This window comes from Lethenteron reissneri, chromosome 14, assembly GCF_015708825.2.
Source record: "Lethenteron reissneri isolate LAM-NWPU_2019-01 chromosome 14, ASM1570882v1, whole genome shotgun sequence".
NCBI lineage: Eukaryota > Metazoa > Chordata > Hyperoartia > Petromyzontiformes > Petromyzontidae > Lethenteron > Lethenteron reissneri.
The window spans coordinates 2,093,349-2,379,400 of NC_083792.1; the positions used below are offsets into that span (position 1 = coordinate 2,093,349).

Sequence of the window (286,052 nt, forward strand, 5' to 3'; positions counted from 1 at the left end):
TGCCAGACGTGGTCCGCAGGCCACCAGGCGGAGAACCCCGCTCTGGAGATGACTTTCTATGGGACAGCCACACGGCGGACGGCTGACACACGACGGACGCGACGCGTGCGTACCCATGTTAAACCACTTGTACTCGAAGCAGTACAGCGAGTAGAGCAGAGACATGTGCACAGTCCCCACGATCTGTCCCACGCCTGGGATGGGAATCCAGCTTACACTGAGGCCCTGCGCAAGGTACGCATGCACACACACACACAAGGCAAAGACAAGAAAAAGATCCCCCGTATAGCCTTAATAGACTTTTGGGGCAAGTGCTGTTAGCGAGCACCTATGAAGGCTGACACGGTACATATGGGGGTGGGTAGGTGGGTGGCCAGCACCACGCCCGGTCTTCTTTCTCTCCCCAGTGGCGATGATTACACACTGCACCAGGTACTCATTTGAGGCTAAGTCGACATAGGGGAGGCCCAAGACAGGTTCAGATTATAATCGTCACTGGTGTTGGCCGTGAAATGAACGCAGGGGTGCAAGCGTGCAATCATAAATGGTCCGTAGTGTGCAGAGATAAACAAGGCAGCTGCCTAGAACAGCTTGGGCTGTTTCGCCCGCCACGCTTAGAATCTTCGCCCGCCACGTTTAGAATCAATATCACGCGTTTAGAGTGTTTGGCTGCTATAAATTTCCACGTGATGAGCCACTTTGTTGAGCAATCATTTGCGGCCAGGTTTCTTCTGAAGAGCGCCATGGCTCAGGGTTGCTGCCCAACATTCAGGGGAAAATGCCAAAGATTAAGTGTAAATTCCAAATCAGTGTAAATGTGCAACATTCAGCGTAAATGCCCAAAGTTCAGTGTATATATCAGAGATTTGGGGTAAACGCCTTTGGCAGTGTGAGGCTATTCGTCACGGTCTAGTTCACCTGTATGAGGAAGAGTGCCTGCAGCAACAAGCTGAATAGCAGATCCGCGACGAACTTGCTGAGGCTTGGGAAGGAGTGAGACTTCCCTCCCCGCGAGCCCAAGTGGGCCAGGTCAGCGATGTCCTGCGCAGACAAAGAGCGCCGGAGGGGGTCAGCGGCAGCGTCGTTTAACGGCGAGCGAGCGAGCCAGCGCTCTCCCTCTTTCAATGAGAGCAGAACTCTCTTCCCTCGCCCGCTCCCTCCCCCGGGCGCCGGCGCGGTGTCTCTGGGTGTGGCACCCGCCTGGAACCAGATGGCGTTGACGATCTTGCTGAGCAGGAAGAGCGGCAGGACCCAGAGCGCTCCGAAGATGGAGGAGAGGATGAATTCGAGCCAGCGCCACACCCCGAGGTGCAGGCTCTCCGCCCCTCCTGCCTCGCCCACCGCAGCAGACGCACGGCGGCGTCCACGCGTCACGTTCGTTTATCCCGTCCGCGCTCACCGGCGCAGCCGCAGCGCCACCCACGAACGTTAAAACCGGGCATCGACCACCCCGCGATTGAACCACATTTCTGCAGCATAGCGGGTCGATGGCCCTCAGCCGAGTCGCCAACGACCGTGTGGTTCGTCCGTTTACGTGACGTAGTCGGTCAAGCTGTGACGGCTCAATGATGTGGATCGTCAACGTGGCGAATGCTCCGAGCAGGAGTGTACACGTTGTGTGCGATCTCGTGCGCGTGCAATGGAGCGGCGGTGCAGTGGTTGGGGCACTGCACTGAATCAGAACCTTTATTTTATCCTGGAGAAATCCGACGAGCTATGAAGCTGTTCATCACTGATGTACAGCAACCTGAGTTTGATTGCCAGCTACGGCTGACATCCGTGGCGAGTAACATCGACACCGACCCTTTACCAACCCGCACTGACAAAACGTGAAGTACAGTAAAACAACACCCATGCACCACCGTAAAGGTTCGTGTAAAGCCTCCATCCAGTCGTGGATTGACAAAATAACGTTTAATCTACGTGGCCAAGAGGCCCGTTGGGAGGGAATTCAGAAGCAGTTCCGCCACGCACGTCACCCTTCCGGGGCCGAACCCCGACGCGGTGTGACGCGTAGCGCAGCTCGCGGGCAAGAGTGTTGGCAGGGGGACGTTCTGGGCTCGCGAGGGAGCGACCGCGGCGGTGCCGTTCACACGGCGCGCTCACCCTGAATGAACCGCGAGAACACCAGCGCCGTGAGCGCTTGCAGCGCGGGGATGAAGATGCTGTAAAACAGCTGGATTGAGAGCTGCAAAGAGAAAAAAATAATACATTTCACAAATTAATAAATTGGGATCTTTTAACAGCTCCGGCCCGACACTGGACTTTCAAAGTGTCTGGAGTAGATGACGGTGGCTGTCATTCCGTACGTAGCCAACCGGGCTAATCTGTGTTGACAAAACTACGTGAAGCACCGTTGCCACGTTAAAGGTAAACGGCAAAAGCGCAGCCCTGCAATCGCTGACTCACGCCACCGCTGGCGGTAGGGCCCCCGCTCGAGGCAGCTCCAGAGAGCATCCTCTCGTGAGTACTTTGGTCTACTCTTCCACGCTCGCCAGACACCCTGGAGGAGGTGGGAGAACCCAAAACTTTACCCCCACCACACGCGACCTGCCGATTGACCAACTGTGATGTTATTAATACTGCTGGGCGGACAGAGGCCGGGTCGGGGTGGGGGGGGGAATGCAAAAAAAAACTTGCACCGTTGTTTCAAGGGGCTGTTCATAAATGACGTCACGCGATTTTGGCCGATTTTTGACCCCCCCCCCTCGTCACAAAAAGTCAGACCCCCCCTCCAATATGACGTCACAAAACTCTGCCCCCCCCACCCCAAAACCATATTTCCATTTTGAAAATAAAACATGCTTCAAATCGCTGTAAACTATAATCATTGTAGTGCGTATTTAATGTGGCGCTGCACTCTGATGATGTAGGAGTGTTGTTATAACAATTAGTGTTGTTATAATAATTCTATATTTATTTAAAGTTGCGCATTTTGACGTGACGTCACATTTCTCAAACCACCCCCCCTCTCGTCACACATCGTCACAAATGTCTGACACCCCCCCCCCCCCAGGTGCGTGACGTCATTTATGGACGGCCCCCAACTGCCGTGCCCGGAGATCCAACCAGTGACCTCTGAATTGTGGTAAACAATTACAACAAAAAATACTAAAACCACTGGGACAATTTTTCGGACGAGATCTGCTGCCTTGCTGGGCTGCACCCCGGAGGCGGGGTTGGTGGATCACACGGATATCATCACGTGCGGTGACACTCCCCACGTGCTGGGCTGTGCGGTATTAGTACACACGTTGAACTTCTTTCGCACCGTACGTAGTCAACTGCGCTAATCAGAGGTCAGAGCATTGAGATCCTGGGTTTACATCACGGCTTTGTAGCTGCCTCTGATTAAACTGGGTTCTCAAGCGAAGTGAGTCGATCGTCTTAGCCTGGCCACCGATTACTGCACAACAACAACAATTAAAAAAAAAATTGGCGAAATTCCAGCTCTGAGAATGATCTGTTTGACTGTGATGTGACGAACGTTACTCTGTATGTAGAACTTCTGTTGCACCGTACGTAGCCAACCGTGATAATTGGAGGTACAGGGGAAGGACAACAAACTAAACACAAAAAGCAGTTCTAAAGAAAAAAGTTGACCGTACCTAATGCGGGCAGCATAGACGTGGGAGTTTAGAAGTAAAGTAAAACAATGGCTGCTTGCCCAACTGCCGTCTGTTGCCCACAACAGTGCAATAGAAGACAAAACCTTCGAGGCCTATGGGAACCTCTTTGTCCATGGAATTCACCCATCCAAGCACGATCCAGACTCAAATTCGCTTAGCTTGTGAGATCTAACGAGATTGGGTGCATTTCACCTGATTTGGTCAGGAGCTGATTTTATATTATGCGGCAAATGTAAGTTTCCAAAACGCCCTTAAGGTGCCCATGCATTGCGGAGGTTGACGCAAAAGAACTCCTTCATGCGATTACGTCAGTTTTTTTCATCCTGATGCCAAGCGTTTCACTGCGTGAAAATTATATCAGACAAGAAATAATACGTCTGTCGGGCGGACGGTCAAGCGCTGCCCCCTGCTGTGTGGACCAAGAATCACTTGAAGGGACCCCAAAGGTAGCTCTATGATATCCGCTTCAGCGGGCCCTTCTCCAACATGAAGCAGTTGCACCGCTCGGTCGCGAACGGATTCTGTGGCCCATGGTGCACAATTGGGAGAAGATTGGGGAGGAAAAGGCAAAAAATAAATATTTTTAAAGCACTCAAACGAGATTTCCCCCCACGCGAGTTAAATCAACGCACTCACCCAGAAGATGCCTCCGTTCCATGCGCAGCACTGCAGAATACGTATCACGATCTTTGGCTCACTAAAAAGAAAGAGTAAGGACGTTATTAGGGGCGTGTTAGTATGAAGGCGACGCTGCACCTACATAAACATTTAGGGCCTAACCAATAGCTTGCTGAAAAAACACCAATTTGGTTGGTTAAGTGGACGATGGTGATGTTTTCCAACCACTATATGAAAAGGAACATTCAGCCACACAAGAATTGGGTCCTTGGCGTTCCGCGCTACATTTTTTGTTCTGCGCAACAGTTCATGAAATCTAGAATTAACGTGGATTATTCTCCGGGTCCTCCGGATTTTCCCTTCAATCAACATACGTTTAGAGCACTTGGCTGCTATACATTTCCACACGATAAGCCACTTAGTTGAGCTATCATTTGTAGCCGGGTCGCTTCTGAAAAAGAGCTACATAGCTCAGTGGGCCTTCCCTGCTAGAATAAAAAGTTTTAGTTCAGCGTGGCGCGTGTGGGATCGCTCACTCTTCCTTCCAGTCGGGGCCCTTGCGTCTCCTCTCGCGTTGCTTCTCGCGCTCCCGCTCCACGCGCTTGTCCAGACGCAGGACAGCGCTCATGCCCCAGATGGAGTCCCGTACGCCCTGCTCACGCGACGCCACACCGCAGGACGTGAGGGTGCGACCATCACGTTTGCATCGTTGCCCTCGTCGGGTGAATATATCAGGTGCGGCATCTCAACCAGAGCAGGTAAGCTGTGGTGTGGGGCATCTCAATCGCATCATCACTAGACATTCATAACGAAGGTTTTTGGGTTGGATCGCGGAAGTATAAATGTGTCGTAACCCTCCACCACCCGACACAGCCACTGAGGTTTGTCATGTAAACACAACGTGACAATTAGTTACTGCTTCAGCCCACCGGTGTATTGGAGAGTAAGTCCACAGTATTTACAATTTGAGTAGTAAGACGTTTTGCTGGTAATTACATCAACCAGCATCATCGGGCAATTTGCCAGAATAGTGAAGCAATCCACCTGCTTCCGGTCTTAAATAGAGAAAGGTGACGTCACCGCTGTTAGCCAATCATTAATTGGCACGTTTTGTTTACGTGACAAACCTCACTGGCTGTGTCGGGTGGTGGCGGGCTTAACGACACATTTATATTTACGCGATCTCACCCAAAAACCTTTATTATGAATATTGGTTCCGCACCTCCAATTATCGTGGATAGCTGCGTACGGCGCAAAAAAAGCTCAACACACAACATACACACTCAGGTTTGTTGACATGATTCCTTGCAAAAGGTTTCTATTTGGTGTTTGAACATCATACTGCCAGAAGGGGTAAAACCTATTCTTCTTTTTTCAGACTCAGGTTTATTTATCGGCATTGTATCACGTCATCATCTTCATCATCATCAATGTCACCCCGCAAACCCTGGGGCCACGACAACCGCGTGGAGGGTGCGCTGCGCTGTCCCACCTTCAGCACGTTGAGCACGGCACACTTCGCCGTGTCGGCCATGGGAGCACTGCAGCGATGCCCGAAGATCGCACGGCAGCCCGCAGCTAATGAGTGCGCGCACAGAGAACACGGAGAGAGAGAGTGACGAAACAAGGCGGACAAGCGAGGGGCAGTGCACTCGGCCACGATAAGCGCTCACTGCCACCGACGTAACGCGTGTGCCTCGCAGAGGTTCATCTGATATAATTTACATGCAATGAAATGCGTGGCAACGGGATATGTAAAAAAGAGACGTAATTCGCGTGAGTTCTTCTGTTGCGCAAACCTCTGCAATGCACCGGCACCGAAAGGGCATTTGGAAACTTACATCTTCCGCACAATATCAAATCAGCTCCTGGTCAAATGAGGCGGAATGCACCAACCAATATTAACCATAATAGAGTTTTCCCGGTTAGATCGCGTAAATATAAATGGCATGAATGGCGAATTGCCATGTTTTGTTAACGTGACAAGCCTTACTAATTGGTTGTGGTAGCGGGTTTAATGACACATTTATATTCACGCGACCGAACCCAAAAAAACCTCTATTATGATTAATCTCATTAGATCTCACAAACTCAGCGGGGTTGAGTCTGGATCGTACTTGGATGGGTGAAGACCATGGGAAAAGAGGTTTCCATCGGGCTCGAAGGTTTGTCTTACATTGTTGCACTGTTGTGGGCAGCAGACGAGATCAGCAAGGTATTGTGGTTCATTTGTGGAAGGCGAGGCATCATTAAGTACCAATGAGAAGGAGAGTAAAAACTTGGACAATGATCGGCAGGATTGGCCAAGTTACCTGGCTACTGTCGGTAAAAATGTAAACTCAATTCACTCTTTCCCACACAACCTCAATGTCATTATCGGACCTACTTTTCGTGTTTCCATTGAAATTGTCAAAGCAAGTGTGACCTGTGTGCGTCTACAAACGAACAGAAGGTGTTATTCGACAAACATTTTGGGTCAAGTGCTTTCTTTACATGCCCAGGAATTTGCTCACATTATTAGACCACACGTAGAGACACGGCGATTCGCATTAGGTGGCGAACCGAAGTTTCCAAAATGCACCAAGGGTCCTGCTTACTTTAGAGATTCACACAGCTGCACGGCTTCTTTTCAGCACGTCGTATTTCCATGACGTCTCTCACGTAGTCTCATCTTCTTCTGACCCAACACCCTGGGTGGGGCTAAACATGTTGGAAGATGTTTGCCGTCTTTCCCACGTAACTCCAATTATCACGATTGGCTACTGTACAGTACAAACACAGACACCTGTATATCCGCATAAATGGATTGGATACACACTTGTATTACAAACACGAGTCACTGACGCAGATGCCCCATATTGGCCTCATAGGTTGTTGCAGGCAAGTGCCATCAGCAGATCTTTGTGCCGCTTCTAACACCAAAGGCCATCCCCGTCCATCCTCCTCTCACTTCTCCATAGCCATGCACCTCGATGTCCCCACCACCACCCTTCTCTCCCCCCTCTCACCTCGGACACCGCTGCCTCCGTGTCCATACAGGAGACTCCCAAGTTGATGGGTGTGCCCTGAGGCTCCATCCTCAGCCCCCCCCCCCCCTGCTCATCTCAATACGTCTCCTCCCTCGGGGCAAACATCGCCTCCAGGTTCAATGCCGACCACCAATTTTCTACGCCTGCGAAACGAGACGGCGCCGTTGGCTGACAATCCCATCTCCCATCCCCGAATCGGTTTCAAGGATGCACCGTCGTGGAGAATCCTACCGTGGACTCATCGCCGACTCAACCCTCCGGTTTGGCGAATGAAGCCCTCCTCACCCACCACCAGTCAATCTTTGCTGCTCCAAAGCTCTGCAACTCACACCCCACGCAGCCATCCGTGCTGCTTAAGTCGGGGCCACGGTGGCGAGATGTTAATTGTCTCAGAAGTGTGTGGGTTTGATCCCAAGGCGGCCTACCGCCTGCTGATTATTTGGAGTTTGCGTGTCTCTCTCCCCCCGTGTGTTTCCCTCCACAGTAAGAATCACGCGTTTAGAGTATTTGACTGCCGACTGAAGTTCCCACGCGACAAGCCACTTGCTTTGAGCTGTGGTTTGTGACAAGCCAAGTCGCTTGTGAAAAACAGCGACCTAACTCAGCGGGCCCTTACCTGGCAAATAAATATAGTTTATAGAAGTGCCTGAAACCTGTTCAAGTCTAGCCTGAATATCTCCCTTTGTTGTTGTGAGGGTCCTCACCTCACCACCGCCACCTCCACCACCTCACCACCACCACCTCACCACCATCACCTCACCACCACCACCACCTCACCACCACCACCTCACCACCATCACCTCACCACCACCACCACCTCACCACCACCACCTCACCACCACCACCTCACCACCATCACCTCACCACCACCACCACAACCTCACCACCACCACCTCACCACCACCACCACAACCTCACCACCATCACCTCACCACCACCACCACAACCTCACCACCACCACACCTCACCACCATCACCTCACCACCACCACCACACCTCACCACCACCACCTCACCACCTCACCACCACCACCTCACCACCACCACCTCACCACCACCACCTCACCACCACCACAACCTCACCACCACCACCTCACCACCACCACCTCACCACCACCACCTCACCACCACCACCTCACCACCACCACCTCACCACCACCACTTCACCACCACCTCACCACCACCACCTCACCACCACCACAACCTCACCACCTCACCACCACCACCTCACCACCACCTCACCACCACCACCTCACCACCACCACCTCACCACCACCACAACCTCACCACCCCCACCTCACCACCACCACCTCACCACCACCTCACCACCACCACCTCACCACTACCACCTCACCACCACCACTTCACCACCACCTCACCACCACCACCTCACCACCACCACAACCTCACCACCACTGCGTGTGAGGCTCCTCACCTCACCACCATCTCACCACCACCACCTCACCACTACCACCTCACCACCACCACAACCTCACCACCTCACCACCACCTCACCACCACTCCATGTGAGGCTCCTCACCTCACCACTGCCTCACCACCACCACTCCGTGGAGCCGTCTGTCCGCTGCTCTCAGCACGGGGTTGGAGGAAGCTTCCGCGTCGCCTCACGGCACCACGGACATCGGCAGCAGGACGAAGGCGCTCCCAAGCACTCTCACTATCACTCACTAATTCACACTCACTCACTATCTCACTCACACTCACTCATTCACACTCACTATCTCACTCACACTCACTCACTATCATTCACGCTCACTAATTCACACTCACTCACTATCACTCACGCTCACTCATTCACACTCACTCACTATCTCACACTCACTCACTATCTCACACTCACTCACTATCTCACACTCACTCACTATCTCACACTCACTCACTATCTCACTCACTCACTATCTCACGATCTCTCCCCGTGTCTCTCTCCCCGTGTCCCTCTCGCGCTCGCCACTGGACTTGTCTCTCTCCGCGGCTCGTTGCAGATTCCACAATCGGGGACCGCGGCGATGTTCGCCGTCTCAGCCCACAAGGGACGGGCTTAGGGAGCGCGTCAAAGTTGCACCGACTCGTGGCATTGCCACCGCATCGGCTTCCGTATCAAATTGACATTTGGAAATCGACAATTTGTTCCACCACGGATTGAATCGTCGCAATAAATCCAGATGCGGTATACGAAACTCCACGTTCCTGTGGCGGGCGCGAGTCTTACAATAGAACACCTGTTGTTCCCTTCCCCTGTGCACAGCAAACACGTGGCTTGGAACCGCAGCCTCAATATTCTATGCCTACTGATGATTAGTGGCGCTCGCTTTATCGACCCCGGAGGGATGATGGGCCGAGCCAGCCCCACCGAACAGGAATATGAACTCGGAACGTTGCTCGCGTGAGCCGTTCGCTCCTAACGCCGAGCCACGTGGCCGGACAGAGTTTTAGGGGCCGTCCATAAATGACGTCACGCGATTTTTGACCCCCCCTCGTCACACGGCGTTACAAAAAGTCAGACCCCCCCCCCCTCAAATATGACGTCACAAAGCTCTGCTCCCCCCCCCCCCCCCAAATAAAACATGCTTCAAATCGCTTTAAACTATTGTCATTGTAGTGCGTATTTAATGTGGCGCTGCACTCTAATGTACAAGAAAACATCAAAAAGTTTAATTAAGTAGAAAGTGTTATCTATATTTAAAGTTGCGCATTTTGATGTGACGTCACATTTGTCACTCGTGTGAGGGGTGGTACTATAAGGGAGGTCACGTGCCCTCCCAGGTGGGCCCGGGAGGGCACGTGACCGGGCAGGGGGGCCCCCATTCGGGGGTGAGAGGACCACGTGACCCAGAGTCCCCACGAGGGTTCTGGAAGGGGGGCGTGGCCAGGGCAGTTATAAGCGGGTCCCGAGAGGGTTCGCGGCGTTCAACTCTGGCAGTGAAGTCGCCATCCTCCATCCTCGGCCTCCGGTCTTCACGCGTGGACCAGGCAGCCAGTTAGCTGCCCTGGTCCGACTCGAGAATTGTCTCTCCGAGTGTCAGATTAGTTAGCAGTGGTGGTTACCACCCTGTGCCGTTATCCTGTTAGAGTTACCCGTTGTGTTAAATACACGCGTTGCCTACAAGTCCAAGTGTGCGCCGAAGTTAACACACGCTACACCAGTAGAGCGCACCGCTGTGTTGGAGAGTAAAACCCACAGCATTTACAACGAGCTTGTTTGCCCGTCCAAGGATGGGTGGATATTGCAGTAAATGTGAAATATTTGTTAGAAAAATTGTTGAGCTCATGATTATTAATGAGGGGGTTGTTGCCTCATGTGGAGTGACGTCACCCACTAATGGTTATTGGGGAGGGGTGCGGCATGTGGAGTGACGTAACCCCCTCAGTTCAGTTTCAGTTTAATTTATTAGGTAAAGCCCTGTGAGCCATTCGGCTCTTGACTCGGGTGCAACCGCAACAAACAAAAACATGAACAAGAAACCTCTTCAAGTGACTAAGCGCAACCAGAAAAATCCAGGAAAAAACAGCAAAGTCTTCGAGAAAAAGCACCGTATATCAATGCCGTGTGCAAAAATCCCATAAAAAGCAACTCATGAAGGAGACGTGGTGCAGCATCGGCCTGCTGATGATCTCCTGACGTGGTTGAATCCCTCATGGTTATTGTCGAGGGGTGCGGCATGTTGAGTGACGTCACCCCCTCATGGTTATTGTGGAGGGGTGCGGAATGTGGAGTGCGCGGCCTTCTTGTGCGTTAGTGTAAATTTCCACGCGGGCATGAATATTAATGAAAGGGGGGGGGGGTGCTCTTTTGTTTGCAGTGACGTCACGCACGCATGTAGCACTGTGCTGCGTAGATGCAATGAAACATCGTCATATTTGAAGCGACTTTGCATGATAAATTATTTAATTCAGCTCGACCTTCCTCTGCATTAGTGTAAAAATACACCCACTCATGAATATTAATAAGGGGGGTGGGCTTCATCTGGAGTGACGTCATGTGGGGGGTTGAGCCTCATGTGGAGTGACATCACGCGCGGGACGGACAGACATTTCTGGGTGATTATTATAGTGGGTAATTGGAGTAGGACGTTTCGTCGGTAATTCCAACTAGGACTTCACACAATAGAACCTCACCGCCACCAGCCCCTGCCACATGGGAAATGTATTGGCACACGTGGCCTTTAACCCTAGCAGCACCAGCAGCCAGAGTTGGTGGATCACGCGCAGATGTTGCGAAACTCCCTTTCCGCCGGCGTTGAATAAGCCAGGCACATCCCTGGCTCACCAGGAGAAGGTGGCACAGCAAAACGTGTGGACTGATCCTCCCATCGGTTCAATCTGCGATGGGGTGGAGTGTTACCCCCCTTGTGCGTGTGGGCTTTCTCCTGGTGCTCCGGTTTTCTCTCATTGGCCGAAAACATCAGTATATGGAGAGGAGCACAAAGCTTGGGCAATTGCTGGTAGCCGCCGGCTCCTTCACTGCCTGGCAACTGCTGCTGCTGCTGCCTCCCAGTTCGTGTCTGCGGGTCCTCGGTGATTTCAAGAGACGCAGTTTTGCATGGACGACGCCCCACAGCCGCCGGCTACAAACTAAACCAAAGCTCCCGACGATGCCGAGCCCCCCTCTCACTCACACCACCGTAGGCTCTCACTCCATCCTCGCCTCACTGTGGCTTACATTTGCACCATTGGGGGTTAAATAGTGATGTCTATTGATGCATGCGGGGCGGGATCGATTGCGAACGTGGCCCGTTGATGCACGGTTACGACACGGATCTCGAGAAATTAACACCGACTCCACTCGAGATCTTTGACATTCCTGCTCCTTGAAGACACCGGAGGTGGAACCATCAACCATGTCAGGATATCATCAGCAGGCCGATGCTGCACCACGTCTCCTTCATGAGTTGTCCTTCCCCCGCACCTCTGTTTAGCGTGGTTGGCTACGTGCCATGCGAAAAAAGGTCAACATATATACATATGTAATGCGAGCGTAAACAGGGTTCGCTGCTGGCCTTTGGGCCAATCATACGGGCCGGGATATTGGGGGGCGGAGCCAGTATGGGGGCGTATGTGAAGGTCCCCGCTCACCTCGGGTCCAATTGGAAACGAGGTGAGCGGCGGCGGAACCTAGGGGCGGAGCCAGCAGGGCGCGATGGGGAGGCCATATCTAGAAGGTTCGGAAGGGCTTGGTGTGAGGGAGGAGAAAGGGTCACGTGGTGAAGGGGATATAGGTGGGAGCCTGGAAGGGCTCCGGGTCAGTTGGTGGAGTGAAGAAGCAGGACCACGTTGGATGGCCGGAGGGAATCCGCGCCATCAGCCACGTGGCTGCAGGAGCTTCAGCACACCATTGGCCAGCGGTGTGCGGAGCGAGGGAAGCGCGAGAGACTGACGGAGGAGCGCGTGCGGGGTGCGTCGCGAGGAGCAGCTGGTCCGGTGTCGGGACCAGCGGGGTGCGGGTGTTAACCCGAATAAAGAGTGACGGAGACACTGGTGTCAGAAGTGGTTCGAGATGTCAAAACATCTCAAAAAGAAAAATCAACCAACAGCCTTCTTCGGATGACGACGGGGACCTTCCTCCAGCGGTGGCGGTCCCGGACATGGAGGGCGCGGACGGGACGGCGGCAAGCGACACTGCGGGAGTGCAAGATGTCGTCGCGGGAGCTGGCCCGTCTACATCTTCGGGCGCCGAGGACGGCTGGCAGCTCGTGGCAGAGCAGATTGATTTGCTGCGGACCGTTTTGCTGGCCTTGGTCACCCTGGTTGCACCGGGGCCGGCGCCGGGACAACCACGCGTCGGGCCTCTGAGGGGGGAAGCTTCGGGTGGGCCCGGGCCGTCCGCCATTGCAGCCTCTGCGAGGCTTCCCGTTTTCCCTGACACGCGGCAAGACGCCGCCATCTTGGGCGCGGTCACGACAGACTGGCAGGAAGCCGCCATTTTGTCACCGCTGCGTGGGACGGCCGCTTCGGGTGACAGCAGCGGCGGGACTCGCAGCCACCGTCTGACAACTATAAAGGAATTTGCCGTTGGTGGGGATTGGAGCGCATTCGCTTGGCATTTCGAATCAGCTGTCCGCTCTGCCAAGTGGACGGATAAGGAGGCCTTGGAGGTCCTGCCAACGCTCCTCGATGACGCATCTTTAAAGTTTTTCCGTTCCATCCCGGCTGCAAGGAAGGCGACGCTAAAGGGGGCTTTCGACGAGATGGTGGAAGCATACGAGCCACCGGACGACGCTCATCGTAGATTTGTCCAAAGACAACGGGCACCGGAGGAATCACCCGTGGCTTCCGTGACGCTGTGATTGCGCTGGCCATGGCCGCGTACCCCGAGACCGAGCCCGACTTGTTGGAGCCCTTGATACTGGGGAAGATGTTGGAGTTGTCCAAGGACCTGGGCATTCCACTGCCCGTGTGCGGCCACGAGCAGCTAACCTCCCGGTTAAACTTGCGCCGTTGGGCGCAGATGGCCGCCTGGACGGGCAATCGGGCCGTTGATGGGAAACCCGTTGGTTGGACACAGTCGAAGGTCGTCTTCGTCCCGGACAATGCAGGGCCTGGTGATCTCATTGCGGCGGCGGGCCAGTGCGTTCCACGGAGGGGAACGGTGCCACACGAGGGGCCCTCGTCGGCGGATCGCCGGGATGCTGTGGGGGCCGGGCGGCAGGCCGACATGGCATGTTACCGCTGCGGCCGTCTCGGACACTTCGCGCGCGACTGCCGAGGTCGAACTCGTCCACCTCTTCGCCCGGAGTCCCCGACCAAGGACGCGCCATCGACGTCGGATGGTGACCCGTGTCAGACAAGTCGGTACGCATCAGACACCCGGCAAGGCCTGTCACCTCATTCATCGTTATCTGAGTGCGTTCCGGGTGCCTGTCCTAACGAGGGGTCTCTAATTGATCCGCATCGGATGTTGACGCAGTGGCAGAAACTGGCCCGCAGGGTCGTTGCGGCAGCCGCAGGGTCGTCGACCGTGCCGGGCTCTATACAAGGAGTCGACGTGCGGATTTTAGTCGATTCGGGCGCGTCCGCCACTATCATCTCGGATGTCATTTTCCATCTCCTATCTATTCCGCTGTAGCGGGTACGTCCGGTTTTCGATGCATGTGTTGCTGCTAACGGGGGGAGTATGGGCATCGTGGGTCAGGTGGAAACACACATTTCTGTTGGGTATGTGTCGGCTTCTGGGACGGTGTTGATCTCCAGGTCCCTCGCTGTACCTTGCTTATTGGGGACCGATTTCCTGGCAAAGATGCCAATTAAGATAAGGGTCGATCAACGTTGCATTGAGTTACCGGCGGGCCATAAGATTTTCTTTCTGCCGTCGCCATGGGGCCGGTCCGTCCCGGACCTCCCGGTGCAGGCGCTGGCCGACGTCTCGGTCGACATTCCTCCGGGCTCGCAGATGCTCATTCCGCTGCGCTATCGGAAACCCATGCCTGGGGTTCAGGGGGCGGCGGGTGTGTTGCTGTCGCCATCCAACGCTTTTACGGGCGGCTTGGCACTAGTCGCAGCCCGGACGATTGTTCGCCCGGGTCAGCCTCCGTTTTTGCAAGTTTTAAACGGAGGCGCAGACAATGTTGTGGTGCCAGCCGGTACATTCTTGGCCCATGCCACTACCACTTTTACAGCCCATGTTGAAGGGGACTGCCAGGGTCTCGTGGCGGGGGTTCCGGCTTCTACGTCGCCGGACGTTCGATGGATCGCCGGGTTGTGTCAGGAAAACGCGTCCTTGACTACGTACCAGCGGTCCGCGCTTTGCGCGCTGCTGTCCAAATATTCCGACGTCTTTAGTAAGGATGATTTTGATCTGGGACGCACCTCGCTGCTTTCCCATCACATTGATACCGGGGATGCTAGTCCCATACGTATGAATCCGTATCGGTTGAGCCCCTCGGAGAGGGATCACGTCCGCAACGCAGTGGATGATATTCTGGCTGCTGACATTATCTCTCCGTCCAACAGCCCATGGGGTGCCCCGGTTGTTCTGGTGAAGAAAAAGGATGGTAGCCTGCGATTTTGTGTGGATTTTCGGAAGCTAAATAAAGTGTCGGTTGCAGACGTGTACCCCTTGCCGCGTATGGATGATTCCCTCGATGCCTTGTCTGGGGCGAAATTTTTTTCGACCCTCGACCTCTCCTCGGGGTTCTGGCAACTTCCCCTGGACGAGTCGTCGAGGGAAAAGACGGCTTTCCATACGCCGCAGGGGCTTTTTCAATTTAATTGTCTCCCAATGGGATTGAACGCTGCCCCTGCTACGTTCCAGAGGTTAATGGAACTCGTGTTGACTGGCCTGCAGTGGGACACGTGCCTGATATATTTGGACGACGTCATCGTTTTCAGTCGCACGTTTGAGGAGCATCTTCAGAGATTGGATGCTGTTTCGCTAGGGTGCGTTCCGCTAATTTAAAATTTAAGCCCAAGAAGTGTCACCTTTTGCAACACTCACATTGTCAGCCCTGATGGCCACGGACCCGGACAAGACGGCGTGCGTTCGGGACTGGCCGAATCCGGCCACGGTGGGGGATGTACGTCGATTTGTCAGGTTCGCTTCCTATTACCGCAGATTTGTACCAAATTTTGCTACGATCGCTAGGCTGCTGCCCCTCCTTACGGCGAAGAATCAGCAGTTCAAATGGGGACCGAAAGAGGAGAAGGCGTTTCGCGGCCTGCGCGATCAATTTGCTTCAGTGCCGACGCTAGATTACCCTGATTTCGCTTTGCCCTTCATTTTGGATACCGACGCTAGTGACACGGGTATTGGCGCCGTCCTATCGCAGTGTAAGGGGGGCGTCGAACGCGTTGTGGCTTACGGGAGTCGCGAGTCTCTCTCCGGCGGAGACCCGCTATTGCGTCACCCGGCGGGAATTGTTAGCTATCGTGCATTTTATCCGCCAATACCGTCCGTATCTGTATGGCCGGAAATTCATTGTACGCACGGACCATGCGGCTTTCAATACTGCTTGAAAGTTGACCAGCCATCTGGCCAGCTGGCACGATGGCTGGAAACTTTGCAGGAGTTCTCGTTTGACATTCATTACCGTAGGGGTTCACGTCACGCTAATGCGGACGCGCTCTCCCGACTGCCGCTTGGGTCCGCCTGCGCGTGTGCCTCGGGCACGAATAGGTGCACGCGGGTTCCACAGCCCCCGCGGCTGGTCATATCCGCTGTGGAGAAACCCGCGGCCTCCACGTGTCCGGAGCAGGCTGATGGAGTTTTGAATTTTCCGCGTTCCGTGTGGGTTCAGGAACAATTGCTCGATGACTCGCTTGTGGCCTTGCGGAGTCAGGTTGCAAAGTCGAAGGGGTGTCCGTCATCTGATGGGATGCTGGGAGCGGCTCTCCGGGACGGGTTGTTGATGTGGAGAGAGGACTTGCGGGGTCGCTGGCGCCTTGTCGTTCCGTTGTTGCTGCGATACGAGTTGATTCGGGTTCTGCATGCTAAGAATTTGTTACATCTCGGGGTGCAGAAAACCTTGTTGACATTACAACGTGATTATTTTTGGCACGGCATGATGACTGACGTTGTTGGGCACATTCGGTCGTGCCCCGACTGTGCCCGGCGGAAGCCGCCCAAACAACCGTATGTTCCCCCAGCGCAATCGATTAAAGTGACGCGGGTTAACGAATTGGTGGCGTTGGACATTCTGAGGCCCTTTCTCCCGTCCGCTCGGGGAAACAAATTTTTGTTGGTCGTAGTCGAATATTTTTCGCGATGGCCAATGGCTTGGCCTTTGCCCGACCAGTCGGCATCGTCTATCACGGAAGCATTCCTGTTCGGGTACGTGATGGACAAAGGGGCGCCGGAACGACTGCTCATGGACCAGGGGCGAAATTTTTCTTCGAACCTACTGCGGGATGTGTGCGACGCATTGGGAACTAAGAAAGTTCGGACCTCTCCTTACCATCTGCAAACTGATGGGATGGTTGAACGGTTGAACCGGACCCTGTCGGCCATGCTCTGCCATACGGTTAGCGAGAAGCAGGCCGATTGGGATTTGCATATCCCGGGAGTGCTCTCCGCTTACCGGATGGCACCGCATGCGTCGACGGTGTATTCACCTTTCTTTTTAATGTACGGCCATGAGAATGTGCCGCCTGTGGAGGTGCAACTTGACACGCGGGCGAAGGGTCCTGTTAAAACCCTCCCCGAATATATTCGCGAGTCCGTTCAGCGCGTGGCGGAAGCACGGGACGCGGCCCGTTTGGCTATGGCCAAGACCCAGGCCCGGAACGAACGGTGCGCCCGGCGCTCTCATCGTGTGTCCCCTTGGCGGGTGGGGGACATGGCCTGGCTCCACTGCCCACAGGTGCCGGTGGGGACCTCCCCTAAATTGCACAAACCCTGGCATGGCCCAGTGGTGCTGATTGAGGTTCCTAGTCCCCAGTCTGCACGCGTTTGTGTGGGGTCGCGCCGTTGGTACGTCCACACGTCCCGGTTGAAGCCCTACGTTGCCCCTCGTGTCGATGCGTCATCTCCTAACGTTGCCTTGCCGGTGTCTGTCGCGTCCGACGTGCCACTGCCCTTGCCTGTTCAACCTGCAAGCGCGCCTGTCGTGCCTCCTGTAGACGGGCTGACGGTGATCATACCGGACACGGGGATTTCTGCACCGGGTGGGCCTACCACGGCGACGGGAGCACCTGCTTCCGCTGCCCCTCCAACCCCACCGAGGCTGCGGCTGCAAGAGGCCCCGATTTCGGGCCTGTCTGATGTGCGGGATTCTGTAAAGGACGGGCCTCCACCAGCGGCGGATGTTTCTGTTTCCGTCGTTCCTCAAACCCCGTTCGAACTGCGGTCTACGAGGGCGCCGGTTCTCGTGAAGGACGGGCCAGCGGCCCACACTCGTTCCAGATCCCTTCCCTTTCGTTGATTCTATTCGTCGTTAGTGTTGTTTTCCGTCGTGTCTGTTGTGGTCCGTCACTCGCATTATTCCATCCTGATTCAGCCGGGACGGCTGGTTCTTTACATCAGGGGGGGGGGTCATATAATGCGAGCGTAAGCAGGGTTCGCTGCTGGCCTTTGGGCCAATCATACGGGCCGGGGTATTGGGGGGCGGAGCCAGTATGGGGACGTATGTGAAGGTCCCCACTCACCTCGGGTCCAATCGGAAGCGAGGTGAGTGGGGGCGGAACCTAGGGGCGGAGCCAGCAGGGCGTGATGGGGAGGCCAGATATGGAAGGTTCGGAAGGGCGTGGTGTGAGGGAGAAGACAGGGTCACGTAGTGAAGGGGATATAGGTGGGAGCCCGGAAGGGCTCCGGGCCAGTTAGTGGAGTGAAGAAGCGGGGCCACGTTGGGTGGCCGGAGGGAATCCGCGCCATCAGCCACGTGGCAGCAGGAGCTTCAGCACACCGTCGGCTAGCGGTGTGCTGAGCGGGGGAAGCGCGAGAGATTGACGAGAGAGCGCGTGCGGGGTGTGTCGCGAGGAGCAGCTGGTCCGGTGTCGGGACCAGCGGGGTGCGGGTGTTAACCCGAATAAAGAGTGACGGAGACCAAGCAGTGCGTGGCGAAGTCCTTTATTACACATATACTCACACAGAGACCTATAGACTCACACAGAGACCCATAGACTCACACAGAGACACGTAGACTCACACAGAGACCCATACACTCATCACACAGAGACCCACAGACTCACACAGTGACCCATAGACTCACACAGAGGCCCATAGACTCACACAGAGACCCATAAACTCATCACACAGAGACCCATAAACTCACACAGAGGCCCATAGACTCATACAGAGACCCATAGGTTCACACAGAGACACGTAGACTCACACAGAGACCCATACACTCATCACACAGAGACCCACAGACTCACACAGTGACCCATAGACTCACACAGAGGCCCATAGACTCACACAGAGACCTATAGACTCACACAGAGACACATAGACTCACACAGAGACCCATAGACTCATCACACAGAAGCCCATAGACTCACACAGAGACCCATAGACTCACACAGAGACACGTAGACTCACACAGAGACCCATACACTCATCACACAGAGACCCATAGACTCACACAGAGACCCATAGACTCACACAGAGACTCATATACTCACACAGAGACCAATAGTTTGTTGTCCTTACCCCGCTCCTCCGATAATTATCACGGTTGGCTACGTACAAAATAAGTTCTACATACTGTACATACAGAGTAAAGTTCGTCGCATCACAGTCGAACAGATCATTCTCAGAGCTGGAATTTCGCCAATTATAGTGTGTAAGCAAATTTAAAGCGATCGTTTTTTGTTGTTGTTGTTGTGCAGTAATCAATGGCCAGGCTAAGACCATCGACTCACTTCGCTTGAGAACCCAGTTTAATCAGAGGCAGCTACAAAGCCGTGATTCAAACCCAGGATCTCAGTGCTCTGACCTCTTGATTCGCGCGGTTGGCTACGTACGGTGCGACAGAAGTTCAGCATCCATACATGTCATTGGCATTGAGCTCACGGACGCATTTGCCGCTGCCATCGTGAGCAAAGATGGAAGAGTTGCACTGCACTGGATGCTGCTACGCGTGATGGTTTGCGACATTGACCAGCGTGTGGAGGTATAGTCCCAGGGACGTGAGTATGCCGCAGGGACGTGAGGAACGGCGCCTGCACGGGGAATGAACTGTTCATCCGGCAGTGGATCAACAAAGAATAATATGGGAATGTTTAACACGTAGTAGTAGTAGGAGGCTTTCGCGACCAATATCATCCATAATACAGGTTTTTTGGGGGTTAGATCATGCAAATATAAATGTGTCATTCAACCCGCCACCACCCGACATAGCCAATTAGTAAGGTTTGTCACGTATTTCGGTAAAGTAATGTAGATAGGTTCAAAGAAAATAACAAAAAACAACGATGTTTTGATCGCAACACAAACGGTCGTTATCAGGAAAAGGGGGTTAGCGTCTAAAGGCAAACTGTTTATAAAGGTTTGAAATGGGCGTAGCCCAAATGTCAGCAGCCAAGGTTAATGTAAAATGGTGGGCAGCAGTTAATGTAAAATGGTGGTGGGGTTTCCACCAATCAAAGGGCTGCCAGGTAAAAATTAGCATGTTAATATAAGATCGTTGAGCGGTCTCCACGGCGAGCGCGCTGAGGTGGCTGTGTTGATGTGAGAGATTAGCATGTTAATGTGAGAGATTAGCGTGTTAATGTGAGAGATTAGCATATTGATGTGAGAGATTAGCGTGTTAATGTGAGAGATTAGCATGTTAATGTGAGAGATTAGCATGTTAATGTGAGATATTAGCAGGTTAATGGGAGATATTGACATGTTAATGTGAGAGATGAGCATGTTAACGGAAGATCGCAGAGCAGCAACCTCGAGGTTGGCGCAGGAGGTGGCCATGTTAGTGTGAGAAATTTTACCTGTCAATGTAAAATCAGAGCCGAAAATAACAACTAATATCGTAAGGTGGTAGGATGGGAACTTCACAGCCAGTTATGAATTAAACTGGTTATGACTTAAACTGGTTAATAACGTCCTTCCAATGATTGCTCAGTTTGTACCCATCTCAGTTGAAATTGTGTCTGTGTCTGTATATATGGATGGCTTAATGAACAAATCTTTGTTGATAGCCAGTGGGCTTGCAAAGTACCTTCGTCTTAGAAAAATCAATTTCGTGTGAACCCACCGCATTAAAACAATTGTTGTGACGGTAATGCTGTCACTATAGTGTTAGAGCCAGCCACTATCACAGGAGTGCTGCTGGGCGCCTGGAACCTCCCTATGAGGCTCGAGGGACACATGACTGGGAGCCGAGAGCTCCTGACATGATACAGAAGGGGGCGTGGCCGAGGGCGGGGCGAGGCCGCGGCCGGGGGGATAAAGGGGAAGCCCCAACAGGGATCGGTGCTCGTCTGTGGGATCAACGCTGGGTCCTGCGTCCCGTCGTCTCCGGGTCTGCGGTCTTCGCTCGGCATCGCGGCTCAGGCAGCGTAGAGGCTGACTGACCCGCTAGTAGAGTTAACTCGCTACTCACATAGTTCACCATGTAGTCATCACCTAGACAGTGAACCAATGTACGTTAGAGTTCCCTCTTGGGAAGTGTAAATACACGTGTTGCCTCCAACTCTAGTGTGTATGCCTCCGTACATCACACTACACAATGATCAGCCACGGCCGAGGTATTGGTCCTCGCCAATATAACTACTGCCGCAGACATAGCTTCGTTTGTAGACACCGTGGTATTGCATGTCAGGGATAACATCCTTCACAGATGGGATCAGATCACGAAATGTATGTACTGTGTTAAATCGAACCTGGATCTGTGTTTGCTCATGATTTTGAAAACATTTTGGTGACCCCTGCTATGTATGGCAAGGTGATGGTTTTGATTTGGTCCTCAGATGGTTCTTTCCCAACGGTTGGGGTTATAGATTTACAGATTTTGTAGTTTGAATATCCATTCATCTTGAGAGCTTGGTGTACGTGTTCCAGTTCATTGGCTAGGTGATGATGGTCGGAAATACATCGAGCTCTATGGTGTAGAGTTTTGATGAGGGAATTCTTCTGGGAAGGATGGTGGTGGGAGTCAGGTTTTAAATATGCATCCGTATGGGTGGCTTTCCTGTAGACCGAGTGTCCTATTGAGCCATCTGGTCTCTTTTCGATTAAAACATCCAAGAATGGTAGCTTGCTAACCTTTTCCACCTCCATGGTGAATTTGATGGCTGGGTGTATGGAATTGATGTGGTTGAAGAATTGGTTCAGAGCTGGTCGGCCATGTGGCCAGATGATGAACGTGTCATCTACGTACCTCTTCCAGAAGGATGGCATGTCTCAACATTTTTTTCCATGAAAACATTGGCTACAACTGGAGATAAGGGAGAACCCATTGGGGTACCTTCAACTTGTTTGTAGAATGTTCCATTCCAGGTGAAGTAAGTGTTAGTGAGGCAGTGTCTAACCAGGACCGGTATATCAGCATTCAGTCCTTGTTGGACCAAATCTTCAATGATTTCAATGGTGTCAGGCACAGGAACTTTGGTAAACAAAGAAACTACATCGAAACTAACTTATTTCCCTCATTAAAATGCAAATCAATTTATAACATTTTTGACATGCGTTTTCTGGATTTTGTTGTTGTTATTCTGTCTCTCACTGTTCAAATGAACCTACCATTAAAATTATAGACTGATCATTTCTTTGTCACTTGGCAAACGTACAAAATCAGCAGGGGATCAAATACTTTTTTCCCTCACTGTATGTGCTGCATGTTATATGATGCATGCTGTATGTGCTGCATGTTGTATGTGCTGCATGCTGTATGTGCTGCATGCTGTATGTGCTGCATGTTGTATGTGCTGCATGCTGTATGTGCTGCATGTTGTATGTGTTGCATGTTGTATGTGCTGCATGCTGTATGTGCTGCATGTTGTATGTGCTGCATGCTGTATGTGCTGCATGTTGTATGTGCTGCATGCTGTATGTGCTGCATGTTGTATGTGCTGCATCCTGTATGCTTCATGCTGCATGTTGTATGTGCTGCATGCTGTATGTGCTGCATGTTGTATGTGCTGCATGTTGTATGTGCTGCATGCTGTATGTGCTGCATGTTGTATGTGCTGCATGCTGTATGCTTCATGCTGCATGCTTGACTTCTTTCGCGCCGCACGTAGCCCACCGTGCTCATCGGAGGCGCGCGGGGCGGCTCTTCTGGAGGCCGTAAATCTTCGACGAGCAGAGCGCTCGGCGCCATCATCATTCCACGGCCACACTTCCATGCGGCACGCCACTTCACTGCGGCAAAACAAAAATCGGAACGTGCCATTCGGATAGCGCACGCGCGCTCAGGATCGGCAAATCACCGCCCCCCCCCCCCACCACGCGCGCAGTCGCACGCCGGGGTCGGGCGCGGCTGCCGTGAGTCGCGGATACGTATCATTCTTCATTTTTGAGAGTGGATTCTTGTTCTATCGAGATCGGGCGAAGAGGGTCGATTGGGAGGCGGCGAAGCGCTCCGGCGGAGAGTGCCGCAGGGGGACAGCGAAGTGCCGCAGCAGCAGCAGCATCAGCAGCAGCATCATCAGCAGCATCATCATCAGCAGCAGCATCAGCAGCAGCCGCATCAGCAGCATCAGCCGCATCAGCAGCAGCAGCATCAGCCGCATCAGCAGCAGCAGCCGCATCAGCAGCAGCATCATCAGCAGCAGCCGCATCAGCAGCATCAGCAGCAGCAGCATCAGCAGCAGCATCAGCAGCATCAGCAGCAGCATCAGCAGCAGCCGCAGCATCAGCAGCAGCAGCATCAGCAGCAGCAGCAGCATCAGCAGCCGCAGCCGCGGCGTCGGCAGGGGCGTGACGAGGAGACGGGGACGGACTGCGCGCCGCGGGGCGGGGGTCTCCACTGCGGACTGCGGAGACGCACAGAGACGCACAGAGACGGAGACACACAGAGACAGAGACACACAGAGACGCACGGAGACGGAGACACACAGAGACACACAGAGACGCACAGACACTTACAGAGACGGAGACACACAGAGACGCACGGAGACGGAGACACACAGAGACAGACACACAGACACTTACAGAGACGGAGACACACAGAGACACACAGAGATAGAGACACACAGACACTTACAGAGACGGAGACACACAGAGACACACAGAGACAGAGACACACAGAGACACATAGAGACAGAGACACACAGACACTTACAGAGACGGAGACACACAGAGACACACACAGACGGAGACACACAGAGACACACACAGACGGAGATAACACAGAGACATAGACTTACGCAGACATACAGAGATAGACTTACGCAGACATACAGAGAGCCATATATATAGAGAGACACGGAGAAACAGACGCACGCAGACACAAATATCGACACAGAGATAGACACAGATAGATAGACAGAGACACTCGCACAGAGAGAGACGCAGAGAGAGATTGGCATTGAGAAAGGCACGCTGAGATAGACACACAGATTGCGACAGAGACACACAGTGAGGGAGACACACAGCCAGAGAGACACACAGGGAGAGAGACACAGGGAGAGAGACACACAGGGAGAGAGACACAGGGAGAGAGACACACAGGGAGAGAGACACAGGGAGAGAGACACACAGGGGGAGAGACACAGAGAGAGAGACACACAGGCAGAGAGACACAGAGAGAGAGACACACAGGGAGAGAGACACACAGGGAGAGAGACACACAGAGAGAGACACAGGGAGAGAGACACACAGGGAGAGACACAGAGAGAGAGAGACAGGGAGAGAGACACACAGGGAGAGAGACACACAGGGAGAGAGACACGCAGGGATAGTCCTCCTCGTCCTCCTCCTCCTCTCGGGCCACGCCACGAGCACGATGAGCCTGCACGCCCCCTACGACCTCTACGCGTCTCCGTGCCGCAGGAGCGCCGCGAGCGCCGTGAGCCGCGTCCTCTCCGAGTCGAGCCGCTCCCCGGCGCGTCTCTACGGCGCGCCGGGGAGCGGCTCGGGGCTCGCGTGGACCCCCCGCGGGTCGGGGGGCCCCCTGGGCGCCCTCAACTCGGAGTACAAGGCGGGCAGGACGAGCGAGAAGGAGCAGCTGCAGAGCCTCAACGACCGCTTCGTGGGCTACATCGAGCGGGTGCACGAGCTGGAGGAGGCCAAGCGGCTGCTCGAGGCGGAGGTGGCGCTCCTCCGGCAGCAGCAGCAGGCGACGCCGTCGCGCCTCGGCGACCTCTACGACGCCGAGATGCGCGACCTCCGCTCCCTCGCCGACGAGCTGAGCCGCGACAAGGCGACCCTGCGGCTGGAGCGCGACCAGCTGGAGGCGGAGGCGCGGCGCCTCGCGGAGCGCGCCGAGCGCGAGTCGCGACTGCGCCGCGAGGCGGAGGGCGCCGCGGAGTCGCTGCGCCGCGAGGCGGAGGGCGCGGCGCTGGCGCGCGCCGAGCTCGAGAGGAGCGCCGAGGCGCTGCTGGACGAGCTCTCCTTCCAGCGCAGGGCGCGCGACGAGGAGGCGGCCGAGCTGCGGGCGGCGGCGGCGCGCGCGGCGCGGGCCAGCGTCGAGGCGGAGGGCAGCAAGCCCGACGTGGCCGCGGCGCTGCGCGAGATGCGCGCGCGGTGCGAGAGCCTCGCCGCGCGGAACCTGGAGGCGGCCGACGAGTGGTACGGGGCCAGGTTCGCCGACCTCGGCGAGGCGGCGGCGCGGGACCACGACGCGGTCCGCGCCGCCAAGGAGGAGCTGGGCGAGAGCCGGCGCCTGCTGCAGGCGCGCACGCTCGAGGTGGAGGCGATGCGCTGCGCCAACGAGTCTCTCGACCGCCAACTGCAGGACGCGGAGGAGCGCTACGGGAGCGAGGTGGCCGCGTTCCAGGTGAGAGCGGCGCGCGGCCCCCCCCCACCCCCCGGCTTGATCCTCCACGGCTCACTCACTGGGGGATGCGCAGGAGGTCCCCAGGTGAAGGACCACCTCCTTCCTCCTCCTCCCACTCACTCCCGTGGAGGTCACGCGGTGGAGAGGTCCCCAGAGGCCGTGTGACAACAGGGAGGCAGAGGTCACAGAGGTCACTGACAATTCACGTGGGAGTCAACGAACTCAACTGAACTGACATTGTTATTTTACCAGGTAAGGTCCACTGAGCTACGTAACACTTTTTTTCAGAAGCGACCGGCTATCACAAATGATAGCTCAACGAAGTGGTTTGTCGCGTGGAAATTTATAACAGCCAAATACTCAAAACGCGTGATAATGAGAGAGAGAGACACCGCAAACTCCAAATATACAGCAGCAGGCGTCAGGGTCGGGATCAAACTCACGACCTCCTGCATCCCAGGTGAGGGAGTTAACATCTCCTAGCCACCTAGCCGCACCGAGTCACGGGGCGAGGGGGTTCAAAAGGTCAGTGGATGTTACCTGTAGGGAGTGGGGGGAGGGTCACAGGTTGAGGCACTACAGACGTCAGTGACATCTCCTATTGGGATCAATAGGTATCGATTCACCCCCCCCCCCCACCACCAGCAACCCACACCGCCTCCTCTGCCGGCGATCCTATGAATTGGCGCAAATTCAGGGCCACATTTGGATTGCAGAATCGCGGTGGTTGTTGTGAGTCTCGTTTTTTTGTTGGGGGGATTTTTGGACCGACCCGTTCGCGTTTCTTTCTCGTCTATTTTGTTTCGTTGGTTTCCATTTCGTTCGCTGCGTTGCCCTGAACGAACCGGGAGCGTTCGTCCCGCGCCCTTCGCTACGCTGCCAGCGGAGTCGCCCGATTCCGTTCAGTCATTCATCCCGTTCATTCAGTCATTCATTCCGTTCATTCAGTCATTCATCCCGTTCATTCAGTCATTCATTCCGATTATTCAGTCATTCATGCCGTTCATTCAGTCATTCATCCCGTTCATTCAGTCATTCATTCCGTTCATTCAGTCATTCATTCCGTTCATTCAGTCATTCATTCGGCCCAATGAGCGACTGTTAGCGATTCCGTCCCAAGTGACTTAGCCGGCCGGTCGCTCTGCGTGAGAGCTGGTGGACTGCCGGGAACTGACTGCCCGGTGTTGACAGGCAAGGATCCCCTTCCTGAAAGAAATTGGGTTCCTAATTCGACGCACAACTATGGACGGTAATTCATTACAAATGGGTCCTTGCGCCATCAACAGGGTCCTTTGCCCATGGGTATCAGGCAGTTCACCAGAATCGGTTCGAGCGGCGAGCCTAACTCTGCCGATGAGACACCGAACGATCGAAACCGATTCAAAGTTTGGCTTGTGTTGCACCAATGCTGCTCACAATGGACACACCCAGAAGGTCCAGTGGTCGTAAGGAGGTGGCCGGTTCGATTCCTCGTCCTGGCGCGGCAGTGCAAGTTTCTTTAATAACAAAACAATATTTTTTTTTGCCAGGTAATGCCCACTGAGCGAAATAGATATTTTTCAGTAGCGATCTGACCATCACAAATGATAGCTCAACGAAGTTGGCTTGTCACGTCCTCCTCCCCACATCCTCCTCCACATCCTCCTCCGCACGTCCTCCTCATCCCACGTCCTCCTCGTCTTCCCAATGTCATCCTCATCCCACGTCCTCCTCGTCCTCCCAATCTCCTCCTCATCCCACGTCCTCCTCGTCTTCCCAATGTCATCCTCATCCCACGTCCTCCTGTCCCCCGCGTCCCAGGAGAGCGTCGAGCAGCTCGAGGATGAGCTGCGCTGCACCAAGGCGGACATGGCGCGACACCTCCGCGACTACCAGGACCTGCTCAACGTGAAGATGGCGCTCGACATCGAGATCGCTGCTTACAGGTGAGACCCTGCCCCGTGGCCGCCACCATGAGGGGTCACGCGAGCCGCGCCCAATTGTCTTGCCCGCTTAGGAGCAGCGATGGTGAAGTATGGCCAAATAACCCTCGCCCCATCGCCGCACGGTGAGGCGAGGCCCTCATCCGGCAGTGGATTACAAAAGCCCCCCCACCTCTCCGGGATTTCCCAGGACGGCCCGATCGTTGAGGTGGCGTCCGGTCAGTTGTGCAATGATGATGACGATGGTGATGTTGATGATGATGATGACACCACTCAAGGCAAGAATCACAATAACAACACGCCTGGTTTGGAAGTTGACTCCTCGTACTCATCCTCCCTCCTTTAACTGCCACTCTATCCTCAGCTTTGACCACCGGCCATCATCTCCGTTCCACATGTTCCTCTCACTGGTCTCTCGTGGTGTAAATTCCCAGGCGTGCATCAATCCACCCCAACGATGACGTGCGCGCACTTGCACGGCCGCCATAATGGCTTTGCAATCCCCACTCGCTCTCTCTCTCTCACTCACTCGTCTCTCTTCGCCGTGCCCAAACACGCGCTCAGTTTGCGCGCTCCCTTGCGGAGTCCATTCGACGTTTCGAAGGTGCCGTCGAGGTGGTGTCGTGGTTTTTTTTTGTGGCGCGCTTCCCCCAGTCGGGTCATGCACGACCACCCCCCATCCCCGCGTTAAGTCACGTTTTGGAAAGCGGACATCTCATTGTCGTTGGTGCGTCGCTCCTCCTTGTTCCGCACGGCCAAACACATAAATCATCCGTTTAAAAAAAGGGCTTAATACCTTATCGGATTCCTCCAGTATAATTGCATGATTCTGATTGTGGATAAATGTTTATTTTTTCCTTTAAAGATTGACTCGTGTTGGGAGTTGAAATTGGCGCTCGCCTAAATGCCTCGGCAGCTCAAGGCTGCCCCCCGGTGGCAGCTGCCAGCTGTCCCTACGCGTCACAAAGGCGCACGCAGCAGGGGGCCTGCCAATTTGGTGGACAGCCTCGTCTGCCAGTAGGGGGTGGGGGAGGGGAATGTGCTGCCCACGTGGCTTTGAGCCAACCAACGAGAGTGATCTTTGCCATTCAAACGTGGCGAATTTGAACCACGTGGCCGCCTCCACTTTTTTTTCCCTTTGACAAACCTCGCGGGGATATTTAACATCCCCCCCCCCGCCTCCCCCCGTGGTGTGCACTGAGCACGTCAGTCTCCGCGGTGAATATAACTCGCGGTATTATAATTACCGGTGAAACGTCGCGCTCGAATTGTGAATGTTGTGGGGGGGGGGGGGGGGGGGGGTTCCTCTCCAACACACAACCGAGTGTGCTGGACTCGTCACGAATTGGCACGTTCACGTCTACGTGACGAACCTTACTAATTGGCTGTGTCGGGTGGTGGCGGGTTTAACGAGGCATTTATATTTACGCGATCTAACCCAGAAAAAAACCCCTCTATTATGGATAATATAGATTGCAAAAGCCCTACTACAGTGCTGCGTGTTGAACCAGTATTAACCGTGAACCTCCGCAACAATCGGCAAAAACCCGCTGGCTGCGCCGCAGCTGCCTCATGTCCCCCCCCCCCCCCCTGTCCTGCCGCCCCCCCACCCAATAAAACGGTGCCACCACCGCCACCTCCTCCTCCTCTCGTCCCGGACAGAAAACTCCTGGAGAGTGAGGAGACTCGCTTCGGAGGTGGCGGCGGCAGCGTGGCGGACCGCACCTCCGCCGCCTCCTTCTCCTTTTCCTCCTCGAGCCGCTCGCCGTTCCCCGCCTCCTACTCGCCGCCGCTGCTGCTCCTCCGCCGCAAGACGTCCGAGGACAACGGCAAGAAGGTGGCGGCCAAGGCGTCCGCCCGGGAGGGTGGCGTCACGGCGGCGGTGACGGTGGTGGCGAGCTCCCCCAAGAAGAAGAATAAGAAGTCGCCGGTGGTGGAGGAGGAGAAAGGGGAGGAGAAAAAGACGACTCCTCGTGCTAAAGAGAACAAGGAATCGCACAAGCCGAGCCCGAGCAAGCAGAAGCAGGAGGAGAAGGAGAAGGGAGCGAAGGGGGAGAAAGCAGAGAAGGGGGAGAAGGTGGAGAAAGGGGAGAAGGGGGAGAAGGGGGAGAAGGGGGAGAAGGAGTAGGCGCCTCGACTGGCTGAGGCGGGGCGACCTCGCGGATGGGACACTTGCCCATGCAATATTTAGAGATGGTGTCTAGGCTAGCGACCCCGCTGTGTGTGTAGCCCCTAGAATGTCTATTCGTCGAGTGAATGCCCAAACAATCGATGCATGATGGTGGTGGCGGTGGCGGTAACCACGGCTCGTTCTCTCCCGCCCACACCCGGCGGCTCCCCGTCTCTGACGCGGCGTTTGTCACAAAGGGATGGCGCCCGCCACCTCCCCGAGCGATTTCATTCGGCTCATCCGGCCTCCCGCACTTACCGCCGTGACGTTTAGAAAATAGCCGCGATAACCGCACGCCGCCCATGCAGTAGTTCGCCCGAGAAATAGAGCGGAGAGAGAAACTCAATCTTGGCTGTGTGGAGTGCCCCGGTGGGAGGCAATTTGGACCCATTTGCTGCCACTTGCTAAGGGGCAGCACCTCATTTGAATTTCGAGGATGTTGAATTTACTTTTGACGCATCCCAACATTCTACAGTTTCGTTTCGGGTCGACAGCTGTAAAGGAACCCTGTGCGGTCGGCAGTCTCTGGGTCGGTAAACACAACTGAGGATGCACGCGTCACATTGCGCGCAACTCGGAATGATCCAATTGTGTACGATTTACGCAACTCACAGACCACCCATGTCCATGCCAATGTTGCCATTTAGCCAGGCGGCAGCGGCGGCGGTGGTAGTTACACATGCTGTCATCCAGCGCTGTGGAGGCAGCTGGGAGGTGGAGGGGGGGGGGATCGCACAGATGTTGTGAAACTCCCTTTCCCGTGGCTATCAAGGAGGTGCCATACTCTGACTCGCCAGGAGACGGCAAAGATGTGGACTCCACCTGTTCCGTCTGTAAGGGGATTACCAACGAAATGTCGTACTCGAATTGTAAATGTTTGTGGGTTTACTCTCCAACACACAAGCGGTGTGCCGAACTAGTAATGAATTTGCACGTTTTGTTTACGTGGCAAACCTTACTAATTGGCTGTGTCGGGTGGTGACGGGCTTAATGACACGTTGAAACTTACGCGATCTAACCCAAAATAAACCCTCTATTATGGATGGGATAGCGTGTTTCCCCCTCGCATGCGTAGTTTTTCTCCGTGTGCTCCGGTGTCCTCCCACATATAAACACTCATGAGATTGGCCAAGAACACCTTAATACAACAATAATAATTGACATTTGTAAGTCGCATTTTATCCGTAGAGGACTGCAGATCTTGGGCAGTTGTCGGGTAAGGCCCACTGAGTTGTGCAGCACTTTTTCAGAAGCGACCTGGCCACAAATGATATTACAATGAAGCAGCTTATCATTATGTGGAAATGTATAGCAGCCAACTATTCTAAACGCATAATGTTGATTCTAAATGTGGAGGGAAAAAACCAGAGGACCCGGAGAAAAATCCACAAGACCACTGGGAGAGAGACACACAAACTCCAAATATACAGCAGCAGCAGGCGTCAGGGTTGGGATCGAACCCACGGCCCCCTATGTACCAGGCGAGGTCGTTAACATCCTGCCACCGTGGCGCCCATTACAGAAGGGATCTTTAGTATGCGTGGCAGAGAATTATAATTTCAGAAGTAAAACACGCGACATCAATTCGTTTATGGAATATGAGATTATGAAAGAAGTGTGGCATTTGAAGCAGACACTATGTACGGTCTGTTCTAGAACGCGGTGGTTGTTGCGTTCCTGAAAAACACCACCGTGTTGTGTAATAATCGCGTTATAATGAATCATATATAATGTAGGGTAAAGCACAGTCCGCGACAACACGTGAGAAGCGTACTCAGGTCGACAAAGACCGCGGTGCGTGTGGTAGCATCTAGAAGCATCCAGCAGCATCCCGCTGCCTCGTGCGACGACGCTACGCCGAGGCCGTATGAACGCTTGTTCCAACTGGCGTTGCGACGTCGTTCCGTTCGCTCGATCGCGTTCTATATCCAAAACGCATCCGCGTTTAAAAAAAACGAAAATGTGTTCCCCAATTACATTCGTCGCGTTGCATATCCAATTGGCGCTATGAAAAACAACGCGCGGCGTTACAGGAGGACGCGGCTTTGTCCTGAGCCTTCTGGACGCCACCCACGGTGGACGTTGGTGGCATTTCCCACCCCGCGTGGAGCCGACCCACCGCCCCCATGGGCCGCGGACCGGAGCAGTCGCCCCGCGGCGTCGAGAGACAACTCGCGCGCCACTTTGTGTCAGCATGCTTTCCGTGCCGTCCGTCCTCGTCTGAAATGACGCGTGTGTGCGAAACGATTTTTATTTATTGTAATAATAATTATTTACAAGTTCATGTTTTCTCATCTTGTCCTTTTGTTTTGTTTATTAAAATCGTAAACAACGCGCTGTGTGTGTGTGTTGATTAAAGTTGCTGGTCGCTGGTGGATGCGTCATTCTGGGATAGCAATTTGGCGCGTTGGGGGGGGGGGGGATAAGAATAGGTTTTACCCTTTCTGGCAATAAAAGAGGTGTTAAGGGTAACACTTTCTCCTGCCAGAAAGGGTCAAAACTTTTTCTTATATTTTGATACTGGCAAGGGAGGTCCCATGATGGGATGGGATCGTCTGCGTTTCGAAATCGTCCAATCCGACAACTACAGAGGCGCTCGGTAAATTCGAAGCGATTTTAAGATGAAGTCTGCCGCTGCTGCTGCTGCTTTGGCAGTGATGCAGAAGGGCACACAACCACGAAGTCACCCAACACGTTCCGTGTCGACACACACTGCGTGTCCTTAAACGAAAGAAACATTTATAATAGTTGAACCTTCTTAATGGAGCTCCAAGACACTTTGTTTCTCCAATCGAGTCCTGCTTTGGGATGTTTGGCAACTTCAATTGTCGAGTGCCCGGCTTCCTTCATGTGGGTAAGGACACTGGAAACTTCCGGATGAAACTCAGCGCACGTTGCCGGAACGTCGCCCACTGCACGCCTCTCTTCGTAAGGCCTCGTGCCTTGGCGTTCATCATCTACAACTCGACTCAGCCACCGCTTTCCGTTCCCTTCATTGGCTCCCTTTCGCCAGCGGGACAAATGACAAAACCCCGCCTGCCTTCGACATCGCGCCTTCAACCACCAGTTCTCCGCCATACCTCGACTCACTACTCTCTCGCCTTGCACTGAAGATTCATGGAAGAGCCCGAGGCGGCAACAGCAGCGTCATTCAAAATATACTTCGGACACCAAAGGTGTCGAACTGTTACAACTGAACGTCACTCTACACTACACTATACACTACTATACACCACACTATACCCAACACTATACACTACACTACTATACACTACACCATACACTACATTACTATACACTATACACTACTATACTCTACACTATACACTACACTACTATACACTACATTACCATACACTACATTACTATACACTACACTACTATACACCACACTATACACTACACTATACACTACTATACACTACACTATACACTACACTACTATACTATACACTACATTACTATACACTACATTACTATACACTACACTATACATTACCATACACTATATTCTACATTGCACTGTTACAGACTCACGTCGGTTCTCTGCTGTTGCCCCTCGGCGTGGAACTTTCTATATCCCTTGCACATCCACAACATGGAATGACCTCTGACTTTCAAGACACATCTAAAGGCCTCTCGATCTGTGTTGGGTCTCAGCGCTTTCGAGCAGCCCTGAGCTTGGCTCCGCGCCTCTGAGTTGTTGACTTGTCTACAACATCTGGCGCGTTATGAATGCCATCATTATGATCACTGAGTTATTGCGCTCTACCCATTCGCTGTGTTCCGCTCACAACCTCCCACGTGCCACTGCCCAGCGACAGATGCCCAGCGGTGCGGTGCGGCCTCGCTGCCGCTGCCGGTGTGTGACCATCGAAAGCCAGAGGCCTCCTATTTCCCACGAAAGACGTTGGTAAGGGAGTTGGACACTTCTGAAAGGTGGACATGGGGAGGAGGAGGAAACAGCGAGAATTTAAACGGCGACCACTCTAGATCGCGGGGTCCGGCTGCCGCCCATTGGACAGGGACTCCTCTACTTACGAACGAGTTAGATTCCAGAGGTCTATTTGTAAGTCGATTTGTTCATAAGTCCAACTTACTCCTGTCGATTCCACACGTGTTGTACGGCATTCACACTAAACACGGGGCTTTACAAGTTGTACAATCTCCTGTAGATGAAGATGCCACCGGTTCTTCACGTTCTGCAGATATAGATGCCACTCGGTCTACATGTTCTGCGGATATAGATGTCACTGGTTCTTCGTGTTCTGCATACGAAGCTGCCACTGGTTCTTCATGTTCTGCAGATGTAGATGTCACTGGTTCTTCACGTTCTTCAGATTAGATGCCACTGGTTATTCGTGTTTTGTAGATGAAGATGCCACTGGTTCTTCATGCGTGGTGCGTGGTGGTGGTGCGGGATGGTGATGGTGCGTGGTGGTGCGTGGTGGTGGTGGTGTTGCGTGGTGGTGGAGGTGGTGGTGGTGCGTGGTGGTGGTGGTTGTGCGTGGTGGAGGTTCGTGGTGGTGCATGGTGGTGCGTGGTGGTGGTGGTGCGTGGTGGTGGTGGTGCATGGTGGAGGTGCGTGGTGGTGCGTCAAAATTGGTTCTCGTGTTGTCGAGGCGGGCTGCACACGCTGAAGCTTCGCAGTCTGTTGCCGTGTAGCAGCAGCGCCGAGGCCCTGATGGCGATGGGCTGTCCCCGTGTTCCAAAGGCGGCGAGAGTTGAGCTTCTCGTGCCCCCTTAGAGACTTGGGTCGGGACGATTTACTCCTCGATTCGTTCCCGGAATCATCAACAGATGATCGTCTGATGTTGTTATGCTGCTGTACAGGTGGGGTACTGCCAGTACGTCCGTAATGCAGGGTGCTTGAAATACAAAATGTGAACACTTCTGAGAATTGGCAACAACGCCACGAGAGACGTGCCGCCTCTGGCCTCTGTAGATCCACGTGGAGAAGATTCCAGGCGCGCGTTGACAACGACGGCGAACAAAGTGGGAGACTCTTTGACTTTGTTGAAGCTATTAACATATATTTGTTATCGTGTTACAGTCTATTAGCCGTTCTAAATCTTCACTTAAAGCTGTCGTGATTGCAGGAATTCATGTTACTTGGGTCTAAAGTCACGTAGATAGGTTCACATTAATACAAAAATGTAGTTTTTTGTTTGTTTGTATATTTTATTTTTATTATTTTGAACCTATCTACGTGACTTTACCGAAAGACCCAAAGAGTAATATTACCCGTTCTTTTTCCATTAAAAACGATAGTCCCATATAAGTGTGAACATGTTTTTGAAGCACCCTGTATTATCCCGGGCCCCCCCTTCAAATAAACTTGCCCGAGCTCTGCGGTTTCCCCCAAAATCACAGAGATGTGACACCGTAGTCGTCGTAGTATAGCAGGAGGCTTTCGCGGGCAATATCTGTCCAAAAGAGGTTTTATTGGGTTAGATCGCGTAAAATATATAAATGTGTCGTTAAACCCGCCACCACCCGACACAGCCAATGAGTAAGGTTTGTTATGTAAACAAAGCGTGCCAATTCGTTACTAGTACAGCACACCGGTGTGTTGGAGAGTAAACCCACTACAACATTTACAATTTACGAACCTTCGTGGGTTTACTCTGCAACACACCGGCGTGCTGTACCAGGAACGCATTGGCAGCTGGCCAGCTGATAACGACCGCTTGTGTTGCAATCGAAACGTCTTTGTTATTTTCTTTGAACCTATCTACGTGACTTTACCGGAAGACCCAAAGAATATGAATTCAAGGCCGTAATTATAATAAATATTAGGGGGGGGGAACACATCCCCCCCCCCCCATATTCAAACATGCTCAAAATGTCCCCCCCCCCCAAATATATTGCTATAAAAACATAATTGCTATATGCTATCTAAATAAAAACAACAATTCGCTCAACCTTGGTCACAATATCTGGACTTGTCTTCATAAATCAATGCATAGATTTCTGTTTATATGATTGTGGTTATGATTGTACTTTATTAATCCCTAATCTCTGCCATTACATACAATGAAACAAGAAATGGTAAAAAAGTACAAACAGAGCAATGTAATACAATACACTATTAGACATTGGACAACATAAATGAAAAGTCCATCCCATGTGTTAGTGAATTTTTAAATATTTTAGGCAGGAAATGAGTTTTCAAATTTATATTTTTTCTGGGTTGGGACCCCCAGACACCCTGGAAGATTTGCCCCCCCCCAATGTTGACTCCATGGCTACGTCCTTGGGTGAATTCCTGCAGTCACGAAAACTTCAAGTCAAGATGAGACCCCTCTCTGTCACGCATCACAGAGACACCGTGCAGCATACACCGCTAGGCGGCGCAGGGGAACCGCACAAACCCCCAGCACCACCCCCACCACCCCCACCCTACCAACCACCACCATCCCTACCACCACCCCCACCATCCACCCCAACCACCCATCACCACCCCCACCCCACCACCCCCCACCCCATCACGCTACCACCCATCAACACACCACCCCACCCCATCACCCCCCCACGACCTACCACCCATCACCCCCACCCATCACCCCCACCACCCATCACCACACCACCTCCACCACCCACGACCCCCACCATCCACCACCCATCCACCCCCATCCACCACCCATCCACCACCCCCACCATCACCCTCCTCCCTTCCCTCCCCTGCTCCGTCCTCCCCTCCCTCCTCCTCTTCGGAGGCGGAGCGGAATCTGCGTCCGGCCTGAGCCCACGGAAACGCCGCTTTGACGCGCGGGCAACAGGGCGAAAAAAGCAGAACACGAGAGAGAAAATGATCTGACATCAACAAGAGACAGCGAGAGAGAGACAGAGAGAGAGACAGAGGGAGTCCATAACGATGAATCCTGCGCCGCTGCTGCTGCTGATTCTGGTGGTGGCGTGCGTCTCGCCGGCAAGACCTCCTCCTGCATCACCTCCACCTCACCTCGTCTTCATCCTCGCCGACGACTACGGCTGGAACGACGTGGGCTTTCACGGCTCGGAGATCAGGACCCCGCAGTTGGACCACCTAGCCTGGCACGGCGTCACGCTGGCCCGCTACTACGTGCAGCCCATATGCACCCCGTCTCGCAGTCAGCTGATGTCCGGCAGGTACCAGGTAAGGCGATGCCACGCAAAGACAAAGGAGCCCCAGTCTCGAGCAGACTGTCGGGGCAAGTGCCCTGAGCGCGTTGCACCGGTGCAGGCTGGGACGGCACGCGGGGGTGGACAGGAACCACGTACCGGCCGCCTTTGTCTCCCTTGTGGCGATGTTGACTACGCACCGGGAACTCGTTTGAGGCTGAGTCGACCTATGGGAGGCCCAGGACCGGTTCGGATAATCGTCACCGCTGTTGGTTGACCGTGAGCGGGAATCGAACTCGGGTCGCCGGGTTAGTAGCGCGGCGTGGCGCTAACCGCTGCACCACCGCTCGCACTAACCGCTGCACCACCGCTCCTCACGCGCATGGCAGATAGACGTCTACACAGACAAAGATCACCCGGGTAGCCTCAGCGGACTGTTGCGGCAAGTGCTGTTGGCGAGCAAGCGCCTATGAAGGGCAAGACGGTGCACGATGAGGCGCGTGCGTGGCCAGCCCCACACCCGGCCGCCTTTGTCTCCCTTGTGGGGATGTTTACTACACAGCGTACCGGGTACTCACTTACCGCTGAGTCGACCTAGGGGAGGCCCAGGACAGGTTCAGGTGGTTGTCACCGATTTTGTGACCGTGAGCGGAAATCAAAGTCATGTCAGACACATAGACACACACACACATAGACACACACACACAGACACACACACAGACACACACACATAGACACACACACAGACACACAACAACAACAACCGCCATTCGCCACTAAGTGGCGGTGACGTCACCACGACGCTTGTGCCAGGCCAAGTGCACCTTGAGGCTGTCACGTGAAGTGTCGAACGCCCGCTGGCAGGAGGTCACGGGGCAGACCCAGCAGGTGCCACGGGTCGACTGACTGAGATGACCGAGATGACTGGCTGATGCACCACCTGTGCCCCCTACTGTGCCAACTTGCTGTGCTTTAGCCACAAGGCGCTCCGCTCGTTGTTGTGAGCGTCGCTCCTCCGCCCTCCGTTGTTGTTGGAGGGCGACTGCCTCCAACTGCCCAGTAGCGTCCTTCACGAGCCTCCTCCACTGAGGCCGATCTTGACACCGCTGGTACCAGTCATCGGCAAGTCCACTCAGCTCCACGTCCTCCTATACCACATCACTCCATCTCTTCTCTAGCCCGTGCCGCGCCCGTTTAGCCCCCTCGACACACACACACATAGACACACACACACATAGACACACACATAGACACACACACACACAGACACACACACACAGACACACACACATAGACACACACACATAGACACACACACACATAGACACACACACACAGACACACACACAGACACACACACAGACACACACACATAGACACACATACACACACACAGACACACACACAGACACACAAACATAGACACACACATAGACACACACACACATAGACGTGTCAAACAAAGACAAAGATCCCCTGTATAGCCTTAACAGACTGTAGGGGCAAGTGCTGTTAGCGAGCATCTATGAAGGCCGGAACGGTACACGAGGGGGTGGGTGGCCAGCACCACGCCCGACCGCCTTTGTCTCCCTAGTGGCAATGTTTACACACCGCACCAGGTACTCATTTGAGGCTGAGTCGACCTAGGGGAGGCCCGGGACCGGTTCAAATAATTGTCACTGATGTTGGCAGTGAGCGGGAATCGAACCCGTGTCACCGGGTTCAAAGTCATGTCAGACACAAACACACACATAGACACACACACACATAGACACACACACATAGAGACACACACACATAGACACATAGACAAACACACATAGACACACACACATAGACACACACACACACATAGACACACACAGACGTGTCACACACACACATTATACAAGTGTGTATTATACACGTGGGTGGAAACGGGAGCACCTGGAGAAAAACCCACGCACGCGAGGGTGCAACGCTCTATCCCCGTATGCGGGGGCGGGGGGGACGGTAATTCGGGGTGCCACGGTGGTGAGATGTTAATGACTTCGCCTGGTATACCGAGGACGACCGCTTGCGTTGCGATCGTAGCATCGTGATATTTTATTTTTTGTTTTATTTTATTTTTCTACCTACGTGACTTTACTGCAAGAACCAAAGAGTATGGATTCCTGCAGCCACGAAAACTTCAAATCGAGAGAGCTACATAGTTCAGTGGGCCTACTTCATCATCATCATCACGACCCATGGGCAGATAGCCTGTAGCAGGCGTCCACTGCACATTTCCTCATGTGTTTCCACTTTCCTCTGTCTTGTGCCAATGTGCTCAAGTAGTGGTCACATCTGTCTGGCAACAATATCTTATCACGTCATCAAGCCATTGTCTGTTAGCTCTTCCTCTCGTTCCGGTTCCTTCCATTTTTACGAACAACGACAACAACAACACTTTACATTTTCCAGTGGGCCTTACCTGGTCAAATACAAAATGGTTTAAAATAAAAAATATATATAGTTTCATGATAGTTTTTTTGCTGCAGTAACTTGTTGCGTGTTGTTTATTGTTGTTCAGATCCACACGGGTTTGCAGCATGGCATCATCTGGCCCTGCCAGCCCCACTGCCTCCCCAGCGACGAGAAGCTGCTGCCCCAGCTGCTGCAGCAGGCCGGCTACGCCACGCACATGGTCGGAAAGTGGCACCTGGGCATGTACAAGCGAGAGTGCCTCCCCACGCGTAGGGGCTTCGACTCGTACTTCGGTGAGTGCAACGTCGGCCCAACGTTGGGCCCAGCTTGTCCGCTGTCGATTGTGCGCAAGTTTTTTTGTAACCGCCGTCACCTTCGGAGCGAATCGGCGGCGGATTTGGAAGCTTCCTTCCCCCAACCATCCATTCACCCATGAGGCCCAGAATATGTTTTATATTTTTTATTGAAATTTACCAGAGAAAATGCATTGAGTGTTTTAATTGTATGGTTTTCAATGTAGTGCCCTGTTTATAAAACGTGGAATTTGAGGACTGCCCACCTCCTCCCACACCACTCTCCCTTGGGAAGTTTCCAGTTCCATATCCAAGGATGAGCGAGTCTTGGTTCAGGGTAGGGTTTCAGTTCAGTAGTTGTAATCATTATTTGTAAACGCTTTGTGTTGAGTGTATTTTAAACATTGTAGCCGGGCGGCGGCTGCCGCGGCGGTCGTGGCTACGCGTGCTGCCATTCAGCACTGTGGAGCAGGCAGCGAGAGGTTAGTGGATCGCTGTGCAAATGTTGAGCAAACCCCCTTCTCCTGTGGGCGTCGGGGAGGAGGCTGCTCGCACTCCGGCTCGCCAGGAGAAAGCGGCCACGCAGAAAAAGTCAATTCCACCTGCCCCATCTGTATGGGATGTTGCCCTTCCACCTCGCACGAGAGGGTTTTCTCCGGGTGCTCCTGTTTCTTCCCACACGTCAACACTCGCTAATTGGCCGATAACAGCTTCATATATGTGGAGGACTGCAGAGCTCAGGCAATGGTTGCTCAACCGCGTGGCTGCTGTTGCCGCCTTCCCGCTCGTCTGCGGTTCCTCTTCGTGCCTCTGAGTCGTCCTCTCTCTTCGAGAGCAAGCGAATACTGTGTGGTGGCGTGGTACTGGTTGAGGTTATTGTTGTTTTATTATAAATGTAGCAGCTTCTGAGTGGCTGCAGTGGGCAGGTGCAGCAAACACGAATCGTCCAGGATCAGTTCTTACCGCCGCGTATTCGATGAACAGCATCGTGAGCTTAACGATCGATGTCAATAAGTGAATCGACATCGTGTCCACACGCGATTTCTAAGCCGGAGCACGAATTAGGAATCGTGACGTCGGCCATGAAAAACCCACGCGCGGAATTCGGGACGGAACAAACGATAGACACGAGAGGGACGATGCGAATGAGACGATTTGTATCATCACCACCTTGTTGTCCTTTTCCCGCACCTCTGATTAGCACGGTTGGCTACGTGCGGTGCGAAAAAAGTTCAACGTACGTACGTAGACTCACACAGAGACCCATAGATTCACACAGAGACCAATAAACTCACACAGAGACCCATAAACTCACACAGAGACCCATAAACTCACAGAGAGACCCATTGACTCATCACACAGAGACCCATAGACTCACACAGAGACCCATATACTCACACAGAGACCCATAGACTCACAGAGAGACCCATAAACTCACACAGAGACCCATAGACTCCCACAGAGACCCATAGACTCACAAAGAGACCCATAGACTCCCACAGAGATCCATAGACTCACACAGAGACCCATACAAGGTCTGTTGTCCTTCCCCGGCACCTCCGATTAGCACGGTTGGCTACGTGCAGTGCAAAAGAAGTTCAATGTACGTACAATAACGAAGGTGACCCTTGGATCGCGAATGAGCCCAGTGGTGACGGCGGCGTTTAAACTCCTCGTGACGAGCGCAGGGTACCTGACGGGCAGCGAGGACTACTACTCCCACAAGCGGTGCGTGCCCACGCCGGCCCTCAATCACACGCCCTGTGCGCTGGACTTCAGGGACGGAGAAGCCGTCGCCCATGGCTATGACGGAGACTACTCGGCCGGGATTTTCGTCGACAGGGCCCGGGAGATTATTACGAAGCACAATCAGAGCAAGGTACGAGAGCTGACGGTGGGAGCCTGTGCCTGGGACACAGGAAGCCGCCGCTGTGAATGTTCACGCGATCAGCCACTTCGTCGAGCTATCATTTGTGGCCAGAAGGTTGGGGGCAGGTGCCGTTAGCGAGCACCTATTATGAAGGCCAGCATAGGAGGCGCCGGGGTGGGTGGCCAGCACCACCTCCGGCCACTCTTGTCTCTCCAGTGCTGATGTTTACACAACCGACTTAGGGGAGTTGAACTCAGGCCACTGGGTTCGTAGCACAGCCTGCTAACCACTGCGCCACCGCTCCCACGGATTAATTGAACGATTCACCACCCACACCCCCACGAAGCCCCTTCCCCCCCCCCCCCCAGGGTTTCAATGATTCGATCCAAGAATCGATCCTTGCCTCACTTTCTCCGTCTCGTTTGCACGGCGTCCTCCGTGCCGTCAGCCTACACGCCGGCGTCATTTGCAATCCCCCCCCTCTCTCGCGCGATACGCGGGATGCGACAACGCGCGTATCGCGAGCGTAGGCGTCGGCTTCGCTCAACTCGTCGACGCGCCCCTCGACGAGTTATTTCTCTCCGTGACGGCGCCCCGAGGGCTTCAATCTTCACCCGGTCGGGGGGCCCTTCACCTCGCTCCTCGGACCGCTCGGGAGGAGCTCGCAGCTCGCGTGGCCTCACAAACGCCGCCAGGGTTACAACGCCGCCCGCGGTGGCTTCTCGTAGCTGTCAGGAGGCGCGTGGAGAAGGCACCGGGTAGCCCGGGCGCGGTGAGTGTGGAGTCGGGGGGAAGGGGGGGGCGATCGGCCAATTCCCACGCGGCATCGTGAAATGACGGCCATGGGAACGTGGTGGTGGTGGTGGCGGCTCTTCCTCGTGTGGCGATTGACTTTATTAACTGCAGCATAGTTACGTTATAGGCAGGTCGTGTTTACGATGCCGAACGTGCCTTGTGGTCCATCACTTGAACTTCAGCCACTGTAAATGAAACGGACGGACGGAAATAATTACAGTGTTGTGTGACCACCAGGCTCAGTATAGACTCTGAGTCGGAACAGGGCTGCTGAGTAGGGGGAGGGGGAGGTTGAGGCAATGAAGAACAGGTGGGGCAGGTGGGGCAGGAGGGACAGGTGGGGCAGGAGGGAGGGGGGAGTTCATTTGATCCAATAGGGCCTCGGAGGGGGCCTCATCTGGCATTTCACCCCAGCCCCAGCTTTTGATTCGAACAAAGGACGCGAGTTCAAATCCTGTCCAAGAAACAGCCGAGCCTATCTATCATCTCACTGGGGGTTGATCGAACGAATTTCACCAGCTGTCGCCCCGTAGGCAGACCCTCCTCACCCTCCCTTCGTCCCGGGAGCCAACGCCAAAGATTAGCGCTGCCGCATTGTTCGTATGAGCTGGGAGATGCTGAACATTGCTACCAGCTCACCGTGTCCTCCCCCCCCGCCCCCCCATTGTGGTTTTTTTTCTTCCAGCCGCTGTTCCTGTACTTCGCTCTGCAGTCGGTTCACGAGCCCCTGCAAGTCCCGCAGAAGTACCTGGAGCCCTACGCGTTCATCCGAGATGCCAAGAGGCGGAAGTACGCCGGCATGGTCTCCATGATGGACGAGGCCGTGGGGAACATTACCGAGGCCCTGCGGAAGTTCGGCCTCTGGAATAACACCGTGCTCGTCTTCTCCACGGGTGAGGTGGTGGCGTTTCAGGTCGTGGTGGATTGTCGCCTCTCCAGAATGGCGTTTGAGTTTTTGTTGATTCCTGCCCGTGGCTTCGCGTTGCCGTCATTTGAAAACAACAACAAGCAATATCAGTTTAACACGCAGTAGTAGTAGTAGGGCTTTCGCGACCCAATATTATCCATGATAGAAGTTTTTTTTTGGGCTAAGATCACGTAAATATAAATGTGTCGTTAGACCCGCCACTGCCCGACACAGCCACTTAGTAAGTAACAAAACATGTCAATTAGTTACTAGTTCAGCACACCGGTGTGCTGGTGAGTAAACTCAAAACATTTACAATTGTAAACACTGTAAATGTTGTGGATTCACAAAAAGAGGTTCTTAAGAAATTAGCTTTCAATCTATATTTAAAAGTACACAGCTCCAGTGGCTTCCTCGTATCGGAAGGAGGATCGTTCCAGACGGCCGCAGAAGCGCACCTGAAAGCGCGCCATGCAGTGGCCGTTTTTGTTCGATGGCAGCAGCCAAAAGCCGCCGCAGCGAGGGTGACCGACGACTACACAAACTGCAGGCAGTCCTCTATTTACGATGGAGATGCGTTACGACGACCCCATCCTAAGTCGAAGATGGCCTCGCCTACCCAGGAGTCTTAAAGAATGGTGATAATTTAGCAAAACAGAGCAATTTACAGTACTGTACTGTATAAACTATATACTGTATGTATTTATTAATTACAATACTGTATTGCACAGCAAAATGTAAGGTAAAAAAAACAAGGTAAATTCTTAGCCTACCTATATGAACTGCAATTTAATCGAAAGTTTTTTCAGGAAACAATCCTATCTGCTACAGATACTTTTAACATGCATTGAACGTATCGTATCGTGGTAACCCTAAAATGAAATCGCTAAAGCTACGTATCACACATGCATTGAACGTATCGCAACGCATCATATTGTACTGTACTCACCAAGATTCTGTCCGTCGTCTGCACACTTGAACGATGTTAGGTTGTTGATGGCAATTTTGTTGTATCGCCATCATAAGATCGAAATATCGTAAGTCGGACCATCGTAACTTGGGGACTACCTGTAAGCCGCCACGTGGCCGGGCGGTGGTGGCTTGTGCAGTGAGAGGCCGTCACGTGACTGCCGGAGTGGTTCAAGTGACGTCACCTCCCAGGAGCCGTTCCCTGACGTGAAGCGCTGCTCGCCGTGAGAGGTTTTTGTTTGTCTCCGTAACGCGACGTGGATACGACGTAGCGATTGAAACACGGAGAGCATACGGTGAGATCACACGGGATGCGCACGGATAGCGGGTGGGTGTCCGCCACACATAAACGGGTGCGATCGGCTGTGGGCCTACGTGGTGGGCAGCAGAGGGTAGTGCAGCCATTGTTGTCCTGCTATGGTTGTACCGCACTTCTTATACAGACAGTCCCCGGGTTGCGGAAACACCCGACTTACGGAAATGCGACTTTACGGAAATGTGCCCATAAATCATGTTGCAAAAAAAAAATGCGATATGCGGATTTTTGTTGCGTCAGTTACTTAAGCGTAAGTAGTGCAGCGCCGCGGTGAGGTTGCGTGTGAATACCGCAGAGCGAGGCGTAAGCCGACCCGCCTTACGCCTCTCTCCACCAAAACGCCGCCTTCACCAAGCCCGAGCTTCGCCAGGATTTCGGTAAATGGAATTTTTTTGTAGTGTTACGTAATTTTTTTCCTTTTGCAGCATGACGTAATTGTTTGTTTTCTGGATGCAGGAGATGTTCACTTAGTTTAATAATGGGTAGTGTTCGGGGAGATATTCGATGAAATGAAAGAATCGTAGGAAGTGCAGAGCGTACGTACAGCGATACGATGCAGTATAGGTAGCGATATACAACGGAGTACAGCGCGGTACAGAACTGAGAGAAAACGAACTGGTAATCGGGTAGTCGGGGAGGCACAATTATTTCCAGCTATGGGATTTTTCTTGGTTTTTGGAGAAAATTGTTCAGTTTCCGACATACGGAAAATTTGGGTCACGGATTGTTTATGGGAATCCTAACCCTTCCGTAACCCGGGGACTGCCTGTATATCAAGGATGTCTTTGTCAATATCTGTACCCCCATATTTATCCACATTCGTGCCCATAAACAACTTTGCTTCGTGCCGAATCACCGCAAATCGGCCTACGCGTTAACTCGTACCATCGTGTGTGATACGTGGTGTTGATGGAAACTGGTGTAGCGGTTAGCGCGATCCGCTACGAACCCGGCGACCCGAGTTCGATTCTTGCTCACGGCCAATAACCCGCGGCGATTATCTGCACCGGTGCTGGGCCTTCCCTAGGTCGACTCACCCTCAACTGAGTACCTGTTGCGATGTGTAAAATCATTACCGCTGGGGAGACAAAGGCGGCCGAGCGTTGTGTTGGCCACCCACCCCCTCGTGTGCCGTGCCGGCCTTCAACAAGTGTTCGCTAACAGCACTTGCCCCAACAGTCTGTTAAGGGTACACGGGGGATCTTTGTCTGTTAATGGTGCGCGCCTCCCGTTTGTACCCCCCCCCCCCCCCCACATGGCCCGCTCAATAGACAACGGAGGGCAGACGTTGGCGGGAGGCAACAACTGGCCGCTGCGTGGCCGCAAGGGCACCCTGTGGGAGGGTGGCGTCCGCGGCGTGGGGTTCGTCGCGAGCCCGCTGCTGGCGAGGCGCGGCAGGGGGGCGGTGTGCGACGAGCTCGTCCACATCTCCGACTGGCTGCCCACGCTCGTGAACCTCGCCGGGGGATCGACCGCGGGGACGAAGCCCCTGGACGGATTCGACGTCTGGAAATCTATAAGGTGCCAAGTCCACCCCGCGTAGGTTTTCCTGGAGCACGTTTTTTCGACAATGCTTTGTCTGTTGGATGTAGGTTGCTGAGCGTTCGTTCGATAAAACGTGCTGATGAATGCCGGTGACGCGACATTCGCGGAGTTTATTACGTCACAGATGATCATAACTAACTGGGCGATGGAAATTCTAATAATGTGGCGCACGCGAGCGGTGGCTGCTGCATGCAGCTGCCTGTGATCCAAAACTGTGGAGGGTTGGTGGATCACCGGAGAAATGTTGTGAAACTCCTTTCCTGTGGGTTTTCGAGGAGGTGTGCCATGCCCTGGCTTACCAGGAGAAGGCAGTACAGCAAGTGGACTAATCGCCATCTGTTTCCATCTGTGCGGGAATAGAGTTGCCCCCCCCCCCCACCCCCGAATGGGTTTTCTCCGGGTTCTCCAGTTTCCTCCCACGTGTATAAACACTAATTCATCTTAATTTGAAGCTTTCGTGACTGCAGGAATCCATACTCTTTGGTTCTTTCGGTAAAGTCACATAGGTATTAAAATAAAATAAAGTCACATAGGTAACTTTACCGAAATAACCAAAGAGTACAATCACTCATTAATTGAATTGGCCAAACATACTAATACGGGACCGCAGATCTTGGTGCGGGTTGTGGCTGCCTTCCTGCTTGTCTGTGATTTGTATGCCAATTAACATCTCACCATGGTGGCTAGGAGATGTTAACTACCTCGCCTGGTATACAGGAGGTCGTGGGGTCGATCCCAACCCAGACGCCTGCTGCTGTATATTTGGAGTTTGCGTGTCTCTCTCCTCGTGGTCGCGTGGATTTTTCTCCAGGTCCACCATTTTTCCCCCTCCACATTTAGAATCAACGTTACGCATTTAGAGTATTTGGCGTACTGCTATACATTTCTACGTGGTAAGCCACTTAGTTGAGCTATTGTTTGTGATAGCCAGATCGCTTCTGAAAAGAGCGATACAGCTCAGTGGGCCCTTACCTGGTAAAGTAAAAAAATAGTTTCGTTTTTAAATAATAATAAACTTGTACCGCACCGCCGTCACACGGTGTTCGCTTGCTCTCGACGAGAGAGAGACTCAGAGGCACGAGGAGGAACCACGGACGAGCGTGAAGATAGCAGAAGCCATGCAGTGAGCCCTCCCCCCCCCCCCCCGAGCTCTGCGATCTTCTATATATTAAGGTGTTAACGGCCAACTAATTAGGACACCGGAGCACCCGGATAAAAGTCATAAAGTCATACAGATGGAACGGGTGGAGTCCATATTTACCGTACCACGTTCTCCAGGGGTGGATGGATCCTCCTCGACGTCCAACGGTTGGGGCGTTCCGAAACATCGCTGCAGCGATCCACCGAACCCTCGCTGGGGTTGCAGAGCGCCGCGTGCGGCTGCGGAGCGCCGCGCGGGGTTGCCACCGCCGCCCGGCTCACTCGGCGCGTTTCTTGTTGCAGTGACGGACACCCTTCGCCGCGGGTAGAAATTCTTCACAACATCGACCCGATGTTTGAAGACAATCTGCCGTGTAAGTCTCACTGAAGACTTCTACTTATCTTGACACTTCATGTATGGGTGTTGTATGTATGCACGTTGAACTTCTTCCGCACCGTACGTAGCCAACCGTGCTGATCCGATGTCTGGGCGAAGGGCAACTGACGTACACTCCTGACGAGGTCCCTGAGATTGGGGGTGGCGCTGTGCGATGCATCGGGGCCCAGTCAGCCACAAGGGGGCCCCGAATCAACAGATAAACACAAATACAAACAATGTTAAGAAAAATTATTTAAAAATAAGAATTCAAATTTGCTGCGACGATTACCACGTCTGGCTATCGTGTCGACAGAGCAGCATGAAGTTCGCGATCCACCCCCCCCCCCCTTTGAGGACACCCGAGAGTGACCAATGTGCCGGCGTGAAAGCAAGACGTACGATAACTTCATTGTGAGTAACTTGACATCTGTTTTATTAATACTGTCACTGTAAGACTGTCTTCCTCTAAACCCAATACACGGTGCAACTAAAATAATATAAAGTAGTTATAGCCCAACATTATTGTATATATGGCATTAAAAACCATCCGTAGCTATTTCGGTAAATTTGAGTCGGGAGAAAGGAGGCGGGGCCCACAGTCGGATCTTTCATAGCCCCCCCCCTCCCCCCATTGAAATAGGTCACTCCGGCCTCTGCTTCTAAGTACTGCTAGGTCTCCTGGGGGTGCTCGAGGCTTTTTGCCAGTGCAACTCCCAGACTATGGGACACTTTGCAAATAAGACAATTTGAGCCATTCGATGCATTGACGTCCATCTTGAAAACTCACCTCTTTAAAGAGATGGGAAGGCGGATCGTAACGTGGCACAGTGCCTGACCAGAGGATACTCGTTCACCCATTGTGCGTCGACACCGCACAACCATCAGTGTGAAAAGTAAGTGTATGAAATTGACATCTACTATCTGTATGATTATTAGTTTATCATATTAAAATAGTTTACACTTCATGTATAAACATAATCGCCATGAATACGGTATGCGGGGGGAAAAATATGAATGGGGTACGTGTATTCTTCGGGTCTTTCAGTAAAGTCACGTAGATAGGTTCCAAGAAAACAACAAAAAATAACAAAAAACTACGACGTTTCAACCGCTTGTGTTGCGATCGAAACGTCGTAGTTTTTTGTTATTTTTTGTTATTTGCTTTGAACCTATCTACGTGACTTTACCCAAAGACCCAAAGAATATGAATTCCTGCAGTTACGAAAGCTTTAAGTCAAGGGGAAGGGGTACACATGAAAGAGACTTATGCCATATAAAAGTGTCGTTAAACCCGCCACCACCCGACACAGCCAACTAGTAAGGTTTGTCACATAAACAGAACGTGCCAATTCGTTACTAGTACAGCACACCGGTGTGTTGGAGAGTAAACCCACAAATTTACAATTTCGCCAGTAATTACAACCAGCATCATCAGGCGACAGCCAGATTTGTGGAGAAATCCTCCTGGTGGCGTGTTTAACGACAAATTTATATTTATGCGATCTAACCCAAAAAAACAATATTATGGATGATATTTGTCGCGAAAGCCTCTTACGTGTTTAACCATTAATAATAGTACAACTACGTTCAGGCTGCAAGTTTGAAGGTGATTGTCTACACTTCTAGAGATGGTGCTTGACACATGACACGTAATGAAGTGTGGCAATCCCAGCGCAGTGGCATTGCCCAGAATGGCAAACAATGATTTCTCGTCTGAATTGTACTCCTTTGTCGATTGGCGCACTGTGTGCCCAGCCGGCGCGTGGCCGCTTCTCACGGTCACCCCCCACACTTCTGTAAAAGTGGCTCTGAAATGTGCGTCCGAAAATTGTGGAATTGCCCACGTCTGGTTGTGAACGTTTCCCCTCAACCTTGCGGCCACTTGGCTCTGTTAATCGGAGCATGCAAACTCACGATTGGAAGGTCACAAGTTCAACACCTTTCGTCCGCGATTGACCCAGCCAACCCATCACCTCCGGGTTGCTCGAATAAGTTCGAACTCCGTGGGAAGTGTACAGCGGTTGTCCTATGGATAGACTCGCCCCCGCCATAGGAATGAGGATTTTTTTCACCGCTGGTGCGTTATCACCAGCGGTGATGAGCACCGCCCAGTGCCCATTCGAGCGTGGAGGTAGTGGGGCTGATTTCTCGTTCTATATCACCAAGTTGACTTTAAATCTGTTTATATTTTTGGTCTCGCCCGGGTCGGTTGATCTCGTCTGATCTCAGAAGCTCAGCATGCTTTTGAGGCTGGATAGTGCTTCACATGAGCAACCATCATGCTGTGTAGGCCACTACGCCTACGCCTCCCTCGCCTTCTTGGCCCTCACGCTCACCATCGCGACTAAGTGTGTGGTTAAAACTAAACCCGGAACATTCTCCCACGGCGCGGGGAGGCCCTCATCTGGCAGTGGACTGACGGGGGTTATCAAAATTGTTCACTCTTACAGGCACGTGAACACATCGGGTGTGCGGATAAAGCTTTTATCACCTGAAGGTGGTACCAATTACTGCTGTGGCCCAGATGTAAAGGCGCAGCTCTGCAACTGCTCGCTCATGCCACCGCTGGCGAGAAAAAAGGGGCTTCCACTAAAATATTTATAGCGTACCTCCACCAGGGTATTGTGGCCCACACTTCCACGCCCAACCAGGCACCTTTAAAGAGGCGGCAGTGAACCCACACTGTGCCCCACCACACGCGACCTGCCGCTGGACTGACTGCGGGAGTGCACATTCACTCTTCTGGGGAGGACGGAGGCAGGTGGTGGGGGGCGGGGGGGGAGAGGAGGAAGGGGGCATTGGGGAACGTTTCCTATTGTTGCGACTGCGGGGAGCCAGGAGACCGTGGCCGCACATCGTCTCCGGCTGTGAAGTGCGTCAGGGCCGTGCCGGGCGGTACTGGTGGTTGTTGTCGTTGTTGTTGCCCTGCACTTGCTGGAGGAGGAGGAGGCTGCCACATGGCTCTGTGGCTACGTGGGGCTGACGTCCACTCGCTCACATATATGCATGTAAAACGTCGACAAACAAATGCATTTATTTTGCTTGCGTATCCTGCGCTCTTAACTGGATGACAGTTGTGTGTAAAAGCATTCGCTAAATAAACTTCTGCGCCAGCAGAGGAACTGGCGGCGACCTCTGGCTTCGCAGGTCCAGTGTGATCACCTTGACACCGCGGGTCTCCGTGGGTCCGGTTTCACTTTGGGTTTTTTTTTATTTTCCAGGTGCTGTTGTGGGCAAAGCGGAACGGAACGAGAGATTTCCATTTCGATGGAACAATTCTACCTTCAACATCTCCATACATGCGGCGTTGAGGCATAAAAACTGGAAGCTTCTCACCGGAGACCCAGGTAACATCGTAGATGATGATGATGATGATAATTCCATTTGTTTATCTAGGAAAGCCTTCTCTGTGTCTCGGGACTATTTCCAGGAGGTTTCTGCAATGGGATGTTTGGCCAAATTCCATTTTTTTTATCTCCTACCACCTTGCAAGCAGGTTTTTATAAATCTCGACACGGTCCACCAACCCTCGCCCCCAAAATGCAGGGTCACAGGCATGCCCGACCACACCCAGATACACCGTCATCCCTCAGACCTCTGTCTCCAATCAGACATAGCCAAGGGCCATAGTTGTTGGTGAGTAACTTCCGAACTTTGCGACATTTAATCCGAGTAGCATTTCTTCCTCTTTTTCTCTCTCTTTCTTTCTTGGCAAAAGAAGCATTGGGTGGCGCTCACCTCTGCTGCTCGTTCCTGAGCCAGTGTCGGAAATTTCTAATCAAAGGCTAGTTTCTGTCCGTTGCTGGACCGCTGATGACTTTCCTCAAAGTGGCAGATTTTATGCCACGGATCGCCACGGGACCCTTTTTGCTGGAAACAAAAATGATGAAACCAGCAAAAATGGTCCCATAGCTATAACTGCTGAACCCAAGATCGTAAAGCTTTTATATTTGCATTGCCATTGTGCTGTTCACCTTTTGGCGTTCTCTGGTCTAACACTGATGGTGAGACTAGTCCATGAAGGAGGCTGTCTCTGGCGTAGGCCAATCAGTTTCAAGGAGAGTGCATGTACATTATGAAGGCATATTGTTTCCATGTTTTACCACAAGCATGTGTGGCTGATGCAGACCTGATGCCTTGTGATGATGGGTGTCTTAACACCTCCTGTATTATTGCCGGAAAGTGTAAACACGTTTCTGTTTTCACCACGGATAGCCATCCGTGGTCACGGGACGAGCTCATTCTAATCACACGACACACATATTGCATTTTTGGGGGGGGAAACCACAAGGGCTGCCCCCACGTCGGTTCGGTGACACCTTCGCAGAACACCGTGGCGTATTTCAACCGTGGCCTCCCGTTTCCAGGATGCGGTCAATGGTTCCCTCCGCCACACGCCGCGGGAGCCGAGGAGCCACCGCCGGCGCTCGCTCGCGACGACGCTCCCGCGAGACGCGTGCGGCTCTTCGACGTCGTGGCCGACCCGGAGGAGAGGGCCGACCTCTCGGACCGCTTTCCCGACGTGGTGCGGGAGCTGCTGCTCCGCCTGCAGCGCTACGATGAGAGCTCGGTGCCCATCAGCTACCCGCCCGACGACCCCCGATGCGACCCCGGGCCCACGGGGGCGTGGGGTCCGTGGGCCTGAGGTGGCGGGGCCCCCGGGAGGTCGACGCCGTCGCCCCCCCCCCCCCCCCGGGGTGCACGCCTCGCGCGCCGTCCGTTGTTTGTTCGGCCCCTCGGCACTGCCCCACCGAACGATCGTAGGGAATCGTTTTAATGAACGTGCAGTGTACTGGTTATTGATCGATGAGCGTGCGGGGTATGGAGCGTTGTGGGCTGCAGCAATCCCAGTGTGTAGATTAAAGGTCTACGGTGAGACACCAGCGTGTAGCCTGCAGCCCCAGAGTCCGCAGTGACACCAGCGTGTAGCCTGCAATGACAGACGCCGCAGTCTACAGGGACACCAGCGTGCAGACTAGAGCCACTCTGTGTTTTCGCCAACATGTTTAGACTACGTAAGCACAATTTCTGCGGCGATCCTGGCTGTAGGCTGGTGGGAGTTTGGAGTGCGACCTCGGCCCTGCCAGTGGCGCCCATGGACTCTCTCACACCGTGCCCGCCTTCCCAAAGCAGTTCAGTGCCATCGCAGTCTGTCGATGAGGTGGAACGTGCCTCGGCGATGACACGGTTATGGATGACGACGATGACGACGACGATTTAACTTCAGGTAAAACAGGAAGTGGTGCCGAACGTGACGGACGAGCCCGTGTCCTGTGCTTGCCAACGTTGACGTGGTGGTCACAGGCGGTGCTGGGGAGTTGACACAGCGACTGAAATCAGATTACAGGGACTCCTCTACTTACGAACGAGTTAGGTTCCAGAGTTCTGTTTGTAAGTCGATTTGTTCGTAAGTCCGACTTTACTCCTGTCGATTCCAAACTTGTTGTACGGCGTGTACACTCAACACGGGGAAAGTTGTATAATCTCCTGTAGATGTAGATGCCACTGGTTCTTCACGTTCTGCAGATGTAGATGCCTCTGGTTCTTCACGTTTTGCAGATGTAGATGCCACGGGTTCTTCACGTTCTGCAGATGTAGATGCCATTGGTTCTTCATGTTCTGTAGATGTATATGCCACTGGTTCTTCATGTTCTGCAGATGTAGATGCCACCGGTTCTTCATGTTCTAACAGATGTAGATGCCACCGGTTCTTCATGTTCTAACAGATGTAGATGCCACTGGTTCTTCATGTTCTCTAGATGTAGATGCCATGGGTTCTTCACGTTCTGCAGATGTAGATGCCACCGGTTCTTCATGTTCTAACAGATGTAGATGCCACCGGTTCTTCACGTTTTGCAGATGTAGATGCCACTGGTTCTTCACGTTCTGCAGATGTAGATGCCACTGGTTCTTCATGTTCTGCAGATGTAGATGCCACTGATTCTTCACGTTCTGTAGATGTAGATGCCACTGGTTCTTCATGTTCTGCAGATGTAGATGCCACTGATTCTTCACGTTCTGCAGATGTAGATGCCACTGATTCTTCACGTTCTGCAGATGTAGATGCCACCACCGCGATGTATTGCGCGGCGGTTGAGCCTACGATTCTCGGTCCGAACAGGCAACTGGACATACGGACAGGTTTGTGCGTATCTCTGAAAGTTCGTAAGCAGAGGAGTCCTGTACAAACAACGGCAGGTACTCGTCATCGCCTAAGGGATGCTTCGCAGTTATTGCGTAATCAGTTATTGTCTTAATCGGACAGAGGAAAGTGCAAACAAATGTGCAGTGGATACCTATGGGCTAGCTGCCCATTGATCGTGGTGATGATGATGATGATGAATCAGATTACTGCTGCTTGTCACAAATCCGTTTATACTTTTTTTTTTGGGCCGGCAATGCTGAGACCTTGATTTCAAATTGAAGCAGCTGCCCGTGATTAAACGGAGCCCAGACAACCCATGACGGCACACAATTAACCCATTACATTAAGACCAATTTTGCACTTAATTTGGTCAAATCCCAGCTGACCAAAAATTTCAAATGAGCACTTAGCATGTCACAGCCGCCGTGCCCGACAGCGATAGGGAAACAACAATGGGAGAAATTTGCATTTATTTGAAGCCTTTCACAAGAAAGTCTCAAGGCGCCGTGCATGGAAAGGACAAAGACAAGGAACTGGGCAGCGGAATAGGAGCCAAAGGAACACAGCCGATTAGCTCGTCCGTCCCAGCCAGCCAGCCAGCAAAACTTATTTTTTTTATAAAATGGTGTGATGCGTTTTTAGTCGGGACTTAGAAGATATCAACAGAGCCGTGGAGAGTTCCACCGCTGGTGGGGAAAGCGTGCTGCAAGGTGCTTGTGTGCAATTGTCACGCGGGGAGCTTCCCAGCAAACTCTCGCGCGCAACTGTAGTCGCACAACTCGGATCACGATCGTTTCAGTCCCTGAACAACCCACACGGCGGTGTCACCAGACACGCCGTGACATGCCGCCATGCACGCGGTGGCGTTGGCAGTGGCGCGGCGGTGGCGTGGTTGTGCGGTTGGGTTCGGTGGCGTGGTGGTGGTGTGGTGGCGTGGCAGTGCGCAGGACAGGCCTGCGGTTACGAACTCTGGAGGCAACCGCTGACGAATCGCGTGCTGATCGCGTACAGATCTGCGACACTCCCCGACAAGCTGGGCCACGATTTGGCCATGACGTGGCAGTACAGCAAGCAAATACAGCAAGTCATCATGGCCATGACAACGCTCTACACCTTCTACCTTCTTCTGCTGTTTAAAAGTTGAGCTGGAGCCGAGGTCTGCCTTTGGCAATTGTCGCACCGTCTGGCGTCTGAACGCCAAGTGTCACTCCAATGCCCGTCGTGGTATCCTGTCACCCCATCCTCCTCCTCCATCCTGCGCACATCTTACTCATTGCAACCGACTCCTCTTCTTAAGAACGTCTACAATGTTTGTTTTCTGAAGCTTCCCCGCGGCATTCCAAGTTGTTTACCCTTGTCCGTATCCAAACTCCAGAATAACGGATTATATATTTTATTGCAATGGCGGCCTCTGCTGCTGCATCATCTTCTTCTTGTCGTACGGCTGATGGTGTCGATGCAGACCAACAACAACTACAATTTCACAGTCAGGGTGGTCAAGCCAGGCAACCACGTCAGGAGGAACGGATCGGGCCTCTGCCTCATGAGGGGGATGCAAAAACGACTGCGATGAAATGTCGCCGTCGATGCCACCACGTTGCGCGCTGCCATCCCACCGGATTGCAAAGAGGGCATCTTGCGGTGGCCGTCAAATTTTTGTTCACAATTTAAGTCCTCCTGCGTGAGTAATCGGAGCGCTTTCAGGTGCGTGCGTTCACCACCTTGGGGGACCGCTGCCGCTCGAGATGGCCGAGTAAGGGATTTTTTTTAGCTCGCCGCGGTTCGTGATCGACGGAGTGGAATCGTTTGCGGCTACGATTTGTCAGCTGCGCGCGTCTGATTAGCACAAGCGGCCTTGTCTTGGACTGGAGCCAGGCTCGTGGCATTTCCTCTACTGTATTGTTGGTGGTGGTGGGGGGTGAGCATGTGGAGGTGACGGTATGAGAGGTGCCACTTTTCCATCGCGTGCCGCAGTTCGCTTGCACCTCCGTCCGCTGTTTCTGGACGTTTGTCAGACGCGTTAAGCGGCGGCAAGATTTACGATTGCTCGAGCGAGGACGTAAGTGCATTATTTTACACTTTTTTTGTAAAAAAAGAAAATATGAAATGTGCCTGAATTTAAGACGCGTGCAATGAATGATTTGACTTTGGGAATTTCGTGAGTTTTTTGTTGTTATAATGAAATTTGCAACGGTTGAATCTTCACTTTATGCTTTTACCAAATAGCGGCATTACATTATTGAAATGTAGTTCAGTTTTCAGAACGTTTTAATTAATCTTGAAACGATGTCCTTTGGTTTTTGTAACGGGGGCGGAAAAAAAACCGATTGAATGCTCTGTTGAGCGGTGATAATTGCATCGATACGTTACAATAAACTTTTAAAAGGACAACGGTCTAGGCCAGTGGTTCTTCGCCTTTACTACAGCCTTACACACATTTGGTTCTCAATCTTTAAAATGTACGATGTTAATAATTACATGGGGTTTGATGAAACAAAGTAGTTGTGCTTGCGTGCCCGTGCTTTATTTCTGTTTCAAATTATCTATCTTCTCAAAAAAAGATTTGGCCGTGTCTGGCACCCCCAAAAAGGGCAATCTCGCACCCCCAGGTTAAGAGGCCCTGCTCTAGGCAGTACGGTTTTTTGAAAGGCGTCTGCCGATTCTGAGACTGAACAGGAGTAATAAACATGCCTTGCTGTTGCAAAATAGATGTTTTTGTCTTTTTTTACATTTTACTGAATCGCGTTAATTCATCAAAAACGTTGTAACTGATAATGAAAATTTCGATTTAAAGCTTTCGCGACTGCAGGGATTCATCTTCTTGGTTCTTTCGGTAAAGTCACGTAGAAGGGAAATAATAAAATAATTAAAATCAAACAATAAAATACAGTCCTGAGGACGGCTGCTTGCGTTGTGGCCGAAACGTCGTGAGAATTGTATTTTATTATGTTTTATTTTAATTATTTTATTATTTCCCTTATACGTGACTTTACCGAAAGAACCAAGAAGATGATAATGAAAACCTTTGAGAAATCGTTTCACTTTGGCAATTCGTGTTAGAAATAATGATCTGTCCATAATAGAGGTTTTTGGGTTGGATCGCGTAAATATAAATGTCGTAATTACTGGCGAAACGTCGTACTCGAATGGGAAATGTCGTGGGTTTACTCTGAACTAGTAACGAATTGGCATGTTGGGTTTACGTGACAACCAGATCTGATTGGCTGTGTCGGGTGGCGGCGGCTTCAACGACACATTTATATTCATGTGATCTAACCCAAACACATCTATTATGGATCATATTGGTCGCAAACGCCTACTTCGTGTTACAATGATCCGTGTTAACATTTTGGCAGTTAAAGGACCCACGAGTTCAGCGAGTCGCCGGTAAATGTGAATGATGCTTGTGTTAGTCATGAACGAGAGCGGGGGTCGGCTGCCTGAGGCTCTGGGGCCACGTGTGGTGGCTCTTTCAGGGCTGCAGTGCGGCTCTTGAAATTCGAAAAAAATAACTCTTGTTTCAGTTGCCGAATCATGAGCATGGGAGTCCAGTTTACCATGGAATTCCAGTTTACCATGGGAGTCCAGTTCACCATGGGAGTCCAGTTCACCATGGGAGTCCAATTCGCCATGGAATTCCAGTTTACCATGGGAGTCCAGTTCACCATGGAAGTCCAGTTTACCATTGGAGTCCAGTTCACCATGGGAGTCCAGTTCGCCATGGGAGTCCAATTCGCCATGGAATTCCAGTTTACCATGGGAGTCCAGTTCACCATGGAAGTCCAGTTCACCATGGGAGTCCAGTTTACCATGGAATTCCAGTTTACCATGGGAGTCCAGTTTACCATGGGCAGGGTCGACAACCTGCGCCTCTTTAAGAGCCGCTTCGTGACCTATACTTATTCAGGACCGCCGTTTCGTATTCACCACCACAGTGCATTGCAGCTCTTGAAATATCGAGGTTATTTTTGCCCAATTCTTAAACTACGGTAATCTTTCACTCTCGCAATGCAACAACAGCGCTGGGGCTGTACCACTTCAATGTTACACTCGCTTCGCATAAACCCAACAGCCATCGGAAGATCGGTAAGCACGCGTGTGAGAGTGAGTGGCCTGTGGGGAGCGGTGGCGCAGGGGTTAGCGCACTGCGCTCCGCACCCCGGCGGCCCGAGTTCGTTTCCCGCTCACGGCCAACACCAGTGACGATTATCTGAACCGGTCATGGGCCTCCCCTAGGTCGACTCAACCTCGAATGAGTACCTGGTGTTGTGTGTAAACGTCGCTACTACGACGACAAAGGCGGCCGGGCGTGGTGTTGGCCACCAACCCCCTCGTGTGCCGTGCCGGCCTCCATCGGTGCTCGGCACTTGCCCCAACAGTCCGTGTAGTAGCTGCTGCACGTGTAGTAGCTGCTGCACGTGTAGTAGCTGCTGCACGTGTTGTAGCTGCTACACGTGTTGTAGCTGCTGCACGTGTAGTAGCTGCTGCACGTGTAGTAGCTGCTGCACGTGTAGTAGCTGCTGCACGTGTTGTAGCTGCTGCACGTGTAGTAGCTGCTGCACGTGTTGTAGCTGCTACACGTGTAGTAGCTGCTGCACGTGTAGTAGCTGCTACACGTGTTACGGGCCCAGCACTTTCGAGGGCCCCGCGCTAAATGCTTTCAAGCAACCAAATCCGGTTCGGTGATTCTGCACTTGCTCTATTACTATAGTACTATACCGCCTTCAACTTTTATGAACGACTGGGTGTTTAAGGTTAGCGATTCGTATTATCTGGCTGTATAGCAAATGAACAAATACAATTACTTTACTGTGCAAGTTAAGAATGTGTTTGTTTTAATATTTACGTGTTTTGTTTTATTTAGGGCCCCTTTATACCAACATCGTGCTGCGGGCCCCGCAGACGTCACGTGCCTGGGGGGGGGGGGTCAGACATTTGTGACGATGTGTGACGAGGGGGGGGGGTTTGAGAAATGTGACGTCACATCAAAATGCGCAACTTTAAATAAATATAGACAACACGTTCTACTTAATTATATAGACTTTTTTAAATAAATGTTTTCTCCTACAACATCAGAGTGCAGCGCCACATTAGATACGCACTACAAAGACAATAGTTTAAAGCGATTTGAAGCATGTTTTATTTTGGGGGGGGGGGGCAGAACTTTGTGACGTCATATTTGAGGGGGGGGGGGTCTGACTTTTTGTGACGCCGTGTGACGAAGGGGGGGGGGGGTAAAAAATCGTCCCAAATCGCGTGACGTCATTTATGGACGGCCCCTCAACAACCCATACGGTTTAACCCCCTATTCCTGTACAGGGGAATTGAATTGTCAGATCCTAATACGGCGTACAGCCGTTTAAAAAACGGGCAGACAAAAATGTTTATTACTTTGTGTTTCTCCCTTGTGATGTGACTTTGTAGGATGAACGCCGATATTTATAAGGGCACGAGGTGACCAAATAAAGTCTGAGTTGGTCTGTAATAAGGGCAGGGCACTGATAAGGGGTTGACAGCGATGCTCTGGGCTGCTCACAGTTAATCACCACCAACAAAATACACAAACAGGCAATACGTCTCCTTCACATACCCGTCTCTCCACACACCCTGCTGCTGCTGCTGTTCTATTTAATACCGAGAGCCTCACCATTGTGGGAAATTGCCCGATGAAGTTGGATGCAATTACCAGCGAAACGTCGTACTCAAATTTTAAATGATATTGATTCGCTCTTCAACACACCGGTGGGCTAAAGTAGTGAACTATTTGTCCTTTGTAAAAGTGACACATTCTTTTAACCCAGAAAAATTTTATTATGAATAATATTGGTCGCGAAAGCCTCCGTGTTAAACAGTACACATGTTACAGCATCTCTCTCAGAACAGACCATCGGGCCTTCTGGGAGTGCGTCATTTCAGCGGCGTTGATTCAAGATGCACGCAAACTCTGGACCGGCTTTGACATTTAGGGTCTCATCAGCAGTTATGTGGCTTGCCTCAATCAATGCCGGCGAGCTGCCGATCCTGCAGGCAAGGATCCTGCCTCCCTTGACCTTAGGGGTCCCAAGTTCGACGCAGAATAACCTGGCGCCTAGCTGGGATTAATACAAATAAAATGTGCATCTTCGTGGAGAGAACTATAAAATATCGATTTAAAGCTTTCGTGACTGCAGGGATTCATCTTCTTGGTTCTTTCGGTAAAGTCACGTAGAAGGGAAATAATAAAAATAAACAATTAAATTCCCACGACGTTTCGATTGCAACACAAGCAATCATCATCAGGTGTGAAACCCACAGCAAGAACATTTTCTGTGAAAACCACAGCAATACAATTTTCTTGCTGTGGTTTTCACACCTGATGACGATTGCTTGTGTTGCAATTGAAACGTCGTGATACATTTATTGTTTTATTATTTCTCTTCTACGTGACTTTACCGAAAGAACCAAGAATATGAAACTCTAAAATAATTAACAAGCAAAGTGCCCGTCACTCCATGTATGCATGGCGTTGACCTGCTACTCCCTTACTGGCTTATTCTGCTCTATTTTCCTTTCTTTTGCTGTCATATTTTGTCGTGGCCCAGGCCATCTCCGGTCTCTTGAGTGCTCAGCAACTTTGTTAAACAAAATCGACTTGCAACCCCCCTCCCCCTTCACCGCACTCGCCTAAATGTCTGCCCAGAGAGAAGGTGCCTCCTTCCCGAGTACATCGCTAGGCCGCAAGGGGGGGGGGGGGGGTGCCACCCTCTCCCGGTTTCCCCAGGACGTCTTTTTGTTTGTCGGCCGCTGCTGTCCTGATAAAGGTCCACGTTTTCCCGGGACATTGAAGCTTCCCGGTTGTTATTTTGTCAGTTCCGTAATAACAACAACAGTGTAATGTACCACTCAAGACAATGCATGGACGTGTCGTCCTGCTCTCTTCCAGTATTGCGAGACGCGTTTTATTACCCGTTAAGTGTGGGGGGTGGTTATTTTTGTAACCTCAGAGGTGGCAACCCTCGTGGGTGAGAACGAGGCCACATTTCACAACCTGGCCCAGCACAGCAATGAGTGCGGTGTGCTATGTAGGAGGGGCGTGGCCCGAAACGTCGCCTTTAGGTACATTGTATCCGTTTAAGCCTTTAAGGCCACACACACACACGAACACCGTGCTGTTGACGAAAGTGTTTAGAATCTGTTGTTGTTATTCGTGTTTGTGATACCATTGCCAACGCAGCGGCAGCATGGTCGCCACGGTGGCTAGGAGATGTTAACTCCCTCGCCTGGTATGCAGGAGGTCGTGGCTTCAATCCAGACCCTGACAATGCCTGCAGCTGCTGTATATTTGGAGTTTGCGTGTCTCTCATCATCATCACGGTGGCTAGGAGATGTTAACTCCCTCGCCTGGTACACAGGAGGTCGTGGCTTCGATCCCGACCCTGACAATGCCTGCTGTATATTTGGAGTTTGTGTGTCTCTCTCCGCGTGTTCGTGTGGATTCTTCTCCGGGTCCTCCGATTTCCCCTCCACATTTGGAATCAACACGCGACTGGAGTATTTGGCTGCGAAACATTTCCACGTCATGAAAAGCCACTTCGTTGAGATCACATTTGTGATGGCCTGGTGGCTTCTGAAAATGAACTCTATAGCTCAGTGGACCTTGCCTGGTAAAATACGAGAAGCAGTTTAGTTTAGCAGCGTCGCCGAATAATGGCAGGGGTCGGTAGCCTGTGGGGTCGGTAGCCTGTGGCTTCGGAGCCGCATTCGGCTCTTTGAGGCCCCTTTCGGGACCGTTATCCACATGCATTGCGGCTCTTTGCTCTCTTGTGTTTGTTAGTTTGTTGTCCTACCCCGCACCTCCGAATAGCACAGTTGGCAACGTACGGTGCGAAAGAAATTCAACGTACATACAGTTACATCCATTGACATATTGGTGGTGGAGGGTTACGACACATACTGACGCGATCTAACCCAAAATCTTTATTATGGACATTGACATGTTGGTTCGTTTAACCGATTTCGAAAAACAAAAATGTTGTTGCATTAAATTGTTATTTTGCTTGCGGCGACCCCCAGGAATAACCGAGTTACATTCGGCCCGAGTTGCGGCACAGTTTTCTGTTGTTGTTGTTGCTGCGAGGTCAGTGGAAAACCATCACGGCGGGGCCGTCGGCTGCCCTTTTTTGTCGGCACTCCAGGAGGTGACGGACGGGGCGCGATGTTGGCACCGGTGCGACCCGGCGGCGGCGGCGGAGGTCTCACCGTGGACGAACTCATCCAGCTGTGCCTCCAGGAGATCGGTACCCATCGCGGGCGCGTGCCTCGCTGTGCAGAATGTACTCCGCTCAATGATTAAGCGCGGGTGGTCACGTACGGTGCGAAAGAAGTCCAATGCACGTACGTACGTGACGGTGGTGGTGGTGGTGATGATGGTGGTGATGTTGAGGAGGGAGCTGCATGGTGAGGAAGTGGATGGATGGTGACGTTGATGGTGGTGGTGATGTTGATGATGCGGCCGTCTGGAACGCTATTCCTTTCGATATTCGGAAGCCACTGGAGCTAGGCACTTTTAAATAATCATCCAGATTTAAAACTCATTTCTTTAGAACTGCTTTTTGGCGTTTAGTTTGTTGTCCTTCCCCGCACGTCCGATTAAGGTGGTTGGCCACGTACGGTGCGAAAGAAGTTCATGCATACCTCAATAAAAGTATTTCTTATACATCCCATCAGCCGCACGGCCTTCTGGAACTGTGTAATTTCAGCTGTATTGGTTTCGACACGAAGTGTCTCAGCAGCAATGCGGCTGATGGGCTGTGTAAGAAAGACTTTTTTTTTAAGTTGTGTGTGTAGAGAGACGGCTATGTATGAATCAGACGTCTGCTGAAGGGATAGAGAGCAGAACTCCCGTTATCCGTTACCCTCCTACCCGCAACTCTTATAACCAGGGATGTAATGACCACGCGGTAACGACGATTCGCAGTTACCAAGGTGGTGATTACTCCAATCCGTACGCAGCGTTTATCAGTGAGCGAAGGTCTAGAACCGTGGGTCGCTGCTGCACAGCTCCAGCGTCTTCCTAACGTCGGAAGGAAGAGCATTCCAGACGGCCGCAGAAGCGCATCTGAAAGCACGCGGTGCAGTGACCGTCTTTGTTCGATGGTCGGCCAAAATCCACTGCTGCGATGATGACTGGAGTTCGCGTGATGGTTTATGCTCCTTGACGAGATCAGCAAGGTATTGTGGTTCATATGTGGCGAGGACTTTGTGTGTAATGAATGCGACTTTATACTGGTAGGAACCTCCTGGTTACACCAGCCCACATGGGGATTATTCTGTCCGTCCGTCGTGCATCCAAAAATTGGAGGGGTGGGGCTGGGTGGAGAGGGTAGGGTGGGGAGGGGCTGGGTGGGGAGGGTGGGGAGGGGCTGGGTGGGGAGGGTGGGGAGGGGCTGGGTGGGGAGGGTGGGGCTGGGTGGGGGGTGGGAGGGGTGGGGCTGGGTGGGGAGGGGCTGGTTACCCCGTGGTGCCCTTATAAAACTCAACTTTTAACCTACTCACAGTCGGCCATATTTGCGGAATACACCACGCCGCCGTTGACCCTGGCAATTGACCGAGCAACCCAACGTTCCTACCAGCTCCCTCCGCAGGAATGTGTTAATGTGTTCGTTCGGCAAACCGGAAGCCAATGCAGCTCGGCGAGCAATGGACAGGCATAGTCGGATCTTGCAGAAGCCGTCACAACACGTGCCAGAAAATGTTGTACACGTTGCAGCTTGGTGATGGGTTTTTTTCAGACGTGCTGTAGCGTAGTGAGTTGCGATCATCAAGCCTTGTCGATACGATGCTACACCCCACCGTGTTGGTGATGTCACAACTGAATAGTGATCCAATGTGTCGTAGAGCCCTGATATGAAAATTGCAGGTCCTGACTATATTTTATACGTGGTGATCAAACGACGTATTTTGGTCAGGTAAGGTGCCGAGGCTCTTTAGATGAGTAGAAAACTGAATCCCGGAGTCCGCGACCACCTCCCACACATTTCTCGCCTCAGCCTGAGTGCTGACCAGCAGAACCTCAGATTTTGTCTCGATTAAGCAGCATTCCGTTTCGTGCAAACCACACGTGCACCGCTCGTGTAAAAAATAACTTCTACACACGTACCACATCCTATTCCGATGCAGCAGTAATGTTGAATCGAAACAGGATTTTTTTCCACCAGAGAAAGTCAATATTTTGGCCAGCTCTTCTTTGGCCACGTGGGACAGCACTAGAACGTGTGGCTCGGCACTTTGAAAGTCGTCGGTTCAAATCCTGGTCACGGAGTCAGATCTAACCTCTCATCTCTCTGGGGTCAATAAAATGAGAGCCACTTCATGGGAATTGGTTGCCCTATGGATATACTTGCCTCACACAATTGGAATGTGGAATTTCCACCACGTTCGGCTGAGTGGGAAATAACTTTGACGTTTTACTTGGCTAGAGAGATTTGCAGTTGGAAACAGACAGAGCCTGATTCGTGCGTTATCATTGTGGACCAAATGGAACATTTTAAACTCCTCCGGTGTGCGAACTGTGGTCACCCAGAACAGACAGTGGGACAGATCATGACTCAATGCCCGATTCACAAATACGAAGGAGGCATCGTCACAGCGATCCACCACTCCGCTAGCTCCTGACACAATTATCTGGCTCAACAACCTCGATGTAAAATTATATTTGTTTTCTCTACATCCACGAGCCGTACGAAAGTGGACCAGGCAGTGGCCCCCGGTGTGTGCTGCGGAAGACACAAAAGCATCCGCATTTTCTGTACATTTCGCCGGTTTTACTTTCACCACAAATTGGCGTGTGGGATATTTGGGCATTCGTTATGAGTCACGCGATGATTAATGGGGAAGAAAGAAGTGGTGGATGGGAAACGTTGATTGGGGTGGGGGGGGGGAAGGTTTATCGATCGTTACCGCAACCGTGCGCGGAGTGAGATTGCCATATCGATCGACGGTGTGAGGCCCGAGTGGTTGTGGTACTGCACTGCACGTTCACTTGCACGACTCCACGGGGTCCATTGACCGGCTTGTTATTGGATATCAGTGGGCAGCCGGACGTGACGTGACAGTGACCCTTACCAAACATTCACCACTCACTGGACACCACTCACCCGACTCTCACCACTCACTGGTTTATTATACACCGTGGCAGGTTGGAATTCCCATCGATTTGCCGCCCTCGTTGAATTTACACCCTGACTCAAAGCCAAACCACAATACAGTAATTATAGCGTTCTTCATGGGTCAAGGACAGGATATGGAATAATGCCCACGTTGTGTTTTTGCAGGCACCCAAGTGGAAAATCAAGAGGCGGCAGAATGCAGAAGATTTCACGGCAGAACTACGACACTGGTAAGAATGCATCACGATGCGGATGACTGCGTGGCTCAGAGGTCACAGAACGACGAGAACTTAATTTGGTAAAAATTCTAGCTCTGAGAATTAAAATATATCAGTTTGAGTGCCAAGCGAATAGCATTTCACTATGAGAGGACGTACGGGAAAGTGTGGCTCCTTGTGTGTAGATAAGAGGTCACTTGAAGGATCTCAAAAGTAGTACTGTGATATCTCCTACCACGGGGCCTCTCATAGGGTTCTTCTCCAAACTTGACTCCGATCGCACAGTTAGAAAAATGAAAACGAAATCATTAACGTCGTCGCGTAGAATACATTAGCAGACAATTCACCTCCTTCCCCTATCTGTCCCGTCACATGTGTAATGCGAGCATAAACAGGGTGGTTGTTGGCCTCCGCGCCAATCACGCGGGCCGGAGCATTGGGGGGCGTAGCCGGGTCGACGGAGCGTGTGGGAGGAGCCACTGCTCATCTCGGCTCCAATGGGAGACGGGGGCAGTACGGGACAAGAATGCTCAAATTAACAGATCATTGAATGCCAAACCAAGACCGCACAACACAACTGCTGAAAGTGATCAGATTATCAAAACAATTAAAATAAAATATATCTCAGGAGTAACTGACAACTTAGCCCGTGTTTTGCAAAAGCAAAACATTATAGTAAGACATACTCTTTGGTTCTTTCGGTAAAGTCACGTAGGTATTAATACATTAAATTACGACGTTTCGGGCACAACACAAGCGTCCGTCATCAGGTGAGACAACCACAGCAAGAAATAATTGCTGAAGTGGGCAAAAGGGGCTGCTGTGACAAGAGGTCATATAGGTAAGAGAGGGGGGAGGAGCCAGGGTCACGTGATGGGAAGGATATAAGGGGAGAGCCGGAAGAGATCGGGAGTTGGAACGGAGTGAGAATAGGGGGGAGCCACGCTGGGCGGAACGGGAGCAGCGACGCCATCTGCCACGTGGTGTGCGTGGGATAGACGGGGCTAGCGGAGTGTGCGGGGCACCCGTGGCTAGTGAGTGACTAGTGGAGTGTGCGGGGCACACGTGGCTAGTGAGTGACTAGCCGAGTGTGCGGGGCACACGTAGCTAGTGAGTGACTAGCGGAGTGTGCGGGGCACACGGAGAGAGCGGAGCGGCCACCAGCGAGTGCGGCCCACACGGAGAGTGCGCGGAGGGGTGCGGTACGAAGACCCAAATAAACGACACAACGGAGACCAAGAAAGCCTGACCGAGTCGTTTATTACACATGAAGTAAAATTTTACACATCCCATCAACCACACGGACGACTGGGAGTGCGTCATTTGAGCAGCGTTGGTTCAACACAAGCGGACTCTGAGCCGATTTCGACATTCCGCAAGGAGTGACTAACCCCATATCTGCATTTGTCATCAATATGCTAAACTCCTCTGTTGATATGTAAACTACTTTGTCAAGGCTCTCTCCTCCTCCCACCCTGTTTAAAATACGCTGCCAAGCTTAGCAGTGTTCATTAAGACGCTGTCTTTCCGACAGTTCTGTTTCTTCACCTGAGGACGGCTGCTTGAGTTGTGGCCGAAACGTCGTGAGAATTTCATTTTATCATGTTTTATGTTTATTATTTTATTATTTCCCTTCTACGTGACTTTCCCGAAAGAATCAAGAATATGGATCCCTGCAGTCACGAAAGCTTTAAATCGAAATTCAGTGCCTCATCTAATTAGGATAATGACCAATTTGGCAGCGGTCATGTTTGTTGGTGGCCCAGAGCCAGGGTGGACATTCCATATTCCTATGATGGGACCAGGTCTCTCCACAAGACAAGCATTGTTCCCTTCTCACAAAGGCTTTTAGATATTTTATCTCCCCCAGGGAATGATGATTGGTTGAGTTAACCCCTAACCTGGGATTTGAACTCATAACGTCATCCTCGGTCAGATGTCTTTATTGTAATTGAAAATAATATTAAAATATATCTTTTGATGAATGTGTGTCCGACAAATGTCCTGCAGGAAGACTCTTTCGTCGGTGCTACTAGGAAGCAGGAGACAGGTAAAGCAATATGCTAAGGACTCGTATTCACAGTGACCGCCCACTTGAATGCCTCTGCAACTCAAAGCGCCGAACGCCACATCTCAACTCAACCATTCCAACGCCCTGCATTAATCTAGCCAAGGGGACAGAATCAGAATCGGAATATTGATTTAAACTGGAGGAGTCCGATGAGCAATGAAGCTCTTTAACACGTAGGCTTTCGCGAACAGTATTATTCCTAGTAAAGGCTTTTGGGTTAGATCGCGTAAGTATAAATGCGTCTTAACCCTCCACCACCCGACACGGCCAATCAGTAATAAATGTGTCACGTTAACAAAACGCCAGATAGTTACTTCTTCAGCCCACCGGTGTGTTTTAAGAGTGGATCCACAACATTTAGAATTTGAGTACGACATTTCGCTGGTAATTACATCCAGCATCTTCGGACGATTTGCCAAAATAGTGAAGCCCTCCACCTGCTTCTGGTCTTAAATAGTACAGGACAATGTCATCATTGAACCCCAACAGGTTTCGAGATCAGAGGCGGAGGTGGGTTATTATAATTATATAATAGATTAGTAATCAGTTAATTAGCACTAGCTTTTTTGCCCGTCCAAGGACGGGTGTACATTGCAGTAAATCTAAAATATTCAATAGAAAAAAATTGTTCAGCTCATGATTATTAATGAGGGGGGGGGGGGGGATTGCCCCATGTGGAGTGACGTCAACCGCTAATGGTTATTGGGGAGGGGTGTGGCATGTGGAGTGACGTCACCCCCTTATGGTTATTGTGGAGGGGTGCGGCATGTGGAGTGCGCGGCCTTCTTGTGCGTTCGTGTAAATTTCCACGCGGGGATGAATATTAATGAAGGGGGGGGCTCTTTTGCAGTGACGTCACGCACGCATGTAGCACTTTGCTGCGTAGATTTACATTTTACCGTCACTTTCTGTAAAGGAAAGTCATATTTGAAGCGACTTTGCGTAATAAATTATTTAATTGAGCTCGACCTTCCTCTGCGTTACTGTAAAAATGCACCCACTCATGAATATTAATGAGGGGGGGGGTGGGCCTCATGTGGAGAACGTCACGCACGGGACACACACACATTCTTGGCTTATTATAGAAATGTAATATGCATTGTGTATTACTTAATAATATGCTTCCAGGCTGCGCTAAGTCTCGAGCTATCAGAGTGATTAAAATTATTTGTATTTCTCTAAATTTCGATGGATTCTCTAATTATTCTTGGCCATTAATAATTAGATTTGTACAACACTTCGACATTATAAAAATCGATTAAGTGTCCTTATTGGCAAGCATGTTCTGCCACTGCCGACAGCTGTGTTTAAGATAATTTAATGTTCCTTTGGTGTAATTTTAGTCTTACGCTGTACGTACCGTCTGTCCAATACAGCATTTATTGCATAAGCAATTGATCCGTTATACACCTTCTGTTGATAACTTAGGTAATTCATCTTGAGTACATGACACTAGTTTTTGAATTTTGTGTACCATACCAAATCTTACTTTGGTATAGTTCATGACCCTGGCTCCTCCCCCCTCTCTTACCTATATGACCTCTTGTCACAGCAGCCCCTTTTGCCCACTTCAGCAATTATTTCTTGCTGTGGTTGTCTCACCTGATGACGGACGCTTGTGTTGTGCCCGAAACGTCGTAATTTAATGTATTAATACCTACGTGACTTTACCGAAAGAACCAAAGAGTATGTCTTACTTTAATGTTTTGCTTTTGCAAAACACGGGCTAAGTTGTCAGTTACTCCTGAGATATATTTTATTTTAATTGTTTTGATAATCTGATCACTTTCAGCAGTTGTGTTGTGCGGTCTTGGTTTGGCATTCAATGATCTGTTAATTTGAGCATTCTTGTAGCCATTCAGTCGTAGTACTGCTTGGACATGTTTAATCTCTCTCCGTAGACTTTCACCATCTGACACTGTTTTTGCCCGATGTATGAGCGTCTTGATGAGAGAGGATTTCTGTGCTGGGTGATGATGCGAATCTGCATTCAGATAGCCATCTGTGTGTGTTCCCTTTCGGTAGATGCTGTGTTATTTTACCATTTAGGCCGCATCCAAGCAAAATTTCTAGGAATGGGAGTGTGTTGTTCACCTCCATTTCCATGGTGAACTGAATGGCCGGGTTTTGTTCATTGAGATCATTTAAAAATGCATTAAGTGCATCTTTACCATGTGGCCAGACAACCAAAGTGTCATCGACATATCTCAACCAAAAAGGATGGTTTTAATGTACTTGAGGCAAGTGCTCTTGTTTCAAAGTTTTCCATGTACAGATTTTCTATAGCAGAAGATATAAAGGAGAGCCCATTGCTGCTCCTTCATTTTGTTTAAAGAAGTCACCTCTCCGCAAGAAATCAGTGTCATTTAGACAATGGTCAGCTAATTTTAGAATATCTTCTGGTAACCCTGTCTCCTTTACCAGTGTATCAAGTAATTTAAATGACTCGTTAACTGGAACCTTAGTGAACAGAGAAATTACATAAAAACTCACCAGAATATAATTAGGGTTAAGTTTCATATCCTTAATCACATTCACAAGATGTTCTGAATTTCGTAGATATGAAGATGTCCTACCGATGTAGGGCTGTATTTGTTTAGTTACATATTTTGATCATTTATATGTGGCAGAGCCTCTTGTACTTACTACGGGTCGTAATGGGATACCGATTTTATGAATCTTTGGTAGCCCATACAATTTGGTATTGCTCAGTCTTGGGGATTCATTAATCCACAAAACTGAGCGTATTATTAACTAATACACAATACATATTTCATGTCCTTATAGAGGAATCACATACTAATTAACTGATTACTAATATATTATATAATTACAATACCCCCCCACCTCCGCCTCTGATCTCGAAACCTGTTGGGGTTCAATGATGACATTGTCCTGCTGCACTATTCAAGACTGGAAGCAGGTGGAGGGCTTCACTATTCTGGCAAATCGCCCGAGGATGCTGGATGTAATTTCCAGCAAAACGTCACGCTACTCAAGTTCTAAATGTTGTGAATTCACTCTTCAAACACACTGGTGGGCTGAAGAAGTAACTATCTGACGTTTTGTTAACGTGACACATTTTATATTGATTGGTCGTGTTGGGTGGTGGAGGGTTGCGACACATTTATACTTACGCGATCTAACCCAAAAGCCTTTATTGTGGATGAGGTTCTTTATCAAAAGATGTCCATCAGTTTCATAAATGAACCCCAGTGGCTGCTGCCCCGACACTGCACAAAGTGTACACAGCACCGGCCTGCAAGCCCGGACATTAGTCTGAAAGTAGGGGGTGAGTTTGCTATGTGTGGGGTTTTTTTCCACAATTAGGCAACTGGGGAGTAATTTTTTTAATTTGGACCATAGCATGTCATGCTCTTTTTTTGAATAACGTGACGGGACCTTTAACGTCCCCTCTAAAGCAAATGTTGCGCACCAATTGCGCACCTATGGTGAATGTGCTCCCAGTATTAACCAGGGCGGCCGGCTGGGTCAGAACTGCGAACCTCTGCAACAAGGGGCAGTGGTAGTTGCATTCTTCAGAAACGCAACTACCACCGCCGTCTTATAGAATGAGACTGCATCGGGTTCTGACATTGGTTGTCTTAACCCACAGTTATTCAACTGGCTCCCACTGAGAAACTTGTCAAGCCAAAGCGATTCCCTGCTCGAATGAGGCAGTGCTCGTCCTCCGTTGACGCCCTGAACCAGCGGTGGAAATTTCCACGTCCCTATGCCAGGGAGCGAGCCTGGCCGTAGGACAACCACAAAGTGGTTAGTCGTAACCGGACCGGCTTGTCGCGAACCAAAGTTGACCTTTTTTCTTTATTCGCGTGAGTTGATGCACGCATTGTTTTACAAAACCAAAACATTTCTCTGGGAAGGCCACCGTGTGCTGCGTTCAATGCGTCGCGTTTACAGCAGTGTCCCGATTATAACCAACTGATCGGACGGAATATGCCACGCGTAGTTTCGTGCACCTACAACCGATCCACAGCGCCCGCGAACGCCTGCTAATGCTCTCCGGGGGGGTAGGACGCCGTCGATTTTGTTGTCGAAGCAGCGCGTTTATTCGGCTGTGTAACGGTGCGGCTCGGGATGAATAAAAAAGACGAATTGGGAGTGCGGCGGCGATCGGCTCCAGCCTCCCGTGGTGGTTCCCTACAGATGAGTCCGGTCCGGTGGTGCCGCACGGCTCTTCGTCCCACGGCTCTTCGTCCCACGTGAACATGCTGCTGCTGCTGCACCCGTGGTTCATCACCTCCATCGACTTTGCCCTCCAGCTCCTCACGTTATATCCTTGGAAATCTGTGACCGACAAGAAATTGTTAATCGAAACAGGATTTGTAAATATGCAGTTCAGTGGGCCTTAAAAAATGTGAACACTATCGTTCTAATGGAAAAAGAACGGATAATGCACTGTAACATGATAATACATGTAATGTTAATAGCTTCAAAAAGTTAAAGAGTCTCCACTTGGTCGTCATCGTTGTCAACACGTGCCTGGAATTTTCTCCAGGTGGTCTCCAGAGCCTGGAGGTACATTTATTGCGGTGTTGTTGCAAATTCTAATTTTTTGAAGCACCCTGTGTGTGTATATATATAAAATCTCATTGACAGGTTAACAGGAGGTCCTGGGTTCGACCCTGACCCGGAATATTTGGAGTCTGCATGTTTTTTCCGCGTGGTTGCGTGGATTTTTCTCTGGGTCCTCCGGTTTTTCCCTCCACATTTAGAAGCACGCGTTGAGAGTATACGAATGCAATACATTTCCACATGATAAGCCACTTCGTTCAGCAATCGTTTGTGGCCTGGTCGCTTCTGAAAAAAGAGCGATACAGCTCAGTGGGCCCTTAACCTTGTCAAATAAAAAAAGTAAGTTATATTTTAAATAGTTACGTGAGCGAATCGCTGCAATGAAAGTGAGGAATTTCGTTTAGAGCTTTGACTCCCAGCCACGTACCAAGACGTCAAAGGGATGGGAGCCACCACCATCCGCAGGAACATCTGCCACCTTGTGCAGTAAGACGCACACGGACATCGGTCTGATTATTATCATCACTCGCGTCGCTCCCGGCGTTGGGGAGTAATGCCCTACGAGTCACAAGGCATTCGCGTGATCGAAAAAAATACTCAAAACACATTTGTCATTGAAACGAAAAGCTAAAAAAGTGGGCGACGTTTCAGGAAACGGTCATTCTTCACTGCCCCCGGCCCATGTGGTGTGAAGAAGGGGACATTGTCCGAAACGTCGCCTTTTTATTTGTTGTTTATGATTATTAAGGCCACGGTGTTTATGAATGTGCTGAGTTGTGTTTTTTTACCATCCCAGAAAGAGTCCATATTGCATACTTTGTTGCAGGCTGTCTGCACCATATTGCAAGACTGTTTACTGTTCTACAGGCTGTGGATAAAGGAAACCCCAGAGTTGTTTGACTTGGACCAGCGCTTGGCCGAGTCCATGCAGGAATTCCACAAGGTGGCCACCCGGATCGGCGGTCTCCACCATGCGTCCCTCATCGACATCTCTCACATGTAAGGGGGAGTATTAAAGTAGATCGTGCGGGCACGCGTTGCGACCCATTCACGGAAAAAAATATCCGTGTACCCGCGCATACAATACGCGAAAGCATTTCGTTACACAACCCATTCGAGCCGCACGGCCTTCGAGCGTGTGCATACTTTCAGCAGGATCGATTAGGTCCTGTACGGGCAATCCCTGGAGCGGTTTCGACGTACAGCGTCTCATCCAATTAGATTAATGACCAATACGCAGCACTCATCTTTGTTGGTGGCCCTGAGTCAGGGTGGACGTTCCACATTTCCATGGTGGGACCAGTCTGTCCGCAGAACAAGCACTGTTCGAAAGTAGAACCCCTCTTAACGACCACCCCTCTTAACGACTAATCACTTAACAACGGGCCTCCATAGAGCCCAATGTGTAGTGTATAGTGTATAGTAGTGTAGTAATGTAGTGTACAGTAGTATCGTGTTTAGTAGTGTATAGTAGTGTAGTAGTATATAGTAGCGTAGTAATGTAGTGTATAGTGTAGTATATAGTAATGTCGTGTATAGTAGTGTAGTGTATAGTGTAGAGTAGTGCCTCCATAGAGCCCAATGTGTTGTGTGTAGTGTAGTGTATAGTAATTTGGAGCTTTCGTGACTGCAGGAATTACTCTTTGGTTCTTTCGGTAAAGTCACGTATAAAGATAAAATCATAAATTAAATAATAGCATACGACGTTTCGATTGCAACACAAGCAATCATCATCAGGTATAAATGAAATAGCAACAAAAATCTAACCAGAAAACTATAGACAGACATATAAGCAGACAGATATCACCAAGATACATAGAGAGAGAGAGGCACAGAGAGGGAGATCGTCTCTGTGGCGAACCCTTAAATAGACAGAGGGGGGCGGGGGCGGAGAGAGGGAGGGGTTAGAGACAAAATTAACATGTCAATGAGTATGGCGACGCGTGGTAAAGTACGCAAGCTTGAACATTAGGAGAGAGGGAGAAATAACACACTAAAATTAAATAACCTAGCAAAATATCGAAATGTTATGTAATACAACACAGAGAGTCGGTCAACACACAATTAACGCATAGCCTGGTCGATTACGTATTTCAAAGATTGCTAAGTTAGAATTTAAGTGTGAAAATTCCAAAGAGAGACAAAACATAAAACAAGAGGAACGGAGACACACAGACAGAGCAGAACATAAGAATGACAAAAAACGAGGGGAGACAGAAAAAGTACACTAAATACACAGGCAGAGAGAGAAAACAAAAAACCCAGAGAGAGAGAAAAAGATAAACTTGAAACTTCCCCGTAGAAGTGGTTCAATCTTAATTTGGAGCTTTCGTGACTGCAGGAATTACTATTTGGTTCTTTCGGTAAAGTCACGTATAAAGATAAAATTATAAATTAAATAATAGCATACGACGTTTCCCTCTCTCCTAAAGTTGAATCTTGCGTACTTTACCACGCGTCGCCATACTCATTGACATGTTAATTTTGTCTCTAACCCCTCCCTCTCTCCGCCACCGCCCCCCTCTGTCTATTTAAGGCCTCGCCACAGAGACGATCTCCCTCTCTGTGCCTGTGTTACTCTCTCTCTATGTATCTTGGTGATATCTGTCTGCTTATATGCCTGTCTATAGTTTTCTGGTTAGATTTTTGTTGTTATTTCATTTATACCTGATGATGATTGCTTGTGTTGCAATCGAAACGTCGTATGCTATTATTTAATTTATTATTTTATCTTTATACGTGACTTTACCGAAAGAACCAAAGAGTAGTGTATAGTAGTGTAGTGTATAGTTATGTCGTGTATAGTAGTGTATAGTGTAGTGTATTGTATAGTGTAGTGCCTCCATAGAGCCCAATGTGTAGTGTATAGTGTAGTGTATAGTAGTGTAGTAATGTAGTGTATAGTATAGTGTATAGTTATATCGTGTATAGTAGTGTATAGTTTAGTGTATAGTATAGAGTAGTGCCTCCATAGAGCCCAATGTGTAGTGTATAGTGTAGTGTATAGTAGTGTAGTAATGTAGTGTATAGTTATATCGTGTATAGTAGTGTATAGTAGTGTATAGTGTAGTGTATAGTATAGAGTAGTGCCTCCATAGAGCCCAATGTGTTCGCTTCCCGACCATTCCCCTGTTAACAACGGGCTGTCGTAGGTACAGTAAATATTCAGTAATGCGTTGATTAACCATGTTTATTTTAATAATGTGTTTATAATGTTGTTAGTATCTTTATGCATCAATATCCATTGTTTAAATGTTATAAAGTAGTTTTTTTGGGTGAAAAAGGGTAACTTCAATGCTGTCAGGACGAATCAAGCCTTTAACGTGCATTTCCTATACTCGCTTAATGACCAAATCACTCACCGTGGAACCAATTGCCGTCGTTAAGAGGGGTTCTACTATACTAATGATGATGATGATGCTTGAATGAGTGCTGGGGAGGTGCCAGACGTCCGCTCTCTTAGCGCCCAGTGTGGGCACCCACCAATCAGGCGGCCTTCATCAAGGTGTCACCAGCGCGGTGCTGATTTCGTTCATGAAATTATTTACGATGACTTAAAGCTTTCGTGACTGCAGGAATTCATATTCTTTGGGTCTTTCGGTAAAGTCACGTAGATAGAAAAATCATAAAATGATTACAAAAATCACGACGTTTGGACCGTCGTGATTTTTTGATTTTTTAAAATAATTTTATGTTATATGTAAGGTGGAGTACCCAGTTCCTACATCACTGTAGTTTGTAGAATTCAACGTAAATCAGTCAGATTGATTCATCCGGCTCTCACCGATTTCCTCCAGTCACTCACTCACTGGTGCTCATTATCCTCCTTATCAATGTTCTATTGCTGCAGTGGCGAAGTGTTGACTACCTCTCCTGGTATGCATGAGGTCGTGGGTTCGATCCCAAACCTGAGGCCTGCTTTATATTTGGAGTTTGCTTGTTCTCCGCGCGGCCGCGTGGATTTTTCTCCGAGTCCTCCGGTTTTTCCCTCCACGTTTAGAAACAAAATGCATTTAGAGTATTTGGCTGCTATTCATTTTCACGTGATAAGCCACTTCATTGAGCTATCATTTGTGATTCCCAGGGTCACTTGGGAAAAAGAGCTATATGGCTCAGTGGGCCTTAACCTGGTAAAATAAAACATTGTTTAGTCTGGCTTACTATTCCTATGAAATTCACTCATTGATTCCTTTACCCATGTTGAAGACTCGGTCTGCCAGACTGACTTTCATCGCAGCCATACTGTATTCAACATCTTCCTGTGCACTGCCGCACTTTGAAATTCCCTCCCATCGTCTCTTTCTCCAAGCTCCGATAATTACCCTGCTCAATTTGAGATACGTGCGATCAATCACTTGAGCAACTCCGCTCGTGCCGTTTGTTGCTGGCCGCATGACGTTTTAGGCCTTCAGACCTGCGCTCTGTTTTTTAAAAAAAAGCACCATATGTCTAGCCGGGCATTGGTGGCTATTGCACGTGGCTGCCTGTAATGCAGCAAGTGTGGAGGGAGCAGCGAGGGTGGGAGGATCGCCGCACACATTGTCGTGAAACTCCCTTCCCGTGGGAGTTGAGGTGGCATTCCTCGACTCACCAGGAGGAGGCGGTACAGCGAGTGGTCTAATCACTTTGCTTCCTTCTGTACAGGGATAGAGCGTTGTCCCCTCGCACGCGTGGGTTTTCTGTGGGTGCTCCGGTTTCCTCCCACTTGCATCAAAAACACTCGTCATTAATTGGCCGAAAACATCTTAATAAAATTTTGTTAAAACCCAACGTAGTAGCAGGACCGTCTGCAAAAGTGTCCTAGGACTCAGTGCGACTTTCCTGGATAAGTAAAGCACATTTCCCAATGTCAAAACTGTGTGCACTCGATACCTAAGCGGCACCGTTTCTGTAGCCCGTCGTGCGACTGGCTGCGGAGGGTGACGCGCCGACCGCACCCGCAGAAGCGGAGGAAGATGTCGCTGCTGTTGGACCACCTCCAGGCGCTGGAACTGGCCGAGCTCCTCACCTTCCTGGAGTACAAGTACTTCCGTCGCGTCTCTGTAAGACACTCAAACTGACGCTCGTGGCATTCGCGTTTTGGCGGTGGTGCTGAAGCACGGATAATAACAGCAACAAAAACTCAACGCGTCCCTCAATAACCGAGGCGACCCGCGACCGCTCAGCCAAGTCACCGCCGTAAATGGTGACGATACAAACGGAAGAAGCGTAGGAATTGTACTCTGATCAGTCCTAAGGGGCCGTCCATAAATGACGTCACGCACCTAGGGGGGGGGGGGTCAGACATTTGTGACGATGTGTGACGAGGGGGGGGGGTTGAGAAATGTGACGTCACATCAAAATACGCTACTTTAAATAAATATAGACAACACGTTCTACTTAATTAAATATACTTTTTTTAAAATGTTTTCTCCTACAACATCAGAGTGCAGCGCCACATTAAATACGCACTACAATGACAATAGTTTAAAGCGATTTGAAGCATGTTTTATTTTTTGGGGCGGGGGGGGGGGCAGAGCTTTGTCACGTCATATTTGAGGGGGGGTCTGACTTTTTGTGACGCTGTGTGACGAAGGTGGGGGGTCCAAAATCGTCCAAAATCGCGTGACGTCATTTATGGACGGCCCCTAAAACAATCTGCCCGAGCTGGCTCACACTGCAGAGAAAGTATTTAACATTGACTTATGATAGATAGGACAATATTATAGATTTCTTGTTTGTGGTACCATTTCTATTGGTTCCGTTTGCCCTACATTTTTTTACCTATTTTGCTTAACTCTGGTGACCCGGGTCACACTTGCAAGTGATACTCCATCCTGGCCACTTGAGTTATTTCCTGGTTACACTAAAATAAGTAATATTTAAAAATACGTTTTTTTAAAAACACGCTTTCATGAAATGTACCGTACTCGTAATGGCAGAACTCCACGACTCCAGGAAGTGGCCCCGACGCTTTCCGCAACGTAAGGAACCGTGGCCAATTACAGCCAACGTCAGTTGAGCGTGGACAATTAGACCCAAGCCGAAACATAACATATAGAAAATAATCGTAAAAAAATATCTATTTTTTATTGAATATGGTATTGTCATCAGTATGACATAAGTATACCAAGTTTGCAGTCGATACCACATTGGGAAGTGGGTTAAAATTGAGTTACAAGATTTGAGGATACGACAACAACAACAACAGACAGAATGAGTTAATAGAAAGCGTGTAAAAAGATTGTTTAAAATATATTTTCAATGATATAATATAGTATTGTCATCAATATGACATAAGTATACCAAGTTTGCAGTCGATACCACATTGGGAAGTGGGTTAAAATTGAGTTACAAGATTTGAGGATACGACAACAACAACAGTGAGTTAAATAAAAACGTGTAATATCAACTTGAACTTGGAAGATAATCCATTCTGAGACATGCACAACTCGAATCGAAATCGACGCTCCGTTCACGGCGCCCCCGGCGTGCCCGCGCTGATCGTGTTTCGCCGGTCTGCTGGCAGTTTGCGGACTACAGGAGCTTCGTGGTGCGGGGCTCCGTGGAAGGGGTCCCGGCACTTGAGAGATCCATCTCCCTGTTCAACGGCGTGAGCCAGTGGGTGCAGCTCATGGTGCTGAGCAAGCCGCTCCCGGCCCAGCGGGCGCAAGTCTTCCGCTCGTTCCTCAGCCTCGCGCAGGTGCGCTGCGCTGCTGGGCCCGGCCGGCGCTCCACCACGTCTCGAACACGCATGTGGCACATTAGGAATGGACTACTTTTTTAATAAGTCCTTACGTGCTGTGCAGTACATCAATGCACGTGTACACCAGCATGTGATGACTGAGTTGGGCCTGTGGGGGGGGGGGGCTGGCTGGGTTAATGATTACCCCAGTCACGTGGTTAATGGCGACTCGGTGAAGAGTGCTGTGTGTGACACACGTGCTGTTGCATTCTACAGGTAAAGGACCCAAAGATTAACCACAATAGATGTGTTTGCCCTCGATTTGGAGCACCTGCCCTACGTCCTTCATTTTGAGTGTGCAACACACACTTCCCTCGTCGTTAGAAAGTGCGACGTTGACGAGACGAAACTTATTTGGATTGATATTCATTATATAGAGTACAAACGCACTTCGCATGTCCTACGGTCAAGATATGTGACGCATTTATGAACAACTCTTTTTTTTTAAACGAGAGTGCAAGGTTGTCCCAGCAGACGGCGTGGTATACCGCGGCATGTGAGGCGATGGGTTCACCGATTAACTATCAGTCTACCACGTGCTCTGCTAGGGGGCCGGTCATAAATGACGTCACGCGATTTTGGACGATTTTTGACCCCCCCCCCCCGTCACACTGCGTCACAAAAAGTCAGACCCCCCCCTCCCTTAAATATGACGTCACAAAGCTCTGCCCCCCCCTCCACAAAATCATATTTCTATTTTGAAAATGAAACATGCTTCAAATCGCTTTAAACTATTGTCATTGTAGTGCGTATTTAATGTGGCGCTGCACTCTGATGTTGTAGGAGTGTTGTTATAACAATTAGTGTTGATAATTGGTTTTTACCCTTTTGGTATTGTGGTCTATGCAAACATGACTCCTTGTAAAAACTGTGTCAGTTTTGTTGCCAGATAAAAGGGTAAAAAACCAATTATCATATTTTTTACTGGCAAATGAGATTCCAATGGTGTAAATGCTTACCCCGAGCTCTCATACTCTGATGGTGCATTGTCTTTGAGTTGTGCGCCTTTTGGCATCATCTGGTCCAACACCATGTGAGACTAGGCTCTAAGGAAAGCTGTCTCGGGTGGGGACCAATCAACTTCAAGGACAGTGCATACATTATCAGAGTTATGTTTTTTTTGCATTATGACTGCAGGTATTCGGACTGGAGTTTTTGAAATCGTCTATTATTTTTGTATGTTTATTGTCTCGATAGAAGCTGCGGCGTCCTCTCTCTCGCTGTCCCATTAATTTGTGTTGCGTTTGTGTTTGGGCTGCTGTCGGTCAAAGAATCTGCTGCGGCTACAGAACTTCAACACGCTCATGGCGGTGGTGGGGGCTCTGAACCACAGCTCCATCTCCAGGCTGCGCGACACAATCGCTTTCCTTCAAGTCGAGGACAACAGGGTAACGTCAGAGCGCTTCGCCACGCGGGACACGCAGTGCACGCTCACTCCTTAAAGCGTCTTCCGGCAGTAAGCAAACGGGTAACGGTGCGGTGACGGTGATCGTGCACCGGACTTGCAATCCGGAGGTCATCGGTTCGATCTCCCTGCACGGCAGTTGGATCGATCGTCGATTTTCCTCAATCCCCTGCCTCTGTCCGGCCAGAATTTCGCTACGGTCTGTTGGCAGGTCACGCGTGGAGGGGCACACCGTAGGTGCTACCACCTCATCCAGGACATTCGCTGGAGGAAGTATCTCTACTAGAGGGAGCACCATAGAACCCCCTCTACAGAGTAAAATTGCCATGCATCGCTATGCACACTGTGCCCTGTTCTCACAAGAACAGATCTTCCCACAATGCAATGTGCCAGCAACATTGATTATTTTACTTTAATGTACAATCGGTTTATCTAGTCGTAACTGTTGTTGTTTTTTATTAAAGGGTTTGTCAATTACTCATTAGCTACTAATAGCGAATTATATGCAAATTAAAAAACTGGTTATCAAGAAAAAGAATTGAGTTTAACTCTCATGAGGTCCCATTATGTCAAGTGCAGTCTCAAAATCTATACATTTTATCTCTCTGGCCTCTCTATTTATGTGCCATGAAGAAGGGCCATTACCCAAAACGTCGCCTATCTTGTATACATGTATTTTATGACAGTGTATTTACGAATGTGAAGTTTTTTATTGTTAACTGGGGTGTGTTGCATCACTGCCAACTCAGCAGCAGCAGCGTCACCAAATAATTATTTCCTGAGCGTGTTATAGCCTACTCTGCTCGTTCATGCTGGCCAGACATCTCTATAATTGTTTGGGTCTAGATTCCATCCCAAATGTGTACTTCCAGCACGTACTGCTGGTTGCTGAACGAATACATTATGAGGTCGAACACATTACACACTAAGTGCTTTCCACAAATGAACCACAGTATCTTGCTGGTCTCGTCAAGGAGTGTACACCATCACGCAAACTCCGGTCATCCTCGCAGCGGCTTTTGGCAAACTATCGAACAAATACGGTCACTGCGTTGCGCGTTTTTAGGTGCGGATCGGCGGCCATCTGGAACGCTCTTCGTTCCGATTTTAGGAAGCCACTAGAGCTATGAACTTTAAAATCTAGATTTAAAACTCATTTCTTTAAAACCCCTTTTGTGTTTAGTTTGTTGTCTTTCCCCCGCACGTCCGATTAGCGTGGTTGGCTATGTACGGTGCAAAATAAGTTCAACACACACACATACATGCTTGTCTTGTTGATTTCAATGACTGAGGCCTCTCTCAATGTCGTTCCCTCCTTTTCTAGGTCTTGCTCGAGTTGACGGACTTGCTGTCCGTGTCAGGGAACTACCGCAGCTACCGGCAGGCGGTGTCTCAGTGCGAGGGCTTCTGGCTGCCCGTCCTGGCCGTTCACCTCAAGGACCTGGTGTCTCTGCATGCCGCCCTGCCCGACTGGCTCGGCGGAGAGAGGATCAACCTCGCCAAGATGCAGCATCTGCACGCCACCTTCAGCCCGCTGATGAACCTGCACCACACCCCGCCGCAGATCGAACCCAACATGGACCTTGTTCACCTTCTCACGGTGAGCTGCCTGTGGAGGAGCCGTCCTCAGGAGGGGTCCGCGGTGGCTAGGAGATGGTAACTCCCTCGTCTGGTATGCTGGAGAGCGTGGGTTCGATCCCGACCCTGACGCCTGCTGCTGCTGTGTATTTGGCGTTTGCGAGTCTCCACTATCCCCGTGGCTGCGTGGATTTTAGTGCAGATCCACCGGGTTTTCCCCCTCCACATTTTAGAATCAACGTCATGCGTTTAGAGTATTTGTCCGCAATAAAATGTCCACGTGATGATGATAATTTACTTGGTTGAGCTACCATTTGTGGCCAGGTCGCTTCTGGAAAAGAGCTACATAGCTCAGTGGGCCTGAGCTGGTAAAACAAAAAAATAGTTGAGTTTTAGCTGAGTATGTGTGCGGTGGTAGCGTGCGGCATGAGCAATCTCAGCAAATGCTTAGGGCCCCAAAAGTAGATCAGTGGGCCTAGAATGAAATCAGTAATGACGCACACATTTTTTTTGATATAAGAGCCTTTTATCAGGTGATTAACCACCCTCCTTTGATGGTTTTGAATGGCTCCGACAACCGGATCCTTCTTGATGGTTGGAGTAATGGCTTTGCGGATTGTGTAGTCGGAGTAACCATTAGCCTTCAGACCTTGGCGTACGTGCTTGAGTTCACTGGCAATGTGTTCCTGGTCGGAGATAGCATCGGGCTCTATAGTGTAAAGTCTTGATGAGGGAATTCTTCTGGGATGGATGGTGGTGGGAATCCGGTTTTAGGTAAGCATCCGTATGGGTAGCTTTCCTGTAGACAGAGTGGCTCATTGAACATCAGGTCTCCTTTTAATTAGGACATCCAAAAAGGGTAGCTTGCCATCTTTTTCGACTTCCATGGTGAATCTGATGGCTGGGTGTATAGAATTGATGTGGTCGAGGAATTGGTCTAGAGCAGGCTGGCCATGTGGCCAGATGACAAAAGTGTCATCTACGTACTTCTTCCATAAGGTCGGGCATAGAGTGGCAGTCTGGATGGCGTCAGTCTCAAATTTCTCCATGAAAACGTTGGCTACAACCGGAGATAGGGGGGGGGCCATTGGGGTGCCCTCAGTTTGTTTGTAGAAAGTTCCATACCAGGTGAAGTATGTATTGGTTAAGCAGTGTCTCACCAGGAGGGGTACCTTAGTATCCAGTCCTTGATGAACCAAGTCTTCAATGATTGCGATGGTGTCAGGTACAGGAACTTTGGTGAATAAGGAAAGCACATCAAAACTGACAAGCAGGTCGTCTGGGGACAAGTCTTCTCCTTCCACTCTCCCATTGACATATTTCGTTGCTTCCTCTTAGTACCTTTCACGCTGACGGTCAATGGTATAGTGTATAGCAGATTGTATAATAATACATAGTATAAAAGTGTAATGTTTAATATAATGTATAATATATAGTATCGTAATTGTATAGTGAATATACAGCAGTGTGGTATACAGTCGGGTGGGTAGAATAATACATAGTGTAATATTACAATGTATAGTCTAAGGTATATGGTTGTATATAGTAATGCAGTATATAATTCTAATGTTGGGTTTGTCTATGTCAGTATATAGTACGGGGTAGATCCGTGTGATGTAAGGAAAAAGTTTAGCTGGAGGCATATTATATTTTTTGCGACAGTAGAATTGTAATGTATGACTTAATGTTAGTAGCTCAGCTTATTGGAGAGTATATTTAGTATATTGATGATATTTACGTAGTTTATATTTTAGTTTTTTACGTGGTGGTTTGGCTGCTGCAGCTCCTTACTATTAAAATTCCTTCCCTTTATTACTGCTAACCCTACCTCCTCCCTTTGTTGCTGCTAATTCCTACATAATGCATGGGCATAATATGACTTTGAGACCCCCCCCTCCCCTCCTACGCATTCCACAAGTAGTGACTAATCCCATATCTGCATTCTCCATAAATATGCTAAATTCCTCTGTTGATATGCAAATTCCTTTGTCAAGGCGCCCTTCCTCTCCTAACCCAGCTTAAATATACGCTGCCAAGCTTGGTGGTGTTCATTTAGACACTGTCTTTCCGACAAACCTGTTCTTCACCTGAGGACGGCTGCTTGCGTTGTGGCTGAAACGTCGTGAGAATTGTATTTTATTATGTTTTATTTTTATTATTTTATTATTTCCCTTCTACGTGACTTTACTGAAAGAACCAAGAAGATGAATCCCTGCAGTCACGAAAGCTTTAAATCGAAATTTAGTCTATAGTAGTGTATAGTAGTGTATAGTGTATAGTAGTGTAGTGTATAGTAGTGTATAGTCTATAGTAGTGTATAGTAATGTATAGTAGTGTAGTGTATAGTAGTGTAGTGTATAGTACTGTATATTAATGTATTGTAGTGTAGTGTATAGTGTATAATAGTGTATAGTGCCCAGAGTCAGTCGCCAGGGAAAGGGAGGTCTGGACTGCCCTACACAACATGCTGCCGCCGCCGCGATTGTTATTATTGTTATCCATTTCTGAGATGCTTAATCTCCCGCTCGTGTACCCTCTGCCCGATTGCTGCTGTGGCCTGTTGATTGCTGCGCAGGTGTCTCTGGATCTGTACTACACAGAGGAGGAGATTTATGAGCTGTCGTTCGTGAGGGAGCCTCGAAACGGCAAGGCAACGGTGAGCTTCTTCGAGTCGCGGCGATGGCTCTTTAGGCAAATGCGAGCGCGCTTGACAGCGCCTGTCAGCGCCCGTCACCGGCACGGGCGTCCATTTCTGTGCGCTCACAAACAAAAACTGTCCCAGTTACGTTGTCGGCCGTCAAGTATACTGAGATGATTTTATGCAACGAATGACTGTTTAAACACGTGGGAGGAAACCGGAGCACCCGGAGAAAAGCCCACGCATGCAAGGGGGAAACACTCTATCCCATATAGATGGGACAGATGACGTTAGTCCACACTATGCTGCACCGCCTTCTCCTGGTGAACCAGGGTATGGCACCTCCACGACTCCCACGGGAAGCAAGTTCCACAACATTGGCGCGATTCACCAACCCTCGCTGCCTCCACAGTGCTGGATTACAGGCCACGTGCATGGCCGCCAATAAGCAGTGTTTGTCACCAATGCACGTAGAGATTGGACCCCAGGATCTCCGAGATGCCAGCTCAATGCTCTGACAAGGTTTTAGCCCCTTGAGCCACCGTGTACAAGGACTTTAGTTCATGAAAATTAAGCAAAAATGTGCATTCCTCAAAGCTGGAAGCGACGATTTGAAGCGAAATATCGAAATGTTTGCAATAATTTGTCATACATTCGTTTGTGCCAAAGCTGTGCACGACACTTGGGAGCCCAGTGTAATCTCCAACTCGGATTCGAAACCAAATTCATAATGGAGGCGTTTTTTATGTCGTTAAACCCGCCACCACCCGACGCAGCCAATTAGTAAGGTTTGTAACATAAACAGAATATGCCAATTAGTAAGGTTTGTCTCCGTAAACAGAAGATGCTGATTCGTTTGTTTACGTGACAAACCTTACGAATTGGTTGCATCGGGTGGTGTCAGGTTTAACGACACATTTATATTTGCACGATCTAACCCCAAAAACGTCTATTGTGGATAATATTTGGTCGCGAAAGCCTCCTTACGTGTTAAACTGAAACCAGGTTTTTTTCGCTGTCTGCTCAGTGTCACTGACATAGCCGTGACGAGCCCACCACCTCCCACTCGCACTCTATGCTTTGGCTTGTTTACGTCTCGTTTGAATCGTGTTGCATTGTTTCCCCATCAGCGTTCGACTCCAAATAAGCTGAAACTATCCTTGGAGTGGACCAGGGAAGCCCAGCCCAAGCCAGACCCTGCCGCCATCAATCGCCACATCCGTCAGATGGTGGAGGTTTGTCTCCGGCAGTCTCTTGCTTTACTTGCCGTGGTGTAATGGCCAGCGCGCCGGACTTACGATCCAAACGTCGCCGGTTCAATCTCCCGAACCCCGGTGCAAGTTTATTAAATCCCCTCCACCTCCGTCCGCCCGGCAGTAATAAAAAGGTGCACCAGTCAATCGGCACGTCGCGTGTGGTGAAGTAAAGTGTGGCTGCTCCCACCTCTTCCAAGATGTCTGGCCCGGCATTGAAGAGTAGGCCAAAGTAACCCCGAGAGGTATTCTCCAGCGCTCCCGCTAGCGAAGGCCTTCCCAGCCACCAGTGGCGTGAGCATTTGCAGGGCTGCGCCTTCAACCTGCACATTAATAATCAACGTGAATCCTGCCCAGTAGCTCCATCATCAAACGGAAAGATCGTGAGCACAAGTTCCACTTGAGGGCCAATATAGTCCTTCGGTTGATCAATCGAGTGCCACTTTATAGAGCAGTGTTCTTCACTAGTGCTGATAAGACACCATCAGTGCGACGGCCGCCACACAATTCAAACCATTTGGTAGGACAGCACGATGATGGTGGGGTGTTGTCACGTGTTGTGTCTTGTTGGGGGCCGTACTCAAGGCCACCAGGGGCCGCCAATGGCCCGCGGGCCTTGCATTGAAGCGCATTGTTATAGACAGTCAACAGGAGTCAGTGGCACGGGAATGTGGAATTTCCACTGCTGGCTTATTATTTGTGGAGAGGAGCTTTGTCCCGTGCCCTCGCAAACAGGGAGACACTTTTGCAGTTTTTTTACAAATCTCACGTTTTGGCTGCCGATGAACATGATTGCTGATCACTCAATCTTCTGTTTCTGTTGAAAAGTCAAAAGATGAAGTAAAAGTATTTCCCACCCCTATCGGGCATTGGGCTGTTGGTGTGCCTCAAGCAATGCATGTGAAAATCCCACGCCAGGGCCAGCAATTCACTGTTCACGTTCCGAAAAGTGGTACTCCGTTTACTGACTACAGAAAAACAAAAACGAGAGGCTGAGCGAAACCCCGACTGGGATTTGAACTTATGGGTCTTCTCATCGAGCGGTGGGGGAGGGGGGCAGCAGGGGACGGCACACCATGCAGGGGCTCGCTCATCCGGCCTCGGACCGTTCTCCGCTGCTTCAACAAAGCCTCGTCGCTTTTTCGTTCCGCAGACCGTGTTCAAAAACTACGACCACGACCACGACGGCTACATCGCGCAAGAGGATTTCCAAAACATCACCGCCAATTTCCCATTCCTGGACTCGTTCTGCTTCCTGCGGAGGGATCAGTGAGTGGCACGATGGCGCCAGCGCCCTCGGGCACGCCCTGCGCTCATGTCGGAGAGAGGGAGAGACGCTCACGTCACCGCGCTGACTGAGCTCAGAGCGGCTGGGTTCGAGCCCTAGTCAGCCACCCATGCTTAAACCGCTCTCTTAGGCGTGTGGAGGTAATGCCGAGCCGCGGTTTGAGAGCTCCGCTGAGGACGGGATGTTTGTGAATTCGAATCGCAGACAGGCGTTGACTGAGTCCATCACCATCATCACAGTCATCATCACATTCTAATCTAAGTTATATTTATAGAGCCTCTTCACTCAAGGTGCTTGACAGAGCTTTAAAAAACGGTAACAGAATGGAATGATTTAGTTGACAGGGGTGTACAATGATTATATCACAGATTATATGTAACTATATATACCGTATCATCTATGATATAGAAATATTCTCATAGTTTCATATCATAGTTCATAGATGTATATCATAGTTGTATATATATCATAGACCTAACTGCTCAACCCGAGCTGTCAATGCCCTGATAATTGCATTGGCTTTGTGCTGTGCGTCTTTTGGCCGGTCTGGCACGGGTCAGATTAGGCCCTAAAGAAGGTTGTCTCTGGTGTAGACCAATCCGTTTTATAGACAATGCTTATATTTATTTTATACCTACGTGACTTTACCGAAAGAACCAGAGAGTATGGATTCCTGCAGTCACGAAATCTTCAAATCAAGATTAATCAGAGCATGTTTTGTTTGCATGTTCACCACAAGTGCATGTGGTTAATGCAGCCTTGACTCCTTGCCAAAGGAATCTACTGGGTGGTTTAACATCTCAACACCACCTGTGTTTACTGCCAGGGAGGGTGAAACCTATCCTTATTTTTCATGGTCATGAACATCTTCACGCTCCGTATTTCTCCGCGCGCGTAAAGGATCGGTCAGGTGAGCAAGGAGGAGATGATGGGCTACTTCCTGCGAGCGAATTCTCTGCGCTGCAAGCTGGGCAAAGGGTTCACCCACAACTTCCAGGAGACCACGTACCTCAAGCCCACCTTCTGCGAGCACTGCGCCGGCTTTGTGAGTCGCCACGATCGCACCCAGAGTTTCATCGCAGAGAGGCCGGGCCACGTGGCCCACGGGTCAGAGTGCAGAGCCGGCACCGCTGAGAATCCTGGGTTCGAATCCAGGTTACAGCCGCCCAGCTGTGGGCAGGCGCGTTATAGATTAATGATTGGGATTATGGAGATGATTTTGCTGCTATAGAATTCCACTTGATAAGCCACTTTGTTGAGCTATTATGTGTGGCCAGATCGCTTCTGAAAAATGAGTGAATATCTCAGTGGGCTTTGTCTGGTAGGATGGGGATGGTTTGGTTGTTCGCCTTTCTTGTACGTTTCACTCCTGTCATGTTTTTGTACTGTTTGTTGTTGTTACGTTCTTACCTACCCCGACTGGATATCTGTGAAAAAGAGCTTTATAGCTCATCGGATTGCTCCAGGATAAATAAATATTTTGATTCTGAACTGTGATTCAACTGGCTTGTCAAGTGGAGTGAATCAATAGTTTTAGCCCAGTCACCAGTGACTCCATGAAAGTAATCGTATTAAAAACACCTCCGTGCCAGGGACCCGCCATACTGCGGTGGCGAGATGTTCACTCCCTCGCCTGATATACAGGAGGTTGTAGGTTAAATCCCAACCCCGACACCTGTATATTCGGAGTTTGCATGTCCTCCCCGTGGTTGCGTGTATTTTTCTCCGGGTCCTCCGGTTTTTCCCTCCACATTTAGAATCAACGTCACGCGCTTAGAGTATTTGTCTGCAATAAATGTCCGCGTGATGACAGCTCATAGTAACATAGTAAATCAAATATCCCGTGGTCACTGCCCCCTTCGATGTGCACTCAATTTGGCTACGATAAAAACAATATATCGCATCAACTCTCACGCGATAAATCATCTCGCAGAAGAGTGCGTGAGAAAATGCGCCCCAGCAGGGCCACTTGGAAGAATTTTCCCGGAGAAGTCCTCTGAAAATGTCTTGTGCAGCCATTCTCAAATGCGTGGGGCACACGGCGGTCGCGATGCTCTGCGAGTTTTCCCGAACGGATTCTCTTTGTCTCGAGCTGTGAGGCCGATGAGCGCGCTGGGAGTTAAAATGTGAAAATAGACAACAAAAGATGTTGCGCGTGAATACCACGGGCGCCCCCACGACCACCGCCTTCCGCTACATCAGGGCTTGGCGACCTGCGGCTCCGCAGCCGCATGATGGCTCCCCCCTTGCTCCTCTCTGGCTCCCCCCTTGCTCCTCTCTGGCTTCCCCTTGCTAAATAAAATAAAATTATATTCAATTTTATAAAATAGAAATGTAACTAAAAAAATGTTTATTTTATTAAATTAAATTATAAAATTTCATTTAATTTTATAAATTTTTATTTTATAAAATTAAATGAAATTTTATTTAATTTAGTAATTTTTTTAATTTTACTTAACTAAATAAAATAAAATGTAATTGAATTTAGTAAATTTTTTCTTTTATTTCTACATACGTGACTTTACCGAAAAAACCAATGAGTATAACAATTCAGATCTTATTCGTCACCCCCATGCCCCTTATAAATATCAACGTTCATCTTACAAGGTCTCGTCACAAGGGAGAAAGGCAAACAAGTAGACAATTTGTTTTTCAAACTCAATTTCCCTGTACAAGAATGTGGGTGAACCGTCTGGAGTTTGCAAGCTGTGCTCGGGGCCAGTGCATGCATCGTGACGTGTACGTGTGACTAACGTTGCCTCTTCCTTTGACGTCTTTCTCTTGCATAAGCTGTGGGGCCTTGTGAAGCAAGGCTTCAAGTGCAAAGGTAAACTCCTATTTTTTAAAAATGTGTAATCCAGTGTACAATTATCACTTGTTTTTACCAAACTTTAAAGCAATTTAAATGAAGCAACCGTGAAAAGGATCGTATCGCCTTTGAGCGGAGGCTGCTACGAATGTGCAAGTCAGGATAGTGTGTAAGCAACTCATCTCCGATTAGCACGGTCGGCCACGTACGGTGCAAAAGAAGTTAAAAACATACATACGCACGACTTGTGTACGTTTGGAACGCAATGCTACGAAAATGCCTCGAAGGCGTAATGCAAAGTGACAATGTAGACGTACCGTTCACCAGCCATGGAAATTTGGAATTTCCAACGATGGCTTAAGGCCGCCAACAGAGATGAACACTTGAGCAGGAAGACAAACTGCACCTTGACTTGAATATTCCCTGGGCAAATGTAATGTTTTTTCTAATGCATTACGGGTATCAAGATGTGATGCTTGGGTACAGAGTGCTCGGTGTGAGAGTCTTTGACTCACAAGTTGGCCCATCGTAAAAAAAGAGCACAGTCTGTTCTCCTAGAACATGGCGGTGGTAGTTGTGCTCCTGAAGAACACCGCGTTATGGAAAAATCACGGTCCGTGATAAGGTGTAAGATGCGTACGCAGGCCGAACAGAGACCGAGGCGCGTGGGTAGCATCTTGAAGCATCCCACTGCCTTGTGCGATGCTACGCCGAGGCAGCCGTACGACCGCTTATTCCTACTCGCGCGACGTAGTTTCGTTCACTCGATCGCATTATATCCAGTCCGCGTTATATAAAAAATGTGTTCCCTCATACATGAATCGCGTTATATATCAAATTCGCGTTAACAAAACACGCAGCGCTACAGGGAAACACGACCGTGTCTCTACGTGGGACGTCAACGATGGCCTTCCTATACAGAGACTGGCCACCTGCTACGGGAATGTGGAATTTCCCCCGACTCAGGCTGCCACGGGAGGTGTCGGCAGCCCGCTTCATCGGGCCGCGTAGTCGCCGTGACTTGGCCACTGTCGCCGAATGCGTTTGTCGACTGCGCGTCCCCTTTCCCCACCTTTCCCCGCGTCTCTCCCCGCGGCAGACTGCGGCGTGAACTGCCACCGGCAGTGCAAGGAGCTGGTGATGGAGTGCGCGTCGAGCGGGCGGCACGGAGGGGGGGCCACGTCGCCATCCCCGTCCCTCACGTCCCTGTCGGAAACGCCCACGCACAGCCCGGACAACGGTGCGTGGCGACCCGCACGTCGCCCTCATACGGAGGCCACGCGGCGCGCGCACCCCATTTCTATTCCTTTTCTAAAGGACGCCGGGCCCGCCGTTTTGTGATGCTTTCAGTCGTGCGTTTGTCCTCGGAAGTATTTGATAAGGAACGGTGATTTTGACAGTCGTATTTGTGTATTTAACACGGTAATGGTAAGTCACTCATGAGAGTGGCAGACAAGCGGCTAATCTTGTGCGAACGGTTCTTTCGCCCCGTAGCTCCTGACCTGTGCGCTCTGCTCAAGTCCAGAAAGGGCAGTGACGGTAATGAGGGTTCCCTCACCCTGCTCACCAGCTCTGCTCAGAGGATCTCCGTCAAAGTGCACCACTCCACCGTCAACAGGGCCACGCAGACAGACCACTGGCTGTCCCCTCCGCCGATTCCTAAACGTCAATGTGCTGTCGACGCGGAGGAACCGCCCACGTTGGAGAATCGCTTGGTTCGCTACGGGGGCCGCTGCGCGCACGCGGAGCAGCCGGGCTCGGACTCCGCGCTCGCCAGGGGGAAGGTGGTGCAGAGGCTCCAGAATTCCAGGCCGCGGGTCCCGGAGAAGGCCTTCGATGCCTTATCTAACAGGGTGCAAAGGCATCAGGCTCTTCCGAAGCTGCTGCTGCCCGACGCCTCGGACGCTTGGGAAATCTCTCAGCTGTGTTCGCCCGAATCCCAGCTACAGCGTGCGGGAGGAAGCACCGAGAGCTGCCTCAAATATCGGGCAGAAGCTTCCCTGCGGACACTCGTGACACACACGAAGGCCTTGCAAATGGAAGAGGTGATGCAGCTGTGTTTTATTTCTCGTGCCTTCCTTTGCTTCTCTGGCATTCGACCGCCGCACTTGGCAGAGTCCACGTGCACATCCTGGTCACTTTATAGAAAGTCGATGGTGGTTAAGACGTATCGAGACTGGCCTCCGTCATGGAAGCGTGTCATTTTTAATTGCTGGCTTAGGGCCACCAGTAGAGATGAGCGCCACCCCACACTTATTTGAGCAGGGGGTGCTCTTCAGCGTTTATGCATTCCCCCCCCCACCCGCCAATTCCAGCTGCAGCCTCATGACCTGAGACAAAGAGTCCACACGGTGGACGTAGAGCAGTGTGGACCCGTAGTCCACAGCAGCTGCACAAGAGAATGTTCACAGTAATTCTGCAAAAAATCCCTCACGTGGCCTTTTCCCCATCACACAGTACGGTTCGCTCTTTCATTAACACTGTGCTGGGCGATTGTTGCACGGCAGTCAAACTCGTGTTTTTGATCCGCAGAGCTGGAATTGTTTGCCAAATTAAGTGCAGAACCAAATTTAATACATACGGTGTTAAATAAGTTCAACATACGTGCATACATAATGCAATGTGTTTTTGTTTCCTTAATCATTGGTAACCAGGGTATGACCATTAACTCACACTTGAAAAAGTAGTTTAATCACGGGTGGCAGCGTTGCCTTGTTCGTTGTTGTGACCTCTGACCTCTGAGCCAACCGGCCACCGTTTTCCCAACGTGGTTTATGTTGTTCTACTCCACAGCGCTGCAAGAAGTTGGAGGGCAAGAACGCCGAGCTTCAAGAAGAGACCTCCAGGTTGCAAATGGAACTTTCTGCCGCCTACAAAAGCCTCGCATCTTTAAGACATCACATTCAGTCGATGTGTGAGAAAAGCTCCAGTTTCATCACGGAGCAGATGGAAATCCTGCAGCTAGATTATCAAGACTGACACAACTCATGCGTCGCGCCTGTGTTTGTGTGTGTACGAATGTGACGCACCTCTGATTAGCGCGGTTGGCTACGTACGGCGCGAAGGAAGTTCAGCGTATGTACATACAGGCTCTATTCGGCACAATTTGAATAAATATCCACGTAGGGTTGCCCTGATATGGCGATACTGCGATCTATCGTACGATATAAGATCCATGGTAATCATATCGTCATATCATGGTTATCGTTACTCGTTGATTTTTTTCCTAAGTAATTCTTTACCGGACATATTAGTTACGAATTAGCAAGTTAATGTTCACAGGAATAATTTTAGTTTTAAAAGGGTATTTTAACCATTAAATGAGCGTTTCTAGAAACGTTTTCCGGAGTAATTTATGGGTTGGTGATTATATGGCATCGTCGTTTTGTGATGGCATGTGCATTATAAGTGATAAATTGTAAAATTACAATGATTAGGAAACTCGGGACAGACTTGTGTTGAGCGAACTGCGGTTTAGTAAGCAATGTACACTTGAAATACATCAGCAAGCATAAAAGACTAAACGTGAAATTACAAAGTTGATTGAAACTGATGTTCCGATAATCGGGGTAAATTGTGAATTGTATTATCCCATCACATCACAAACAATTGACGTCCTATTCTTTGGTCTTTTGGTAAAGTCACGTAGATAGTAGATATGTAGATAGGTTCAAAGAAAAGAACAAAAAACTACGACGTTTCAATCGCAACACAAGCGGTCGTCTTCAGGAAAAGGGGGGTCAGTTCCAAGGCAAACTGTTTTTAAAGGTTTGAAATGGGCGTGGCCCAAGTGTCAGCAGCCAATGATAATGTAAGTGGTGGGTTGCCAACTCAACGGTGGTTGGTTTTCCACCAATCAAAAAGCTGCCAGGTGAAAATTTGCATGTTTAAGAGAGATTAGCATGTTAATGGCAGATCGCAGAGCAGCAAACCAAGGGGTCAGCGCGCGAAGTGACTGTGAAAGCGCAAGTTTGAAATGGGCGTAAAGCACAACTAACATCGGAAGGTGGTAGAATGGGAACATCATAGCCAATTATGACTTAAACTGGTTGATAACGTCCTTCCAATGATTGCTCAGTTTGTACCCATCTCGGTTGAAATTGTGTGTGTCTGAGTAGTTTCTCCATATGGTCCCCTTGACGTCCAAAGCACTTGGCCCATCGTCATCATCGTCATCATCATCGGTGTCCGATGGCTTTAAATCCCCGCTGGCAAGAAGTGTCTCGCTCCTCAAACCACTTCGTTTACGCCTCACGTCGCTTCATTGCTGCCAGGAATTCACTTCCCACATAATGTGTTATTTAATTGTGGAAACGTGAAATACACTCAGAGCCATGTCTGCAGAGAGTGGTGGGTTTTCACCAGACACTTATTGCTCTGGATTGTAGACTTTAAGACGTGTGGGATTTTTCAGTAAGTGCGAACATAAGACAGTGTTGTTTATCATGAACGTGTATTTATCTCCAAGCTTCGTGTACGTACCTCTCAATGTTTTGAATGTACGTGTCAAATCACATTTTTTTACGTTGCTTTTCAATATTAAAATCAAATTCCAAAATCACTCCACGCTGCTCTGGCTCGCCTCGGTATTCCATCATTTTGATCCTGGCACGCCTCGACTCGTTACAGTACCATGACCATGCAACCTCTGTGTTGTGCGTTGCAGTTGTGTCCCCTGCAAAAATGGTTTTCTTATGTTCAGTGAACCGTGCCGTGCTTGGAGGTAACTTTAGTTCTGCTCGTACTTACATTCTAGCCAAACTGCAGTCTCCGTGAACCTCTTCAAAGATTACACTGTCACAATTTTTGTTTCTGGGTAGTAAGTGTCATTTCGTAATTGCTTATGCTTAAAATGTATAGAAAAAGTCTATTATTTCCCACGAAACTTTGCTTTTGTAACTAGGACAGTGATATTTTGAAATGTACCTATTTTCAATGAGAAAACGTGCGAATTTGTGTCTTTTCGTTCACAGAGTCAGAAAAAACAACATATGAATCAAAATTAACATGTATTTATACTAAAGTAATAAAAACATTACAACAAAAGATTTAGAAGTGAGTAGTTTTTCGAGATTGTTCCTCCCCACAGAGAACTCGGTCCGCTGTGGCCATTCCCGCCCGTGGTTGTGCGTCTTGGTGTCTATATCCAGTACAGTAATTAGAACCAGCTTCATCAGGCGTTAGCCAGAATTGTGGAGAATTCCTCCTGTTTCGGTTTTACATAGAGGGGGTAAAGTATTTTTAGCCCTTGCTCTCATATAAAGGAGTCATTAAATTGTCTCCCTTGAAATCCTCTACCCTGCTCGTCAGATTCAGGAATTTAAAACATCGCTCTGAAGTGTCTGATCCTGCGGACATGCGAGGCATGGAGTGACTAAGTAGACACATGGGCCTCCAACCAAGTGACGTGCGGTGAGGTCAATGGCTGGGGCTCGTGTCAGAGCCAGATTCACACACTGAAGGGTGGGGGGCGTGTCCGCACTGAGGGGGGCGTGTTAGACACATCACCCTCAGTGAGGCAGATGTGATAGCTGCCTCCCCTGGTGCTTTTTCATTGCAGTTTCATGACGAGACCAGTGAGCCTAAATATCTTTATACAATCTTGATTTGAAGCTTGCGTGACTGCAGGAATCCATACTCTTTGGTTCTTTCGGTAAAGTCACGTCGGTAGAAAAATAATATATAACTTTTTTGTTTTATTGTATTCTATTTTTACCTACGTGACTTTACCGAAAGAACCAAAGAGTATCTTTATACACATACGCGAAATAAGTTACCTGGAGTATGGAAGGCGAGGACATGAAATGAAGGGGTCTACAAACATTACATTGGTGACATACTGAGATAGTAACAGGCACGCGCTTATTGCCCGCGCTCCATCCAGTTACTGAGGGGTTGCGCAATCAGAGGGGAGGCTGAGCTCGTCGCTGCCTCACCTCTCGTCTCTTCCTGTATTTGCAGCGGAGCTCCGCAAATTTGGCGATTTTGACAATGAAAATGATTGGAATCGTACAGAAATTACTTTTCGTAACAGCTATTTTCATTTGAGTATGACAGGTGAAGGCTCTGCCTCCCCTGCCCCCCCTGACCGCACGTCCCTGTTCCAACCACGTCCCAATGTGTATCAATGCATTTGCGATTAATGAGGAATGTTTCTCAATATCCACCGATAGTACGAATATTCATCCTGTATTACCAATTTAAAACTTTTCACCAGGAAGGACATTTCACATATCATTATTGTCAGGGCCCATTGTATAAAATTATGGTTACCAACTCTGACGTAAAGAAAAACGTAATCCAATGAAACGAAAACGGAAGATGTTTTAACAATGAATGATAAATCGACGGCAATTCCCATAGACCCCCGGCTAACGGGAGTGTTGGCAACCCTCCATGTAGAGTGCAGTCTGCACGACTACTATTCAACTCTTGTCCCCCTGGCCATTCCATCCGTGTGCTGTGAAGAAGGGCCATTGCCTGAAACGTCGCCTGTCCAGGCCCCCACACACGCGCAGTGGTCACTAACGGGGTCCAGTTTGTGTATCTCGCGGTGAGGGCCGGGCTCGTCACGTGTAGGGGGACGGAGGGGAGGGGCCTTGGGGGACAGAGGGGAGGGGCCGTTGTGGGGGGGGGGTGGCTCGTCACGTGTAGGGGACGTAGGGGAGGGGTTTTGGGGGTGGAGGGGAGGGGCCATGGGGGACAGAGGGGAGGGGCCGTTGTGGGGGGGGGGGTGGCTCGTCACGTGTAGGGGACGTAGGGGAGGGGTTTGGGGGGTGGAGGGGAGGGGCCATGGGGGACAGAGGGGAGGGGCAGTTGTGGGGGGGGGTGGCTCGTCACGTGTAGGGGGACGTAGGGGAGGGGTTTTGGGGGTGGAGGGGAGGGGCCATGGGGGACAGAGGGGAGGGGCCGTTGGGGGGTGTCTCGTCACGTGACGCGGGTTGTATTTTGGCGCCATCGGGGTCTCTCCACTGCTGGCCTGGAGCGACTTCCCCGTCCGCGACTTTGCCGGCACGAGGCGGCTGCGCGGAGTCTCGAGGTGAGAGTCTCCACGCGGGTTGCTGGGCCTGCGGGATTCTCGCCAGGGGCCGAGAGTGGACCCGGTTACGGGTGATGGAAATTCCACATTCGCATGACAGGGCCAGACTGGTCACACGATGTAAACCATCACGCCGCTTGTCTCCACGCGTGAAGGAAACATTGCGGACCCATGCGTCTATACGATGTTTTTGTCTTCTTCTCCAGACCAACTATTAAACAGGGAGCTATTTAGTTTCTCTATAAACAGCTGCTGCCAAGCTGACCACACAAAACGCCACGCGTCGAAGGGTGCGAGACACGACAACAAGAAGCGACGATTCGTGTTTTTATTCGAACCGAGGCGATGTTTTTTTGGTTTTGGTACCAGGGACGAGCGAGAAGAGAGACCGTGCCAGGGGGTGGTGGTGGTGGTTGAGGGATGTTTGGCTCAGGGATTGAACCCATCCACGCGTTTGTAGAGTGGCGGTGGCGGCTTTCTGAGTTATCCCCACGTTACAGCAGTGACGCTTCAAGCGGTTGGCTTCTCTCGTTGGGAATTCGCGTGGACGTCCTGGCCCCCGGCCACGGGAATGTGGAATTTCCGGTGCCTCAGGTGGATGCCCAGAGCAGCCTCGTCATAAACTTCATCATCATCACCGCCACCACCGCCGCCACACCGGTGATGGTGGCTGGGAGCGAGCGGCGAGTTTTCTCGCGCGGCCTCTCCCGCGAAAAAGAAATTGGCGCCAAAATCGTCGTCGCAGCTGATTGGCTGATGGGGGTGGGGTGAGGGGTGGGGGCGGGGGCCGCGTCACCCACAGCAACAGCTGTTGGCGTGATGGAGCCACACGTTTCAGCTAATCTCGCTTGCAACTATTTTGTGTTGTATCTCAACACGTAGGGCCCACACTGAGCCACGTGTGGCAAGCTCCTCTTCAGAAGCGAGCCGTTGGGGCCGTCGTCAACGATAGCCCCCGACGACGCAGTGCATTTGTCGTGTGGAGATTTATATCGGCAGTCGAATGATTATCTTAACGCGTGGCGTTCATTGTAAAGGTGGAGGGGGGAATATTCTTAGGTTTTTTCGGTTAAGTCACGTAAGTAAAACATCAAAATAAAATAAAAATAAAAATCACGACGTTTCGGAGGCAACACAAGTCTCCGTCATCAGGTGGGAACCGTCACAGCCGAATTAGCTGCATCAAGTGAAGCAATGATTCAAGATGTAATCCCTTATAAGCAAGTTGAAGGGAGGTGGAGAGGGGGGGGGGTTGGAGAGCTTATCAGACTGGTAGCCAATGAATGGAAACGTATCGATACGTTTCCATTCATTGGCTACCACAGTCTGGTTTGAGGTCTTTTTTTTTGTATTTTAGTTACGTAATTGGCTCAAAATCTCCACAACGCTGGGCAGCGTCATTGGCGGGCGACGTGGTACGTTTTTCAGCGATTGATTTAGGCGATTCGTAGTGACCTTGAACACGGAGGAGGTGGTGTGGATAGACAGATGGCGTAAAACATCCAAGAGCTTGCAATCAGTAGCTTAATAGCTCCCATAAAAAAACTCCCAACGACTGTGATTTCACAAAAATATATAATTTAGGCTTATGTTTCAGGCAAATGCTCAACATCCGGTGCGTTGAAACCGCTGACAGTTTTCAGTTGTTGACGATGAGTGGCATTGAAGCCCTACAAGGATACATTCATAAACTGTTGTTGTTGATGTGCGCTCTCCATCCCCTGGATGTCATAGGCCTCCCTGTGCCCCAATCTGCTGCCCCAGCACCGTCATAGCCAACCCATCAGTGCTCAGCATGGCCTGTAACGAGGAGGCCCTGCTGGACCTCATGTTGCGCACGGGGTACAACATGATCCAGGAGAACGGGCAGAGGAAGTTCGGACCACCGCCCGGTATCCGAGATGCACAGAGGCTCGCGCACACAGGCACATTTGCAGTCACGGCCGCTATGCACACACAAATACACGCGTACATCTGGTACACACATGGATCCCCCGTCTAGCCTTAACATATTGTTGGGGCAAGTGCTGTTAACGAGCATCTATGAAGGCCGGCATGATACACATGGGGCCGGGTGGCCAGCACCACGCCCGGCTGCCTTTGTCTCTCAAGTGGAAATGTTTATACATCGCACCAGGTACTCATTTGAGGCTGAGGCGACCTAAGGGAGGCCCAGGACTGGTTCAGTTAATCGTCACTGGTGTTGGCCATGAGCATAAATCAAACTCGGGTCGCTTGGTTCATAGCGCAGCACGCTAACCGCGACACTACCGCTCCCCATACGGATGCACACACACACACAGACATTTGTATCTGTGTTAACTACTTGAAATGACTGAATCGTCGTCACCCCTCCCCACCATCCGCAACCTCAGACTGGCAGGGGCCCCCGCCCGCACGTGGCTGCGAGGTGTTTCTGGGGAAGATCCCGCGCGACCTCTACGAGGACGAGCTGGTGCCCGTGCTGGAGACGGTGGGGAAGCTCTACCAGCTTCGCCTCATGATGGAGTTCAGCGGAGAGAACCGCGGCTACGCGTTCGCCACCTACACGACGCGCACCCACGCCGTGGCCGCCATCAAGAAGCTCAACAACTTCGAGATCCGGCCCGGACACCCCTTCGGAGTCTGCATCAGCGTGGACAATTGCCGCCTCTACATTGGGGGGTTGCCAAAGGTACAGTGTGGCCGGTGGAGCTCATCTCTCCCACAGCACTCCTATAATAATTATAATAATTTACAATATAAAGTACAACAATATTAATCTATAACATCACGCAATAAGTAGGCCAAGTGGCTCAGTGGGAGAGTGAACGGCTCGCGATCAGAAGGCTCTGCGAGTTTAATTTCTGGTGGGGGGTTGACTCGGCCCATCATAAAATCTGGGGCCGATACAATGAGTACCATTGTGTGGAAGTCGTTGTGATGTGGAGGGACTCGCCTCTACCATTTCCACCACTGGCACTTCCTCACTGCCCTTTGAGCAAGAAATCACTTGACCTTTTTTGACTATACAATTCTATCGTACATTGCAATACAATACAAGTCTTATTTATATGGCATCTGATTGATGCTGTGGAGAACAGTGGGTTCGTGAGCATTTGAGTAAAAGGAGAGGCATTCTTAGTTGTTTGTGTGTGGAAATGTTATTTATTTATTACTAGTTCGAATTTCGGTCATGGGTGAGCAGAGCCCATCGTACGTCTGGGTTGGATAAAATGAGCACCAATTTGTGGAAATCCAGCGGTGTTTTTTCCTCCAGCAGGGATGGGGAGCCCACGGCCCAGAGGCTGGACATGGCCCACGGCTCAGTCCCAAACGGCCTGTGGCCACGTGAGGCCTACTGCTTGGAAACGGGTTGCTAACAATATTTATATCTGTCACTGCAAGCATCTTGGTGGCACATAATTTTAGGCAACACTTTTTTTCAAGTAGTTCTCACACAGTGTGTACAGTCCTTGCATGATCAGAGTTTCCTGTCAACAAATGTGTGGTTTCCCGCTGTAGGTTTTTCAAAATCCTCTTTGGCCTTCGGTAAGAAAAAGGTTCCCCACCTCCCCACCTCCAGGGAAACTGGCACCCGGCATGGGAACGTGGAGTGTGAACATCAGAGCTGGGACACCTTTGGTGAAAAGCACCGCCTCATTGCTCGGATGAGCGGCGAGCCGGGCACTCACTTTGACTGTTGACTACTCCCTTTGTGAGTCCACTGCTGGATGAGGGCCTCGCCACACTGAGCGGGTAGTGGGGGCTGTTTGACCATACTTCACCACGGTGGTGTATGCGGGTTGAAGGCAAGGAGCGTAGATCCGGGAGTCTTTTAGCACAGTGCAACATTGGATTTCTTTGGGATCACCACCACGTAGCACAGTTCCACAGCTGCCTACGGCAGCCTGGCATGCATGCTGGTCGCCCATCCAAGCGCTACCCAGCCTTCAACCTGCTTAGCTTGTAAGATCCGACGAGTTCAGGCGCATTCCGTGTGATTAGGTCGCAGGCTGCCCTCGACCGCGAGACTGTGAACGAGTGCCGGTGCCTTAGCATCGCGTCTTCTCCCCGTGCAGGACAAGAAGCAAGAGGAGGTGATGATAGCCATGAGTTGTGCCACGGATGGCGTTGTGGACGTCAAGATGAGCGTCTGTCCCTCCGACAAAACCCGCAACCGAGGCTACGCCTTCATCGAGTACGAGAGCCATCGCGCGGCCGCCATGGCCCGGAGGAAGCTCGTTCCAGGTCCGGTGGGGGTCACTTATGCCACTCCTCTGCGTGTGCGTGGGTTTGTGTACGGGCATGTGTGTGCGTGGGTGTGTGCGCGTGGGTGTGTGCGCGTGGATGTGTGCGGATGTCCGTGGCTGTGTGTGCATGTCAATGGGTGAGAGTCACTTGTGCCATTCCTGTGCATTCGTGGATGTGTGTGAGCGTGGGTGTAGAGGTTAGCGCTAAGCTGCGCTACGAACCTGGCGACCCAGGTTCGATTCCCGCTCACGGCCAACACCAGTGACGATTATCTGAATCGGTCCTGGGTCTCCCCTAGGTCGACTCAGCCTCAAATGAGTACTTGGTGCGATGTATAAACATCGTCGATAGGGAGACAAAGGTGGCCGGGCGTGGTGTTGGCCACCCACCCCCTCGTGTGCCGTGCCGGCCTTTATAGGTGCTTGCTATCAGCACTTGCCTCATCAGTCTGTTAAGGCTATACTAGGGGTCTTTGTGGGTCTGTGTGTACATGTTTGCTGGTCATCTCAGTCACCCCATGGCCTATGACCTGCCAGCAGCGAGTTTCGACACTTCACGTGACCTCAAAGTGCACCTAGCCTGGCACAAATACTAGTTAGTGAAGAATGGCAGCTGTTGTAGTTGTTGTTTTGTACGTGGAGCAATGGCACAGTGGTTAGCATGCTGTGCTTATGCGCTCTGTGACCAGCTATGGCAAGCAGCAGTTGCAAGTGACATGAGACTCATAATAAAGGTTTTTGGGTGAGATCGCGTAAATACAATTATATTGTTGACCCACCACCACCCGACGCAGCCAATTAGTAAGGTTTGTCACGCAAACAAAAGGTGCCAATTAGTTACGAGTTCAGCACAGCGGTGTGTTGAAGAGTAAACCCACAGCATACAAAATTTTTGAGTACGACGTTTCACTGGTGATTACAGCCAGCTTCATCAGGCGATTTGCCAGAATTGATGAGGCTGGTTGTAATCACCAGCGAAACGTCGAGGTCACTTGAAGGGATGTCAGAAATCTCACTCCGGGAGCTGCTCTGCAGCACAGGGCGGGGCGCTTCTCGATAGTTACGAATGGTTTCTAGTGACGCGGTGCTGATAAGCGCACTCGTGTGCACGTTGAACTTCTTTCGCGCCGTACGTAGCCAAACGCGTGAATCGGAACTCCCGTTGTGTGCGCGCCGCTCCATGCAGGCACCTTCCAGCTATGGGGCCAGACCATCAAGGTGGACTGGGCCAACCCGGAGCGGGACACGGCAGTGGCGGCTGCGGCGGCGGCAACGGAAAACGAGGAGGATGCGGCGACGTCGGGCTTGCGCGGGGGCCGCGTGCTGCTGCTGCGTCGCCTGCCCGAGGGGGCCCCCGACGAGGCGGTGCGCGGCGCCGTGGAGGAGGCGGCGGCGCCCGAGCTACTGCAGCTGGAGCGCACGGGCGCCGGCGACGCCGCGCTGCTGCACTTCCGCTCGCGGGGGGACGCGGCCGCGGCCCTGCGTGCGCTGCGCGGGGCCGCCCTGCTCGGGGCGCAGGTGAGGGCGGCCGCCGCGGAGCCGCGAGGGGGTTTCCGGCGTTTGCGACGCGGCGGCGGTTCTGCGCGCGGTCGTCGGCAACTGGGCCGGGATGGTCGACGTGCCGCGCTCGGGGCACCGATTTCATCGCGAGCGGCTGCCTGGATTCGATCGCAGGATTTGAGCGGTGCAGGAGACCCCCGCACCTACGACCTCATTGGTTCTTGGATGACGGTGGCAAGTCGAGTCGTCACGAGTCGAAGCCTCGTCTCCCGTAGGGCGCTACGTTATGCATTGGGGCTTTCGTTCCTGGAAACCCATTACATACCATTAAAATACCAACATTTACCACGAAAATAAATGTAAATAACTTTAACAAACATTCATTGGAACTTCACGTAACTTTTATAAACATTAAGTAAAAACAACCACATTTGAAAATTCGTGCATCACATTTCCTCTTCTCAGTCGTAGCGAAAGGCGTATTTTTTTATTTGAAGAATATTTAGAAAGAAGTGAAGAGCATTGAGAAAGAGACGCCGCTGCGTGCACTCTCGCTGCAGCTGCAGACTGCAGGGCTATACTCTACATACGCATACGGCGGTAGAGTGAAGCAGCGCTTTGCTTTTGACGTGCACAGACTCGTCGCATATCGACTCGGAGTCGGTCACGTTCGTTAGGTGGTCGTAGATACGAGTTTTGGTCGTTACTGTGGGGGTCTTACTGACGATAAGAAAGGTCGTAAAAGCGGGGGGGGGGGGGGTCACAAGTCGAGCCGTCGTAAGTTGGGGGTCACCTGCACTAGCTCGATGCTCTGACCTCTGCGAGTATTACCGATGGAAATTTCCTGGTGCCACAAGCACAATTGAACTGTAAATGGTGAGAACATTTTAATTACCACATAAAGTGCCACCTCTTCCTGTTGGAAATCATTGTTCGTACGACACGTTTCAGGACACTTTTTTTAGGACACTGTTTTACAACGTGGTCACGGGGTCAGAAGCAGCGTTGATTTTGTTCACGAAATTAGTGATGGAAATATTTGCCAATTACCTGTTTCAATTTATGTCAGTCACATATATCGAGCGACTACCGATCAGCGTTCGGGGCACAGCTGCGACGAGGTGAAGTCACCGCTCTGAATGAAGGGGCACACCAAGGTGATCTGGTCTCGTTATCAGGGACTGCGTTGCACTGCAGAAGACAAAAGATGGTAATTGGCTGGATAGGAACGGAATCAGATGAATCGGTGGCTGACCTGATAATACTGTGGGAGGGAAAACCAACATTTGATAACTAAGAGCGGACCAACGTTTGACTCCTTTAACAATAATAACAATGCTAATTATAACGTGCACAATATATATCGACAAAGAGAGAGTGACTGAATGGGATCCACAGAGCCGGTGTAGCGCTCAGATTCCTGCGCTTGTCGCCGCCGACGAGACGGTGGCGGTGACCTTGACGCGAATGAAACGGCCACGGGGCTGACGGGTGGCGGTGTGCGCGTTGTGCTGCAGGTGGAGGTGTCCTACGCTGCGCTGGGTCGGGACGAACATTCACAGGTTTGTGTCCACCCCCCTTCCACCCCCCTCTCCCCCCCCCCACTGCCCCAAAGTCCCAAAACATCGGGCAGCCAGCAACAAGCAACCCTATGAGAGTTGTAATAGATGAGTTGAGCAACAGCTGCCACGGTTCATCTCAAACTAGAGGTGGACAAGCGATTTGTACAGAGGCCCGGATTGAATGAAGAGCCACGGAACGCAAACACCTAGTGAGTTAGTGAAGGCAACAAGTTGTTCATAAGATGTGTAACAATCTACATTACACACTCTACACATGCTGTCATTATAACATGTAGATTACCTGCAACACAGATGTGATATAGAGATGTAGTGAGAGGAGACGAGAGAGAGAGGTAGTGTGAAGAGAGAAGAGAGATAGAAAATAGATGGGGATGTATTGAGATGAGAGAAGACAGCCAAGGGGGAGCAATGCAAGTGACGTGAGAAGAGCGACTGAGAGAAGAGGCAGATGTGGTGTGAGACAAGACGAGAGAGATGGAGACGTGAGGTCGGAGATGTCACTGAGAGTCAGGAGACGTAGAGAACATCAACGCATCCTCTGTTGCTTACCCACACCACACCAACACCACTTTAACCGCTCGAGGCCCCTGAGCCATCGGCCTCATCACCGAGCGACGCTCGGAGGTTCGAACCATCGGCTCTGGCTGCCCCTGGGACGGATGCCGCTCGTGCTGCAGGTACTGAGACGCTGGGGGTGTGTGGGTGCCGATACGCTGGGTGTGTGGGTGCTGAGACGCTGGGGGTGTGTGGGTGCCGAGACGCTGGGGGTGTGTGGGTGCCGAGACGCTGGGGGTGTGTGGGTGCCGAGACGCTGGGGGTGTGTGGGTGCCGAGACGCTGGGGGTGTGTGGGTGCTGAGACGCTGGGGGTGTGTGGGTGCTGAGACGCTGGGGGTGTGTGGGTGCTGAGACGCTGGGGGTGTGTGGGTGCTGAGACGCTGGGGGTGTGTGGGTGCCGAGACGCTGGGGGTGTGGGTGCCGAGACGCTGGGGGTGTGTGGGTGCCGAGACGCTGGGGGTGTGGGTACTGAGATGCTGGGTGTGTGGGTGCCGAGACGCTGGGTGTGTGGGTGCTGAGACGCTGGGGGTGTGTGGGTGCCGAGACGCTGGGGGTGTGTGGGTGCCGAGATGCTGGGGGTGTGGGTGCCGAGACGCTGGGGGTGTGTGGGTGCCGAGACGCTGGGTGTGTGGGTGCTGAGACGCTGGGGGTGTGTGGGTGCTGAGACGCTGGGGGTGTGTGGGTGCTGAGACACTTGGGGTGTGTGGGTGCCGAGACGCTGGGGGTGTGTGGGTGCCGATACGCTGGATGTGTGGGTGCCGAGACGCTGGGGGTGTGTGGGTGCTGAGACGCTGGGGGTGTGGGTGCCGAGACACTGGGGGTGTGTGGGTGCCGAGATGCTGGGTGTGTGGGTGCTGAGACGCTTGGGGTGTGTGTGCAGGGAGAACAACGCGGTGCGGGTGCCGGCCGAGACTCCCCAAGGCCGGGACTCCCTGCCCACCCCAACTCCTCCTCCTCCTCTCCCAGCAGCAGCGGCCGCCGACCGGCCAGCCTCCCTGGCCCCGGTGCGCAGGAAGACGGCGCACACGGTACGGGCTGACGGTCGTGCGGGACAATTCTGGAGGCTCTCCCCTTTTACACCGGCATGTCCAAACAAGCGCGGGGCCCTCATGGTACCGGTGGTTTTCAACCGACCATTTTCTGTGCAGGGCCGGATCCGAACTCCGAGACTCTGGGCTGACAATGCATTTGAGTCTGACTCGGTGGGGGTTAAGCAGGGCAAGGGCTCTGCCAGTGACGCGTCCATTGCGTGCGGCGTTAGCCGCACCACCTCTGCGGTGGAAAAAACAACTTGGCGAGTATGACAGCTGCTGTCACTATCCCACAAAGCAACGGTCATTTAATTTACCCCTGAAGGATGCTGGGCTGGGTTGGGGCCTGTGAAGGTGCACACTGTGCCGTCACACCGGCTTGCACCGGCACGTCGATGTGAGCTGGGCCTCATAGGCAGCACTTGCTGCAAAAGTCTACAACACTGCATGGGGGACATTTATCTTTCTAGAAAGCTCTAGAGGTTTAAATCTGTTAAGAATGAGTATTAGTTCTCCTACTTCCTCGACGAGACTTTCAATTTGAACTGTCTGTTGCGTGACATTTATCTGCCCTCTCTTTGGCAATGTTGAAGTTGTGTTCTCTTCCACCAGCCTGTGATCACTTCCTGTGTTGAATTTGCGGAGACCTCTGACGACTGCCTGGGGTTTGTCCGTGGGAATCAAGTCATTTTAATTTCCAATGTCTTCATTTGAGAGCATCCATGTCCATCGTCTAGACTCATTGTTACAGAGGTGGTCATTATCTTCCTGTCCCTGCTGGATGCAAACTCTTAATGGACACACTCTGTGATACAAACATTTAGCTGTCATCCTCTCATCTCCGATCATAGTGCTTCCCCTTTATAAGCCGGTGAATCCCTTCATACGTTAGGTCTGCTCGTAACATCGTCGTCGTCACTCGTGTTGTTTGGGCGTACATTTGAATCACTTTGACATCCGGTAAAGTCGTCACGACGGTCGTCATCACGAGTCGCGAACCCGCCGTGTGCGCCCTGCCCCGTCCACCCCCACCACCCCCCCCCCTCGTGTCTCAGGCCTGTTTGGGGGCTGGGGGGCACGCACGCAGCAGTGGCGGGTGCCGCGCCACCTGCAGGCAATGCCCATCGCTTTTGAGGCGCTGCCGGAGGCGTCGGTGCTGTCATGGGAGGTGCGACTGCGGGTGCTGTGCCGGCGCGCCGGCCTCGGCTACGTGAACTTCGAGCTGCACGCTCATTGGGAGTCCGGGATACCCATGGGCCTCCTCTACAAGGTACTCGCCGTCATCGTCGTTGTTTACACCGCACCTCCTGTGGCCCTGTGGCAGTCTGGCCAAAGGGGACCCCCCGGTGGCAGCTGTCTCTGTGCGGCACAACAAGGAACCGACCGGTTGGGGGCGATGTTGCTGTGCGGCTTTTCCCAAATAAGTAATTTGAGAGTAATGTTATAAAATGTTGACCGTGACACCAGCAAGCATTGCCTCCTCTTTGAAGTCCACCGTGAATCAGACGGTGCTTGTTTTACGGTCAAGTATGCCCGGTCTCAAGTCTAACCCCTCCATCGCACTCATGCACGAATCGCACCGATTTGTTTATTAAATCGGTAAAATGCGTGTTCCGGCTGTGCGCTGGTGTTGTGTCTGTGGGTCAGCATTGAGGCCAGTGTTTAGGCAGTGTTTAAAAGTGCACTTTGAAGCTGGGGTCTTTACTCCAAAGTTGTGTTTTTTGCCAATGAGAAGTACTTCACTCTTGGAAACAGCTGAAGGGAGTTATAACCAACGAGCAGATGGGACCACGTCGATTCAGAATGTGACAGCAGCAGTCTCGAGAGCTGAGGGAACGCTGCTGGATGAGATGGAGGCAATGACGACACTGGTGATGTAGACGCCAGGATGAGTAGTCGGTGAGGGAGGAGTTTGGTGGGCAGAGAGAATTGAGGGTGGAAGTCTTTTTTGGGGTGGAGATAATTGTCGTGATGTCGTTCATGGTGATGCGCTGAGGGACGTGAAGGTGGTGGGGAGACAGGGCAGGCTATAGGAGACACCGGCTTGCCATCCCAGGTGTCTGTGCTCTTCCAGAGGTACAGGAGTCAGGTTGCCGACACTTGGCAAGTGCCGGTAGCCCGCGACTCGCTTGCAAAGCGAGTTCCCTCATGCGCGTCTCTCTCACCGCCCCCCACGGTGCAGGTTTCGATTTCCGGGATTGGAGAAGGTGGCTTCTTCCCCGAATTTCTGAGCACCAGCGTGGAGGGAGCGCGGGAGGTGGCGAGTCGGCACGTCTACAACATCCTCAGTGAGAGCTCCACGCCCGCCACACGCTCCCCTGTGCTGCCCGTCCGGCTCTCGGCGCCCCCCGTCCGGCGTTCGAAAACGTCCGTGGTGCCGAGCGGTGCTCAGGAGCCGCCTCCCACCTCACCTGTTCCCCCCCCCCCCCCCGCGTGCGGCGTGCAGGCAAGGCAAGTCCTCTGAGAATGTGCCCAGCCCCGGCCGCGACGCTGCCTCCCAGCTGCCCCGTCCAGGCCTTCTCGGCGTACCCTGGCTCCTTCCCCATGACCCCGCAGCCGGTCACCATGTACCTGGCAAACAGCTACACGTACCCATAGTGCACCTCCATTGCAGCTGCGTTCGTCAGACCACTGACGATGTTCCACCTACTTGCCCTCGCTTAGCGTTCATTCCGGACCTTGCACGCATTGCGGTGTTTAGCGTCAAACCACAAATTTCTCGGCTACTCGCCCTCGCTTGGCATTCCCTCCGAACCTCACGTCCATTGCGGTGTTCACCGTCAAACCACAAATTGCCCGGCTACTCGCCTCCGCGGTGTTCACGTTCCATCCAAGCTTCATGCTGTGCTCAGCCAGCCGCCCCCTTTCCTTTCCCTATAAAAAAAAGTGCCTCAGACTTCACATTGCACCTCTCTCATTTGACTCGTCACCACACCGCCCCGCTTGTGTCCTCATTCACTCCTTCTCACTGGACCACGCGCCGTTGCCTCACTCGCTAAGCACGTCTGACAAAATCTACTTCATGATGGTTACATTTCAATCTTACGACTGTGCGGGCTCTTTTTGCCCACAATTCTGGTTTTCAAAGCCATTCATGGCAAAACTAGCAGTTAGTTTAGGCGATTGTCATTTTTTTTTACCAATTGCTTTACCCTTTTCAAAGTTTCATGCACTAAAGAGTTATATTTTGAGCATTTAAAAATGCTAAACGTAAAAAAAAATACTTGTTTGCGTAGTCCGATAGTACTTTGAAAAAAAACGACAGAAACCTCGAAAATATAATGAATTCAGATGTTCACGTTGTGTTTGACACGTCAACGCTGTTTCGTTTTTAAAATGTAGGGGGAGAAAAAAAACACTTGTTCACATCGCGTTCTGATGTTAAAACATTCGATTCTTAATAGGATTGAAAAATCCTTTAAAATAGCAATTTTGCTACACATGGAGATGGTCGTCTTCACAGGCTCTATCCTGGTGCCTTGTGTTTCACCCACACACGGCTGTTAAGAGTTCGATGTTTTATTGATTTACAATGTAGGTGTTTTTTTCCTGCGATTGTTTTTTAAAAAATGTTGCAGTGGAAATAAAAGTCCTGAAAAGTCGACCTCTGTCGTGTGCGGCCAACAGTTGGGAGCCCAGCGACCTTCACGCTTCCGTAATTCATCCAGACTCACTTTCATACTACAAGCAAGTTCTTTACGGCTGACACAGGCGGGCAAGCGCTTGGATGACGTCACCCCCCCCACCACCAGTATTGAGCGGTTGGTGCGCACCGACGTGCCGGCACGCAGCCTCCCCACCCTCCACGCTGGCCCGTGGATCCCACGCAAATGCGTGGCCAGTGCTCATGTAAAAAAATATATATACATATGTAGTGGGTACAAATGGAGAGAGAGACTTCTCTGGAGGCAACACGTTTATTATAACAATAACAAAAGCCCTAACACAAAGGGGCATCTGCGCCTTCCACCAGCTAACCTAAGCAGGTTGTCCCTCCGGGCTAACGAGGCCCTCACACAACTGGGGAAGCTATCAGAGACCTGACCCCGACTCGGGTCCAGGTCTCGTCTTCGGGGCTTCTCTTCAGGGCTTCAGGTGTACAACAGCAGCCGGAGCCGTTCAGGGGTCCGGCTTACATCGTCTCACTCTGCCCCTCGCCACGCCTCCCTTCTCGAGCCTTCGAGGGACCTGGTCCCGTGGTCCCCCAGCAGCCCCCTCTTTGGGGGCCCCCAGGCTGGTAACCTCCGGTCACCAGGCCTCCGGGTTCACACAGAGTGCCACGGCCCCCCTGTGAACCCTTCCACCATGCCTGGCACTCTCGCCCGCTAGCCTCTGGAGGCTGGCACTGCACGTGAAGTGCAATGCCATCCATCCTTGATACACACAGCCCGGCTCACGCATCATGCAGTGGCACCCCACGATGCCACTACACATACAAACCAAGACCAACGCCATTATTGCTGACCACACTTGGCCATCTCTTCTAATTGTGATGTCGCAAAGTCGATGACCTCCAAATTCCCCACTCTTTCAACGAATCGTCGCCACCATCTGGTTGCATCTTCCTCTTGTTGCACGTTTGTCGCTGCCCTCAATGGCCCACGGGATTCTGCCTTGCATAGAGAGTGCAGAAGGCCAGGCGGTTGACCGTGTCATGCCCATGGTGCAGAGCGCAGTGGCACATTTTGCCAAGGCGCACACGATGCCGATTAGCCAGCAGCCTGCCCCGGCTAACGATTTAAGCTCGTGATACAATTCGCCGTGTTTTCTGCAGTGGACTAAATCCCGGCATGGTTCGGGCTACTGAGTATTTGAGAAATAAGGTTTTGTTAAAAAATTTTGTCCTCTGGCCCATACGGTAATCCACTGGTCACTTCGTTTATCTTCATTATTATCAATTCACAGAGATGGGTTTTGAGGTGGGCGCCATGTCCACACACACACACAAAGACACCAGCCCATAGCCTTAACAGACTGATGCTGTAAGAGAGTAGCACCGATGAAGGCCGGCACGGCACATGATTGGGTGGGTAGCCAACACCACGCCCGGCTGCCTTTGTCTCCCGAGTAACAATTACAGATCGCACCAAGCACTCATTTGAGGCCGAGTCCACCTAGGGGAGGCCCAGGACCACTTCGGATATTCGTCACTGATGCTGGTCGTGAGTGGGAATCGAACTCAGAAGGCCGGGTTCACAGCGCAAAGCACTGAACTGCCGCTCCCCACACAAGTACACACAAATGGACACAGATCCCCCTTATAGCCTTTAAAGACTGTTGGGGCAAGTGCTGTTCGCGTGCACCTATCAAAAGCCGGAACAGTAAACGAGGGGATGGGTGGCCAGCACCACGCCAGACCGCCTTTGTCTCCCGAGTGGCGATGTTTACACATCACGCCAGATACTAATTTTGAGGCCGAGTCGACCTAGGGGAGGCCCAAGACCAGTTCAGATAATCGTCACTGGTGTTGGCCATGAGTGGGAATCGAACTCAGGTTGCCAGTTTTGTAACGCCGCGCGCTAACCACTGCGCTACCACTCCCACGCGCACACACACACGCAGGCGATGCACACAGTTCACACGGGGGGTGAACTTAATTGAACTTTATTCAACTTTAAACTGGCACTGGGGAGGGGCTCTCCCCGTGACATGGGGGGGCTCAGTATAAGGCTTACAGAGTGGGGAGGTAGAGGAGGTGGAAGTGGTGGAGGGGGGAGATGCAGGAGCAAGTGGAGGAGGGAGAAATGGTGGACCAGGTGATGGTGGTCGTGGAGTTGGCGGTGGAGGAGGTGGCGGTGGTGGAGATAGAGGAGGAGGTGGTGGAGATGGAGTTGGTGGTAGTTGGTGGAGGTGGCGGTGGAGATGGAGTTGGTGGTAGTTGGTGGAGGTGGTGGTGGAGATGGAGTTGGTGGTGGTGGAGTCACTGATTCTTGCTGGAACTGGGCACGAGCCACAAGAAGAGAGACATGGCCATCATCAATCCACTGCCCCTGCACAACACCACACGACAACAATAACGACAGCCACCATCAGCACCACGAGCTGCATCTGCCATGATGCCAATCATCATAATATTTAACATCATCATCAATGGCACGATATCAATCACCAACAATAGTAGCAGCAGAATCAGAAACACTAGTACCACAATTACCACCACCACCACATCACCACGATCTCCACCACCTGGTACCACCTCCACAGCCCTCACCAGAAGAGGGTGGACGCGAGTCTGGAGTCCATCCAGGGTCTGTAAAGTCGCACGTGGAACTTCCCGGTGTCCAGCAGCCTCGACCTCACATCCTGCATCCTGCCATCACCAACATCACCAACACTATCACCACCATTACCGACATCACCATCATCATCGACATCATCACCGGCATCACCGTCAATAACATCATCGACATCACGATCACCACCCTCACTACCACACATCGCACTATAAACGCCATCAACCACCACAACCACTATTGCTGTGCTTCTAGCCTGAGGTACCCCCAGGGACAGCTGTCCGTGCATTCGTTTGCCAGTTGGGGGAGTGACCGATTCCTTCTGTGCGGCTGAGCCTAGGGGCACTGCCGGCGGTAGCCGTCCCCCGTGCGGGTGCCGTCCCCCTCGTGCGGGTGACGTCCCTGTGCGGGTGCCGTACCCACGCAGTCCCGTGAGGCAGACGAGCGCCCGACGCGGTCCCAGCGGACGCACGTCGCAGCAGCTGCGGGAGCGAACGGCCGCAGTGACGCGCGCACAGACTCCGCCAGCGCCGCCACCACCGCGTCTCTCGCTCACCACCAACATCACCGAGGACCGCGCCGCCGGATCAGCGCCAGCCAGATTCTGCACGCGCACGCACACACAAAGGTCCCCCGGGTAGCCTTTGGAACTGACTTTTGGGGCAAGTGCTGTTAGCAAGAAGCACCTATGAAGTCTGGCACGGCACACGAGGGGATGGGTGGCCAGCACCAATTTAGCAATTCTGCGGTGCATTCAAATTTGAATTCATGACGCTGGCAAACAGCATCTTGGGATCTCTGCCGTCCTCCACGGGTGAAGCAGACAGTGCGCAGTAGCAGTGTTGTTCCGTGTGTAAAGGAGTTCCTTTGAGGAGTCCATTTCAACAAGGGTAAGTCTTTATTTCCAAACAGTCGGTACAGCTCCGTTGAACCCAGCCCAGCTGCACTCTGCCTTGGTCGTCTTTCTTCAGTTTTTCTTCAGCCTTGCGCCCTGAACTGAGTTTAGGCTCCCTCTTTATATACCCTCCATAGGCCCCGCCGCCCCCAATCAAACTGTGTCCCCACGTTGACAGGCCACCTATTCTGAATTAAATCAACGTGTGCGTTCCCTGATATTACCCCTTCAGTTTCCCACGCCTACACGTCCACTGTATCTCGACGTGTGCCCCGACCATAACTCCCGATAAACAGTCCCCTACACGTTTAATGCACACAACCACAGTACTAACCAGGGCTGGCCACTGGATTCGAACCACGAACCTCTGCAACGAGCGCGGTGAAGGGGTCCAGCGGTGGCACGTTGGCCGCTCGTTGCAGAGCTACGCGGTTCGAGGCCAGTGGCCACCCCGGTTAATACTGCGGTGCGTATTTAAACGGCAATAATACTTCGACTAACTCCGCGACGTCTACTTCACTCACAATGGACGTCAGAGATCCCCCATAGTGCTGTTCAGATGAGGAGTAAGGCCATCTCGTGTGCCGCCCTCACAATTACAAAGTTTGACTTATTTTCCACAAGATAAAAAATAAAAATCGCTCCATTGGGATCACGCAGCAGTAGCAGCAACATTACCCCCCTTCCACCATGACAACTTGGCAGGACCCTCCTGAACAAAGGATCTTGAGACTCGGTGAGGCTTTCCTGGGTAGGCAAGCGGAATCATCGAAACCCTTTTCCATTCTAAGACATCTTCACCTCCGCAAGGGGCTCAGCGTTGAATTCATTTGGCGAGGTGTAGCGCCGATGTTTTTAAAGATAGTGCTCACCGCCGAGGACCATAGCAACGCGACCGCACGATATGACAGCTGGTGCCAAACTGTGCCGCGAGCCCTCCTGCATGGCCTTGTGGGAGCCTCGGTACCGATAAAGTTATTTTTATTTAAGATTTTCTTCCGGTTTCGTTTTGATGACGTACGCATACGTCATCGGAACGGATTCGGAATAGACACTGGTGATGTACACTGTACGTCATCGGAATGGGAAATGGGTAATAGAGGAAAGAGCGAGAGATGAGAGGTGAGAGACCGCAAGGTGAGAGACGGCGAGAGACCACGAGAGAGAGGGGTGAGAGAGAGGGGTGAGAGAGAGGGGTGAGAGAGAGGGGTGAGAGAGGGCCGAGAGAGAGGGGCGAGAGAGAGGGGTGAGAGGCGAGAGAGAGGGGCGAGAGAGAGGGGTGAGAGGCGAGAGAGAGGGGTGAGAGAGAGGATTGATATAGGGGGGTGAGAGGGGTGAAAGAGGGGGGTGAGAGAGAGCCGAGAGAGAGAGGCAAGAGAGAGGGGTGAGAGAGAGGAGTGAGAGAGAGGATTGATATAGGGGGGTGAGAGAGGCGAGAGAGAGAGGCGAGCGAGAGGCCTGGTCTCACCATGTAGGCCGTGTAGGAGCGCATCATGTGGACGCGGTTTACAAATGGCTGCGCGGCCCACAGGTAGTCGCTCATCTGAGGCCTCGCCTGGAGACGGCCGCTAGTCAGGTGGTGGGGGGCACACAGTGGTGGGGGGGGGGGGCAAACGGGGGAGGGGGTAATATGCAAATGAGCCATTAGCCCTAACCAATCATGAGCGTCACCGTAGGGAAGATGAGCAGAGAAACGTCATCTCCTCCTTCATGGATCCGTCTCTCTCCGTGGACACATCCCATCCGCCACGCGCACACGTCTGTGTGTATGTGGCTGATGTCAAAACGGTTTTGAGATTTGGTGCCTAGTCAGCAGTCAGGATTGCTTAACCCTGCTGATGGGACGCTGAATATCGAAATCAGTCCTTGCCTGTGAATATCTGGGCAGCTTACCAGGTTGATGCCAGCCTGACTGGAGGAGGAGACATCATCCGATTGTCTCTTCTGTTATTTATATTCTCCACTGCGACGCGCGTGATGATTCAGAGTCGTGTATTGCCCTAGGGTATTGGTTCTTATTCTTAACCTGGGGTACATCACGCAGGGGTGCGTGATTCCCTTTACCTGGGGTATGCGAGACACGGCCACATTTTTTTCCGAAGGTAAACCATCGAAAGACAAATTAAGCACGGATCACGTGAGTACTACTACTTTGTTTCATCAAACCCTTACGTGTCTAATATTCTTGCTTCTTTCGGTAAAGTCACGTAGAATGGAAAAATATATATATAAAACGATACAAATTCTCACGACGTTTCGACTGCAACACAATCATCAACAGGTGTGGAATTCACACCTGATGATATTTTATTATTATTTTATTGTTTCCCTTCTACGTGACTTTACCGAAAGAACCAAGAATATGAATCCCTGCAGTCACGAAAGCTTTAAATAAAACACCCTTACGTGTTTATTCACATTATTATTTGTTACGACTTAGAACCCAAGGGGTGCAAGGCTGCAGTAACGGTGAAGAAGCACTGCCCTCGAGGAATCGCTGCGGTCATTCTCGCAGCAGCAGCAGCGGCTTTTGGCTAACCATGATACCAAGACGGCCACTGCACCGCGCGCTTTCAGATGCGCTTCTGCGACCGTCTGGAACGCTACGTAGGGTGCGAAAGAAGTTAAACGTATGATAATTGGTTCTTTACCCTTCTATCTGGCAACAAAACTGACACCTTTTTGCAAGGAGTCATGTTTGCATAGACCGCAATACCTGCAGTCATAATACAAACAAAAGAACATAACTCTGATAATGTTTGTATTATGACTGCAGGTATTGCGGTCTATGCAAACATGACTCCTTGTAAAAAGGTGTCAGTTTTGTTGCCAGATAGAAGGGTAAAGAACCAATTATCATATTTTTACTGGCAAATGAGGTCCCCATAGTGTAGATGCTTGCCCCGAGCTCTCATACTCTGATGGTGCATTGTCCTTGAGTTGTGCGCCTTTTGGCGTCATCTGGTCCAACCCATATGAGACTAGGCTCGAAGGAAAGCTGTCTCGGGTGTGGACCAATCAACTTCAGGGACAGTGCACATTATCAGAGTTATGTTCTTTTGTTTGTATTACGACTGCAGGTATTGCGGTCTATGCAAACATGACTCCTTGCAAAAAGGTGTCAGTTTTGTTGCCAGATAGAAGGGTAAAGAACCAATTATCATATTTTTACTGGCAAATGAGGTCCCCATAGTGTAGATGCTTGCCCCGAGCTCTCATACTCTGATGGTGCATTGTCCTTGAGTTGTGCGCCTTTTGGCGTCATCTGGTCCAACCCATATGAGACTAGGCTCGAAGGAAAGCTGTCTCGGGTGTGGACCAATCAACTTCAGGGACAGTGCACATTATCAGAGTTATGTTCTTTTGTTTGTATTATGACTGCAGGTATTGCGCTCTATGCAAACATGACTCCTTGCAAAAAGGTGTCAGTTTTGTTGCCAGATAGAAGGGTAAAGAACCAATTATCATATTTTTACTGGCAAATGAGGTCCCCATAAAGTTAAACGTACATAAGGAGACATTCCTGTGCGTGTGTGACTTGTGGATATTGTGAACAGGTGCCGACTCCCAGGAGACTCCACATCCTTACCAGAGGCCTTCCATCACTGATAAGTAGGTCATCATGAGGAACACTGAAACACACAGAGATAAAAGTCCACCACCGTGTAGCCCACACAGGCTGTTGGGGCAAGTGCAGATAAAGCAGGCCGCATCTACGAAGGCCGGCACAGCACACGGATGGTCACATGCTCTCTCTCACTTGCTCGTTTACCCACCCACTAACTCACACACACACCCACCCACTCGTCCACCTACTCACCCACCAACTCACTCTCACACACACCCACTTGTCCACCTACTCACCCACTCACTCACCCACCCACTAACTCACTCTCACACACACACACCCACCCGCCCACTCACTCACTCACTCTCACACACACACCCACCCACTCGTCCACCTACTCACCCACACACTCGTCCACCTACTCACCCACACACTCGTCCACCTACTCACCCACTCACACACCCACCTAATCACCCACCCACTCACCGAATGACTGTTAGCGGGCAGCACCTAAGGCCGGCGTGACACACCAGGTACTCATTTAAGGCCGAGTAGACCTCAGGAAAGGCCAGGACCAGGTTCAGATATTCACTTTGACATGTATTGGTCATGAGCAGGAACTGAACTCGTGTCTCTGTCGGGTTCACAGCGCAGCACTAACCACTACACCACTGCTCCAAAAGCCATAGATCCCCCGTGTAGCCTCAACAGACTGTTGGGGCAAGTGCTGTTAGCGAACATCTATGAAGGCCAAAACAGCACACGAAGGGGTGGGTGGCGGACACCACGCCCGACCGCCTTTGTCTCCCCAGTGGCGATGTTTAGTACTCACAGCACCAGGTACTCATTTGAGGCCGAGTCGACCTAGGGGGGCCCAGGACCGGTTCAGATATTCGTCACTGGTATCGACCGTGAGCGGGAATCGAACTCGGGTCGCCAGTTTCGTAGCGCAACGCGCTAATTTGCAACGCCACCACTCCGCACACAAACACACAAACTCGTCTACACACAGACGCATTCATCAATAACATCACCGCGAGTGGGCGCGCGCACGCCTGGCCTTTAAAATACAAATAACGGGCGACGTTTCGGGCAGCAGGCCTTCGCCACGGCGCGCGACGTGGGGAGGCTGTGACTCACCGGAGCCGGTCATGAAGGCGTCGTACCCAGCCTCGTGCGGCTTCCCTCCTTCCACTGTGAAGCAGAGCGCAGCGCTCGTTACGAGTGGAGCCCGCCAAACGTCCCACCCAACGTAGGACCACAGAACTCGGGCAACTTGGTTGGGCGCCGCCTCTGAATCTCGAGCGCGTTGAACGTGTGCGCGCGCGTGCGAGTGTTATTTTGTCTCACGGCCAACACCAGTGCCAATTATCTCAACCAGTCCTGTGTCTCTGCCTAGGTCGAGTGAGTTAACTGTGCGTGTACGTGAATGTGAATGTCTACGTCAGTGAGCGAGTGAGTGGGTGAGTACGTGAGAGACGATGTGGGTGAGTGGGTGAGTGAAAGAGTAGCTGAGTGAAAGACTACGTGAGTATATGAGCGTGTGTGAGTGACTATGTGAGTGAGTGGGTGAGTGAATGAGTGAGTACGTGAGTGTAAGTGATTGACTGAGTGAGTGTGAGTGTGGGTGAGTACGGGTGAGTGACTATGTAAGGGAGTAGGTGAGTGTGTGAGTGTAAGAGTGTGTGAGTGAATGCCTACATGAGTATACGAGTGCGGGTGAGTGACTAAGTGAGTGAGTGAGTCACGCACTGTATTTCTCAAACCCCGGAGCGTGAAGCATGGAAGGAGCGTAGAGCTTCCAGGGCATCACCCTGTCACGAGTTCACACCAGCGAGAGACAACAGACTCGTTCACTCACTCGCAACAGACTCACTCACTCAGCAGAACAAGGGGGGAAACAGCCAAATGTCACACTCGCTCACACTCTTAAAGATGTACTCGCTCACACACTCACCCTCGCTCACTCAGCAGAACGAGGCGAGAAAAAAAAACTCCACACACTCACTCAAAATCAATCAGAATATTTAGACGGGAGAAATCCGAGAAGCTATGAAGCTTTTTTTCACAGATGTCCAGTCGGGGCAGGTCAGAACGTTACGACAACAAACACAACACAAAAACACGGTAGGCGTGCAATGTGTAGCAGCAAAGGTAAACAAATCACTTGAAAAATATGACAAATTAAACCTTTTTTTATTTCATCATCTAAAGCCCACTGAGCTATTAGCTTCTTTTTCAGAAGCGACCTGGCCACAAATGATAGCTCAACGAAGTGGCTTAAACATGTGGAAATTTATAGCAGCCAAATATTCTAAATAACCACACATACTCTGCAGAACAACGGTTCAACAAACTACAAACACCACACAGGAAAGCTGCCCGCGTCGGGGGTTCACAAGAACTACTCTACCCACAATGCAATGTGCCAGCTCCAGTTGAGACTGTTTCGCGTGAGACACAGGGGGCGGCCGTTGAATTGACGGTGGCGGTGGCGACACCACGGGGAGGACGATTGGGGGAGAGAGACGGGAAAGGATGGGAAGTCAGAGGAAGGGAATGGATGGGTTAGGGATGGACAAACGGGAGCAGAGGGGTTCGGGAGAGATGAGGATCGGGAGGAAGAGGCCACGTGCGTGCACAGTGTCGCGAGTGGCGAGCGTGTCGAGCTGCTTGATGTACGATTTCAACTCGTGACGCGCTCTCTCTTGGAGACAGAGAGAGGACTCAGGAGGAGCCAGGGGGAGGGATCACAGACAAGCTGGGAAGGCAGCAAGCAGCAGCTACTCGGTGGCGAGGAGCCGGTGCTACCGAAAATTTCCCAAGCTCTGCAGTCCCCTACATATGAAGGGGTTATCGGCCCAATGAATGAGTGGTTGACATGTGTGGGACAAAACCGGAGCAAACCGACTTAAGAATGAATGAACGCATGAATGACAGTCTGACAGAATTTAGGAATGACTGAATGAATAACATTAGCGGACAGACTGGGTTTACCTCTTGAATGCCATGTAAAGGTTCTCCAGCGTGTCCATATGACACACATCATTCCTCTGCAGCATCTGCGACACACGCACAGTGACAATCACCAACATAGTGACACACACACAGTGACACACGTTCAGTAACACACTCACACACAGCAGCCTGAACAGACTGTTGGGGCAGGTGCTTTTTGCGAGCACCGATGAAGGCCAGCACCACGCCCGGCCGCCTTTGTCTCCCCAGTGGCGATGTTTACACACCGCACCAGATACTCATTTGAGGCTGAGTCGATGTAGGGGAGGCCCAGGACCGTTTCAGATAATCGTCACTCGTGTTGGCCATGCACAGGATTCGAACTCGGGTTGCCGGGTTCGTAGCGCAACGCGCTAACCACCACCCTACCGCACATCCGATAAGCACGGTCGGCTACGTACGGTGCGAAAGAAGTTCAACATACACACGTCCTACCGCTCGCCACACATAGCAACACACAGCAACACACGGTAATGCTGGTGTAGTAGAGTTACCCACTCGATGTTCACAAACTGGGAGAGCAAATCGTTAACAAGGTTTTCCCGCTCAAACTAACGGTCAGGGTCTCACAAGCTGTGAGAGCTGACCGTAAACAAGGTTTTCCCGCGCGACCAAACGGTCAGGGTCAGATAGGGTGAATTAGGGATCGAAAAGCAGATTGGGAACGACCAATCACAGGGTTCCACAAGGTGGCCGGGGATTGGACAACCCGGCCACGAACAAGTATAAAGCCAGAGCGCTCAGAGCTCTCGGGGAGTTCGACTACACGAAGACCCAAGACGGCGGAAGAAGCCTAGGACCCTGGACCAAGCCCTCCAGCCCTTATAAGGGCTAGGGTTCAGAGTAACCAGTGGTCGGGGAGACATCTCCCTAGGTCCAGTCAGAGGACACTGAAAGAGCGGGATATTAAGTAGCCTGTAGGGTACGGGGGCTTGTACGTTCTGAGTGTAACGGGTGAGGGGACCGTATACCTCTCAGTGCATAGGGACTGTGTTAATAAGACGAATAAAAGTGTGTGCTACAAAAGACGTTGAAGAGTCCGTCTGTACAACACTACACTGGCAATAACACCGACACACTAGCCCCCTACTCCGAACGCAGCTCTAAAACCGACTTACTCCTCTACCCCTTCCCTATCCCTGCCCCTTCCCCACCCCCTCACCTTCTCGGAGGCCAGGGCCATGTGCTTGGTGTCGTACACGGAGGGGAAGAGCTCGCTCAGCGAGCGCTTGAAATTCCCGTAGGACTCTGCGGCGGCAACGACGACACGGCCATCGTGAGCTCCTCCCCGAGACTCCCACACACAGGGCTCCAACCCAGGCTCTCAGCGTCTCTGACACGGCCATCGTGAGCTCCTCCCCGAGACTCCCACACACAGGGCTCCAATCTAGAATCTCAGGGTCTTTGACACAGCCACTGCGAGCCCCCTGTGAGAGACCACAGCCAGACCCAGGACTTGGCCCCAGGGCCACAGTGGATCTGACATGACCATCATGAACCCCTGGGATATTCTTTGGGTCTTTCGGTAAAGTCACGTAGGAAGGTTCAAAGAAAAATAACAAAAAACTACGTTTCAATCGCAAAACAAGCAGTCGTCATCAGGAAAACGGGGTTAGCTTTTAAAGGCAAAACTGTTTATAAAGGTTTAAAATGGGCATAGCCCAAATGTCAGCAACATGGGCGGGGCAACTAATGTTAATGTAGGTGGTGGGCAGCGACCGCGATTGGCGGTGGTTTTTCCACCAATCAAAGGGCTGCCAGGTAAACATTTGCATATGAATGTAAGATCGGTGAGCAGCCTCCACGGCGAGCGTGCTGAGGTGGCTGTGTTAATGTGAGAGATTAGCATGTTAATGTCTGTGTCTGTATATTACGTGTCTGTGTATGTATGTGCAGTGTTGTAAGGACGGACTTCTCGACTTCTTTATGGCACACACTGTTTATTATCTTAACACACAGTCCCTATCACACTAAGGGGTATACGGTCCCCTCACCCGTTACCCTCAGAAGGTACAAGCCTCCGGACCCTGCAGGCTATCTATTCTCCCTGCTCTCCCAGCGTCCTCTGGCTGGACCTAGGGGATCTCTCCCCGACCACTGGTTACTCTGAGCCCGAGCCCTGATAAGGGCTGGAGGGCTTGGTCCAGGGTCCTAGACGTCTTCGGCCGTCTTGGGTCTTCATGTAGCAGAACTCCTCCAGAGCTCTCAGTGCTCTGGCTTTATACCTGTTCGTGGCCGGGTTGTCCAATCCCCGGCCACCTTGTGAAACCCTGCGATTGGTCCTTCCCAATCTGGCATTTGGATCCTACCTCACCCTATTTGACCCTGACCGTTTGGTTGAGCGGGAAAACCTTGTTTACGATCTGCTCTCACAGTTTGCGAACAGCGAGTAGTTAACACCACTACATATGTATGGCTTCATGAACGAATATTTGTTGATAGCCAGTAGGTTTGCAAAGTACGTGACTTCTCAAAGACAAAGGTACTTTGCAAACCCACTGGCTATCAACAAAGATTTGTTCAAGAAGCCATCCATATATACAGACACAATTTCAACCGAGAAGATGGGTACAAACTAAGCAATCATTGGAAGGACGTTATCAACCAGTTCAAGTCATAACTGGCTGTGATGTTCCCATCCTACCACCTTCCGATGTTAGTTGCTATATTCGGCTCTCCGATTTTACATTAACAGGTTACATTTCTCACACCAACACAGCCACCTTCCTGCGCCGAACGAGAAGTTGTCTCTGCGATCTCCCATTAACATGCTAATGTTTACCTGGCAGCCCTTTATTTGATGGAAAACCCACCACCGTCGCGGTCGCTGCCCACATTAACATTAGCTGCCCCGCCCATGCTGCTGACATTTGGGCTACGCCCATTTCAAACCTTTATAAACAGTTTGCCTTTAGAAGCTAACCCCCTTTTCCTGATGACCATAGTTTTTGTTATTTTCTTTGAACCTGTCTACGTGACTTTACCAAAAGACCCAAAGAATATAAATTCCTGCATTCACGAACGCTTTAAGTCAAGATTTAACCCCTGGGATATTGAGGAGATAGACCCCCAGACCCAGGGATTGAACCCAGGGGCTCTCAGTATCTCTGACATGGCCATGATGAACCCCCTGTGATGGAATGGACACCCAGACCCAGGGATCGAACCAAGGCTTGCAAAGCAGTGGGGTTGGATACCTGGCAATGGGGCAATGAAGCTCTGGAAGACGTGAAGGAGATCCAGGTACATGCTGTGACCAACCAGAGGCTGCACACCCACACACACACACACAGACAAAGATCCCCCGTGCAGCCTTCACAGAATGTTGGGGAAAGTGCTGTTCGCGAACACCTTTGAAGGCCGGCACAGTACACGAGGGGGTGGGTGGTCAGCAACACGCCCGACCGCCTTTGTCTCCCCAGTGGCAATGTTTACACGCTGCACCAGGTACTCATGAGCCTGAGTCGACCTAGGGGAGGCCCAGGACCGGTTCAAATAATCGCCATTGGTGTTGGCCGTGAGCAGGAATCGAACTCGGGTCTCCAGGTTTGTAGCGCAGCGCGCTCACCACTACACTACCGCTCCCCACACACGCACACACACACGCACACACACACGCAAATACACACATATACAGACAAAGGTCCCCTCCCATGTAGCGCACATAGGGCAGTCGGGGCAAGTGCTAGGGTTGGTGGATCACACAGACGTTGTGAAGCGGCCTTCCCCGTGGGTGTCCAGGAGCCGCCATACCCCGGCTTGCCAGGAGAAGCGGCACAAGCGAGTGGACTAACCTCCATCTGTGTGTCCGTCTGCACGGGTATTGAGTGTTGCTCTCTCGCGCAAGGAGTGGGTTTCCTCCCAACGTGCATAATCAACGCGACTCATCATTAATTGGCTGAAAAGGATCTTGCAACTAATAACATAAAGTGGCCGCTAGGAACCTCCTGAAAAAAATAGTCGTATGACTCGCACTCAGTGTGGCTCTCTGGATAAATTATAACTATTATTCTAAACTATTAATTATTATACTCCTAGTTCTTTCGGTAAAGTCACGTAGGTAAAAAATGAAATTAATAAAAATAAAACAATAAAAATCACGACGTTTCGGAGGCAACACAAGTCTCCGTCATCAGGTGGGACCGTCACAGCCAGATTTGCTGCATCAAGTGAGGCAAGGATTCAAGATGTAATCCCTTAAATGCAAGTTGAGGGGGGGAGGAGAGGGGGGGGGGAGCTTATCAGAATGTGGTAGCCAATGAATGGAACGTATCGGGAGGGGGAGGGGGGCGGGGCCAAAAGAATGCACGAAGTGGTACACGAGAGTCGGCGACGTGGACGTGGTTATGCGCAAGCAACTATTGTTGCACACGCCAACGTATTGGACGGAGAGGGGGAGGGGAGGCCAAAAGAGAGTGTCGGTGCAAGTGTACGTGGACATGTGTATGTACAAGCACCTGTTGATACACATGATAGAAAAGAACGTAAATGCCCATGTTTATACCAGTGCTGGCTGAACAATAAAGAGAGTACTGTTAAACACTGGGGATGTTAACACTCGCAGATGTTAACACTCGGTAAAGTAAAGTAAAATAGTGCCTGTCAGATAATATGGTCCAAAAATGTGTAATTAAGTCTTTTTTGCATGGTTGATAACATCTTTCCAATGATTACTAAGTTTGTACCCATCATCACGGTTGAAATTATGTCTGTGTTTGTATATCTGAATGGCTTCGTGTACAAACCTTTGATGGTAGCCAGAGGGTTTGCAGAGCACCTTGGTCTCGGAGAAAACAATCTCATGAGAGCCCACCGCGTTGTAGCAATGATCGGCAACGGCGGAAGACTCAATTTTGCCGTGTTTCAAATCTGACTTGTGCTCGCGGACACGATCAGAGACATGAGGTTTCGTTTCCCCAATGTAACAGTCACCACAGCTGCAACTCAGTTTATAGACTCCAGGGTGTTGCAAGTCAGGGATGACATCCTTCACAGATGGAATTAGATCACGGATTTTATGTACTGTACTGAATGGGACTTGGATCTTGTGTTTCTTTAGAATTTTGGAAATCTTTTTGGTCACGCCTGCTATGTATGGTAACGGGGAGTCTATAAACTGAGTTGCAGCTGTGGTGACTGTTACATTGGGGAAACGAAACGTCATGTCTCTGATCGTGTCCGCGAGCAGATTTGAAACACGGCAAAATTGAGTCTTCCGCCGTTGCCGATCATTGCTACAACGCGGTGGGCTCTTATGAGATTGTTTTATCCGATACTAAGGTGCTCTGCAAACCCTCTGGCTACCATCAAAGGTTTGTACACGAGGCCATTCAGATATACAAACACAGACATAATTTCAACCGTGATGATGGGTACAAACTTAGTAATCATTGTGTAGAGGTGATACGCGCTGGGATTAGAGATCGTATGCCAGCGCGTGATGATTGGCTGTGTAGGTGGTGACGCGCGCTGACGGTGGAGGATCAGGGGTCAGCGCGGGGTCGTGGGTTACGGGGTACTGATTGGCTGTGGGCCGGTGACGTGCTGAGAGGGAGTGATCGGGTGGCAGCGCGGTGTGATTGGTGGAGGAATGTTAACACGCGCTGGGGAAAACGGATCGTAGAGAGAGTGCGTCGTGATTGGTTCATTAAGGAGCGATGCTCACGTTGAAGTACGCATCAGCTCCGCCTCTCGTGAGCAGGGGCTATAAAAGGGGATGCACACAGGCGTGAGGGCAGTGTGTAACCAGCGAAGAATGAAGACGGGGATGAAGACCTAGGGCCCTGCGGTACCTAGTCCCGCTGTCCTAACGGGACCGGGACTCTGTGTAACCCAGAGGCGAGTGTAGTGTGTGTAGCCATAGGCATAAGGTCTACACGAGCCGAGTCGAGTGTATTGTGTAGCCAGGGACATAGGGTCTACACGAGTCGAGTGTATTGTGTAGCCAGGGACATAGGGTCTACACGAGTGAAGGGTATCGTGTGTAGCCAGAGGCCTAGAGTTTACACGAGAGTAGTGGAGTGTGAAGTCGGAAGAAAGGAGACTACACGTTGTATTTTGACACGTAAAGATTTAATAAAAAGTGTGTTCCCGTCAAGAAGTTCCTGCCGTCAATTCCCATACTTCAACTGGCGTCAGAAGTGAAACGGTCTTCCAAGCATGGATACAAGGAGGAACCGTCGGACCCACGGGATTGACCACGGGGACAACCTCGACGACGCGGGCCAGCTGGCATCGGGGGGTGAGGAAGAGGAGTTGCCCACGGGGCAGGATCCGCCGACGGCGCCGGACGAGAGACGGGGGACTGACGCCGTGCTTCGCGAAGCGCACTCCCGTCTGGCGGAGCTGCTGCTCGCCGCCGCGTCCATCCTGGCGGAGATCAGCTCGTCGGGAGGAGCGGGAACGGCGGCCGACGTTCTGCAGGGTCGCCCTGCAGATTCCCGCCAAAACGATTTGGCGATGGCCGCCATTTCATCTGCACCGACTTTTGGCGGGAACGGCCATCACCACGTGGCAGCGGTTCTCCATGCGCGCCCGCTGACGTCACCAACGCGCGCGGCGGACCGCCATCACACACCCGCCGAGGGGGCCGCCATCTTACACACCGACGGGGCGGCAGAGAGGAAGCACGAGGAGGAGGACGACTTCATCTTTCAGCAGCGCCTTCCCACGTTGTCAGCCTTCAAGGCGGAAGGCGGGGATTGGAGCCAATTTCAGCGCAGATTTTTGGCGCATCAGGAGATGTCCGCCTGGTCCGACACTACGGCACTGCGGGCACTGCCTGCCATGCTGGATGACAACGCGCTCGCGGCCTTCACGTCCGCACGCAGGTCGGACCGCTCCACGCTCAAGGATGCGCTGGCTCTCATGGCCAAGGTCTATGGTCCTCCCTCGGCGTGCCGCCATCATTTTTATGCAAGACGGAAGGCGGACACGGAGACCGTGCTCGCCTACCGCACGGCGTTGCTTGCTCTCGCCGACGCCGCGTTCCCTCGTATGGACGAGGAGGGCCAAGATGCCATGGTTTTGGAGCAGCTGCTCAAGTTGGCGCAGGACCTGGGGGTCCCCATCAACACGGCCGATGAGACCGATATTTCATCCTTACGGGTCGCCACAAGCATACAAGCGCACGAGGTCCTTCAACGTAAACAGGGAGTCGTCTGCAACGCTGCCGTGGCCTCAACTCCGGGCCCAGTTGTCACCGTGCCCCAAGTCGTCAGCCCACGAGAGGAGGCGTTCATCGCAGGACGACCGGGGGACTGGAGATCGGGGGGTCATTCGCCTCTGCGAGCGGCCCGCAAGCTGGAGCAACCGAGATCTCCGACGACTGTCATCGCCTGCTATAACTGCGGCCTCCGGGGCCACGTGGCCTCCGGTTGCCGCGCCCCACGTCAGCGCGCCATGGGACCTCGGCTGGACGACGACCTAGGCCCCAAGTCGTCCCTGCAAACCCCGGTGTCTCGGAACTGACAGCTGCCGACCACCGGCGGCCGGATCTTGAGCGGCCGGAGCCACCGGACGGTCGCCAACGTCCCGTCCCATACGACGGACCGGCCAGACGGACTCGCGCTAGGTCGCGCTACTTTGTGTGACCTGCCACGTGAGGAGTCGAGGCAGCCGGAGCGCCTCGGCACTGCGTTTAGTCACAGAGACACTTGGCGCGTTCGTTTTCCGGTGTTCGCTTTTATTGTGTTCGTTTTCCGGTGTTCGCTTTTATTGTGTTGTTCGTCGGGCTGTATATTGCTTCATATTTAAGTGTTGTTGTTGTTGCGTTACGGGGCACACTGAGAGGTGGAGTTTCTTTGTTACTGCATTGACGTTAGGTTGTGTTGTTGGTTAACAGCCGGGCCGGCTGCAAGCTATGTGGGAGGGGGTGATGTAGAGGTGATACGCGCTGGGATTAGAGATCGTATGCCAGCGCGTGATGATTGGCTGTGTAGGTGGTGACGCGCGCTGACGGTGGAGGATCAGGGGTCAGCGCGGGGTCGTGGGTTACGGGGTACTGATTGGCTGTGGGCCGGTGACGTGCTGAGAGGGAGTGATCGGGTGGCAGCGCGGTGTGATTGGTGGAGGAGTGTTAACACGCGCTGGGGAAAACGGATCGTAGAGAGAGTGCGTCGTGATTGGTTCATTAAGGAGCGATGCTCACGTTGAAGTACGCATCAGCTCCGCCTCTCGTGAGCAGGGGCTATAAAAGGGGATGCACACAGGCGTGAGGGCAGTGTGTAACCAGCGAAGAATGAAGACGGGGATGAAGACCTAGGGCCCTGCGGTACCTAGTCCCGCTGTCCTAACGGGACCGGGACTCTGTGTAACCCAGAGGCGAGTGTAGTGTGTGTAGCCATAGGCATAAGGTCTACACGAGCCGAGTCGAGTGTATTGTGTAGCCAGGGACATAGGGTCTACACGAGTCGAGTGTATTGTGTAGCCAGGGACATAGGGTCTACACGAGTGAAGGGTATCGTGTGTAGCCAGAGGCCTAGAGTTTACACGAGAGTAGTGGAGTGTGAAGTCGGAAGAAAGGAGACTACACGTTGTATTTTGACACGTAAAGATTTAATAAAAAGTGTGTTCCCGTCAAGAAGTTCCTGCCGTCAATTCCCATACTTCAACTGGAAAGATGTTATCAACCATGCAAAAAAGACTTAATTACACATTTTTGGACCATCTTATCTGACAGGCACTATTTTACTTTACTTTACCGAGTGTTAACATCCCCAGTGTTTAACAGTACTCCATTTATTGTTCAGCCAGCACTGGTATAAACATGGGCATTTTCGTTCTTTTCTATCATGTGTATCAACAGGTGCTTGTACATACACATGTCCACGTACACTTGCACCCCACACTCTCTTTTGGCCTCCCCTCCCCCTCTCCGTCCAATACGTTGGCGTGTGCAGCAGTAGTTGCTTGCGCACAACCACGTCCACGTCGCCGACTCTCGTGCACCACGTCGTGCCTTCTTTTAGCCCCGCCCCCCTCCCTCCCGATACGTTCCATTCATTGGCTACCATATTCTGATGAGCTCCCCCCCCTCAACTTGCATTTAAGGGATTACATCTTGAATCCTTGCCTCACTTGATGCAGCAAATCTGGCTGTGACGGTCCCACCTGATGACGGAGACTTGTGTTGCCTCCGAAACGTCGTGATTTTTATTGTTTTATTTTTATTAATTTCATTTTTTACCTACGTGACTTTACCGAAAGAACTAAGAGTATGAATCCTTGCAGTCACGAAAGCTTCAAATCTAGAATTATTCATTATTATTCCTAGGCATGTGAGCAAGTAACAGCTGTGAAGGTCGGCATAGCACCTATGAGGGGGGTGGTGTATCAACACCACACCCGCCCGGCCACCTTTGCCTCCCTTGTGCTGATGTTCTATACACCTTTCCTGCACTTTGCACTCCAATCGCTTTGTTGTATTGTTTGCCGATGTGATTTTCTGATCCACCCCTACTGGACGTCTGTGAAAAATAGCTTCATAAGCGCTTCGCGTTTCTCCAGGACAAATAAAGATTCTGATTCTGACCGACACACCACACCCAATGCTCAGACAAAGTTGAGTGGACCAAGTGGTGATGCCCAGCACCCGCTTCAGATATTCGCCGTTGGCTATGTTGGCCGTGAGCGGGAATCGAACTGGGTCAAGTTTGGTTGTACCAACAAGGCCATCATGAACCTGTGAGACCCAGACCCTGGGCTTGAATCCAGGATCTCAATGGTTCTGGCTCAATATCTGTAACACGCCCATCAGGAACCCCTTCGAGAGAGACAGAGACCCAGACCCAGACCCAGGGTGCCCCCCCCCCCGCCCCTCTCCGAACCTTCTGTGCCTCCACCAGGTAGCGAATCACAGAGGTGACTCCCAGCATGCTTCGCATCAGGCCGAGGGGGCAAAGGTCACCGGGCGTGGAAGCTTCCTGCTGCTCCCGGCCCGACGGAGTGACCCTCATGAGCAGCAGCTGAGAGGGAGAGAGGGAGGTTTGAGTGCGTGTCACATTAGTTATGGTAACGATTCCGCTCATTCATCCAGCAGACCCTCACCGAGTCTCAAGACTCCGTGTTCAGCAGAGTCCTGCCAGGTTTTGTTTGCACTTGGGGGAGGGTGATGCTGTTGATGTGTGTGATCCCAAACGAGTAATTTTTTATTTGTGCAGTCACTCTTCAAATTTGTACAAAGTTGGATGTAGAACTTATTCCGCACCGTACGTAGCCAACCACACGAATCGGAGGTGCTGGACGAACGAAAACAAACTACTAAATACAAACATTTATTTATTTTTAGTTTTTTGTGACGCTGGTACACGATGACATTAGTCCCCTTGCGGACGACGTCCACTTCCTAGCGAAGTGGGCGGCGGCATGGGGTGGGAGTGCGATCAACGTGGTTTAATGCGCACACCACTGCAGCATTAAGCAGGGCGGCCCGCCAGGGTCGAACCGCTGGGGCCGTTTCGCCACCGCCTGCTTAAAGCCACCCGACACGGGGCGGCGTGCAGTCGCATAATGGGGCGCGATGGTGGCTAGGAGATGTTAACTCCCTCGCCTGGTATGCAGGAGGTCGTGGGTTTGATCCCGATTGCGTCTCTCTCCCATGATCATCATGGTGGCTAGGGAATGTTAACTACCTCGCCTGGTGTGCAGGAGGTCGTTCGATTCTGACCCTGATGCCTGCTGTGTATTTTGAGTTTGCGTGTTCTCTCTCTCTCCCCGTGGTCGCATAGATTGTTCTCCGGGTCCAGCGTTTTAGAGTATGTGACTGCTGCTATAGATGTCCACGTGATGACAAGCCACTTTGTTGCGCTATCATTGGTGATGGCCAGGTCCCTTCTGATAAAGAGCTACGTAGCTCAGTGGGCCCTTACCTGGTAAAGTAAAATAAATTGTTTGGTTTTATGGCCGTGTCCCCTCTGGCTGTATCAGAGTCATGGTGGGAGACGGTAGTGTGGGGGGAGGGGAGGGGCCAGTGGGGGTAGGGGGGGTTCAGGGGGGAGGGGCCAGTGGGGAGAGGTCAGTGGGAGGTCAGTGGGGGATGGGGTCAGGGGGAGGGTCAGGGGTCACCTGGCCATCTTTCTCCGAGGTCCAGATGGAGGGGAACGTGGAACGGAGAACCCAGTGCAGGAGGCGAGTAGAGGGGCCTGCAACGTCACCGTCAACATCGTCGCCAACATCGCCAACATCGTTGTCAACATCGCCACCGTCATAAACATCATCGCCAACATTACCACCATCAATATAAACATCACCATCAACATTATTATAGCCGTTAACATTAATATCACAATCAACATCAAAATCAACATCATCATCAGCATGTACCATAGCGTTACAGAAGTTAGAGTGAGAACACAGGTGTTAGAACTCAGTGAGAGAAAATTAGTAGTCGAGTTAGCTCTGGGTGTTGGTGTGTGTGGGCGTTGGTGTGTGTGGGCGCTAGTGTAGTGGTGTTATGGTAGAAACACACATCGGTTACAGCCGTTTGGATGCTACGGGACAACCACGTGGGTTATAGCTACCACCCTGGGGGGCTGTGGGTTTTGGATCCCTCGCGCCCCTCCCAACGGGTGGGGGCTGCGGGGTGTGCTTCGATCCCTCAGAACCCCGCCCCTCGGGAGGCCAATTCGTATACAAGGCGGAGAGCCAGAGAGCTCGAGGCAGTATTGGGGAGCCGAAGAGCGAAGAGCCAGTGAAGACTGAAGGCCGGCAGATAGACCCTGGAAGAACTCCTCTGACCCGCTGGCCTTCTCAGGGCCGGGCAGGGCAAGCCGGCGGCGCGGCCCCAGAGCCTCAGAGCCGACGTCCTTCTCAGGGCCGGGTCTGTCTGGCTGGGTGTCGTGACCTGCGCCTTGGCTGGGCCAGGTCAGGTAGCCTCCCCTAGCGCCTTTAGCGGAGGACCTGGGAGCATAGATAGCTAGGCAGAGAGCCTAGGGGTGTATACCAGTCTAGTACGGGTGAAGGGGCCGTTACCCCTTCTCAGTGTTCGCCTGTTGCGTTATAATAAATAGTGCTGCCTCGACTGCACCGTCTCTGTCGCTTGTGAACCCACTACACGTGTACCAGGCATTAGTGGTTGGGCGTTAGTGGGGTGGGTGTTAGTGGGGGGGTGGGCGTTAGTACCGGGTGTCAGGAGCCCGGTCTCGGTGAGCACAGTGGAGTCTCCGGGTTTGGCTTCTGACAGCCAAGAGGTGACGGCATCCCACACCGGCTCGCCCCACTCCAGCCTGCGTCACAACATCACCATCTACATCATCATTGTCATCACCAACGTCGCATCATCAACATTCATATCCTTTGTGAAGATGATGGTGCTGGTGATGCTGATGACGGTGCTGACGATGGTGCTGGTGATGTTGATGACGGTGCTGGTGATGATGTTGATGGTGCTGGTGTTGGTGATGGTGATGTTGATGACGGTGCTGACGATGATGATGTTGATGACGGTGATGATGATGGTGCTGGTGATGATGATGTTGATGATGGTGCTGGTGATGGTGCTGGTGATGACGATGTTGATGACGGTGCTGATGATGGTGCTGGTGATGTTGATGACGGTGCTGACGATGATGATGTTGATGACGATGTTGATGACGGTGATGATGATGGTGCTGGTGATGATGATGTTGATGATGGTGCTGGTGATGGTGCTGGTGATGATGATGTTGATGACGGTGCTGATGATGGTGCTGGTGATGATGATGTTGATGACGGTGCTGGTGATGATGATGTTGATGACGGTGCTGATGATGGTGCTGGTGTTCATACTGATGGCATTGCCGGTGAGAGTGATGATGGCGACGAGAGTGGCGGCGGTAATGTGGCCGCCATGCTCACGAGAGGAGCACTGCGGTAATGATGATGGTGGTGTTGATAGTGGTGATGGTGTTGATAGTGGTGGTAATGGTGGTGATGGTGTTGATAGTGGTGGTAATGTTGGTGATGGTGTTGATAGTGGTGGTAATGGTGGTGATGGTGTTGATAGTGGTGGTAATGGTGGTGATGGTGTTGATAGTGGTGGTAATGGTGGTGATGGTGTTGATAGTGGTGGTAATGTTGGTGATGGTGTTGATAGTGGTGGTAATGTTGGTGATGGTGTTGATAGTGGTGGTAATGTTGGTGATGGTGTTGATAGTGGTGGTAATGTTGGTGATGGTGTTGATAGTGGTGGTAATGTGGTGATGGTGTGATAGTGGTGGTACTGTGGTGAGGTGTTGATAGTGGTGGTAATGTTGGTGATGGTGTTGATAGTGGTGGTAATGTTGGTGATGGTGTTGATAGTGGTGGTAATGTTGGTGATGGTGTTGATAGTGGTGGTAATGTTGGTGATGGTGTTGATAGTGGTGGTAATGTTGGTGATGGTGTTGATAGTGGTGGTAATGTTGGTGATGGTGTTGATAGTGGTGGTAATGTTGGTGATGGTGTTGATAGTGGTGGTAATGTTGGTGATGGTGTTGATAGTGGTGGTAATGTTGGTGATGGTGTTGATAGTGGTGGTAATGGTGGTGATGGTGTTGATAGTGGTGGTAATGGTGGTGATGGTGTTGATAGTGGTGGTAATGTTGGTGATGGTGTTGATAGTGGTGGTAATGTTGGTGATGGTGTTGATAGTGGTGGTAATGTTGGTGGGGAGTGGTAGTGTAGCGGTTAGCTTGCTGCGCTACGGACCTGGTGACCCAAGTTCGATTCCCAACACCCGTGACAATTATCTGAACAGGTCCTGGGCCTCCCCTAGGTCGGCTCAGCATCAAATGAGTACCTGGTACGATGTGTAAACATCACTACTGGGGAGACAAAGGCGGCCGGGCGTGGTGTTGGCCACCCACCCCCTCGTGTGCCGTGCCGGCCGTCATAGGTGCTGCTCGCTAGCAGCACTTTCCCCAACAGTGGGGTCGCGAGAGAAGCGCTGTAGTAATGATGATGGTGGTGATGACAGTGGTGATGATGGTGATAATGGTGGTGATAATGGTGTTGATGATGATGGTGGTGATGTTAATGATCGTGATGTTGATGATTATGAAGGTGGTGATCATGATGGTGATGATAGTGATGATGGTGGTGATGGTGTTGATGGTGATGATGGTGGTGATGTTGTGGTCTCCACACTCACGAGAGCAGTGCCGTGGGGTTGGACTCCACTTCCCGAGCCAGGGACTTCTCCTGCTCCCAGTTGAGATACGGGACTCCCTCCCTCACCACCTGCTCACCACACACACTCATAATATACTCTCACCACACACGCACACCACACATGCTCACCACTCACACTCATCACACACACTCACCATATACTCTCATCACACCCTCTCACCACACACTCACTCTCATCACTCATTCTCACCACACACTCTCATCATATACTCTCATCACACACGCTCATCACACACGCTCATCACTCGCTCACCATATATACGTATAGTGAGCGAGTGGTGGTTGTTGTTGGTGTAGAGTGGTGGTGGTTGTGGCTGGTGTAGAGTGGTGGTGGTTGTGGCTGGTGTAGAGTGAGCGGTGGTTGTGGTTGGTGTAGTGGTGGTGGTTGTGGTGGTTGGTGTAGAGTGGTAGTGGTGGTTGGTGTAGAGTGGTGGTGGTGGTTGGTGTAGAGTGGTGGTGGTTGTGATTGGTGTAGTGGTGGTGGTTGTGGTGGTGTAGAGTGGTGGTTGTGGTTGGTGTAGAGTGGTGGTGGTTGGTGTAGAGTGGTGGTTGGTGTAGAGTGGTGGTGGATGTGGTTGGTGTAGAGTGGTGGTGGTTGTGGTGGTGTAGAGTGGTGGTGGTTGGTGTAGAGTGGTGGTGGTTGGTGTAGAGTGGTGGTGGATGTGGTTGGTGTAGAGTGGTGGTGGATGTGGTTGGTGTAGAGTGGTGGTGGTTGTGGTGGTGTAGAGTGGTGGTGGTTGGTGTAGAGTGGTGGTGGTTGTGGTTGGTGTTGAGTGGTGGTGGTGGTTGTGGTTGGTGTAGAGTGGTGGTGGTTGGTGTAGAGTGAATGGTGGTTGTGGTGGTGTAGAGTGGTTGTGGTGGTGGAGAGTAGTGGTGGTTGGTGTAGAGTGAGTGGTGGTGGTGGGTGTAGAGTGAGTGGTGGTTGTGGCTAGTGTACAGCGAGTGGTGGTTGTGGTGGTTGTGGCTAGTGGAGTGGTGGTTGTGGTGGTTGTGGTGGTTGTGGTGGTTGTGGCGAGTGTACCTGGGCGATATCCAAGCCGTGTCTGCGCAGGAAGATGATCGCCGGGAGTTCCCAGGTGATGCTCGAACCGGAGCCCAGAACCGCAGCAGGGCACAGGTACACATTGTACGTGCGCACACTGAACCTGTAGCAGCAGCAGTAGCAGTAACAGTCGAAACGGTAGCAATAGCAGCAACAGCAGCAACACTATCAAGATAAACATCGCATACATCAGAAGAAGCATCAACAACATGCAGTTTGTAACTGATGGTGGTGATGATCATGTTGATAGTGATGCTGATCGTGATGTTGATGGTGGTGACGATTATTGTGATGACAGTGATTATGAGAGTGGTAATGACGATGATAGTGGTGATAGTGGTGATAGTGGCGATTTTGAAAGTGATGGTGATGATGATGCGACACCCACCTGCCCTTCCACCTCATTGTCCTGTTTGAAGGCCGACAATCCTGCAAAGAAGAGCACAACGCAAACACACATTACCAACTCCACATTCTCATGACAAGGCCAGTCTATCCAATCAACCATCACTACTGCCTGCACACGTGGTGCTCAATCTACTAAACAATGTAATTTTAACAGGCAAGGCCCACTGAGCGATGTAGCTCTATTTCAGAAGCAACCTGGCAATCACAAATGATAGCTCAACAAAGTGGCTTATCGCGTGGAAACGTATAGCAGCCAAATACTCAGGGTGGGAATCAAATCCGTAACCTCCTGCATGCCAGGCGGGGTAGTTAACATCTCGCCACTGCGAGGTGTGACCATGAAGGGATGTAGATTCTACTGCTGATGACGATAATGATTATGGTGGTGATAGAGATGATGATTATGATTATGGTGGTAAAGAGATAATGATGATGACGATCACCCACTCACCCACGCACAAAACACCACGGTATTAACCATGGTGGTCTGCCGCTGTAAATCGAACCGTGAACTTCCGAAACAAAGGCGGTGCACAATAGCGCCACCACTGGGTGGCCAGGGGGGAGGGCAGGGAGGGGGGGTAGTGGGAGGAGGAGGCCACCGTAGGGGGCTCACCAAGCTGCACGATGGAGTAGACTTGGGCGCTCTCCCTCCTCCGGGCGTAGTGGTCTCGTGGGGAGTCGAACAGACTTCATCGCACACACGGCCACACACAGCAGCAGCAACAGCAGCAACAGCAGCAGAAACATCAGCAACAGCAGCAGCAACGGCAGCAGCAACAGCAGTAACAGCACGGCCACCGTGAGTGCGCCGTGTCTTTGTCTTCGCAATGGGGAGTAGTAGTGGGGCGCCACGAACCCGGCGACCCCGAGTTCGATTCCCGCTCACGGCTAACACCAGTGACGATTATCTCAACCGGTCCTGCGGATCTCCTGCCACCACAGTGTTCTGCATTGCAAGGCCTGTGGGCCACTGGCGGGCTCTGGTGGCCTTTCGTGTGGCCTACTTTGTGCGATGTGTAAACATCACGACTAAGGGGACAAAGGTGGCTGGGGTGGTGCTGGCCACCCACCCACCCCCCCCCCATGTGTGCCGGACTTCATCGGTGCTCATCAACAGCACTTGTCCCTACGGTCTGTTAAGGCTATACGGGGAATCTCCATCTTTGTATATGGGGAGAGCAGTGGCGCAGCTGTTGTGGTCTATGGTCAATTTAACACAAACTAACCATCGGCATAATCCACAAAGTAATTCACAATGCGCACACACACACACAACAGCATGGGTATTCTATGGGGACCTCATTTGCCAGTAAAAATATGATAATTGGTTCTTTACCCTTCTATCTGGCAACAAAACTGACACCTTTTTGCAAGGAGTCATGTTTGCATAGACCGCAATACCTGCAGTCATAATACAAACCTTTTGGCGTCATCTGGTCCAACCCATATGAGACTAGGCTCGAAGGAAAGCAGTCTCGGGTGTGGACCAATCAACTTCAAGGACAGTGCACATTATCAGAGTTATGTTCTTTTGTTTGTATTATGACTGCAGGTATTGCGGTCTATGCAAACATGACTCCTTGCAAAAAGGTGTCAGTTTTGTTGCCAGATAGAAGGGTAAAGAACCAATTAGCATGGGTATTATTTACACCGTGTGGTTCAGCAGGTTTATAATGGCTGTGGTGGAGACGAGGCAGCCAGCACTGCTAAGATCCTGGGTCTCTCGCTCTGTCTCAGGGTGTTCATACTGGTCACGTCGGAGACACCGAGATCCTGGGTTTGAGCAACGGTACTCTCCCTCTCAGGGGGAGGTTCATGATGGCCGTGGCAGAGTTCATCTACGTGCGTGCTCGCGTCTCGACTCGTTCTGTGCATGATGTCGGCGGCACAGCACGGCTTCTGCAGTGCCAGTGGAAACAAGGGTCGTTGTGCGGATCGTGGGTACCTGAAGCGCGAGAGGGGCCCCGCGTCCAGCCCACTCAGCTCCGTGTCGATAGCTGTGGATACTTAGCATAGTTAATGCACACCTATTAACATAGCGAGCCACATAAGCAACATCATCATCATCACCATCGTCAGCACTGCTGGGCACCGAGAGATGACACGGATAAAAATAAAGATCCTGAGAGATATTTGTAGAAGCAGAGATACAGAGACACATAGAGACCTATAGAGACCCATAGAGACCACTATTGAGTTGTGACGTAGTCAACACGATGGCGTGTAGCGTAGTATCGACAAAGGCTCGATTATTGCAACTCGCTACTCTCTGGGACATCCGCCATGAACATTACCAAGCTACAGTGTGTACACGCATCGTCACGGGGACTGCGAGATCCGACCACGTCTGCCCAGTGCTCGCCGAGCTGCGTTGGCTTCCGATTGCTGAACGAATACATTGTCAAGCCGCACTCGCCACACACAAAGTGCTTGCCACAAATGAACCACAATATTCTTAGGTTTTTTTGGTAAAGTCACGTAGGTAAAACATTTAAATTAATGAAAGTAAAATAAAATAAAAATCACGACGTTTCGGAGGCAACACAAGCTTCCGTCTTCAGGTGGAACCGTCACAGCACGCTTGCTGTTTCAAGTAAATGAGAGATTCCAAGAGATACTACCCCGTATATATACTGGTTGAGGGGGGGGATGGGCTAGGACAGGCCCCCTTTTTTATATTATTATGGTAAGGTGCGGCTTGACACGGCTAGTCTACATAACAAAGGATTGAGCCTTTGTTATGTAGAATGGCTGAGAGGGGGGGGGGGGTGCCAGGGTTGTTAAAGTGCAAGCTGCTGCTAATGAGACCGAGTCTCTGCCATGTAGATGGTAAAAGCACAAAAGCAGGTCAGGAAGAAACAGCCTTCTGCTATGTTGCTTGGTGGGTAAAACTTATAGCAGGAAACCAGTGTGTGAAAAAATAAGCTAAACATGGTAAAAACAACACCGGCTGTCTTATCAGTAAACTGTACAGTAACTCAAGAATAGTTGTCTGTCAAATAAGAAGGTCCAAATATGTGTAGTTAAATCTTTTTTGCATGGCTAATCACATCTTTCCAATGATTACTCAGTTTGTACCCATCATCACGGTTGAAATTATGTCTGTGTTTGTATATTTGTATGGCTTCGTGTACAAACCTTTGATGGTAGCCAGGAGGTTTGCAGAGCACCTTGATCTCGGAAAAGACAATTTCATGAGAGCCCACAGAGTTGTAGCAATGATCGGCAACGGCCAAAGAATCAATCACTGAGTGCTGGGTCGTCCATCACCCCGATTCCGTCTCGTCAACCTGAACTTATACCACCTTCGAATAGTGGGACGGACGCTTTATCCAAGTAAAAATGTCAACGTTGACCCAACGTCGGCCCAACGTTGCCTCGACATTTCGTTTCCACGTTGACTGTGTTAGCCCCACATTGTCTTGATGACAATGCTTTCACCTCCCCTCACATCCCGCCCGGGGGATCCAGGTGAACCCATTCCAATAATCACACCCTAGGCGTAACACAGTGCCACGTGACAGCATTGGTACAACAAAGATCCCCCGTGTAGCTTTAACAAGTGCTGTTAGCGAGCACCTATGAAGGCCAGCACGGCACACGAGGGGGTGGCCAACACCACGCCCGGCCGCCTTTGTCTCCCCAGTGGCGATGTTTACACATCGCACCAGGTACTCATTTGAGCCTGAGTCGACCTAGGGGAGGCCCAGGACCGGTTTAGATAATCGTCACTGGGTGTTGGCCGTGAGCGGGAATCGAACCCGGGTCGCCAGGTTCGTAGCGCTAACTACTACACTACCGCTCCCCACTATTGGCCCAACAACAACAACCCCCATTCGCCACTAAGTAGCGGTGACGTCACCACGACGCTTGTGCCAGGCCATGTGCACCTTGAGGCCACGTGAAGTGTCGAACGCCCGCTGACAGAAGGTCACGGGGCAGACCCAGCAGGTGCCACGGGTCGACTGAGATGACTGGCTGATGCACCACCTGTGCCCCCTACTGTGCCAACGCACGCAGACACACAACTCGTGCCCTCTCGCTTCAGAGTTGCATGTTTACGTTTAAGCAAATCTCAAAACGCGCCCCGTGTCAAAAAAAAGTTTCGGCCTGAAAAGTGAAGGGAGAGAAAAAACTGTCACGTGACGGGCGACGTTTCGTGCAATGGCCCTTGTTCGTGGCCACATAAATAAGAGGGGCAGGCCAAAGTAGTCGTGAGACGGCACCAATGGGGGGCAGCATTTGGGGGGGGGGGGCCTCGTGGCAGGGAATTCAATTGCGTTGAACGCAGCGCTGCCTCCGTGTGAATATTATCACGATGTAACACGACTTTTGCTCCTGGGTACGAAGTGTTATTTTATAATTGCTTATGCTTCAAAATTACATAAAACGGCTATTATTGCCCACAAACTTTGCTTTTGTGACCAGGACTTTACGTGAAGAAATGACACAAATGCACACCGAGTTTTCTCATTAAAAATAGGTCAATTTCAAAATATAACTGTCCTGGTCACAAAAAGCTACGTTTGTGGGCAATAATAGCCTTTGTTTATGTACTTTGGGAGGCATAAGCAATTGGGAAATACACTTCCTACCCAGGAGCACTTGTTTTGTTTCTCCCCTGCCTCCCACTCACCGCAACACGGGGGTGGCCACTAAATGACCACCACCTCCGTCGGGGGTTATATTTTATATGTAAACACAAGTCCCGACTCCACCTCGACTCCGACAGAGCTCCGCGACAGAGTTTGTAGGCGGACAGGGTCCGCAACATCAACAAAACCCTTCCCACACTACATCATCGTCCTCGTCACTGTCACGGTGGACGTTTCTCACGATTAACTCACGTTTCTCACGATTATTCGCGATTATTTCGCGGTTAAGATGAGTCACCGCTGCCCGCCCGGGCAAACAACTCCTTTAATCTTCTTGGTTCTTTCGGTAAAGTCACGCAAGCAAGCAGCCGTCCTCACCTGAGGACGGCTGCTTGCATTGTGGCCGAAACGTCGTGAGAATTGTATTTTATTATGTTTTATTTTTTTATTACTTCCCTTCTACGTGACTTTACCGAAAGAACCGAGAAGATGAATCCCTGCAGTCACGAAAGCTTTAAATCGAAACTCCTTAAATAATAATTTAGCGTTTTTTTTTTAAAAACCAACTCCTTAACCACCCCCAAACTTCTCCACCGCGGTCCACGTATATCGTAAACAGGGTGATTAATAAACACAATGTAACACTTCAGAGAATTTGCAACAACGCCACGAGAGACGGGCCCACACCTCCAGGCCTCTGCAGATCCACGTGGAGAAGATTCCGCGTTGACAACGACGGCGAACTTTTGTGAAGCTATTAACGTTACATTTGTTAACGTGTCACAGTGCAGTAAATCCGTTCTTTCTCCCCATTAAAAACGATAGTCCCACTTAAACGTTAACATGATTTTTGGAAGCACTCTTGTTTTTGTTGAATGAGTAAACTCACCAATGAAGTCAGCCTGGAAGATCGCCTCTCTCATCTCCGGAAGCTTCTGGAAGAAGTTGTCGATGTTGATGTCACACATCTTTCTTGGCTGTCGTGGGGGGCTGGGGGAGAGGCAGGAGACTTGAGATGAGAGAGAGGAAACCAGAGAGAAAATCTTCTCACGGGAACTTCAGCCCGAGTCGAACCGGCACCACAATCAGCGCCACGTGGCCTAAACAATCAGAGCCACGTGGCCTAAACAATCAGCGCCACGTGGCCTAAACAATCAGCGCCACGTGGCTTTTCGCACAGCGACCACGTGGGGCCCCGTTGTCGCCTTTGCGATTTAATATTCACGAGTGGTTAATGCGTTATATTATCAATTGCCTTTATAAAGTTTAATTTTGTTCCGTACGTTAAAGGAGTGTTAATTTGTTCAGAAATGCTCATTAATTCGTGTTTGCTAGTTTAATCAGTTTTGAGAATACATTTTGTAATTCATATTTTGTTAATTAATTTTGGCTTATTGTTTTGCTAATTTAGTTGATCTAATTAATTAAGTTTTGCTACTGTATTCATATTATCTAATTTATTCAGTTTAGCATATATAAATATCTAATTTATTCAAGTTACCAAATGTATTCAGCATAGAAATTTTTTTGCATCTGGTAATTTATTCATATCTGATTTATGCAGTTTTTCTAATTGAATCATCTCATCTAATTTATTAAGTTTTGCGAATTTATGCATATCAACTAATTTATCCTGTCGTGAAAATGTATTAATATCTAATTTATTCATATTTTATAATGTATTAATATTTTCTTTAAAAAATATTCGAATGTATTCATATTTTCTACTTTATTAATATTATCTTATTTATTAATATCAAATGTATGAATATCTTCTAATTTATTAATATTTTCTAATTTATTAATATTTTCTAATTTATTCATATTTCTTCTCGTTGTATCCGGTTCCGCCGCTCGGCTGTGCGCGACGATCCGCAGGCGCAGCCCCTGAAACTGCTCGCTCGGTGGGGGGGGGGGGGCTCCTGCACGAGACGGAGGGGGCCCCCCTCTTCCACACCGACAAGTGGCAGCGACCCACGCGTTACCCCCTAAAGACAAAGATCCCCCGTGTAGCTTCTGAACAGACTGTTGGGGCAAGTGCTGTTAGCGAGCAGCAGCACCTACGAAGGGGGCGGCCAGAAACCACGCCCGGCCGCCTTTGTCTCCCCCAGTGGCGATGTTTACTACGCACCGCACCAGGTTACTCGTTTGAGGCCGAGTCGACCTAGGGGAGGCACAGGACCGGATTTCAGACAATCGTCGCTCGCTGTTGGTGGCCGTGAGCGAGATTCGAACTCGGGTCGCCGGGTTCGGAGCACAGCAACGCGCTAACCGCTGCACCACCGCTCCCCACGCACTTTAACCCCATCACCACCAACACCAACAATCACCACCACCAACAACAACCTGCGCCATTCGTTGTTGCAAGTGCCACGCCGACATTCTTGAGTCAAATCGGCGACCTCGGCAGTCTAATGAATCATCGCCAACACGTTCCTTCAGAGTGGGCAGCTAGGAACTTGGTTGGACAGCGCATTCGTGCACGACAGACACATAATCCCTGGTGGGCAGTGTGGAAGCTGTTGTCCCTACCTGTATAAGTGTAGTGTATCGTGCCCCACCTATCCCACCCCCAACTGAATCACCTTAAGGCTGGGAATGTTGAAAGAAACACGAGGCAAAAAGATCCGCCTTTTTCTTTTCAAGGCTTCCATTTTATGAATGGAGCCACCCTCCCCTAGTTCCATTTTGTGAATGAAACATCCTCGTCTCCTCATTGGCCCGAGTCGCGGCGGTGCCCCCCCCACCACTAACCCCCCCCCTCTACCAACCCACCGCTCCCATTGATCGGCGCCCCCGAGCCAATGGGAGGGCTCTGGTGCGGCGGGGCCATGCACGACAGACAATCCCTGGTAGGCAGTGTGGGACTGTTTTTCCTACTCTTAGTTCTTTCGGTAAAGTCACGTAGGTAAAAAATGAAACTAAAATTAATAAAAAATTAACCCGTAAAAACAAAGTTTTTCACTATAAATAATTTATATGCGTGGCATCGGGGCGGCTATAGTCCTCTCGTCCTCTGGCTTGAGATGGCTGCCACCTATAGGTCAGATGATTGGCAGCATTAAATTGGTAATTAAATGTAAAACAATTCCCTAAACAGTGTAAAATTTAGGAATTTTTTTTTCACCAGAATGCATTGTCACGCACAACGAGTCTGTGTGCAAAATGTCAGCTCGATTGGATCACGGGAAGTGGGTTAAAAAACGACCGAAAGATTTGCACGGTCCTAAGCAAGCAAGCGAACTTAATATAAAGGATTTAAAAATAAAACAATACCTGTATAACACCCCACCTGCCTGCGCGTGTGGGTTAACCGGTTTTGATCAGGAACAGGTTTTTCACGCGAAAGCCACCACGAGATTCCGCTCGTTCGCCCGGGAAAGCCTCTCCCGACGCTCAGGACTCAATGTTCAAGAGGGTCCTGCCAGGTTTTGTTTGCCAGGAGGTGATGCTGCTGTTGTCTGAACCCGAGTGACTTGCAGGCGATTTCTCACCATTGGCGGTGTCGTTTGGCAAATATTGACCCAGTTCCGCTGTGTTTTGAGATTTAGCTGAGAGAGGAACGTGGAGAACCCACAGGAAACCCACGCAGAGCGGAACAAACTCCACGCAGAGAGGCGCCCGAGTTGGGAGTTGAACCCGGGGGCCTTGCTGGGGGTTGTGTTACAACTGCGCCGTCTCCCGAAGCCACCAACACCACTACCAATACCACCACCACCATCACCACTACCAACACCACTAACACCACCATCACCACCAATACCATCACCACCATCAATACCACCACTACCAATACCAACACCACTACCAACACCACCACTACCAACACCATCACCACTACCACCACCACTACCAACACCACCACCAACACCACCACCACCACTACCATCACCACCACCAATACCATCACCACCATCAATACCAACACCACCAATACCATCACCACCATCAATACCAACACCACCAATACCACCACCATCAACACCACCAATACCATCACCACTAACATTAACACCAAAACCACAATTACCACCAGAACCACCACAACCATTCATGATTAAAGTCATTATTAAATTCAGACTTTCATTCAGTTTGCTCCAATTTCGACCCACACGTATAAATGTATTAACTGGGCCAAATAACGCCTTCATATACAGTAGAGGACCGCAGAGCTTGGGCAACTGTTGGTAGCGCCGCCTCAACACGTGGCTGCAGCTTCTGCCTTCCCCGCTCGTCTCTGGTTCCTCTCCGCGCCTCCAAGTCGTTCTCTCTCCATGAGCGGGCGACCGCCGTGCGGTGGCGTTACGAGTCGAGATGATGACCAACATCTCTCCCTTCTCAGTCGGCTCAAAGCTCCCGTAAATCACGCGACCTGTGCGCAGCCACCTCCCCTCCTAATCCCTCCCATCCATAGATCTCCATCTCTATTTGTAAATCGGCCCAAGCCTCCTGCGACTGACGCGACTTTGTGTGCAGCTACCCCCACTTTGAATCCCTCCCCTCTCCACGCCACCCCCCCCCCCCCCCCCCGTGAAACCAGACATCTCTGCTCACTCCTCTCCCTCCTCTGCTTGAATCATGACCCATCAACCACCCTCTTCATCAGCCCACACACCTTGGCCTGGTCATTCCTCTTTCCCCCCTCGCGTTTCTCCACTCCCTTCCCATCCTATGTCCTATTCTCTTCTCTTTCCGTTTCCCCCCAACGCCATGAACGCGTGCACGGCTGCGGTGCGATCGTTTGAGGAGTGCGGTTTTATTGATTTTTTTGCAAAGAAATTTCAACTGCGGAGGCTTGCAGCGTCGACAGTGGCCGTGCAGATCACAGCGTGTACACGGTGGACAAGACGGTGGAGGAGGCCTCAAACTGGAGGCAGGGGGCACAGGGAAACGAAGAGTGAAGGCGGAAGACTTGTAGACGGAACCGGTGTAACGGCGCAGCCACCGTGGCACCGACACGGACATTATGAACCTGACGTGGCCATTGTGAACCCCATGAGAAAATCATCAAACTTAGGTTGTCAGCTGTGTTGGCTTGGTTTCTGCGAAACGGCCATCGTGAACTCCCCAAGAGACACCCGGACCCAGGGCTCAGGTCCAGGATCTCAGCTGCGCTGGCTCAGTGTCTTTGCCATGGCCACTGTGAACCTAACATCGATTCTGAACCTCCTCGTGCTAACGCAATGCAGCAACACAAATCAACAGGGAAAGTGAGCATGGTGGTGCTGAGAAGTGGTGGTGCTGAGAAGTGGTGGTGCTGGGAAGCGTGGTGGCGAGTTTGCTGGTGGCAAGCGTTGTGGTGGTGATCGTGGTGACGAGCGTGATGGTGGTCAGCGTAGTGGTGAGAGTGGTGGCGAGTTTGATGGTGCCGAGTGTGGGGGCGATGAGCGTGGTGGACACCATAGTGGGGGTGGGCGTGGCGGTGGCGAGTCCGGCGGTAGCGACCGTAGCGGTGGTGAAAGTGGTCGTGATGAGTGAGCATGATGTTGGTGAGCGTGGTGGCGGTGGCGAGCGTGGTGGTGGTGGTGGCGAGCGGACGTGATGGTGATGAGCGTGGTGGTGATGGTGGCGAGCGTGGTGGTGGCGAGCGACTGAGCAGCGTTGAGTGAGTGCTCAGTGGGTGAAGGTGGCGAGCGTGGTGAGTGGACGTGATGGTGGTGGTGGCGAGCTTGGTGAGTGGACGTGATGGTGAGCGGACGTGATGGTGGTGGCGAGCGTGACGAGCGTGGTGGTGATGATGGTGGCGAGCGTGGTGGTGATGGTGGCGAGCGTGGTGGTGGCGAGCGACTGAGCAAGCATTGAGCGAGTGCTCAGCGGGTGAAGGTGGCGAGCGTGGCGGTGGCGAGCGTGGTGAGTGGACGTGATGGTGATGAGCGTGGTGGTGGTGGAGAGCGTGGTGAGTGGACGTGATGGTGATGAGCGTGGTGGTGGTGGTGGTGACGAGCGTGGTGAGTGGACGTGATGGTGATGAGCGTGGTGGTGATGGTGGCGAGCGTGGTGGTGGCGAGCGACTGAGCAGCGTTGAGTGAGTGCTCAGCGGGTGAAGGTGGCGAGTGTGCTGGGGTGGCTCTGCCAGGCTCCCAGGCCGAGGTGGTGAGCGTGGCGGTGGAACGCGGCCTTGGCCTGCTGGTAGTCGCTTGCCAGCGCCTTGCACGCGCTGTACGACAGCGACAGCAGCGCCGGGACGGACGCGGCCGGTGCCGTGGACACGGCGGAGGAGGAGAAGCGAGACGCCACGAGGCGCAGGCGAGACAGCATAGCCGCCTTGCACAGACGACTCGCGTGGTGCGGCCCCGACACAAACGGGGACCTGGGGGCATGGAGGAGACGGGCGAGGAGATAGGCGAAGATTTGGGCGAGAACGATGATGGTAAAGATCGTGGTAATGATAGCGGTGGTGATGATGATCGTGGTAGTCATGTTGGTGATGGTTCGAAGTGAAGGCGAGTTGACCGGCGAGCGGTCGATGGTGAGCGATGGCAAGGGTGAGCGATGGTGAGCGATGGTGAGCGATGGTAAGGGTGAGCGATGGTGAGCGATGGTGAGCAACGTTCGCGTGTTGGCGAGCGACGGTGAGCGAGCGAGCCGACTCACGTGGGCGACTCTCTCCCCGTCGCCGGCTCCACCACCTCCACGCTGCTGTCACCCTCGCTCCAGTTCACGGCCTCTGCCCCTGGCCCCCTGGTCCGTGGCCCCCCGCGTGGGGGCACGTGGCCGATGTGCGCGATGTTGGTGAGGTAGGCGCCGGGGAGGTCGGCGCAGAGGCGCAGCGACACGCGGCCGTGCAGCGCCGCCCGCAGCGACTCCACACAGTTCCACGAGGCCTCCGCTCCACCTGGCGACACGCAGGAAGGAGCTTGCTCGCCCGCTCGCCCGCTCAACCACTCAACTCACGCACTCACCTGCCCGATCACCGACGCATCCATCCACTCACCCACCCACTAAAACAATCTAATGACCCACTCACCCACCCATCCACTCACCCATCCACCCACTCATCTACTCGCGCACCAACAGTCACCCACCCACTCACCCATCCACCTGGGCAACGTGGCACACCGTGCAGATTGCAGCAGTGATGGTGGTAATGGTTTTGGTAATGGTGGTCATGGTGGTGATGGTGGTGGAGACCCATCGAGCATGATGGAGCTCACATACTAAATTGAAAACTAATTTCTTTAGAACTGCCTTTTGTGTTTAGTTTCTTGTCTTTCCCTCGCACCTCCAGATTAGCACAGTTGGTGATGTACGGTGCGAAAGAAGGTCAACATACATACATGGTGGTGGTGGCGACAGTGGTGTTTAAGGTGGTGGTGGCGGAGACAAACCAAGCCTGATGGAAATGTACATGGTGATGATGGTAGTGATGGTGGTGGTGATAGTGGTATTGATGGTAAAGGTGGTGATCATGGTTGTGGAAACGCACCCTAAGTGATGGAGCTGATGTACAATGACGGTGGTGGTGATTGTGATGTTACTGGTGATGGTGAGAGTGGTGTTTTTGGTGGTAGTGGCGGTGGCGAAAACGCACCCTAAGTGATGGAGCTGATGTACAATGACAGTGGTGGTGATTGTGGTGTTACTGGTGATGGTGATTGTGGTGTTTTTGGTGGTTGTGGTGGCGAAAACGCACCCAGTGTGATGGAGCTGATGTACACGGGCTCAAGGAAGATGCTGAGAAGGCTGCCCTGCACTCCCAGCACCTCCCAGCGCATCAGCTTGTCACTGCCGCTCATCACGGCTATCGGTAGCTGGGCCTGGCATAACGCGGCTGGCGTGGCCTGCGAGGCCTGTGGGGTCTGCAGGGCTGGTGGGGCCGGAGGCGCCGTGTAGGCCGAAATCAGGTGTCTTTCTCCCGTCGCCAGCACCTGCTGCAGGTTCTGGGAGCCGTGGTGGTAGCTGGAGGTGCGGGGAGAGAGAGAGAGGATGGGGAGAGAAGGGCGAGGAAATATTCCAAGAGGGGAGCACATGCACACACATGCACACCTACACGGGGAGATTCACAGTCTCAGTGCCCCAGTGCCCCAGTGCCACAGTGTCCCAGCGTCTCAGATTCCGTGTCCCAGTATCTCAGCGTCCCAGCACCCCAATGTCCCAGCACCCCAGTGAGGGGCAGCGGGGGGCGGCGTCTCACGCGAGGGCAGCCCCGCGGGGTAGCTGGTCCAGGTAGAGGTGGAGCGTGACCCCCGATTGCAGACTGTAGCGCAGCCCCCCGCCAGCGGGGGTAGCAGCGGCAGTGCTGCACAGCACCGTCCCCTCACCGGCTTGGAGTAGCAGGAGCTGGCGGTAGAGGTACCTGCCTCCCAGATCGACATCAACATCAACGCCAGCATCAACATCAACTCGCAAGACATTTTATGTGATAGTGGATATGGCAGATATCGGGGCTCTTACCGTTGTAGGGGGTGCCGCGTCGTCTGCTTTCGATGGTGAAGATGAGCGGATATTGGGGAAAGCGGATATGGGGTTTGGCAAATATGGGGTTTAGCGGATATGGGGGTTGGCGGATATGGGGATTAGCAGATGAGGGATAGTGGATATGGGGGATATGAGGGATAGCGGATATGGGGATTGGGGGATAGCGGATATGGGGGGCTTACCGCTGAAGGGAGCGGCGTGCCGTCACCTCGGCGTGCGAGTCGAGAATCTCACGGCCCTTGCCACTGGACGTCTCGGAGCAGATGCCCCAGCCGGTTCCCACGGCGACCACTTGGAACGGGTGCCCCACTGCACAAAGACAAAGATCCCCCGTGTAGCCTTTAACAGATTGATTGGGAAAGTGCTGTTAGTGAGTAGCATGTATGAAGGCCGGCACGGTACTTGAAGGAGGTGGGCGGCCAGCACCACGTCCCGAGTGGCGATTACTACACATCGCACCAGGTACTCATTTGAGGCCAAGTCGACCTCGGCGAAGCCCAGGACCAGTTCGGATAATCGTCATTGGTGTTAGCCGCGGGCAGGAATGGAACTCGGATTTCCAGGTTTGTAGCAGTGCGCTAGCCACTGTACCACCACTCCCCATATACACAAACACATACCTACATGCACACAACAGCTGTCTTCCACCTTTAAGTGGTGACATCACCACGGCGCTTTTTCCAGGCTCGGTGAACCTCGAAGTCACGTGAAGAGTGGAAAGCGCTCGCTGCTAGCAGGTCACGGGCAGACCCAGGTGCTATGGGTTTATCAATTTCACTGGCAGATGCATCACGTGTGCTCCCCAATGTGCCAACTCGCTGTATTTAAGCTGCCTGGCTTTGGGTCTTCTCGGCCACAGTAACACCCCTCTCTTCTCTATGCTCGCGAAACGTGGACCCCTTTAAAGGAACATCTGCGTCATCTTGAAACAGCCCGCATGCGCAGCCACCACTTGCCCAAGCAGTTGTTTGGCCGGATAGAGGGGGCTAAATGGGTGCAGCACAGGTTAGAGAAGAAATGGGTTAATGTGGTACAGAAGGATGTGGAACTGAGTGGACTTGCCGAAGACTTGTCTCAATGTTGTCAATATCGGCCTCTACAGAGGAGGCTCATGAAGGACGCTAATGGGCAGTTGGTGGCTGTCGCCCTCCAACAACAACAGAGGGCAGAGGAGTGATGCTCACAACGGGCAGAGCATCAGGCAGCTAAAATGCAGCAAATTGGTACAGTAGGGGGGGGGGGCACAGCTGGTGCATCCGCCAGTCATCTCAGTCAGTCAACCAATGGGACCTGGGTCTGACCTCATGTGAGTCTTCGACACTTGACGTGGCCTCAAAGTGCACCTGGCATGGCACAAGCGTGGTGGTGACGTTGTGAGTGTGCGAGTGAGTGTGTGTGAGTGAGCAAGTGTGTGCCAGTCTATGAGTGAGTGGACAACTGAGTGTATATAAGAGTGAGTTTTCAAGTGTGCGAGTGTGTGTGAGTGTGCGCGAGTCTATGAGTGAGTGGACAACTGAGTGAGTGCATGTAAGAGTGAGTTTTCAAGTGTGCGAGTGTGTGTGCGTGAGTCTATGAGTGAGTGGACAACTGAGTATGTATGAGTGAGTGTGCAAGCGAGTGACCCGCACCGCGCTTGACAAGGAACGCCGCCAGCCGGGGGGTTGCGCCGTCATTGCCCCCCACGAGGGTCCCCCCCCCCATCTCCACGAGCTCCGCACACTTCTTCCGCACGGCCATCGCCACAGCCTCCTGGGCTTCGGGCCCCATGCCCAACTCCAGCAGCAGCGGCCCCGGCACCGTCACCTCTACCGGGTACCAGCAGTGGTGGCAGGGAACAGCAGCACGGGGCAGCAAACAGCAGCAGGGACAGCGTCACCGACACACGTCCACAGGGCAGCATGGGGCAGCGACACCCACACATGCTGGTCTGGCTCAGGTGTGTCAGTGGAAAAACCCACGCGTGTTACAAGAGTCCTGCTGCTGCTGCTTTACCTGTGCATCCCCGAGTCTTCTCAGCCTCAGCTGCCCCCATCACCTGCTGCTCCTGCCTCCTCTGCTGGCCACCGCCACCGCCGCTGCTGCTGCAATCTCCCTGCCAGCAGAGTAGCAGCTTCATGGCGGCGATTGCTGCCGCTGCACGTGCCTCCTTCTTGCTGCGCCCCACGGCCACGGAGACGCGGTCGCCACTCAGGAACGCGGCCACCGTGAAGTGACGGCCAACCACCCCGTCTTACATGGGGCGGAGGGGGGTGGAAGACATGGGGGGGGGGGGGGAGACATGCAGGAGGACGCGGGGAGAGGACGTTTGGGAGGAGACGCAGGAAGGAGACGCACGAACACAACTCACCCACTCATGAATCCATTCATACACGACCTCATCCACCCACCTACTCCCGCGTTCACCCACTTTGGCAAACATTCGCTCAACCACCCACTCGCTTACCCACTCATACACTCACAAACCCAGACACTCACCCACTCATACAGTACTAACCCATCCACCCAGCTACTTGCTGAGCTCCCCCACCCATGCGCGCATGCGCTCACCAAACCACCCACTCGCTTACCCCCTCATACACTCACAAACTCAGCCACTCACCCACTTGCCCCTCTACTCACCCATTGAGTCCACCTCTGCCAGGCGGAGCGTCAACCCGTAAATCTGGCTGTACTGCGTGAGCGCTGATATGGCGTGCAGGGTCCCAGACTCAAACTGAAGCGCCAGCCATTTGGGAACCTGGCCAAAGTGAATCCCTTCACTACCGCCACCGCCACCTTCATGAGGCTTGAGCGTTGAGTCTGCACACCAGTGCGAGTGAAGCCATTTCAGTGTCATGTAGATTCTGTATGACCAGGTGATAACTTCTAGAGAGGCCAGGATACAGAGGTGGAGTCCCATTCGCAAGAGCGTCCTGGGTCACCAAAATAATATGGAGATCCACAGAGATACTTAGAGATAAAGAGACCCAGAGATACAGCGAGATATAGAGACAGAGATACAGAGACACAGACGGACCCATAAATAATACATGGAGACCTATAGCGATAGATTGATACAGAGGCGATCCATATAGATACTGACAGACCCATAAATCTATGGGACCCTATTTGCCTGTATGAAGATGATGATAAAAAAGAAAAGGCTTTACCCTTTCAGGCAAGAATACAGGAGGTTTTGAGATGTTCAAACACCAAAGAGACACCTATGACAAGGCATCAAGTCTGCATTAACCTAACATCATATTTGTGACAAAACATGCAAACAAACGCACTTTGATAATGTATATGCACTGTCCTTGAAACTGATTGGCCTACACCAGAGAGGGCCTCCTTTATGGCCTTGCGTCACCAGTGTTCGACCAGAGAACGCCAAAAGGCAAACAGCACAAAGGCAATGTCAATATATATCGGGTTGGGCAGTGATATCTATGGGACCTTTTTGCCAGGGTTCTTGCAATAAGTGTCTATTTGGTGTCTGAACATCTTAACACCTCCTGTATTCTTGCCAGAAAGGGTAAAGCCCGTTATTTTGGTCATCATCTCGATACCGGCAAAACGGGTCTCGTAGTTATAACCCGTCGACCCGATATATTAATGCTTTGATATTTTGTATTGCCTTTCGACGTTCTCTAGTCTAGCAATGGTGGTGAGACAAGGCCGTACTAGAGGCTGCCTGTGGTGTAGGCCAGTCTATTTCAAGGACAATACGTTCATTATTATGAATGCATATTTGTTTGCATCTTTTACATTAAGCACGCGTGGTTAATGCAGATCCGTAGAGATACACAGAGACTCATAGAGAGACTGAAATAGAAATATATAGATGCAGTACAGAGATACCCAAAAACCTAAATAGATACAAAGAGACAGATAGAGAGATCCCGAGATACAGATACCAAGAGAGACCCATAAAGATACACAGAGACAATGACAGAGATACAGACCTAGAGATACACAGAGACCCTTGCAGACTCATAGAGACCCATAAAGTGTCTTTGTTGCTGCTGTGCTCACGGAACCACAGATCTCCATCGGAAACGGGACCATGCGTGTGACAAATGAAATAAAGTTAAACACAGAGAGGGCAACGTCAAGTTGTGAACCCGCCTGCCGACTCCCCACACGGAGCGGCTCAGCTGACGGCATAGCTGTCGAAGCCACACGGTTTACTCCGTATTCTTGTACAGGGAGTTTTCAGGTCGATACGGCGTACAGCCGTTTCAATACGGGCAATACAATAAATTGTTGTCTAATTTATTTGTGTCTCTCCCTTGTGATGGGACTTTGCAGGATGACCGTTGAGATGTATAAGGGGCACGGGGTGACCAATAAGATCTGAATTGGTGTGTAACAAGGTAGGGGGCACTGACAAGGGGTTGACAGGAGTGCGACGGTCATGACCTCTCACCTGCGGCCAAGTTGACCCGGGGCATGGTGGGGTCGGCCTTGCGGTCGAGGTGAGTGCCGTCCATCATCGCCGGCACTGTCGGTGATTGTTGTCGTGCCGGTGGTTGTTGATGTGTTGTGGTTGGTTATTGTTGTTGTGGGCACGGTGGTTGTGGTTGGAACCGTGTCCTCAAGAGACACCAGTGCTCACCACTTCAGTGACCGAGTGATCTCCAGACCTGCTTGACACTCTCTCTCAACAACATCAGCAACATCATCATCGTCGTCACGTGATTATGTAAGGGTTGATTCCTTGTAATCTGATTACATACAGACACTGGCGTGTTGATTGCTTGTAATCAACAATCAATTGCTTGTACTGTAATCAACAATCGATTTCTTGTAATCAACAAGCTTGTGTGTGTGTGCCTCGTGTCATCCGAGTAATCAAGAGTACTGGACGAGTAACCTGATTATGTATTGCCAGAAAGGGTAAATTCTAGATTTGAAGCTTTCGTGACTGCAAGGATTCATACTCTTAGGTTTTTTCGGTAAAAATCACGTAGGTAAAAAATAAAATTAACATAAATTATTTTATTTCTATTATTACTTTTATTAATTTTAATTTCTATTATTACTTTTATTAATTTCATTTTTTACCTACGTGACTTTACCGAAAAAACCTAAGAGTAGAAAGGGTAAAACCTCTCTTATTTTTCATAATAAGTCTTCTGATATTTGAATTGTCTTTGCAATGTTCGCCTTTTGGCGTCCTCTGGCTTGACACTGGTGAGAGAGACAAGGCCATGAAAAAGGCCATCTCTGGTGCAGGCCAATCAGTTTCAAAGACAATGCAGATATTATTATTATCATCACCATAGCATGTTTGTATGTTTTGCCACAAGCACGTGTGGTTAATGCAGACTTGATTCTTGATTCTGATGCTACTGATGCTGCTACTGCTGCTACCGATGATGCTGCCACTGCTGCATTGGGACAGAACTGCACTTGGCACTTATTATCACGGTCACGATTGCCGGTTAAACTCATGGTTAACACAACGCTGGTTTAGTTAAAAACTAGAAGCATTGTTTCTAGAGCAGTGGGGTGGTTCTTATTCTTCTTCACCTGGGGGTGCGAGATGCCCTTTCTGGGGGGCATGCGAGACGTGTGGCAGATTGATGTTGTCGTTTTAGAAGGTAAATAATGGAAAACACAAGTCACAACTTACTTCGTTTTATCAAAACACTACGTATTTATTAACATTCTACTTTGGTGCTGTAAACGATTGAGGAATAAATGGATTCATCTTCTTGGTTATTTCGGTAAAGTCACGTAGAAGGGAAATAATAAAATAACAATAAAAATAAAAAAGTAAATAAAGCATGTTTAATTTTATTTTTATTATTTTATTATTTCCCTTCTACGTGACTTTACCGAAATAACCAAGAAGATGAATCCCTGCAGTCACGAAAGCTTTAAATCGAAAAAGAATAAATGGATGCAAATGCCACAAGCGTTAACGAGAATATTATAGAATAGGCGACGTTCCAGGCAACTGCCCCTATTCAGAGTACACTGGGGGAGCCGGTGGAGAGACACAAGGGAGACGGACACGTGTTGGCAACTCGACCACACCGTGGGGGCCTCCACGACGAGAGATTCACACTTTACCCCAATACAATGGGAAGCCGACTTATTCACGAACTGTGTATTGACGATGCAATTAACGCGATAAACACCTAAAAACCACGTGTGCTATGGACCACATACACGTATGACATGTTGTTCATGTCACGCAGAAGACGAGTGTTGTTATTGTATCGCCGGAAAGGGTAAAATCCGAGTGTTATTTGTCGTAATGTTCTATACTTGCATTGCGTGTGTCGCTGTTCGCAAGGCCGCACACGGAGGCTGTCGTCTTTTCTGTGTGTTGTAGGCCAATTCGTCTTAAACACAATCCCTATACTGTACTACCTAGATTTAGAGTTTACGGATACTATGAGAGCACGTTTGTTTGTCCGCCGTATTTGCCGTTTGGACATCTTAACACGTCCTGTGTTTTTATTGCCAGAGAGGGGAACGAAGCCGAGTCGCGACTTTCATCATCTTGGGATACTAAAAATAAAGGTCCCACAGACACACAATTGTTGTCGTTGTTTATTATGAATTAATTACGGATGTGATGATGTATATTCGACCAGGGGCCTTGCGACCGATCAGCCTCAACTCGACCGGGGACGAGGCCTCGGGCCACGTGGCGGGGCCGCGGCTCACGACGAATATTATCGATTAGGGGGCCTTGGTCGCGTTCAGTCAACGTCCTCACCGATTAGTAGCCGAAAGTAATCCCCCGACACGGATAGAGTAATCCGTTACTCATCGACGAACTCACCTGTTTGTGAAGAGTCCCGCTACTAATCACCGTGGTAAGAGCTGTGTGGAGAGAGAGAGAGAGACGTCGTGCTCACGGATTGTGAATGTCGAGTGACACCGGCTGTGCTGTCGCGGTAACGAATGGGCACGTCAATAGTTTACGTGGCAAAGCGTCGGGGCTCACGACGCATTTATATCTACGCGATCCAACCTCGTCCCCCCTCCCCAACAAAAACAACCTCAATCATGAATGATATTGGTCGCGAAAGCCGACAGTACACGACCACTACTTACCTGTGTAGGGGTGTTACGGGAGGGCGAACAAACACACCAGGGCTGGTTATGGCCGCACGCGGAAGGATGCTTACATCCACGTCCGCACCGGTTAGCCTGGGGGGCTGTGACGGCGCTGTGATCCCCCACGGCCCCACCCCTCGGGGGGGGGGGGGGGAGTTGCTATATAAGGCGGTGAGCCGGTGGGCTCGGGGTTCAGTGTTCAGCTTAAACCAGCGAAGCAAGAAGACCGGCTAGATAGGCCCTGGGACTCCCCTGGATCTCTGTCCTTCTCAGGACCGACCAGGGCAAGCCAGTGGCGTGGCCCCGAGAGCCCAGAGCCGATGTTCTTGTAAGAGCCGGTCTGGTGATTAAGGGTGCCGTGATCCCAGCTTGGCCAGAGCTGGGTCAGCTAGCTTCCCCGAGCTCTCGAGTGGAGGACCTGGGAGTAGGCTAGCCGGGTTCGAGACAGTGGGGTCTCCCTGTTAGACGGGTGAAGGGGCCATTACCCCTTCGAGTGTGTATACATTGGCCTGTGCTGAGTGAAACGTTAGAACAAATAAGTGTGCCTCCGACTACGTCGTCCACGTTTCATTGAACCTACTACACCTGTGAAGCGGAGAAAGTTGCACGCAATATGGCGAAGAGCCATCAATGTCAACAACGACAGAGAGTTAAATAAAAGCGTGTAATAATAACAACACATTAACATTGACATGGCAACGTAATTACCGGATAATAAGACGCACTACATCCACCCCCCCCCCCAATATAAAAACGTCAATCAAGCGAGACAAATGTGACCTCTCACTCGGAACAGCAGTAAAGTGGCGAACGGCGCTTGTGCCAGGCTAGGTGCACCTTTGTGATCAAGTGAAGTGTCGCAGGGGGGGGGGGGGTCTTGCTGCTTGGCAACGAGACCACGTGGACCAGGGTAGACCCAGGTGGTATGGGTTGACTGATGGACCAGGGTAGGTGCAGGTCACGGGACATACCCAGGTGGTATGGGTTGACTCAAGTACCAGGGTAGGTGTTGTTACGAGAGATCACAGGTCTCGCTTGATTGACACAGTTTTATATGGGGGGGGGGGGGGGGGGGTAGAGTGCGTCTTATTATCCGGTAATTACGGTGCCGTATCAATGATGAAGCCTCAGTGGTGGCCTCTCAGCTGAAGTTCCGTGGAGCAGATGATGTGCTGTGCAGTCATGGGCTCTGTGGTCTGTCGGGATTGCTTGGGGCGATAAGGCGTGAGAGGGGGTTTGACTGTACGACTTGTGCATATGGCTCTGTTGTTGTATTTCTCGGGGGTGTGTGGCACCATTTGGAATGACTGCCCACTATGCCAGTAAAAAAAAGTTTTAATGTGTATTTATTTATGGCCCCTTTATAGCATATGCTACAGGCCACGCACTAGCTTAATCCGGCACCGAGTATGCATGTGTACTCGATCTCAGAATCCGGTTTGAAATGTATATGCTCAACACGTTAAGAATGCAGTTTTGTTGTTCGGAGTGTCTCCTGTCCAACCTACAGTCTTTGACCAATATTCTGCACAGGTCACCGCTTCTGTTGTTGGCATTGCCAAATCTTGAGGCGTGCATTGTGGTGCTGCAGGGCATCTCACGAGATGATAGTGTATAGAATGCAGGAGATGATTGTGCATAGAATACACTAAAAAGTCAAAGTTGTAGTCGTGTGATGTCCTCTTGCCTGTGCGTTCCACGGACCCCATTACGAAGCTTTAACATTGACATGGATTTGGACATCTCCACATGGTTTGGGTGCACAGAATCGATCGCATCCTCAAGAATAAATGTAAATGGACATCGATCTGGCATAATCAAACGCAGCACGCAACCTTCACGTAAAATCGGACACCTTGTGCGAATGGACTGAACGTTGCAGCATTGATGAGTGTGGCCGACATCACAGAATCGAGGCTGTGATAAAAAAAAAGGGGACATTGGAATACCATTGTCTTGTAAGCATCGCCTGATTATGCTAGTTGCAATTACTGGCAAAACGTCGTACTCAAGGTTCCAAATGTTGTAGATTTACTCTCCAACACACCGGTGTGCTGTACTAGTAACGAATTGGCATGTTCTGTTTACGTGACAAACCTTACTAATTGGCTGTTGGGTGGTGGCAGGTTTAACGGAACATTTATATTTATGCGATCTAACCCCAAAAAAACCTGTGTAATGGATATTGGTCGCAAAAGCCTCAGTGTTAAACCGAAAGGCCGTTTGTTGATGGCCGCTTGACCTTTTGGGAGCACCGTGCTCAGTAACGGTGTTTAAAAGATAAAAAAAAATCTCGGGGGGTGGGCGGGGGTGCTGTTTTCCATTTACAATTTTATCGCTGGGCGGTTTCGTAGCGACATGTCATGGGGGGGGGGCTGAAAACACGCACGAGCGCACGATAATTTACGGATTCAACCAAAAATAAGGTAGCGCGAACCATGCGATTTTCCAAGAGGTCGGTTGGCTGCGGGCGCAGTGCCGACAGGGCTACGGAGAGGCAGGCCTGTGCCGCTTTGAGCAAACGGCGCGTGGACAACGGACGTGAATTGTTACTCAACGACACCACTTGGCCGAGGGTTTGCAGCATTCAAGAGACGAGATCACGTGGAAGGGTTTTAGCCTTTTATTGAGCACGGGTTAAACCGGCACTTGAAGACTCGCGCACAGCTCACACTTGCACTGACACCCGATGATCCACCGGCACCCGCCGTGCCATCCATGTGAACCATGAGGCCTGAGGCAATGACCACCAAGTGTTTGCTAACCGTGTCAATGGGCTTTCGCGTTGTATTAGACGGTCTTTATTGACCGGGTAAAGAGCCCAGACACTTGAATCCGAGAACTGAAATGAGCAAAGCTTCAGAAAACTATTCCCCGTTGACCAAAACCAAATGCCACTTCCGTAAAGGGACATCTTATAAAGAACCGTGGCATCACTTCCTCAGAACACCTAAAGGGAAGACACACAAAACAATAGGATTAGGAAGGAGTGCGCATGTGAAGGATTAAAATGTATTCTTATGCCGATGATACTGATCAGGTGACGCACCTGTGAAACGAACATTTGATTGATACAAATAGTATGCTACATTCTTTAGGCAAATAAAATCTATAATACTAAACTATTCTTTATTTTACCAGATAAGGCCCACTGAGAGAAATAGCTTTTTTTCAGAAGCGACCTGGCCACAAATGATAGCCCAATACAGTGGCTTATCATGCGGAAATGTAGCGTGGTCAAATACTCTAATTGCATGTTTCTAAATGAGGGAAAAACCCGAGGACCCGGAGAAAAGTCTACGCGACCACGGGGAGAATATGCAAACTCCAAATATACAGGCGTCAGTGTCAGGATTGAACCCATGACCTCGTGTATATCAGGCAAGGAAATTAACATATTGTCACTGCGACGTCCAAATGGAACAAAAACAGTAATCAAATGAGTCCCTAAATATGAGATGCACTGACAGCAATGAAGACGTTACAAACAAGGCAGGCAGTATTGGGCAGAACACCACAAAAGAATAATCGATCCTCGAATCAAATCTTGAAACTTCACTTAACAGCAGGGAAAGAAGACGTTCCACCCAGCGGCCATCGCAGCCACTATACGAACTCGTTGCCACACGTTTATTCAATATCACAGCATCCCCAAATTGGGAAGGGGGGGGGGGGTGTGAAAATCGGCGAACCTGCAGGCAGCATGGCCGCATTCACTCGTACACGTCCCGCTTGTTTGCAATGTAATTGATCAGATCCTGCGGCGTTAACAGCTGCTCCCCATCCACATCTGGAATCTCGAAGCCTTTGAAACAACAACAAAAAAGCCCGCATCTCGTCAACCGCTCTGAAAACCGCTCGACACACTTGAGGTGGTTTCGGCAAATAGACAGCACGGGCACGCAGCCAAAGAACAACAACAACATTGAGGGTGATCGGCACATGCGCCTTCTGGACCAATGTTTTACAGCAGCATTTGTTTTAAGTGGGGAAAATGGTCACATCAGTTTCGACTGAATTTTAGGCAGAAATTGTGTAACAGGCCACACTCAGAGTTCATCTGCTTAAACATATTTCTGGAAGGCCCATGGGATCCTCATTATTATATTCCGATGGTAGCTCTTCTTACAAAAACCAGTGATCACTTCTCACAAAGCGATACTCATTTTGCGGACACCAGAGGGATGACTGGCCGAGGGCGATGTCCATCCACATCACTGGCAGCGTTTGCACCGATTCGAGTCGGTGCAGACGATGAAATTGAACCAGAACTCCACTCACCAAACTCATCCTCCATGGCCATGATCACCTCCACTTGGTCCAGACTGTCGAGACCCAAGTCCTTCATGAAATGTGACTCCAGTTTTAACTGAAGGCAAAACAATGCACCGTCTGTTAACAGTGTTCTCTTCAGTTTAATCAATCAAACTTTATTTCTATAGCACTATTCATGCAAAAAAATGCAATACATAGTGCTTTACAGGCATGAACAATAAAAGTGAACTTGTAGGCAAAATAAAATCACGCTGTTATAAATTTCTAGCAAAGACATTACTAATGAGTCAAGAATGTCTGTGTGTGTGTAACGCACGTGATGTCACTCCACGTCGACCAGCCCCCCTCATTAATAATCATGAACAGGTGGGGTCCTCCACATGAGGCACCCCCCCACTAATAATCATGAGCGGGTGGATTTTTACACTCACGTAGGTCGAGCGGAAATACATTTTTTCCCCTGCAAATTCGCCTTAAATTTGACATTTCTTTATTGAAAGTGATACAAATAAATAATTCTACACAGCAACAAAGGCGATTTGGTGTATTTATTTATTTAGCGCTTGCGACAAAAGGTAAGTCTAATTGATGCTTCTAAATTATCATAACATTTACATTTCTAGGTGATTTCCCAGATATTGTTTCAAATTCCAATTTATTTCAACCCCAGTGAGCGAACGCAGAAGAAAATAAAGTATCCAGCAGTGAATTTGAACAATTTCAAGGTCAGTTATATACAGTGCTACAGTGACATGAAGTGAGGTGTTTAATGGTGTAGTTTTGTCCAAGAATCACTGCCATTAATAGTGCTACAGTGAACTGCAGTGAAGTGTTTTACGACTTCGTTTTATGCAAGATTCACTGCCATTAATACAGTGCTATAGTGAAATGCAGTGAAGTGTTTGATGACGTACTTTTGTGCAGGATCCACTGGCATTAAATTTACACAAGATACAATAATACTCTGGTGATTTTTTTCGTAAATATTACAGCTTTCGCCCGAGGATGGGAAAACAAGTAATCAATATAACACATTAAGATAATCCTACTTAAAAGCAAGTTTTAAAAAGTTAGTTTTTAGATTTATTTGAAAAGTGCTTAATGATTCTGATGCCCTCAGATCGTAGGCTTACAAGCCAACCTGGCACACCACATCCGGTTGACCGATGGCTGCAGTTACGATTCTATTGCATATCGCGCCTCGCCAAAATGCGTAACGCCACTGGCTTCAGCTCCCAGTTGACCAGAAAATATTTCAATTGCGAGCTTAAGCCCCTGGGTGTAAGAGTCACGGTGTTGAAACTCTACTCAAAGAGACTTTTTGTACCACAGAGATGTGACCGAGTGGCATTGCGGTTGTGAAAAGCATTTCACTCGCAATATTCGTACGATTACAAGTTCAAACCCTGGTTTGGGGTCAACTGGGAGGAATTAAATTCCCAGGTATGAGTGTCAAGATTTCAACTGTTATATTTGTTATGCATTCAATTCTTGCATACGATGGCAATACGCTCATGAGTTAGATGCCAATGGCGAGGTCTGTTAGCCACGAGAGTGATTCAGCAGAGACTTCGTGTAGTTTGGCTGCTTCTCCTCCGTTGAAGGAGTGCAGACAACAGCGGTTTATTCTATGGTCCATAGTTTTTGGTTGCATGGCCACAATTGCACGACCGTGCCTTGTCTTTAATGCATCTCTGTGCGTCTCGAAGGGTCGCTATGTATATCTGTGTTTCTATGGGCTTACTATATGGTTCATAGCGTGTGTTGCATAGCCACAATCACACCACTGTGGAATGTCTTTGTTTTTACATTTATGCGCATCGGCCTGTCGATATTTTGATGCGGTTCATGGTTACACCACCGGTGCCTTCGAGGAGGAATGCCAAAGCCTGGAGGTGCGATGTTTGGGTCTCAACGTTCGCGTTGATCCACACTGTTAGTATTGTTGTTGTTTTGAGTCATGCTGTGGACCACTGCGGCTGTCGCACCTTCTGTGGGTCGATCTTGTCGTAGAGATTCAGCACGTACATGACCCTCTCCGTGATGAAGTGCAGCGTCAGCGGTGGTGCGTCGGAGTACGTCCGCAGGCTATGCACGCTCGGCATGCGAACCTGCACGCGCACGGCCACAAGCACGGACAGCATACGCTTACCTTCACAAGCCTGCTGATGCAAGTGCGGTTTGTGAGCACCTATGTAACAAGCTTGTGACACGCCGCCGCACAGGGATGCCGCTCATTCTTGAAGAGAGAGAACGGCTCAGGCGCGAGGAACCAGACACGTGGGGAGGAAACCTCACGGCGAGACGGTGTCAGCGACTGCCCAAGCTCTGCGCTCCAATTACTGAGTGTTTACACGTGGGAGGGAAACCCGAAGCACCTGGAGAAAACGCACGCACGTGAGGACAATGTATCATCCCGCACTGCCTCCTGGCAAAGTTAGGGTTATGACACCGAGACGCTCACAGGGAGTTTCGCAACATTTGTGTGGTCCACCAACCCTAGAGTGTAACACGTGGGGGTGATGCTGCAAGAACCAGAGCCTCCCTCTTGCTTCAATGAGATATACTCAGTGCTGCACTGACTGGCAGGCTGTGGGTCCCCCCTACTGTGCCAACTTGCTGCGTTTTATCCGCCAGGCGCTCCGCTCGTTGTTGTGAGCGTCACTCCTATGCCCTCTGTTGTTGCTGGAGGGCGACTGCCTCCAACTGCCCATTAGCGTCTCTCATGAGCCTCCTCCAGAGGCCGATATTGACAACATTGGGACCAGTCTTCGGCAAGTCCACTCAGCTCCACATCCTTCTGTACCACATTAACCCATTTCTTCTCTAACCTGTGCTGCACCCATTTAACCCCCTCCAACTGCCCAGCAGCAGCGGCGGCGTCCTCCACGAGCCTCCTCCCCATAGAGGCGGCCTCGGACACGACTTGGCCACTCGCTGTTCTCCGTGGCTGGGGACAAGGCGCACGGGGGGGTCGCGATTCTCACCGGACCGCGCTACGAACCCGGCCCCGTCCCAGTTCGATCCCAGGCCAAGGGCAACATCAGCGGTCGGTTTACCATGCGAACCCGTCACCCTGAGTTCATTCAAACTTAAAACGAGTACAGTACAGTACCTAGGTGAGCGGTGTAAAACATCAGCACGAGGGAGACAAAGGCGGGCGGGCGTGGTACTGGCCACACCACCTCCGGCCTTAATAGGTGCTCGCTAACACCGCCCCCCCCCCCACAGCTTGTCGAGGCTACGCGGGGAATCTTTGTCTCCGCACAGCCAGCAGTGGAGGCCCGCGCCCCCGCGTCCCGAGCGCGGGGGGTGGCCCGACTCGGCCCGCCGCTCCATTGACCTTGGGCCTCCTCCACCACCTCCCGCGCGTAACCCCCTCGCTACCTGCAGCCACTGCCGCCGCGGCCGCCGCTCGCTGTCGCCGCAGAGCGTCGAGACGCGGACCCCCGAGGCGAGGGAGCGGGCGAGGCGCAGGGAGTGCGGCGGGGGAGGCGGCGCCGCGGCCGCGAGGAGGAGGCGACTCAAGGCGCGGAGGCCGCGCGGGGCGAGAGGAGCCGACATCGCGCCGCGTGCCGATACCACCGACTGGGAGAGACGGCGGTGACAGGATGACGTCACCGACAGAGAGATGACGTCACCGACAGAGAGACAGACAGCCTGACGCTTCCACCAGAGAGCTACAGGATGACGTCACCAAGAGAGAGCGACAGGATGACGTCATCAACAGAGAGACAGCCTGACGCCTCCACCAGAGAGCGACAGGATGACGTCACCAACAGAGAGACAGCCTGACGCCTCCACCAGAGAGCGACAGGATGACGTCACCAACAGAGAGACAGCCTGACGCCTCCACCAGAGAGCGACAGGATGACGTCACCAACAGAGAGACAGCCTGACGCCTCCACCAGAGAGCGACAGGATGACGTCACCAACAAAGAGACAGCCTGACGCTTCCACCAGAGGGACAGGATGACGTCACCAACAGAGAGACAGCCTGACGCTTCCACCAGAGAGCGACAGGATGACGTCACCAACAAAGAGACAGCCTGACGCTTCCACCAGAGGGACAGGATGACGTCACCAACAAAGAGACAGCCTGACGCTTCCACCAGAGAGCGACAGGATGACGTCACCAACAGAGAGACAGCAGTGACGTCAATTTAGCATGGAGGGTTTCGCGATCAATACAGTATCCATAATAAAGTTTTTATGACGTAAATTTACAAGAGATCCGCCACCACCACCACCACAGACTTAAGTTACATAACTTAAAGCTTTCGTGACTGCAGGAATTCATATTATTTGGGTCTTTCGGTAAAGTCACGGAGAACTATTTTTTGTTACAAAAAACTACGACGTTTCGATCGCAATGCAAGCAGTCGTCATCAGGAGGACAAAAAAAAGATTTTAAGTGAAGATGTAACCGCATCTACGGGGAGGGTTTCCACACAACTATTAGATCCATAGACTCTCTGATTTAACATGAACAGGTTCAATGTCTCTCACTAACACAGCCACCGTGGCTCGCGTCCTCGACGTGGCGGCGACTCTGCGATCTAACATTAACATGCTAATCTCCTCTCACTTTAACATCACCACCGCAAATTTAGCACTATAACATCACGAGCCCCGCCCACTTCGTTTATGACCCTTGGGCTACACCCATTTAAAACCTTTAAAACAGTCTGCCTCAGCAGCTTTCACGCTATTTTTTCTCCTGATGACGATTGCTTGCGTTGCGATCGAAACGTCGTAGTTTTTTGTTATTTTTTTTGTTCTACCTGACTTCATCGAAAGACCCAAATAATAAAAGTGAAATTTATATGACGTCATTTGACCAGAGATACGGGGAGTAACGCGACCACAGACAGAAGTTACATTTATATGACGTCATTTGACCAGAGATACGGGGAGTAACACCACCACAGACAGAAGTGACATTGTATGACGTCATTTGACCAGAGATACGGGGAGTAACGCCACCACTGACAGAAGTGACATTGTATGACGTCATTTGACCAGAGATACGGGGAGTAACACCACCACAGACAGAAGTGAAATTTATATGACGTCATTTGACCAGAGATACGGGGAGTAACGCCACCACAGACAGAAGTGACATTGTATGACGTCATTTGACCAGAGATACGGGGAGTAACGCCACCACTGACAGAAGTGACATTTTATGACGTCATTTGACTAGAGATACGGGGAGTAACGCCACCACAGACAGAAGTGACATTGTATGACGTCATTTGACCAGAGATACGGGGAGTAACGCCACCACTGACAGAAGTGACATTGTATAACGTCATTTGACCAGAGATACGGGGAGTAACGCCCCCACCACCACCGACAGAAGTGACATCATAATAGGGGTGACGTCACGCGCGGAGGTGACGTCACGAGTCTCCTCCCCCCTCCCCCCGCCGGCAATGACCCCTCAGTGGCGTTCGCCGTCATCGCAGCGCTGATCTCCCCCCACCGCCACCACCGCCGCCGCTGTCGCCTCCTCTCCTCTCCGATCGCTCTCCGCCTCTCGCCTCTTCGTTGACGACTCCGCGCCGAGGAGGGAGCCACGCGGGGAGTTCTCTGCGGGGTGAGCAAGCGGGAGAGCGGGAGAGAGCGAGCGGGCGGGCGGGCCCCGCAGACGTGCGCGGCCGCGGCGGGGCCCTCGGCTTAGGCCGCGCGGGCGCCGCGAGACAAAGGAGACGAGGAGGGCCCCTGAGGCGACGCCGCCGTCTCGCGGCCTCCCCACGCCCGAGTGAGGGGGACAGAGAGACGGGGAGAGACAGGGAGGACACTCTGACACGCACTCGCCATGTCGCGCTTGAGACGACAGCGGCGTTAACGACGACATCAGCAGCAGCAGCAGCAGCAGCGATGTTAACTCGGGTTATTCTTAGCGCCTTGCGAGTGGTAAACAACCACCATCACCACCACCACGATGTTGATGATGATGATGACATCAGCGGCGCTCATTGCTGCTGCCCGTCTTGCGCAACTATTAAATGCCGCCTCGCACTTGCAATTGTGAACTTGCTGCTGTTACTGCGTTCATTCCTCGCTCGCACGGGCAGCACATCACTGACATCACATCACTGGCATCACATCACTGGCAGCACATCACTGGCACCTCATCACTGGCACCTCATCACTGGCATCACATCACTGGCATCACATCACTGGCAGCACATCACTGGCATCACATCACGGGCATCACATCACTGGCAGCACATCACTGGCAGCACATCACTGGCATCACATCACTGGCATCACATCACTGGCATCACATCACTGGCACCTCATCACTGGCAGCACATCACTGGCATCACATCACTGGCATCACATCACTGGCATCACATCACTGGCATCACATCACTGGCATCACATCACTGGCATCACATCACTGGCAGCACATCACTGGCATCACATCACTGGCAGCACATCACTGGCAGCACATCACTGGCATCACATCACTGGCAGCACATCACTGGCACCTCATCACTGGCACCTCATCACTGGCATCACATCACTGGCATCACATCACTGGCAGCACATCACTGGCATCACATCACGGGCATCACATCACTGGCAGCACATCACTGGCAGCACATCACTGGCATCACATCACTGGCATCACATCACTGGCATCACATCACTGGCACCTCATCACTGGCAGCACATCACTGGCATCACATCACTGGCATCACATCACTGGCATCACATCACTGGCATCACATCACTGGCATCACATCACTGGCATCACATCACTGGCAGCACATCACTGGCATCACATCACTGGCAGCACATCACTGGCAGCACATCACTGGCATCACATCACTGGCAGCACATCACTGGCACCTCATCACTGGCAGCACATCACTGGCATCACATCACGGGCAGCACATCACTGGCATCACATCACTGGCATCACATCACTGGCAGCACATCACTGGCATCACATCACTGGCATCACATCACTGGCATCACATCACTGGCATCACATCACTGGCATCACATCACTGGCACCTCATCACTGGCACCTCATCACTGGCACCTCATCACTGGCACCTCATCACTGGCAGCACATCACTGGCATCACATCACTGGCATCACATCACTGGCACCTCATCACTGGCACCTCATCACTGGCACCTCATCACTGGCATCACATCACTGGCAGCACATCACTGGCATCACATCACGGGCAGCACATCACTGGCATCACATCACTGGCATCACATCACGGGCAGCACATCACTGGCATCACATCACTGGCATCACATCACTGGCAGCACATCACTGGCATCACATCACTGGCATCACATCACTGGCATCACATCACTGGCACCTCATCACTGGCACCTCATCACTGGCAGCACATCACTGGCATCACATCACTGGCATCACATCATTGGCACCTCATCACTGGCACCTCATCACTGGCACCTCATCACTGGCAGCACATCACTGGCATCACATCACTGGCATCACATCACTGGCATCACATCATTGGCACCTCATCACTGGCACCTCATCACTGGCACCTCATCACTGGCATCACATCACTGGCAGCACATCACTGGCACCTCATCACTGGCACCTCATCACTGGCACCTCATCACTGGCAGCACATCACTGGCATCACATCACTGGCATCACATCACTGGCACCTCATCACTGGCATCACATCACTGGCATCACATCACTGGCACCTCATCACTGGCACCTCATCACTGGCAGCACATCACTGGCATCACATCACTGGCACCTCATCACTGGCACCTCATCACTGGCACCTCATCACTGGCACCTCATCACTGGCACCTCATCACTGGCACCTCATCACTGGCAGCACATCACTGGCAGCACATCACTGGCATCACATCACTGGCACCTCATCACTGGCACCTCATCACTGGCACCTCATCACTGGCAGCACATCACTGGCATCACATCACTGGCATCACATCACTGGCACCTCATCACTGGCATCACATCACGGGCATCACGGGCAGCTCATCGTGGGCAGCACATCGCGGGCTGCGTGGAGGACGCCGCTGTCCCCGGAGTTTGACGCTTTCAGGCGCCGCGGGCGGATTCCTCGCAGCGTTCGGTCGACGCCGGCGGCGGCCGCTCTCGCCGGTCGAGGGGGGGGGAGGGCCCGGCCCGTACCTTGAGAAATAAACACAAAGCCTCGTGGCCTCGCACGACGACGCCTTTGGCTCGAGTCTCGCACGAAATGTACGACGCAGACGAGTGCGCACCCCCCCCTCCCCCCTCTAAGTTTCGCGTCTTAAAGACTGAATAATAATAATAAGCGACGGGGCTTGGTGGGCGTCTTGGTGCGTATCGTGCACGCCTCGGCGTAAACCCCGAGTCTGTTCTCCTTGTTGTTTGTGGAGCTTTCGGTCACGACCGTGAGGCCTCGATGGATTCATCGTCGCGTGTATTTATGGATCGCCTTGCGAGTCTGTGGGAGGAATTTGAATATTTAAATTGGAGGAATCCGATGAGCTATGAAGCTCTTCCACCCCCCACCCACCAACAAATTCCCAGTCGTCGTACTCAAAGGAAACTGACGGAAGGTCTTGGAGCCAGGACTTGGCCGGGTGCAAGGGATTCTAGAGGAAGGGGGGAAGGGGGAGCGTGATAGAAAATGTGGCAGCAGAGGGGAATAAGCGACCTCCCACTGAGCAGAAGAAATAATTCCTTTGTTGCTGAGCTGAGAGGGGAGAAATGGGCGAGCTAGTGGAGTGAGATGAAGGGGAGAGGTAAGGTAGCGTGTGGAGGGGAGTGAGATGGTGCAGGTAAGGTAGTGGGTGGAGGGGAGTGAGATGGTGCAGGTAAGGTAGTGGGTGGAGGGGAGGGGAATGAGATTGGGCAGGTAAGGGAGTGTGTGGAGGGGAGGGGAGCGAGATGACACAGGTAAGGTAGTGTGTGGGGGGAGTGAGATGGGGCAGGTAAGGTAGTGTGTGGAGGGGAGTGAGATGGGGCAGTGAAGGGAGTGTGTGGAGGGGGGGGGGAGATGTGACAGGTAAGGGAGTGTGTGGAGGGGAGGGGAGTGAGATGTGACAGGTAAGGGAGTGTGTGGAGGGGAGGGGAGTGAGATGTGACAGGTAAGGGAGTGTGTGGAGGGGAGTGAGATGGGACAGGTAAGGGAGTGTGTGGAGGGGAGTGGAGTGAGATGGGGCAGGTAAGGTAGTGTGTGGGGGGGAGTGAGATGGGGCAGGTAAGGGAGTGTGTGGAGGGGAGTGGAGTGAGATGGGGCAGGTAAGGTAGTGTGTGGGGGGGAGTGAGATGGGGCAGGTAAGGTAGTGTGTGGAGGGGAGTGAGATGGGGCAGGTAAGGTAGTGTGTGGAGGGGAGTGAGATGTGACAGGTAAGGGAGTGTGTGGAGGGGAGTGGAGTGAGATGGGGCAGGTAAGGTAGTGTGTGGGGGGGAGTGAGATGGGGCAGGTAAGGTAGTGTGTGGAGGGGAGTGAGATGGGGCAGGTAAGGTAGTGTGTGGAGGGGAGTGAGATGGGGCAGGTAAGGTAGTGTGTGGAGTGGAGTGAGATGGGACAGTGAAGGGAGTGTGTGGAGGGGAGTGGAGTGAGATGGGGCAGGTAAGGTAGTGTGTGGAGGAGAGTGAGATGGGGCAGGTAAGGTAGTGTGTGGAGTGGAGTGAGATGGGACAGTGAAGGGAGTGTGTGGAGGGGAGTGGAGTGAGATGGGGCAGGTAAGGTAGTGTGTGGAGGGGAGTGAGATGGGGCAGGTAAGGTAGTGTGTGGAGGGGAGTGAGATGGGGCAGGTAAGGTAGTGTGTGGAGGGGAGTGGAGTGAGATGGGGCAGGTAAGGTAGTGTGTGGAGGAGAGTGAGATGGGGCAGGTAAGGTAGTGTGTGGAGGGGAGTGGAGTGAGATGGGGCAGGTAAGGTAGTGTGTGGAGGAGCGTGAGATGGGGCAGGTAAGGTAGTGTGTGGAGGGGAGGGGAGTGAGATGGGGCACGTAAGGTAGTGTGTGGGGGGAGTGAGAGGGGACAGGTAAGGTAGTGTGTGGAGTGGAGTGAGATGGGACAGGTAAGGGAGTGTGTGGAGGGGAGTGAGATGGGGCACGTAAGGTAGTGTGTGGAGTGGAGTAGAGTGAGATGGAGGGGAGAGGTAAGGAGAGTGTGTGGAGGGGGAGATGATGTTGACAAGAGGGAGGAGATATATTGAGTCGAGAGGGGGCCTAGGATGGAGCCTTGTGTCACAACTCCGCACGGGGGTTTATCAGAGGCAGTCCTCATATGGGCATGGGGGGTTGTCGGCTGAGAGGTAAGAGGGGAACCAGGAGAGAGACGTGTGGTGGAGACGCTGACATGGCTGTCTGTGGAGATGCTCAGGGAGGATAGACAGTGGCCTTTGCAATAACCATTCCATCAGCCCAGACCAGACATTTCACTTGTCGGTATCACCTGGGGTGGAACACATTCGTGGTTCCAATTTCTTTCTGTTGCCAACAAACAGTGAATTATGTGATAACCACTTACACTGAGTGGGTTACCAAGTAATTTACTCTTCTTAAGTGCTTAAATACATCGGTACGACGAAAGTTTTGCTATCTTAAGAGGTTACCAATTTCTCTTGTTGTCCATGGACTATAAAAAGTGACAGAAAGGTCGAGGGAAAATCTCAAAGTCAGTGACGCGGCACCCTTGTAAAGCAATGATTGGTTATGTCATAGGAATTGTTATGGTCTGCATATAGAAGAGTGTTATTTAACATATTTAGGAGATCGTAGATATATATTAATATTAATAACAGTTACTTATTTACCCTCTTTTTCAGGAAGGTCCTGGATTTAATCTTTATTAAAGATATTTTAGTCAATTAATGACCAGTGTTTATATAAGTGGGAGGAAACCAGAGCACCAGTAGAAATTCTAGATTTGAAGTATGCGCAAAAGGGGCATCAGTCTATCACCGTACAGATGGATACAGATGGAGATGTGTCAACTTTGTACAGCCTTCTCCAGGTGAGCCAGGGTTACAGTACTTCTTTGACGCCCACGGGAAGGGAATTTCGCAAGGTCTGTGCGGTGATCCATCAACCCTCGCTGCTGCCTCCACGGTGCTGGATCACAGGCCAGGGCCAGGCCACTTGCTTAGCTACCACCGCCTGGCTAGGAGATCAGATTTAATAGACATTCACTTGAATATATAATTAATAAGCTGTAAAAATATCTTGGTGACCAAACGGCGCGAATGAGATTCAAGCAGAATCTCGTTGCTGAACCCATCCGATGCCGATATCGCGTTGTGTTCACTCAAGTTGATGCCACCGCCATCATGGGACCTCCTTTGTCAGTACCAAAAATATGAGAATAGGTTTTCCCCTTTTTTTTTCTGGCAACAAAACAGATGTTTAGATGTTTAAAACACCAAACTGAAACCTTTTACAAGGAATCATGTCTGCAATTAACCACAATATTTGTGGTCAAAATGCAAACTAAAAACGTACTCTGATAATATATGCATTGTCTTTGAAACTGATTGGTCCACACCAGAGACAGCTTTCTTTTGAGCCTATGGGCTCAGTCTGTCTCCCGGTGGAGTTGTAAATCTCTCGCTTTACAGTGAGGAGCCTCTCACAACCTCAAATGGGAGAACCCCCACGTTAAAAACTGCGGTGTCACGACAGCTTGACCGGCATTTTGGGAAGTGTCTGACAATAGCTGGACCTCAGTTTTATTTTAATATACCCGGTGAGATTCCATCCAACCCCCACCACCCCCCATGAAGTTTTGTCAAAACAACTCCAGAGCTTTGCGCGGCACGGCGAGCCCCTTCATCCAGCCGTGAATTTAGAAAAGGGCTGTAGGTTTTATATACAGTAAAACCTTGGATTGCGATCTAACTTGGTCTGCGAGTGTTTTGCAAGACGAGCAAATTTTTTAAATAAATATTAATTTGATTAACGAGCGAGGTCTTGCAACACGAGTAGTACGTGTATTCGCTTTGTCTGCCGAGCGTCACGTGATCACAACTGATATACGAGTGCTTTGATATACGAGTGCTTTGGATTACAAACACGTTTCTAGAACGAATTATGCTCGCAATCCAAGGTTTTACTGTACTTGTACGTTTTCTTGGGGATGACCATCTGTTTATACACAGACACCGGTGTAAGATTTGGACGGTTGGCTACGTACGGTGCCGAAAGAAGCTCAACATACGTACTTACATCATAGCCTCCAAAGCAGGTGCTCGGGCAATACATTAACCTTCGGAAACTAACTTGGGTACCAGAACGGGCTCCATTGCAACAAATGCGAATCCATCACGGCGGCGAACGGGATGGGTTTATTTTGCTTTTCAGATTCAAAACATTTTTTAAGTCACGGTTTTTCAAAGATTCCCATTGAGGTACTCAGGTTTGTAAGACCACGTTTTTGTCCATAGACCAGAGTAACATGGCAGTTAGAATTGAAGACTCGATGCGTAGCTCCATAAGTTAGCATTACAGATTGTACAGTGTTTGTATTAATTTACCCATGACTTTAAGGTATTATTGTATTTTCCTGCTGCCAGAAATTAGAATCAATTCACATCATAATGTCAATATTGGATGGTAAATTGTTCGGACCCAAAATCTTATTGGGTTCTGCTGTTAATGCTGTAAGAACATGCTTTGTAATAATAGGGTTTTCCCCCTTTTTCTGGCAACAAAACTGAGGCTAAAAAGAAAGCCGTCCCTTGGTGTGGACCAATCAGTTTCAAGGACAATGCATATATTATCATAGTGTGTTTTTTGTTTGCATTTTGACTGCAAGTATTGTGGTTAATGCAGACATGAATCCTTGTAAAAAGGTTTCAGTTTTGTTGTATTATTATATTTTGGTACTGGCAAAGGAGGTCGAATGATGAACATGCTTTGTGCTGTATAACAAGGGGTTAGACCCAAAAGCAATTATTGGTGCACGAGTGGTCCTTGAGGGACATGTCGACTATAACACACGGAGGAGCTGAAGCCGGGTGGTGGTGGTGGTGTGCTGGTAATGAAACCAGAGTCAGTCCTCGCAGGACGTGCGATGTTCTAAATGAGGTGGTGACGCAGCCAAGTGATAGTGCGTTCGCCGCTCGTTGCAGAGGTTTACTGTTCGAATCCAGCAGCTGTCTGCCCTGATTATTACCACACATCCGATTAGCACAGTTGGCTACGTACGGTGCGAAAGAAGTTCAATATACATTTCTACTGTGGTGTCTAATAACTGTAATGATACGAGGGGTCGTCTGCTTAACTCGCTGGACGTTAAAGATCCCCTGACATAATTCGCAAGAGGAGGCCGTGAGGGTACATTTTTGCCAAATAAAAAAATTACCCCGGCAAGTTGCTCAGTTGGGATTATACATAGCAATCATTGCCTACTTACTGGCAAACTAATGCCTAGGTCACCTTGCAAATGAGGCTTATCCTGGTCTCTTTGAGATCTCACCTGGTCAAACAAAGTAAACTTTACCTTGAATATAGAAATGCCTATGACCAGGTGGTGGAATTGTTGAAACTGTAAGAGCAGTCCTTGATATTAACGAAGAAAGGGATGACCTAACATCACGTGGTTTGGTGAACTGTATAAGAAAAGTCCTTGAAGCATGCGTTGCCTCTAACAAGTGAACAGCTTGAGCCAGTGGTTGGTGGTGGTTGAGACTTTAATCAGGATTAGATCTAACGATGGTGCCGTGGAGTAGGAAAACCAAAGAACAGGTGAGAGTGTTGATGCAAGACCGTAAGAGCCATCCTTGACAGACGTGTCGCCTGCACCAAGAGGAAGCAACAGTTGCTGTGGGATCGGGCACAAGGAAGGAGTCTAGCGACGATTTGCCACCTGTGGTGGCAGCAGCCACCCTTGACCGTGATGACCACTTCCCTCGGTGATGCTGACCGCTCACTCTCCGCTCACAGCTCTCTGTCTCGCTCCATGTGCCCAGGGCGTTGCGGGCGGGCGGCCGCTGGGGAACAGCATGGCGGAGGTGGACCCGGACACGTTGCTCGAATGGCTGCACATGGGCCAGGGTGACGAGAGGGACATGCAGCTCATCGCCCTGGAGCAGCTGTGCATGCTGCTGCTCATGTCCGACAACGTCGACCGCTGCTTCGAGACGTGAGTGGCCCCCGCCCGCGCTGCGATGTCGTGTTTTTTTGTTTTGACGGTACGATCATCGTTGCCCCCCCCCCCCCCTTCGGCCATCGTCTATCCGTTGTCTGTTCTCATCCATTGTTGTTACTACTCTCGTCAAGAAACATATTACAGCCAATTAGTAAAGGTTTGTCACGTAAACAAAATGTGCCAATTAGTCGCTGCTTCAGCACAACGGTGTGTTGGAGAGTAAACCCACAACATTTGCAATTAGAGTACGACATTTCGCTGGTGATAACAACCAGCTTCATCAAGTGATAGCCAGAATTGTGAAGAAGTGAAACATTTATGAGATCTTACCCAAAAAAACCTTTACTATGGATAATATTGGTCGTGAAAGCCTACGGGTTAAACAAACATATTTACTCTTTTGCATTACACGTGCAGCTGTTTATTTTCGTTTGTCTGACAATTTGGACCTTTGGACCTGTGCTGGGCAGCAGAGATAACAAAAAAAATCAACTGCCGGCTGAAGGCTTTCCCATGCTTTCCCATGCCGTTGCCATCCCTCGCGCTCCGGTGCTGCCACCTTCCGTTTCGCCCCCCGTCCCCCCAGTTACCTGCCACCAACCCATTCACTGTCAATACGACACGTTAGGCACGATATCAATTTTACCGTAATGAAAGATTATCGCAATGCTATTTTTCAATAATTCTGTGATTGCATTATGTATTTTATCATCTTGTTTTTGTCCTGTGTTATGCTTTCACTATGAATAAAGATGTACGCAAATGATCTTCATCTGCAGTTCACTCCACATAAGCCTGACTTACGTCCTTTAATCATTGCAACTTTGCAGTCTATATAATATTGCTGGTTACCTTGGAATTGAATAATAATTCATGAAACTGCTGTACTACGATAGTCTAGGCTTAGCTTAAGTTTGTGATGCAGCAGATTCATTCTGTTTAAATGGTAAAATATGAATTAATTGTAAACCTTAATGTCGTGTTTTTAATTTCGCACATTTTTCAGAAATAAGGTACTTCCTGAGTCTCAAGACTTTCATGAGGGTCCTGACTTTATATGTTAACCAAATCGATTGTGGAGCGTTATGTGTTCGCGGCTTTGGAAACGCTTGCAAATATAGGGCTCACTCGTACTGGGATATAACGCTCAAAACCCATCGAAATTTGTGTTAAATAACCCACTTGCTGTACTGCTAAATGTCGAACACCTTGTACATTAGGGCCAGAGTGTTCGGGAATTTTACAGGTCAGCACGATCGACCAACCGTTGGCTTCAAACGTTGGAGCGTGGGGGGCATGCGCCACCATGCCCGGCTCCACATACCACATAGCTCCACAAGCACACGCGGTGCACATTGGAAAAAAAAAATCTGGAGAGGCAGTCTATTCAGGGAGCCTCAGATTTGTCGGGGGATATGACCTGCGCACAGAAATGTGTGGCATGGAAACATGCACGTGCATGCGTGTTGGGCATTGCGGGCTTATGTGGGTGAGCTAGTGCCCTGACTCGCAAATCAAACTCAACACATTTTTAAATAGCACTGTGGCCTTGAAAGATGAAAAAATATATATAATTGGTCAGTTTAACACGTAGGCTTTCACGACCAATATCCATAATATAGCTTTTATGGGTTAGATTGCGTAAATATATAAATGTTTTGTTAAGGTTTGTCACCTAAACAGAACATGCCAATTCGTTACCAGTACAGCACACCGGTGTGTTGGAGGGTCAAATCCACAACATTTACAATCTGACGATACCAGCTCACAGTATTTGATGGTAAATGTTGTGGCTTTGCTCTCCAACACACTAGTAAGGAATTGACATTTTCTGTCTACGTGATGCACCTTACTAATTGGCTGTGTCAGGTGATCAAGTTCAAGTTCATTTATTAGGTATAGCCCTGGGAGCCATGCGGCTCTTAAGTCGGGTGCAAACGCAACAAACAAAATATGATGGCGGGTTTAACGACATATTTACACAATCTAACCCAAAACACCTCTTTTGGATATATAATAGGTGACATGGGAAATTAGGCTCTTCTTCGTGGTCTATGAATATGCTGTGAAGAAGGGTCATTGGAGAGTGGGTGGGAGTGAGTCGTGATGACGCAAGCGCGATGCACGAACCAGGCTCAACGGTGTGCGATGCGGGTGACATCATCACTGCACACGGGCGCGCCAGCCAGGAAAACTTTTTTTATAACATAGTACGATTACAACGTTTTGGGAAACTGATATCGCGATAAATTGTCGTATTGTGAAACACCATTTGAAGTCCCCTAGTCCAGTGTTTCTAAACTGGGGGGACGCGGACCCCGTGGGGGAACATGGCAATGTCCTAGGGGATACGTGAGGTGCTTTATAAATGTGTAAAATTATGTCATACATGAGAGTCATTGGTGAATAATAATCAAGTATGAATTTGCCAATATAACATAACTACGATAAAACATTTATCTATATGGTAACCTCGAAAGATATTAAATACCTTTCTAAACTCACTGATCTAAAACTGTGATTTCCTCGAGTAACCAGCAAGTGCATGCAGAGCGTCCGTTGAATTAGTTTTCATTTGCTTGCAGTTACTAGCGAGTTAGGATACCTCACAACATGGACAATTGGTTAAAATATAGATGTTCATTATTCATACATTCATATCTCGGGACCATGTTCGGGTCAGGCCAAGACAAAAGGTACTCTGCAAACCCACTGGCTATCAGCAAAGATTCGTTCATGAAGCCATCCCGATATATAAACACAGACACAATCATTGGAAGGATGCTATTAACCAGTTTAGGTCATAACCGGCTGTGTTGTTCCCTTCCTACCTACCGATGTTAGCAGTTATTTTCGACTGTCTGGGTTACATTCACTAACACAGCCACCGTTAGCTGTGTTAGTAAATGGCGGCCTGCCATCCTTGTCCACCTCCATGTGGTTATGGCTCTTTCAGAGCTCTCTCCGAGCTTACATTTACAAGAGAATGTCTTACATTGACATGCTAATCTTTCACAATGCAATAGCCACCTCCACAGCTTCGTTTGTCAAGATTTCTCCGATCTCACATTTACATGCACATTTCATCTCTAGCCCCGCCCACTGACCCTTGGGCTACACCCATCTAAAACCTTTACAACTCCCTGACTTAGCAGCGCTCCCGCAATCTATTTTCTCCTGCCTCAGCAGCGCTCCCGCTATATATTTCACCTGATGACGATTGCTTGTGTTGTGATCGAAACGTCGTGATATTGTTATTGTTTTTATAATTTTTCTATCTGCGTGGCTTTACCGAAAGACCCAAAGAATATTTACAATTTGAGTACGACGTTTCGCTGGTAATTACATCTGGCATCATCCGATGATGCGATCGAACCCAAACAAACCTTTATTATGAACGTAACATTGTTTCACTTCTTTTCGCTTTCAGATGTCCTCCTAGGACATTCCTGCCGGCCCTGTGCAGGATCTTCCTGGACGAGTGCGCGCCGGACAATGTTTTGGAGGTGACCGCCCGAGCGATCACCTACTACCTGGATGTCTCCGCCGAATGCACGCGCCGCATTGTGGCTGTGGACGGTGCCATCAAAGCTCTGTGCAACCGTCTGATCGTGGTGGAGCTCAACAACCGCACCAGCCGCGACCTCGCCGAGCAGTGCGTCAAGGTAGGACGTGAGGCTGCCCGCGCGGTCTCCTGAAGTTTACTTAAACACCCAGGAAATGGTGAAGGACTCTTTTTTTTTTTTAATAGGGTCCTGCATTGGGTTTATTTTAGTATTATTTTAAAGACATTTTTGCCCGATTTAATGAGCGTTTTTTAAGGTAGAGGAAACCGGAGCACCCGGAGAAAACTCGCACGCGCGAGGGGGCAACGCTCTATCCCCGCATGGATGTAAATAGATGGCGATTAGTTCGTGAGCTGGTACTGCCTTCTGGCACCTCCGCGACATCTGCTGGAAGGGAGTTTCAGGACATTTGTGTGGTGATCCACCAACCCTGGATCCTGCCTCCGCAGTGCTGGATTACAGGCCACGTGTGCCACCAGATTGGCACCGCTTAACGCTTCACACGGCCCCCTACTACCACGCGCGGTGAGCAATGAATTGTCACAAATTTGGGGGGTTGCCGTTCGATTCATAAAGCGTTGTTTTGTTTCCACCGTCTTGTTTGTGTTGTTCCGTTTTTTTTTGTGCTATGGCTGTTCGTCTTCTATGTATTGTCTGTCTCGTGTATGCGGTCTTGTTCCTCCTCATTTGTACGTTTTGTGGCGTCTGGTTCTCCTTGTTTCATTCTTTTCCATTCTGACCATTAGCCTGATGTAAGTTGTCTCCTTCTTTCGTGTGGCGTTGGTATAGAGCAGCGGGTCACATTGTACGTGGAATCTTGTAGCCATTCCATGGCATTTGGGGCAGCTGAGTGGAGTCGGCTTGTTCCACCAGAATTTGAGTGTTGCATTGGGGTAGCTGAGTAGAGTACGCTTTCCTACCAGAATTTGAGTGTATTGGGGTGGCTGAGTGGAATCTCCTTTTTCTACCAGAATTTGAGTGTTGTTTTCGGGTAGCTGTGTGGAGTCTGCTTGTTCCACCAGGGGCAGTTATCAGTGATAGACGGCTGATGGTTTGCACCTAACAGCATTCGCAGTTTGGCGAGTCCTTGATCTTCCATTTACGTCGATCACAATTATCTACTCCCAGAAGGAGGCAATGATGCACTTCCAGGAGGCTGTGTGACTGATGCGTTGTGTAAGAAATACTTTTTATTGTTCTACATGGAGAGAGATGGATAAGGGAGGGAGACGTATTGGCTGCTTATTGGTGTTATTTATATTCCCCATCATCACCGAAATTATTATTTTGAGTTATGGCATCACAGTGTGCTCTAACCGTGCTCTGTGATATCACAGTGCAAGGTTGCGTTATATGTATGTGGAACTTCATTCGCACCATATGTTTTCAACCGTGCTAATCGGAGGTGCGGGGAAAGGACAACAAGCTAACACAAAAAGCAGTTCTCAAGAAATTAGTTTTCAATCTACATTTCAAAGTGCATAGCTCCAGTGGCTTCATAATATCGTTAAGGAAGAACGTTCCATACGTCCGCAGAAGTGCATCTGAGCGCGTGCGATGTGGTGACCGTCTTTGTTTGATGGTTAGCCAAAAGCCGCTGCGAGGATGACTGGTGTTCGCGTGATGGTTTATGCTCCTTGACGAGTGCATCAAGGTATTGTGGTTGATTTGTGGCAAGCACTTTGTGTGTAATGAGTGCTTGTGTGTAGCACATTGGACTTTAACGGGTGTTCACTCGCGGGCTACAGAGATCAATGTGTGTGCGTGCGCGTGTGTGGTGGGAGCCGTAGTGCAGCAGTTAGTGCACCGCGCTACAAAACCAACAACCCGAGTTTGATTCCCGCTCACGGCCAACATCGGTGACGAATATTTGAACGGGTCCTGGGCCCTCCCTGAGGTCGACTCGGCCTCTAATTAGTACCCGGTGTGGTGTGCAAACATCGCTACTGGGGAGACAAACGAGGCCCGGGCATGGTGCTGACTGCCCACCCACCCCCTCGTCGTGCTTTCCTGGCCTTCATAGGTGCTCTCGAACAGCACTTGTCCAACAGTCTGTTAAGGCTATATGGGGGATCTTTGTTTTTGGTCTGTCCTGTGCCCTCCTGGCCGTGTTACAAGCGGCCTGTGGTGACGTCACCGTTACTCGGTGGCGAATGGTGGCTGCTATTATCGTTGCGGTAATCCATTTTGTGAGCTGGTATCGTCAGCAGGCAGTGCATGAAATCACATTTTTGTACTGTACATCTATGTTCTCACGCCTGAAGTGTGGTCCAATAACCTCCACAACCTGCATGGTGGTGGGGAGATGGAATGTCCTCATCCAGCAGTGGATTGACAAAGGGCTGGATGCGTACCGTACGCTTACTTGATCACGGTGATAACTGTACTTTCGTGTGTAGCTGAACGTCTCTTGCTTGTGAAACTTAAACGGCGGGGGCATGTCCCGACGTGCTGTCTCACCGACTATATTAAAATTGCCAGCCTCTTCCATGCATAGTCACGAGACGACGGCATGCCTGGCACACGCGCCGCCTGTGACGTGAAGGCTGTCGGGTTATTAAAATCGAGCTCGTTTGTTTACCGTTAAAGTTCGGTGATTGCGCAACAGCGGGAGGCGGATTGGGAGGCGTAGCGACCTGAGTTTATTTCCGAGCATGGCTAACCGGGCGATTTCCAAACCAGTCCTGGGCACAACCAACCCCCCCCTTCCCCCCTCCACACTTTTACCAACCCACACTTGTGGACCAGCTTTGAGCAGTATGGTCAACCATCCCTGCTGGCATGGGGGATGCCCTCATCCAGCAGTGGTTTGACAAAGGCCTCTGCATTTTAATGACAATGTCAGTAACATCATAACGTCTTGCGCAGAAGTAGCGCACGCGTGAATTGACAAAGCAAAATGCCCAATGAGCACTGGCGCAGTGCTCACGACACCACGAATGGCCCTTCATTGTTGGACATTTCCACTCAAACTTGGCTTTTTGAGTCAGCCCGTGGTTAAACTGGGTTCTCAAATGTAGCGAGCTGATGACCTCAGCCTCGTCTCCGGTGACTTCACCAACAACAAAACATCCCCCGAGCACTAGGATTGGATTCGTCACTTAAATTCCACTTGGTCCTTTGGTTATGTGCAATCACCACGGTTGGCTTTATTGCCCCAGTTTTATTGTTAACGAAAACGCCTTGATTCTGCGCACAACGTGACCCTCGACTCGTTTGATAAATGGGGAATCATTTTCTAGTTGCGATGAACCTCGTGGCAATCTGTGTTCGTGTTACATTCTTGAACTCTGTTCAGAGTTCTTCTCTACTCTCCGTGTGTGTTTGGGGGGTGGGTGGGGAGGGGGAGAGTCAACGCTCAGATTCAACAAAGAGCCTGGAATTATTCCTGCCCCTGTTGGCAAGGGTCCAGTATCTCAGTTGGACCAACAACATTGATTTTTCACATCGCCTTGTACAGGCCCACGGAGGTATGTTGATGATGGGGGGGGGCAGGCGAGTCCTCCCCCCCTCCCTCAAAGTGATTTCCTGCACAAATGAGCATTTAAACTAAACAATAAAATTGTTGTATTTTACCATGTAAGGGCCTACTGAGCTATGTAGCTCTTTTTCAGAAGTGACCTGGCAATTACGAATGATTGCTCAACCAAGTGGCATTATCGTGCAGAAATTGATAGCAGTAGGCAAATACTCGAGACGCATGTTGATTCGAAATGTGGAGGGAAAGAAAACCCGAGGGCCTGGAGAAAATATCCACGCTACCTTGGGGAGAACAGGCGTCAGGGTCGGGATCGAGCCTATGAACTCCTGTATACCAGGCGAGGTAGTCAACATCTCACCACCGCAGGGCCCCACCCCAGCACTGCATGTGAACTATCAGCAACTAGGCATATGCCGAGTTCCCGACTTCCTCCGTGGCGTACGAGGAATCATCGCTGGTCCTGGGTCGCATCTTAGCTAAGTAATACTTCCTTTTTTTGTTTTGTCTTCATTGTCTCATTTGCATTTTCTCTCTCATTTGTCCCGTCTCATTCCACTCTGTGCCCCCCGTTGTCGTATAAGTAGCCCAGCATTGAAGTGGCTAACACGGCCAGCTTGGTTTTACGGGATTCATCTTTAGATTATTTTGGGTTAGAGTGTGCAAATATAATAAAAAAACATTTTTATTGAATGCTCCACCGCCTGACATAGGCAATCAAATTTAGTTGTCACGTGGGCAAATATGCCAGTTGATTTGGTTTTTCAAATCAACTAAATGTTTCTACATCGTGGGACCTCCTTTGCCAGTACCAACATGATTTTTCTGGCAACAAAATAGGTGTTAAGATGTTAAAACACCAAGCTGAAACCTTTTACAAGGTATCATGTCTGCATCAACCACAATGCTTGTGGTCAGAATGCAAACAAAAAACATCCTGTGATAATATATGCATTGTCCTTGAAACTGATTGGTCCACACCAGAGACGGCTTTCTTTTGACTCTCGTCTCAAACGGTGTTAGACCAGAGGACGCCAAAAGGCATACAGCCCAAAGACAATGCACTATCAGAGTAATGAGAGCTCGGGGTGAGCATCTCCATCATGGGACCTCCTTTGCCAGTACCAAAATATAATAATAGGTTTTTTTTCCCTTCTTTCTCGCTAGAAAAAAGGGGGAAAAATGGGAAAAAACCTAATGCAGACATGATTCCTTGTAAAAGGTTTCAGTTAGGTGTTTTAACATCTTAAGACCTGTTTTGTTGCCAGAAAAAAGGGGAAAAACCTATTATCAACTACATGTTTGATTGGCGCAATCGGGTGGTATAGGGTTATAGTAAACAAAATTGGCACAATACCTTCACAGAATCAGGATATTTATTGAGACTGGAGGAATCCGATGAGCTATGAACCTCTTTTTTTCACAGTACTACACGGTGGTTTCACCCAATAGAAAACTATTTTTGAATATTGGTTGTGAAAGCCTACGAATAAAGTTGTTATCACGGATAATGGAGGGTGGTGTGGACTGGTGGCCCACATAAAACAACATCAATGCAGATAATGGGAAACACTTGTTGACTACCCACTTAAAGCCTCCCTTGAGTCTCAAAGGCCTGTTTTGTAAATTAACCCTTTCTTGTTCAGAGACATCTGCAAGTTGCAGGGCGGGTCCTGCTCACCGCTGAATGTCTGAACGCGCAAGTGCTGCTGTCTTTAAAGACATTGTACTGTCCTCACCGCAGAGAACCGTCGCGACACGATCGTACTCGATGATAGCTGGTGCCAAACTGTGCCACACACACTCCCGAATGGCCTTATACTTCCGATTCTGTTGCAATGACGTATACATACGTAATCGGAACGGAATCGTAAGAAAAACTGATTGGGAGAGGGTTAACCAGGCTCGGCCCAACGTGGCTTGCAGGATCCAGCGAGATCAGGTGCATTCAGGATTTTTTTCGGGGGATTAGCACAGCCAAATAATGCGTGTGATCTATATATATAAAAGGGAAATTTGTGAATGTGTCTTTTCAAAATGTTTAGCGTACTTCCCGACATGCTATAAACTTGAAATTTGCCATATAGGTACTTTCCAGACTGTACACCATGCAAAAATTATAAAAATACACTTTTGTATATTTTTTTTGGGGGGGCGCAATAATACATAATACATATATTTTGCACGGCAAGTGAGCTGTGACCTCACATCTGTCATGTGACCCATGTGCGGAAGTGTAACGGAGTGTGCCTGCTGATTGCGGGTCAAGTGAAATACAAATGTGTGGCAGGTCTAAGGCGTTCTTCGCGCAGCATTGGTTTATTATTTGAGTCGTTTACTGCTGTACGCACCTTGAAAGTTGTGTGTGTCTGCAGCAAGTGCGTGTATGTGTACCTATGGACGCGCGCGCGTGTTTGTGTGTGGGGGAGCGGTAGTGTAGTGGTTAGCGCTATGCTGCGCTACGAACCCGGCGCCCCGAGTTTGATTCCCGCTCACGGCCACCACTGGTGACGATTATTTGAACCGGTCCTGGGCCTCCCCTACGTCGACTCAGCCTCAAACGAGTAACTGCTGTGGTGTGTGAACATCGCCACTGGGTAGACAAAGGCGGCCGGGCGTGGTGAATCCAAGTCCCGGGCGAAGCCGGGTAGTAAAGCTAGTTAATAAATAAATGATTTTTATAAGCGCGATTCAAGATGTGCATTGTGATCATAATGCAGCTCGCAGCATGCATAGGAGCACGTTCGATAATAAGTTTGAAGAACTCGTGTATTGCACGACGCAAAGTTCACTTGGGAGCGGTCCTGCTCGGGAACTATGCCTTGTGCAGTCGCTCGACAAAGTCTCAGTTTACGAGCAGAGCACTTGGAGCTTGTCTGACGCAGCAAGTTGGTTCTCTTTATGAGCAATACAGGAATTCCCCGCTAGAAATAGCGCCATTACGCGTTGTTTGGCATATACGTTGCTGACTAACTTGGGGAAACACATTTCCTCACGTGTAATGTTTCGCACTTGCGTTCTTTTAATAAATTGCGCAATTTTTGTGCGCGCCGAGTTGTGTGTTTTCCCAGTTGGAGCTTCAGTAGGATTGTTTGACTTTGATGGCCATGTGATTGTTCATCAGGTGGTCATTGTCTCTCCCTCAAGGAGGTGGACCCTCCAGAAAGACTCGGTGCGGCTCTATTGGATAATAAAGAAAAGAAAATAATGAATTAACAAGTCGCTAACTTACTATTTTTGTTTTGCCAGGTAAGGCCCACTGAGCTGTGTAGTTTTCTCAGAGCTGGATATCACAATTGATAGGTCGACGAAGTGTCTTCACGTGTGGAAATGTATAGCAGCCAGATACACAATAATACACGTGATGTTGATCATAAATGCGGAGGGGAAAAACTGGTGGACCCAGAGAAAAATCAACGTGACCATGGGGAGAGAGAGAGAAACATGCAAACTCCAAATATACAGCAGCAGGTGTCAGGGTCGGGATCGAGCCCACGACCTGTATACCAGGCGAGGTAGTTAACATCTCGCCTCCCGTGGCGAAATGGGCCCTCGGCAAGGAAGAGCTTCCCCCCCCCCCCCAACCCCTTTATGCGTAAAACGATGAACCAAGCTTGCGACTTCATCAGCGCGTCTCCCCTGCTGCTGCTCCCCCACCCCACCCACCCCCTTCTAGGTGCTGGAACTGATTTGCACTCGAGAGTCGGGGGCCGTGTTCGAGGCCGGCGGGCTGAGCTGCGTCCTCCAGTTCATCCGCGACTCGGGCCACCTGGTGCACAAGGACACGCTGCACTCGGCCATGGCGGTGGTGTCGCGCCTGTGCAGCAAGATGGAGCCGCACGACGCGTCGCTCGAGTCCTGCGTCGAAGCCCTCTCCGTCATGCTCAAGCATGAGGACCCGCAGGTGCGGTGGCGGCCGTCTCGCTCGCTCGCTCTCTCTCTCGCTCGCTCCCTTGCCCTCTCGCTCGCTCGCTCTCTCTCACGGCGAGGGATGCAACGCAAACGCGTCCGGGCCGGCAGTGGCTCCGGGGGTTGTGGATCCCCGCTCAAATGTTTGTGAAACTCCCTTCCCTGATTTTTGTGTTTTAGTTTGTTATCCTTCCCCCGCACCTCCGATTAGCGCGGTTGGATATGTACGGTGTGAAAGAAGGTCAACACACATACATTCTCGTGCGTGTGAAGGTGGTGCCGTACCCTGGCTCGCCAGGAGAGAGCAGTACAGTGTAAATGTGGACTTGGCCTGGTCCGTCTGTATGGGATTGTGTTTACCCCTCGCACGCGTGGGTTTTCTACGGGTGCTCTGGTTTCCTCCCACCTACAAACTCTCACTCATTGGCTGATAACACCTGTAATATGGTTCCTCCTCGCGCCTCTCTCTACGAGAGCGAGCGAATACTTAACCAACACTTTAAACTTTGGTTGTAGTCGGAGTGGAACATGCAGGAGAACGTGTCTATTCGCGCTCCTACCAGGAGGCCCCTTTGTGAGTAATAAGAATGGTTGCTCCTGTTTGTGAATAGTGGGTCACGAATCTGCTGACTTTCATTCCCGGCCACGGCTTATATCGGTGGGAGAGCAATGTCTAAACCGGTCCTGGGTCTATGATTCACCTGCCTTGTGAGTCAATATAATGTCAGGATTCAGGGTCGTGATTACATTTGCAGATCTGCTAGAGGCCGCGTTATTTTATTGTATAATGTGGCCTCAAGTGGCTGGAATGGTTATGTTAACCAGTAGTTCTCAATCTTTTTTGGTGACTGTACCCCTTATTAAATTGTGTTTCAACCGAGTACCCCCCTTGCCTTACCCAACATGGTTCTGAGAAATTAATGTGTGAAGAATGAACATCAATATTTTAACTAGTTGTCCATTTTGTGAGGTATCCTAACTAGCGAGTACCCGTAAGCAGATAAAAACAATAAACGGATGCTCTGCATGCGTAACGTAATGTGTCGCTCGCTGGTTACTCTTGAAAACCACTTTGTTTGCAATCAATGAATTTAGAAAGGTATTTTATATCGTTCTATCGTTTACCATATGGATGCAAATGTTATCGTAGTTATTTTATATTGGCAGGGGGGGCTACGTGGCAATGGCACATTGCCACGTAGCCCCCCCTGGGCGTTTGCATACCGCCCCCGGTTGAGAACCACTGACGGTTAACCCGATTTCAGCACACAAATAGAAATGCAGCTCGACGTTGTATTTTTTGTACATTGCGTGCCGCAGTCTCTGCTCGCACCGCGTTTTGTTTCATGCTCGTGATGTCGCTCGCCATTGAAATTGTGTCGTGCCGCTGAACGCCGGCAAGGTGTCCGACGGGGCTCTGCGCTGCTTCGCGTCTCTGGCCGACCGCTTCACTCGCCGCGGCGTCGACCCGGCGCCGCTGGCCAAGCACGGCCTCTCCCTGGAGCTGCTCGCCCGCCTCGCCTCCGCGGGGGCGTGCGGCACGACGGGCACGTCCGGCACCCCCAAGGCCGCCCGCGGCCCCCCGTCGTCGGCCATCGCCACCGCGCCGGACTCGAAGATGGTCAGCCAGGTGTCGACCATCGTGAGCCTCCTGTCCACCCTGTGCCGCGGCTCCCCCATCGTCACCAGGGTGAGCGCGCCAGCCAATCGGTGCCGTTGCCACGCGTGGGCGGAGCGCCCCGTTTCCTGCCACGCTGCGCACGATGCAATTGCACGTAAAGGAGCAGTCGGATGCGATTTATGCTCTTCTATCGTGGCTGCTGTGTCCCCCCGTGAGCTGCGCAAGGTGAACTCGGCGCGCCCGCGCTTGCGTCGTTGCGCTTGTCGTCTCAGGACCTGCTGCGCTCGGTGCTGCCGGATGCCATCGAGAGCGCGGTGCAGGGCGACGAACGCTGCTCGCTAGACACGATGCGCCTCGTCGACCTGCTGCTCGTGCTGCTCTTTGAGGGCCGCAAGGCGCTGCCCAAGTCCACGTCGAGCCTCAGCAGCCGCATCCCCGGCCTGCGCCGGCTCGATAGCTCCGGGGAGCGCTCCCACCGGCAGCTCATCGACTGCATCCGCAGCAAGGACACCGACGCGCTCATCGACGCCATCGACACGGGCGGTGAGCCGGGCGCCGTCGTGGTCGTAGCTGCGGGTGTTTCCTGAGCATTGGGCTGCACCATTTGGTGGCTGTAGCTGCCTTTCCGCCATAACATGGGTCAAGAGAGTTGGATAGTTTTATTGTGCTTTTAGACGGTGTGTTAATGTGGAGTGCACCATGAACACCATCTGATAAGGAAGCTGTGTTGAGAGTTTTAAAATCGTGCTAAAGATGTATTTTATAATCTCTGTGTATACTTTATAATCTCTTGTGTATACGTTTTATTGTTTTGTGCAACTTAAATTTTTATGTCTTTACTTGTGAAGCGTTCTGTTAAAATGTAATTGTTAAGGGCGCTGTGCTAAGTGTAGATTGCTTGATTTACTTATGGACAGTTCATTTTCCCCAACCTTCAGACTCGTGCTCACATGTGGGCCATTACGGGCATCTCCCAGGCTCAAGAAACTTTTAGCTCTGAGACGTTTTGTTACATCGTGGATTGTGATGTAAATGCAAGTGTTATTATCATCATTATTAATATAACTCGGTTGTCTTTCCTCGCAGCGTTTGAAGTCAATTTCATGGATGATGTCGGACAGACGTTGCTGAACTGGGCCTCTGCGTTTGGCACTCAAGAGATGGTATGTAACAAAGCAAAAAGCCACGAATAAATTACCTTAATCTGACGTAAAATCTTGCCACCCGTTCTACAACATCTGGTTGCTTACGACAACGTTCTTGACGACTTCCTTGTTGCCCGAGTCGTCACGGGCTGTGGCTCGGGAAATTAAGGGTTGGGATTGTAGAGGCATACCGGGTTTGTTCCGTGTGAATGATTAATCTGTGGTCGTAATGGCTCGGTGATGTGCAGCAGCTCTCTCCCAAAGCAGCAGCGACGCATTCGCAGAGCTATCACGAGGGCAGAGGTCGGATTCGCTGAGACGCGTTTTGTGTGTGACCCCTGCACCCGTTCCTCCCTGCTAGGTGGAGTTTCTGTGCGAACGAGGGGCTGATGTGAATAGAGGTCAGAGGTCGTCGTCCCTACACTACGCAGCTTGTTTCGGTCGCCCACAAGTGGCAAAGGTTAGCATTGTTATTTTGCTTTAAATGTACTCCTTTAAAACAGCATACAAAGATCCTCTTCTGCCACTGTAAAAGGTGTAACACATCAATGCAATGTGTGTGTCTGTGTCTTTGTATGAGCCATACGCCACGTGAATAGCCTGCGAAAGTTTACCGATGTTGTGTGCGCGGCTACTTTGACCACACTGCTGTCACTCCTGTCGTCGCTGTGCCGCGGTAGTTAACCCATCCGGCTTGTGCCTCTGCACACAGACCCTGCTGAGACACGGAGCCAACCCAGACCTGCGTGACGAGGACGGGAAGACGCCTCTGGACAAGGCCAGGGAGAGGGGACACAGCGAGGTGGTCTCCATACTGCAGTCTCCCGGTGCGTGCGTTTGCCGGCCGTGTGACACAAGCTGACAAGCCGGGCCATTGGAGGGGGGAGGAAGCCTGCTTGTGTCTTATTTAGGAGATTGTAAAGGCTGTTGTTTCCTTATATCTGGGGGTGCAGTGGCATTGCAGTGGGTAATGCACAGTCCATTCGGCACTCGAATGTCAGCCGATTTATACATACATGTTTGCGTTATGAGACAGTTTTATATGGAGTTTTTTAACCGAGGTTGAAAACCTTTATGCCTAAGCTTTAATATGTGATTCCATGTGAGATAAACTTCAACGTAAAGTGGTGCTGCTATTTAGGGACTTTCCCTTTCGAAAACCGGCCAAACCGATCAAAGTGTTTTCCAAAACTTGGAGACACAAACCATGAAAGTAAAGGAGGACCATTTTTAAATGAGCCCGATGCGTTTCGCCCTGCGAGCGACCCGGCAGGCCCTCCCGCCTGCTAACTCAACGTTTCTGCAGGAAAGCGCACGCTGCGTTTTGGGATCCGCACGCATGCACGCACTCACATGCGCGCCCTATTGCCCAACCTGCAAAGTGAACCTTTTTTTTCCGCTTGCGCGCCTTCGTCCCATCAGGTGAGTGGATGTGCCCCGTGAATAAAGACGACGAGAAGAGGAAGAAGGACTGCGGCCACAAAGAGGAGGAACTCAACGAGCCCAAAGGCGACCCGGAGATGGCGCCAGTCTACTTGAAACGCTTGCTGCCCATCTTCGCCCAGACCTTCCAGCAAACCATGATGCCCTCTGTGAGGTAGCGCGCCCGTTTCACGTGCTCGGCCGCCGCCGCTCAGTTGGGGTTTGGGTTCCCGTTTGCTTGAACCCAGCGGGGAGGGAGGGTGATTGCGTGAACGCTCCCTCTCACTGCTCTTGACGAGCCACGTGGTTACGCAAATTTTTTTCCCTGCGAGCCTTGAGAGCCACTGGTGGACATTCTACGTTTATATGGCAGGTGCCGGTCTCAATGCAGGCGGAAGGAACCACTGTTGACCTGCAAAAAAATGTGTTCAGTCTGTTCTTCTGTAACGCGATGAATGTATTAGGGAATACATATTTTTCTAACGCGGATGCAAATTGGATGCCACGCGATCGAGCGAATGGAACGACGTCACGTGAGTAGGACTAAGCGGTCGTACGGCTGCCCCCCAGCGTAGCATTGCACAAGGCGGGATGCTTCGAGATGCTCCCCGCACGCCTCAGCTTTTGTTCAGCCTCCTTACGCATCTCGCGTATTATCACAGACTGTGCTTTACCCCTAAATGAAATGTTATTTATTCTCACGCAATTTTTCCATAAATCGGTTTCTTCAGGAACACAACTAATGCCGCATTGTAGGAGAACAGACTGTCCTCAACCCCAGACAGATGATAGGCGAAGTCGGCGCTTAACTTGAGTTTTTCCAGCTGTGAATCACGCGCTCTAAACATAGCTCAGTCCGGCCTTGTACGGGCATCTCTCGAAAATATACGAAACAGATACGTTTCTGGAAAGTTGTCCGTAAAGTGAAATTCCGTTTATGGAACTTTCATTGTATGATTGGAGACCTTAATCAAATTACACTTGCTAATGCAGCGGGAATCCAGTACAGCGTGAAATGCGCACGAGGACAAATGACAAACCATTTGTTGTTCGATTTTTTTAGAGATTAAAAATTACGTGTATGCAAATATAACATAACGTATATATATAAAATCCAGTCCCGAATGTATATGTTATGTCGTAGCGAAATTCCGTATGTTGTGTTTCCGTATAACGAGGTATAATTGACCGTAACAACGTTTGTGACGATCTGTTATTATTTTGAGCGTCCTGATTAGCTTAACTGATTTTGCGATTTTGCAAGGTGGCATCGTGACTTGTGAGCGGATTTCTCAATGATCAGTAAATGACGTCAGCTCCGAATCACCCCCCGTCCCCCCGCTCTCTCTCTCTCAACAGGAAAGCAAGCCTTGCACTTATCAGAAAAATGGTGCACTATTGCCCTGAAGCACTTTTAAAGGAAGTTTGCGGATCAGATTTGGGCCATAATCTGCCAATCATTCTAGCAGAGGTCACCTCGGCCGTGTTGGATCACGAGGTAAGGAGTCTTGACTGTGGAACCGCAGAGAGATGGTTGCGTGGCTCAAAGGGCACCCCACCCCCCCCCCCCAGTGCTCTACCTTGGTCCCCTTTTTACCTCCATAAAGATCATCTGAATGCACGCAGGGCCCCGTGCAAAATGAACACTCGTGTTGAACTTGAACTTCTTTCGTATATAGCCAACCATGCTAATTGGAGGCGCATAATCACAGGTTTGAAATACTAATGGCAACAGTTGAGCGCTTTCATTGAACACGTGATAGTTCTGACTGGCGAGGGTATTGCGTTCAACGGCATTGTCATGTTAACTTCCCCCCCTCCCCCCCCAAACATCGAGTTGACTAAAGTGGGCGCAGAGCCCATGGGGGCTGGGGGAGGTAGTGGGCGGGGAGGGGGACGGAGTGGGCAGTGAGACGGCTCAATTCCAAATCCAAGACAATGTTTATTGATTCACTGCAGCCGTTTGTGCCAAGGCAACGGAGTGGTCGCCACTAAGCTCGCGACCAAGGGGAAGCGCTCGCCGAGCTGCGTTGGCTTCCGGTTGCCAAACGAATTAATTATAGGGTCGCACTCGTTACACACAAAGCGCTTGCCACCAACGAACCACATTGCCTCGCTGATCTCGCCGAGGGAAGATGAAGTGGGAAGGGAGGGAGGGATCAAAGAAAACCCCTAAAATCAAATACCCTGCGTGCAGCTAATGAGTGTTTACGCTTTCATTCCACCATTCTCGAGTTTTGTTTCCACTAAACCACCGAGGGTGCTACACGCAACCTGCTCTTTTTCAATCCCCGTCTCGCGGCACCCCCCCTAATCTCTGTCGTTGCGCGTCTCGTTGCGGATGCGGTCTGCCTCCCCGCCCGCCCCTCCCCCCGTCACCTAAACCCCCCTTCCCCCCACCCGACTGCGACGTTCCGGCAGGATGACGACGACGGTCACCTGCTGGCGCTGCAGATGATCGACGACCTCGTGGAGAAGGGAGGGGACCTGTTTGTGGATCAGCTGGCCAGGCTGGGCGTCATCAGCAAGGTGTCCAGCCTGGGCGGAACGGCCTCCGACGACGAGAACGAAGACGACGCGCAGGTGGACAAGGTGACGGACGGATGGACTGCGATGCTTTTGATGAATGGGGGGGGGGGGGGGGGTGGGTGGGGGGCGAAAGCTCTTGTCTATTCGTACAAATACCGGGGTGGCTCCTTTTGTGATTAGAAAGGGCATGATGATGATTATTTGAAAAAAAAAAGGCAGTCTCAGAGTGAGAATCTTGATTTAGACTGCAGGAGGTATCCGATAAGCTGTGACGCTCTTTTTCACAGATGTCCAGTAGGGGCGGATCGGCAAGTCACAACAGCAAACAAATCAAAAACACGATAGGAGTGCAAAGTAGAGCAAAGGTAAGCAAGTCACGAAAAAATAAATGTATAAATATAAATCAAGTACATAGTACAAATTGTATATAAATTACTGTCGATTTTTAAATACTAAATGCAAGCTTGGGCAAGGCAGCAAAACAACAAAAACAGTCCCAGACCACACCAGGCCAACACAGTCCCCCAATAAAATACATGCAATAGCGGAGCCAGGATTAGCCAGGATTTTCAGGGAGGGAGGGAGGGCAACCCCTCCATCAATGATAAATGCTAGGAGTTGTTAGTAAGTAAGGAGTTGTTAGTAAGTAAGGACTTGTCCCTTGCTTTTTATTCGACGCGTGTGCGGCGATGGCGCAGCCATCGATCAAGGGTCGAATTCGAACCGCGTTGTGTGATCGGCATCGCGCTCGCTGGAGGTGTTGATGCCTTCAGGGAAGTCGTGTACTGTATATGCAACTGCTTTGCCGTTACATATTGCCAATTATGGACTCAGACTATTGTCCTATCATCTCATAGAGTCCCTGGCACCTAATAATATGCTACAAAATGGCAGTGGGGGTCGCAAGATGCCGATTTATTACTAATAAACCCCAATGATCTGATCGAAATTAAGGATTTAGATTGGATCATTGGGGGGGCACGAGCCACCCCACCCCACCCCACCCCCCACCCCCACCCCCACTGGCTCTGTCAGTGAATACATGGGTAAGGTTAAAAGTTACAAATCGCATTTTGCAAATGTGCTTGGACCCAGCACTAATCTTCTGCTTCAGGATATTTTTTCAAGGAAGATTTATGATGTTAAGAGACGAAACAAGGTTGTTCCAAAACATTGGTGCTGCAACGGCAAATGCTTTGTCACCTATTACAATTCTTCTTCAAGGGATAGAGGCAGTGGCCCCTCTTCATAGCTCCCGAATAGAGAGGCGAGAGAGACAGAGTGGAGAATAAGAGTTGTAGAATTCACTTTACAATATGGGATCCCGATAAGAATTAAAGTTTTTTCAATGGCTGATGTAGATGCAGAGCAACAACTACAATTTCACATTCAGGTGGTCAAGCCAGATAACCGCGTCAGGGTCAACGGAGTGTATCGGCTGTGATGTCTCCTTCGTAGTTCGAGGATCCTTCTCCCAGGGCCTCTCTGGTGCGTTGTTGTTTGGCCCTGAAGTGTGCCGTTGGCATGGCTTGTGATGTTGCTCTGGAGACTGGAAGATTGATGTTCGATGCTCGGTCGCCGCATTGATGGCATTATTTGTGATTTCTCATTTACCCGAGTGGGCCGTGTGAAGGCTGCCATCTGCCGCTCAATTTTTTTCTAGTATCTTCTGATGACCAGTTTTAAATGGGCATGTGAATATTTACCTCACAGGAGCTAAAGAGTAACAGACAAATCCTTCTAATACAAGCAGACTTGTGATGGCTATTCCCGTCTCTCACGTGAAGGAGGTGCAATCTACAAATGTAGAGCCTCATTGTCAATACTCTGCTGGATGAGGATCTCTCCACGCCGTGTTGGTCAATGGGGGTTGTTTGGCCATGTTTCACCACCCCGGTCAGTGAGGTTGTTGAAGAGCAGGGCTCATGACTGCTATCGCTCGCCACTGATGTTAGCCGTGGCCGACAATCTCCTAACTACCCTTTCAGCCCAAAATACATTGTATTTTGGGGCTGTCTGATCCCAATAACAAGCACGGTGGCGAAAGTGACACTATAGTGGGGATATGTTAACAACGTGGCCTGGTATAAAGGAGGTCGTGGGTTCAATCCTGACCCTGGTGCCTGCTGTATATTTGGAGTTGGCATGCTCTCCCCTTGGTCAAGTGGATTTTTCTCTAGGTCCTCCGGTTTTTTCCTCCCACATTTAGAATCAACATACATTTCAAGTATTTCACTGCTCTCCATTTCCACATGATAAGCCACTTTGTTGAGCTATTATTTGTGGCCAGGTTACTTATGAAAAAGAGCTGTGTACAGCTCAGTGGGCCCTTACCTGGCAAAATAAAAAATAGTTCAGTTGAATCGTTTTAACCAGGCCCAATAATAACCCTGCTTTGCTCGCGAGGTGAGAGGAGCGAGGGCACGCAATTCTATTTGACCCGGTGGTCTGATGGTGACCGGCGTGTCGCGTCGCGTCTTCCCGTGCCAGCAGGAGAGCCCTCTGCACGAAGACGCCAAGGAGCTGGTGCAGGGGAAGCCGTTCCACTGGCGCGATTGGTCGGTGGTGCGCGGCCGCGACTGCCTCTACATCTGGAGCGACGCAGCCGCCCTGGAGCTCTCCAACGGCTCCAACGGATGGTTCCGCTTCATCCTGGATGGGAAGCTCGCCACCATGTACTCCAGCGGCAACCCGGAAGGTGGATCCGACAGTTCAGGTAAAACAAAACTACAATTATGTTTTAATTACCCGGTAAGGGCCTACCGAGCTACACAAAGCTCTTTTTCAGAGGCAACCTGGCCACAGATGATAGCTCAGCGAAGTGGGCTCATCATGCGGAAATTTATTGCAGCAAAATACTCCTAAACGCATGTTCATTCTAAATGTGGAGGGAAAAACCGGAGGACACGGAGAAAAATGTACGCGGCAACGGGGAGAGACGTGCAAACTCCAAATATACAGCAGGCGTCAGGGTTGGGATACGAACTCACAAACTCCTGTATACCCGGCGAAGTAAGTTAGCATCTCACCACCGTGCCGTTGCGACGGGTGATTGAGGTGGAAGCCGACCCAGTGTTGTGTTCGCATTTCCCCCATGATAAAATAACTCTTCATTGTTTTCCCCAATTTTATTAAAAAATTCCATGGGTGTCAAAGTTGTGAGACAACGCATAGGTTTAGAAATCTGGCAAGAGCAGTGCATCACGCCGTGTTAGGAAATGGCCGACGGAAGGTCACTGAGCTGTCAAATAAAACATTTTTAATTTTCAGAGCTGAAATTGAGTCCAAATCAATCGCAAAAACCAAATTTAATACGATGGCATTTCTTCTGCGGTCACTGGTGACTGGGCTGAGACCATCAAACTCCGTTACACTTCAGAACCCGGTTTATTCACAGGCGGCTGCATGGAATCGAACCCGGGATTTCAACGGTGCCGGCTCAGTGCTCTGACCCCCGAGCCACGCAACAGCCTCTTGTTGCAGCTTCCTTCAAAAGGTCACGCCACGCGAATGCTTTTGATGACCGTGCCGCATGGCCCCATCAGTAACTCACAAACCCACACCCTGATCTTGCGTTTCAGAGAGCCGCAGTGAGTTTCTGGAGAAACTGCAGCGAGCCCGTGGCCAGGTGAAGGCAGGCACCCCGAGCCAGCCCGTCCTGTCCGTGCCCGGCCCGAGCAAGCTGGTCGTGGGTAACTGGACCCTGACCTGCCTCAAGGAGGGGGAGATCGCAATACACAACTGCGACGGGCAGCAGGCCACCATCCTGAAGGAGGACCTCCCGGGCTTCGTGTTCGAGTCGAACCGTGGCACGAAGCATTCCTTCACAGCCGAGACATCCCTAGGTGGGGCCTTTAAACCGTGGCGGTTTTATTTTGCGTCCGCTTACGATTGCGTCGCGAGAGGTAATGTCTTTCGTCAGTTTGAAGGGAGCTGATTGGCTGCTTATTGCTACGGCCGCTATGACCGTCCCATGAGTGCCCCCAGAGGATAACTTCACGTACTTTCATTGAAAATACAAAACTGCTAAATCTTTACCATAAAACTTGCCCCACCTGGCTTACCAACACAATGCAAGATTGCCAACAGAATACAGTTCGGAGAGGCGAGCAACCTCACATTGCCGCCGTGTCGCAGAAGTGATAGAGAAGCGAGGGTGCTTGGGTTGTCGGCGTACGCTTAGCGTGCGTTCGCATCCACGTGCGGTTGCGCTTTGTCATGCACACATTTATGTGCACAGTCGCCTCCCCCTACCCTAAACAGAGAGGTTCCCTTGATCGACTCCCAGGCTTGTCTTTTTTTTCTTCCAAATATGGTGGACTAATTATTCTCAGTTGAAATTCTCCGTTCTCCGTTTCGGCCCGGGCGTGAACCTGCAGCAATAGTAATACCCACCATGGAGTGATGGTGACGTCACCACGGTGCCTGTGCCAGTATGTGAACGTGCACGTGCGCTTACGGGCATGTGCATAGCGCCCCGCCCCCGCGTAGTTCATTCAATGCTGTGTCGTTCGTTAACCCTCAAGATGTGGGGGGTGGCAGTGTGTTGTTACAGCACTTGACGCACTATCGGACAGGGTGAGTGAGTTCAAATCCCAGCCAGGAATTGACTCTCTACTTATTCCCCTAACTCGGTCGATAAAACAGAAGCACTTTAAAAATAAAACGCCCAATGCGTGTCCCCACTGGATTGAGGCAGCGAGTCCAACTCTGTACGTACGGACCCGTCGCGCCGAATTTGAACTCTTGAATAATGAAAAGTCAAATCGCAGCTGTCCTACTGCTGGACTTGCCGCCCCCTCACCTCACCATAGGAACGTCCACCTCTGGCTCATGGTGCTATTGGAGACCCGTACCAGCTCCCCCCCCCCCCTGCTCTTTTTTGAGCAGGGAGAGACCCCTTCGACCGGACTCGACCTTGATGAGTGTAAATATACTACCAGGGGCTTTTTTAATGCTCCTTTCTTTTATAAAATGTTCTCACTTTAGGAAGTGAATTTATTGCAGGGTGGACGGGGAAACGAAGCAAAAAGCTGCGTTCCAAACTGGAGAAGACAAAGCAGAAGGTGGGTGGGTGGTGGTGGTGCACCTCGTGACCTGCACGGGGCCAATGGAGCAGCGAGCGACCTTGGGAAAACCTCATCAGGGCGGGAGAGAACCTTCCCCCTTGCTGAGAGCTGAATCGGACTTTCAAATCAATACCCCTTGGCGTGCCACCTTGCAGTAGCGAAAGTGGCCAAGCGCGGCACTAAATTTAATAAACGGTGTTGTTGGCAGTTCGAAAATATTCCCCTTATTGTACCCGATTAGAGCTGCCAACTTGCTCGCCCGTGACGGATATAAATATCCATAATATTTACTCTCCAACGCACCGGTGTGCTGTACTCGTAATAAATTGGCATGTTGTGTTAATGTGACAAATCTTACTAATTTTCTGTGTCGAGTGGTGGCAGGTTTAACGACACATTTATACTTACGTGATCTAACACAAAAAAAATCTGTATTATGGATAATATTGGTCACTAAAGCCTACGTGTTAAATGGATATAAATATCGTTTGTAGGGCCCCTTTGAAGTGGTTCACGGCCTAGTGCGGCAATGGGCCTGTGTGAGATGATGTCACTCATAGGGGGGAAAGGGGGGAGGCATATTTTCCAACCGCTGTTCGACGTTGTCCTCTTGACGTCTCCGCGTTGTTTCACGACCGGACGTGGATGGGTGTTTTGAGAAGGGAGACACTTGGAGTTTATTTTTTTCCCATTAACATGTGTGCGTTGCGTTGGCCTTTTGTTCAGCTTACCCAGGCGACCTGCAGGTCTGTTAACGTTGGCCATTTTTACAATTAATACTCGCGGGAAGTACCCGGCGTTGCACTGGCGAAAAAGACACACACACATCGACTTACACACACACAGACATCGACTTGCACACACACAGACATCGACCCACACACACATAGATCTACACGCTCACACATATGGGCTCAAACACACACATCGACTCGCACACACACACATCGACTTACACAGCAATCCCCGATGATGCCAGGGCTAGAGCAATTTTCTACCTATGGCGAACCTTAGCGAGGAGCAGGTTGAGAACAAAGGTCTTCCCAGTACCGCCAGGAAAAAAATGACTCTATTTTTAGTCTCAATGTCTTCCAAGATTTTCGTGTAGGCTTCTCTTTGTGCATCCATCAGCTTTGGTTCATTTTTCTCAATACATTTAAGAAGCTCTAAACCATCATAGGATATTTCACGTACGATCTCTTGAGCAAGGGCATGCAGGTTGTCCCTGTAGGGTGTTGGTAGTCCCATAGACGTGAGGTCTTTTCCACCAATGGAGTGCAGTTTGTCCTCAAGGAGGATGAGGGCCTGTTTTAAGATGGCACCAGAAAAGTTTAAGTCGAGGTTTTGATTTTCTCGTTGAGCTCTGTGGAGGATGTCCTCACTCATGCCCTTTGGGGTTAGATGGGCTGCAAACTTGAAGATGCTGATCATCCTCAAGAATTCCACGAAGATTGCAAGCTTCCCTGTATGTTTGACAGACAACTCCTTCCACTGTTTTGAGGTCTTGGAAAGATTTAGGCCGTTTGACAACATGTAGAAGCATTAGGAGAAAGTAGCACTCCTGATTGTTGGGATGAACTGTGTCGACTCTTCGTAAGGCATCAGATTCACCGTGAGCAGCACGTCGCTTCCATTTTTATTAGCACTCCATGTAAAGTAGGAGGGAACTTCATGGTAGAGCAGGTTGGCAGCAAATGGGTCACTTTGGCACAAAACAAAGAACGCCATCCGGGTGGTATCTTGTGGAGCCAGGGCCTGTTGTTAGGCATTTCCTTCGGTGAAGTAGATGCGTTGACCGTTTTCGAGGTGAACTGCCAAATGGACGACTGTGGGGGAACGCTCATAGATAGGGAAGCCAAGAATTCTCCAAATGGCCTCATTGTTGCTGATGTATCTTCCTTGGACAGCATGTTTAACCTCATCCACACTTTGCCCCTCTGTTTTGTAAGGCAAGGAGAGCCATGTCAGAGCCTTTGTTGATGTATTAGCAAACATATTTGATGGCTTTCACAGAATTGCAGAATTCCACATTAAAGTTGGCCTCGAAGATCTTGCACAGAAGAGGGCAGTAGGGAAAGATCCACCGGTTGTCAACCTTCATTTGAGAGTTAGTGGCAGGTCTGATCGTTGTTTAAAATCCACCATGCTCAGTATTTCTGCGATGATTTAAAGGATAGCCATCATGGCCCGACTGAGTGTCTTTCAAGAAGTTTTGTGGATACTTCTTGGTACACCTGCGGTCTTGCATACATGGCGAATTTGGATTGAACTGCCCACATAGGCCATGGACCATTTGCTCGCACACCACATCAACAAGGGCAGGGTCTTGATGGGGGTCAGGTAGCTCAGCACTGATAAATGTGACGACATTTTTGACACTCAGTGGTGTGCAAGTTACTGCTTGTCTTTCCAAAGACGCCGCTTTCATTAGTCGTAATGAGCATCATGAGGTAATCAACTTTGAGTTTAAAGACCCTTGCTAAGATGGCATGTGTTTCTGGTGGCTTTTGGTTTGGACCTCCTTCCATTTTGGATTGCATGTGAAGATGATAAAGAGATTGGGCCTGCCATATTGGCTGATGTACGTCATGGCATCCTGAGTCTTCTCATGCATGCATCTTGGTGCAGCTGTGAAGGATGAAGGGAAAAAAAACGAATCTGGCCACATTCTGAGCGTTTGCATCTCCGTCGGCATTGATAGCGTCTCAGAGATGAGCGTACAGTTCAACACGCAGGCGTTTTTGAATCAGTTTAATGTAAGGAAGGCACTCGCTCTAAATGTTGGCATACTCATCGACAATATACTGGGTGAAGGAGGTTGGCGCACCGTAATACGTGGTTTTCGCCTCTGTCCATGATCATGAAGGAATAGTTTAGAGGAGACCAGTTTTGTGAGGATGTCTTTGTCCTGTAGCTTTGATACATATAATTTGAGGAATCTGGACGTGGTACCCATCTTGGCCTTGCCACAGTAAAATGTGGTATTGTAGGGCATCATATGCTCTGTTTGTGTCAGGAAATCGTTTGATGGTGTTGTCTTGGTATCGAAGCACAATGTCTCTCTTACCATGCTCCTCACCAATCCTAAGAACAGCAAGCTCAACAAAAATTGGGGCATGGTACCTGGCTATTTTTTTTTTACGCTAACCCCACCGTTTGAGAGCCATATCCCTCGCAAGCGCGCGCACACACAGACAAAAAATGACATTTATAGGTAAGAGAAAAGATAAAGCACCTATCAAATTGGTAAATCTTATTTGGATTGAGTTTGGTGAAGTGGTAAGCGCTGAGTTTATTTCCCGGTCATGGCTAAAATCAATGGTGGGTGAATATCCGGACTGCCCTCCACTGTAAATAAACCCACCACTGATCAGCATAGTGTAGTATGGTGAAATGACTGACGGTGTGGGGAGGCCGACATCCAACATTAGATTTGCAAAGGGCTTTAATTTACAATTATTGCTGAGGCTTATGTCGTTATATATTTTTCCTTTTTAAGGCCACACATTTACACGGTGTTGAGTTACTTTTCAAAACATCCATGCATTGAAGGTCAACGCATTTGCAAATCAAAGTGTTTTCCCTGCTCAATCAGTGCTCAACCTTGTTGGTGAAAATTCCACCGCTTAACTCGGAAGCAGGGAGAGCGAGAGAGGTGCGGTAATACCCCCCGGTTTACGTCGGGGATGCGATCCTGAAAGGTCCGACGACGAATATCGAAACGACATCAATCAAAGCGATTTACAGGGTAGCAGGTGGAGGCGAATGAAGGCTGAGAGGCGACGGTTCCGAGAGAGGATGGATAACGATGCTGTCAGCGACGTGAGTGTGGGTTGAGGCGATGCAAATCGGGTAGCGGTGTCAATAAAGTTACGGCCTATTTGCCAAACGACGTGAAAGGGAGAGACGTCAATCTGGGTATTACTGTACCCGCCAAAATCTTTCTGACAGTTTCCCCGTCATTTACAGAAAGCGTTCCGAGTCGGTTTCGAAGCGACGCTGCCCAGCGATCGTTATTTATAAAGCTCAAGGGATTGAAGAGCTGCGTACGGTGGCAACCGATTGGCACGGTTGTGCGAAAAAAGTTTAAACGTACGTGCACGCACGCGCGTGCAGTGCGGTTACAGGTGCAGATCATGGCGAAGGAGCTCTATGAGAACCACTTCAAGGCGGTGGAGAGCATGCCCCGGGGCACCGTGCTGGCGCTGCGCAACATCGCCACGCGGCTAGAGTCGTCGTGGGAGCTGCACTCCAACAGCAGGGTGAGGGAGTCTTCGATTTCGGCAGGAAGGGGCTCGATGAGCTTGTTGGGCTCGCTGATTTCATGGGCATCCGGCGATGGTTACAGATATTGCATGGTCCAGATGTTTTGTAACAATAACGCCTACCAAGGGTCGTGGTACAAACGACGACTGTCAGTTCCGTGCTTTACGTGTTATAGGAATAGCCAGGTGCTCACTCGGCAATCACGCTGCAGAATGAGCTCCTGTTGTTGTCTTCCTTACACTTATTTACCCAGGAACAGCCTCACTGACTCTTACAGGAGGGTCCTGCCAAGGTTTTTTTGCAACAGTAGGGGGGAGTGATGATTGCTGCTATTTCAGTTGAGTATGTTTGAGGTACGTAGTTGAAATTTGGCCAATTCTGAGGGCGTTGGTAATTGGAGTAATGTCTGTTGGATGTTCTAGAAGGGAGTAATAGCTGAAAGTTGATGCAAACATTCTCTATTCTAGGCATCTCACCAGAAAAATCGTAACACCAACATGAGGGTGAAAATGTTTAGAACCTTCGATTAAAATATATCCCTACAATAGGTCACATTGGTGTGTTTTAAAAGGTGTTGAATCCTGTTGTGACACCAGATTTTGAATCTGAAATTTACATTCTGTCACTGCACTCTTAGAGTAAACTGATCGTGATTTAAAATTACAATCGGTGTTGCCAAGTAAAAAAAAAAAATCCCATCTCGTTCCCAATTAGTGCGGCTAATATGCTCGGAGTGGTGGTTAAATGTCGATTGCAAGCCAGTTCAATGTGGTAGGCTTCGTGGCTTCATGGCCGTCGTGGGCTGTGTGAAATTAAGTCACTGGCTGGCTCTGGCACACAGGCCACATGTTCCCATAACCTTGGCCTAACACTGTTTTCATCATCTGTAACTCGTGCGTTCTTGTATGGATCAATGCTCATAGCACGAGGCTCGATTTCAAGTTGAGTTACTGCATTGTCACGCGCCGAATAAAAGCGGTGTTTTGTTTTGGTTGTTTTTTTTTTCCAGGGTCATGAAGCCGACAACAACTGGGTGGAGCTGATGAAGGCCTCGCTGGAAGACTTAACTTTGCTGCTGAAAGATGAAAACACTATCAGTCCATACGAAATGAGCAGCAGCGGCCTTATACAAGCACTTCTTACTGTGTTAAACAATGTACGTGATTTATTATTGTCGCATATTAAGCGATCTCTATGGGTGCATTTGTTGGCATATTGCACCGTTTACCTTTGGTTCGATTCCTGTGGGATCACGGTTCATGCCAGGACCAGTTTTGACATCTAGAGTTTGCCTGCAAAATGATGGATTAGGGCTGAGGGTTATGTCTAGATTGTGTGGCTAATTGAGATGTGTTAAAAAAAAACCTTACATTTGTATGTGATGGTACAAATATGGGAAGGAGGCGAATCGTCTGTTGATTTATTCTGTTGCTGCTTACGTCCCCCACAATGACGCTCATGGCTCGTCTGTGTGATGCATCGGGTGTAAATGCGTTTTACCCAGCGAGACAAACGCATGTACGGGCGTTGACGCGGCCCAGCAGTGGGCGCCGTTCGCCGCTTGTTGCGGAGGTTCCCGGTTCGAATTCAATGGCCGTCCTGATTGTTATGGTGCCACGTTGGCCAGGAGATGTTAACTACCTCGCCTGGTATACAGGAGGTCGTGGGTTCGATCCCAACCCTGACGCCTGCTGTTATATTTGAAGGTTGCGTGTCTTTCTCCCCGTGGTCGCGTGGATTTTTCTCTGGGACCTCCGGTTTTTCCCTGCACATTTAGAATCGACATGCGTTTAGAGTATTTGGCTGCTATCAATTTCCACGTGATAAGCCACTTTGTTGAGCTTTCATTTGTGACCAGGTCGCTTCTGAAAAAAGAGCTACATAGCTCAGTGTTTGGGTTTTTCGTGCCAATCTCCTTTAGAGTCAAACATATTTTCCTTATTGTCAACGTAATCACACAACAACATTAGCCCTGAAGGTGGAATTCGCTATTTCAAATGTTTACTGCGTCTCAGGCCGATGCGCACGTCTCCTTCATACACGGAAAATTTAAGGTCAGTCACAGTAGTTGACTGTGGCCACACAGCCACACTATGGACCATGTCATGAACCACTGTGGCCTGCACTTCTTTGGGGAGTGCCAAACGTCTGCTGCTGCTGACAGTGCCTTGTTGGTCGTGTGTCGCGCATGCCTCCGTAGAATGTGAATAAGGAGCATCGCCACAGCTGCAAGCAGATCATTGAGAGGATAAACATCTTCAAGGCCGCCTTCAAGAGGAACGACGATGACGAAAGGTGCCGGTGATTGTTTTGTTATTTCGTCGTCCCTGGGTGTAAAGTGAGCAGCTTGCGATTGGACGTTTCACATCCTATTTGGCTAGGCCCATGATTTCTCCAAAGGTAGATGAAATGAATAATGCTTTGTGGCTGAAGTGAACAGCGGTTGTCTTGTGGGTAGACAGTTTTACCCCCAACACACCGATTTAAATTTACGCACCTACAACCAAATCGCTGAGAATTTGACGGATCTCGTCAAATCTCGGAGGCTACGCTGGTTTGAACCTGGATAGTGCTTGGATTGGCGACCACCGTGCGCTCCAGTTTCTACCTTGATCATCTGTACGCGTCGCTTGCCTGCTATAGCTACTGCTGTTCTCGCATTATCCCAATTGGATTTTCTTGAAGCTAACCCTGCTACTTAGAGCAAGCTGCTAAAGACCGTCCGGCATGGCGTGGCCTTGTTGCAGCCTTAAGCTCCACAGGGGGCGAAGAGGAGTAAGTAACTAAGTAACCCTGCTTCTTGCTGGTCTCGTGTTTACGTGTGCAGCCATCTGGCTGTAGCCTTGGTGCGAAAGCTGATCGCCGTTTTGGAATCCATCGAGAGGCTGCCTCTGTATCTCTACGATGTTCCTGGAACACCGTACAATCTTCAGGTAAGGGAAGCTCTTATTTGTAAATAGTAGATTGTATTAAACTACGGGTGCATGTAGAGTATGCAGAGTTCCATGTTTACACAGCGGGCAGCAAAGGCCAGTGCATAAAAAATGATTGTATTGGACTTCGACGCATCCACATCTCTGCATGTTAATGTACAGTCATTCATCACTAAGTTGCGGTGATATCACCACGGCGTTTGTGCCTGGCTAGCTGCACTTTGAGGCCACAAGAAACGCTGACAGCAGGTCACGGGACAGACCCTGGTGCCATGGGTTGACTGTCTAGAGGTGACTGGCAGAAAGTGTATCGTCAGTTAACCCCCATGATTCGCATGGCTGGGAGAGGCCATCATCCAGCAGTGGATTGAGTGACCCTCCCATTGAGAAAAGTTGGGGCTTCAACAGAAAGCCTTGGTTACTGGAGCTTGAGATGAGAGGTTGGTAGCTTGAGATGAGAGGTTGAGAGGGAGGGGAGTGGCAAGTTAATTTTGTTTAACCCGATTGAGAACTCTGGAGACCAGGATGGTCTCATTTGCAAGGGTTGACCTCGGTCACCAAAATTACAAAAGCGAAACAAATCAAATGTATGTATGTTTAATTTCTTTCGCACCGTATGTAGCCAACCGTGCTCATCAGAGGTGCGGTGGAAGGACAACAAACTAAACCCAAAACGCAGTTCTAGAGAAGTGAATTTTCAATCTAGATTGTTAAAAAGGGCATAGCTCCAGACGGCCGCAGAAGCGCATCTGATAAAGTGCAGCAATGAAAAATATTGTACAAACTTACGCGTGTGGAGGTGAGCATAGTGAGATGAGATGCAAGAGCTGGGCAAGGGAGTGCAAAACAGCAGCACTGTGGCAACTAAATGATTTGTTGATGCCTTGGCAATGGTGCACAAGCACCACTCACGTGCGATGAAGAAGGGCCACTGCCAAAGACGTTGCCTGTTATGTTTTTTCCCTTTTTAGGCCACACGCAGCGTTCTTGACTAACGTGTTGAGTTGATTTAAACGGCACGGAGGCTTCTGGCCTCAGTTGGCCCTCGCCTGGTTATTAAGTTGAGGGGCATCTCCCCCGTCTCTCTCAACGCTGCACGCAGGTATTAAACCGGCGTCTCAGGTTCCGTCTGGAGCGCGCGCCGGGGGAGACGTCGCTGATCGATCGGACTGGACGGATGCTCAAGATGGAACCGCTGGCCACCGTGGAGAGTCTGGAGCAATACCTCCTCAAGATGGTAACGCAGCGGCTTTCGCGCAGCGCTGCACAGTCCGCTGTGCAGAACGTAGATTTTCGCGATTCGCACTCCCCAACCGTTAGGCTGTGGGTCAGCATTGAGGCTGTGGGTCAGCGTTGAGGCTATGGATCAGTGTTGAGGCTGTGGGTCAGTGTTGAGGCTGTGGGTTAGCACGGGCTATTGATCATTGTTGAGACTGGATCATTGTTCAGACTGTTGGTCAGGATTCAGGCTACGAGTTAGTGTTGAGGCTGTGGGTCAGCATTGAGGCTGTGGGTCAGCATTGAGGCTGTGTTTGTGTTGAGGACGCACTTATTCCTTTTTGCAGCAGTGTGGTGCATGGCAATAACCCATACTCGAGTCGTAGGAACATGGTGTCCATGCTGTCCACTGAGATGCTTGCCATCTCTACGCTTTGTATCACAGTAGCAACTTTAAAGATGAATTTGTCTCTATAATATACAGAATTCTCCCACTATGCACAATGAGATGCGTTCCTGGGAAATGCTACTTAACTCGAATTTACTAAAAGCAAATTCTAATTTCCTATAGACGTAATGTTAAAATAATGGGTTGCATTGCATGCTGACATTTCTGAAAAGAAAGTGACTAAATGTCATGAAGTTTACAAAAATGCATATTATTTAAATTTAACATTGTAGCGAATAATAAATACAAATGATTAGATAAAACTTGTCAGAGATGAAGAGCTACGCTGGTTTTGATCTTCATTCTAGACACTTTAAAAGTCTTTCCTTATTTTCTAGATTTCAACATCTGTTGTTTGAGTGAATTTATTTGCAGTTAAAAGTGCCACATTTTGAGCATGTTCTAGAATTTTCCCCGCATTAGCTTAAATAGTTCCCATTGAGGTCGAGTGGAGGCCAAGCATTCCAGCTAATATCGACTGCCTTTGCACCCGCTTTAAAACTTGTAATTAAAACCTCTAGATGAATACTTTTCCTTTCGCCTTTTATTGCCAAAGGCAACGTCGTCATTTACTGTGCGTTTTGCACTCGTCTTTCTAAGCACTTTGCACTTTTTAAATCACCTAACGCTATGAGAACCACACGAAAAGGCGGGCTGGCAGACAGAGGCTGACCACGCGGCATTTGGATTTTGGGCGCTCTACACTGCGCGCTACACTGCGTTCTACACTGCTTCACACGTACAGTGTGGTGTTGCGCTGCAAAATATTCCGTTTGCGCCGCGTGCGTTCCTGGTTTAAAAATTGCTCTCAAAAGCGTTTTACGTAATTTTAATAAAGAACGCATATGCGAAACGTTAGACTTCTCAGGAAATATGTTACCTATTGATGGGGAATGAACATGCAAAACAATGCATAGTGCAGCAACAACTTCGGGTGGAGGATTCCTCTATGTCTGTGTGTATATATCTATGTACACACTAGATGTGTATTGATCTATATCAGGGGCGGTTTCTTCATTAGGGCGATTGGGCGACGCACCACCAATGTCATTCAACCACAGAGTCACGCTAGCCGTCATTGTGCCTCTGGATATAGTCCAATCAGCGTCATGCTACGTTCTGTGGAGTACCGCCTCTTTTTGGGCTGATTTCCCTCCAGCTGAGAATCGCCCCGAGTGGCCCCATAGACTTACATTCAAAGAAGTTTTTTTTCGAACGGGGGCGCTGCAATGCATTCTCTATGGATTCCGGGAGGGCTCGCCCGAACGTGCTTACGTCATCATACGTGCTTACGTCATCGTACGTAAGCACGTTTCATCCAACAATATTATTTGTTGCCACCTAGTGGAATCTTTAATAAAATAAACTTGAGTGGTTTGTTTTAATAGTGAGTATAGAAACAAACAAGATGTATTGTAAGAGTCACTTTATTTTTCATTAATATTAAAGAAGTGAAGTTGCCTTTACATGCTTAAGCTGTTAATTTATCCATTGCATGGGTGGACCTTATCCTTATCAATCATCCAGACATTTGTCCCCCCTGAGAGATTTTGCAGGAGCCGCCACTGATCTATATATATATCTAGTGGGGAGCGGTAGTGTAGAGGTTAGCACGCTGCGCTATGAACCTGGTAACCTAAGTTCGATTCCCGCTCATGGCCAACAACAGTGACGATTATCTAAACCGGTCCTGGGCCTCCCCTAGGCTGACTCCGCCTCAAATGAGTACTTGGTGCGGTGTGTAAACATCGCCACTGGGGAGACAAAGGCGGCCATGTTTGGTGCTGGCCACCCACCCCACTCGTGTGCCGTTCCAGCCTTCATAGGTGCTTGCTAACAGCACTTGCCCCAGCAGTCTGTTAAGGCTATACGGGGAATCTTTGTGTGTGTGTGTATATCTGAGTGTGTCTCATTCGTGCATTTTGGGATTGAGCAAGCGACCTTTACCCCCCTTCCCCCCCCCGCAGGTTGCCAAGCAGTGGTACGACTACGACAGGTCCTCATTTGCGTTTGTGCGGAAGCTCCGGGAGGGGCAGACCTTCGTCTTCAGGCACCAGCACGACTTCGATGAGAACGGCATAATTTTTTGGATCGGCACCAACGCGAGGTAAGGTTATCACGTGCGCGGTTTAAAATCGGTCGCCCGGTCGGTCGGATGATTTCGCGTGAGGCTCATCGAGCTAAGAAGGCAGATGCTGGAACTTTTTTTTAAAAAACGTATTTATCCAGGAAAGTCACACCGAATGTCCATAGGACTGTTATTCAGGAGGCTCGTGCCGCATTGGGTTTTTGTTTTGTAAAGATGTTTTCAGCTAATTAATGATGAGTTGTGTTTATTATACAAGTTGGAGGGAACTGGATCGCGGGGAGAAAACCCACGCCTTGCACGAAGGGGGCAACACTCCATCACCGTGCAGATGGAAACAGATGGCGATTAGTCCACTTGCTGTACTGCCTTCTCCTGGCAAGCCAGGAGTATTGCACCTCCTCAACACCTACGGGAAAGGAGTTTCACAACATCTGTGTGTGATCCACCAACCCTTGCTGCTACCTCCACCCTGCTAGATTATTGCGGGCCATGTGCAGCGTAGCCACCACCGCCCCTACAGGAGTGACCTTTTACCGGTACGCACTAGAAGAATAACGCATTGATCTGAATTGGCAAATTTTCAAATGAATCGTAGTGGAGGGATTGCGGTCCTGTCAGAGTTTGCAGGTAAAAATCGGTGAGAGCATATTGGTAAATACTACCGCAACAAACAATAAAATTACAAGATACACCTGAAATTAATTGTGCACAAATCTGAACATCACATATGTAAATAATACAATCCTACAGAAAAAGCACAACCCGTCCATGCTGCGTACAAAAAGTGCAAAAAATTCCTTTTCGATGTTTGATCCTCAATAACAATCATAATACAATACAGATCAAAATTTTAAGTCTAAATCTATACCAAATCATTTTCATAAAGAGGCAGCTGCCATTTCAGGGATATCTCAATGTCTTCCGGAACAGTTTTTATCAGTTGCGTAACAATAATGAGGCGATGCATTCGCACGCTGGCCTCCGCTCTTCCGGCCTTGTGAGTTTGATTCTTCTTCCCATGATATGTCCCAGTTTTTTTGTACCTCAGCGGGGGTGGCAACCCCAGCGATAACACCTTAATTAGGTGCTACCTGATTTCTCTTGGAGCAGTTACGTGTCTGTCTTGACGCAATGGGGTGAACAGCAGGCGTGCAACAATCCCACCCCTGGCAATCCTGGGAATTGTGACGCTACTGGGTCACGATTCTACTGCACAGGGTTACGCTGCGGTGGCGAGATGCTGGCCCCCTCACCTGGTGCACAGGAGATCGTTGGTTCGATCCCGTACGAGTCCTGTTGTATACTTGGAGTTTGCGTGTTCACTCTCTCCCCATGGTCGTGTGTTTTTTTCTTTTCTCCGTGTCCTCCGGTTTTACCCTCCACGTTGAGAAATGTGCGTGTAGATTATTTGGCTGCTCCGGTAAATTCCCACGCGTGATGATTATATTAGCCACTTGGATGTGTGGTCAGGTCACCTCTCAAAAATAACTGAAAGCTCAGTGGGTTTTACTTGGTAAATACAATATTTTTATATTTTATTCATATAAAATACTGTGCATTTTGTATGTTAGTTAACTAAAGGTGACATTTGCATATAAAATCAGCAAAAATCCTGCACGTGCGATGCAGTGCACGTAACGACATGTCATAAAGAATCAATTCTCATCGGATTGAATCAACAAATCACCGCGTGCCGCCCGATGTTCTTGCGGCAGAACCGCCTACGAGTGGGTGAACCCGGCCGCCTACGGACTGGTCGTGGTCAGCTCGTCGGAGGGCCGCAACCTCCCGTACGGCCGCCTGGAGGACATCCTCAACCGGGACAGCTCGGCCTTGAACTGCCACACCAACGACGACAAGAGCGCCTGGTTTGCCATCGACCTGGGCCTCTGGCTGATCCCCACGGCGTACTCGCTGAGGCACGCGCGGGGCTACGGCCGCTCCGCCCTGCGCAACTGGCTCTTCCAGGTGTCCAAGGACGGACAGAACTGGACGACGCTCTACACCCACAGTGACGACTGCGCACTCAACGAGCCAGGGTAAGGGGGGTCCCGCTTATATGTATGTTGAACTTCTTTTCCGCGACATTGCTTCGCTGCCATGTGCGCCGTACGATCTACGGTAATCGTACTGTACCGTCCGCTGTGCGTCATGTCGCCACGTCTTGATTATCGTTTGTCCGTTATTGACGAATGCGTTGAGTGTTTATGTTGTTTGAGTTGTACACCACTGCTAAGGCGGCAGCAGTAGCAGTAGCACCACCCCATTATAATGTGTTGGAGTTTTGTAGTGTCCGTGGCACCGCTGGTTATTAGTACACTGCACTGTGAACCGAGTGTTACCTGAGGTTCCGTTCCTGATTAATATCCGAAGTGATTGATATCTGAACCGGGTTGCCGTGCTTTTCCTTCACCGATTCACGCTGCTCATCGTGGTGAAATGTGGTCTGAAATGCATTCCCAGTTCTCATTATTTCCAGAGTAGTCATACAATTTATACCGTGCACAATATTTCACGGACTTAAATGACTCTGACTGAGATGCGGAGCCAAGCTCGGCGTCACTCAAAATCCAGGGCAAACGTTGTGGGGCCTTCAAGTGTCTCTTAAAATTCGGTGCAGATCGAACGCTGCTGCTGCGAACGTGCAGCAGCGGGACGATGATGACGATGATGATGATGGCCGCATTCCAGACGGCGGGGGCTGCCACGGAGAATAGACGCTCGGCAGTGACGGTCCTGGTCCTTGTTGTAGAGAGGAGGAGCAGGTTGTGAGTCATCCTGCTGCTGCTGTGGTGGAGAGTTCCACCTTGAGCTGTAGTGCAAGGTGGCAGGAGCGGAGACGCATATGGACGCAGCCGTGGAGAAACGACGCCAAGGCAATAACGGTCCTTGGTGTAGAGAAGAGGTTGTGAGTTGTGCTGCTGCTGCTGCTGTGGAGAGTTCCATCCTAAATGAGCCCAACTGTGTTCTATCTCGGAAGCTGAGTAGGGTTGAGCTTTGCTTGTGCTTGGAGGGGTTGACCACCATGCCTAACAGGTGTTGCAGGCAGCCGCGGGGTTGCGTTGTCAGCCAGGGACAATGCAGTAACATCCGTTGTTGTCCTGTACTCTGCTCCAGCATATATGCTGCCCGCCTTCACCAACTTGGACAAAAACCCTGACGTGGTGGAGTAGGGTGAAAGAAACCTCCGTGACCGATACGGTGCAAGGAGGCTGTCATCCGGCGTTGGCTTGATGACGCGTGCATTGGGGATCGTATTAATAATCACGCGATCGTTGCGTTTGTCTGTTCATTTCTGCCAGGTCCACAGCCACTTGGCCACTTGAGTCTCCGAAGGATGAGAAGCAGGGCTGGAGGCACGTTCGCCTGAAGCAGATGGGGAAGAACGCGAGCGGGCAGACCCACTACCTGTCCCTGTCTGGCTTCGAGATATACGGCACGGTCACAGGCGTGTGCGAGGATCAGCTGGGTGAGTGGATAAGCCGGGTGCTGGGCGGTAGGGGGGCCTCGTGTGGTGGGGGGGGGGGAACCTGCGGGCCGCAGACCGCGATGTTAATTTTACTTAACTGCAAGTGAAGCCCGTCCAATAACCTCACTCAACTGAAGAATAAGAATATTCATACTGGAGGAATCCGATGAGCGATAAAGTTGAGATCTTCAGCTCCTGTGCAACAATAATTGTCATTAATGAGTTATTATCGGTACCTACCTACGCCATGCTTTGTGCGAGTCCTGCCTTGGGTTGTTTGTCCGATTCCTTTCAAGAGGAGTTTTTTTGCACTTGACTCCCTCTATGCAGTCAATGGATCTATCAACAGTGGCAGACACGGGCTCCTATCATGAGAATGTGGAATATCAACCGCTCATCTCAGGGCTGTGAACGTGGGAGATGCACGCTCGGTGCGGGAGGGCCGGCCAGACTGATCGGCGCCATCGTCTCTCTGTGGCTCCGTTGCGGCGCAGGTAAAGCGGCGAAGGAGCAGGAGGCCAACCTGAGGCGTCAGCGCCGGCTGCTGAGGTCTCAGATCCTCAAGTACCTGGTGCCGGGCGCTCGTGTGGTGCGGGGCATCGACTGGAAGTGGCGCGACCAGGACGGGAACCCCCCGGGGGACGGCACGGTCACCGGGGAGCTCCACAACGGTGCGCGGCGGACCAACGCGTCTCCCCCGCTGCCCCTCTCAAAATTAAAAACTACTTTTTATTATTTCTTGAATAGCAATTTTTGCTAACTATCCACAAAGCCCCATAACGCGCATTATGCACGTTTTATCACCCATATTCAAGCAAAGTTGAGGCTTGGGCCTCCTTAGCTTGAAATCTGATGAAATGTCATCCATAACCGGGCTGGCCTTGCGCTCCACAGGGTGGATTGACGTCACGTGGGATGCCGGCGGATCCAACTCGTACCGCATGGGCGCCGAGGGGAAATTCGACCTGAAATTGGCTCCGAGCTACGATCCGGAGATCTCGGTGTCGCCGAAGCTGCTCACGCTGTCCGGGGCAACGCAGTCGTGGAGCAACCTCCTGAAGAACAACAGCCAGGAGAAGTCGGCCATGGCCGGCAGCCGGAAGAGCAGCGGCAGCTCGGTGTGCAGCGCCGGCAGCAGCACCGATGTGCTGGGCTTGGCCGCCGCCTGCGGGATGGGTGCCCGTGCGGACGAGATGACGCGCTCCGTGCTGCGTCACGGCAAGCCGTGCCCCGCCGAGCTTCGGGAGCGGAAGGGCAGCTCGGGCGAGCTTCTCGCGGTCTCCTGCACCGAGGGCCCCCAGACCTTCGTGGTGCTGTCCAGCACCGAGTCGCTGCCCGTGTCGGAGACCGGCTCGGAGGCGTCGGTGGACACGGTGCAGGAGACGACGGGCTCCGGCCTGCCCACCGGCGGCGGCGACAAGGAGGTGATCGACGCCGGAGAGCGCGGTGGGGGGGGTGGCGGCGAGGCGAGCGGCATCGCGCTCAACGTGGTGAGCGTGAGCTCGCCCGACGTGAGCTCCGTGTCGGAGCCATCCAACAAGGAGGGCGGCACGCCGCAGCGGCCGCTGGGCTCGCTCGTGACGAACCGGCTCTCCGTGAGCGCGCTCATGGCGGCCGGGGCGCCCATGAGCTCCAGCGCCAGCGTGCCCAACCTGTCATCGCGCGAGGCCTCCAGCCTCATGGAGTCGTTCGTGCGCAGGGTGGCCAACATTGCCCGCACCAACGCCACCAACAACATGAACCTGAGTCGCAGCAGCAGTGACAATACCACTAACACTCTGGGCAGGAACGTCACCAGTGCAGCAAGTGAGTGGGCGCGTACGCGACGGGGATGTGCCTGTGTGTGTGTTGCTGGATGAATTCCGACTTGCGAGGCAATGTCGGATTGGTTATCAAGGACATGGCTTTGGTCGATGTGCGGCAGATTGCGTCAATGGCCCCCCCTCCATTGAATATTCAGATTTCACTGGTTCCATAGGCTTGCACAGAGACCCGTAGGCTCACGTAGAGACCCGTAGACTACTGTGTGGTTGATGATCTGGTCAGTGTCTCCACAATCGCATGCTGGACTAAGAATTTCCACTTACAAATGTAGTGGGCAGATCTGCCGTGGGAAGTGCAGATGAGATCGAATGTGGACCGCATTGCCTCCACAGTGCGACGCTCTAAATAGACGAGGATTTAAACAAGCAACCCAATGAGCTGTGCGTCGTGTGCAGAGGTCGTGGTTTTTTGCGACATTCTAATCCATTTGGGCTGCGACACGTGCCCACACGATGGCATTACAGCAAGTGGGCCTGTGACTCACATGCAGCGCCCCAATGCAGGATCCTCCTCCAGTAGGTTTCAGGCTCAGCGAGGCTTTTACTGCATTAAAAATAACGTGATGATTTATTCCGGCACATTTCTCCTTCATGTTTGTTGTCGCATCGTATTAGTTTTGTAACAATTTGATTTTCAATGGGTTAGTGTAGCAGGTCAATTTCAAAATGTCTCCCTTGTTCAATTGAGCAATAGGGCACCACTCGTCATCTCCGTTGGTTCTCCTGAACCAGCGTTAGAAATTCCACGTTCCTATGGCAGAGGCCAGTCTTTTATCTCTTTAAGATCTGACCACTGTTGACATCTTGCAGGGGGTGGGGGGGGGGCGTCTTGCTCATTGTTATCGATTCAGCAGAACTGAATTTATCCTGGATGGGATTTGAATTGACTTGGTTCCAGCTGCGAGCTCCTCTTAACTACTGCTCCGGCCAGCAATTTCGTGTTTTCTAACATCGCCACGCGCGTGGCACCGCGGGTCTGTGCCAGACTTGCACCAATGGGAGTCACGGTTGATTTAACCCACTCTTACTTTTGCTAGAGCCATTGGGATGTGAACACAGTGGGGTTTTTCCCCTACTGGATATACTGTTCCTGCCATAGTAATGTGGATTGTTTTACACAACTGACTTGAGACCACCGATAGAAGTAAGCGCCCCGGCCTGTGCTTTTATTGAGCAGCAAGGCACCGCATTTCAAGTCGTGTCATGTTTGCTGCTACATAAATAACTCGTAGGCTCGCGTGTGTCATCCATGCGTATCAATGACATACCCCAACCGAAGAGTTTTTTATAATGTATATTCCTGGTAAACGCAAGTGTCACGTTCCTTATTTCTGCCGGCAGCTGTGAAGTTCACAAACGATCGTGGCGGCCGAAAAACCGGGCTGTAGACGATCTTCGTGAAGTGCAGCGTTGTAGGGCACCTTGGCCGAGACGGGCACTGGAATGGGCACCCAGAGACTGGCGACCAAGTGAAAGGACCTGAAGCCCCGCCAGCGGTAGAATGTGAGGTTTTCATAGTGCCTTGGGGAGATCGGGCAAGCATCTGTTGATCAGAGATATCTCATAGCAGAAGGCGAGCATCAGCGGCATCGGCCGTGTTGACCCCTTGATCTTGGCTGATTTAGTATTAATTTGTAGCTAATTTTTCAGAGATGATCAGGCCACACACGATAGTTCATCGAAGCGGCTTACATCATAAACGCACGGGAATTTGTAGTCGTAGGCCAGATATCTCAACGCATGCCCTTTCTAAATGTGGAGGGCAAAACCGGAGGACCCGGGCATCAATCCACCCGACCACAATTGGCATCGTCAGGGTTGGGATCGAATCCACGACCTCTAGCGTCGTTGGCTTTGGAGATGACGTCTCGTGTGGCTTATTTTACCTAAACTTCACCACAATGAAGACGAGGGTCATAGAAGTACAGTGCAACGATTGGATTTTTCTGAACTGCCCGTAGCTGCCCATAACGTAGCCCAGCGGTGACATCAGTGTTCGTGCCGCAGTGGCCTACGGCTGGGGTGCGACAGCCGACGACGCTCAGCCCAGGCGCGCAGTGCGCAAGTGCGCGTATGTTCTCACCGCCACCGAGTGTTTGTACGAGCAACACGAGGCAGCGGCAGCAGCAGCAGTCAAAATCCGCCCGTTCGGGAGCGTATGCGTGCATATGCTCCAGCGAGTGTCCTATGCTCCCCGTCCTAGTAATGCGCGCGTTGCCCGTTGTCATGTGTACTCTTGAGCCGATGGAACTCCTCCCTTCCCTCCGTCACCTGACCTGTCAACTGCCCCCCTGTTCCAAGTCCGGGTTCAAGGCCGACTGCCTCTCTTTAAAATAAATATACCCACGGTTTCTGTGCTTGTATTGACACAGCTACCAACGCTCCCATTTTGGTGGTGGGGGGGGGTGGGTCTATAAAATGAGTGCTACAATGCGGGAAGTCAACAGTGGTCGTCGGTCTGCGGAGAGACTGGCCCTCACCCGTGGGAATGTGGAATTGTCCCCACAGGCTCAGGGTCACCTGTGGAAATGAGTGCTGCGCTGTGCTTGTTTGATCAGAGTGACGCTGTGACTAAATGTGATTGTATGTACGTGGTGATTATGGAAATCTATATGCGTGTATACCACTTACTCAAATAGGAAAGTTGAGAGTTCAAATCCTGACGGGGAATCTCTTGTGGGACCCTAAAATGAGTTCCGCTTTGTGTGAAGTCAACAGTGGTTATTTTCCATACATATATACCGGCTCCTGCCTTGGCGAATGTGGAATTTCCACCACAGACTTGGTGCCTGCTGATAACCCCCTTTGCTTGCTTGAGCAAGGAGACACTCTGGTGACTTGTAATCTGTTTGAACGTTTAAGGGCCACGTCGGTAATATATTTAATCGCTCTTGTGGGCATTGTCATGATTTGCCACCCCTGTCCGCCACCGCGACTCGATGTCATGATTGCAAGATTTTGATAATTTTTTTGCTTCATTTTCTGATCGTCTTGTCCTCGTGCGTTCTGACTCGTCCCGTCTTGTTTGTTAGCCTCAAGGGTGACGACGCCTGCACGTAGTTTAATCGCTCGTGAACACTTTTTTCTTTTTTAATGGTGGCCGGTTGGGGGCGGGCACCCCCACCCCCCCGTCCGTCCGCTTGCGCGAGTCGATTTTTAAATCGGTGATGTCGCACTGCCGCCGAGTTGGTTTTGTGTCGAGAGCGCGTGGCGTGACGCGAGCCCGTGTAAACACGTATTTTTTGTGTTCTCCTTCTCTTGCAGCTTCTCCCCTTAGCGGAGCCCAGAGCTTTCCAAATTTAACTGCTGCGGGCACAACGTCCACTGTGACGCTGTCCACCACTAGCGTGACGAGCAGCAGTAATGTAACGGCTGCGCCCACAGGTTTGTCAGTCAGCCAGTCGCTCAGTAACACGCTGACGACAAGTTTGACGTCCACCACCTCTAGTGAGAGCGACACAGGTCAGGAAGCCGAATTTTCGCTATATGGTAGGCTCCGTCTAGGATCGATACACCTACTCTCTTTATATTACCTCTCTCTCTCCTGTTGGTACCCGATACAAAACCACATTGCCTTCTCTTCCAATGCCGTGTGCCAGTTCGTAGGCGTTCCTGCTTAAGAGCATACTTAACCGATCGCCCTGATTTGCACGTGATCTCGTCGGATCTCACAAAGCTAAGCTGGGTTTGAGCCTGCGCTTGGATGGGTGACCACCAGCGCTTGCCAGGCGTTGTAGTTTGTAGGGCCGCGAGGTGGCCAGGAGATGGCAGTACTGGAGTGTCAATCCCCACGTACGCATGCTTGGTTTATCTCCGGATTCTCCGGTTATCATCCCACGCAAAGCCAAACGCTCCATAATGATACTGGCCAAACATTCCACTTGCAGGACCCTCCTGACAAATTGTCTTGGGACTCTTGAGACTTTCCTGAGTAAACAATTGGCATTTTTATTAGTATTAAAGATGTTGCGAGTCCCGATCGATTGGGCCAACTCACCAACGTCGGCCCTCCGGGGTTGCTTAAAGTCCAAGTACCACTTTGGTTGGAAGTCAAACAGTGGTTGTTGTACCATGGCATGACTGGCTCCCCGCCATGGGAATGTGGATCTTCCACCGCTGGCTCAGGGTCGTCATTTGGAGATGAGCTCCGGCCCTGTGCTGCTTGGTTTAAGCTCTATTGACCCATTCATCACTAAAACCAAAGATTAGAGCTTCAATTCCGCCTTCACTGTAATGCACGTGTGTGCCGCGATGCACACGATATCGAACTGACGTGAAGTTTAACGTTACTCTACCCACTGAAGGTGGTGCATCCACATGCTTCAGACTTCATTGTGTTTTTATTTTACATCGCCAGTATTGGGATCATTGCTCTTGAAAAGTGATCGCCGCGATTAACGATTGCTCGAGGCGATATAATTCACTTTAATCCCGCACGCAACGTAATCTGTATGACTTCACAATTACTACTTAGCATTAAGCACTTAAGGTGAATTTAACCGATAATTTTTGCTCAAATGGCAGCGAGTGTTGGCATCGATAAAATACTGCTAAATGTAAGCGGCAGATGCCTACGGAGATGTGACATCTTCACAGCTCGGCGGTTCGCTTGAGCCCACCGCTGCCTTAACCCTCGTGCGGCGGTGAAAGCACTTCCATGCAATGTTCTCACTGTGCATTTTAAAATCGTTCCCCTTTCAATTCAGTGATGGGAAGGTTGCAAGTTCAAATCCCGGTTACGGGTCAACTCGGCCCACCACCATCATGATCACTCACCCCCTTCCGGAGTCTTAACAAACGAGTACCACTTGGCCGAAGCGAAGTCACTTTGCGGGAATGTGGATTTCCACCACCAGTTCAGGACCAACCAACCACCGATAGGATGGATGGATTGGGGCGGTGCCCCCGTTTGTATTCTTGAGCAGGGAGAACTTGAACTGGGATGGGAACTTGTAAACTTTTGCCCACGTGAGAGTCACCAGAGGCACCCCGGCTGGATGGATACTTGCTTGTTACCCGTTAGATTAGCGTTTTTCTAACGTTTTTAATATACGCTGGAGCAATTGGAGATTGGCTTCGTCAAATTCTTAGCCAATTCTCTGAAATAATTACGTGTTTGTTACCGCCTTTACCGGCGCTGCATTTGCAGCAATTAGAATGCTTTGGGCAGGATTACGTTGAGCGAACTGCAATCGAAAAACTTTTAAGGGTTCTCTAATTCTTTGTGTTGGAAGTCCAGTAAAGCACAAAAACACTGCGGTAACAAAAATAGTAAATCACAAAGTTTTGGGAAACTGACATAACGATAATCCTGGCATCTTGAAACTTGATATCATATCGTGATAAATGATAACTCTGCAACGCTGATGGATGCACACAGGTTCGATTGAATTGAAAGTGCTTGTGTGTAGGACAGCTTTGAGCTTTTGGTATATAGTGTTATAATTGTAATCGTAATGGTGAGCAGGAAGGGTTTTTAAAATGGAATTACTGCTTCAATCGCTGTTGGATTTTATGCAACATTGCCACAGCTATTCATTGAAACAGGTACCGTCTGATATTTTTGGGTCGCCGGTAACCAGTTGGCAAGTGGTTGTCCTATGGAGTCACTGGCCCCTTCCATAGGAATGTGGAATGGGCTGCTTCCATTGCACGTTTGAGCCGAGAGACACTTTGACCTTTGAGTAGCTTGGCGATTGTCATCGTCATTGACGTTAATTTCCTAACAAATGTGATGATCACTCTTGTCGGATACAAGATTTTGTTGAAAGTAATATCGTTTCGTTTATGAGATTCCCTGACTATACGGGCTTACAAGGTGTACAGACTCGTTTGTGCCGGGTCTCTCTCCACAATGGTCAGGCTCTCCCAGTGAGCAGCTCAATCAATAATGTCGTGGTCTCCGCTCAAGCGCAGCGAACGCAGCCGTCGCACATTCCACCACTAAACTGTCGGTCCTTTTCCGGACGAAGGTCACCACATACTGTGTCGGGCATGGGTGGGTGGGGGGGCGGAGATTTGTTTAACCATACCTCACCAAACACTGGGCAGTGCGGGTTTGGTGAAGGCAGTTGCGCAGACAGGGTAGCGTGTATGTACGGCGCAGCAATAGCTTTTTTCTGCGACGTCTTCCGTGTCCCACAACGTAGCTCGGCTCTCAAAGCCGCCGCCTGCTGCTGTGAGAAGCAACCTGCCTTTGCGTGGTGGCCGCCCATCCGAGTGCGGTAGCAGGCTCGAACCCGTTTAGCTGCTTCGATCTGACGCTATTGGGCACGTTCCCGGTTTATTTTCCCATAGGTCTCTGCTTAATGTTGCGCAACAAAAAAACGTTTTGCGTTGATCCGGCATAGTTTCTCTGTTGGCCTCTCGTGGCTATGGACAAACGTGGCCCCTTCGACTCAGATTACGAGTGTGCTCATTTGAAGTATGTATGCATGTTGAGCTTCTTTCGCACCGTACGTAGCTAACCGTGCTCATCGGAGGTGCGGGAGAAGGACACTAAACAAAACAGAAAAAGCAGTTCTAAAGAAATGCGTTTTCAATCTAGATTTTCTAAAATGTGCCTTGCCCGTTGTTGCGTGTGCGACCTGAGATTCACGCCCGGGCAAAAACGGCAACGCGATTTTCCGCGAGCCACGAGTCGTGCTTGGATTTGCGTTGAGATATCACTCCCTCGGACGAGCCAACACTCGCCGGGATTTATCATGAAGTCAGAGTGTCTTCCTGCTCAAGTGACGTACGCCGGTGACATTAGTTTCGATTTGTGTGGCCCTGAGGCAGTGGTGGAAATTACACATTCCCTTGACAGGGGCCGGTCTTTACATAAAACAACTTCTGTTGACCTTGTAAATGGTGGTACTCATTCTATCGACCTCGGAGGGATGTTGTGTGTAGTTGGCCCCTGACCCAGGATTTGAACTTATAACCTTGTTATTGTGAGTCGAGTGCTGTAACCGCAGTGTCGCTTGCCGGATGAGTTTGATGTCACAATATTCGCCAAATGCGTGGCTGTTTGCATAAATACCTGAAGTGAAACTCCACCTTTGTGTTTAATTTCATAGCTGGCCAAATGTTTAGAATTAATGGTCTCAGCAATGTCACTCAATGACTCTACGTATTAAATTTGGAATATTCCACTGCTGAGGAATGAAGGAATTTGGTTTGTTTGATCAACATTAAACATGTGGGGCATGTGAAAGGTCACGCGCTGGTGTGGTTATAGAGGCCCGTAAAAATTTACCTCTCGTAGTTCTGTGGTCTCATCTTTTGGGGCCGCTCTCCGACACGGTGTGCTTGCCCCCCTGCTCACCGTGAGAATTCGGAGCGGAAATCCCTCGTCTCGTGACAACCACGTTGCCATAGAAATGCAAATCGAGGAAGAAGTAAATAAATAAAGTGACAATATAAAATAACCTGAGCATGTACTACACGCCGCTCGCTAAAATGCCGAAGGGACTCAAAAACACCTTGAAATCGCATTCTCAAACGTTTAACGGGTGTCAGCTGTCCCTGTGCGGGGACAAGGCGGCTCAGCGCCGGGCCTGCAAGCAACAGGCTGCCATGAGGGAAGGGAGGGGGCAGTGATTTCTGTGGGGCGATTTTTCGAATTTTGGCAAATTTGGACCGTGAGCCCAGCCACGCAACGGCCTGCTCCGACGTCAAGGGATTTTTAACGTCCGCTGTCCCAACAGACGGCGTGTAGTAATATTACTGCGGTTAATTAGACACCAAAGGCATACAGCAGTGCCGGGTTAGTGATACAAATCACTTAAGGTCTTTCATGCAACCAGCCACTTGTTCCTATATGTCTGTTGTCGCTTTGCGGGTGCGTGCATGAGTCTGTGTGTGTGCATACCTGTGTAGGTGGGTGGGTGCCCGAGGCTGGCCTGTGTGTGTGCGTGCCCGTGTAGGTGGGTGGGTGCGTGCGTTTGCTTCACTCCTGGTCACCGTATCAGAACCGTCTCCTGGGACTCTCCCCTAGATTAATTCAGCCTTACATGAGTACCCGGTGCGGCGTGTTAAACGTCAGCGCTGGGGGAGACAAAGCCGGCAGCTTGTGGTGCTGGCCACATCACCTTCCCCTCACGGTGCCGTTCCTGCTTCGAGACGTGCAGTCTAACGGCGCTTAGCCCAGCAGCCTTTGTGCGGGCTGTATGAGAGATGAATGTGTGTTGTGCGTGTGACGGAGAGAGAGGGGGGAGAGAATGAGAGACAGGTGGGGAAGAGACTGGTAAAACTAAAATGTTCCTATATTTTTCAATATAGATATATGTATATAGTGATGTGCTGACATGGCTTGCGAGCGACTGTGTAACGACGCTGTGATATCATCGCACATGTTCAAGGTAAGCTGCGCTCGTGCTTTACCGCACCGTGTGCGTTCCTGTCCGCTTTCCCCCCTCCCCCGCCGCCCGCAGACTTTTTGGACAGCTGCCGTGCAGGCACGCTGCTTGCCGAGTTAGAGGACGAGGATGATTTGCCAGAGCCAGACGAGGAGGACGATGAGAATGAGGACGAGAATCGTGAAGACCAGGAGTTCGAAGAGGTCATGGTGCGTGCGTTTTATATTTTGGTGTCATGTCAAAATGCGGTCCTAGCCAGGTGGCGTTGTGGTTTAAGATTTCACGAATAATCCGAAGGTCGCGAGTTAAAATCCTCGTTGAGGGCTCGTTGCCATCGTCATCTTCATTATTACCTTTGTGGTTCATAAAATAGTGGACCACTTTGTGAGATGGCAACGATTGACCTGTGGAGTAGCTTCCCCCCCCCCCACGCCGTCATGGGAATGTGGAATTACCACCGCTGCCTCGGCGAAAAATGTAGATGAGAACTGTCTTATGCTCGTTATGTATAACTTTGTCTCCCTGTTATGATGTTAATTACCAAGTAAAGTCTGACACTTGCCATATCGAATGCAGATGTCAATATCAGCATAGTGATAATAAAAGGGCACTTTGTTTTTATCTGGAATCAGTAAAATAACTGCCACCTTTAAAGTAGTCAACAGACAGGCCTCTGACATGGCAATGTGGAATTTCCACCACCAGCTCCCAGGGCTGTAACACGACGATGTGAGCTTGCCCTATTTGTATCACCGAATGGAGGGATACTTTGACTTTGGGTGATAACAAAAAGACGGGAACACCTTACAGATACTCTCTTCACAACGACACGAGAGATTGGTGCCAGAAAGATGTGGCACTACTTGAGCACATTGGCACAAGAGAGAGGAAAGTGGAAACAAATGACGAAATGTGCAGTGGACACTTTTACACGCTATCTGGCCATGGATCGTGATGATGATAACGAAAGCGCTTGGCTGTTTACAACATTCTGAATAAACCTTAAATCTTGACTTAAAGCTTTCGTGACTGCAGGAATTCATATTTTTTGCGTCTTTCGGTAAAGTCACGGAGATAGGTTCAAATAATTATTTGTTATTTTTGTTGTTTTCTTTGAACCTATCTACTTGACTACCGAAAGACCTAAAGAATATGAATAAACCTTGTTGAGCGGTTCCGTCTGTAGCGGTGACATTTTCATCTCCGTTTCGTTTTTAGGAGGAGGAGGAATATGAGGTGCGGAGCGGACGCAGACGCATGTGGGATGACGACTTTGTCCTGAAGCGACAGTTCTCCGCCCTTGTTCCGGCCTTTGATCCAAGGCCTGGTCGCACCAACGTTCAGCAAACCACGGATCTTGAAATCCCACCTCCAGGTAACCAATGCAGACGCAGTGCAATCTAGACCTGTGTAATGGTGACAATACAGTAATAACCCGATTTACGTCTCCCCCTTTTACGTCGTTTAGCAAATAACGTCACTTTACTGTATGTACCTATTTATGTTGAACTTCTTTCGCATCGTATGGAGCCATCCGTGCGAATCGGCGGTGCGGGGGAAGGACAACAAACTAAACACTCAAAGTAGTTCTAAAGAATAATACCTGATTTGCGTCGCCTCAACCCACATTTCCATCGCCGACAGCATCATCATCCGTCCTTTCTCGTATCCGTCACCCCCTTGGCCTTGGCCTCCACCCACTACCCTGTCAATGGCTTTCGATTGACGTCGTTTCGATATTCGTCCATCGCACATTTCAGGAACGCATCAACCAATGACGTGAACCTGGGAATTACTGTCATAATAATTTAGAGGCCGTTGGCAAAACACTGCTGGATGAAGGAGGCCCTCCCCTCGTCGTGTCCGCTCATGTTCGGCCAGTGCGGGTTGATGAAGGTTGAGGAGTCGGGGGGGGGGGGGGGTAGCCAGGACCGGTTCAGGTGTCACGTGTCGCTGGTGGACAGCCAATGGGCGGGAATCCAACTCGGGTGGCCTGATTTGTAGCGCATTGCCGCTAACAGCTGTGCCACAAATCCAGCCTTGGGATTGTTTTGCCTGGACGAATTGTGCAGACGGGTGGAGCTGTGATTAGGGAACCTGGGCTCGGTCAAACGAACGGCCGCAAGTAAAAATGTTGGTCGCAGATCGACTTGATACTAATCTCCCTTATTATGCCGCCATATAAATGTGGATTTCATGCCCCAGGTTAAGGGCTGCCGGCGATGATGAATGCTGGCCCACACTGCGATGGCCAATTGAGTTTCATGCTGCACAGAGGTGATAATACCCTAGCCCTACGACGTAGGTATTCACAGTTGTTGTATAGTGCGGGAGCTGTGATAGCGCCATGCGCACGATTTTTTTTTCGTGAATGATATATTGAAGGCTTCTAGAGACGTACAATGGAATTGAGAATGTACACGTACAGCCCCTTTTGTCAGTCCACTGCTGGATGAGGGCCTCCCCATGCCGTGCAGGATGCAGGGGTTATTTGACGTTGCCTTATCCTGGCAGATGATGGGAGTGTAGACGTTGGGTAATAGTAGTGGACAGCAATGAATTTTACCGCACAGCCTCCTGCTGACAGCATAGCACCATAGCAGCCTACGGCACCTGCTCAATGTGTGTGGTGGGCACCCATCAAAGCCTGCCTCGCTTCCCAGATCTGTCGAGATCAGACACGTTCCAGGCGATTTTGGTCATCGGCGTTGAGCGTGTGTGACGTACGCGAGGTGTCGAAGCCGTCACCACAACTCCCTTCGTTTGTCGTTTACAGGCACGCCACACTCCGAGCTGATCGAGGAGATGGAATCGAGCTCGTCTCCACAGCTAGCCATCACTTTGAAAGCCTCGGGCCTGGGAACAACCCAGGATATTGACCTACCCTTCTCGTCTCCCAAAGCCACCATCTTTGCCTGTGTCCAGAAGCTGCTGGAGCAGACGAGCAACGGCGACGTCAAAACGGAAAAACTCAAACGCATCTGGGAGCCCACGTACACGTACGTGTCGACTTGGGCGAGCAAGCCCGTTTCCACCGCTCGCGAGCGTGGCAAGGCGGCCGGCCGGGTGGCGCCGGTGGCGTAGCTTTAATGCCACTAGCTCAAAACTGCCATTGGAGTTGTCAATAATAGCAAAATAGATCGTGCAGCAAAGCCTCACTGGGATCCAAGACGCTTTTTCGGAAGGGTTTATCTTCAATGCCTGTGGAGAGGAAGCCAGAATACGCGGAGTAAACTCGCGACGCGTATGAGGGGGGGCGGGATGACAACGGTCCGCACAGACAGACGGGTTGATGAACCCATCCCTGGGCCACCGCTCACAGCCTAGCCTCGAAGTCTCACAGAAACTACCAATATTTATATGATCCGTCACTAACATGGTTTGTCATCGTTTATTATCACCTAGTAAGGCTTCTCGCTCCGGCTTAACAAAAGATCCCCCGCAACGTTATATTGACTTATTTTGTGATGTAAAGCGATTTGAGTACCTTGTAATTTATTAGAATTATTATCGTGATATATTCAAATGTATGTCATATTCATATTCTTTGGGTCTTTCGGTGTATGTAAGTTAAACTTCTTTCGCACCGTACGTAGCCAACCGTGCTAATCGGAGGTGCGGTTTCTTCCCCCCCCCCGCCTCCGCTCATCGTGACGTGAAGGATCGTGTACAGCGAACTCAAAACGTCGAACAAAGACAAGGACGACGAGGACAAATCCGTGAGTAGCCACGTGCTGGCACGTGTCCTGTGTTTGCTTTACAAGGCAGCTGCGGCATGCCGCGTGACGTCACGCGGGCTCCTGTTCCTCGCCCCCCTCTCGGCACGAGCCGCCAAGCGTGCTCGTGGACACTGATGACTTCGCAGGCCGAGTTGAACTTTCACCGAAGTGTGCCACTCTAGCACCCCTTTCCTTTCTCCACCCCCCACCTTTGGCCATCCTCCCGCCCGGTGGATTTGCCGTCCGCGCACTCCTCGGCTCGCGCCGTCTGTGCGTCGATACGTCGGTCGATGCACGCGCTGTCTGAGATGCGTTTATACGGACGTATATACGCACAGAGACAAAGATCCCCCGTATAGCCTTAACAGACTGTTGGGGCATGTGCTGTTCGTGAGCACCTATGAATGCTGGAAAAGCACACGAGGGGGCGAGTGGCCAACACCATGCTTGACCGCCTTTGTCTCCTTTTTACACGTGTACACGGGCAGACACGTGCGCACGTGCTGCCATGCGCACACGTACTTTACGCAACACCAGCTGCCATTTGTCACCAAGCGACGGTGACATCTCTACAGGAACTGTGCCAGGCTAGCTGCAGTTGGAGGCCGCGTGAAGTGTCGAAGGCTCGCGGGATTTATGGAACAGTCCCAGGTGTTATGGGTTGAATGACCGAGGTGACTATCGGATGGCACTACTTGTGCTTCCCAATTTGCCACCTTGCGCTCCGCTCGTTGCGAGCTTCGCTCCTCTGCCCTCCTTTCTTGTTGGAGGGCGGCTGCCTCCAACTGCCCAGTGGCAGCGTCCTTCACGAGCCTCCTCCACAGAGGCCGATCCTGACACTGCTCGTACCGGTCTTCGGAAAGTCCAATCAACTCCAAATCCTCCCGTAACCACATCAGCCCATCTTTTCTCTCGCCCCTTCCGTTCGGCCAAACAGAAGCTGCTTGGGCATGCGGGATGCGTGACCCAGCCAACGGAGCCTCGCCTCCTGGAGGACCTCACTGATTGGACTGTCCAGATCTTTTGACAATCTCGTAGCTCTTTGTACAATCCAGCATTTTTGAACCCTGGATGGATCGTAGCAGGCCAGCCTGAATGTTTAAAGCTGGTACACCTTTTCCTGTAAAGGGATCCAAGTTTTGTGTAGGGAAGCACGTAGATGTTGGTGTGTATGTGTTCATATGCCGTGTAGTGAGCCTCTTTAAAGGCTGACACAGCACACGGAGGGAGTGGGTGGCCAACACCACAGCCTTTGTTACCCAACACACCAAGTATTCATTTAAGGCCAAGTCGACCTCGGGGAGGGGCCAGGACCGTTTCAACTATTCGCCGCTGTTATTGCTCGTGAGTGGGAATCTAACTCAACACGCGGGTTCGCAGTGCAAAGCGCTAACCACTTCACGGCCGCTCCCCACTCATAGGTGCTCGCTTAACAGCACTTGCTCCACCAGTCTGTTAACAGGCTATATAGGGGATATTTGTCTTTGTGTACAGTATAGCATAGAGGTATGCTATACAACATATACATTTTAGTTCTGGTGTTCTTCTTGGTGGTGCTGGTGGTATTAGTAATGCACAGAAGATTTACACCATCTCTCTTAAGTGTCCCACCATCTCCCATCTCTTTTGAGATCCATCGATCCCAAACATCTCGCAATCCACCAACCTCATCTCTTAGTGCCACAGTAGCGCACAGATGTTTTTGATCGTCGGTGTCGCTCCCCACCGAACGATGGTTTACCGCTCATAAAGTCATGCAGGTGCTGAGATGTTATCTTCTTCACCTGGTACGCAGGAGTTTGTTGGTTCGATACCATACTCAGACGATGCCTATGTATATATGGAGATCGCATGTTCTCTCCCTCCCCTGTGGTGGTCACATGGATTTTGCTCAGTTTTTCCATCCAACTTTTTAAAACATGCGCTTGGATTGTTTTGGCTGTTGCCATAAATTCCCACACACGACGATAAAGCCACTACGATGAGCAATCGTGTGTGGCCAGGTCGCCTCAGAAAAATAGCTTTTAGCTCGGTGGGCTTTACCTGGTAATATAGAATTGTTTAGTATTTGTTGCCCGATACAGCCATTATCACACAACTTTGACTCTCTCTGCCGTCTCGCAGACGTGACAACAATGATCCCCCGTGTAGCCTGTAACAGACTGTAGGGGCAAGTGCTGTTAGCGAGCACCTATGAAGGCCGGCACGGCACACGAGGGGGTGGGTGGCCAGCACCACGCCCGGGGACCGCCTTTGTCTCCCCAGTGGCGATGTTTACACATCGCACCAGGTACTCATTTGAGGCTGAGTCGACCTAGGGGATGCCCAGGACCGGTTCAGATAATCGTCACCGGTGATACGCGCACACACACACACACCGTGCGGACCCCTGCACGTGACTTTAGAAGCAGGCGTCGCCCCTTCTCCTCTTGGCCCCACCCACTTCCTGTTGGTCCCGCCCACTTCCCACTAGTCCCACCCACTTCCCTCTGGCCCTGCCCACTCCCCCGTCAGTCCCACCCCTCCTTCATTGCCACCCACCCCCCCAACCCGCTCACCCACCCACAAACCTGTTGGTCTCCGATTATTTATTTATTTGAGAAAAAAACTACAGAAGTAATTTTTTTTTACAGTTGTCATGCATCTTGGACAGCTTTTATTTGATATCGGTATTCGCGCGGTGTACCTTGTGGACGCGAAATCCTCCGCACAGCAGAGACGCGTACTTGCACGTGGAATATTACCGCTGACCAGATACAGGCAAAAAGTCGTCTCGTCTCTAAGAAATAAGCCAAGACGCAAGATAACGAAAGTAACGCACGAGAGGAGGTCTTGTGGCTCGGTGCCTTTTGACCTTTAGGTGTTGTGAAAAACCGCCAGGTTATGGCACACGCTGCCAGCCCGGCGCGATTGGTAGCGTTCAGGAGCGGTGGTCCGGAAGTCAAGTGATGCGTGGGAGCATTTCGCCCACACTGCATAGGAGTGGTAGTAGCTCTCGCCTCCGATTAGCACAGTTGGCTTAGTACGGTGTGAAAGAAGTTCAGCATACTTACATAGCAGGAGTAAAAGGTGCAGCAGCATCAGCAGTGTCCATCCTCCCAGCGCCAAACCAAGGGGGGTGGTTCCCCTCCTGGTGCAGAGTTCCCTTTCCATCCCCAGCCCTTGACAGCAGCTGTCAACTCTTGCCGTGTTGTTGCCTGTTATTGTTGTCTTCCCCCGTAGGGTTGCTGGTCTGTGGAATATGTGGAGCGCTATCTGGGCACTGATCACCTTCCCAAAAACGAACTCATTACGTTCTTGCAGAAAAGTTGTGACACTCATTTTTTACGGACGTGGAAGTTAACAGGTGCAAGCAAGAACATTCGAAAGAACCGAAATTGCTCGCAGCTAATTTCCGCGTACAAGGTATGAAAATGACTACCGTGTCCTTTATTTAATAACGTCTAAAGCTAGAAGCGACGTAAATAAAACAAACGGCTCCAGCTCTTGTAAATACATTCTTGTACGTAAACGTAGCTGTGTGTGTTTGCCCGGGGGTCGCACGACACGAGCTGTAGGCTTTGTTGTTAGCAAGAAGAGGAAACGTCAGGTTTCATTTGCTATGTGGCGAGCGCACCCCTTGCACTGGAATAAATGCCGATGTCTTACCCAGGGCTTAATTTCTCACTAAATGTTGTTCCGGATCACGAGTCGACAGGAGTAGGCATGTGACTAGGAGCCGCCGTCCAGAGCGAGAGGCAAACTCGACGCGCTGTGCCTGGTGAAAGGGAATTTTTTCTGGCTCGCTGACCCAGACACACCCAACCTGAAATTAAGCCCTGGTGCCAACTAATGTGAATAAGAGAGGCAATTTGTCTGTGTTCGGAACTTTAAAAGGTGTGTAAACGTCACGTCCGGAGATCGTTTCATGACGGTCGGTCGTTTTACCACAGAAAATCCCCCTCTGCGCAAGAGCTCCAAATGAAACCTGTCTTTGTCCCATGTCATGTTGTGATGCCAGTGGTGCAATCAGAATCTACTGGATTGGGGGTATAAAAGCAAAAAAACAAACAAAGAAAAGATCAAATTATCGTAATCGAGCCGGGTTGCACCTTGGGTCGCGTCAACGAGCGACCCTGCTTGGTCATCTTCAGCCGAGCGCGTGTCGGGACCTGTGAAATGCAGAGGTTGACCGAAACCCTCGGTCAGCCTCTGCTCCTCAACGGGAAGTTGCTGCTTCTCCACAACTGCCCCCCCCCACCCACCGTCTGGAATTCCCTACCGCAAAGCACCGTGTTCACACCGCCAAATCCCCTCACTCTGTTCCAAGTCCCGGGTCCTCCTCCTCCTACTATGTTTGTCTCTCTGCGAAATCCTTGAGCATACCCTCACCAAACCGTCCCTCTTGCTTCTCTTTGCTCTAGCTTCCTACCCCCCTCCCCTCTCCAAAACCCTCACAGTGCCTTCTCCTAAACAAGCACTTCTTACTGCCAGTCCCACTGACACACGGGTGCCCCCCTTCCCCTATTTGTTACGCTGTCCTAATAGGGGCGCCATGGTGGTGAGATGTTAACTACCTCGTCTGGTATGCAGGCTGTGGGTTCCATCCCGAACCTGATTGCCTGTTGTATATTTGGAGTTTGCATGTTCTCCCCGTGGTTGCGTGGATTTCTCTCCGGGTCCTCCAGTTTTTCCCCTCTGCATTTAGAATCAACATGCGTTCTGGATATTTGGCTGCTATCAATTTGCACGTGATGATAAGCCCCTGGATTGCTCTATCATTTGTGGCCAGTTCACTTCTGAAAAGAGCTACATAGCTCAGTGGGCTTTACCTGGTCAAATAAAAATAGGTTATAGTTTTTTATAAACGGTTTCATTCAACGCTTTAGTAATGTCAAAGTGTGCTGGGTGACAGTGCTGATGCATGCTTCATGCCATCCCTCGCTCGCATCGTTAAAGCTGCTGACCGGTGGGCAACCTTTGCCCCATTGTGCCTTTTGCGTGCGCACGGTGGTAGTACATCGGTTCGCACGCCGTCCCTCTAATCCACCAACCTGGGTTCGGTTCCCGGCCACGGGTAACCGTCGGTGGCGAGCGCCGTCTAAACCTGCTCTGCGCCCTCCCTGGTCACCTGGTGGCGCAGTATGCAAACAGCGGCACTGGCCCCCCCCGATGGCTTTTGTCGTTCGCCAAGCCTGCTTTTAACCTCTCGCATGCAGCGCTGAAATATTGTTGCACGTGCTTTCGGTGGTCAGGTCTGGAAGATCTGTACATGGCAGCAATGTGCATTCACTCAGAAATGATGACTTATCAATTGCTTTATGTCATGAAACGATAACCGTCTTGTACAAGGTATAGTTCCAGGTCTCTCGCACGAAGGGCGGCGTCCAAAGGGTTAAGAGGCACCCAATAGTCGTACCGGCGCTCCACCGCTTGCTGCAGCCGTGTTGATGAGTGGCGCTCGCGAAAGGCGATCAAGGCGGTGTCGTGCGGCATTGAGGGATGACCGCCCGCCCGACTTGTGACGTTTCTCTTCGTTCTAGGAGTTTTGTGGGCAGACGTACAGGACGTGCCCTGCGTCCCACAAGCCCGCCGTGCGGCTGCACGACAATCAGATCTTAAGTCTTCCCTGTGAGCAGCCTCAGGCCAAGGCTGGCTCTAGTCAGAACATGTGCGCGGTGGAGGACGTCCTGCAGCTCCTGCGAGTTCTCTACAGCATCGCCAAGGACCCCTACTCCAGCTGCAGCCACGGCATGGGTGAGCGTCACGTGGCGGGCATGGAAAACCTGGCCATGCGGCGCCGTGGCCAGGATGGGGGTGGAGGGACCTCCTTCTTACTAAGGGCCGAATCGAGCTTTCCGCACGTCACGCGCACACCCCGGCTTTGTCCATTGATTGAATAAAAATAGACGCTTGTGGACCCGAGCATAAAGGGGAGACCCTTGAACTGACAATGTTCCCCTCGAGTACCGGATTTGTTCGGCCTGAGACACTTGCGGTGACGTCTGTGTTGTAGGCAGTCGGGCTCACGTGGCTGTGGGCCGGAGAAAATGTTCAGTGGGAAGATAATGGCAAAGGTGATTGGGCACAGTGCCGGCCACATCACTCCTTCGTGTGCCATGCATTGCTTGTTATGCTGCTGCACGTGGTAGCCTGTGACCCAGCACTGTGGAGGCAGCAGCAAGGGCTGGTGGGTCACACAAATGTGAAAATCCCTTCCCGAGGGTGTCAAAGAGGTACCACACCCTGGCTCCCCAGGAGAAGGCAGTACAGCAGTTGGACTAATTTCCATCAGTTCCCATCCGTATGGGGGATTGTGTTATAGTTATTTAACTATAACACGATAAAATAATTGATAAAGTTATTTTAGTTTAGATTTTATTCCGGTTAATTGGCTAAAAGTGTCTTAAAATAAAAACCCAATGCAGGATCTTCCTGAAAGGGACTCCTACAACTCAGTGTGGCTTTCCTGGAGAAATAAAGAAGTAAGATAAAAGATTTGTATTATTATTACTCAGTGATTGCCTGAGAGGCTTTGCCGCAGCCAGACTGTCAGCATAAAAGTATTTGATTTGTAAATAAAATTCCAAATAAACACGTGCATGTACAGTGCTTGTCAATCCACTGCTGGATGAAGGCCATTTCGCACCGTGGGAGGTGTTTGACCATACTTCGCCATGCTGGTCAGTGTGATGCATTGAAGGCAGGGAGATCGTGCACATCGTGAGTGATTTTAGAATTGGAATCAATATTTACACTGGAGGAATCTAATGAGCTTTAAGATGTCTAGTAGGGGAAAGGTAAGCAAATCACAAAAAAATTTATACAAATAAAACTTAAATTATTTAATACTCTTTGGTTCGTTCGGTAAAGTCACGTAGGCATTTGCCAGAATTCTGGCAAATTTGTTTACACGACAAACCTTACTGGCTGTCGGGTGGTAGTGGGTTACGACACATTTTTACTTACCCGATCTAACCCGAAAACTTTTCTCATTAATGATATTGGTCGCAAAAGCCAACGCGTTAAACAGACGATCTCTTGGTGATGTGGGTTAAGGGCGGCGCGCTCCGAGCCGTTTAATGCGAGCGCCAACGCTTCGTCGTCGCGTGTTCAGGGACTTTGGTTTTTCTGTGCCAGAAATGTGTCCACGTTCTTTTTCTCACGGAATGTTTCGTCTCCTCAGAAGGTCTCGGCCAGAGCTTCAACGTGTCTGCGGAAGAATTCGCGAGCAAGAAGTTAACGACCAAAATATTGCAACAAATCGAGGTACGCGATATTCACTCCTCCCCCCCCACCCCCTCCCCCGGTTTGTTCTGTGCAGAGTCGTCAACATTTGTCGCCTGACAGAGAGGAGGGTCCCGCCATAGCAATGTGCAATTTCCACCATTGGCTCGAGGCCAGCAGCCAAGAAGGATTAGTAGTCCCTCCATATCATTGGAGCAGGGAGGTGCATTTTAGTGATTTAATTGATTTATAAGTATTATTTCATTATTTTATTATTATTATTCTATTATTATTTTTTACCTACGTGACTTTACCGAAAAAACCTAAGAGTATGAGGTGCATTTTATTTTAGTTTCTGTTCATTGCAAAAAATATTCCTCGTAAAAAAATAAAAAAATGTGTTATAATTTTATTTTATTTTGTTTACGTGAATGTTTGAAGTAGTCAATAGTATTTTTTTGTTATAAAAATTTTTGATTGTGTTTAAATAACACTTCTTAGTGTTTAGAGGGTGGCTTTATTAGTACCGATTACGCAAGGTTTCAGAAATTACTCGATCCGTATGTGTGTTTATTGAACTTCTTTTGTGCCGTTCGTAGCCAACCGTGCTAATCGGAGGTGCGGGGCAATCCGTGAGGGGTCTGTTCAAAGTAACATCGTCTGGGGACTTTATTATTTGATTCCGTTTTTAAATCAACAAATATTTGATTTAACTTGAGAAATAACAGCGCAATGTTGTGACTGTGTATCATGATCTGTAGGCTGTGTATCATGATCTGTTGGCCACGTCTTCACATTAACCCAAGTTGCTGACATGATCCATTGCACCTTTTCAAATGTTCAGATAGAACAATCAACACTCGATGTACGAAACGCACCGTACAGACGAGGCGACGAAATCAATTCACACATCAAACGTTGACTTCGACCGTGACCAGTTCGCCGAGTCACGCTGAGGAGCGGGTGAATCGCTACACGCCCGCTTTGTCAGCCGGCCGCCGGTCTCACCCGCCCGCCCGTCTCTGTCCGCAGGAGCCGCTGGCGCTAACGAGCGGCGCGTTGCCCGACTGGTGCGAGCAGCTGACCAGCAAGTGCCCCTTCCTCATCCCCTTCGAGACGCGGCAGCTCTTCTTCACATGCACCGCGTTCGGCGTGTCGAGGCGAGTGCGCTTGGCCCACCGTCGCCCCGCGGAGATCCGCGTCGTGGCGCGCAGCAGTAGCTGCTCGCCCCCCCCATCCCCGCGTTCGTGGTGTCATCGCCGCTACACGAAGCTGGTAGCCGTAGTTGTGCAGACTCGGAGGGGTCCCACACCGCTGGGACCTCGAGGAGGTTCCCTTTTGCCACGACTGTCAGTTTCGAGTCAAGACGGTAGATTGTTATTGACCTGTCTGTGATGGGGGTCTTAATACACTTAGCCCAGGGGGGTTGGCAACCAAAATAACAAGAAGAGACATTTTTTTTTGAATTCGGTAAAAAAAAAAACCCGTTTTATATTTAAAAAGCTGCAGTGCGTGTGAATGCGCGAGACGGTGGTTCTTCATAAATAACGTCACGAAGCAGTCCTTAAAAAGAGCCACAGCTTGCCGATGCCTGCACTAGACCAGCAGTGGCCATTACGTGGATTGCTAAATAATGAAATATTTTTTGCGGATCTCGGGGAAAATCTGTACGGAACTCTTCAACATAAGCTGACAACGTTGCCAAGTAAAAAAAATCCCCGACTAAAAATTCGTATATGAAAATAACTAAATAATTACTTCTACCAATAGATGGCGATAGTACTTTGTCTTGTGTTTGTCGGTCATTGCCTTCTGGTGGATCGCAGACCCTGTTGTGATTCGCCAGAATGGATCACAGCGCCTGGTGGATTGGCCATGGCAGCACTAGACTGTCACATTGGTCTCTCGAGACCGAGCAGTTCCCAACCTTTTTGCCTGTGCGGGGAACCCCTTTTCAACCTCCAGACATTTTGCGGACCACCCACATGCTGCTGCTTTTTCTACACACACCGTTATGTGTGGAAATATCACGCAATTACTAAGACACGATCTGCGCTCGGTGATGATTTTTAATGCACCCACCTTAAATTGTAAAAAATAAATTTTGTTCCCTCAAGAAATACTTTTGCGGAGCGTAGCAGAACATGTGCGAGAGCGTGATTTATATTAATGGTGCTGTCTCGCTGTCTTCAAAGATAGGTTGGGGCGATGGCAGTTTTAGCCTTTAAATCTGATTCCGCCGTGGATCCAGAGCGAGCGTGAGTGTCGTGGCAGCGTTGCCTGCGTTGACCGCGAGTGACGTGCGGCGGCGATGGCGGTGCGGTGAGTGGGGCCATGCCGTGGATCCAGAACGAGCGCGGGTGTGGCGGCGTTGCCTGTGTTGACCGTGAGTGACGTGCGGCGGCCGTGCTGTGCGCAGGGCTGTGGTGTGGATCCAGAACAAGCGCGAGTCGGCCGTTGACCGCACGCGCGTGAGCTCGTCGGCGCGCCGCGACGACCCCAACGAGTTCCGCGTGGGGCGGCTCAAGCACGAGCGGGTGAAGGTTCCGCGCGGCGAGTCCCTCATGGACTGGGCCGAGAACGTCATGCAGGTTCACGCGGAGCGCAAGTCCGTGTTGGAGGTACGGTGCAAACCCGCGTGACCCCCCCACCAAACCCCCTGCCAGTACACGACATTATTAGCTGCGGACCTGTGTGGTTGTGTGTTTGTCACGAGTGTCGTATGTTTGTATGTGGATCTTCTTTCACACCGTACGTAGCCAACCGTGCTAATTGGTGCTGTGGGTGGCGGACAACAAACTAAACACAAAAAAGCAGTTCTAAAGAAATGAGTTTGTCAAGTGACATGATGATGATTTAAAAGTGCATAGGTCCAGTGGCTTCCTAATATCCAACGGAAGAGCATTCCAGGCGGCCACAGGAGCGCATCTGGAAGCGAGCAATGCGGTGGCCGTCTTTGTTTGATGACTCCGTGTTTAAACATGAGTCTTATGTTTAAACGCTGTCGAAGTGCAGGCTTGAAGGTATACAACGTCAAGGGGCCAGCAAACATACAGGGCCACCAGCAACAATTCTGGCAACTGCCTGATGTAACTCGTAGTGGAAACGTCTGTGTCCAATTGATCGTTAAACGTTGTGCAGACCGTTGTGCAACACACCGGTCGCGTTCTGAAGCGGTGATGAATTGGCCACGTTTTGTTCCACGTGACAGTTTTAGGAATTGATCGTGTCGTGGGGTGGATGGAGGGTATCGACACACATTTTACTCGCGCGTTTCGACCCAGAAATGAGTTGCGGATCACGACGTTGTTTGCGAAAGCCGACTCGTCTTTAAAGCACCGTCAGAGTTATAATATATCAGATTTAACACATTTGGTGAATTCAGCAAGGTTATTATAAGTGCTTGTGGGGGGGAGGGGAGGAAGAGACGATGACAAGAGGAGAGAATTCCAAAGTAGAGCTGTGCAAGGCGAAGAAGCAGAGGGGGAGAAGAGCGAGATGACCAGCAGCTCGGTACTTGAACGCAGTGCGGATCAGACAGTAGGGGGCAGAGTTCTTCATTGCAAGGCCCGGGGGCCACTGGTGGCCCCTGGTGGCCTTTAGTGCGGTCCCCTGACGTGCGGCCCCCCGACACAATACACAACAACACGTGAACACACCCCCGTCGTGCTGTTGTCAAACCCCAACGGTTTCAGTGTGATGACTTGTCGGCGAACGTGCCCCCCGCCTCCGCTGAAAATGAATGAAGAACACTGCTGTGAACTGTCTCCAGGAAGTGGGCACCAGCGGCTCCACCCCTCCCTCCTCTGCCGCCACTTCGCTGCTGCGTGGCGATGATGAATTTGTTGCAATTCTGGTTCACTCCCTTGTTTGTCTTCTTGCCTGTGTGTTCTGCTCTGCCCGTTTTTTTTTTTACTTACCCCGCCTCACTTGTTTGCGTCTTGTGCACACTGCGTTTTAATTTCGCGATCGATTTCGTCTTGCTGATGCCGTCTGTCTGACCCATGAGCCTACGGGAATAATAAGCACGAATCTTCCACAAACATAACACGATAGAGAATATAACGTAACAATTCAGTGAGTGCACTTTGACTTATGATTCCTTTTTGATCATTCTCTCAATCAATTGTTACGTGTCTGCGAGACCACCAACTTACAGGAGTAAACATACATGTGCCATGTCAACAGTTCGAGAACTTTAAATTGTTGATATTCTACGCAGCTACACAATAAACATCCTCGTCCCATGCTGCAGGCCACTGGCCCAATGTTAAGAATGACATTGGACTGGTGGCCAGCATAATGGACGATAGAAACTAGTTTTTACCAAGGTACAAAACCTCGTTTTATAGCCTAATTATAATTCCCTCCCATCGTCTCTTTTCACCGGACTCTTAAAATCATGCTCAATTCAAGAAACGTTGACTTCCTTATCTGTAACGTCCTTGTTTTGTTCCTGTGTTCTTCGCAAATGGGTTCCCAAAAATACAACTGTACATTTAGTAATATCCATATAAATGTTTGATGCGGGCCAACATCCCCCCCCCGCCCCCCCGCCACCTGCCCCTCTGCCCCCCCACCCCCCATGACCACGGATAATCGAGAATTGGGTGTAATCAGTGCACAGAGAACGCGTCTCAAAAATCAGTCTTGAGGGCGCCGTGGGGGCAAAGAGTTTCTGAGCTGTGCCGCCGTCTGTCAACTCGCTCCGTTTCTCCAGGTGGAGTTCATTGGCGAGGAGGGCACGGGACTGGGACCCACGCTGGAATTCTACGCCCTTGTGGCCGCAGAGTTCCAGAGGAAGAGCCTGGGCATGTGGCTGTGCGACGACGACCTTGCCAATGCTCAGAACCTGGTAGGTGCCCACCCACCCCCCCTCCCGCGTCCTGTGCCCACCGTTAATAATTTCCCGCACGCAAAAGGCGTCTTGACAAAGCGGCGGTGGATGCTGCTGCTTGGTTCGGGGAACGACAAATGAAGAAGTCTTGCAGAGGGCAAAGCAACGTCGTCGGCTTAGAAAGTTTACAGCGATAAGAAGGGCAACGCTTATGGGGCCTGCGGTCAGACCCCCGGGGGTGAGCTTCGCGAAATCTTGCGCAACTTTCTGCTGGTGAGATTGAGGGCAAAAAAAAAATGGAAAGGGAGAAAGACGTGAGCATCGTGTGGTTAACGCACTTTAAAGTGCTATGGGTTGGCAAGGAACAGACAAAGCATGGCACTTTGCAAGAAAACGAGGGACAGGAATGGATTGAGATCCAAGACTGGACCCCCCGCAATGGGAATGACATGTGTGATGACGCTGTAGTCACTACTCCGGCTGGATAGCACCGTGGTTAAGTCGTTTTGAGTCGCGAGTGGAAAGTTTGCGAGTTCCAATCGCTGTCGGGAATGAGCTCTGGAGTCGTGCCTATAGGGTTTGATGTGCCGAGCGAGGGCTCTGTGGGATGTCGGCTCTGGTTATTTGTCCGAGGTAATCAAAGAAGCCTTCGTGCTCAAATGACATCGGCGCAGTGTTAAGCTCCATTGGCAGCGCAGAGCTATTGATGGAAATTCCACATTCCCATGGTGGGGCCAGTGTTGAATTCCCACAAACGGGTATTTATTTTATTGACTGCGGAAAGAATGATTATTGGTTCAGTCAACCCCAGAGCAGGATTTTAACTTGAAACCATCCAATTGCGAGTCTCCACGCTCGTAATGCCACCACCGTCTGCACGGTTACTCGTCACTTTTTTGGGTGCCACTAACAGAAGCCTACTTATTTTAAGTGTTGGGCTTGCGTCGTATTTAACATTGTAGTGAATATGGTAGCAGTCGGCAGTGGCTTCCGGGGGGTAACGCGAAAGAACCCATTGCATACAACGTACAAATCTCACAGCGTCAATGTTTACACGTTCAATTCGACGTGCGCATCACAAGCTGAAGCGAAGGATAGTAATCCATGGAATCACTGGATCCGTTACGCCTCAACTTAAAACGACGACGATGATGATGACGACAACGTTGACACTGTGAGCTCGTAATATATCCACCGCGGTCGGTCGCTCACCGCTGTTGTTCCCCCCCCCCCACCACCTCTCTCAACATCAGCAGGTGGACCTCGGCGACGGCGTGAAACCGCAGGGCTTCTACGTGCAGCACCTGAGCGGCCTCTTCCCGGCGCCGCTCCCGCAGGACAGCGAAGAGGTGGAGCGCGTCGTCAAGCTCTTCTTCTTCCTCGGCATCTTCCTCGCCAAGTGCGTGCAGGACAACCGCCTCGTGGACATCCCCCTGTCGCGGCCCTTCTTCAGGCTCATGTGCAACGGCGACATCAGCGGCGCGGCGTGCAAGCCGCTGTACGAGCACGGCGACCCGCACGACGGCGACCTCCAGCCGTGCGAGGTGGCGTCCGAGGCGTCGCTCGAGGAGGGTCCCCCCGACACGCTGTCGGTCGGCAGCCTGGAGGACGACTGCAAGTCCGAGTTCATTCTGGACCCGCCGAAGCCGCGTGCTCCCGCGTGGTTCCACGGCATCCTGGGCTGGGAGGACCTGGCGGTCATTAACCCTCACCGCGCGCGCTTCCTCAAGGAGCTCAAGGAGCTGGCGATCAAGCGGAAGCAGATCCTCGGCAACAGGTCCCTGTCGGAGGACGAGCGCAACACCATGCTGCAGGAGCTCATGCTCAACAACTCGACGGGCACGGGAACTCCGGTGGCCATTGAAGACCTTGGGTACGAGATGCGTTTTTTAAAAGTTGTTTGTGTCTCTCGCGGTGCCCGGTTGCATTCGCCGTTACGTTCGCGGTTTGGCGTTTAAGGCGGTGCGGTGGAGGGGGGCATCGTTCTCCATCTACGCCGCTCCGCTCGACCAGATTTCTCAGTGAATCGTTCGCCTCGCGGTACAGTGGCTTCGGCAAGCATCAGTGAGTGAGGATGATGATAGGGTAGAAGATGACGACGGCGAGGAATGTTTGACGGGGATGTATGTGCTGAGTGTACGTTGAACTTCTTTCGCACCATACATAGCCAACCGTGCTAATCGGTGGTGCGGCGGAAGGACAACAAACTACCGGTCTCTGTGTGAGTCTGTGGGTCTCTCTGTGAGTCTATGGGTTTCTGTGTGAGTCTATGGGTTTCTGTGTGAGTCTATGTATGTATGTATGTTGAACTTCTTTCGCACCATACGTAGCCAATGGCGCTAATCGAAGGTGCGGAGTGCTTGTTTTGGTGGCCAGGTGAAAGCGATTTCTCTCTTCGTAAGCAGCGCCCACCTCCGTTGAAGCAGCTGAGCCACCGGTTGAAATTCTGCGTTGCTATTTCAGTTGCCAGCCTCGACCTCGGCCTGAGAACATAATCGTTGCCGATTAATCCCTTGGTTGTTTCTGGGCAATGGATCGTGTCGGTAAAAATCGAATTACGAATTGTGATATCGGTCGCAAAATCCGACGTGCAATCTGCTGCTAACTGGGAAAATCTCTGCTCGTGTTTCCCCCCGCAGGTTAAACTTCCAGTTTTGCCCGTCGTCCAAGGTGCACGGCTTCGCCGCCTACGACCTCAAGTCTTGCGGGGAAGACGAGGTGAGCGCGGCGCTCGTCGGCGGCGATCACGAATCACTTAAAAAAATAAAAACGGCTTTTATTCTGATTTTGTTGCGTAGGCGTTCACGACCATTGTTATGATTCGTAATTGGTTTCTTCTGGGTCATGTCGCGGCCGGCGTTGGCCAATTCTGAACAACAACATATTTCCACGCGCAAGGATAGAACAGAATGACTGCATGAGCGCCTTGGTGAAATAACAAAAATAGAATAAGTGGGGAGCATCCAGGACTTCCCGCTCTGAAAATGCAGCAAGGCACAGTCCATGAGCCACATTGCCAGCGAGTGCTTAATGTACGCAGTTCCCGGAGGAACAGCTATAGCGGCAAGAGCAGTGATCCACTTTTACCATCCCGTGAGCCATTGATCGTCTCACCTCAACATAGAACCGTGATCAAGTTTCGCTGTAGAAAGAGCCTTCTTGGAGCGTACATATGTATGTATGTTGGATTTCTTTTGCACCGTACGTAGCAAGCTGTGCTAATCAGAGGTGCGGGGGAAGGACAACAAACTAAACACAAAAAGCAGTTCTAAAGGAAATGCAGTTCTTAAGAAATGACCAGCATATTTAAATTATACGCCCAGGTTTAAGTTTGTAAGCTATGTGATAGCTTCGGGAATTTCCATACACAGAGAAGAAGAAGAAACAGTTTTCAGTTTCAGTTTTCAGTTTCATGTATTTGGTATAGTCCTGTGAGCCATTCGGCTCTTGAATCGGGTGCAACTGCAACATACAAAAAACAAGAACATGAACAAGAAAACATCTTTAAGTGACTATGCGCAAACAGAAACATTTAGGAAAAAGCACCCAAATCTTCCAGAAAAAGCACCGTACACCAATGCTGTGTGCAAAAATCCCAGTGGGATGCAAGTCAAACAACAACAACCACAAGACAACTTAGATTAAAGCCATTATTCTAACTCCGTACTACAACAAACAAACATGACCAAACCACAAAACGTTTTCGAAATCACCAAAATAAAGCCATAAGCAAAGTAACAGTGATCATAGGAACTGTGACCAAAATTTAACAATTAACGACATAAACAACATGTACCACCAAACCCTGCAGCCATAGCTGGCTGCAGGGGTCACTCCACAACAGCAGGAGCATCAATAGGAGTATCAAAATTTTTTAATGCACCTTTAAAAATCAGCACACTAAATCAAAACACAAGAGTATACGTTGCAGCGGTCATCCGGACGACAAGAAGAAGCCGTTGCCAACCGGCATTGACCACCGTGGCGCATACAGACAAATAAACCCCCATAGCCCACGTGACATGGGGAGGCCCTCATCCAGCAGTGGATTGACAAGAGGGGACCGTACTTGTACGATAATAACAACAATATTTGTTACGTCTCAATTCTCCCCTGCAGATTGTGACGTTGGAGAACGCCGAGGAGTACGTGGACCTGATGTTCGACTTTTGCCTCCACTCCGGCATTCGGAAACAAGTCGACGCCTTCAGAGGTAGAAGTTCTTACTCATTCGTCGAGGCTAATGCCATTATTGACGTGACAATGCACGTACAGTACAACAATACCGTGCGTCAATAAGACGCTTGACGACAACGAGACGGAAAGCCGTTGATAAAACGGTGAGAGATAGGTGGCGTGAAGATTGGTGGTAAATTTTTAAACGGTTGTTAGCTTTAGGGGAAAGTGACTAAAGATCAGCACACGTTGGCTTTCACGCACAGTATTGCTATACATCACGGACTTTTGGCTCGATCACGCGAGTAAAATGTGTTGTGTCGTAGACCCTCCTCCAACCGACGCGGCCAATTAATAAAGTTGTCACCTGAACAAATGCGCCCAATTAATTTCAGATTTACCAAGTTAAATATTTCAAATAATGAAGGAACAATGGCGGTTGGTTTCACGAGTGTCGCGCGTCGCTTGTGTCCGTCGCGTCGTTCTCAACGTGCGCGCGTGCGCGTCACTGTCGCCGTGTCTCCTTGCAAGACGGCTTCAACCGCGTATACCCCATGGAGAAGCTGAGCTCCTTCAGCCCCGAAGAAGTGCAGCTCATCCTGTGCGGGGACCAGTGCCCGTCGTGGACGGCGGACGACATCACCAACTACACGGAGCCCAAGCTGGGATACACGAGGGAGAGGTGAGCGCTTTGACCCCCACTTCCCGCCCTGCGCACACCACCGCGAAGTGACGCTCACCTCCATTGGAGGTCAGCGGGGGGCAGCGGTTAAAAGTTCCGCATTCTCCGCGGTAAGGAATTGTTGTCTCCATCCATCCGATGACCGCCGTTGACTTCCCACAAAATGGAACGAATGTTTGTCGACGCTGGAGCGATGATTGGGCAGGGGTTGACTCCTGGCCAAGATCAGAACTCGTAAGCCCTCGCATGCCGACACGAGTACTTTAACCACAGCGCCCCCCCCCCCCCCGTCGCATACCCTCCATACTGGGAATCTGTGAAAAAAAGCTTCATAGCTCATCGGATTCCCTGAGTATAAATAAATATTCTGATTCTGATATCCGATGATGATTCATTTTCTTATTTTTCCACCTTGTAGTGCCACGTTCAGTGCACTCTGCTCGCTGAATGTACCCGCCCCCCCCCCCCCCCCCCCCCCCGGCTAGAGCCGATGCCCATTGAGATGCGTGTTTCTTTTGCGAGGAAGCCCTGGTCGTAAACGCCAATGATCCCATGGTTGGTAAATGACAGACAAAGATGCGTCACACATTCGTTCCGGGACGAAATAAATGTTTATTTGGGGCTGTTCGTCAAAGCAAATCCGCGTGAGACCGAAAAACACACGGGACCCTAAAAGCAGTTCTGACAAACGACCTGCAGAGATTCAGACTTTCCGCAGCTGTGGCCGCACTCGGCTCGAAATTGTTGAAAAGTAAATAACGATTCATTTTATGCAGCGTCATCGCTCATGGAAATTGCGTCTCACAATTGCTGAGTAGAAACCACAGATCCAAGCTGCAAAGGCTGCCAAGTCGGTAAGCCGGCGCCAAAGATTCCTTTGCAGTTCCCTAACTTAATTTGTTCCAGAAGGCCATTCGAACACCGATTTGTTCGAAGATTGAATTAATTTTCCCCATAAGAATAAATGTAAATTACATAAATTGGTTCCAGGCGCAAGAAATCTCTCATTATAAAGCATTTTTACACGAAGTTTACAGTAATACATGCATAACATCATACAAAAAAACAAGAAACACAATAAATAAATGGAATAAATGAATAAATATATGGAATAAATGAAATAAACAAACATTGAACTTCACTTTACCTGTAGTAAGGAGAGTTGATAGCTTGAGTGGAAGGTGGTGAGGAGCAGGAGGTGGTAAAACCTTTGCCTGGGCAAGCGTCATGCATGCTGGCCATACGCGTCTCAGCCGTACACGTTCTTTCAAGTCACGATTGCCCGTCCGGGGCAAATTTTTTCGTAAATATCATTCGAACACCGATTTGTTCGAGTTCTGGTGCGTTCGATCTCCGAGGTTCTACTGTATATTAAGAAGTATTTGGCCAATGGTGAGAGTTTATTATACATTGAGAGCAAACCAGAACATTCGGACAAAACCCATGCATGCGAGGGGGAAACAGTCTACAGGGTGTCCCAGAAGTCTGGAATCAGAGGAAAAAACATACACGGCTCTCGTGTTATTGGCCCGCGGTCTGGATGCAGTCTGTTAAATTCAACAGCGACCTCCCTCTGACTCCGATTTTCTAGCAGTAGAATTATCTGGACCCGTTCTTCCTTACTCCGACATCTTGGGCCTGCAGAAACAAAAAAGTATGAATTATGTATTTTTCACTGATTCCCTGCTTATGGGACACCCTGTATATCCCATAGAGAAGGGACAGATGATAATAGTCCTCACTTTTCTGTAATACATTCTGCTGGCAAGCCAGGGTATGGCACTTCCTCAATGTCCATGGGGAGGGAATCTCGCAACATTTGATAATTCGTGCTGCGCTCCACCAACCCTCGCCGCTACTACCGCACCGCTGGATTGGAGGCAGCCACGTGCAGCGTTCGCCACCGCCGCCGCCATCCGCGATTACCACGCGCGTTTGAACGTTGTCCCGTCCTCCCCCCCCCCCTCTCGCAGCCCCGGCTTCCTCAGGTTTGTGAACGTGCTGTGCGGAATGTCGGCCCAAGAGAGGAAGGCGTTCCTCCAGTTCACCACCGGCTGCTCGTCGCTGCCTCCCGGCGGCCTCGCTAACCTGCACCCCCGGCTCACCATCGTGCGCAAGGTCAGTGCGCCGGGGAGCCCATCGGCGAGGACGGGAGTCGGCAAAAAACCTTTTAAAAGAAGAAGAGACGTTTTGTTTTTGTCTTTGACCAAAAATTGTTTGAGAGCCGCGTCGGAAGCAGAGCTACCTGGTACACAGACGCAAACGCAGCGGATATACGGCAAGTGGCAAACAAATTCTCACTTAAATCAACAAAATAGGTGGTGGAATTAACTGCGTCGATTTCGTTTATTTTCTCCTTGGTTGTTATTTAACAATATAGTTTGACTGTACATTTTGTTGTTGCCAAGCCATTCCATAGTGACCCATTCCTTACTATATTTAATAAAAAATCTTAAAATTTTGATTTAAAGCTTTCGTGACTGCAGGGATTCATATTCTTGGTTCTTTCGGTAAAGTCACGTAGAAGGGAAATAATCAAATAAATAAAAATATTTAACAATACAAATATTAAACAACAAATTCTCATGACGTTTCGACTGCAACACAAGCAATCATCATCAGGTGTGAAATCCACAGCAAGAAAATGTTCTTGCTGTGGATTTCACGCCTGATGATGAATACAAAAATCTTTACTTTAAATTGTAGTTAAGTTTTAGGCAACCTGCGGCTCCCAACTCCTGGGCTAGGACGATGGGGCGCCGCGGTGGCTAGGAGACTCCATCTCCATCGCCCTGTGCACGGGAGTTCGTGGGTTCGATCCCGACCCTGACGATGCATGTATGGAGGTTTCCCCGCAAAAGCGCACAGGAAGCGAAATCGCACCACCCACGGCTGCCTGCTGAGTAGCCGTGCGTACAGTGCACACCTAATGTTGACCCACGTCCGGCCGCTTGTAGCCACGTTTGACTGATTCAAACCAGATGTCGTGAATTATGGGCACAAATAGGTGAGCGGCATCGATGTGAAATTGTGTCCAGCGAACCCGCATAGAGCCAGGGAAACCTTGGTTTGGAATTTGCGTGTTCCCTCTCGCTCTCCCCGTGGTGGTCGCGTGGATTTTTCTCCAGGTTCTTCCAGTTTTGCCCACCCCGCCTCCATATTTAAAACCATGCATTTAAATTATTTGGCTGTCACTATCAATTTTCTTCGCACGGTGATGATGTAAGCCACTTGGATGAGCTGCCATCATGTTTGGCCAGGTCGTCTCTGTAGCAGAGCGAATATCTCGGTGGGCTTTAGGTGGTAAATAAAATAGTTTAGAACGCGTCCCCAACGCCTCTCAAGCATGACGTCGCTTCATTATATCACGTGTGCTTTCGCGACCCATATTATGGTTCTTTCGGTAAAGTCACGTAGAAGGGAATAATAATAATATATTTTGATAATTGTATTATTTTTATTATGTAATTATTTTTATTATTTTATTATTTCCCTTCTACGTGACTTTACCGAAAGAACCAAGAATATGAATCCCTGCAGTCACGAAAGCTTTAAATCAAAACCTCAATAGTGTTTGTTTTCACTTATGAAAGCTAAAACATTACTATAAAATTACTCTTTAGTATAATTAAGTTAACTATGACTAACCTAAATCGCCACATATGTGTGTGGACCTTCATATCTAACGTGTGGCACTCAAACTCGCTATTTTTAGACTTGCATTGCAAGTCTAAAGCCTTTTCATTGAATCGCCAAGAATGTGGCCGATCTTGTCAGCTCTGGGAAGCTAAGTAGGTTTGGGCCTGGATAGTGCTCGGACGGGCGACCACCGTGCCCGCCAGGTTGTTTATCGGCTGCTGCGAGACTACGCGGTGAGCAGCGGAGGGCGGTAACATCTGTCGCCGTGCCGTGCTTATGTGCTCCACGTCTGTGTTGCTCACCCTTGCGACCCTCATTGACCAGCATGGCGAAGTATGGTCAAATAACCCACGTTGGCCATTAGCTGTCCCTCATCCGGCAGCGGAGTAACTAAACGGCCTGTGCGTGAACGCAAGTCGAAAACCCGTTGCCTTCCTCGAGTTGGATTTGAACCGGTGACCTCTGCGCTGGGAGGCGAGCGTGCTGACCGCGAGGCCACCCGCTCCAAATGGAGAGCGTGAAACGCTCCTAGCCACCGCAGCCGAACGATCGGTGACATAAGCTTATCCATTACCAGCTGACGGGCCTATTTAGACACAAGGTCTCTTTTCCGAGGGAGAATTTTGATTCATTACTACAACATGGGCGCCACGGTGGCGAGATGTTAACTACCTCGCCTGGTATTCAGGAGGTCGTCCACTGTATATTTGGAGTTTGCGCGTCTGTTTCACTGTGGTTGCGTGGATTTTTCTCCGGGTCCTCTGGTTTTCCCCTCCATATAAATGATCATCGTGTGTTTATGGTATTTGGCTGCTATAAACTTCCACATGATAGGCCACTTAGTTGCACTATCGCTTGTGCAATAGAGCTATATGGCTTAGTGGACCTTACCTGGTGAACTAAAACTAGCTTATAGTTTTATTTGTTAATTGGAATGACTACCATGATCATCATCATTCATCCAAATAAAGGCAAGACGTTAACTAAACCTCCCTTTTTTCAGGTGAACAAATGGGACGATGCCCACCTTCATTGGCGACCGTGACCAGTAGTCATGAAATTCCACATTCCTATGGCCCCGAGTCTCTCCGTCGGACAGCCGCCACCCACCCCCACTTCTCCACCCCTGTGAGTGTCGTCTTTCTCACGAGCCGTGCGTCGTCTGTGCTTGCGTGCGCAGGTCGACGCGACGGACGGCAGCTTCCCGTCGGTGAACACCTGCGTCCACTACCTCAAACTGCCCGAATATTCGTCAGAGGAAATCATGCGAGAGAGGCTTCTGTCGGCGACCATCGAGAAGGGTTTCCATCTCAACTGAGGGGAGGGGGGGGTGCGTGTACATGGCGGAGGTGGTGGGGAGGGGGTCACCATCGATGCAGTAAAGAGAGAGGTTGTGGGGAGGGGGGCGTGGTAGGGAATGTGTATCTCTGGTGAAACTCCTGCTGTAGGATTCCTGTATCGATAGCTATTGCGCTGGGCTTGCTCGTCACGAATATTTCTCAACGTAGTCCAAGCCTGAACGTTTGAATGGCAATACAGGCTGCGTGCACACGCGCGCCGTTATGTGTATGACACTCGCCTTCTGCTATAAAGAATTGAGGATTGTTCACAGCTTGTTTCTCGCTATCGTTATCTGGGATTGCCAAGTCCCTTTTAGTCACATTCTTGCCGTTTGTTTAGTTTACATTAGACGTTGTAATTTAATCACGAAATTGTTTCCTTCAAAAAAGTTTAAAGTGCCTCCATACTCAAATATATTTGAGCACTTGGGTGGTTTTGAGTCTGCGGTGGTAACTCCACGTTTCTATGACTATCCGCTTATCGGATGACCACTGTTGTTTTCCCACAATGTGGTGGTATTTCTTTTTATTGACCTGGCTTCAGAAGTAGAAGGATGATGATGACGACGACGAAGGAAAATAAAATTGGTGGAACATCCCGCTGCAAAAGACTTTAAGGAAAGCCTTGAGGCTCAGTGGTGAGGCCTTCCTCCTGTACGTAATGTCAGAGGGTTTGTAAAGTCACGGTGTGTTTGTGGTCACGTGAGCATTTGGAGTGGCCGGAGCCGGTGGTAGCAATCAGACACGCTCAGGTTGAGCGTTCGTATAGCCACGCAACAAGCGCTGTTGGCTGTCCACAATCGGGGTGCCACGGTGGCTAGGGAGATGTTAACTCCCTCACCTGGTATGCAGGAGGTTGTGGGTTCGATTCTGACCCTGGCACCTGCTGTATATTTGGAGTTTGCATGTTCTTCCCGTGGCCGTGTGGATTTCTTTTATCCGGATCCTCCTGTTTTTCCCTCCACATTTAGAATCAACATGTTTAGAGTGTTTGGCTGCTATAAATTTCCACTTGATAAGCCACTTAGTTGAGCCTATCATCTGTGGCCAGGTCGCTCCTGCAAAAGAGCTACATAGCTCAGTGGGCCTTACCGAGTAAAATAAAAATTAGTTCAATTAATTTGGTATGTATTATTTCAACCCCCAGAGGTGCATTGGCAATAAGGCCGAATTGATCCCAGATCACAGAATTTGACCTTGTGACCTCTTCCCGTTGTGAGTCGCGACCTCTACCGCGGAACCGACGCAATTCAAATGTTTTTCCGTTGCAAGGTGGTGCCGCCAGCCGCGGCACCGCCGTGCGTGCGAATTCTGTTCCACGCGGGTCGCAGTGCGAGCCGATGATTAGGGGAGTCGGCCTCCGCCGTTCCGTGATCTCGACGTTGAGAGACATCCACATCGGCGATTCCGGCGGCGTATTTAAGCTAGGCTAGCTAACACGAATGCAGTGACCTCAAAAACACAATAAAAAGTGTGACGTCCAACGTATATTCTCACACGAACGGTCAGAAGAGTATCACAGTCGTTGCTCTTTTTTGCCGCAACTCTCGCATGTGTTTTAAGAATGGTGGTAACTGATTTGCATTTCGTTGATAGTGGGATTGCTGTATTTTGTCAGCAATAAACTACTTTAACGTGTTATTTTCCGTCCGATTTTGTGCCGTTGTGAAAGAGTCACATTTTGATGTTTGATTTTCGTCTAAATAACGACTGCCACCTCAAGATGCCAGAACCTAACGGTGGGACAAGGGCGGCACGGAGGCTTTTCTTTGGCGGCCCTGGTATTTACTCTAACCACCGGTGTCTTCCTCCTCCAGCCACCATCACCCAATGCTCTGCCGCGCTTGGGTAGCGCGTGCCACAAAACCGCGTCCGTCCGGAAACAAAAAACATTATTTGGTAAAGCTGCTGCTGCTGGGTTGGCACGGGTGCACAACCGCAGTTAACAACAACAACAAAACTAGACGCATTCGTCAAATAACACCGTGAAGGAAGGGCCATTGCCGGAAACGTCACCTTATTTATGATTATATAGGGCCCACAGTGTTATTGATGAATGTGTGGACCTGGACATATAGGCGATGCCCTTCAAGAGAGATTCTTGGGCGGCTGCAGGCGTGGCCTGATGGGACAACGAAGCAGGTGGTGGCGCCTCCTGCCCCGTTCCCACTGGCCACATGCACGCCGCGCTCGTGCAGGGCTCTTGCGCGCTACAGGGGTGGTTTCCCGCCGTCCATTTGCCGTGCCGAACCTGAACCAAGCCGTGATATACAAGCTAAATCTGACTGGGGGGGGGGAGGGTGCCGAGCATGATCAGGGGTGGGGCTAACACCGCATTCATTGCTCGTGGGGCCAGTGGGTATGTGGCGAGGACGTGGCACCGCTGCAATCGTCTGCACCCATCGGCGCTCGTTTGCCGCGTGCGACGTCGGCAGTGCGACTCCGACTCCTGCAGCGGAATAGCGACCTGGCCTCTCATGAGCCACGTCGGCGTGGCGTCGGCGTGGCTTGGTTGTGCAGTGGAAAAAGGTTTCGGGGCCTCTCCAAGACCCGGATGCTAGGGGGTTGTGTAAGCATGGCCTAAATTAGGCGATTTGGCTGCATTTGGGCTCTTTGGGATATGGTTAGCATCCCGTTGCTCTCGAAATGCGATGGAACACCGACAATAAAGACGAGCAGTCTTGCGTCACGCGCGCTTGTTCATAATATATAATGTTTATTTCGATCCGTCACCATGTGGCAATACAAATAAATATACGATATCCACGAAAATTCGTCACCAAAAAAATATTCGACAGTCCGTATTTGTCTTTTTGGGTATACGTTTACATTTTTACAAAAAATATATCTTATCACGAAGAACTATTTAACACAGAGGCAAGTTGTGAGTTTCGCTTATTGGGTCGATGCACGGCCATCGAGTTCGTCTTCTTCACGAAGTTGGAATTCACCTCATCCCCCCTAATGGCTGTCTACAAAATGTTTCCACTCGAGTGCACAAACGAGCGACCGCTGGCAAATGTGGCCTATGGGGCTCAACAGCGGCCGCCGGCTGGCCAGCCCACGTGGGGTCGTGAAATTGCGCGAGGTTCACCCAACTTCATTTGTACGCGACGAAGCCCTTGGTCACCCCACAGTGACGCGACGTGAAGACTCGCCTCGAAGCCCTCGCTCGCGGACTTGCGTTTCATTGTAACCGAATGGCGTACGAATGAATGTGTCAATCGGCCAACACAATCGAAAGCGGTTCAAATGTTTTGAACACTTCAAACTATACGCACTGCCATGGAAACATTTGGAGATCCCACATTGCCACGGCGAGGGGGAGGTCCAGTCTCACCAGTCCAAGTGTTAACTTCACACGCGCGCACAGAGCGGTGTCAATGTTATCAATCCTGTAAGGATGAGTAAACAAATTACTTGGTGGTGCTGCTGCTGCTGAGTTGGCAGTGGTGCACAAACAACAAAAACCCATGGACACATTCCGTGTCAACAACAACACTGTGTGGCCTTAAAAGACAATATATAATCTGAGACATTTCGGGCCATGGCCCTTGCTACATATCGCGTAATTGATGCGCTAAGGCCAATGTGTTTGATGATCATGATGATAAGATAGGATGCCGAGTTGACCTTCGTATCAGGATTATAATTTTTACAAACGGCTCGAGTGGTGCGGCGCTACCCGGGGCAGAGGCCCGTTCCGTTCTAACCCCCGAAGCAGGACGAATCGGAAAGTTGATTTCAACTGGAGGAATCCGATAAGCTGTGAAGCTCTTTTTGTTCACAGACGTCCAGTAGGCGAGCGGCGTGTGCGAGCGTGTGAACCAGCCACCACCACCACCACCGCTGCCACCACCACCACTCCCCGAACAGCGGAGAGAGACGACGACGACCGCTATCCGATAGCGACCGACCCCCTCCGAGGTTTCAGCGTCGACGACGCCACGCAACAGCATCTCTTTAAGCGCGGGATTTTTTTTAGTTTTTAAAAGAAATAAATCCTTGAAAATATTTCAATACCATTTGTTAATGCGTTTCTATATATATACGTTTATGCATATATATTAAAAAGTTAAGCATTAAATTCGGTTGACCGAAGAGTTCTATACACGTGCACAAATCGCACGGTTCCGTTTGCAGCGCGCATCCGCCACGTATCGACCGGCCTCTCAATCGAGTGCCAAACGAATCCAGCGTGTTGGGGCACGTGTGTGCGTGCGTACGTATGCGGTCACAATAATCAGGGTATCTCATATATACATACGTCTTACGTACTTTCATCCAGCAGTGGACTGACAAACGGTGTCAATTACTATGTACATACTGCACATATTGACACAACCCGCTTCGTGTAAGTGTGGTCTTTTTTGCAGTAGAACTTGCACACAGACGATAAAGACAAACGGTCTCACACACACACACACAATATGTTCCCCGTTTAGTCTTGTACTGCATAGTAGGGGATGTAATGGCCGACAGCGATCACCGATTAAGACAAAGATTCCCCGGTTCGTCGGAGAGAATTACGCCGCAGCGGTTTTCTAATCCGCACTGCGATCCCAGGAGCTGGGCTCATTCCCCAGCCACGGCTGACACCAGTGGGCAAGCAGCGTCTTGGACTCACCCCTGGGCCTCTGTTAAATCGACTTCAGCCTTAACCGGGTACTTGAAGCGACGGCGTGTAAAACTTCAACACCGGGGAGACAAAGGCGGCCGGGCGTGAACGGTGCTGGCAACCTCTAAATGGGTGTTCACTAACGTCGCTTGCCCGCGCGTACGCAGCCTATGAAAACACAACCACGGCACACACAGCTCGCAATGTACACAAAGACGCAACACACACATACACGTACATACAGACAGGTCCCTATTTCCCTAACCAGAAACTACTGTTTCCAGGGCACAGGGATAAAACCGGTGTCTGCTCGTCCATGGCAATATGCCATACTCCACAGCCTGTAAGTCAAGAGACTTATTTCAGAATGGTCGTTCCTTTGGGCTTCCACCTGCAATGATAAAGACAAAAAAACACAGGAAAAAATTAGTATTGTCAGTATTATTGTCTAAAACAGAAGACCTTTTAAGAGGTAACAACAGCACCGACACGTGACATCACGCACATACCGATCGACCTCTACGGCGGACGAATGTGGACTGAACTCGTCTCGGTGTTTGTCGAGTTTTCTTTTTCTTTGCCGCACGTCTGCGCTAAATGCATCGAAGCACGCGGACGTTACCACTTGAGTCCACAGTTTTTATGTGTCGGCGGATCCTGCTGAATCGCCGTCGCTGTTCGCGACCTCACGTTCCCCCCCCCCCCCCCCCCGGTTCTTTGGTTGTGGGACATTTTGACCCATCGGATTAAAAGTAGGATTCGTAACGCGCGAGTAGAATGCGTATCGTAAAGCCCTCCTCCACCCGACACGGCCAATTAATAAAGTTGTCACGTGAACAACAAATTAAGCGAATAGCTCCGTGTGCTTTCCCTGGTAAGATCAAAAATGGTTTAGTTTTATTTTAATATTTTTTAAAAGTTATTTGTTTACCTTGCCTACACTTTGCTCCCCTATCGTGGTGTTGTACTGTTTGTTGTTGTTGTAACATTCTGACCCGCCCCTACTGGACATCTGTGAAAAAAGAGCTTTATAGCTCATCGGATTCCTCCAGCACAAATATTTAGATTCTGCATCAGCACCACCGGTAGTGCTGTTGTTGGTGAGCATCGTCACAACATTCAACAATTGGGTGCGGACGTTTCACTGGTTAAGTTACAATCAGCATCATCAGGCAGTTGCCAGAATTGTGAAAATGTCCTCCAGGTCTTGGGCCCTAAATAGAGCGTGCGATGTCACTATGACGGTAACATCCGCCAATGTGTGTCGCGAACTCTTTTGCGAAACAGCCCTCGAATGACAACCAATCAAAGAACCCCCACCCCCCTCCCGCTCTGAACGTTTCCCAGAATCCTCGCGACCCGACGAGTGGCTCACCTGGCGCGTGGTGCGGCGAGCTGCCCTCGGCGAGTTGATACAACTCAGACGCACGAAGCCCAAAACATGGGGAGCTCGCGGCAGCAGCCTGGGGCTCCGCGACAAGGCACGGCTCACCCAAGCCCTCCCCTCCTCCGCCTCCTCCTCCACCTCCTCTGCCTCCTCCTCCTCCGTCTTCTCCTCCTGCTGACATGATTCCCGCGACCCCCTCCTCCACCGCCGCCGCTTCATTCTCCTGTAGGTCCACGATGTCCTTGAGCAGAGTGTCGAACACGACCTCTCGGTCGACGGATGACGACGAGGGGCCCTCTTCCAGCTCGGGAACGATCGAGAAGTCCAGACTCCTCCAACGCTTGCAAGGCGGCGGCGGCGGCAGCAGCAGCGAGGCGGGCGCGCCGCCGCTGCCGCCTGCGCCGACTCCGGCGAGCTCCCCGGAGCAGTCGGCCTGCGCCTCCAGCCACCCGGAGCGAGTCTCGGGGAGAGAGGAGCTGCGGCCTGACAGGAAGAGCCTCGTGTGCGACGCTTTCAGCTCCTCGCCCTCCTGCCTCTGAGTCCCTCTGCCGCCGCCGCTGCGCATGTACGAGTCGAAGGTCTCGGCCAGCGTGCTGATCTGCCGCGCGAGCACGTTGATGTGCTCCCTCTCCGCCTCGGAATACGCGTGGGGGCCGCGGGCGGCGTGCGGCGCGCCCGGCGCTCGCCGCCCGCCCCCGAAGGTGCCGATGGGCGGCAGGGAGCGGCGCGAGGCCGCGGCGGAGGTCAAGGGGCTGTCGGGCGTGGGGGGCAGCTGATCGTACACGCCGGGGCTCGGCGAGGGCGGCACGAAGGTCTGCTGGCGGGCGGCCACGTCGCACGGGTTGAACAGGAAGGTGGAGGCCTTCTCTGGGGTGTAGGGCGGCGTGCACTGCAGCCCGCCCGGCGACGACTCGGGCTGATGCTTCGCGCTTGCCAACATTCGCTCGCTCCACACTGGGGTCTGGAACTGATGCTGCTGCTGCTGCTGCTGGTGGTGATGGTGATGAAGTTGAGGACGATGAAGCTTCTGCAGGGGCTGGGGCGGACAGTAGAGCCCCATCTCGGGGTGGTGCGCTGCCGTCTGCGCGGGGTTCGCGATGTCCTCGGACCGCTTGCGCTTCCTGCAGCCGGGCAGGCCGACCTCCAGGGTGCGCAGGATCTCGGCGACATAGGGGGGCGAGGAGGAGGAGGAAGAAGAGGAGGGGGCGGCGGCGGCCGTGCAGGGCGCCGCGGTCTGATGAGGAACCGGGGAGGGCATGAGCAGCAGCGACGCCGCGGTGGAAACGGCGGACGACGCCTCGACCTGGTGCCCCATGAGCTGCACGCTCAGCGGTTCCGCCATCGTCTCCGCCAACGTCTCCGCCAACGTCTCCGCCATGGTCTCCGACAGGGTGTCCACCAGCGCGTCCACCAGCGTGTCCGCCAGCGCGTCCGCCAGGGGCTCCAACAGCGGAGCCGCCGCGTCGACGTCCGCGGGGTCAATCGGCGGCTCTTCCAAAGCGTCCGCCGACGGCCCGAAGCCGCCGTGGAATGGGCCCGACGCGACGGGACGCGGGGCCAGGCCGACGGCGCCACGGAGGTTCGTGGCCTCCGCCTCGCTGCAAGAGGAGGAGGAGGGCGCGCAGGGGCGGGAGGCGCTGTCAGTCGCGTCGATGGCCCGCGGGGCCGCATAGGGCCCACGGCCCACGCAGCCCATGGCCACGCAAGGCCCGCCACTTCATAAACGCCCGACAAACTACGCTTTATCCGCAGCTGGTGTGGTGTGTAAACATTGTCCACCCACCCCTTTGTGTATTGTGCCGGCCTTCATAGGTGCTCGCGAACAGCACTTCAGCACTTGGCCCAACAGTCTGTTAAGCCTTTACGGGGGATCTTTGTGTGTGTGCGAGAGCGTGTGCGCGTGTGCGTGTGTGCCTTTGTCTTGTGCAAATGCCTGCTTTGCTCGCCACAGGTTACATTCAAAGTCCTATTTGGCTCTCGGTGATCAAAATGTTCCCCGCCTTTGACTCGGAGGAAGTCGGAATGGATATCGGCGTGGCAGAGATCAAGATGACCGCGGTTTGATGATGAGCAGCTCTCACCTGATCATGAGGTTGTCGCAAAATATGACGTCGTCTTGCAGCTGAGCTGTCGCCAGGACCCAGCTGCAATCCCCGCTCTTCCGCTGCAGCCGAACGATCATCCGCACCTCGCACGAGTCGCGGCTCTGAACTGAACGAGAGGAAGCGCACAATCCCAGAGTTAAATAGGTCAATAAATCAGACGTGGCTCATGCCACTGGCAGCTTAACCGTAACACCGACCCACAGCCTCAACACTGACCCACAGCCTCAACACTGACCCACTGCCTCAACACTGACCCACAGCCTCAACACTGACCCACAGCCTCAACACTGACCCACAGCCTCAACACTGACCCACAGCCTCAACACTGACATACAGCCTCAACACTGACATACAGCCTCAACACTGACCCACAGCCTCAACACTGACCCACAGCCTCAACACTGACCCACAGTCTCAACACTGACCCACATCCTCAACACTGACCCACTGCCTCAACACTGACCCACAGCCTCAACACTGACCCACAGCCTCAACACTGACCCACTGCCTCAACACTGACCCACAGCCTCAACACTGACCCACAGCCTCAACACTGACCCACAGCCTCAACACTGACCCACAGCCTCAACACTGACATACAGCCTCAACACTGACCCACAGCCTCAACATTGACCCACAGCATCAGCACTGACCCACCACCTCAGCACTGACCCACAGCCTCAACACTGACCCACAGCCTCAACACTGACCCACAGCCTCAACACTGACCCACAGTCTCAACAGTGACCCACAGTCTCAACACTGACCCACAGCATCAACACTGACCCACAGCCTCAACACTGACCCACAGCCTCAACACTGACCCAAAGCCTCAACACTGACCCACAATGTCAACACTGAACCACAACTTCAACACTGAACCACAGCCTCAAAACTGACCCAGCTTTAACACCGACTCACAGCCTCTACACTGATCCAAAGTCTCAACACTGACCCACCACCTCAGCACTGACCCACAGCCTCAACACCAGGACAGAGCCCTGTTTTGATAGTGAGACACAGTGCCCGGTTGGTCACCGCTGTTGTGACGAGTCCCAATCTCTCCGTGTGGTGACCGTGGAGGGCTCACCCAAAATGCTGTGCTGGGAGGTGGCGTGGCCCACGTCCTCTGGGTGCAGGAGCTGGTACCACGACTTCCCCGTGAGCTCCTGAGCCTCGTACTCCAGATGGTACACCACGCTGCGACAGAGCCACACCACGCCAGGTTACACACCACGCCAGGGTGCGTGTGTCGCGGTGTGTATTTGTGGACGTTTGAGTGTATACCGGATGGTCCGAAAGCCAGGACAGATAGGGTTGTTTAATTAATTTTAACATTGGCATTGAAACATGTTAATTGTTCGTTCTTTAAGTTAATGTTTCATCTATTCGCATTATCAACATCTATTTTCTCTTCTTTCTTTTCAGATGACATTTGCAAAACTCGACCAAGAACTCCGAATGAATGCAGACAAATACAGAATTGATGAATGTTAAAATATAAAAAAAGTCCTCAATTAGTTTCAAAAGTGAACCCATGCATGCATTATTGTTAATGGTAGTCAGTTTGATAATTTGTTAAAATAAATATAATATTTATAATGACTGGTGACGATTAAACTAAATATAATAATCCTACCTGTCCTGGGGACATCCTGTATAAGCAATATTTATTTATTTATTTAAAATTTGAACACAGTTGCTTAGCACAGGACCCCAAGGCCCAACACGTCAAACGGCCAGCAAACAACGGCACCGACGTCTACGATTGTAATCGTCAAGGAGTTTTTCAACAACAACAACAACAGCAGCAGCACGTTTGTTGGATTGAGCGAAGGTTATTTGTCGAAGGAGCTCGGCAAAGGGAGACGACGATCGGTGAGGAATCTCCAGAGTGTGTGTCCCTCCGTCTCCTCCTCTCTCACCTGCGCTCGGCGGAGATCCAGCGCATGTCTCGGGAGTGCTTGGACGCGAAGCCGTTCTCCTGCCACCGCTGCTGCTGCTGCAGCTGCGGCTGTAGCTGCTGCTGCTGGTGGCCGTGGGGAGACGACGAGGAGGATGCGGCGGCGAGGCGACTTCGCAGCTGGGATCCGGCGGCATTGACGTCCTCGGCCGGGCAGCACAGCAGCCACAGGAGCTGCCGCCGCTGCTGCTGCTGCCACGCGCAGCCCGGCGGCGCGGGGGCCGCGCGCGAGCGCACGGCGAGCGCGCGGTTGGAGCCCTGCCGGCGCAGCGCTCGCGCCGTGCTCACGCGGCACACGAAGGAGACCTCTGCGGGCGGGGGAGGGCGAGGGAGCGGCGGCGCAGCGGTTAGCGCTATCTGCGCTTACGAACCCGGAGGGCCAGAGTTCACTGTTCCCGCTCGCGGCCAACAACACTGGTGACGATTATATTATCTGAACCGCTCCTGGGCTTCCTCCCCTAGGTCGACTCAGCCGTCAAATGAGTGCTTGGTGCGGTGTGTTGTAAACAACACCAACTGGGGAGACAAAAGCGGTCGGGCGTTTTGATGGCCACCGACCGTGCTGTCTAACAGCACTTGCCCCAACAGTCTGATAAGGCTATCGGGGGGAAACTTTGTCTTTGTTTGGTCGTGATGATCGTGGCGGCGGTTTTGAAGTTGGTACTCGAGATGATTGATGGCACTGATCATGAGGATGAAGTTTATAGCATTGATGATGATGATGACGACGACGATGACGATGATGATGATGGTCGCCCTCTCACCTGTGCACTCGCCGTGCCCCTGCAGCTTGGACTGCACCTGCGCCCGGTCCTCCTCGTCGACGATGTCGTAGAAGCTGTCCCCCTGTGCGACCAGGTCCACCTGGACGGGTTACAGCAGCCGCGACGGTCAGCATCTCGCTCCACCGATCCACAGGTCACGTGGGTCACGTGGGTCACATGGGTCACGTGGGTCACAAGGGTTCACGTGGGTCACGTGGGTCACAAGGGTCACATAGGTCACATGGGTCGCAAGGGTCACGTGGGTCGCAAGGGTCACAAGGGTCGCGTGGGTCACGTGGGTCGCAAGGGTCACGTGGGTCGCATGGGTCGCATGGGTCACGTGGGTCACATGGGTCACAAGGGTCGCGTGGGTCACGTGGGTCGCAAGGGTCACGTGGGTCGCATGGGTCGCATGGGTCACGTGGGTCACGTGGGTCGCAAGGGTCACGTGGGTCGCATGGGTCACAAGGGTCACAAGGGTCGCGTGGGTCACGTGGGTCACGTGGGTCGCATGGGTCACGTGGGTCAGGTGTGGTGACCATTATGCTGGTGATGGTGATGACGATGACTTATGCCGCTCATGAAAATAATGTCGATAGTGCTGACGATGATACTAACACCAAATAGAACCCTTTTGGAAGGCATCAAGTCTGCATTAACCACACATACTTGTGGCAAAACATGCAAAGAAACATGCCCCGATAACAATGTCCTTGCATTGTCTTTGAAACCGATTGGTCTACACCAGAGACGGCAGCCTTCGTTACGACCCAGTCTCTCTCACGGGTGCTAGGCCAGAGAACGCCGACGGGCGAACAGTACAAATAGACACCTCGCAAAAGGTTTCTATTTGGTGTTTGAACATCGTAACACCTGTTTCATTGCTAGAAAGGGTAAAACACCTATTATTTTTTTCCATCACTTTGATACTGGCAAAATGGTATCCCATAGACATGATGATGATAACTCGTGTTCGATCTGGCGATGGTGAATGCGACGATGATGATGATGATGGCTCCTGCAGTGAAGAGACGCGACGCCTCACCATGGAGTATCCCAGCACGTCGCTGACGTTGTCCGAGAGGTACACGAGGCGAGCCTCCCGGGTCATCACGAGCACGAAGCCGGGCAGCGAGTGGCTCCATCCCGCAGCCACTTCCCCCCATGTAGAGTCTTCTCCTCCATCTCCTCCTCCAACTCGCCTCGATCCTTCTGCGCTACAGCCTTCTCCGTCAGCCAGGGGGGAGGCATGGGATAGAGGGAATGGGTGGGGGAGAATAGCAGCACGTTGATAAATATTCATTGAAATGTGCATTGAAAAGGCAGCCGAGTCTGGCTGATTAAAGTGAACAGCAATTGAGTTTATCGTTATCATCATCGTCGTCATTACCACCACCATGAACATCGGCATCACGATAATCGTAATCATGATAATCAAAATCACCAACACTGACATCCTCAGCAGCATCATAATCACCACTACCATTCATCTTCTGTGGCCGATCATTTTAGTGTCCATCACTTTTCATTTGAAGACCACAACTGGCTAGATATGGCCCTCGACCTAGGAATGTGGAATTTCCAGTCGGGTGTAATTACATTCGGCAGGCGAGAGCACCGTGCCACTTCAACAAGCGTGGCCACGTGCCCCTTGCCTGGCTCGTCGCCCTGGCAGTGGAGGCCTGCCGACTCGGTCTCATCGCGGGTGACCGAAACACGGATTCGAACTCATGTGCCCAGCTCGGCTGGCTTGTTGAGTGACTCTCACATCGCCAGCACGTGCCCACTGAAGCACCCGGGCCATGGTTACAGGCGTATTCTACATTACATGTTCGCTTAGCGAACGATATACGAAGATTCATCGTATAGCCTGCATATATTGTTGGGGCCAGTGCTGATAGCGAGCACCTATTTAAGGCTGAAACAGCACACGAGGGGTGACGTCTCAATCACCGAGCCCGGCCGCCTTTGTCTCCCCAGGGCTCACGTTTACCACACTGAAGCAGGTATTAATTTAAAGCTGAGTCGACCTTGGGGAGGCTCATCAGCGGTTAAAATATTCGCCACTCGTTATTTGGTCGTGAGCGGGAATCGAACTTTGGATGCCGAATTTGGAGTGAAGCGCGCTAACCACAGCGCCACCGCTCCTCACACTCGTGCTCAAACCTCACCTACCAACACACGCACCCCACAAATTGTCATTTACACACGAACAAATACAAAGATCCCCCGTATAGCCTTAACAGACTGTTGGAGCAAGTGCTGTTTGCGAGCACCTCTGAAGGCCGGCACGGCACACGAGGGGATGGATGACCCAACACCTTGCCCGGACGTCTTTGTCTCCCTAATGGCGATGTTTACACACCGCACCGAGTACTCGGTCAATGATGGCCGTGGACGGGAATCGATCTCAGGTCGCCGAGCGTGTCCGTGGCACTGCGCCACTGCACTCGCACCACACTCCGCTCACACTCACTTGCTCGCCACGCAAACTCACCCCACACACTCACCCCGCACACTCACCCGCAGGGAAGGCGAGTCCCCTCCGCGTGTACACGCACGCCAGCGCCATGACGTGCAGGTACGAGAGTCGAGCTTTGTCCGCATCACTCAGCGGCAGCAGCTCACGGATCCTCCGAATCTCGGCGTTGATCAGATCCCTGCGAGCCTTCGACGCGCCTTTGGTGGAACGAGGCTGCTGCTGCTGCTGGTGGTGCTGGTGGTGGTGCTGCCTAACTGGAGGCGGCTCTGACTGCCGCGGTGAGTTCCCTCCTCCCGGCTGCGCTTGGACGGCCGTGGGCACGGTGAGGGCATCCGGGGGAGATCGGGCCATGGGGACTGCTGCGCGGGGTGCCCAGGTCTCCAGCAACGAGGAGAACCTGGCGATGGAGACGGCGGCGGCGATGGTTGTTGGTGGTGGTGGCGGGAGTTAGAGTGTGGGCAGATGGTGGTTGGAGCTGTGGTGGTGTTATGATTGAAGGTAGTCGGGGCGGTGGTATTCGGGAGTTGGTGGTGGTATCATGGGCTGGTAGGTGGTGGTTGTATAATTCAAGGTGTGGGTGGTGGTGCTATTATGAGGTAGTGGGTGGAGGAGGAGATGTTGGTGGTATTATTAGGTAGTGGGTGGTGGAGATGGTTGTGGTATTATGAGGTAGTGGGTGGGGATGGCTGTGGTATTATTAGGTAGTGGGTGGAGGCTGTGGTATTATTAGGTAGTTAGTGGTGGAGGCTGTGGTATTATTAGGTTGTGGGTGGAGATGGTGGTGTTATTATTAGGTTGTGGGTGGAGATGGTGGTGGTATTATTAGGTTGTGGGTGGAGATGGTGGTGGTATTATTAGGTTGTGGGTGGAGATGGTGGTGGTATTATTAGGTAGTTAGTGGTGGAGGTTGTGGTATTATCGGGTAGTGGGTGGAGGCGGTTGCGCGAAGTTGAAGTTCGTGGGAGGCCGCGTTGAGCGAGGGGGACCTGGGAGGGACCCGCGGTCTACGCATTGGAGGGGGGGTGGGGGTCTCGCGTCCTGCTGTCTCGATATCGATGAGGCAGCTCCTTGCTCCGGGCTCGCGCGCTCGGCCGAGCTTTTATAGTGGGAGCCGCACGTGGGGATGTTGATGCTGCACGAGGAGTGGGTGGGAGGGGCGGGCGGGTAGAGGTGGGGAGGGAGCGAGGAATGACGAGAGAGCCGCTGCTACGTGGAGAGGGCCGCTACGGGGGTGGGTATGGTGGGGGGGACGTGAGCTGTGATTGTAGAGTGGGGGAGGTGAAGGAGTTAGGGATGCGGCAGGGCACGGGGTTATGTGTGAATCGCGCCACCCATAGACCGAGAGGTGAGAGAGAGAGAGAGCGCAAGAATGATAAATCAGGTTCAGCGATTCCAGCCCGCGGTCTCCTTTGCAAGGGAGACATGGGGCCGAAAGGCAAATGATGCGACAAAAGGAAGATTAAAAAAAACGGGTCGAGTGGTGGAAATTCCACATTTCTATGGCAGGAATCGGGATATCCCGAGAACACCCGCTACATGGCACGCAAGCGTGTACAGAGAAGGTCCATGCAAGCCCCATCACCCGTGATCAAAATCCCCATCATCATCACCAACATCATCACCAACATCATCATCATTATCGTAATTTCGCATTTGTCAAACGAGCAGTGTCCCGGCGCAGGCTGTGTTACAACGCTCTCTTGTAACGTCACGACTGATCGTCGTTGTTGTTGTTGTTGTGGTATGACATTTAAAATATAAGTGGACCCCAGTCATAATAACGTGGAATTGTATCACCGCTGGTTAAGACAGAGATCGCAGGTCGCGGACCAACAGCGCGGAGCTGTCCGTGGTGCTGAACGCGGTGCGCGTGTCCCAGGCACGCCGGGCATTGCCGTCAGCACAGACTTGCGAGAGCGAGGTCAGTGGTGTCAGCGAGCACCTAATATGGTCGAAATGCCACGCAAGGAGCGGCGGTATGGTCATCATCACGCCCGGCCGTCTTTGTCTTCCCGGCGCTGATCTGCACCGCGCCGCACGCGCTACTCTTGTAAAGCTGGGGAGAGACAGGGACGGGTCCAGACGCCGTGTTGACTCTGCACAGCGCGAGAACCTTCAATAATGACACACACGCTTATGCATAGCGTGGATAGATATACACACGCACGCACGAAATTGCGCAGACACACCAACACACTGACAATGGCACAGACTGGCAAGACTCGTCCATAATAGAGGGTTTTTTGGGGGGGGGGGGGGGGTTAGAAATGTGTCGTTAAAACCCGCCACCACCCAACATAACCAACTAGTAAGGGTTGTCACGTCAACAGAAACGTCGTACTCTAATTGTAAATGTTGCGGCTTGGCTCTCCAACACACCGGTGTTGCTGTACTGGTGACGAATTGGCCACGTTCTGTTTCCGTGACAACCCTTACTAGTTGGCCGTGTCGGGTGGTGGCGGGTTTTAACGACACATTTATATATTTACGCGATCTAACCCAAAAAACCCTCTTATTATGGATGATATTGTTCGCGAAAGCCTACGTGTTAAATTTGTAAGACTCACACAATGGCATAAACACAACCTAGCCAACCACTGACCCATACACAACAAAGACGTACATATCGACACACACTCCATGACACCTACATATACAACAAGTCATCAACACACACTGACACGGCGGCATAAAAACGTGTCCACACGATCACACACACACACACTGACGAATCCACATTAATAGAAAGATCCCCCGTATAGCCTTTAACAGACTATTGGGGCAAGTGCGGTCAACGATAACCTATAAAGGCCAACATGGTACACTAAGGAGTTGGGTGGCCAATACAGCGCCAGGTCGCCTTCGTATCCCCAGCGGCGATGTTTACACAGCGCACCAGGTACTCATATAAGGCTGAGTCGACCTAGGGGAGGCCAAAAACCGGTTCAGATAAGCGTCACTGGTGTTGGCCGTGAGCGGGAATCGAACTCGGGTGGCCGGGTGGGTAGTGCAGTGCACTAACCACTGCGCCACCGCTCCCTTAGCGATACACGCGCACAGACACATGCCTTGTACACATGTGCGCGGCGTCTTGCTTTGCGAGCCCGCGTCTGTGTCGGTGTGAGCACGAGGCGCCCAGGCCAATCAATACGACCTTTGACAGCAACATACCGTGGGCAGCTTGGCATGTTGCTGTCAGTTGCCAGATATAGCACAAACAACAACACAACATCAACAACAACACTGTAAAAAAACACACGAGTCGGTGACCTGGGTTCAATTCTAAAGCACGATACTGATAGTCTCTGGTGGAAATGTAAATATGAATGTAAGCTCGTGATGCCTTTAGGTCAACTCAGCCTAAATTGAGAACGTGGCGGTGCTGCTGCTGCTATGAACGTCATCACCGCTGGGGGAGACGAAGGCGGTCGGGCGTGGTGTGGTGGTGACCGCACCACGCCTTGATTAGGTACTTTGCTAACAGCAACCTGCGGAGTAGCAGCAGCAGCTGTGACGCATCGACGCCTCGAGTCCTTGACCTATTTAAGTCTTCCGCTAAACACTGGATGGCCGATGTCCCTGGGCAGTGTGACGTGCTGGCGTGGGTGGCCAGCACCACGCTCAGTCGCTTTAGTCTCTCCAGTGGCTGATGTTTACCAACTGCACCAGGTATTTATTTAAGGCTGAGTCGACCTAGGGGGGGAGGCACCCCATCGGTTGAGATATTCGTCACTGATGTTGTGGCTGTGAGCGGGAATCGAACTCGGGTGGCCGGGTTTGTGACGCATTACGATGCCCACACACTGACACAAAGACAAGGATCCCCCGTATAGCCTTTTAACAGACTGTTGGGGCAAGTGCTGCTAGCGAGCAATGACACACACACACATTAGTTGGTGACGCTGTTGCTGCTGCGTTGTCAATGGTGCACAAGCAAAGTTAATGACAACATAGGCGACGTTTCGGTAAATGGCCCTTCTTCATAGCACGTAGCTGCGGTGGTTCGGCTAATGAAGGACAATTTCCCGAAACGTAACTGTTAGATGTCTCTATCTCCTCACATTCACACACACAGAGACAGTATAGACATTGAGAAAGATCCCCAACGTATAATAGACAAATACAGGATAGACACTGACAAAGATCAGCAACGTACAGCCTTAACAGACATACAGATAGACATTGGCAAGGACACAAAAGACACACACGAACACACCGAGAGACGTGAGTGCGTGCGTGTGGTGTGGTGTGATCTCCGTACATACGCACACACCACACACACCGCACACACCACACTCACCGCACTTACCACACACCGCCGCACACACCGCACACACCACACACACCGCACACACCGCACACCCACACTCACCACACACACCACACTCACCACACACACCGCACACACCGCACACACCACACACACCGCACACACCGCACACACCACACACACCACACACACCACACTCACCACACACACCGCACACACCGCACACACCGCACACACCACACACACCACCACACGCCGCACACACCACACACACCACACACACCACACACACCACACACACCACACGCCCCGAATACACCGCACACACCGCCGCACACACCACACACACACCACACACCGCCGCACACACCACATACACCGCACACACCGCGGCACACCCCACACACACCACCACACCGCACACACCGCACATACCACCACACCGCACACACCGCACACACCACACACACCGCACACACCACACACGCCGCCGCACACACCGCCGCACGCAAGCCCCCTGGTCACGTCTCGCTTTATACGGAGAGACACTCGGGGGCTCCTCTCCTGTTGCCATGCCCCCCCCCCCTACGTCACCACGGGCGTCATTGCCTCCAGAGAGACCCCCGCAGGGAGGGAAGTTGGGTGGGGGGGTGGCAGGGGTTGATTCATTCACAATCTTAAGAGGGTGGGGGGTGGTGGGGGGGGGCAGGGGTTGATTCATTCACAATCTTAAGAGGGTGGGGGGTGGTGGGGGGGGGCAGGGGTTGATTAATTCACAATCGTAAGAGGGTGGGGCAGGTGGTGGGGGGGGATTTGGGGGGGGGGGGTGGCAGGGGTTGATTCATTCACAATCTTAAGATGGTGGGGGGAGGGAGTGGGGGGGGGGGTGGCGGGGGTTGATTCATTCACAATCTTAAGAGGGTGGGGGGAGGGAGTGGGGGGGGGGGCAGGGGTTGATTCATTCACAATCTTAAGATGGGGGGGGGGAGTGGGGGGGTGGCGGGGGTTGATTCATTCACAATCTTAAGAGGGTGGGGGGAGGGAGTGGGGGGGGGGGCAGGGGTTGATTCATTCACAATCTTAAGAGGGTGGGGGGGGGGAGTGGGGGGGTGGCGGGGGTTGATTCATTCACAATCTTGAGAGGGTGGGGGGAGGGAGTGGGGGGGGGGCGGGGGTTGATTCATTCACAATCTTGAGAGGGTGGGGGGGGGGGGAGTGGGGGGGTGGCGGGGGTTGATTCATTCACAATCTTGACAGACTGAGGGGTTGGTAGGGGAGGGGTGTAGTGCGGGGGGGGGGGGATCTGGTGAGATGGGACGGGACGAGAATTTAAATCACACGCGTACAACAACATCAGCATTAGCATCAGCAGTAGCAGCAATAGCGGATTCGTCATAATCATCATCACCAGCAACAATATTAGCAGCAGCGACAGCAGAATTATCATCATAACAGAATGATCAGGGTCGTTATTTCTTCCCGGAGAAATCCGATGAGCTTTCAAGCTCCTTTTGATAGCCAGCATAATCATTACAATCGACTCAACAACAACAACATCAACAACAACATCATCAGCAGCAGCAGTGCCATCACGTGCAGACGGTCGCTTAAACCGCAGTAATAACAGAAGCAGCGGTCACTACCGCTTCAGCTGCTGCTGCTGCTGCTGGTGATGATTCTGTTGCTAGAACCGTCCCTGCGCCACTACAAGCAGGGAGGCTTGAAGCAGGAGCAGACATCCATCATAGAGGGTTGTTTTTGGGGGGTGGTTTAGAGCGCGTCAATATAAATGCGTCGTTAAACCCCGCCACCACCCGGCACAGCCAATAATCAGTAATTGTTGTCACTAAACACAACGCGCCAATTAGTCACTACTTCAGCATACCGCTGGTGTGTTGGAGAGTAAACCCACCACGTTTACAATTCGTGTACGACGTTTCGCTGGTCAGAAATGCAAATAAGTCTTCCTGGGGTTAACGACGCATTTATATTTCGATTTAAAGCTTTCATATTCTTGGTTCTTTCGGTAAAGTCACGTAGAAGGGAAATAATAAAATAATAAAAATCAAAGAATAAAATTCTCACGACGTTTCGATTGCAACACAAGCAATCATCATCAGGTGTGGTTTTCTACGTGACTTTACCGAAAGAACCAAGAAGATGAATCCCTGCAGTAACGAAAGCTTTGAATCGAAATTAAAAACTTTCATTATGGATAATATTGGTCGCGAAAGCACTGCGTGTTAAGGAGCAGAATATCACAATCAGCACGCAGTACACACAGTACACACACAGTGTACACACATAGTACACACACATAGTACACACACAGTACACACACATAGTGTACACACACACACAGTACACACACAGTACACACACAGTGTACACACATAGTACACACACAGTACACACACAGTGTACACACATAGTACACACACATAGTACACACACAGTACACACACATAGTGTACACACACACACAGTACACACACAGTACACACACATAGTGTACACACACACAGTACACACACACAGTACACACACATAGTGTACACACACACAGTACACACACACAGTACACACACAGTGTACACACATAGTACACACACAGTACACACACAGTACACACACATAGTGCACACACACACAGTACACACACAGTACACACACATAGTGTGCACACACATAGTGTACACACACACAGTACACACACAGTACACACAGTACACACACACAGTACATATAATGTTGTCCCACGTCCGACCGCATAGCCGCATGCAGAGTCAATTCAAACCGCACGGTGCAGCGAATTTTGGGTAGAAATAGGTTCAACCGCATTGACAGCGTGACATCGCACAAACCGAAATGGCACAAAGCGAGGGAAACCTGTAATCGTCATAATGATCATCATCATCAGCAGCACCACCATCACCATCATCAGCAGCAGCAACAGCAGAAGAATCATCATCGTATCTCTGGTGTGCAGGGGCGGTTTCTTCATTAGGGCGATTGGGCGACGCACCACCAATGTCATTCAACCACAGAGTCACGCTAGCCGTCACTGTGCCTCTGGATATAGTCCAATCAGCGTCATGTCACGTTCTGTGGAGTACCGCCTCTTTTTGGGCGATTTCACTCCGGCTGAGAATCGCCCCGAGTGTTCCCATAGACTTACATTCAAAGATGTTTTTTTTCGAACGGGGGGCGCTGCAATGCATTCTCTATGGCTTCCGGGAGGGCTCGCACTAACGTGCTTACGTAATCATACGTAAGCACGTTTCAGTCAACAATTGTATTTGTCGCCACCTAGTGGAATCTTTAATAAAAGAAACTTGAGTGGATTGTATTAATAGTGAGTATAGAAACAAACAAGATGTATTGTAAGAGTCACTTTATTTTTCATTAATATTAAAGAAGTGAAGTTGCCTTTACATGCTTAAGCTGTTAATTTATCCTTTGCATGGGTGGACCTTATCCTTATAAATCATCCAGACATTTGCCCCCCCTGAGAGATTTTGCAGGAGCCGCCACTGCTGGTGTGTTTCCATGCTTGTGCCGCGTTGTTGTTCGCCACGATGTCCGACGTTTCGCTCCACACTGCTGGGAGCTCCTTCACAAACTGAAGGGAACTGAGGAGCTGAAGAAGCTCCGAGCACGTGGAGCTGAAACGTCGGACACCAAGCCGAACAGCAGAACTCTACAGCACGATCGCGAAAAAACACCCGACAGGAATAGACATCATGGAAATCATCATCAGCAGCAGCAACAGCAGCAGAAATATCATCATCGATAGCGCTACGATCATCATCAGTCTGTAAGTGTCATGCCTCTGTCAGTGCGTCTGGCATTGTGCGTGATCACGTCCGACGGGAGGGGGCCGTCCATAAATGACGTCACGCGATTTTGGACGATTTTTGACCCCCCCCCTTTCGTCACACGGCGTCACAAAAAGTCAGACCCCCCTCAAATATGACGTCACAAAGCTCTGCCCCTCCCCCCCAAAAAATAAAACATGCTTCAAATCGCTTTAAACTATTGTCATTGTAGTGCGTATTTAATGTGGCGCTGCACTTTGATGTTGTAGGAGAAAACATTTATTAAAAAGTCTATGTAATTAAGTAGAACGTGTTGTCTATATTTATTTAAAGTTGCGCATTTTTATGTGACGCCACATTTCTCAAACCCCCCCCCCCCCCATCGTCACACATCGTCACAAATGTCTGACCCCCCCCCCCCCAGGTGCGTGACGTCATTTATGGACGGCCCCTTATTATGTTGTTAGGGTTTGTTCTGATTTGTCATGAGATCGACAGCGACGGTTCGGCCACTGCCGCGGGAGGGTTTGTGCAGCAGTGGGGCTCAAGGAGTGGCAGGATGCCACTCGCGTCCTTGTGGACGTTTGATTTGCATGCGCGTTTGGGGGAGCGGTAGTGCAGTGGTCAGCGCTGCGCTGCGAACCCGGCCACACGAGTTCCATTCCCGCTCGCGGTCAACACCAGTCACGATAATGATCTGCACCGGTCCTGGGCCTCCCCTACGTCGACTCAGCATTAACGTATGTAGGTTGAACTTCTTTCGTACCATACGTAGCCGACCCTGCTAATCGGAGGTGCGAAAATGAATACCTGGTACGGTGTGTAAACATCGCCACTGGGGAGACAAATGCGGTCGGGCATCGTGCTGGCCGGCCACCCCCTCGTGTGCCGTGTCAGTCTTCATAGGTGCTCGCTAATAGCGCTTTCCCAAACAGTTAAGACTATACGGGGATCTTTGTTTTTGTATCTGTCCAACAGATGTTCTTCCTTGGACCTGGCATGCACCCAAAATATTGTGTGAATGCTCCGCCGATTACAAAACAGCGTGCTGCTAATTACAAGTCGATGTGCTGCACAACTCCGACCGTTACTGATGAGCTGATCTGGCCTCTCACTCACTCCTGTCCAAGGGCGAGTGGTGTGATCCACTTGGAATTGGCCAATAAAATGATTTTGTCACTTTCGCCAATACCTGGGTAAGGAGTTCAAAGAAGGTATCTGACTCATCAAGCTGACTAGGGTCCCACCACAGATGCTCATCTTGGATTTCTGCTGGGGGTGGTGGTGGAAGCGATCACCACCACCTCGTGTTGATCGGAAGGCGAATCGACAACAGCCTGAGACTCACGGCCTCCCGCAAATAATCGCCCACCCCCAGGCCCCCTCATTATCTCAGTTAGCAGGAGCCACTCCGTGTTGTTACGATGTTGCCTTCTCCAGAGTAGAGGACTGTTCATCCGTCGTAGTGAAAGGAGATGAAACCAGTCGTCATGCATGCCACAGAGCGCCAGGCAGGTCCAGTTGAGCTCCATGCAAAGGAATGGCAGCTTCTCCTCCCCAACAATGATTTGGACATTCCGCGCGATTAGCCGCAGCAAGTACCTGTGATATCGTGGGACCTCCCTTGCCAGTATCAAAATATAAGAATAGGTTCTTTATCCTTTCTGGCAATAAAACACCAAAGGGAAATGCATGTCTGCATTAACCACATATACATGCAAACAAAAAACATGCTCTGGTAGTATATGATACATCGCCTTTGAAACTGATTGGTCCACACCAGAGACAGCTTTCTTTAGGAGGCTCATGGAAGGGGGGTTTTGAGTTCCCTTGCTACACCAAACGGGGTTTCGTCGAGAGAAACCTGTCTCCACGGAGATCTGGCGCATGCTTGGTTATTCCTCCTGTGGTCCTTTTGTGGAGGGGTTAGCAGCCCCTCACATTTGGTGGACAAAGACAAATATCTCCCCCTCCTATAGCCTCAACATACTTTTGGGGCAAGTGCTGTTCGCGAGCACCGATGAAGGCCGGCACGGGACACGAGGGGGTGGGTGGACAGAACCACGCCCAGCTGCCTTTGTCTTCCAAGTGGCGATGTTTACTACACACCGTACCAGGTACTAATGTTGTCCAGATGTAGTGGCATTGTTGGGCGCGCTACACGATCACTACTCTTAGCCGGTAGTACCAGCCCAGTGTCAACAGTAGGCTGAAGAGAGGCTGAACCATATAGTCTGGACGAAGTCGGGCCTTTGGGCCCAGGTAACTCCCAGGGAGGATCATGACCGGAGATGCAGACCCCAGACCCCCAAGAGGGAGCTGGGGGGGGGGGGACGTCACACTCCAGGTCCCTCTTGAAGGTTCTAGAAGGAAGGCGCGGCTAGAGGCGGAGTGAGCTGGGACCCTGAATGGGTCCGGCAGTTGTCGTCCACTCGAAGATTTGAAGAAGCCACCCTGAAGACCTGGAGCCGGGGCCGAACCCGATGACCTTGGCTGGGTCGGGTCAGAGATCGCCTCCCTAGGTCCCGCTAGCCGGAGGACCATTATCTGAGCTATTCTCCCAGTGTGTAGGGCACGCTAGCCCGGAGGACGTACCTCCTTAGGGTATTGGTGGAAGGGGTCGTTACCCCTTTTGTTTTAGGGATTGATACTGTTACTGTTATAATAAACGTGTTGCCTCCAAAGAAGACTCTCTCTCTATTTGTACGCACTACACAGACACACACTAACAGACATAATCACATTAACGACACACAACTACACCAACAAACAATCATTACCACTGGGTGATGTGGTGTTCGCCACCTACCTCCTCATGTGCTGTGCCAACCTTCCCAAGTGCTCGCCTACAGCACTTGCCCTGACAGTCTCAGGGTTCCATTGTATTTCTATGTGTGCCTGCATGTGTATGTATCGGTGCGGGTATGGGTGTTTGTCTATGCGTGCAGGATTAAAGACTCGATGTTCTTATGATTCATCATGATGACTCATGCGCAAATGAAGGCAGCCTAACAATAGATCGGTCCTGACAAATGGAAATGGCTGTAAAATCACAGGTTACATTCTGCGCTCACCTTCTATAAATGACCAGTTACATTTTAATGTATTGTTCGCGTTTGTACACTCTGTGTTCTGTACCGAAACACGTTCCTTAACCTCTTCACAAAAGTCTCTTCGCCCGCTAAGTTTGTTGACTCGTTGCGCTCTAAGCGACGACTCTCAAGTGGCTGTTTCCAAGGCCGCAATATTTTTTTTGTTTTGTTACAAAAGTTAATCTTTGGAGATGATCGGGTGGCTCAGAGGTCACAGCGCTGAAATAGCCCTGGTGAGAATCGTAACGACAATTTGTGTCACGCGCCATAACATGGCAAGCCATGACAAGTGTGCTCTGAACGTACCGCTTGGGGTATCCCCCTGAAAGGCGTTATATTAATTTGTGTGTTGTCAGAATACAAGTGCCGTTTCATGGTATTTCCGGAATTTTTTCTCCCAGTGGCGTTGAGTGCAATGTCAACGGTGGTTTGATGTTGACTACCTCGCCTGGTATACACGAGGTTGTGGGTTTGATCCCGACTCTTGACGCCTGTATATTTGGAGTCTGCATGTCTCTCTCCGTGGTCGCGTGGAGTTTTTTCTCTGGGTCCTCGGGGTTTTCCCCTCCACGGTTAGAAACACGTGAAGGGCGTTCTTCAACGGTGGCGTTTCCCCTCCGGAGGGGTAGCGAGTTTTGAAGGCGGAAGGCGATGCGCCATGTCTGGTTCCACTTTGGGCAGAGAGCAGTAGAGAAGCTCATCCACAGAGGGCGTAAATCCCCTGGTTCTTGAAACAAATGCATCACACATTTCCGCATGTGTCTCTGCAAGGGAAATAAGAAGTGAGGATGAGCGAGCGGATGAGTAAAGTGAAGCTTGTCCTAATCATCCAGTGGTGGATCCATTGGAGCCAAACCCAAGGGCGCGAACCAGCTGGCAAGAAAAAGATGCACTTTGATCTCCTGGCATCTCCCTGCCGGGTTGGGGCCGTCCATAAATGACGTAATTCGATTTTGGACGATTTTTGACCCCCCCCCCCTCGTGACACAGCGTCACAAAAAGTCAGACCCCCCCTCAAATATGACGTCACAAAGCTCTGCCTCCCCCCCCCAAATAAAATAAAACATGCTTCAAATCGTTTTAAACTATTGCCATTGTAGTGCGTATTTAATGTGGCGCTGCACTCTGATGTTGTCAGAGAAAACATTTATTAAAAAGTATATTTCATTAAGTAGAACGTGTTGTCTATATTTATTTAAAGTTGCGCATTTTGATGTGACGTCACATTTCTCACCACCCCCCCCCCTCGTCACACATCGTCACAAATGTCTGACCCCCCCCCCCCCAGGTGCGTGACGTCATTCATGGACGGCCCCTTGGTTACTCCGCGGGAGCTTGAGGGTGTCGATGTAAACGCCTCCTGGACATCCTGAACTTGAAGCTGCACGAGGCGCAACTGTTGTTGTCCGTCGTGTGCAAAGTTTTGCCATCATTGTAGCGGTTTGAGAAGGTATTGAATGGGCAGCAGAGGGATTCCTCGCTTCCTCGCTGAACCCGCCTGCTTGAAACAGGGCATCGGCAAGAATCCGTGCAATGCAGCGGTGCTTTGCATGCAAATAGTCTCTTTGTCTATCGCATGGATCTCCTAGTCCCGGGCGGAAAACAAGTTGTTGAAGGAAAGGTCGACTGGGGCCACGCTCATATCTTGTGCAAAAGAGTCTGAAGATAATTGTGAAATGGGACAACCCCGATAGTGATGGAATGAAGCCCACCGCGTTGTGTTATAAGGTCGCACTCATAGCACACGAAGTGCTTGCCACACGTGAAGTCTCGTAAGTATAAAATATAAAATAAAATAAATCACGACGTTTCGGGCGCAACACAAGCGTCCGGTCGTCAGGTGGGACAACCGCGGCAAGACACAACTGCTGCAGTGTGTCACAAGCAGCTCTTTTGCCCACTGCAGCAGTTGTTTCTTGCCGTGGTTGTCCCACCTGATGACGGGCGCTTGTGTTGCGCCCGAAACGTCGTGATTTAATTTAATTCATATTTTATACCTACGTGACTTTACCGAAAGAACCAAAGAGTATGGAGCCCTGCAGTCACGAAAACTTCAAATCTAGCTTGCTTGCCACAAATGAACAGCAATACCTCGCTAATTTCGTCAATGAACATAAATCATCAATTGAATTCCGGTCATCCTAGCAGCGTCTATTGGCTAGCCATCGAACAAAGACGGCCACTGCATCCCGCGCTTTCGGATGTGCTTCTGCAGCCGTCTGGAACGCTCTTCCTTCTGACATGAGGAAGCCACTGGAGCTCTGCACTTTTAACTCTTAGATTGAAGACTCATTTCTTTAAAACAGCTTTTTGTGTTTTAGTGCATTGTCCTTCCCCCGCACCTCCGAATAGCACGGTTGGCTACGTACGGTGCGAAATAAGTTCAACATACATATGTGCACATGTCCGGAGAGTGGGGGGGGGAAGACCACGCCCGATGGTGGGAAACTGCTGTTGAGCGCAGTGCCAGCAGAACGTGAAGAAGTGCCACAACCGATGGCGACTGGCTGGCGCAGTGAAGATAAAGAAACCCACGCCAAGAGGCAACGGAGTGTTGGAAACTCGGCAAAAATTGAAAGCCAGACACAAACAGCGTCCACCGTATATCCACAGATTTTACAATAGCAAAGAAAGCTCCTATGGGGCCGTCCATAAACGACGTCACGCGATTTTGGACGATTATTGACCCCCCCCCCACCACGTTACACGGCGTCACAAAAAGTCAGACCCCCCCTCAAATAAAATATGCTTCAAATCGCTTTAAACTTTAGTCATTGTAGTGCGTATTTAATGTGCCGCTGCACTCTGATGTTGTAGGAGAAAACATTTATTAAATAGTCTATTTAAATTTCGATTTAAAGCTTTCGTGACTGCAGGGATTCATCTTCTTGGTTCTTTCGGTAAAGTCACGTAGAAGTGAAGTAATAATATAATAAAAATAAAACATAATAAAACAATTCTCACGACGTTTCGGCTACAACGCAAGCAGCTGTCTTCAGGTGAAGAATGAGACACTACCAAGCTAGGAGCTTATATATACGCTGGGTTGGAGGTGCAAGAAGGGCGCCTTAACAAAAATAATGTGCATATGAAGAGGAATTTAGCATATTCATGGAAAATGCGTAGGAGGTGGGCGGGGGGGTTTTAAAGTCATATTATGCCCATGCATTATGCAGGATCAGCAGCACCAAGGGAGGGTGCAGGGAGTAGCATTAACAAAGGAAAGGAATGTTAATAGTATGTAGCTGCAGTTACTAAACAACCACGTAGAAAACTAAAGTATAAACTACATAAAAAACTAAAGTATAAACTGCATGGAACCATCAGTATACTTACTATACTCTACATTTAATTAAGTCTATTAAATTAAGTAGAACGTGTTGTCTATATTTATTGAAAGTTGCGCATTTTGATGTGACGTCACATTTCTCAAACCCTCCCCCCTCGTCACACATCGTCACAAATGTCTGACCCTCCCCCCCCCCCTTGGTGCGTGACGTCATTCATTGACGGCCCCTATCTGCGCCATTAAGCAAGGCGGAGCACGTTACTTAACAGCGAAGATAAACTCTGCGGAGTGAAAAATGTCGTCACTGACTGCGACTAAAATCGAAATAAAGTTGATCAAACACCGAGCATGACATATAAGGGCCAAGGAATACAAAAAAACTGAACAAAAGTAGAAAATCACGGGCTACAGTGCTGCGAAAATAACGTCTTGGGGTGTGCCACCAGGAGGCGCCTTTTCTAGGCCAAACGTGACGACGTCTTGGATGATTGACATGGGACTCACGCTGGATGCGTGCCATGATTGTCACTTTCGAACAAAAAAATTCCGGTAATACCGTTAAACGTCTCTGGTAGTGCTCAGGAGCACACAGTTGCGAAATATAACAAACGACAAACACAAAAAAACATTGAACATTAATCACAGGTCATTTGCAACGAGAAACATCTGCTGCAGTTTCACGTACGGGCCATTGACAAGGTGAGTGAGTTGTTGTTGTTGTTGGACGGGGCTGTGACGCGCAGTGGCAAGGTCTGCTGCCAGAGGCACACGTGGCCCGGCAAACGGAAAAGGTGCGTGCTGCCTAACATCGTTTTCGTTGATATTGGAACACGTTGGGTAGAGTCTGGTTTGAGGCATTTGTGATTAAACTCAGGTTCTCAGGTTGATCGCGAGTTGAAGGTCTCACCAATGGCCGCATAATCGCAACAATACAAAATGTGCGTGACTTTGCGTCAACATATTACTCCTCAAGATACAGCACCTGGCATTTCCAACAACGTGCGCACTACCACTGCTAACGACGTCAAACTCCACACAGACACCTCGCAATACACGTCACGTGATTTTGAGGTCAGTAGGTCTTCTAATTACCCCCCCCCCCCACCGTCCCCCTTCAGTCACCTCAGACACAATACACATTAAATGAAAAAAAATCTACAAATAAAAGATGCATTTCATTTATTATTATTTTACTTTTATTTTTTACCTACGTGACTTTACCGAAAAAACCTAAGAGTATGAATCCTTGCAGTCACGAAAGCTTCAAATCTAGAATACACATTCATAACTACACGGCCTCCTATCTTTCAAACGTTTGTTTTTTGAACCAACCAATTACCAGATTATGTGGTTTACACGAGCGCCTCCCACGGACACGGCTGATAAAAAAACTGATATTCGCATGGATTAATAGCAGCAGATTAAAGATGCAATTCTAGATTTGTTTTCCACTCAATGTGTCTGTGTAGATGTTGTTCGTCCCTCGTTTAAAGGAGTGAAGAAGACAACAGCGGCGTGTTGACGGTGCGAGTTGACGCACCAATCACAGGCCGCCGAGTCTTTGACGGCGCCATTTTGTGGCATCAGGTGACTCCATCGTCCACGTGGCCCGGTGCTGATTCGGTCGATGGGCCACCAGTGGCGGCGTGGGAGGTTTAAACCGGGGAGGTCCAACGGTAGGGTCCTGTATGAGAGATGTTTATTTTCATATACAGGGTTCTTACATTTTTTTTACACTTAGACGGGACTATCGTTTTTAATGGAAAAAGAACGGATTATACAGATAACACACTGTAACATGACAACAAATGCATGTTAATAACTTCAAAGAGTCTCCACTTGTTTGCCATCGTTGTCAACGCGTGCCTGGCATCTTCTCCACGTGGATCTACAGAGCCCGGAGGCGGCACGTCTCTCGTGGCGTTGTTGCAAATGCGCAGAAGTGTTAACATTTTTTGGAAGCACCCTGTATATATACGGCTGATAATAATCACACACAATCACCATATTTTAGCCTGCATTAAGAGGGTCACATCTCCCGACGAAGGACATACAAGCTTTCGTTTGGGCCCCCTTGTCCGAAACGCGTGGAGCGGCAACTTTTACCGTCTGTTTCTTTTCCCCCTCACCTCCGCCCGGCGTTTACCCACTGCAGAGACGTCTTGCGCTGCTATTTTCATCGCCTGCGAAGAGTATAGCAGAGGGGGGTGGTGCTTATTACCGGGTAGTAGAGAAGTGTGTGGATGAGCCAGGGAGATATCCTCAGCAGGGGACACGAGGGGAGGTCGCGTCGGCTCGAGTGTGCGGTGAGACAAAGCAAATGGATTACGGTACAACAAAGAAGTGTAAATACTCTTTGGTTCTCGGTAAAGTCACGTAGGTATAACATCAAATATACCCACGTGACTTTACCGAAAGAACCAAAGAATATGGATTCCTGCAGTCACGAAAGCTTCAAATCAAGATTGAGTGTAAGTACATGTACATATCTACGCGGCGATATTTATGCATTAGGCTTCGTCGCCTTGTATTTTTATTTCCGTTAGCCGTGAACAAAGCCCTTAAGTTCATCGTGCCGACGACCTCGGTCACTCCACGATTAAGGATGTTTACTACTTGGCGTGCAGAGGACAACCACATAATGGCCCTCGATTGAGGAACTCGAGAATAGTGATGGGCTGAATTGACCCCTGGCTGAGAATTGAATTGAGGCAACTTTGGCGCGTGAGTCATGTGTGCTCTGGCAAACAGCGCCACCGGACTGTGTACGTTTCACATCAATCTGCCTCTCTCCCAGTGCTCTGCACAGAGCGTTTCTCCACGTTCGACGACCGTGTAGGTTGTCACGGCTGTGCTCTGTCTCGCTTTCCTACATCGCTACGGTGTATAAACAATACGTGATTACATCTTGATTTGAAGCTTAGGTAGGTAGAAATAAAATACAACAAATGATTTGTTTTATTTTATTTCTACCTGCGTGACTTTACCGAAAAAACCAAAGGGTATGAATACATGATTAATATTACGAATGCGTTTCTAGGTTGTGCCACGTCTTTATTGGCATGATGTGCCAGCACGTGGAGTGAAACGTCGAACATCGTGACAACGACGAGTTCATAACTTGGGATTCTGGCTGCTCAAACCACTCACCTATATCGCGTAAATGCATATTCGGCATGTATATCTGATTGCAAGTATAAATGATGTAGTCTGGGAAAATTAATAATAAATTACTCATGATCTGTCACTCATGCTTTAGGTTAACACGGGATAATTGGCTTATTTTGAGCCCTGCTTAATATAAAACCACTTTCACACACAACAAAGATCCCTTCTCCCCACTGTAGCTTTAGAGACCGCAGGAAACAAGTGCCATTAGCGAGAACCTAACAAAACCGGCACGTCGCAAACGGGGCTTACGCGGCCACAATCATACCTCGCTACCATGGTTTCCCCAGGACAATCAAATACACCTAATGTTTTTTAGGCTAAGTTGATCTAGGTGGTGCCCAGGACAAGTTCCACCGTTGTGGATGGCCAAGGGATTTTCACCCAGGCAGCTGGATTGTGAGGCAGTACCACCAATCATGGCACAACCCCTCCACTCTTACAAACGGACAACAACAACAGCCTTGTGTGTTGGTGATGTCACCATAGCACTGTGAGGCCACGTGAAGCGTGCAAGGCTTACTTGCAGCAGGTCACGGGACAGACCCAGGTGTTATGGCTGAACTGACCGAGATGACTGGCAGATGCACCACCTATGCTCCTCACTGTGCCAACTCGCTGCAACTCATCCGTCCGGTGCTCTGCTCATTGTTGCTGGAGGGAGACTGCCTCCAAGTGGTCTTGGAGAGTCTCCTCCAAAAAGGCGGTTGGTACCAGTCATCGGTAAGTGCAGTCAGTCTCGTGTCCTCCTGTACTATCCACAGCCCATACAGTGAGGGAAAAAAGTATTTGATCCCCTGCTGATTTTGTACGTTTGCCTACGGACAAAGAAATTATCAGTCTATAATTTTAATGGTAGGTTTATTTGAACAGTGAGAGACATAATAACAACAAAAAAATCCAGAAAAACGCATGTTAAAAATGTTATAAAAGGGTTGTTACGTAAACAAAACGTGGCCAATTCGTCACTAGTACAGCACACTGGTGTGTTGGAGAGTGGTCGGGTTGTGGCGGGTTTTAACGACATATTTATGCGATCTAACCAAAACAACCTCTGAAGGATGATATAGGTCGCAAAAGCCTACGTGTTAAACTGCAAAGTCACTGCAGCGTTTTAATCTCCACCGACTTTTCAGAGACAATCAAAGGCCCCCACCTATATTTTTACTGGGTAAATCTTGACTTAAAGCTTTCGTGACTGCAGGAATTCATATTATTGGGTCTTTTGGTAAAGTCACGTAGATAGGTTAAAAGAAAATAACAAAAAAACTACGACGTTTTGATCGCAACACAAGCAATCGTCATCAGGAGAAAAAAATAGCGGGAAAGCTGCTGAGGCAGGATGTTTTAAAGTGTTTTAAATGTGTGTAGCCGAAGGGTCATAAGCGAAGTGGGCGGGGCTAGTGATATTAAAGTGAAAAAATTTCCATGTAAATGTAAGATGGGAGAGCTACCTCCACGACGACGAAGCTGCGGAGGTGGCCATTGTATTGTGAGAGATTAGCATGTCAATGTAAGACATTAGCATGTCAATGTAAGATCCCAGAGCCACCGCCACATCGAGGAAAACGAGCAATGGTGGCTGTGTTCGTGAGACATCTAACCTGTTAATTTAAAGACATTTAACCTGTTAATGTAAAACCAGAGAGTCGAACATAACGGCTAACATCGGAAGGTAGAATGGAAACATCACAGCCAGTTATGACTTAAACTGGTTAATAACGTCCTTCCAATGATTGCTCAGTTTGTACCCATCTTCTCGGTTAAAATTGTGTCTGTGTCTATATATCTGGATGGCTTCATGAAATAATATTTGTTGATAGCCAGTGGGCTTGCAAAGTACCTTCGTTTTAGAGAAATACATTTTGAGCTTGGCTTTGGCCCTCATTGTCACAGTAATTTATGTCTGTGAATCACATTATTATGTATGTGTGTTGAATTTCATATGCACCGTACGTAGCCAACCGTGCTAATTGGAGGTGCGGGGGAAGGACAACAAACTAAACAGAAAAAAAATCTATTGTAAAAAATGATGTTTCAATCTATAAAATTTTAAGCGAAGAGCTCCAGTGGTCTCCTAATATCGAAAGAGAGAGCTTTCCAGATGGTCGCAGAAGCCCATCTGAAAGTACATGGTGCAGTGACCGACTTTATTCGATGGTTAAACAAAAGCCGCTAAGAGGATGACTGGAGTTCGCATGATGGTTTATGCTCCTTCACAGGATCAGCAAGGTTATTATCAGTGGTGGAATTTGGCCGAAATGTCCTGGAACGCCGTTGTGGGAGTGACAATATGGATCTGACTGTGTTCTGGAATGAATGGCGGGTAGGCTATATATGTGTAATGAGAGAGCGCCACCTAGTGGGTGCCAGGGGTTAACTGTACGGGCACTATCGGGTAATCGGTATCCAATCCTAAGCAGGGATAACATCTGGGCCAAAGGTGACGGGCGAAGTCGGAGAAGATGTCCGGGAACCATCGGGAAGGTTCCACGAGGGGGTGTGGCTCGAGGTGGAGCTTTGCTCCACCGGGAGATATAAAAGCAGAGGCAGGGGAGGACTCGTGGTCGGTGTGGGAAGACCTCGGTCCAGACTGCGTCGCTGTTCGTCCTCTCCTCACCATCGACCACGTGGCGGATCCCCCAGCGGAGCTCGCCTCTTCTCCCCGGCACGCCGCCAGCCAGCGGCGGGATTGGAGAGAGAGTGGCGAATCTCGATGGTGGAACGGAGAGAACGCCTCGTCCACGGCATTTGATGAAAAGGGAAATAACCCGGAGAGGGAAGGAGCGGAGCTGTGCAGTGGTTCAGTTAATAAAGAAGCACCATTCAAGAGTCGTCGTGGAAGTCATTTATTACATATATATCAACATATATAATTCACAAGTTTCCGCTCGTTGTGAGCATCGCTCGTCTGCCCTCCATTGTTGGAGGCGACTGCCGAAAACTCTCTCGTAGCCCCCTCCATAAAGGCCAATCTTGAGATCACTGGTTTCAGTCATTGGCAAGTTCACTCAGCTTCACATCGTCCTATACAGTGGCGGTTCCTGCAAAATCTCTCAGGGGGGGCAAATGTTTGGATGATTGATAAGGATAAGGTCCACCCATGCAATGGATAAATTAACAGCTTAAGCATGTAAAGGCAACTTCACTATTTTAATATTAATGAAAAATAAAGTGACTCTTACAATACATCTCCTTGTTTGTTTCTATACTCACTATTATTACACTGCTTACATCACATTACTCGCTTAATACACTGCTTACTTATACTGAAATTTTGCTCTTCTCTCTTTCAAAGTAGCAAAGTGATCAATTACTCTCTCATTGAAAGCAGGCATGTTCCTGACTAGTTCCCTCTATATGGAAAGCATAGACCGTGCATTCAGACGTTCCTGTCCCATTACATTTCTCAGGAATGTCTTGATTCTCTTTAAGATTGAGAAACACCTCTCAGCTTCAGCAGTTGTCATGGGAGTGGTTATGAGTATGTTCAACAGAGCAACAGTCTCTGAAAAAGTATCCTGGAGGTTGTACTTCAGCAAAACCTGGTACAGCGCAAGTGCACCACAGCAGCCCTTGAATTCTGGACTCTCATAAATGAGAGACAGTTCAGTCTTCAGCTTCGTCTTATTTAACATAGGGTATGCCCTGACAGTGATGTTCAGAGCCTCAACAGAGAATGTATGGCCATGCTGTTGAAACATCTCTCCTTGTAGCAGCGTGGCACTTACAAGGTGGTCGGTAAAGGGGAACCTTTCTTTGGTGTGGACCAAGATTGTGTCGCAGACCTGACGAAATAAATACATTTATTTTAGTTATAAAATACTTTTTTATTCTAATATAAATATGGAGATACAAGGTTTCCATCCCGACAGCAACAATGTATCAGGCAGAATCCATATTTTATATCTCCATATTTTTTCTAAAATTAATGCTATTGGCCACCCTTTACATCTGTCAATGTGTTTTACAAATATTTAACCAATGAAAAGCATTAAAAGAGCTTGGAAATTATTTTGGGGAAAAAACAAGTTTTCTTTCGTTTCCTGAAAAGTAACAGTTTTGGACATACAAGGCTTCCGTCCGACAGCGATGTTTGTTCCCACCAATCGCTGCACAAGTTAAGGATACGTATGATGACGTAAGCACGTTAGTGCGAGCCCTCCCGGAACCCATAGAGAATGCATTGCGGCGCCTGCCGTTCGAAAAAAAACATCTTTGAATGTAAGTCTATGGGGCCACTCGGGGCGATTCTTAGCCAGAGTGAAATCGCCCAAAAAGAGGCGGTACTCCACAGAACGTGACATGACGCTGATTGGACTATATCCAGAGGCACAGTGACGGCTAGCGTAACTCTGTGGTTAAATGAGATTGTGAATGTGATTGAAAAAGTCCCTTTCACACTTTGGTGGTGCGTCGCCCAATCGCCCTAATGAAGAAACCGCCCCTGGTCCTATACCACATCAGTCCATCTCTTCTCTAGCCGGTGCTGCACTCATTTTGTCGCCTCTATCCAGGCACATAGAAGCTGCTTGAGCATCCGGTGATTGGGAATGTGGGCTACATGACCCGTGAGGAGCTCACTGATGGGACTGTGTCCATATCTTTAAGGATCTGTGAGCTCCTCGCACAATGCAGCCTTGTTAAACCCAGGATGGATTGTAGCCAGTAAAGCTTGCATGTTTTGAACCAGCCCAGATGTTCCTTTAAAGCAGTATATGTTTTACAAGCATAGATAAGGGAAGGCATAACTGGCCGAGAAACCCCGAAGCTTTATATGGAGCAAGAGGCCAGGCAACTTCCACACAGCGTTACACAGCCGATGAAAAGATAATATCGTTCAACTGAGTCTGAGTGAAACCGCTGCTGCTGAACTTGTCATAAGCGCAGCTATGGGAACTCCTCCACTCTCTCGACAACTGCCCCATCACTCATCGGGAGTTGAACGGGTGGAGTGTTTGATGTCTTAAAATCCCCAGGTAGGTGCTTTGTTTTGGTTTTTCTGATGGTAACGCTCTACCTCTAAGTGGTACGCTCCAGGTTCACCAACAGAGTTTCCAACTCAGAGTGAGCAATAATTACCAGCTGATGTAACTAAACTAAAAACTAACGAAACATTTTTTTTATTTTCCCAGGTAAGGCCCACCAAGCTATATAGCTCTTTATCAGAAGCAACTTGGCCACAAATGATAGCTCAACGAAGTGGCTTAACACATGGACATGTAGAGCAACCAAATACCCTAAATGCACCTTTCCAAATGTGGAGAAAAATCCACATGACCACGGGGAGAACACGCAAACTCCAAATATACAGGCGTCAGGGTCAGGATCGAACCCACGACCTCCTGTATACCAGGCCAGGTAGTTAATGAAATTCTCACTTTAAACTTTAATCAGCGAACCGAGACCAGACTATTGTGAGTTTGAATGCTGTCCTAGGTGGACATCCGCCACCGCAGTATAAAAAATGGCAGGCGCATCTTACAGATGACAAGCCAATAGTTAGTGGGCAAATCAGTTCCACGGTGTGTCCTTGTGCCAAGAACGAGAGCCCACATTCTATGTTCCAGCACTATGATGTTGTTTGGTTGTGCTGATGCCTGACAGCGTGTTGGTAATTAATTAGCTACTGGATATCTGTGATGAAGAGCTTTATAGCTCATTGTATTCCTCCAGAAAAATAAATATTCTGATTCTGACAAGCCCATGGGCTGATAACAAAAAAACTAGCAGCCACCTACTGTTGTTTTTGGGGTGATTTGGCTAATGCCTTCCAATCACTCCGGCACAGGTGCCTGCGTCATGATTCAGTCGGGCATTAAAGTCACCCAACAGGATGATTCTGTCCTGAGCGGCCACTTTAGTCAGTATCTCCACTGATGTTCATCTTCCAATGAGGGCATAAACCACCACCACCACCACCAGTCCTCGTCTAAAGTTGATGGAAAGGTGAGCCCATAGTAGACTGGAACCCACAACTTTCTTCCACAGAGGTCCAGGTGGCACCAGTCAAGCTCTCGACAGAGGAACGGCGTCCTCTCCTCCGCAGTGAGCGTTCGAACAATCCACGTGGCCAACCGCAACAGTTTCCAGCTGTTTTTTGGAGGAGCCCCGAGGGAGGGGGTTTCAGTCCACTGCTTCTGCCAAATGGGATTTGGCCAATTAGATGTCATAGGCGCTTGTGGCACAAGCTAATTTCATGGGTTTTTTTTTGGGTAATTTAATTGAGGGTGGAGGTGTTACCAGCCCCTCGAATACGTCAAAGTGCCCCCCCCCGTTGGCTATCGTGGTGGCTGCGAGCATGCCATGGGTGTAACAGCTGTATATTAACAGCCTTGCCACCAATGCCAATTCTCACAGCCACCAGTGTTACCGACTTGCAACCATCGACGTGGGTGGGGGTTGATGTTTTTTTCTGCCAGCCCACGCAAAAACATACACACAGATTCACACACGTATGTGTATGTACGTGTATATTTGTTGAATTTCTTTCACACCATGCTAGTCGGAGGTGCTGGGGAAGGACAATGTTCTGCCTCACGGCAGGGGTTTTGCCTCACGGCAGATGGGGGGGGGGGGCGTATGTACACAGGAATTTCCTGTTTTTGATGCTTATTTTGGTCACGTGACCAGGAAGTTGCGATTTAAGATTCTCGCTCAACCACGCGGGCGTCGGCCATTAGACACATAATTCAAGATGGTGGCACACATCGCTTCCCAGTGAAGCCAGCCGCAATTGTCCATTGTGGGAAATTAAGAAGCATTGTCTGTAAGTTCGTTTATGTTTTTATAATATTGGCAATGCTGTTATAATGTTAGAATGACCGTTATAATGATGTCAATGCCTTTATAATGCTGTTAAATTGTTATGATAAATACGAGGCCTCGTTAACAACGAAGCCTGCAACTTTCCTTATTGTGAATGTTACTTGTAATTGAATAAGTCGAGTCAAACTTGTACCCAAGTAACTATATTGCGATCCTGAGAGCAAGGATGACGAAATATCTCATCCACAATTTAGTGTTATGTGTAATACTGTACATTTGGGGTGCAGTGTGATGAATACACGATGTGCCTTTATGTAACAGCAGCTTATGCTCTTGTATAGTTATTCAGTGGTAATGTAGGGGCCTGGTCTATCCAGGGTCTATTGTTGAGAAACATGTTATCTAAGACAATGTTCTGATGCTGTGGTGTTCATTCATTGTGTTGGTGTTTCTGGGTTATAACAGATGCTGTATCTGTGCTGTTTTCTCACCAGTTTTACCTCGTTAAAATCAATAAATGACGTTTGGAGTCGGATGTTCACCCTGGCTCTGAGGGTTTATTGGACGCGATGTTATCTACTCAGCTAGCGGTGCAACGCAGTGCACAGCGAGGCCGAGATAAACAACAAATTAAATACACAAAGTGGTTCTAAATAACTAATACGACTACCTGATTTGCGTCGTCTCAACCCACATTGACGTCACCGACAGCATCATCATCATCCGGCCTTTCTCGGATCAGTCAGATTGTTGGGGCAAGTGCTGTTCACGAGCACGAAGGCCAGCACGGCACACGAGGGGGTGGGTGGCCAGCACTACGCCCGGCCACCTTATACACCGCACCAGATACTCGTTTGAGGCTGAGTCGACCTAACAAAGATGGACACACAGACACATGGACACGCACAAATACAAAAGAGAAACACAGGCATCCACATGCACACACACACATGATGTTTCTGGCACACAGGTGCTTCGGGAAAAACACAACCCACGTCCACATTTTCACGCTTCTTGTATTCCACTTACAATCGTTATTTTTATCCAGAAACCTTTGGCCAAGAGCTCTTGACACCCACACAAATGGGCTGCTGCTGCTGCAGCTTCACGGGTCAAAACCCACAGCCATTTATCGTTCGGTTGACCAATGATATCTGGGCATCGAGGTTTGAGCCCATTACCCGCGCACGGCATTGTACAGCGGGGAGAGTTGACATCTCCGACCATGGCGTTACACAGGGGAATGTTATTTGTATTCTTAACTATTCGTCAATAACTACCAACTTGATGGTACAGGGTGACGACGCAGTGGTTAATATATGTGCCGCACAGCAAGAAGATGCTGGGTTCGATTCCTGACTTGGGCGCCTCTGATTAGCGCGGTTGGCTACGTACAGTGCGAAATAAGTTCAACATACATACACTCCTCAACACATACATAGTGTGTCCTCCCCTGTTCTGCACGGGTTTCCTTCGGATTCTCTGATTTACTCCCATAGCTAAAACAAACCCATATAACCAAAGCGGTGAAAAGATTACCTACACATTCTTTCATTGGGATAACACAAATCAGAAATATCGCCGGCCCCTACTCCGAATACTTGGCAGGACCCTCCTGGAAAAGTGTCTTGAGACTCAGTGAGGCTTTCCTGGGGTAAACGAGCGCAATTAAACAACAAAAATCAATGCTACCGTTATTAACAATAGGCATGTTATGGTGGCTCAGTGATCAGACCACTGAATGGTCACTGGCGAAAGCGTTGGTTCAAATCCAGTTTGCTGCTGTCCGTGATCATACAAAGGTCTCAACTCGGGAACCACCAATTACTGTACAAATACAACTAAACTAAACAATTTATTTTAATTTTACCAGGTAAGGCCCACCGTGATATATAGTTGATTTTCACAAGCGACCTGGCCACAAATGATAGTTCAACTAAGTGACTTATGTTGAAATGTATAGCAGCAAAATGCTCTAAACATGTTTATAAATGTGGAGGGAAAAACCATTAGACCTGGAGAAAAATCCAAGCGACCACGAGGAGAACCTGAAAACTCTAAATATACAGGAATCAGGGTCGGGATCGAACCATCGACCACCTGGATTTGCAGACCGCTTGCCACCACGGCACCCCCAAAATAAGCTGATTCTAAATAAATGCAGGCTTTTTCTTAACTAATTTGTTGTTGTTGCTATATTCCATCTCTTCGAATGCAATGCGACAAAAGTACATTTGTAACAGGCAACATGGGTGAGTGTTTCAACCCGTTGTGTGTGGATTAAAGCAAAAGGTCACTTTTAATGGTTATCAGAAATAGTTACGTGATATTCGCTTCCGTGAGCCGTTCTATCGAGGGGGCGATTTACTGCCCTATGATATTTTTTCAAATAGT

At 50.6% G+C, this 286,052-nt stretch overlaps 10 protein-coding genes across 35 annotated transcripts in view; 5 read left to right on the top strand and 5 right to left on the bottom strand.

Annotated features, from left to right (window-relative positions):
• The window catches only part of EI24 (EI24 autophagy associated transmembrane protein), a 21,401-nt gene extending 11,839 nt beyond the window's left edge, over positions 1-9,562 (bottom strand). Inside the window, exons 1-8 of one of the 5 annotated variants that reach the window (XM_061551239.1) lie at positions 9,193-9,541; positions 5,740-5,825; positions 4,784-4,899; positions 4,266-4,326; positions 2,107-2,188; positions 1,201-1,328; positions 919-1,041; positions 114-225 (exon numbers count right to left, since the gene is read on the bottom strand). In XM_061551239.1, the coding sequence (XP_061407223.1) occupies positions 114-225; positions 919-1,041; positions 1,201-1,328; positions 2,107-2,188; positions 4,266-4,326; positions 4,784-4,899; positions 5,740-5,781 (664 nt within the window). In that variant the 5' untranslated portion in view covers positions 5,782-5,825; positions 9,193-9,541. Of the gene's footprint in view, positions 57-113; positions 226-918; positions 1,042-1,200; positions 1,329-2,106; positions 2,189-4,265; positions 4,327-4,783; positions 4,900-5,739; positions 5,826-6,844; positions 6,899-7,507; positions 7,536-8,815 lie in introns of those variants that run through there. The other 4 variants (XM_061551238.1, XM_061551241.1, XM_061551240.1 and 1 more) reach the window with 4 other exon arrangements.
• A 15,041-nt stretch (positions 9,563-24,603) lies between these two features.
• LOC133342232 (alpha-internexin-like) lies at positions 24,604-32,030 on the top strand. The gene is made up of 3 exons (XM_061551244.1): positions 24,604-25,604; positions 27,405-27,529; positions 29,189-32,030. Exons 1-3 carry the CDS (start codon positions 24,612-24,614, stop codon positions 29,652-29,654), a joined length of 1,584 nt encoding a protein of 527 aa, XP_061407228.1. The 5' UTR covers positions 24,604-24,611; the 3' UTR covers positions 29,655-32,030.
• A 4,388-nt stretch (positions 32,031-36,418) lies between these two features.
• On the top strand, positions 36,419-71,435 carry ARSB (arylsulfatase B). Of its 2 annotated transcripts, XR_009755107.1 has the most exons (12): positions 36,419-36,834; positions 39,352-39,538; positions 41,227-41,417; positions 42,889-43,096; positions 45,667-45,916; positions 47,384-47,454; positions 50,681-50,806; positions 51,827-55,663; positions 61,779-61,880; positions 64,917-64,981; positions 66,980-67,019; positions 71,208-71,435. XR_009755107.1 is itself a non-coding variant. In XM_061551246.1 (8 exons), exons 1-8 carry the CDS (start codon positions 36,574-36,576, stop codon positions 52,102-52,104), a joined length of 1,572 nt encoding a protein of 523 aa, XP_061407230.1. In that variant the 5' UTR covers positions 36,419-36,573; the 3' UTR covers positions 52,105-56,352. The 2 variants fall into 2 exon arrangements, 1 of the variants encoding a protein (XP_061407230.1); XM_061551246.1 differs by lacking the exons at positions 61,779-61,880; positions 64,917-64,981; positions 66,980-67,019; positions 71,208-71,435 and having other exon boundaries at positions 51,827-56,352.
• A 559-nt stretch (positions 71,436-71,994) lies between these two features.
• LOC133342233 (ras guanyl-releasing protein 3-like) lies at positions 71,995-94,177 on the top strand. Its single transcript, XM_061551245.1, has 14 exons — positions 71,995-72,062; positions 72,444-72,575; positions 76,471-76,618; positions 78,085-78,258; positions 79,572-79,688; positions 81,030-81,305; positions 83,859-83,939; positions 85,052-85,156; positions 86,328-86,443; positions 87,363-87,507; positions 89,253-89,289; positions 90,371-90,511; positions 90,766-91,316; positions 92,065-94,177. The coding sequence occupies exons 1-14, from the start codon at positions 72,019-72,021 to the stop codon at positions 92,248-92,250; spliced, it is 2,253 nt and encodes a 750-aa protein (XP_061407229.1). The 5' UTR covers positions 71,995-72,018; the 3' UTR covers positions 92,251-94,177.
• A 2,019-nt stretch (positions 94,178-96,196) lies between these two features.
• LOC133342176 (probable RNA-binding protein 46) lies at positions 96,197-108,808 on the top strand. Of its 2 annotated transcripts, none has more exons than XM_061551141.1 (10): positions 96,197-96,310; positions 98,045-98,202; positions 98,686-98,984; positions 100,372-100,540; positions 101,729-102,060; positions 103,560-103,604; positions 105,062-105,209; positions 106,268-106,482; positions 107,395-107,500; positions 107,659-108,808. In XM_061551141.1, the coding sequence occupies exons 2-10, from the start codon at positions 98,106-98,108 to the stop codon at positions 107,808-107,810; spliced, it is 1,563 nt and encodes a 520-aa protein (XP_061407125.1). In that variant the 5' UTR covers positions 96,197-96,310; positions 98,045-98,105; the 3' UTR covers positions 107,811-108,808. The 2 variants fall into 2 exon arrangements, with proteins under 2 accessions (XP_061407125.1, XP_061407126.1); XM_061551142.1 differs by lacking the exon at positions 96,197-96,310 and adding an exon at positions 97,211-97,462.
• A 2,107-nt stretch (positions 108,809-110,915) lies between these two features.
• Positions 110,916-140,159, bottom strand: LOC133342179 (poly(A)-specific ribonuclease PNLDC1-like). Its single transcript, XM_061551143.1, has 19 exons — positions 140,012-140,159; positions 136,473-136,524; positions 135,141-135,214; positions 134,509-134,545; positions 134,096-134,222; positions 133,034-133,122; positions 131,047-131,150; positions 129,991-130,067; positions 128,754-128,891; positions 122,124-122,193; positions 120,089-120,174; positions 118,906-118,970; positions 117,661-117,722; positions 117,049-117,102; positions 115,930-115,972; positions 113,809-113,908; positions 111,865-112,049; positions 111,424-111,522; positions 110,916-111,202 (listed from the first exon to the last, which is right to left on the bottom strand). Exons 1-19 carry the CDS (start codon positions 140,088-140,090, stop codon positions 111,133-111,135), a joined length of 1,611 nt encoding a protein of 536 aa, XP_061407127.1. The 5' UTR covers positions 140,091-140,159; the 3' UTR covers positions 110,916-111,132.
• A 3,720-nt stretch (positions 140,160-143,879) lies between these two features.
• LOC133342180 (adenosine deaminase domain-containing protein 1-like) lies at positions 143,880-154,649 on the bottom strand. 4 transcript variants are annotated; one of them, XM_061551144.1, is made up of 11 exons: positions 154,597-154,645; positions 154,322-154,362; positions 151,949-152,177; positions 150,160-150,339; positions 149,533-149,769; positions 149,169-149,345; positions 147,723-147,849; positions 147,257-147,418; positions 146,756-147,021; positions 145,717-145,957; positions 143,880-145,432 (listed from the first exon to the last, which is right to left on the bottom strand). In XM_061551144.1, exons 3-11 carry the CDS (start codon positions 152,013-152,015, stop codon positions 145,156-145,158), a joined length of 1,734 nt encoding a protein of 577 aa, XP_061407128.1. In that variant the 5' UTR covers positions 152,016-152,177; positions 154,322-154,362; positions 154,597-154,645; the 3' UTR covers positions 143,880-145,155. The 4 variants fall into 4 exon arrangements, with proteins under 4 accessions (XP_061407128.1, XP_061407129.1, XP_061407130.1 ...); XM_061551145.1 differs by lacking the exon at positions 154,322-154,362 and having other exon boundaries at positions 151,949-152,181; positions 154,597-154,649; XM_061551146.1 differs by lacking the exon at positions 154,322-154,362 and having other exon boundaries at positions 154,597-154,648.
• A 2,558-nt stretch (positions 154,650-157,207) lies between these two features.
• LOC133342163 (acyl carrier protein, mitochondrial-like) lies at positions 157,208-165,032 on the bottom strand. The gene is made up of 7 exons (XM_061551131.1): positions 165,028-165,032; positions 164,363-164,469; positions 162,262-162,554; positions 160,863-160,985; positions 158,881-158,968; positions 158,292-158,404; positions 157,208-157,549 (listed from the first exon to the last, which is right to left on the bottom strand). Exons 1-6 carry the CDS (start codon positions 165,030-165,032, stop codon positions 158,313-158,315), a joined length of 708 nt encoding a protein of 235 aa, XP_061407115.1. The 3' UTR covers positions 157,208-157,549; positions 158,292-158,312.
• HECTD1 (HECT domain E3 ubiquitin protein ligase 1) lies at positions 164,297-247,573 on the top strand. 16 transcript variants are annotated; one of them, XM_061551247.1, is made up of 44 exons: positions 164,297-164,476; positions 172,830-173,002; positions 176,439-176,673; positions 183,729-183,956; positions 185,364-185,651; positions 185,855-186,125; positions 186,669-186,745; positions 187,089-187,187; positions 187,440-187,554; positions 188,150-188,324; positions 189,509-189,647; positions 190,571-190,741; positions 190,966-191,043; positions 193,169-193,394; positions 194,076-194,174; positions 194,260-194,523; positions 195,668-195,744; positions 199,875-200,009; positions 201,023-201,169; positions 202,214-202,308; positions 202,841-202,946; positions 204,049-204,183; positions 206,580-206,719; positions 208,417-208,740; positions 210,004-210,170; positions 210,665-210,841; positions 211,065-211,976; positions 215,258-215,482; positions 220,411-220,544; positions 221,554-221,710; positions 223,112-223,334; positions 223,997-224,054; positions 227,277-227,459; positions 229,577-229,790; positions 231,220-231,302; positions 232,293-232,420; positions 233,680-233,881; positions 235,981-236,115; positions 237,351-237,970; positions 238,737-238,815; positions 240,217-240,310; positions 240,805-240,955; positions 242,929-243,073; positions 245,775-247,573. In XM_061551247.1, the coding sequence occupies exons 2-44, from the start codon at positions 172,863-172,865 to the stop codon at positions 245,910-245,912; spliced, it is 7,989 nt and encodes a 2,662-aa protein (XP_061407231.1). In that variant the 5' UTR covers positions 164,297-164,476; positions 172,830-172,862; the 3' UTR covers positions 245,913-247,573. The 16 variants fall into 16 exon arrangements, with proteins under 16 accessions (XP_061407231.1, XP_061407234.1, XP_061407233.1 ...); XM_061551250.1 differs by having other exon boundaries at positions 237,354-237,970; XM_061551249.1 differs by having other exon boundaries at positions 231,223-231,302.
• A 917-nt stretch (positions 247,574-248,490) lies between these two features.
• LOC133342237 (neuronal PAS domain-containing protein 4-like) lies at positions 248,491-261,492 on the bottom strand. 2 transcript variants are annotated; one of them, XM_061551264.1, is made up of 9 exons: positions 261,196-261,492; positions 259,295-259,650; positions 257,817-257,995; positions 256,772-256,871; positions 255,970-256,315; positions 255,135-255,244; positions 254,021-254,150; positions 251,928-253,537; positions 248,491-250,943 (listed from the first exon to the last, which is right to left on the bottom strand). In XM_061551264.1, exons 1-9 carry the CDS (start codon positions 261,240-261,242, stop codon positions 250,915-250,917), a joined length of 2,907 nt encoding a protein of 968 aa, XP_061407248.1. In that variant the 5' UTR covers positions 261,243-261,492; the 3' UTR covers positions 248,491-250,914. The 2 variants fall into 2 exon arrangements, with proteins under 2 accessions (XP_061407248.1, XP_061407249.1); XM_061551265.1 differs by having other exon boundaries at positions 259,295-260,509; positions 261,196-261,207.
• Between the last annotated feature and the right edge of the window lie 24,560 nt (positions 261,493-286,052).

Excerpts from the sequence above, each read along its gene's own strand:
- LOC133342232 (XM_061551244.1), top strand. The coding sequence starts at position 24,612 with ATGAGCCTGCACGCCCCCTACGACCTCTACGCGTCTCCGTGCCGCAGG. Across the intron at positions 25,605-27,404 it reads GCGAGGTGGCCGCGTTCCAG|GAGAGCGTCGAGCAGCTCGA; the intron begins GTGAGAGCGGCG and ends CCCGCGTCCCAG. Across the intron at positions 27,530-29,188 it reads ATCGAGATCGCTGCTTACAG|AAAACTCCTGGAGAGTGAGG; the intron begins GTGAGACCCTGC and ends CGTCCCGGACAG.
- ARSB (XM_061551246.1), top strand. The coding sequence starts at position 36,574 with ATGAATCCTGCGCCGCTGCTGCTGCTGATTCTGGTGGTGGCGTGCGTC. Across the intron at positions 39,539-41,226 it reads GGGCTTCGACTCGTACTTCG|GGTACCTGACGGGCAGCGAG; the intron begins GTGAGTGCAACG and ends TGACGAGCGCAG. Across the intron at positions 50,807-51,826 it reads GCTTCTCACCGGAGACCCAG|GATGCGGTCAATGGTTCCCT; the intron begins GTAACATCGTAG and ends TCCCGTTTCCAG.
- LOC133342233 (XM_061551245.1), top strand. The coding sequence starts at position 72,019 with ATGGGAGCCACCACCATCCGCAGGAACATCTGCCACCTTGTGCA. Across the intron at positions 89,290-90,370 it reads GCAAGGCTTCAAGTGCAAAG|ACTGCGGCGTGAACTGCCAC; the intron begins GTAAACTCCTAT and ends TCCCCGCGGCAG. Across the intron at positions 91,317-92,064 it reads AGGCCTTGCAAATGGAAGAG|CGCTGCAAGAAGTTGGAGGG; the intron begins GTGATGCAGCTG and ends TCTACTCCACAG.
- LOC133342176 (XM_061551141.1), top strand. The coding sequence starts at position 98,106 with ATGGCCTGTAACGAGGAGGCCCTGCTGGACCTCATGTTGCGCACGGGG. Across the intron at positions 98,203-98,685 it reads GAAGTTCGGACCACCGCCCG|ACTGGCAGGGGCCCCCGCCC; the intron begins GTATCCGAGATG and ends CCGCAACCTCAG. Across the intron at positions 103,605-105,061 it reads GTCGGGACGAACATTCACAG|GGAGAACAACGCGGTGCGGG; the intron begins GTTTGTGTCCAC and ends GTGTGTGTGCAG.
- LOC133342179 (XM_061551143.1), bottom strand. The coding sequence starts at position 140,090 with ATGTGTGACATCAACATCGACAACTTCTTCCAGAAGCTTCCGGAGATG. Across the intron at positions 130,068-131,046 it reads GACCGGGCTCCTGACACCCG|GCCCCTCTACTCGCCTCCTG; the intron begins GTACTAACGCCC and ends GTGACGTTGCAG. Across the intron at positions 118,971-120,088 it reads TGGCCCTGGCCTCCGAGAAG|ATGCTGCAGAGGAATGATGT; the intron begins GTGAGGGGGTGG and ends CGTGTGTCGCAG.
- LOC133342180 (XM_061551145.1), bottom strand. The coding sequence starts at position 152,015 with ATGATGGACGGCACTCACCTCGACCGCAAGGCCGACCCCACCATGCCC. Across the intron at positions 149,346-149,532 it reads GAAGACTCGGGGATGCACAG|AGGTGACGGTGCCGGGGCCG; the intron begins GTAAAGCAGCAG and ends GGTACCCGGTAG. Across the intron at positions 145,958-146,755 it reads CATCAGCTCCATCACACTGG|GTGGAGCGGAGGCCTCGTGG; the intron begins GTGCGTTTTCGC and ends GCGTGTCGCCAG.
- LOC133342163 (XM_061551131.1), bottom strand. Across the intron at positions 162,555-164,362 it reads CAGCGGCGGCGGTGGTGGCG|CTCTCTGGTGGAAGCGTCAG; the intron begins GTGGGGGGAGAT and ends GTCATCCTGTAG. Across the intron at positions 158,969-160,862 it reads ACAAGATCGACCCACAGAAG|TTAAAACTGGAGTCACATTT; the intron begins GTGCGACAGCCG and ends TTTTGCCTTCAG.
- HECTD1 (XM_061551247.1), top strand. The coding sequence starts at position 172,863 with ATGGCGGAGGTGGACCCGGACACGTTGCTCGAATGGCTGCACATGGGC. Across the intron at positions 190,742-190,965 it reads ACGACGCGCAGGTGGACAAG|ATGTCCAGTAGGGGCGGATC; the intron begins GTGACGGACGGA and ends TCTTTTTCACAG. Across the intron at positions 201,170-202,213 it reads TTCTTACTGTGTTAAACAAT|AATGTGAATAAGGAGCATCG; the intron begins GTACGTGATTTA and ends ATGCCTCCGTAG.
- LOC133342237 (XM_061551264.1), bottom strand. The coding sequence starts at position 261,242 with ATGATGACCATACCGCCGCTCCTTGCGTGGCATTTCGACCATATTAG. Across the intron at positions 254,151-255,134 it reads CTCCCAGCACAGCATTTTGG|TTCAGAGCCGCGACTCGTGC; the intron begins GTGAGCCCTCCA and ends CCTCTCGTTCAG. Across the intron at positions 253,538-254,020 it reads TGCGACAACCTCATGATCAG|CGAGGCGGAGGCCACGAACC; the intron begins GTGAGAGCTGCT and ends CTCCTCTTGCAG.